The following is a 288,358-nucleotide window of genomic DNA, read 5'->3' as shown; positions in this document are numbered from 1 at the left end:
GCTGTAGGTGGAGTTCACTGCACCATGCAAGAGAGCTCCAGCCTTTAGTTATGAGCTGCAGAACAGTGCCAGGCTCTGAGAAAGGGGGCGGGAAAGCAAAGTTCTTGTTGGAGCTTGGTTTCAAACAGGGGACAGCCCAGATAGAGCAGAACAAAGATCCCTTTTTGTTGTCTTCAACTGAACAAACACAGCCAGATTCCTCCTATTAACACAAGCGATTTTGCACACTCAGGTAGAAAGAATCACACACCCTGTGCTGTTTTCAGACTAGTAGTCTTCTCCTTAGGCAATACAGATAAGTTTGGGGTTAAATTTTATTATTCTGAGCTAGTGGTTTTGTTAAAATCAGCTTATTAATACATATTGCCTCTTTGTTAGGATGATGAATTTGTACAAGCTTTATTGAAGTTATTCTTCTTTTGTATGGGTGTAATTGATGGGAGAACTGGCTGAGTGTCTTGGAAAGAGGGAACGTGAAAAAATAAAATGAAGAAGCATGTACTCTGTCAGCAGTGTTCCTCATATGAATAAGTTTATGCTAATTTTATGTTTCATCATTTATCATAATGCCAGGATGAATCCTTTCATGCCTACATAGGATTAAAAAAAAAAAATTAGTAAGAACTTCTGCTTGACTTTTGCAGTAGCACTGAAGGGAAGAGGTCAACATAACGTGCATAACTATTTTCCTGGTTTTGTAGTGACAGACTTAGTTGTTGGTCTTTCATTTACATTTGCCACATTATTCTCTTCCCTAATATTTTCCTGTGCCATTCTCCTGGTGTTGACTCTTAGACAAATCTGCATCCTCAGGTGAGTGACAGCTGTTTTGAGCAGTGCAGCTGGGATACTGCAGAGGACAAGCAGGGGCATCTCCTGGTGTCCAGGCAGGGTGGGCTGTGTCAGCTGCAGTTCCCTTGTCCAGGCAGCCACTCGAGACACAGGTAGTGTGCCTGTTTGCTCTGTGTATGATGAAAGCAGATTCTGATAAAAATGTAGGTGTTTCAAGATGCATTCTGCATGCACACACTGATGAATGAGGAAGATGGAAGAGAAGAAAAGCACCTCGAGGAGGAAAAGCCAAGTCTGGGTGGAATAAAGTGATGTTTTATACTGCTATACCTCTTAACAAGTCTTGCTAGGCTTTCAGATCCAGCTCAATCTCGTCCTTATTTAGAGAAACTCTTTGGGGGATAGCAGGAGAATTCCCAGCACTTTTGAAAATCAGGAACATCAATAAAATTTTGTCTAACTTAGAGTAGCCAGCTCTGAACAATGAAACAATCTGTAGTGTCATAGTATTCTGAAGCATTTGTCCTCAGCGCTTCTGTCTCTCTGTTGGAGGGACATGGATCTGATGGATGGACTGTGTGGGGATGAGGGATTGACTCCATCCAGAGGGAGATGGCTGACAAGAAGTGTCCCCCAGGGGTCTGTGTTTGGTATCTCCACCAAGGACACAGCCAGTGGGAGCCAGGGCAGGTCAGGAGGCCTGGGACACCTCAGAGCGAGCAGAGTGGGGCAGCTGGAACACCTGAGGGACAGGATGGTCCCTCCACAGGGACCTGGACAAGCTCCTCACCATGGGACAGACGTGGAGCTGCTGGAGCAGGTCCAGAGGAGGGCCACAAAAATGATCAGAGGCTGGAGCACCTCTTCTGTGAGGAAAGGCTGGGAGGGCTGGGGTTGCTCAGCCTGGAGAGGAGAAGGCTCTCGGGAGGCCTCATTGCACCTTTCAGTGCTTACAGAGGGCTTGTAAGCACAATGGGGACAGACTTGTAATGAGGGTCTGTAGGGACAGGACCTGGGAAATTTTGCACAAGGAGGGTAGTGAAACACTGGCATGGGTGGCACAGAGAGGTGGGGGATGTCCCATCCCTAGAAACAGTCAAGGCCAGCTTGGAAGGGGCTCTGAGCAGCCTGAGCTGAAGGAAGATGTCCCTGCTCATTGCAGAGGCGTAGGCTAGATGAGCTCTAAAGGTCCCTTCTAACACAAAGTATTCTGTGATTCAATGGTTATGGATTCTGAATGTGGCTCATTTCACCACATCAAAATGCATCTTTAGAGAGAGTTGTTTTTAAACCCTCTTCTGTTCTGCCTCTTCACTCAGCTGCTCTGTCTGTCCTAAGCTGACTCTCTGTACACTGTGGAGGGAATTATATAATTGTTCCTTTTCATTGAATATCAAACATAAGAAGCCCTATTCTACTATATTGTAAAAATCTGCCAGGTTCTCATGTGCCTGTGCAACCACATCACCACTGAAACTGTCAAAAGACCATGGTGTGTGAAGAGCTGCATCTTTTGCCATCTACTCTACTATGGAAACAAAATCTTTTACTTTCTTAGCATTACTGGAGATACCATTTGCACAGGTGAGAACTTAACACTGTCCAATCACAAGACCTCAATTTATATATTATTTGCTCTCATTAAATATTTAGGCCCACCTCTTTGTCATAATTTCTCTGGACTGAAAGAATTTAGCCTTGACAACTTCACGTCTGTTGCTTTCTTCGCGCTGGCCTCAGCTTATGCGCTGTATGTACTGTGCAGATTAAAAACAATTTGAAAAATCAGTTTATATATTTGGATGTTTGATTGGCTTGAGCTCACCTCCCAGCCGTGGGAATACTGGAGACTACACAGAGAAGGTGATGGGACTGAGGCAAAGGGCGAGTGGTGGGGTCTTACTGCTGGAAATTGTGTCACTGTGGATAAAAAATTATAGTGCTTGGCTGGGCAAAGAAAGATGTTGGGAAGACATATGTGAAAAAGCCCAGGGCAGTGAATATCAGTGGTTCTTAATGCTACTAACAGTTTCAGGGCAGACAGCATGCACACCATGCTTGGATTTTGAGGGATATGCAAGAGATCTAAATCTGGGTAGATTGACTTGATTTTGAGAGACTGAGAGTTGCTTATTGAGGATAAAATGGATATTGCAGAATGACTGAAAACTGCACTGAACCCTTCAGCTCATTAAAGTCTAAGACATTAATTTCATTCTTTGAATCAATATGTGCACATCCGAGGAAATCCTCCCTTTCTGATGTATGGGTGTGATGCTAAAGTCAGGCCTACTGTGTGCAGGCCATACAGAACTGAGAAATGGCAGCCTCACCAAGCTCCTGTTCCATTACATGTGTGGTGCTGGAAGGGAAGGGGCTCAGGCTATGACTGGTTTGATGTTCTGGGTCAGTAAGTGCTTCCCTGCTGCACAACCAGCCCTTCCAAACTGAGCCCTGTTCCTGTGCTCCAGCTTTGACCCTGCTCAGCACTGCTGGCAGTCCCCAGCCTGGAAAAGGCCATTTTCAGAGACATTGTCCCACTGCAGCTCACACATGAATCAAAGCACCCCTAATCCCTTAAACCCCTGAGGTACCTCTGTGTAAAACTTTTTGGAAGTATCCTGGGCCCATGAATGCAAACTGTGGCATTAAGACAGAGGCTTGCTTTCAGAGTTATAAATATCTTAGTTCTTATTGTTGTCATGGAATCTGTGGCATAATCCTGTGAGGAGTAATGTGCTTGTCACACCAGGCAGTGCAATCAATGTTTTGTTTACCCTTTCCCCATTCTGATTCTCAGTTTATAGCACTGCCAGCTGCAGGTGTGATGGAGGCTTTATGACATTTCTCTGACATGAAGCTGAGACCATTAACTCTGACCCCTCTTTCAGAACACCTTCTGCAGCTCTGCTTTACTTGTTTCCATTGATTGTATCTGGCTGCTATGGAAATCCTTTTTATATTGCAGCACACACTCAAAACCACGAATGGTACAGATGTGGATCATGAATTTATTCATTGCTAGTGTTCATCCAGCCCATGGCAGTTGCCATGTGACTGAGCAGCTCTGGGAAGTGCCTGCACATTTCAGAATGCTCCACTTTCGGTTCAATAGGTGATTTTTGCCAGATACCTTTCACATAAATATGCCACTGTACATGGTTTGTGAACAACTCCACAGAACAAAGTGAAGGGAGGCAAAATGACTCACCTGTTCTACCCATAGGAGGGCTCATTCTTTCAAGAGGTGCAGATACAGGATTTTTGTTTTAAAGTCAAATTGCTGTTGACTACATGCCATTACTGTTTGTGGCCTGGCTTTGTATAGATGCTTTACCTTACCAGGCTTCCCCATGCTCAGCGTGCCCCTGAGTTCAGAATTCAGGGTCCAAATGAGAACGGGCATGTTAACAGCAGCTTAAAATGTATCTGCTCTGCTTTTTGCAGGCCATTTTTGGGATAGGATGCTCTTCTTTTTCTTCCACTTCAGGCCATTTCTTCGGGTCCTGTCGCTGGTGAAGAGATCAGTGCCTGCCACTCTTCCCCTCGTGAGGGTGTTGAGGAGCACCATGAGGTCTCCCCTCAGTCTTCTCCAGGCTGTGTGGGGGTTCCATTTGTGGGTTTCTCTGGGTCTGCATTGAAGGCACTTGAGGCAGTAATTCATGTTCACACTCAGGTGTTTATTATTTCTTATCAGTGAAACAGCCTCACTGCTGTGAGTTCAGCAGCTTTTCATTAGAAGGCACAAAATGGCCAACAATCTCTTGGTACAAGGGCTTTTAAAGCTAAACTATCCAATTAAGAACTGACACCTGGATTATTTTCCCTTTGAACCCAATAACTGATCCCAGAGAGCTGCAATGGGGACTTTTCTGCCCCATTACAAAATGCCACCCAAACCCATGGAGGAGGAGGAAGAAGCATGAAGAAGAAACCCAGGATAGCACCCTGTGCCCTCCATCTTGCTGCCATCCACAACACACTAAAAATCCCAAAACCTCAATTTCTCACCCAGTGATGCACCCACACTGCTCTCTATAATCTATTGCACACTTTGTGGATTCCAGTCTGTCTTGGAGTCTGGGAAACTTTCTCCATGGATGAGGGTCAGAGTCAGTGCTGCCCTGGGGGTCAGGGCACCCCAGAGCAGACAGGGAAATATTCCCTGGGGTGCCCTGGGCTTGCACAAGGCTGAACAAGCCCAGAGACCTCAGATTTCCTCACAAGGCTTCTCCTCCAGACCCTTCTCCATCCTCGGGGCCTCCTTTGGGCATTCTCTAATACATTCATGTCTTTTCTATACTGTGGCACCCCAAAACTGCCCCCAAGGAGTCAAGGTGAGGCCACCCCAGTGCAGAGCAGAGCAGAGCAGAGCAGAGCAGAGCTGGCCTCCCCCCTGTACACACATGCTGAGCTGTGTTTGGCACCCTGCAGGGTGAAGCTGAAGTGCCAGGGAATGTTGGGTTTTGCCTGGTATTTATCTGAACTTTGCAAACAGGCACTGCTGGTTTAACACCCTATTATTCACCAGCTTCTGGATGCTGCCCCATATCCTTTTCTCCCTCTCTGAATCATTATCTGTAACAGCTTGGCATGAATGAGGCTTCATGAAACACAGTACAATCCCTTTTCCCTATTGGAATTTCTCCTGGGCTCAATGGAAATAAACAAATAGGACTGCATGGGAGAAGCTTGCACTACAGTGTTGGTGCTGTTATTGTCTGGATAAATAGAATACTTGAGCTGCCTGCTAATAATCTAGCAGCTGCCTGTTAATAACCTTTCATAAAATAAAAACACTTTAGAAATTCTGTGCTCTGCTAGCAGTCTAATCTGTAATAGAAGGGGGAGTTCTTAAGAAGATGATGATCAGTTGATGTTCATGAACAGAAAATAACATAATATTCAGTTAGAAATTATTTCGTTTAGATACTGGCATAAGAGATTTATATACATTAAAAAATGGGAATATTTCAGAAGAGGGAGAATGGGAAGGAAGGGTCGAAACCGTGGCTAGGGAAGAGCCAGGCTGATGACCCTGAAAACATAAAAAACTGCTGTGAAGTGTGAGGAAGCTGACAGATGCAGAGGACCACAGTTGCCAGAGGGCTGTGATCCCCAAAATGCCCCTGGATAATGTTGAGTGCACATCTAAAAAGATGCAAAGCAAGTACCACAAGTGCAGTGAGTAGGGAGGGTAAATCAGCGCCCAGTGCAGGGGCAAGAGACCAAGGGCAGACCTGGGCAGTGCTGGAAGCATGGAAAGGGAAATGGGAGAACCAGGGTGCTTCATGTGATGGGAGAGGCATCTCAGAGACCTTGCAGAGAGAGGAATCAGTGGATGTGATGTTCCCAAGCTATCAGCTGTATCCAAATTGACAGAACAGGATGTGCATGCAAAGGGCTGGCAGTGGTTTTGGAGTCTAAAATACAGTGTAACCAAATGAAATTATTGTTGTTGGGAAACAAACAAACAAACAACCCCCCAAAAACAAATAAAGAACCTACACACAAACAAACAAACAAACAAACAAACAAACAAAAACCCAAAAATCCAACCAACCAACCAAAAAACCCCAAACAAAACACAAAAACCCAAAAGCAGCCTGAAATCCCTCTGTTTGGAAGTATCCCACTGAAATAATAAAAAATGTAGTGGTTGTTTAATTACCCCCACTCTCAGTCAGAATACAGATAGAGGATAGAGTTTAGAGCAGCTACAAAGTCAGAGCAGTTATGGGGATGTATCAGCTACCAGCAGAATGAATGCCTCATCACCTATGACAAGACATACAAATACAATTTTTGGAGCTGCTCTCCTGAACAACTGGTCTGCAATCCCAGAGAATCCCTGACTTTGGTGCTGAGAGCTGCAGAGGACCATCTTGAGAAGCACGTGGGAGAGCTGATCTAACAGCAGCTGCAGGATGATCGGGCTTAACCCTGCAGCAGGAGAGACTAAACAAACAAATCCAGAACACAAGTGTTCAATCTAAAGACAGGGAACTGCATACTAATATGGCCAGTGGTTGAAAGGAAGAAAAAAGGATTAAGGAGGGAGCAGGCTAAAGAGCAAGGTAGCCAAGACACTTCTAGAAATCCTGTGTTAGCATTCAAGACAAACGGTGCTGATTTTTGAAAAGAAATCAGACTGGTCCAGCAAAAGCCCTACAGGACTAAATAGAAAATTAGGGTGATTTTCACGTAGGAAGGACTGGCATTTGTAATGGGAATTTTGTCCTTCAGAATAGAGCAGGAAACTCCATGTGGCAGATCAAATGTAACCAGGACATTAGGAGGGTTAAGAGAGAGTTTGAGGAGCACCTTGCACAGGATAGGGAAGAAAAATAATTTTAAAAAGTCAAAATGATTTCAGTAGGAGAAAAGCAGGAATATTGCAGAAGTCTGTCCTGTGCACAGAAATGGCTCTAGGAAGGATGCTGGAAATTGATGGACATGAGTCTGAGTGCCATCCTTCACGAGATGATAATCCTGGCAGTCAAGATTAAGATCACTGAACATGTAGATAAAGTGTTGGAGGAAAAGGTCTCCATCAGACCTGGAGAAACATGGGAAATCAGAGAAATCTGAGTTTTCCAGCCAGTCTTTTGGTTACCTGAATTGGCCTGAGGTGCCTGTGACTGCCACACCACAGCTGTGGAGAGAAAGGGCTGGGTGGCCACAGACAGACAGCAAAAGGAATGACAGACAGACAGTGAATGTCCCCTGCACAGGAGGTGGCAGTGCAGCTGGGGGGTGGCTGGGACAGACCCGGGGCTCTATGAAGTGCATGGGGCATGTGCAGGAACAGGGAGTGTGTGTAACACAGGGAGGAGATTCCTCTGTGGGGCTGCCAGGACTGTCCTTCCTACACACAGCCCTCCACCCGACTTCCCGGGACATTAAAGTGCAGCCTGCTTCTCTCCCATCCAACTCCAAACATTTGTCACTGCACACATACAGGAAGCACAGAGGATGGGCAAAAGGGGGAAATATAGTAGAGGAAATGTATGGTACTTGAATATCTGTGTAGAGGCTTTGCCCCAGAGGTCCTGGTTGTCCTTAACTGGGCTGCAGCTGTGACCAATGGAGATAACTGGGATAAAAGGGGGTGGGTTGGCCAGTGAGGGAGAGCCTTGAAGAGAGAGAACAGCATGCAGAAGAAGGAGTCTGTGCTGTGAAGATCTGCAGCCATGAGAATGCACCAAAGAGGTATGGACTTTAGAAGTGTGATAATATCATTATGGGACTCCAGAGAAATAATAGAACAACAACAGGGTGGGAGCATGAAGCAGAGACTGAACGTGCCTTCATGTGTATAGACAATAAGAGCTCTGTGTTCTTGGATCTTGGGTATTTCCTGCTTTGGACTTAAGAATAATGCTTCCCAAAACTGAGAAAGAAGCTCTTCAAGAGAACATTTTTACTTTTGTAACTGTAGAGGCTGCTGTAGTAACTAAATATACAATGAGGTCATAAGGTCTAAACAGAGCTCAGAATCTCAGTAAAAATGATAAATTTAAAGGCTGCATAATTGTGCAGTGTTTGAACAAACAACCCAAATCTTACACTGCAGTTATCAGGGTATCATCAAAGCTAGCATCTCTGGCATTCCCAAATGTGCTCCTCCAACAGCAGTTATTCCTCAGCAGGGCTGAACAGGGAATTCATTTGTGACTGTGACCACAAGCCTTCCCGGAAGCCTGGGTGTTTTTCAATTGTCTGCATTATTATTCTTATCTAAACGGATCCATTGATCATTAATGATCTAGAAATGCTTAAGGTGTGACAGGTGACTGAGGAAAATCCAATAAGCTCTCCACCCCTGCAGAATACCAAGAAGTGAGAGTACTCCTGTTGTGTCCTTCTGGCTCACTGTGAAACACTCCATGAATTAGTAAACAGGATTGTCTGGGTGCTCCAGGCTGACCCTCAGTTCTGAGTGTACACAGAGATCTACAGAGCACAGCCTTTTGTGCAAACAGAACCCGCTTCCAAACAGTATCTTATAAATTAAAAATGGATTTTTGAAGACAATGGAGTGTCCAGCATCTACAAACATGCTGATTGTTACATAGGGCCTTATGAATATATTTATAACATGGACACAACACATGTGTTGTGTCCATGACATTCTTATTTATTATTATTATTACCCAACTCAAGCATTTTTAACAAATGGGTATGTACAATTTTGTAAAATAAAAACATTGCCAATAAAGGCAGAGCTGGATGTCAGAGTTATTTTCCATGTCTTACTGAGGTAAAAATCCTGGGGAGTGACCCCTACTATGTGAGAAAGATGAGAAAAACCTGATTTGATTTTTTCATCACATGTCACCAAAGATGGTCATTTTCTATTGACTTTCAGATATTTAAGCATGTTTGTTTATTTAGAAATAAGAAGTTCCTGGCTTAAGAATGTGAATGAGTGAAAGCACAAATAAAAGGATCTCTTAGATTTCTTAGTAAAAGCCTGGTATTATACCATACTTGTAACATCAAAGGGAATTGCTGGTCAAGGGTATCTGGTGCCAGTCACTCAAGGCTTAATTCAGACAAAGAGCCTTAGCTACTGTCTAGTGTCTATCCAGTAATTTTTCATGTGGTTTAGAGCAATAAACAGTCTGGTTCTAGAGCTCCTCTGGAAAGTATTGCCTCTGTGGCATCACTTCCACCAGAAATGTTTGTGCACTAAGCTGTCTCAATTGAAGCACAGTAATGTTGATATCTTCCTTAAATAACACTCTTTTTTTCTGTAAGATTCCTCTCCGTAGGTATCCCCAGTATCAGCTCAGTCACAGAGTTTTAGGGGAAAGCTGTTCTGTGGATTTCATACTCCTTATCATAGGCAGAGCTGAGGCCAAGCCCATCAGCTGTGCCCGTGTCAGTGCAGCCCTGCGGGCACCTCAGCCTCTCTGGCACTGCAGGCAGCACAGCTGCCAGCCCTGATCAGCTTTCCTGGGAGCCAGGGGCTCAGCACATGGGGCACGGTGCTCATCTAACCTGCTCTTGTTACCCTCTGCAGCCTCCTCTGCTGCAGGCAGCAGCACCTGTGTTTGCCAGGGGCACTGAGCAGCCACGCTGACCCTTCCCACTGCCCAGCACAGACTCTGCTGTGAGACCCGCTTCATGTGGGAGGACAGGGAGCAAGATTCACACCCGCTGAAGGCCAACACTGCTCCTCCAAAGCAGTAATGGAACACTGTGTGCTGAGTGCAGGGCTGGCTTTTGCCCAGTGAACGAGTGAGGACAAAATCAAATAGTGGAGAGCAGGTCAATAAGAGAGCAATCTGAATAAAGCAATCAGTAAATCACTTTGCATGCAGTAAAGTTGTAGATCATGATGAATTTGTGCAGTTTTAATCCTGGAATCTTCTAATTCATTAATTCTTGGCTGTACTTTTCATACCCTAGTAAATTGCTCTTACAAGTAAATATATTAAGAAATTTTGAAGAAATTTCTTATGTTCATATTTAAGAATATGAATTTTCATATTTAAGAAATCTTAGCTTAATGGTATTGTATTCTTCATAATGTTTTAGCTTTTAAAAAATTTTTGAGTAGTAATTTGCATGGTTTTTCTTATCTTTCTCAGGTGCATATATGTTTATATAGTATATGAAATAACAGATCAAATAAAGCTTCCAATGTAACTTTGGCCTACAGCTGTGTTTGGCTTGGGTTACTTATTAATTTATCCAACATAAACAGTGCTTTTCAGGATTGCATGCCCCAAACAAACTTGCCAGATACCTTTTAGACATCAGGTTAGAAAGAAGACCAAATCCTGGGACTATGAGTTGATGGTATTTTATCAAGCTAACATAATTTAAAGTATAGTAGAGAATAAAGAAGTTAAAAAATCTGCCAGGAGTTTAAAAATGAAACAAAACGGAAAAAGGGAACTGGTCAGATGGCACAAGGAGCGAGAAATAAGGCTTGGTGCCAAGGTGGACGTGACAGAATTCTGGATGGACAGAGGAAACAGGTTGTGCCCTCTAAGGTGGGTGAGTGAACAGCGATGAGAGAGTGGAGGAGAACGGGAGGAAAGAAGATCCTGATCTAACAGCATCAGGAAGCAGCACAAGGGCTGAGGATCCCTGCCAGCTCCTGTAGCTGTTCAATTAGGTTGGTTCAATGAAGTGTATCCCATATGTCTGATAATTGTCACTCACTAAGTGTTCTGATGCCTGACTCATTCCAGGGGCTCCAGAGATTCACCCTGCCATGAGAACTCCTTTCCATGCTGCAAGATCCAGGTGGTGACTGGACCAAAAATGGTGCTTCCCTCCATTGGTGGTTCTGGCTGGTGAATACTCCTCTCTTCAGCTGGCCAGGTTGGTGGGTGGCTCTGCTAATTATCTGGCATGCCACACAAGTCTAAAGAGGCCTTTTGTTTTATTTTGGGCACTAATGAAACATTCCCTTTGATTAATGCATATTACGAGTTAATGAATGTTCATCCATTGTTGTATTTTAACAAAAGTGTGTGACACATCAAGATTTCTGCTTCTTGGGAAAAAAACAACCATTTCCTTTCTTGACTATTTCCTGATAAATTAATAATGAGCCTTTTGCTGCCTCTTTGATGTTGCTGGGATCACAGTGTGTGGCTTTTACTGGGACCACTATATTTCAGGTCGGTTCATATTGTTTTGTCTGATTCTGATAGAATACAAATGTTTTCCCTTCTAGTCCTCTCATAAGTTATTTTCCTAGGGCATCATCTTTTTCCTGCTTGCATTGGGATAGAAATGCTGCATTTTAAGAAATCCCTACCTTTCTGCAAGTGGCTCATTATAACATTACAATGCACTATTAATTCAGTGCTTAGCAGATTAAGATAAATCACACACTGGGCATTATGAGGAAGGATTGGAGGATGTGAGGTGAGGCTGGCACCTCCTTAGGAGCAGTTATGAGACTAGAGGGGGTTTGACTACTAGAGATCGTCAAGGAATCTGCCTGGGGCCAAACACATGAGGCTTTCATTTATGACCCTCTGAAATAATGAAGAGTTTGCTAATGAAACCCCCTGCTGGAATACAGCTGGGAAACATTGTCACTGTGCAAGAGAACTGCAGTGTGATAAAGAGGAGCTGAATAACCTTGAGGACAGCAAGAGATAAAATAGAAGAAATTCAGCAGCTGAGAGAGCAGGTTCATGCACTCAGAGGCTTTTCATGAGAGCTTTCTCCTGTGAGACTGTAGCTGCCAGTCCCAACCCAGTCCTGGTCAGGACCCACTGAAGCTTCAGCCATTGTTCATGTGAAAAACTGTTTAAACACCACGGCATTCCTACCAAGTCAAAGCTGATGCAAAGTGATATATTTTCCTGTCTTTCCCACAGGCACAGCCCTCCAGAAGCACCAGGGAGGTGGGCAGCACCAAGAGACACAGCCTTGTTTCACTCTCCATTCACTTGTCCATCCAGTTCAAGGCAGAACCCAAGTCTCCCAGGAGAGTGTTAGCAATTAGGATCAAGAATATTCAGTTTCAAGCTTTCTGCATTCTCCTGTTGAAATATTTACTATCCCACTCGTCTCCTGTAGGCTACTTCTGCCATTTACACTGCATTGTGGTGAAACTTGACCAAATAAAATGTCCCTGCCAGGTCAGTTGACAAATGTTGATATTAGAACCAGAGCAGGGGTGGCAATGTCCTGCAGGCAGAGTAGCACTGCCCTGTGGGCCAGCACTGGCCTCAAGGATGGGATGGAATCACCCCAAAGATCTCAGCTCATCATTAAAATGTTAAAAGTGCTGTGCTGTTCGTTTTCCTGTTGAATTTGGGCCACAGCCTTTGCACACCAACTTTAATCGAGAAGGAAATACTGATGAAAATGCCTTTGAGGTGTCCATGTAACAGCATCAGCAGTAACTCATAATCACTGCCAACAATAAATACTCTATTGATCCACAAGGATGGGACCCTGGGAACAAAACGCTTCCCGAAAGCTGAGCACTCACTTTTCTGATGCCCTCTTAAATGTCTTCCAGCAGTGGTCCTGCAGTGGCATCTCATTATTTGTCACAGTTGAAAGGCTGCTTCTGCTTCTCATTAAATGTTTTGTGCTGCACAACAGGTCTCAGGTTTACTGTTGCTTGGATTTTCCTCATGGATTTTTTTCCTTTTCAAACATTTTCAAAGTAGTCCTTCTTTACTGATCTTTTACAATCACTAGAACATTGGAAGAGCATCCACACTGTGACAGAAAACAATAAAGTTCAGGCAATTCCCAGCTGAGGGTGATATGGCACCATATATCCATCATATAGATTTAGGCATTAGAGAGGAAATTAAGCAGCTTGTTGAAGCTGTGGCACTGTGCCTGGGTGTTGGAAAGAAACACACCACTTCCCATCATTAAATGAGGATTTAATATTCAGGGTGCTCAAATGTTTCTCATTTTTTCTAAAGCAAACCCTCATTAGCATGTTTGTTTAAGCAGTACAAACTGTCCTGGCCTGGTGGCCACCAGGCTTTGGCTGCAGCTGCCAGTCCCTTCTACTGGGCACTTGGACATCATCTGCATGGGTCTGCTTTGTTTTGCACTGAGAAAATAGGAGCTTTAGAGGGTCAGATTGCTGACTGGTGAAAAGTGAAAACAGGTTCATAAAAATAGTGTTAGGAGGTGCAAAACTGTGTCACTGTTTTTGTTCTTTAATATTTTAATTCTAATTTTTTTTTTTCCACAGAGCTTTATTTCTGCTTGCAGGACATTTTTATGCAAGGGTAGTAAGATTCCAGAAATCAGTGTTTGTAATGTAAATTGTGACCTGACTTCAATGTTAGCCTTGATCAGTGTCAGCTGAAACAGCTGTGCCTTAAGAAATACTGACTATGATAAATACACCTCTACAGTGAAACACAAAAAAAATGAGAAAATACACATACAAATAATTATTTATAGAGTCTGGTATGGGGCTAGACCAGCAGGAAATTCAAGGAGGAAAACCTGAAAACTCTGCTGTGCCAGCTCCTGGAAGTCAGGAGCAGTGCTACCATGTTCCTGAGTCCATACAGACAGGCTCTGTGGTCTCTACAGGACCATTTGTGGGGTGCTCACAGCTCTGGCCTCAGCAGCTACCCATGAGAAAAAAATCCCCTTATTAAACAACTCGGTGTGTTTGCTTTGCCTGCCCTTGCAGCTCGTTAAGTGAAGCTGTGCCTGATTGGAGCCACCCTGCTGTGTGCCAGCACCTGTGTCAGGGAGCGCTGGCAGCTGGGCAAAGGGCTCAGCCCACCCGGCAGAACCTTCTGGAAGAAGGGCTGGGCTCAGCTGCTTCTCAGTTTTGCTCCAAAAGGAAGTGTGGCCTTGGGAAAGGTGGCTGGTGGAGGTGCTGCCTCGAGGGATGTTTTTGACCCAGGATGATGGAGCTACACAGATTTCCCAGGAGAGATGGCAGCTGCACCACGAGGGAAGTTGCTGGTAGGTGATGATGATGAAGATGAATTATGTGGGTGGTGAGATCAGTCCCTAAAGGGGAGTTGTTTTGCTTTCAGATTCTGGTCCTGGTTTGTTGGTAGCCAGGGTTTTTCTGTGTGTGGGGCAGTGGGATGAGGCTCTGTGCTCCCAGCAAACCCACCTGAGCTCCTGCCTCTGGCTCCTGCCTTCCATTCCCTGAGTTCTTCTTCCCCTGGAGGTGCAAGAAAGCTGCTTTGGGAGGGGTTGGTAACACAAGTGCTTCATTTCCTCTGAGCCACGAAGAGCCCTGGCTGGCAGCTTCAAAGCAAGGCTTTCCTGTGTGGTGTGTCCTTCCCCAAGGGCGTGGGAATAGCAGGGTGGCTTTTGGAGTATCCTGGATTTGTCTGGTGGTAGTATAGGGAGAAAAGCATTTCCTGGAGGACAAAAGAACATCTGTCCTGTTTGCTTTTAATTCTTGAACAGGCTTAGGAGAGAAGAAAGGTATGGAAGGGGAAGTTCTTCCCCTCACTCCCAAAACTGGTTTGTGTCTCCCAGGAAAGCAAAGAAACTGGGTGCACAGTGTGAATCAGGGGTTCAGCATAAGCAGGAAGCCTACAGGGAATTTGGCTTCATTCACTCTGCCAAGGACACTAAACCCAAGGATTTCAGTTCTTTTCCTTTTCATTAATGTAGCTCTGACCTAAAAGGGAAAATAATGCACCTTAGTCTCTGTGAGGGAATTTGCTCCCCAATGTAAGGACCCACAGCAGAGTGGCCACACGATTATGAAGGTACTGCATCTGAAATAGAGCCAGCTTCAGGGCTGAATGACAGGGCTGGGAAAGAGGCTGTGAGGAGTTCTTTCCAGCCTGGCAGGAGTAACTGGTCTGAACTGAGAATACCTTAAAAATAAAAGTTCCCAGTTATGACTGCCAGAGGAACACCTGGAACAGCCCTCTGATGTGAGGAGAATATAGAAAGCTGCAGCTGGCTAATAATGTCCAGTCAATTTTTGACAATAATCTAAGTTCCTGTGTCTGAACCAAGTTTCCTGGATCTCTAGAGAATCCTATTTCAACTCTAAAGCCTTATTTTAAGAATTAACATTTCAAAACAAGCTGTTGGAATTTCAGTGGTGCTGCAATTTGCCATCTGCTATTTTTCTAATTCTAGCTTATGCTCAGATAAATTTGGCTCATTTTCACAAAAGTATGTTCTAGCACTTGCATGTTCTGGCACTGCTTGATCCTCTTGGGTTTATTCATGGGTTGTGGGTTTGGGGATGGGGTCTTGCAACTGAAAAGGTTTCTGACGTCTGTTCTTAACCTTCCTTCCCTTTCTCAAATTTAAGAAATGGTTCTAAACAACACAGGTTTTATTATTCTGAAAGGGAAGTGAGAGGAGGATCAGTCATTGTAATCTCTGGTTGATTTGGGGTGGTTTTTGGTGATTTGGCTTCCAGAAAGAGTGCTCTGCTATCACTTACACTTATACTGCTCTAAATAAAAGATATGCTCAGGGTTTGCTTTCTCTCTCATTTTAGATGTTGTTGCTGTTATGAGAGGATGAACTCCATAACTGATGGGCAGATTTCCAAAATGTGTGAGGGCTTAGCAAGGTTAACATTCCAGAGGAGTAACAATATAGGGCATGTCCTGATTCTGCTTAACCTAGCAGTTGTCAAGGGCTGGGCCTTCTCTACGTTCCAGGCTACTGTAATAATTTCCTGTATTTCTGGGACATTTGCACATACCACCTTTTAAGTTTGTTTTCCAGTTACTGTATCCAATTATATACAGGCTTGCATTCTAGTAGTTTCACTGAAGTTTCACACAAAGAACAGGGAGATGTTTGGATCAGAATTCTTCCCTGGTGTGTTCTGTCCACTCCTTTGGCATCAAGTTCCAGGTGACTCCTGTCCCTCTCTTTTGGATCCTCTACTCTTAGTGCAACTTAATTCTATCATAGTGTCACCTGCACTTGGCCAGAGAGAGCTTCATGAAATGCTGCATGAAGGACATGCTTTTACTCATTTATGGGCAGAACACCTAATCCTGTTTTCAGTCACATAGCTAATGTACTTTGGGCTGCCTGGGATGTGAATCACAGCCATCAGAGAGCCAGGAAGGAGCTCTATTTCTGCTGCTGTGCTATTAAACACTAGGTGTTTAACACTATTATATGGGAGTGCTATTAATAGTTAAAAAGTGATTTAAGAGTAAACTTTGTTGTACAACAAAGCAAAGCAAACATATTTTCTTTCTCCCTCACAAAACCAAAGCTGGCTATCTGGAGACTTCTGAAATTGGATGGCATTAGCAAGTTTCTTAAGAAAAATTAAATGTGGGGTAACTAATGGAATTTGTTGAAACTTGGGAAATTATATTGCCTGTTTCCAGGCACACTAAGCTGTTATATTCCGTAAGAGAGCCCTAAAATCACTTGACTGTTACAGGCTTGTGTGACAGATGAACGTGACGAGTGCCCTTCTTGTCTTGCTGCAAAGCCATAGCTGACTCTGTACCTGCAAACCCAGACTTCTTCACATCCAAAAAGGTCAACCATTAGCTTTCTTTGTAAGGCAGCACCTGAGATCACCTGTGATTTGTACCCACCCACGGATGGGGTGAGCTCGTTTTCTTCATGATAGCACATGAGAAAGCATCCAGGTTACAGAGTAGTCCTGTATGCAGAGTTCCACAGAAGCTGAGCTTTTCACTGCTGTGACTTTTGTTGCTGCTCAGCACAACACAGTCTCACCCTCTCCTGTGCCTTGGCTCCCATGCATGGTCAACTCAGAGCTGAACTGTCTGCCAGGAGCCCTCCTGAGCTCCCTGCTTGTTGGGTTGGACAGGTGCTAGCTCTAGAAACAGAGCTGCATGCACAGCCTGAAGTAGGCAGCTCCTGCATTCAGCTACACGTGTCTGCCCTAGACCTTGTCCTCTCAACAAGGGTTAACCAGATAATCCATAATGGAAGTGAGGTGCCTGAGGTGGTCAGTCAGAGGTGTCCTCTGACTGTCCTTTAATAGAGCCAGAGGTATCAAAGGGTGGAAGGTTGGGAGAAAGAAACAGAACTAAAGAGGAAAAAACCACTCTGTGCATGTTCCTCAGCTGATTTGTCAAGGTTTGGGGCATGTCTACCTTCCAGGTTACTTTAACAATTCCCTGTATTTCTGGGAGACTCAGTCAGGGCTGTAGGACACAGGAGCACAGCCTTTGACGCAGGAATTCAGCTGATCCTAAATCTCTGTAGGCTGGAAGAATATTGTGGAGAAAGAAAACCTTTGGGGTGTGCTCCATACATGCTCTCAGTGGGTTATTTGCTGTTGGCTGCTGCAGAGGACAGGTATTAAGTTAAACAAAGACTTGTTCAGCCCCAGGGTGTTAAACACTTAGTGGGAGGACTCAGGGAAGGCGTCAGGCTCCCAGGAGCTCCACTGCCCTGCTCAGTCTCCTCAGCAGGCTGGCTGTGTGCAGGGCTGATGCCAGGGGCTCCTTTTGTACCCTGCTGCAGTCAACACCTGCTGGGCCTGAATCCTCTGAAGTGCTGAGTGTGCTTTATCCCGGGATAGGTAACCTCTGTACTTCAGGCATCCCAAATAAAGCAGGTGGCTGGAGGTGCCACAAAAGAAGCAAAGCTTGGCAACAAGAAGGAAATGGATTCAGTATGTGCCTTTCCCCCCCTGCAATACTACATTCCTCATTTTTTTAGGTTTGTATGTAACACAGTGCCTCTGCTTTATATATGGATGTGCATAGAGGCATGTATGTGACCTCTGTGGGGGAAAACATAATTTTGAAGTGCACATCTCAGTAATTCTCAGTACCCAGACAGAATGGTGCAAAACCTAAAAAATTAAGAGAGAAATGAGGCTAGAAGCCTGCCAAATGCTGCTCAATTGTGTTCTTTGTCAGGGTGATTTCTTTAGATGTTGACCTGTCAGCAGCTATTTTGAGAGAAACCAGGATTTGGTTAGCAAATGCAGGGAGACCTAATGATTGCAGTCAGCAGAAGGTTTTCAGGGTCAGTCTACTGAGGAGCAAAGATTTCAGTGCTATTTTTATTCTCTTTTAACTATGAATTTTCAAGTACTTTGCATCATTTAAGTCTGAATATTGACAGATGTTGAATGTTTTCAACTTGCAGTGAAGCCACAAGAATTTGAGGTCGAATCCCACATAATGAGCCAAGTTCATAAGGTCAGCCCTATCCCAATTATTTGTGGAAATTTTACTGAAACACAGTCGTGTTAGTTTAGTCCTCATCTTCTCCCATATTTATTAAAAATACTACTACCTAAGCAGAGAAAATCTCTACAGGTGTTAGGCAAGGGAGAATGATTCTAGTGGTTATTGCAGTGCTGTCTTGGACACCAGCATGGTCTGGATCAGCATAGTTGTGTTGTGATTAATGGCCTTATCAAAACTCAAACATTACAGAACTTACACAAAGGAATGCAATATCCGCTACCAGCACAGAACTTAATAACGAGGCAAAGCATGAAACCGTTTGATGTCATTAATAAAATCTATCATGGGATGCAGGAAAGTATTTGCAATTGCATCAGTCCTTGAGAAAAAGGCAGACAAGACAGCTGTGGTGATGGAAAAGATAATACATTAAAGAAAAATTAACATATCTTTGGGGATCTTTTTAGCAGGAGGTGAAGGGAAGCTTTTCTTCATTAAAGGAAATTGCAGTTGTCTGAAGCGTGGAGAACATAACGGATAGCAATCTTCACTTTTAGACCAAGCATTCTTAAAGTGGACCCCCTTACAGGTGCCTGGGTGTTTTATGTAACCAGTGCTGTCTCCTCAAGTGGAAGTTTCAGCTGCAATTGGGTTTTACCTTTGTGTCAGCTAATGAGTCCTTCTGGAGAATGCACCTGCTGTTTCTGTCATGTATTTCAGCTAATGATAGCAATGAAAATGCAGTGAGTGTTAAGGTTCTTAGCTTTAGCTAAAAGTCATACTGTAAAACTCCTTGAGTCTTCAGAACCTGGAGTTATTGTATTCTTCTCTTGCCCAAATTCTTCCCTGGCTATGCCCTTCCCTGAGCACTGAAATCTGCAAGCCTTGTGGCCTGTTCACTCCATGTTGGTTTCATCCCCTTAAAACATGGGGATGTTTTTATTGTTGTACACTCCTGTGAAATAGAACACAACAGGCTTCAGGCCACCAGATTAGGTATGAGGAACAAGATGCAAACACTGCACCTAGGAATCACCTAAGACTCCCTCTGTAAGGAGGCTCATTTTGTATCCCCCTCCTTTACAACTCAGACGAGCAGGTGAGGGAGCTGGGCTTGTTTAATCAGGAGAAAAAGAGGCCTGGGGAAGACCTTATCACCCTCTGCAGGACGATGGAGCCATGTGGGTTGGTTTTTTTCTCCCAGGTAACAAGTGATGGGATGAGAGGAAATGGCCTCAAATTGTGCCAGGGAAAGTTCAGGCTGGATATTAGGGAAAATGTCTTCAACAAAAGGGTTGTCAGGCATTGCAACTGGCTGCCCAGGGAAGTGGTAGAATCACCAGCCCTGGAAGTTCTCAAAAAACACATGGAGGGTGAACATGGCAGTGCTGGATTAGCAGTTGGACTTGATCATCTCTGAGGTCTTTTTCAACCTGAACTGTTCTATGATGCTACACAGTCACTTCCCAAATAAATTGTGCCCAGACTTGAGGAGAAGGAATCCTGTGTTGCCACTGGCATTTGGTCATTTGAAATCTGGCACAAAACAGAGAAGTGGGAAGGTCTGCAATATGCAAAATACCCCCAGATTTTTAACCACCCAACACTGGAACAAAATACCAAGCATGAACACAATTCCAGGATTCCCTGTGAGAGATTCCTGCTGTTGCCCAAGTTCTCAGTGAACTGCTCCCCATCTGTTAGTTCTGCTGACAGCAATGGTCACCAGGCATTGCAGGAAGTCCCAGTTTCATAGCTCTGGGTACTGATGAGATCATCCTGATTGTGCTCGAGGAGGAGAAAAGGCCAGATTCCAGGTTTTATTTCTGTCAGCAAACTGGAGATATTCTGTCCTTTGTTACACTCTAAACTGGCACTTAAACACCTAGTTCTTATTAATGAGGAGGTATTTTCATTGCTGTGGCTGAATGACTTAAAATAATTAAGAGCTCACTGGGCACATGGCCAAAGCTCTGAGCTAGAAAAATCAAATAATTTATGGATTTTTCTCCTTATTCAGCCTACTTGAACCAGCTACTGATGCAAGGCCTGGAGGTCACAGTTTGTCATAAAGCTTAAAGGGAGATTATTTTAAATGACTCTCATTGAATTGGCTTAGATTCATATAAGACTGAGGTATATTCATTTACCCCAGCTAAGCTCATCTTTTTACAGGGATTTCTCAGCTCACCTTTCTTTTTTCTGCTTTCAAGTTTTTGCCAGTCTGAACCATCCAGTTGCAGAGGATTTGCAAAAGGACCACTCAATGAGTTCTATTTTGAACAAGAAGCCTCCAAACTTGGTAGTGGTCAAGGATTCTCTCCCAAGGTGTTTGCTACACCTTGCCAACGCTTCTTGAAGCGTTTCTTCAGCTGCAACCTGCTCATTGCTTCCAAGATGCTTGCCAGAAAAAAACCTGACAGATGCTTCTAAAGATCCTGAAGAATGCACATGGACTGCTTGTGGCAGGATTCATTTCCCTGCATGCCTGAAGCAGGAACATCTGTCTGGTGGCACCTGTGCTCCCCCAGGCAGTGAAGTCTCGCACCTGCGCTGCTTTGGCTTCAGAGGATCTCTGCAGCCAGGAGCTGCTTCTAGCTGGGCTGGTGAGTGACACCAAGGGTGCTTCAACTCTTACCATTGGCACAAGGAGGAGCAGAGCAAGGGAGCTGTGTGCTGACCTGAAAAGGAAATGTGTGGATGTTCTCACTTGATTCACTTGCTCTGCCATAAGTGTGGGTTTAGTGCTTTTTTTAGCATGGCACTGTTCTTGGGTGCTGTTAAACACAGCACATATGCCTGTCAGCAGAATTCTAGTTTGTTCCCTTTCAATCTTCCTGATTATTTTTCAGGAGGTTATTTTAAAAATCTGAAAGGAAAACACACCTGCTAGGTGAAGACAGATTATTCAAGTGTCAGAAGAAAACCTCCTCCATATGCACTGTAATAAAAGCAAAGACTCTTAAAATAGACTTCCGTGGCTTGCATAATAATTGGAACACAATTTACTGAGGAGACAGCATCAGTGTAACTAAGGAAACTTTCCTGTCTGATGGTGGAGGATGAGGAAATGCTATATCAAAGTGCTTCAATCACTGCTTTGAAACTATAATCTATATCAGTCAGATTGAGAACACATTATGTGTTCTTTCACACCATCTGCCCAACAATCAGTTGAACTTAGTCTGAAAGTGATGGAAAAGCAGCCCTCAGTAACTTGAGAATATGACATTTATCACATTTAATACCTGCTGAAGAAAATGTCTGTTAATAAAAGGGTGGACTAAAATAATAATGGAGAATTTCTTTGAGTTTCTGTTTTCATTTTTGTATAAAAGTGGTGAGGCAATGCTACCAACTCGCTTGTCAGTGTGTAATTGTCTTTTAATGGTTGGCTGCTAAGTAGTAATTTTTTTCAATTTATTGGTTTCAAAGGCAAAATCTTCTGATAAGACTTTCCCAGCCTGGAGGAGGGGAAACTGTTTCACTGCCTTTAATTGCATATATCTCTTAGATACATCCTATGCTTAGGTAAAGCTCTCCTGTTCCATCACCTCCACCCTATCCTGTGAACAGGTGGCTTGTTTTTAAGTTCACCACAGTGGCCTTGTGTGTTGCCTGATGATGAGTGAAGGTGCATGCATAGCCCTCAGTCATTACCATATCACAATGCCAAAACCTGAATAATTCAGGGTGTGAGGGAAGGGTGAGGCAGCAGCCTGTGGTGATTTTGCATTTGTCAGCTGTGGCTGTCTGGCCAAGAGCTGAATTTGCCCGAAACCTTCCTTGTGAAGCAGTAGCACAATGCAGAGATGGTTCTTGTGGATGGAAGCCTTTGGGAAAGCAGGGGCAGGTCCTGTCTCTTGCCCTTCTAAAGACTGGTGTGGTGACATCCTCTTTATGACAAAAGGCAGATGTGTACGCTGCTCTGGACTCTGAATGTCAGTCCAGTCAGGAATTAAGAAAGGCATTGACATTGAATATGTGTTGATGCCATCCTGTGCTTTACTGAGTGACTGAGTGGTTGGTTGGTAGGTTTTTTAGTTTGTGGGGTTTTTTTTCCATTTTATTTCAAATATTTTCTGTAATCTAGGTTTTCTTTGGCAGGTTCAGAGATGAAACTGAATCTTGATGGCTAGTATCAGATCCCCTTAGATACATAAACACAAAATTACATTCTAGAGGGCAGGGAAGTTGGGATGTTTTATCCCATTATTGTCTGCAAGGAAGACGTCTCAAAGACGTTGTCATCAGTGCATTTATAAATCACTCACCAAAGCTAGCAGAGTGTAAGTCACAGAATCCTGTACTTGAGTGCACTAATGTTGACTGGAGCCACTGAAGTTTCCCGCTGCACAATGCAAATTTTCTCTCAGAGAAAAGTTCCCTTTGCAATTTTGCTTGTGTTACAGGTCATCTCTGTATCACAGTGACTTCACAATACTGAAAAAACGACAGTATTTTTTTTTCTTGTCCTGTGAATCTGACACCCTTAACTGTCTTTTTTTTTTTTTTTTTTTTTTGCCTGTCATGCCTGTCAGAAATAAACTGTAAAGGGAAGGAGTGGGGGGGAGTCTTAAATACTGAGAAATCTAACATGAGCAAACTCTTATCTGAGTGACATGTTGTCTTGGTTTACAAGACAGGTGTCTGCTAGGGAAGGCAGAAAGCCTCCCTTGGAATGGAGAATGTAAAGCCCCTCTGTTGTCATTTTATTGCAAAAGTTCCATATCTTCTTGGTGGTTTCTCATGGGCATCTCCTCACAGCACTGACTCCTTCTTCTTCACAGCACAGCCAACAAACTCCATCTCCTTTCTCAATCAGCTAACCCACTCTTTCATAGCATTCATCCTCACCGGACACCGCTGTGCCTGTTAAGGGCAGGCCTGTTCCTAATCTCTGGTGGTTAGTACAGCTGCACCTCCTCAGGGGTGAGACTACCTTCTGCACTATCTTTATTTTCTTACATTCTATCCCCCCCACACCCCTACCTCTGAATTATTAGAGTTTTGAAATCAAGGGGCTCTCAGGCAAAGATATGGGAATAGGAATAACAGTTCTTTACTGGTGTGTATAATTAACAAACAACAACAGCTCCGGCACTAACACCAAACAGAACCGGAGCCCAGTCCCAGAACCGGAGCCCAGGACCCGAGCCCAGTCCCAGGACCCGAGCCCGGTCCCAGCCTTTGTGCTGCGGCACTTTCCCCGGGTGCAGTTCCGGGCACGGCCAGCAGGGGCGCTGGTGGCTCCCGGCGGGCAGGGCAGGTGCAGTGATTCCCCGGGGCTGCAGGGGGCGCTGTGGGGCGGGCTGGGGGAGCACATGGCCATGGCGGCTGGGCCCTGTGGGATTGATGGAGGGATGGAGGAGAGGCTTCGTTCCACAAACCCCGTGGCAGCCGATCCCCTGCCCCAACAGGACTCTGAGGAGCAGCAGGCTGGAACGGCAGGGATGAGCAGAAATCCTGAGGTGGTGCATGAGATGTATCAAAACTCCACGGCAATAGTGGAGCATGCAGGTTGTCCTGGCAGGGGCGTGCGGAGCTCAGCAGCAGAAGAAAGGGTCCCCACTGGGTTATGGTGGTTGTGGAAATCCATAAAACCAGAGGGTTTTGGGAAAGCTGCAAAAGGCAGGCCTCAGAGAAAGCAGAACTGGGATTGGAGCTAAGCAGTAGCCATGAGATTGGTCAGCAGAAAAATTATGTAAGAAGTAGAAAAGTAAGAACAAATAGAACAATGTTCTGTGTATTAACGCTTGTCTAGAATAACTCCCTAAGCTACAGCAAAGTATATCTAGCCAGATGTTAGGAAGTTCTAAGCTTAATAATGGAGCTCTGTGCATTGTACCTTAAGGCTCACAAGCAGGTATTGTATTTGAAATCAGCAAGCATTGTTTTAACCAAAGGTACCTGTGCTTATAGTGGTTGGATGGAACTACTGTCAATGTGCTTTTGCTGTGTGTGATTGGTCAAAAAGCTTATAAAGTGAGTTGTAACATTGAGTTCTTGGTCTGCTGCCTGGGATGTGAGCTGAGGGCATCTTCACATTGTCATAACCATGGAATGAGAGTGATGCTGGAAAATAAAGCAGCTCCAGGCATGTTCCCAGCAGTCCTGTCCTGTTGGTGATTTGTACACAGCCCCAGGCAGCGACAGTGGTGGCAGCGAGCTCCCTTCCCCAAGCCACAGGTCTGACCAGCCTCCTGCAAAGCCCAGCAGCACGAGAGGGCTGCCCCCAACCCTGTCTCTTTTTACCTTCCCTCACTCTCATGGTATCTCTGCCCCACCCAGAGAAACTCCCAAAAAAACAGAGTTCCCCCTCCCAGCCTGTCTCAAGCACCCAGGCAGCAGTCCTTCTTAGGAACTCAGTGGGAAGAAATTCCACAGGTAATAAGGGAAGAACAGAAAAAACTCCAACCCCCAACATATGTTCATCTTTCTATTTCTTTTACATAAGGAGGGAAAAGTTGTTCTTTTGCAAGTTCTCTTGCAAGTGAAGAAAACTGAGTTAAGCTATACTGGTTTATCAGCCAGGGTCAGTCCTTCAGTCCTTACTGTGTATCTGAAACTGGTTCAAGGAATGTAAAGCTGGATATTCTGGATCCTTTGGCCCTGTTCTGCAGCGTGGGTGCTCAAAGCACAAGTCTTCTCTGGGGCAGACAAAAGTAAAAATTACTGCATTGTGGCCTGAATGCGTAGAATACTAAATGCAATAAAAGATAGGAGAAGCTGCTTTTCATTTTGTGACTTAAATGTTAAACTTCTAAAGTTCTGTAAGTTCTTATTTTTGTACTTGAGGGGGAGTAATAGCTGTGGAAGGTGTACATTCATGTCACAAAAGAAAGATGGAAATTGTGACTCTTACCTTTTTATGTACTATCTATGACGTGAAAGGCTTGCTATGAGAGGGCATTTCACTGAAATAGGTTCCTGGTGTTTCTGAGCAACCTCAGGTTTAACAATATTGCAGTTCTCTAACTATCTGACAATCGTGTTAGTCTGCAATAAGAAAACTTTCCAGTTCCAGCTGTAACTAGGAGAGAGAAGTAGCAGTGTTTCCAGCCAGTGCTCATGGATTTCCTGTTTACACAGGGTTAGTGGAAACTGCCCTTTGGGAAGGATAAGTCTTCACCTTTTTGCACTATCTCATAACCACTGGAGGACAAACATGTCCTGAATAGAAATTTTCCAGCTAAGTGATTGCAGAACTCACTTCTTCATACTTGATCTGTCAGCTAACTATGTCTGAATTTTCTTTTTCTTTAACTGATATAATAAAATTTACTGTCCATTAAGTTTCTTTATGAATGAGCTCTGCTTCCCTCAAAGAAAAATGTGTAAATGTGCACCCCCTAATTTACAGTTTTGCCAAATATTTCATGTTCCAAACTGTCGGGTCCGGCTGTCTGTCTCTGCCCCGACAGGGGTAGAGTGGTTCTTTGGTGGGCGCGATGCAAAGGACGAGTCTGGACTCTTCAGCTTTCGGTCTTCAGGTTGTTTATTATTTCTTATCTACAAAATTTTTCTGTCTGCCCAACAGAGGTCTGATCTGCAAGCAGTCACAGGCACTCTCTGACCACCCACGGGGCGGTCATGTCTTTTTATACTAAAACCTACGTATACAATATTTACCTTTATTTCCCAATGCTTTTCGCCCATGTTAGCAAGTGCACCTTCACCATAAACCAATCTCTAAGTGCCAACATCATCACAGGAGATGGAGGACAAGAAGAAGAAAGAAGAAGGACAAGACACGCCCCGATCCCTCCATCTTGTCTCCATAACCCCCCTGTACCAAAAACCTTAAAGTCTATATCTCACCCTCTAAATGTGTCTCTTTTACACCTTGTACTCTAAAGTGATTCTCTTGTCCTCAGACTCTTGTTACTTCTGTGGATGGATCAAAATCAAGCCACCAAACACTCTTGGCAACATTCCAGGATTTTCAAGACCCCCAAGGGTTCTCCTGGCATCTCTGGACATCGGGAACGATGTGCTGAGATCCCACACCAAACCAGCCAGCTTTGACCAGTTAATGAAACTGTTGGTCTCTGATGCAGATTCATTCAAAGAAAGCAGGCTAGTGAGATGCAAAGCCCAGCAGCATGATGCATGAATTAGTAGTGTTAAGCCTCCTTTACCCTCCATCTGTGTTCTCTTTCAACTCTGCCAGATATTTATTTAGTAAGAAGGAAGAAAAATCAGCTTTTGGTGATGGCATCTAGCAAGACTTCAGTCAGGGTTCTAGATTTCTCCTGCCAGTGATAGAGGTTAGGATGTGACATTTGTGGTAAACTCAGTGGTTCTCCCACCCTATGAATTAAAATAGAGAGGTAATTGTAGTTGCAGAGTTTGAGAGGTTTTCCTTGGCTTTATTATTTGTCTTCACTTGGTGTAGTATTTTATTACAGTTAGGTTCAATCTGATTTAGATGCCTAATGGACTCGTTAAAAGTTGTAAAACATTGCAGGAATTCTTAATGGTGATGGTGGGGAAAATGGACAATGGAAATGAGAGAGAGGAGGACTTTGAGGGGAAATCCTCCTCTTCTTGAAGGACAACTAAAAACACAATCGCTAAGCACAATTTTTCTTTTCTTTTGCCAACTCTAAATCTTTGGATTTTTGGTGTCAGAACTCTTTTCTATAAAAAATTTCCTAACATTTAATAATACTACTGTAGCATATATTAATCTGGGGTATCTTTCCCATAGTAAGTGGAATACAGCCAAAGATTTATTTATATAGGAAATAGTCAAATTCATGCTCTCTTATGTGCATGATGCTATAAAGCCTTCTATGGCAGGTGATAGAAACCTTCACTGTTAACATTAGAAGTAAAGAAAGTATAAAATAAATTGTGGCACCAGCTCCCCCTCCCCTCCCCAAAGATGAGCCCCTTTTGGTAAGCCAGGGTCTCTCTCTGTGCAGGTGGTGGCTGAGGCTGGCCCATGGGCAGGGCACTCAGCCCTGTTCTTTGGGAGTGCTCTCAGACTGTGTCAGAATGCTTGGTGGTGCAGTTGCTCCTTGTGATCTCGGCAATCTGAGATGCTTCAGCTGCTGCTGTAGCCAGCCCTCCATGAAAGCTTACAGAGTGTCAGAGCCCAGGACATTGCTCTGGCTGCCCTGGAGGACTGGAGACCCTGGCAGGGGGCTTAGAGACCTTGGCATGGAGTCACAGACACCAGTGCCTTTGATTTTAGCCCATGGAAACAATTACCAACTTTGTGTGAGGAGTTACAAGCCACAGGGGTTTGAATAGAATGATAGTGAATTTACCACAGGGTGGAAAAGTAGAATTTTGGGGTTTTTAGAACAGGGGTTCAAGAGGCAAGATGGAGGAATCTGGGCATGTCCTGTCTTTCTTCTCCTTCTTCTTGTCCTCCATCTTCTGCTGTGATGGTGGGATTTTGGATTGGTTTAGGGTAGAGACAGACTGTCTAACATAGGTGATGGGTATTGGAAAATTATTGTAAATAAAGTACACGTAGTTTGAAGTATAAAAAACTAACACCGCCTCAGGGGCGTGCAGTGTGCCACAGCCCAACCTGCCAGACAGACCTCAGCAGGTCAGAGAAAGAATGTTATAGATAACAGAAAATAAACAACCTTGAGAACCACAGCCAAAGAATCCTGACTTCTTCTTTGATTGTGGAGCTGGGAAAAAGAGACTTCCTAACACCTCAGGGTCATCTCGACCACAGAGACCCTGAGAGCAGACGGGAAGGAATCCTGAAGTCCATGCAGGTTAACAGCTGTGTCAGCCTCACAAACTGTTCAGTCTTACCCTCTCTGCCTGGGCTTCCACATTTTTTTGAAAACTATGTGCCAAAGTGGCAGTGATGGATTTTGTGTATTTTCCCACTGCACTATCAAGCTTCAGTGTTTCCTAAATTCTGGTCTAAAACCTGGGGAAGCTTTGCCCTTTTGTTTTTTTCAATTTCTTCTTACCTTATGGAGGAACACCTGCTCTCTTAGGTGACCCCATGTGTGGATTGGAGTAGTTGTATTGCTATAAAGGAATCCATAATTCAGCTTCTTATCCAAGAAACAAAGCAAGGAAATACAAGATGTGTTCAATTTGGTAACGTTCTCTAATAGGGCAAGAACTCTTTATCTGATCTATATGAAAGACTCTCTCACTTTAGTTCATGAAGATGGATTTGAATTATGTGATGTCTTACGTCTTGACTTATGGTATTTATTAAATCTGGCTTAAAGGTTGAAAGTAAATGTTTCAGTTCTTTTCTAAAAGCTTCGGCTTTGAGCTACAGGAAAGTGTGGGAGTTTTTCCCCTTTCTGACCGTGTTGCTTAGTTTTGGTTTTAAAACCATGACAGATTTACTGCAGTTTCAAAAAGCCTTGTTAATATCCTACAGGGTTGTGAACAGACTCTTGGATTATTTTTTCTAAATTAGTCCACAGATTCTTTTTACTGGAAGTGTGTATGTTTTTTGACTGATTTCTTTGTATTTCACTCTAAGAATGTCAAGAATTTAGAAGTAACACAGCATTAGAAGTACCACATAATTAGAATGAACTCTGAGTTGCAACTGTAATCAAATAATATAGTGATTTTTTTTTTCTTTAAATAAAAGCTGTCTGTGCAGCAGCTTGGAGGGAAGGGGAAACATATTTAGTTTTTAGGCAAAGGCTTTAAAGTCAGATTAGAGACTAATGCTTTTCATCTATGTTGAAAGGAAACTAATATTTCTCAATAAGTTATTAATTCTATTTGTCCTGATGTTGCCCAAAGGTAATATTTTTTAAGGAAATAATGTGATTATTTTAGTCATATTTGTATCTCTACATTTTTCTAAAAAACATGATTTGTATAAATTGGTATCTTCTTTATGGTAGACATGAATTAGTTTGAAATATTTTCTGCTCCCTATTGTACAAATATTCTCTACCCTTTGACCAACAATTGGTGTTTCGTCTCTCTGTGACAGTGATGGAGATAAAATTTGAATCTGTGAACTAATGGAAGCTATTTGCTGCACCTACCCTCACTGCAGCAAAGAAAGAACCTTTTCTTGCTGCTGAAATGGAGTGTGTTGCCTCATTTGAACAACACAAAATAATGCAGCATTGCTGGATTGTACAGATATTTCTGGGCTCTTTTACCAGACACGGTGAAGTGGAAAACACACTTTAATGAAGGAAGCTGGTGGTGCTTTACTTTTAGTCCTCCTTTTGTGTTTGTCACAGCCATTAAGTGAGTTTGCTTTAAGAAAATAACAAAAACAACAAACACCTCCCCTCTCAAATCAAGGGAAGTTATTTTCTACAACTCTTAATAACAAAGAAAGAAAAAAATAAGTCCAGGAGGACTGGCTCACTTTTTAAAACAATTTTCTTAGGGGCTTGGCATTTATTTTGGCCTTGAAGGTTAGGGACATTGAACTTTTCTGTTCAGGCCTTGTAAAAAGGACCTTGAAATGGAACTTTCATGATGGTACATGATATCAGTTTGACTTTTCTGAAAAATAGAAGAAATCTAAGTTGCTAGGACAGTTAAGAGAATCATTGCCTATTTCACGACTTCTTCTCTTTGCCACAAACTGGCCATAAAATGTGTTCCTAAACAGATGTCCTACTTCAAAACACCAAGATCACCTTATTGCTGTATGCAGAGTGTTTCCAATGCCATTTGATTATCAGAATGTGTCAAAGTGCACTTACAAGCATGAAAACTTCTACTGATAGAAATGGTAAATGATGAGCTTGTTCTGAGTTTGCACAGCAAACAGAAGGTCCTGTTTAATGAAAATCCCAATGGAAATAACTCCCAAATTATGCCTACCCATTTTTCCTACAATCAAAAATTGCAACTGGAATTAGTACTGCTCTTAACAGCTAGCAGTGTGTTCTGCAGCCTGGCATCACTGAGTTCTGCAGATATTTCACAGAAATATCATTTGACTGATGAGTCATCCTCAGAACACAGCATTGTAATGAAATGATGCTTGGCATATGATAGATAAATCTAAGTTAAAACCGGTGGAAATTGCTTGAGCTGCAGGAAGAATTACATTGAAACATGTTTGGGGTTTTTTTCCCCCAAGTCTTTTACAGCAAGAAGCAAAATAAATTAATATCACCAGGAAATAAACATTAGATTAGATGCTTCTCTTTAGTCCACCTGTGGTCCTTCCCTCCCTTTAGAGCAAAAACCAAAGCATAGCGTTGTATCTTGTGCCACAGGTGAACACTTTGTACTAAATGTATCATTTTTATTGTACCTTGTTTTTCCCCTTTGCTTACAGGTTGTTTTTCCTATCTTTTCCCAAAAACCTCCACCTTCAGTCTACCCTTTCCTCTTTCAATTTCACTGCAAAAGGTTACAATGCTGTTTTTATGGGTTGCTTACCATACAAATCACTATGTGAATCCTGGTTCTGCAGCATTTTTTCCTGAGAGACTTGAGCTGAGAAGTCCAAATGCAGGAGGAGGACCTGCCAAAAACTGACATCAATTCTGAGTTAAAAACTTTGTTTCTGAACCATTTGCAGCAGAACCTTCTAACGCCCTGGCGAAAGACACAGAAGCTTGTTGAGGCAGGCCCTGCAGGGGAAAGCGTGAAGTTGCTGTAAATAACATGAGCCTTGGGCAGAATTTCTGATGCTAAAATAACTGTATTATTTACAATCTACAGAGAAACAGTGTCTGCTGTGATTTCCACACTTTACAGTCTATATTGCACATTTTTATCAACAGCTAGGTAGAAACACCATCCAAGCAATGTTTAGTGAAATTTGTGTTTAGCACAGTGCTGTTCATAGATGTCAGACTGCAGTTGCCTGAAGATGTATGTCAGCTACACTGTTCTGTGGATGGCTGAAGATTTCATCTCTTCTAGTCCCTTTTGGCAAGAGGCCAGTGGAATGTAATCCAATGGAGGAAATTACCCAACAAAACCAAGGCCATAAAACTGGGTAGGTGACAATGAGCAGCTGAGATGTTCTGAGGAAGAGGCATGGTACAATTTAAATAGATTGCACATTACTCTTAAGCTCATGTGGTCTGGTAATTTTTCTGAACTGTGTAGCTTCAATGGGATAAACTAGGGTTTCTGAATATCTTTTATTCATGAAATTTCCATAGTAAAGCCACCCTGCAGTTGACTTTATCATTTAAACATTTGGTGTTTAGTATTTCAATAACAGCAAGGATTCCAAAAGTTTTCTTGAGCTCACACATTCTGTTCTAGACTCCAAGACCCAGTCATGTTTTTAAGGAAGTTTTCTGTGGGGCAGAAGAGACTGTTCCAGCAATTATAAAGCAAATAGCATGAAGAACAGGAAGGTAAACTGGAATATCTACATGAGGCAATTCAGCTGATTTTTTTTTAGATGCTGTTGAAGTTTTGCTGCCTAGTGGTTATTATTCTGTGAGTGAATATGCTGTGTGCTGAACTTAGAGAGGCAAATGTAAATTCATACCCTTTCCTGTCTTGAACTGTATAAAAATAGGTGATTCTATATATATTTTTTTAAAAAGTTATTTTTCTTAGTGTGCTACTTAAGACCAAAAAAGGAATAAACAATTTGATACTTTTCTGGCATCCGGTATTGAAATTGGCAATGAACAAACGGATAGCAGTAATGACCATGTGAGTCCTGTTTATTCTTGACTAGAAAAGACAATACAAGGAAGGGTAAAATCAGTTCAGCACATTAAAAAAAAATTTCTCACTTGGAGTCCTCCTGTCAAAAAAAGCCTTAGCATTTTTATAATCTTCTTGTGTGATCATTAGAGTGAAAGCTGTGGCTTAGTGAACTGCTGGGTGCCTGTTAAAAATGCATTTTGTAGCTTTTCTTTGGCCTAAAGAAGCTGTGGATTGTGTGTGTGTGTGTATTGTGATGATAAAAATTCAAGCTGTAAATTAAGCTGTAAATAATGTTGCAGCTGGAGCCTAGACCTGGCTGTGTGTGAAGCCAGTTCCTAGACTGGAAATATTCCAAATTATGTAACAGCATCTTGTTTCTAAATCCTTAGTGCTAGATTAGTTTTGCTGAATACCAAAAAGCAAGAGCAAACCACAGAAAAAAAATTGAAGGGCAATGGGAGTTGCACAGCAGAAGAGTATGTGCATTTGACTACCATGTACACCACAAGGAATGTTATTCTTTAGTAAGGAAAAGAGTCAGGTTGGGATTTCTTGGAAGATATGAAAGTAAAATGTTTTTAACTTTTTTTCTTTTCCAAACAAGAATTTATATGGAAATAAATTTAATAAGTTGCTTGAAGCTTATGCTTTGAAATATTCTCCTTGGCACTTCTAAAACCTGGAGTTCTACCTGACTTAAGACATATCTACAAAATTATAAATTCCGAATGGGGTGATATCCACTTGCTGGTACCATTCTGGTTTCCAAAAAAACGCTTGGCTCTCATTCAAGGCTTCCTCTGAGGCCTTTCTTTTCTATTCCTGTAATGACTTCTAGAAGCACATCTCCTTATTTGTAAACGAAAGGAAGCTCTTTTGGAAGGAGCACTATGTTGGTGCATGAGGGCTGCTGTGGAGCTCCCGTGCAAACCCATTTTTCGCTGCATACCATGTGATGTGAAACACCAAAAAACCACAGCAGTTTATGGAAAACCTGAGATTTATTCAACTTTAGGACTCTTAAAAGCTACAACTAATGGAGGGAAAAACTACTAGCACCCTAACTACACCTAACTATTAGGACCTAAAACGTCTAACTACTGCAGCCTAACTACACCTAACTACTAGGCAACATTGCCTAAAAAACATCAACTATCCTAAACTAGACAACCTATAACTTTGAAGGAAAAACTTTCCTAAGAACTACAACTAAAATTGAGGGGCTTTAGCACAGTTATGGTCGGGAACATCCCAGTGCCTGGCGTGAGCACTGGTGATGCATTCCCTCCCATGTGCCGCTAGCCCAGAGCGGGGCTGGAGCCTGAGAGGTGAGGTCGAGGGCAGAAGTGGACTCTCCTCCTCTTCCAAATGGCCCATCTCCTCTGGCTCCTCTCTCTGGGCGGTGCCTTGTGTGCAGGGCGGTGCTGCAGGCAGAGCTCCATCAGGGCACGGTTGGCCCTGAGCAGCCGCAGCAGCGGCTGGCAGCAGCAGCGGCCCCGGCAGCAGCTCCCTGCAGAGGCTGAGGCTCTGTGGCGCTTCTCCTGCGAGACAGAGCACAAGGAGGGCAGGGGATGAGCCCCGAGGCTTTGGCTGCGGCCTCTGCAGGAGAGACGCACGCCGGGCCGGGCCGGGCCAGGCAGAGGCCGCAGGAACAAGAGGGGTGCCCGGGGCTCCCTGGGGCTCGGCCTGGGCCCTGTGGCTGCGCAGGGGCCGAGCCCCTGTGCTGCGGGGCCTTGGCCACAGGGCTGGGCAGGAGGCCCCGGAGCCCCAGGGCCTGCCCGGCTTTGCTGCCCCGTACCCGCTCTCAGGCCTGGCCCCACACCACCTTGGCCTGAGGCACAGAGGGCTCCTGGCCCCAACTGCCCCAGCCCATCCCTCACCTGTGCCCAGCCTCTCCTGCGCCCCATGCCAAGGCACCGTGCCAGGAACACGGCACTGAGCAGCACGTTCAGGGCTGAGCAGATCCAGTGGAGCAGCTGCAGCGCATCCCAGGCGCTGGGCTCTGGGCCCATGAGCTGCTGCTCCAGCTCCTCGGGAAGGACAGCCTTCCCCTCGAGACGGCTGGAAGGGTCGAGCCTTCCAGTCAGGAGCAGGAGCACGCAGAGCTGCAGGAGCACGGAGAAGCCTTGGCCGGCCATGCTGCTGCTGTGGGACCAGCTGCCGCCTCTGCACACGCTGGGCACGTCGCTGCCACACCAGTTCAGCCCGCGCTCTGGCCTCGGCCACGGGCCCGGGCACAGTTGCCAGCCACCGGGCTGGCCCCAAGGGCTGTGATGTCAAAAAAGCTCCCCATCCATGGGCTTGCAAGAGCCTGCTGAGGTCACAGAGTCCAGCCTGGGGCCCACGCCCAGCCTGGCGCCTGGAGCAGAGCACACAGTGCCATGCCCAGGCTTTCCTTGAACGCCTCCCCTTGACATGGAAACCTGTTCAAAACCTGATCACCATTTCTTCTCATGAGGAAGAACGTCTTCCTCATGTCCAACTAAACCATCCCCTGACACACCTTCAAACCCCTTTCCTTTGCCTCTACTCTCCCTTGTCCTTGCCCACCTGGCAGAACGCCCAGGCTTTCCTTGAAGGCCTCCCCTTGACATGGGGAACCTAATCCTAAACCTGATCACCATTTCTTCTCATGAGGAAGAACGTCTTCCTCATGTCCAACTAAACCATCCCCTGACACACCTTCAAACCCCTTTCCTTTGCCTCTGCTCTCCCTTGTCCTTGCCCACCTGGCAGAACGCCCAGGCTTTCCTTGAAGGCCTCCCCTTGACATGGGGAACCTAATCCTAAACCTGATCACCATTTCTTCTCATGAGGAAGAACGTCTTCCTCATGTCCAACTAAACCATCCCCTGACACACCTTCAAACCCCTTTCCTTTGCCTCTGCTCTCCATTGTCCTTGCCCACCTGGCAGAAGTCTGGCACTGACGTGCGGGCAGCAGAGCAGGCTGTTCCAATGAGGGCTGCTCAACCCTAAAGACATTCAGAGGGGCTCCTCTCCTGATTCTTTCTATCTGTCCATTAAAGAAGAAAGCAGCAGCTCAGGAAAGGCCTGCTGATTCATGACACAAAGGAGGAAAGGTCAAGAAATAGAGTGGGAAAAAGACTGAGGCTAGAAAGTAGTGGATGATTTCTTCTGGGAGAGCTTTTCAGGAAGCACAACCTGCCCTTTGAAGGTGCACTCGGAGCAGCACACGCATTGCACTTCTAGGCCAGGGCTGCTGTGGCAGCAGGACAATCTGCAGGCCCCCTCCAGTCCCAGAGCCCTCAAAGCAGAGGAGAATGGCACTGAAACCAGACAGAACTTGTCTCTGAAAGTTACCAAAAAGAGGGGACTGCATAGAAATGGAACTCCATCGCTGCTGCTCTCTTAGGCAACCTTTTCACACCTTTGAGCAGCTCTGTGATGGAAGAGGTACATGTGGATGCAGGGATAATTTCCTCAGGACTTTTTGTGGCTAAGGTAGTGAGAAGCTCAGAGAACAAGAGAAAATAATTCTTATCTCTACTTGCTGGTCCTGTTGTTTGGCATACGTGGAATATGTTAGGGAGATTGTTTACCAAAGGTGATGGTTGTTTAGATTGATTGGCCAATTATGTCAGAACTGTGTCGTCGCTAACTCCAAACAGTCAGGGCTTTTGCTTTAGTATCTCTCTTTAGTATCTCTTTAATATAGTATAGCATCTCTTTATTACAATATAGCATTAATGTAATATAGCCTAGCTTAATAAAGCAATTGTTCAGCCTCCTAAATCATGGAGTCCGAGCACATTATTCCCTAGCTAATGGTGCCTTACATCGAGAGGTGTGCATGGTTTATTCTGCTGAAGAGCACAGCCCATGAGTATCCCAGGGAAGAACTTGCAAGGAGTGTGAGAGTTGCAGAGCAGAAGAGTACGTGCCTGTTACTGCCATGTACACCACAGGGCATACTATTCTTTAGTAAGGAAAGAATCTGCTTGTAACTGCATGGGAGATTTTAGAAAACTTCAAATTTTTTTTTTTATTATTTGTTGAGTACATGGCTCTATTTGAAAATGGACTCAATAATTGTTTTTTGAGGCTTATGTCGTGAAATATTTCCCTCACCAGTTCTAAAAGCTGGAGTTCTACCTGATTCAAGACATTTCCAGAAATGGATGGATTCAGAATGGGGCGATCTCCACTTCCTGGTACCACACAGATTTTTGAAGCAATTTTTTGGCTCTCATCCCAGGCTTCCTCTGAGGCCTTTCATTTCTATTCCTGTAATGACTTCTAGAAGCATCATTCTTTATTTTTTAAACCAAAGGAAGCTCTTTTGGAAGGAGCACTATGTTGGTGCATGAGGGCTGCTGTGGAGCTCCCGTGCAAACCCATTTTTCGCTGCATACCATGTGATGTGAAACACCAAAAAACCACAGCAGTTTATGGAAAACCTGAGATTTATTCAACTTTAGGACTCTTAAAAGCTACAACTAATGGAGGGAAAAACTACTAGCACCCTGACTACACCTAACTATTAGGACCTAAAACGTCTAACTACTGGGGCCTAACTACACCTAACTACTAGGCAACATTGCCTAAAAAACATCAACTATCCTAAACTAGACAACCTACAACTCTGAAGTAAAAACATTCCTAAAAACTACAACTAAAATTGAGGGGCTGTAGCACGGTTATGGTCGGGAACATCCCAGTGCCTGGCGTGAGCACTGGTGATGCATTCCCTCCCATGTGCCGCTAGCCCAGAGCGGGGCTGGAGCCTGAGAGGCGAGGTCGAGGGCAGAAGTGGACTCTCCTCCTCTTCCAAATGGCCCATCTCCTCTGGCTCCTCTCTCTGGGCGGTGCCTTGTGTGCAGGGCGGTGCTGCAGGCAGAGCTCCATCAGGGCACGGTTGGCCCTGAGCAGCCGCAGCAGCGGCTGGCAGCAGCAGCGGCCCCGGCAGCAGCTCCCTGCAGAGGCTGAGGCTCTGCGGCGCTTCTCCTGCGAGACAGAGCACAAGGAGGGCAGGGGATGAGCCCCGAGGCTTTGGCTGCGGCCTCTGCAGGAGAGACGTACGCCGGGCCGGGCCGGGCCAGGCAGAGGCCGCAGGAACAAGAGGGGTGCCCGGGGCTCCCTGGGGCTCGGCCTGGGCCCTGTGGCTGCGCAGGGGCCGAGCCCCTGTGCTGCGGGGCCTTGGCCACAGGGCTGGGCAGGAGGCCCCGGAGCCCCGGGGCCTGCCCGGCTTTGCTGCCCCGTGCCCACTCTCAGGCCTGGCCCCACACCACCATGGCCCGAGGCACAGCGGGCTCCTGGCCCCAACTGCCCCAGCCCATCCCTCACCTGTGCCCAGCCTCTCCCGCGCCCCATGCCAAGGCAGCGTGCCAGGAACACGGCACTGAGCAGCACGTTCAGGGCTGAGCAGATCCAGGGGAGCAGCTGCAGCGCATCCCAGGCGCTGGGCTCTGGGCCCATGAGCTGCTGCTCCAGCTCCTCGGGAAGGACAGCCTTCCCCTCGAGACGGCTGGAAGGGTCGAGCCTTCCAGCCAGGAGCAGGAGCACGCAGAGCTGCAGGAGCACGGAGAAGCCTTGGCCGGCCATGCTGCTGCTGTGGGACCAGCTGCCACCTCTGCACACGCTGGGCACGTCGCTGCCACACCAGTTCAGCCCGCGCTCTGGCCTCGGCCACGGGCCCAGGCACAGTTGCCAGCCACCGGGCTGGCCCCAAGGGCTGTGATGTCAAAAAAGCTCCCCATCCATGGGCTTGCAAGAGCCTGCTGAGGTCACAGAGTCCAGCCTGGGGCCCACGCCCAGCCTGGCGCCTGGAGCAGAGCACACAGTGCCATGCCCAGGCTTTCCTTGAACGCCTCCCCTTGACATGGAAACCTGTTCAAAACCTGAGCACCATTTCTTCTCATGAGGAAGAACGTCTTCCTCATGTCCAACTAAACCATCCCCTGACACACCTTCAAACCCCTTTCCTTTGCCTCTGCTCTCCCTTGCCCACCTGCCAGAACTCTGGCACTGACGTGCCAGCAGCAGAGCAGGCTGTTCCAATGAGGGCTGCTGAACCCTTAGGACATTCAGAGGGGCTCCTCTCCTGATTCTTTCTATCTGTCCATTAAAGAAGAAAGCAGCAGCTCAGGAAAGGCCTGCTGGTTCATGACACAGACAGTTGGTACAAGAGGAAAGATCAAGAAATAGAGTGGGAAAAAGACTGAGGCTGGAAAGTAGCAGATGATTTCTTCTGGGAGAGCTTTTCAGGAAGCACAGCCTGCCCTTTGAAGATGCACTTGGAGCAGCACACGCATTGCACTTCTAGGCCAGGGCTGCTGTGGCAGCAGGACAATCTGCAGGCCCCCTCCAGTCCCAGAGCCCTCAAAGCAGAGGAGAATGGCACTGAAACCAGACAGAACTTGTCTCTGAAAGTTACCAAAAAGAGGGGACTGCATAGAAATGGAACTCCATCACTGCTCCTCTCTAAGTCAACACTTGCACACCTTTGAGCAGCTCTGTGATGGAAGAGGTGCATGTGCATGCAGCTCTCTTTGCAGAGAGCAGCAGGCACAAATTTCCCCAGGACTTTTTGTGGCTAAGGTAGTGAGAAGCTCAGAGAACAAGAGAAAACAATTCTTATCTCTACTTGTGGTCCTGTTGTTTGGCACACGTGGAATATGTTAGGGAGATTGTTTACCAAAGGTGATGGTGTTTGGTTTGATTGGCCAATTATGTCAGGACTGTGTCGTCGCTAACTCCAAACAGTCAGGGCTTTTGCTTTAGTATCTCTCTTTAGTGTAGTATCTCTTTAGTATAGTATAGTATCTCTTTATTATAATATTATATTATTGTAATATAGCCTAGCTTAATAAAGCAATTGTTCAGCCTCCTAAATCATGGAGTCCGAGCACATTATTCCCTAGCTAATGGTGCCTTACATCGAGAGGTGTGCATGGTTTATTCTGCTGAAGAGCACAGCCCATGAGTATCCCAGGGAAGAACTTGCAAGGAGTATGAGAGTTGCAGAGCCAAAGAGTACGTGCATGTTACTGCCATGTACACCACAGGGCATACATGTTCTTTAGTAAGGAAAGAATCTGCTTGTAACTGCATGGAAGATTTTAGAAAACTTCAATCTTTTTTTTTTTTTATTTGTTGAGTACAAGGCTCTCTTTGAAAATGGACTCAATAGGTTTTTTGAGACTTATGTCGTGAAATATTTCCCTCACCAGTTCTAAAAGCTGGAGTTCTACCTGATTCAAGACATTTCCAGAAATGGATGGATTCAGAATGGGGCGATCTCCACTTCCTGGTACCATACTGATTTTTGAAGCAATTTTTGGCTCTCATCCCAGGCTTCCTCTGAGGCCTTTCTTTTCTATTCCTGTAATGACTTCTAGAAGCACCTCTCCTTATTTGTAAACGAACGGAAGCTCTTTTGGAAGGAGCACTATGTTGGTGCATGAGGGCTGCTGTGGAGCTCCCGTGCAAACCCATCAATTGCTGCATCCCGTCTCATGTGGAACACTGAAAGACCACAGCAATGTATGGAAAACTTGAGCTTTATTCAACTTTAAGACTCTTAAAAGCTACAACTAACGGAGGGAAAAACTACTAGCACACTAACTACACCTAACTACTAGGACCTACTACATCTAACTACTGGGTCCTAACTACACCTAACTACTAGGCAACATTGCCTAAAAAACATCAACTATCCTAAACTAGACAACTTACAACTTTGAAGTAAAAACTTCCCTAAGAACTACAACTAAAATTGAGGGGCTTTAGCACAGTTATGGTCGGGAACATCCCAGTGCCTGGCGTGAGCACTGGTGATGCATTCCCTCCCATGTGCCGCTAGCCCAGAGCGGGGCTGGAGCCTGAGAGGCGAGGTCGAGGGCAGAAGTGGACTCTCCTCCTCTTCCAAATGGCCCATCTCCTCTGGCTCCTCTCTCTGGGCAGTGCCTTGTGTGCAGGGCGGTGCTGCAGGCAGAGCTCCATCAGGGCACGGTTGGCCCTGAGCAGCCGCAGCAGCGGCTGGCAGCAGCAGCGGCCCCGGCAGCAGCTCCCTGCAGAGGCTGAGGCTCTGTGGCGCTTCTCCTGCGAGACAGAGCACAAGGAGGGCAGGGGATGAGCCCCGAGGCTTTGGCTGCGGCCTCTGCAGGAGAGATGCACGCCGGGCCGGGCCGGGCCGGGCAGAGGCCGCAGGAACAAGAGGGGTGCCCGGGGCTCCCTGGGGCTCGGCCTGGGCCCTGTGGCTGCGCAGGGGCCGAGCCCCTGTGCTGCGGGGCCTTGGCCACAGGGCTGGGCAGGAGGCCCCGGAGCCCCGGGGCCTGCCCGGCTTTGCTGCCCCGTGCCCGCTCTCAGGCCTGGCCCCACACCACCTTGGCCTGAGGCACAGTGGGCTCCTGGCCCCAACTGCCCCAGCCCATCCCTCACCTGTGCCCAGCCTCTCCCGCGCCCCATGCCAAGGCAGCGTGCCAGGAACACGGCACTGAGCAGCACGTTCAGGGCTGAGCAGATCCAGGGGAGCAGCTGCAGCGCATCCCAGGCGCTGGGCTCTGGGCCCATGAGCTGCTGCTCCAGCTCCTCGGGAAGGACAGCCTTCCCCTCGAGACGGCTGGAAGGGTCGAGCCTTCCAGCCATGAGCAGGAGCACGCAGAGCTGCAGGAGCATGGAGAAGCCTCGGCCGGCCATGCTGCTGCTGTGGGACCAGCTGCCGCCTCTGCACACGCTGGGCACGTCGCTGCCACACCAGTTCAGCCCGCGCTCTGGCCTCGGCCACGGGCCCGGGCACAGTTGCCAGCCACCGGGCTGGCCCCAAGGGCTGTGATGTCACAAAAGCTCCCCATCCATGGGCTTGCAAGAGCCTGCTGAGGTCACAGAGTCCAGCCTGGGGCCCACGCCCAGCCTGGCACCTGGAGCAGAGCGCACAGTGCCACGCCCAGGCTTTCCTTGAACGCCTCCCCTCGACATGGGGAGCCTAATCCTAAACCTGATCACCATTTCTTCTCATGAGGAAGAACGTCTTCCTCATGTCCAACTAAACCATCCCGTGACACACCTTAAAACCCCTTTCCTTTGCCTCTGCTCTCCCTTGTCCTTGCCTACCTGGCAGAACTCTGGCACTGACATGCCGGCAGCAGAGCAGGCTGTTCCAAGGAGGGCTGCTCAACCCTTAGGACATTCAGAGGGGCTCCTCTCCTGATTCTTTCTATCTGTCCATTAAAGAAGAAAGCAGCAGCTCAGGATTCATGACACAAAGAGTTGGTACAAGAGGAAAGATCAAGAAATAGAGTGGGAAAAAGAATGAGGCTAGAAAGTAGCAGATGATTTCTTCTGGGAGAGCTTTTCAGGAAGCACAGCCTGCCCTTTGAAGGTGCACTCGGAGCAGCACACGCATTGCACTTCTAGGCCAGGGCTGCTGTGGCAGCAGGACAATCTGCAGGCCACCTCAAGCCCGTCATAGGAGAATGGCACTGAAACCAGACAGAACTTGTCTCTGAATGTTACCAAAAAGAGGGCACTGCATAGTAATGGAACTCTATTAAAAGTCAACACTTGCACACTTTTGAGCAGCTCTGTGATGGAAGTCGTGCATTTGATTTAGTCTGCTGAAGAGCAGAGAGCATGGGTCTCCCAAGGAAGAACTTGCAAGGAGTGTGAGAGTTGCAGAGCAGAAGTTTACGTGTGGCCACAGCTCTCTTCACCCAGTGGCGCTGGCACAACCTTCCCAGGATTTCTCCTGGGAAAGGCTGTGAGAAAGCCCCAAGAAAGAAGAGAGAACAATTCTTATCTATATTCGCTTCTCCTGTTTCTTGGCACTTGAGGAATGTGTTTTGTAGATAGTTTAGCAACTTACGGATTTCTTAATTGCCGTCTGGTCATGACTGGTTTTGACTGATTTGACCACTTAGGTCAAAGCTGTGTCATGACTGTCTGGAAAGGGTCACGGCGGGTTTTTCTTGAATACAGAGTTTAGGATCGAGTATAGCATAGTATTATAGATAGGATTGCTTAATAAAGCAATTGTTCAGCCTTCTGAATCATTGGAGTCATTGCACGTTATTCCCTTGCTGGGGATTGTGCTGCATCGATAAGTATGTGCATGTTACTCCCATGTACACCACATGGCATATTGTCCTTTAGTAAGGAAAGAGTCTAAGAGTCTGCTTGTAACTGCATGGAAGATTTAAACAAATTTATTCTTTTTTTTTTTTTTTTTTTTTTTGGTGAGTTCCAGATATTATTTAAAAAATAACTCAGTAAATTGTTTGAAGCTCATGCTTTAAAAAATTCTCCTCTTCATCTCTAAAATCTGGAGTTCTACCTGACTTGAGATATATCTAGAAATCTGTGAATTCCAAAAAGGGTGACCTCCACTTGCTGGTACCATACTGGTTTTTGAAGAAACTATTGGCTCTCATCAGAGGCTTGCTCTGAGGGCTTTCCTGTCTAGTCCTGTGATAATTTTGATGTCCATCTCTCCTTATTTTGTAAATCAAAGAAAGTCTTTTGGAAGGAGCACTATGTTGGTGCATGAGGGCTGCTGTGGAGCTCCCATGCAAACCCATCAATATCTGCATAGCATGTGATGTGAAACACCAAAAAACCACAGCAGTTTATGGAAAACCTGAGATTTATTCAACTTTAAGGCTCTAAAAAGCTACAACTAATGGAGGGAAAAACTACTAGCACACTAACTACACCTAACTACGAGGGTCTAACTACACCTAACTACTGGGGCCTAACTACACCTAACTACTAGGCCCCCATTGCCTAAAAAACATCAACTATCTTAAACTAGACAACCTAGAACTTTGAAATAAAAACTTTGCTAAGAACTACAACTAAAATTGAGGGGCTTTAGCACAGTTATGGTCGGGAACATCCCAGTGCCTGGCGTGAGCACTGGTGATGCATTCCCTCCCATGTGCCGCTAGCCCAGAGCGGGGCTGGAGCCTGAGAGGCGAGGTCGAGGGCAGAAGTGGACTCTCCTCCTCTTCCAAATGGCCCATCTCCTCTGGCTCCTCTCTCTGGGCAGTGCCTTGTGTGCAGGGCGGTGCTGCAGGCAGAGCTCCATCAGGGCACGGTTGGCCCTGAGCAGCCGCAGCAGCGGCTGGCAGCAGCAGCGGCCCCGGCAGCAGCTCCCTGCAGAGGCTGAGGCTCTGCGGCGCTTCTCCTGCGAGACAGAGCACAAGGAGGGCAGGGGATGAGCCCCGAGGCTTTGGCTGCGGCCTCTGCGGGAGAGACCCGGGCCGGGCCGGGCAGGAGGGCAGGAGGGCAGGAGGGCAGGAGGCCCCGGAGCCCCAGGGCCTGCCCGGCTTTGCTGCCCCGTACCCGCTCTCAGGCCTGGCCCCACACCACCTTGGCCCGAGGCACAGTGGGCTCCTGGCCCCAGCTGCCCCAGCCCATCCCTCACCTGTGCCCAGCCTCTCCCGCGCCCCATGCCAAGGCACCGTGCCAGGAACAGGGCACTGAGCAGCACGTTCAGGGCTGAGAAGATCCAGGGGAGCAGCTGCAGCGCATCCCAGGCGCTGGGCTCTGGGCCCATGAGCTGCTGCTCCAGCTCCTCGGGAAGGACAGCCTTCCCCTCGAGACGGCTGGAAGGGTCGAGCCTCCCAGCCAGGAGCAGGAGCACGCAGAGCTGCAGGAGCATGGAGAAGCCTTGGCCGGCCATGCTGCTGCTGTGGGACCAGCTGCCGCCTCTGCACACGCTGGGCACGTCGCTGCCACACCAGTTCAGCCCGCGCTCTGGCCTCGGCCACGGGCCCGGGCACAGTTGCCAGCCACCGGGCTGGCCCCAAGGGCTGTGATGTCACAAAAGCTCCCCATCCATGGGCTTGCAAGAGCCTGCTGAGGTCACAGAGTCCAGCCTGGGGCCCACGCCCAGCCTGGCACCTGGAGCAGAGCGCACAGTGCCACGCCCAGGCTTTCCTTGAACGCCTCCCCTTGACATGGGGAGCCTAATCCTAAACCTGATCACCATTTCTTCTCATGAGGAAGAACGTCTTCCTCATGTCCAACTAAACCATCCCTTGACACACCTTCAAACCCCTTTCCTTTGCCTCTGCTCTCCCTTGTCCTTGCCCACCTGGCAGAAGTCTGGCACTGACATGCCGGCAGCAGAGCAGGCTGTTCCAAGGAGGGCTGCTCAACCCTTAGGACATTCAGAGGGGCTCCTCTCCTGATTCTTTCTATCTGTCCATTAAAGAAGAAAGCAGCAGCTCAGGAAAGGCCTGCTGATTCATGACACAAAGAGTTGGTACAAGAGGAAAGATCAAGAAATAGAGTGGGAAAAAGACTGAGGCTAGAAAGTAGCAGATGATTTCTTCTGGGAGAGCTTTTCAGGAAGCACAGCCTGCCCTTTGAAGGTGCACTCGGAGCAGCACACGCATTGCACTTCTAGGCCAGGGCTGCTGTGGCAGCAGGACAATCTGCAGGCCACCTCAAGCCCGTCATAGGAGAATGGCACTGAAACCAGACAGAACTTGTCTCTGAATGTTACCAAAAAGAGGGCACTGCATAGTAATGGAACTCTATTAAAAGTCAACACTTGCACACTTTTGAGCAGCTCTGTGATGGAAGTCGTGCATTTGATTTAGTCTGCTGAAGAGCAGAGAGCATGGGTCTCCCAAGGAAGAACTTGCAAGGAGTGTGAGAGTTGCAGAGCAGAAGTTTACGTGTGGCCACAGCTCTCTTCACCCAGTGGCGCTGGCACAACCTTCCCAGGATTTCTCCTGGGAAAGGCTGTGAGAAAGCCCCAAGAAAGAAGAGAGAACAATTCTTATCTATATTCGCTTCTCCTGTTTCTTGGCACTTGAGGAATGTGTTTTGTAGATAGTTTAGCAACTTACGGATTTCTTAATTGCCGTCTGGTCATAACTGGTTTTGACTGATTTGACCACTTAGGTCAAAGCTGTGTCATGACTGTCTGGAAAGGGTCACGGCGGGTTTTTCTTGAATACAGAGTTTAGGATCGAGTATAGCATAGTATTATAGATAGGATTGCTTAATAAAGCAATTGTTCAGCCTTCTGAATCATTGGAGTCATTGCACGTTATTCCCTTGCTGGGGATTGTGCTGCATCGATAAGTATGTGCATGTTACTCCCATGTACACCACATGGCATATTGTCCTTTAGTAAGGAAAGAGTCTAAGAGTCTGCTTGTAACTGCATGGAAGATTTAAACAAATTTATTCTTTTTTTTTTTTTTTTTTTTTTTTTTTTGGTGAGTTCCAGATATTATTTAAAAAATAACTCAGTAAATTGTTTGAAGCTCATGCTTTAAAAAATTCTCCTCTTCATCTCTAAAATCTGGAGTTCTACCTGACTTGAGATATATCTAGAAATCTGTGAATTCCAAAAAGGGTGACCTCCACTTGCTGGTACCATACTGGTTTTTGAAGAAACTATTGGCTCTCATCAGAGGCTTGCTCTGAGGGCTTTCCTGTCTAGTCCTGTGATAATTTTGATGTCCATCTCTCCTTATTTTGTAAATCAAAGAAAGTCTTTTGGAAGGAGCACTATGTTGGTGCATGAGGGCTGCTGTGGAGCTCCCATGCAAACCCATCAATATCTGCATAGCATGTGATGTGAAACACCAAAAAACCACAGCAGTTTATGGAAAACCTGAGATTTATTCAACTTTAAGGCTCTAAAAAGCTACAACTAATGGAGGGAAAAACTACTAGCACACTAACTACACCTAACTACGAGGGTCTAACTACACCTAACTACTGGGGCCTAACTACACCTAACTACTAGGCCCCCATTGCCTAAAAAACATCAACTATCTTAAACTAGACAACCTAGAACTTTGAAATAAAAACTTTGCTAAGAACTACAACTAAAATTGAGGGGCTTTAGCACAGTTATGGTCGGGAACATCCCAGTGCCTGGCGTGAGCACTGGTGATGCATTCCCTCCCATGTGCCGCTAGCCCAGAGCGGGGCTGGAGCCTGAGAGGCGAGGTCGAGGGCAGAAGTGGACTCTCCTCCTCTTCCAAATGGCCCATCTCCTCTGGCTCCTCTCTCTGGGCAGTGCCTTGTGTGCAGGGCGGTGCTGCAGGCAGAGCTCCATCAGGGCACGGTTGGCCCTGAGCAGCCGCAGCAGCGGCTGGCAGCAGCAGCGGCCCCGGCAGCAGCTCCCTGCAGAGGCTGAGGCTCTGCGGCGCTTCTCCTGCGAGACAGAGCACAAGGAGGGCAGGGGATGAGCCCCGAGGCTTTGGCTGCGGCCTCTGCGGGAGAGACCCGGGCCGGGCCGGGCAGGAGGGCAGGAGGGCAGGAGGGCAGGAGGCCCCGGAGCCCCAGGGCCTGCCCGGCTTTGCTGCCCCGTACCCGCTCTCAGGCCTGGCCCCACACCACCTTGGCCCGAGGCACAGTGGGCTCCTGGCCCCAGCTGCCCCAGCCCATCCCTCACCTGTGCCCAGCCTCTCCCGCGCCCCATGCCAAGGCACCGTGCCAGGAACAGGGCACTGAGCAGCACGTTCAGGGCTGAGAAGATCCAGGGGAGCAGCTGCAGCGCATCCCAGGCGCTGGGCTCTGGGCCCATGAGCTGCTGCTCCAGCTCCTCGGGAAGGACAGCCTTCCCCTCGAGACGGCTGGAAGGGTCGAGCCTCCCAGCCAGGAGCAGGAGCACGCAGAGCTGCAGGAGCATGGAGAAGCCTTGGCCGGCCATGCTGCTGCTGTGGGACCAGCTGCCGCCTCTGCACACGCTGGGCACGTCGCTGCCACACCAGTTCAGCCCGCGCTCTGGCCTCGGCCACGGGCCCGGGCACAGTTGCCAGCCACCGGGCTGGCCCCAAGGGCTGTGATGTCACAAAAGCTCCCCATCCATGGGCTTGCAAGAGCCTGCTGAGGTCACAGAGTCCAGCCTGGGGCCCACGCCCAGCCTGGCACCTGGAGCAGAGCGCACAGTGCCACGCCCAGGCTTTCCTTGAACGCCTCCCCTTGACATGGGGAGCCTAATCCTAAACCTGATCACCATTTCTTCTCATGAGGAAGAACGTCTTCCTCATGTCCAACTAAACCATCCCTTGACACACCTTAAAACCCCTTTCCTTTGCCTCTGCTCTCCCTTGTCCTTGCCCACCTGCCAGAACTCTGGCACTGACGTGCCAGCAGCAGAGCAGGCTGTTCCAATGAGGGCTGCTCAACCCTTAGGACATTCAGAGGGGCTCCTCTCCTGATTCTTTCTATCTATGCATTAAAGAAGAAAGCAGCAGCTCAGGAAAGGCCTGCTGGTTCATGACACAGACAGTTGGTACAAGAGGAAAGATCAAGAAATAGAGTGGGAAAAAGACTGAGGCTGGAAAGTAGTGGATGATTTCTTCTGGGAGAGCTTTTCAGGAAGCACAGCCTGCCCTTTGAAGATGCACTTGGAGCAGCACACGCATTGCACTTCTAGGCCAGGGCTGCTGTGGCAGCAGGACAATCTGCAGGCCCCCTCCAGTCCTAGAGCCCTCAAAGCAGAGGAGAATGGCACTGAAACCAGACAGAACTTGTCTCTGAAAGTTACCAAAAAGAGGGGACTGCATAGAAATGGAACTCCGTCGCTGCTGCTCTTTAAGTCAACACTTGCACACCTTTGAGCAGCTCTGTGATGGAAGAGGTACATGTGGATGCAGGCACAAATTTCCCCAGGACTTTTTGTGGCTAAGGTAGTGAGAAGCTCAGAGAAGAAGAGAAAATAATTCTTATCTCTACTTGCGGTCCTGTTGTTTGGCACACGTGGAATATGTTAGGGAGATTGTTTACCAAAGGTGATGGTTGTTTAGATTGATTGGCCAATTATGTCAGAACTGTGTCGTCGCTAACTCCAAACAGTCAGGGCTTTTTCTTTAGTATCTCTCTTTAGTGTAGTATCTCTTTAGTATAGTATAGTATCTCTTTATTATAATATTGTATTATTGTAATATAGCCTAGCTTAATAAAGCAATTGTTCAGCCTCCTAACTCATGGAGTCCGAGCACATTATTCCCTAGCTAATGGTGCCTTACATCGAGAGGTGTGCATGCTTTATTCTGCTGAAGAGCACAGCCCATGAGTATGCCAGGGAAGAACTTGCAAGGAGTGTGAGAGTTGCAGAGCAGAAGAGTACGTGCATGTTACTGCCATGTACACCACAGGGCATACTGTTCTTTAGTAAGGAAAGAATCTGCTTGTAACTGCATGGAAGATTTTAGAAAACTTCAAACTTTTTTTTTTTTATTTGTTGAGTACAAGGCTTTATATGAAAATGAACTTCATAATTTTTTTTTGAGGCTTATGTCGTGAAATATTTCCCTCACCAGTTCTAAAAGCTGGAGTTCTACCTGATTCAAGACATTTCCAGAAATGGATGGATTCAGAATGGGGCGATCTCCACTTCCTGGTACCATACTGATTTTTGAAGCAATTTTTGGCTCTCATCCCAGGCTTCCTCTGAGGCCTTTCTTTTCTATTCCTGTAATGACTTCTAGAAGCACCTCTCCTTATTTGTAAACGAACGGAAGCTCTTTTGGAAGGAGCACTATGTTGGTGCATGAGGGCTGCTGTGGAGCTCCCGTGCAAACCCATCAATTGCTGCATCCCGTCTCATGTGGAACACTGAAAGACCACAGCAATGTATGGAAAACTTGAGCTTTATTCAACTTTAAGACTCTTAAAAGCTACAACTAATGGAGGGAAAAACTACTAGCACCCTAACTACACCTAACTACTAGGGTCTAACTACACCTAACTACTGGGGCCTAACTACACCTAACTACTAGGCAACATTGCCTAAAAAACATCAACTATCCTAAACTAGACAACCTATAACTTTGAAGGAAAAACTTTCCTAAGAACTACAACTAAAATTGAGGGGCTTTAGCACAGTTATGGTCGGGAACATCCCAGTGCCTGGCGTGAGCACTGGTGATGCATTCCCTCCCATGTGCTGCTAGCCCAGAGCGGGGCTGGAGCCTGAGAGGCGAGGTCGAGGGCAGAAGTGGACTCTCCTCCTCTTCCAAATGGCCCATCTCCTCTGGCTCCTCTCTCTGGGCAGTGCCTTGTGTGCAGGGCGGTGCTGCAGGCAGAGCTCCATCAGGGCACGGTTGGCCCTGAGCAGCCGCAGCAGCGGCTGGCAGCAGCAGCGGCCCCGGCAGCAGCTCCCTGCAGAGGCTGAGGCTCTGCGGCGCTTCTCCTGCGAGACAGAGCACAAGGAGGGCAGGGGATGAGCCCCGAGGCTTTGGCTGCGGCCTCTGCAGGAGAGACGCACGCCGGGCCGGGCCGGGCCGGGCAGAGGCCGCAGGAACAAGAGGGGTGCCCGGGGCTCCCTGGGGCTCAGCGTGGGCCCCGTGGCTGCGCAGGGGCTGAGCCCCTGTGCTGCGGGGCCTTGGCCACAGGGCTGGGCAGGAGGCCCCAGAGCCGCGGGGCCTGCCCGGCTTTGCTGCCCCGTACCCGCTCTCAGGCCTGGCCCCACACCACCTTGGCCTGAGGCACAGTGGGCTCCTGGCCCCAGCTGCCCCAGCCCGTCCCTCACCTGTGCCCAGCCTCTCCCGTGCCCCATGCCAAGGCAGCGTGCCAGGAACAGGGCACTGAGCAGCACGTTCAGGGCTGAGCAGATCCAGGGGAGCAGCTGCAGCGCATCCCAGGCGCTGGGCTCTGGGCCCATGAGCTGCTGCTCCAGCTCCTCGGGAAGGACAGCCTTCCCCTCGAGACGGCTGGAAGGGTCGAGCCTTCCAGCCAGGAGCAGGAGCACGCAGAGCTGCAGGAGCATGGAGAAGCCTCGGCCGGCCATGCTGCTGCTGTGGGACCAGCTGCCGCCTCTGCACACGCTGGGCACGTCGCTGCCACACCAGTTCAGCCCACGCTCTGGCCTCGGCCACGGGCCCGGGCACAGTTGCCAGCCACCGGGCTGGCCCCAAGGGCTGTGATGTCACAAAAGCTCCCCATCCATGGGCTTGCAAGAGCCTGCTGAGGTCACAGAGTCCAGCCTGGGGCCCACGCCCAGCCTGGCACCTGGAGCGGAGCACACAGTGCCACTCCCAGGCTTTCCTTGAAGGCCTCCCCTTGACATGGCGAGCCTAATCCAAAACCTGATCACCATTTCTTCTCATGAGGAAGAACGTCTTCCTCATGTCCAACTAAACCATCCCCTGACACACCTTAAAACCCCTTTCCTTTGCCTCTGCTCTCCCTTGTCCTTGCCTACCTGGCAGAACTCTGGCACTGACATGCCGGCAGCAGAGCAGGCTGTTCCAATGAGGGCTGCTCAACCCTTAGGACATTCAGAGGGGCTCCTCTCCTGATTCTTTCTATCTGTCCATTAAAGAAGAAAGCAGCAGCTCAGGAAAGGCCTGCTGGTTCATGACACAGACAGTTGGTACAAGAGGAAAGATCAAGAAATAGAGTGGGAAAAAGACTGAGGCTGGAAAGTAGCAGATGATTTCTTCTGGGAGAGCTTTTCAGGAAGCACAGCCTGCCCTTTGAAGGTGCACTTGGAGCAGCACACGCATTGCACTTCTAGGCCAGGGCTGCTGTGGCAGCAGGACAATCTGCAGGCCACCTCCAGTCCCAGAGCCATCAAAACAGGGCTTTGAGGAGGAGAATGTACTCCGAAATAACATCCGCTGTGTGTGCTCTCTAGATTGTGATACATGTGTAGAGAATAATTGCAGTGAGAGAATGAGCCCGCATAGTTAGCTCAGACACTTTTTAAGAAATTTTTGAAGCATGGAACACACACTTAGATATGGCTCCACACACTCTCTCTCTTCCTGATATAAATCATTTACACAGGTGTGCAACAAACAGGAGTATAACAGATCCCAGTGATCGTAGTATCTGGAGTTGGGATTTGGATTGCAGTTATTTTGCACCAAGATCTAGGAATTGCACTCAGTGAAGTGTGGCCCTGCCTGAGGCTGCCCAGCAATGGCAGTCATATGCCCAGTACTTGTGCAGCAACTATTGGAGCAAGTGTTGCTGGCACAGGAGGAACCTTGAGCTGGACACAGAGCCCATTGGGAAGGACAGAGCTGCCCATGGCTGGGGCTGTATGGAGGACATCTGTATTTGAGGCACTGAGCCAGGAGCAGAGCAGGCTGTGGAGCTCTGGGAGACTATATGAAGAGTGGCTGAGGGCACTTGGTCTGTTCAGCCAGAGGAGAGGAGACTTGTTGCAGCTCCTTTTGGGGGGTCCCTGGAGAGTCTCCGGGGCCCCCTAAGCTGTGTGTTCACTGCTAGGCAGGCAAGGAGACTCCACGTGGCTTCTGAGGGTGCTCATTAGATGAGGGTTTATTGGGGGTCCCACCCCTGGGAGCAGATGGCTTCTGAGGGAGAACGGGGAAGGGGGAGGGAGGGGGAGAGAGGGAGAGCCAAGGCCAAGAGAGCCAAGGGCCAAGAGAGAATCTCGTCTCCCCTGCACAGCTTAACAGGGAGATTCAAAGTGGGCATGGAATCAGACTTGGGCCAATGGGATGACAGATCCATGATACTGCAGGGGACGATCGCAGGCTTGGAATAAACCCTACATTTTTGAGGGGTGAAACAGAGCAAACCATTTAACTAAAATGTAATACCACAGAGACTCAGGGGAGACCTCATTGTATGTTTACATTTTTCTTAAAATCTGTGGCAATGTAAGGGCAAACTAATCCACAAAACCATGAGGTGAAGGGGTGTAGTCGCTTGACCTTGGCTGGGTGCCAGGTACCCACTAAGTTTATCACTCCCAATAGGACAGGGGAGAGAGTAAGATGAAGGACAACCAGCAGCGTCAGATAAGGCAGTTTTATTAGAGAAAGAAAGCAATTAGCAAGAATCTGTGTGTGCATGAATTAAAGAAAAAAAGGTCAACTCCTACTTCCCATTGGCAGCGATGTTTGGACCCTTCCCTGCAAAGCAGGGCCCCAGCATGCATAATGGTTTCTCTGGGAGGCAAAGCTTGAGGAATCAGAATTTCCCCTCTTCCTCCTCTCCCATAGCTTATATATCTGAGCTGAAGTCATATGGTATGGAATATCCCTTTGGCTAATTTGGGTCAGTGCTGTTTGGAAGTAGGCAAAACACTGGTCTGTTATTAACACCTGTGCAGCTGCTAATGCAAAGCACAGCACTGAGAGGGCTGTGGCCTTTACCTCAGTCAGACCCAGTACAAGGGGTTATATAAACCTGAACTGTCAGCATTACATGACCATTCCCTCTGCAGTTCATCAGAGCAACTCTGCAGCATGGCACAGGTGTTTTGTTAGACACTCTTGGAGCAGTGTGATATATTCCAGGCCAAACCAAATAAAACCTTCAATCTCCTCTCATACTGTGAGAGCTGTTAAAATACCAAACTGGACTGGAAGTTTTCTTGCTGTGGAGTCAGTTTTGTTTAAAAATGGCACAAGGGCTTTCTTTTGTGTTTCCGGGTGGTGCTGGTGGTTGTGGTTTTTATGCAGCAAAGGGATCAGAGAAAAGATAACTTCTGGATGTCACCAAATCCTTTAAAAACTAACCAAACAAAAACACATCCAAAGCCTTTTCATCTACCTAAGGAAAAGAGTTAATTACTAACATACTCTTGGTATTTTAAGGTGAATTGTTTGTTTGCTTAAGCTGTGGCTGCAGTATCTGATGAAAAGTGTCATACAGAAAATCATTCCAGCAGTCTCAAATTGTAGAAACTCGTGTTTCAGCTAAATTACATATTTGGATATAAATTTGGCAGAAGAGCATTAATAGAGGCTATAGTAAAGGAAATGTATTGTACTTGAATATCTGTATAGAGGCTTTGCCCCAGAGGTCCCGGTTGTCCTTGATGGGCTGCAGCTGCCATGTCCTTAATTGGGCTGCAGCTGTGACCAATGAAGATAACTGGGATAAAAGGGGGTGGGTTGGCCAGTGAGGGACAGCCTTGGAGGAGCCCTGAACTGTGTGAGAGCAACAAGCAGCAAAAGGAGTCTGTGCTGTGAAGATCTGCAGCCCTGAGAACACACCAAGGAGGTATGGACTTTAGAAATCTGATAACAACAGTGTGGGACTCCAGAAATAGAACAACAACAATTGGTGGCCCTGACGTGATAGTTGGTAGAAGATGAGACAGCCAAGAGCTGTGGCAGCCAAGAGCTGTGGGGATATTTGGTAGAAGATGTGGCAGCCAAGAGCTGTGAGAGAACATAGCCTTTGGGTCAAGGAGCTGTGAAAGAGTATGGCCGTTGAGCAAGGAGCTATGTGTGTTGTATATGGCCTTTGAGTCATGGGGGAATATGTGTGTTGTACTTGAAGTATTGTATGTAAAACCTGGTTCTGTAAGTAAAAGAAAAGGGGGAAATATAGTAGAGGAAATGTATTGTATTTGAATATCTGTATGGAGGCTTTGCCCTGGGAGGTCCTGATTGTCCTTGATGGGCTGCAGCTGCCATGTCCTTAATTGGGCTGCAGCTGTGACCAATGAAGATAACTGGGATAAAAGGGGGTGGGTTGGTCAGTCAGGGAAAGCCTTGGAGGAGTCCTTAGCTGAGAGAGAACAGCATGCAGCAGAAGGAGTCAGTGAAGATCTGCAGCCATGAGAATACCCCAAGGAGGTATGGACTTTAGAAATCTGATAACAACAGTATGGGACTCCAGAAATAGAACAACAACAAAAGGCTTTTGTGCATTTACTCTAACCACTGGCTGAAGGACAGCTGGCCAAATCTCATTTTTAAAATGATTTGGATAATGTTGATTGGGAAATGGGAGAGTTAAACCAATTGATTTCAACCAGCACTGTCCTTCAGTGGTGTCTGTCCTACATTACATTAAACCAGTAAAGCAGAATCATACAATTTTTTATAATTTCTAGTTGAACAACAAACTTAACCTACAGAAGTATTTAATTCTTTCTAACTATCAATTTGAATTAAAAAGGACAATTACTTTTATGCTCCATTTTCTCTGATCTCTGTTTTGAATTTGCAGTCACTGCTGAGGTTCTACCTTTCTAATCCTCAGTAGTGGTTTCATTAACTCTCTTTACTCTGGCATAATGCTTTTGAATGCTTCAGTGTCAATTCCTCTGAAATAGTATGAAGACCCAAACCTTCAGAAAAGAAAGAATTTGGAAGAAATAATCACCCCCTGTTTTGCAGGAATGGGAGGAAAAGGGGTATTGAAGATTCTTAGGCTTCTTTTAAGGAATTTCTGTCCAGAAAATTAATTACCTAATGAGTAATTGAAGGAAGTCACTTTCCACCTATTTATGGATTTTTCTTTTTTTCCTGAGACCTCAGAGAATATGGATAACGATGACAGTTGATGCTGGATTTAATTGGGACTTGGGCTGCAAAGCCTTCCTAGGAGTTTGTTCTCCACTATGCTTAAGGATAAGCTCTATTCATGCATTAAAAACTGATTAAGACAGAAAGGACAAAGAATAGGAAGAAGTCATCAGTTTCCAAAGAGAAGACAGTCATGGGCAGGGGAGGTTGGGATCTGCTTTGTTCAGCATACGTAGATGTGATCAGACAAGCGTGTAAATAGTGAGGACACCATAGCCTTAATAACTTCTAAAGCCAGATGCAAAAGGTGGGAGAAACCATGACCCTGAATGACAAGCTGATGAAACAGCAAAATTACAGAAATTAATTAAGTATGGAGTTCCTGTCATGTGAGAAGGGGCTGCATATATGAGACTCACATTGGCCAAGAGCCATCTAAGAAGGGGGTCTGTGATAGGCCTGCACAATATGTTCATGTGTATTTGGAATATGAGAAAGTACTGGTTCAGAACTTTGTGAATTTGTCATTGCTTGCACAGCTAGTGTAACCAATCACTTGCAACCACTGACACAGACAGCCTTTAAGCCATTAAATTTGTTGAAGCTTTTCCAGGCAAAGCCTGGCAAGAGGGCTATTCTTACTGTTCTTGTCCCTCAATATTCAGAGCCTGACAGTATTTAGAAATAGGATATTTGGCTGCCTCAGCTCTTGTTTGACTTTGTATTACTATAGTTAAAGATATAAATAAAACAGCATTGAGGAATTGTTTGAGAAAGCCAAGATTTCTAGATGTCAAAAATTATTCTGCATTTACTACTTTTTTTTTTTTCCCTTAATCTGAATATAGAACGATTCAGAAATTGAGTGGGCTGCAATGTCTGGAAATCTGTTTCAATTGTTTCCAAAGTTTAACACTCCAAAATGAAGAGACTTAAAGTTGCTTGGGGACAAGGTTGCCATTGGAGGGGTAGGGTGTAGACATATGACAGCTTTGAGGGGAACGGAACATAATGCTTCTCTGAGAAACTGTAGACATGCCACTCACAAAGGACCATATGTTGCATCTTTTACTCCTGCTGGTGAATTGCTGGTCACACATGAGTCACTTGAGATGGATTAACTGATAGTTTTGAGGCAAAAAATGGTACAGTGTAATGCTGCCAGAAAAAACAAAATCACGCCAGCACATAAAAGTAGCTAATACTGCCGCATAGCAGAGATCAATTACAGTATGAAGTGATTTTTGATGGTTTTGATAGAAAAACATTTTGGAAAGACAAATGGACAAGACAAGCTTGGCAAACACTGAGAATGGAAAATGGCATCTGAAAACAGAAAATACAGACATAAATTTTTTAGCAGCTCTATCAGGGAGATGGAAAATGCCTTCTAAGCCATGAATCTGGTGATGGAGAAGACAACACTCACCCATGTGCTCCTAGCTCTTGGAGGTTGCTTTTTAGTCTAATCATCCTGTAGATGTTTCAATGTTCTTTCTGGCTCCATTCTGTTCCTTTGCATGAGGTGTTTTCTCGTTGCTTAATGTGCAGTGAGAGCTCAGTCCAGAAGACAAGATGCAGTTCAGTTGCCCCCTCAAAACACTGTCAGCACTCTCTTGTTTCTGTATTTTCTGTTATGTTAGGTTTCTTCCTTTCAGTGCTCAGTGGATGGTTTGAAATGATGGAGCCCATGGCTTGGACAGGTGCACTCTTGGCTAGGTTAAGAACTGTCTGGACAACCAGGTCCAGAGAGTGCCAGTGTGTGGTGCCACATCCAGCTGGGGACAATCACCAGTGGGGTTCCCCAAGGCTCAGTGTTGGGGTTAGTCCTGTTTAATATCTTTATTGATGATCCAGTCATGAGCATTGAAGGCTCCCTCAGTAAATTTGTGGATGACACTAAGTTGGGTGGAAGTTTTGATCTGCTGGATGGAGGAAGGCCCTGCAGAGGGACCTGGACAGGCTGGAGGGGTGGACTGAGGCCAGTGGTGTGAGATTCACCAAGTCCAAGCACCAGGTCCTGTCCTTAGGTCACAACAACCCCATGCACTGCTACAGGCTGAGGAGGAGGGCTGAGAAGGGCCCAATGGAAAGGGACCTGGGGGTGCTGGTCAAGAGCTGCTGAAAATGGCCCAGGATTTGGCCAGGTGGGCAGTGCCACCCTGGCCTGTATCAGCAATGGTGTCCCCAGCAGGATAGGGCAGTGGCTGTCCCCCTGTGCTGGGCACTGCTGAGGCCACACCTCGAGCGCTGTGTCCAGGCCTGGCCCCTCAGCTCTGGAAGGACACTGAGGGGCTGGAGTGGATCCAGAGAAGGGCAGTGGAGCTGGGAGGGCCTGGAGGGTAAAAGCCCTGTGAGAAGCAGTTGAGGGAGCTGGGGGTGCTCAGCTTGGAGCAAAGGAGGCTCAGGGGTGCCTTTATCACTCTCTAGAGCTGCCTGACAGGAGGGTGCAGCCAGGTGGGGATCGGCCTCTCCTCACAGGCAGCCGTGACAGGATGAGAGGACATGGCCTCCAGCTGCATCAGGGGAGGTTCAGGTGGGACATCAGCAGGAATTGCTGCACAGAAAGGATGATTAGACTGTGGAAGAGGCTGCCCAGGGAGGGGATGCAATCCCTTTGCCTGCAGGTGTTCAAGAAAGAGCTGGACATGGCACTTGGTGCTATGGCCAAGTTGACATGGTGCTGTTCAAAGGCTGGAATGGATGATCTCAGACGTCTTTTCCAACCTCAGTGCTTCTGTGACTTGTGGATGGTAGTGATGTGAATGCCTTTGGATGTCTCTGCTCAGCACAAATTCACTCTCCTCCTCAGGAGGCTGCAGTGGCCATGTGGAGCTGAGTTTTGCTGTAGTTGGTCTTTGCTGAGCAGTCTTTGCAAAGCAGTGAAAAATGAGGAGTCCTATGGGACCTAAATGAACTGGTGATTGCTAAAGATGTTACCCAGGGCAATGTGTAAAAAAACTAGTGTAAACTTAAATGTGGTGATTTTTAAATGAGGAATGGAAAAGATGACAGGGAATAATGGTAAAAGGACAGAGCAGATATGACCCAAAGAAGGCAAGAGAGAGACAAAGAAAAAATGCCAGAGGATAAGGATCATGAGAATATGTCCCAGCATAACAAGGAAAAGTAGTTTTTGTTTTTCTCTTGTCTTCCTCCATCCTACTTTTCATTCATTCAGTTTTTTTCCAAATTTTCTTCTTTTTGTTTTGCATTCAGTTCCTATTCATTATCTGACAACATCCACTTACCAAATCCCTTCCTCCAAAACCCAGCTCCAGAAAATGCAAAGGCATCTTTGCATTTCCTGCATATGTCTTTTTATGGTATAATAGAAGTTTCAGATCAGTTTAAAATCAGTGTTAGTGATGACTAGGGACAATAGATTCCAAAGATCATCAGATCACTTCCCTGGGGACTGAACAGCTGACCTTTATCTTCAAAACAGAGAAAGTTGCCTCTTCTGAGGAGCTGAAACCCCAGTTTTATATTTTGAATTGTTGGGAAGATCTCATCTGCAGAAGGGGTAATCTCTGCTTGAGATATACAGGTCTTGATTTGTGTGTGCAGGCTCAGACATCAGAGCTTCCAAAAAATTACCTTCTCAGAGTAATTCAGACTTTCCTAAATTTATTTAGTCATCTCTCTCCACAATATAAAATGCTGTGTTGCTTAGTGAGTGTCTTTGGAATTTTTTATCACCTTTCCAAACAAAAGATGTGATAATCATAGGTGAGAGGGAAGAAATAGAAGAAAATCTCCTCAGACTAGATAATAATGAAGATTATATCTCCACAAACTAATAGGATTTCAGCTAAGAATCTGAATAGAATGTGATAAAAATAAAGTTTAAAAGTTAAGCTTTTCCACTGATTTCTAATGAGGTGTAAGAAACTCGTTCTTATAAAATTGAGTAAGTATTTTTGGTTCTGATGTTTCAAGCACCAACTTAGACATAAAAATGTTTTAACCTGCATCAAAATGCTGCAATAAAAATGCAGTTCTTAAACATTTCACTTCCATGAATTGTAATGATAAGTAAGAAATACTAACTGAATTACTTATAGGTCACTTTACATCTGCCACTTATCTTGCATTATTTACTAGATTGTGAGGTTAATATTTCCTCAGCACTGTTTGAAATGGTGCCCTATTACAGCAGTGTAGTTGGGGGAAATCTGCATTAAAGCTTGTAATACATACCTGTTTTAAGAAATGTGAAATAATTATGTTGAGATTAAAAAATATAATATAGTATAGTATAATATAATATTTTGCATAGCACAACAGTATCAGGACAGGGATAAAATCAGGACACATATTTTAATAACCTGCACAGTAGATTGTACTGCCTCAAGCTTAAATACCTGAAGCAGAAAACACCACTTTCATTTAAGCAAAAATATTTCATAGACCTTGTGTTCCCCTATAATTTAAATGTTCAAAAAAGAAACATTTCAGGGTTTTACCACCTAATTTTCTCCCTGACTATAATGTGAGGCTGGCAGCATTTCTATTCTCCTATTGTTCCTTTTCCTGTTTTTGTTCCCATTAAATTATTGAAGTGGACTGCTTATGTATTTATGTAATATGTCACACAAAGGGGTCTCATCTGGACTGTAATACTAAACAATAAATCAAAATTACAAAACCAACCAATTTCTAAATGGCATACACTTAGATACCTCCAACTTCATATAAACCAATAAAGGAAGACTTTTAGAGACCTGTTTAGAATATTATTACCAGAGGCATGAAAGCAAGAAATTTTTTTTGGTGTGTATCAAAGCATCTGGAGGTTTTGCTTTGAAGTCAGTATTAAGAGTAGCTTCTGTAAAATCTAGGCTCAAGTTAGGAGACAGGAGTGCAGTTTTGGCAGTAGGAGAATGTGGTTATAAATGAAAATATGTTTTAAACATTATCAGAGAGCTGATGGGAACAAAAGGCTAAAGAGCTATGAATAGTTACTGTAGGTTAATCAATTATCTACTGTTATAAGCAACCTGTTAAGGCTGTGAGACACATTATCCACCGTTTTCCAAATGGTTGTATCACTTACGGATGTGCTTACAGTCATTAGTAACGAGTACTGTTCTTATTTGTTTAAAAAGCAGTTAGTGCTTAGTTTTTTATACATTTCCATGGCAATTATGACTTATTAATGCTTGTTACTCATCCCTTACCTGGTCTGATTTCAGATAAGTTGTGCTTTAAATTGAGAAGTCCCAGGCTAAGTCCTGGACTCTGCCTAAATTGCTGAAGAATTTGTAGTTTGTGACTGCAGGCAGGGTTTACAAAGATTAAAGAAAGTCTAGGTAACACTATTATTAAAGGCTTCAGCCATAGCACTCAGTTGCTACCAGAAGCAAAGCTGTAACACTGAAGTATTACACAAAGACAGGGAATAGGAAAATAAATGATGGTGTAGACAAACATTTATTGCAGACCAAGTGGATTAACTGACTTAGAGGGTGGAACTGTTCTAATGTATTCTGACAGTGTTTTGTCTTTTACAAAGCTTCAACTTGTTCATTGGCTGATTTGTCCGGCAAACTTCCCTGTATTATTGAAAATATTTTTCCTTAAAATGTAAATATTGTTTTCTAATTCAAATACCTTGTGTAATGTATTCTAATTTACAAGGGAGTTATCTTGGGCTCATCTCTTCTAGTGTTACTTTTAAACTGGCCAAAATTTCAGTTAGTTTTCAGAGAGGCTCAGAAGGCTGAGAGGGCAGTTTGTTTTTTCAGCTTTGTTGGCAGAGCTGACTGCAGCCTCTGTTGGTGGTGCTGGTTTGTATGTGTCTGAGTACTCGTCATTTTTACTGTTTCTATGGAGTACCAACTGATGGAAAGGAAGAAGTCATTCTGCCTTTTGGCAGGACAGTTGTCTGCCTTCTCTCTTGAATACTGGGTCTTGCTTGAAATTTATTTAAAAATAACAACCAAAGACCTAAGACAAATCATCTGCTTTTACTTCTCTAAGGAAGTTGCAGTGTACATTGGAGCTGTTGAAGGGATTGAACACTCCCATGTTTATGCTTCAGAGCAGTACGTCCTAGCACCTTGCTGGGCTTTCTGCACACTGGCAAACCCTGGTGGCATGATCGGTTCTGGAGCGTGACTACAGAGCGCAGTCAATCCACAACATTTTATATTCTTGCTTTCATTGGATAAGTATTTAAAATAATTTTAGAATGCTAATTAACACGTGCTTCATTGTTTCTAATACTGGATGTGCTGGTTATATTTCTGTCTTGAAACTATCAAAAGAAAATGATCTCATATAGAACAAAAGTCCCTATTTAATAGGAATGGAAAAGATTAATCATGTGCCTTCTCTCAAATCCGTGAGATTTCATATTGAGAGGAATTTGCCTTTACAGTGTGTTTTCAAAAATAATGTAAAATATGAGGAGAAAAGAGGAAAGCAGCAGGGTCTGCTGAACTAAATTGTGAGTTACTGATCCTGCCCCTGATACTGAAGCTAATTCTGGATGTTCTCGGATAGAGCGTGTCCCTACGGAGGTGGGGGAGGCGATGAACGGACGGATACGGGGCTCGCCGGTGCGGATGCGAGCATTCGGCAACCATTCGGCATTCCCAGCCCAACCTGGGCGGGGAGCGGGCACGCCGAGAGGCTCAAAGCCAAACACATGGCGGTGCTTGGGGGGTCGCTGGGAGCCGAGCCCAAGGCACGGCTCCGGTGTCACCCGTCAGCCAAATGGACGCCTCTGGGTGCGAGCGGCGGCACCGCTGCTCTCGCAGCGAACGGCACCGGCGGCTGCCGCCTCTGCTGCTCCAGGCCGGGGATCCTCCGCAGCCAGCCCCGGGCACGGCAGGGAGGGAGGCAGGCAAGCAGGCAAGGCAGGAGGGAGGCGGCGGGCCGGCCCCGGCGCCGCTCGGTGCGGAGCGAGGAGCAGGTGGGGCCCGCCGCATCCCCGCCCCGCGGCCCCGCGCAGCGCCGCTGCCATTGGAGCCGGGCGCTGTCAGTCCCGGGCCGGCCCCGCTCCCCGGCAGGCTCTCCCGGCGCCGGGGCTCCGCCGCGGCCGGTGGCGATGGGAAGCGGCGGCGCTGGGAGCAAAGTTTGCCAGGCTCGGGCGCTGGGCTGGCCGCGTCCGTGATGCCCGGGGCCGGGGGCGGTGCCTGAGGGCAGCGGGCAGCCGGGCGGCGGGCACGCCTCGCTGTCTGCTCTCGGCACTGCCATCGCAAACTTTCCGCGATTTTCATGTGCTCAAAGCCGGGATTCTAATTCTCAGCCCTCCCCGCCCCCACCGCTCCTTCTAGGTAGGCGACAAGTATTTTTTATTCCGTGGATCAGAGAACTTTTTGCATGGAAATTTACTGACTTCGGAGTGGTCTCCGTTTCGGGGAAAGGGGGAGAAGGGTTTATATTCATCGCAGCTTATTTTTGTTTTCTGGATCACAGGATTTCTGGAGCTATATGGAGGGATCTCAGGATGGTGTGCACCAGGAAAACCAAAACTTTAGTGTCCACTTGCGTGATTTTGAGTGGAATGACTAACATCGTCTGCCTGCTGTACGTGGGCTGGGTCACCAACTACATTGCCAGTGTTTATGTGAAAGTGCAGGAGCCGATCTCAGAAAAAAAGTTAGAGGAAGACAAAGGGGACACTTTAAGGATTATTGAAAGGCTGGACCATTTGGAGAATGTCATCAAGCAGCACATCCAAGGTACCACCTCACCCCCGCCTGTTCGCCCTCCTCTCCCCTCTCCGCCCGCCGTGTGCAGCTCCATCCCCTCCCGCTGTGTCTGTCGTGTCTGTCGCGATCGGCGGGGCCATGGCCAGCCCGGAGCGTGCGGGGTGGCCGGGGGAGCCCTCCCGGAGCCCGGCGGGCAGCGGCAGAGCCGGGGGGCCCTGCGGGAGCCGCCCCCGCCCGCGGGGCTCGGCCTTGGGCTGGAGCCACCCTCAGCTCCTGCCTTGCCTTCCCCGAGCAGGGCTCCGCCGGGGGCCTCGGAGCCAGGACCCGCTTCTCATCTTGCTGTTTATTTGTTTTTATTTATTTTTAATTTCCATTTGCTATTTTTCAAAATGGTTTGCAGCTAGTGGAATTGTTGTTCTCCTCCCCCTTTAAGCCCGACTCTGCTAATCCGTGCTGAGTCTCTGTGTTCCTTGGGATGATGAAGGTTTTCCCTCAGTGCCGCTGTAGTGCCGGGAGCCCCTTGGGATTGTAACTGGGGCGATCTCTCTTTATGTAATGCCTTTTAATTTGATCGCCTTTTAATAGTTGCCCTGGGAGAAAGGTTGATGTGGGGAGGCACTGGGAGAGAATATGATTATTTCCCGTGAGTTTGGGATTTTACATGACTTATGCTTTACTGAGGGATCTTTAGTGTCTTCCTTTATACTTTCATCATCTGCATGGCATCACACCGTCACTCTCTCAGCCTGCCAAGTGAATTGGTTGGTGATGAGGCTTGGGGGTAGGTGAGAACCTGTACAAAATCTAGAGGAACCATCTTCCTCCACTTCTGCATAACCTCCACCAAATACCCAAACTCCAGTACTAGTCTCTCCTAAACCTGAAGAAGAGTAGACCATGCCATGAAGGATACCTATCAGCAGTGCAAAAAAACCTCGCTCACTGCCAAGCAGCTTTGACTAGCTGGTGTTTGGGAATATGAAGCAAATGGAGCGAGCAGGGTGGGTAGCCCCATGTGTGCTGGGCTTTGCTGCTTGTCAATACACGTGACTTTGTAGTGCTGTTAAAGCCCAGCTACTTGGCTTTGACTCGTGTTAATATCATTCTAAATATGGCATATCATCATTCATTTTGTATATGCACTCATATCTCAGTCTTGTCATCTTGCTCAAAGTAAATGCTGCTTTTATAATTTTTCCCCTTTCTTCTCTGGAGAATGGGTTATAGCAGTTCTTCAAGTTTTAAGTTCTATCATACAGTCCTTAAGTTTGTCTTGATTCCTGAAATGGATTTTTAAAAGCAAATGTATTCTTGTCTGTGTGCCAGTGGAGTGCACTGTGGAAGCACATACGAAGGCAGGGATTTTCCAAAAGGCTCTGGCTAAGAGCGAGGTACACAAAGTTAATTGACTTCCCTTATGGGGCTGGAGCATAACTGCTTCAGGTTTGTTGGTGTGAAACTCAAATAGCCTTGTTTATTTTCAATGAAACTAACTGTTTTTAAAGAAATTAACCATATTGGTGCCTTTGGTCACCACTTCTTAGAGTAGTAGAGAAAATGTTCACTTAAATCAGGGGAGAGTATAGCATGGATTAGAGCATAAGCTTTTTCTTTTTTGGTGACTATCCATAAGCCAAACCAGATGGTTTTTTTTCCTCAAATAATGCTTCTTTTAAAGTTGAAGAGGGTCTTTCAAAATTAACTAAGTGAACAGTTTGGTGATAAGTACTAAAATATAAGGGTATTAAAATAAAAGCTTTACAAGCTTCTCATGCCTTATTGAAACTACTTAGTCTTTAAGATAAATAAATGAATAAAATAAAAATCACAGATCCTTAGCTCAGAGTGGGTTTTCTGTACTTCTATTTGCCAAATAATTATAACTGGGGTTCTCACAGGAATTCCTGTGGTAGATACTGCAGAATAGGGTCTTACTTTAATCAGATTTTGTTTAGAACTGTGAGACACTGTGAATTCTGGGTCATGGTGCAAAACTCACTCAAGTTATTGAAAGAAATTTCCCAAGCTTGACTGGGTTTGATTTGAACTTGAAAGCCAGCTTTAAGAAATTACATGTTTGAGAGTTGTTGGCAGAAATTGAGTAAAACCAGCTGCTGTAATGGTTCTAGACATGGTTATAAGGGTTATCTGTAGTTTGCTATTAAACTTTTCCTTGGACCACTTCTTTTTTTGTGTCAGGCAGAGGTCTCAATAGCTCAGATGTTCTGCAGTGCTGAACAGGCATGAAATTAGCACAGGTAATAGAATTACATTCCATAGGATATCCTGCAATATGCCAGAGAGCTTTAGCTGCTGCATTTTACACATGGGGTTACACTTATATTTCATTTTAATTTGCTTTCTGATTGTATGATTAGATGCCATCTGGGAATTCCTTTAGCATATAAATCACAGTCTTGTAATATTTTATCAAGTGTCCTGGAAATGAGAAGAAATAGGATATGCCTTCATTGAAAAACCCTTTTTAAAGTATGTATTTTAAAAATACATTTTCATGGCAAGAAAAGTCTCAGACTGAAAAGAGATTTCCAGATAAGAGAGGTTCAGAGGGAATCAAAGCTGGTTTGCCTGGTGTTTGGAAAGAAGGGTATGGACAGGGAAATCCCAGGGCACAGAAAGAAGCTTGTGGAGCTAAAGCTGGATGCTGAAACTTGAGCTGCCCAAACCCTGGGAATCCTGAGTTCCTGGCTTGTGGCCAGACTCAGCTCACAAGATGGTTTTGGCCAAGTGGCTTTACCTTTTTGCAGTGTTGGCGACCTGCAGGATTTTCTGTGGCAGTGTGCTGTGGGATTGTGGGGTCTGAATTCTCCACAGCCAGTCCCAAGGAGATTCTCTTCCCCCCAGCCCAGCTCTTCAGTGGGAGGCATATGCTCCATGCTAGCAGGAGCCCACTGAGAGAAACTTCTAGTTCCCACCTCCTTTGGAGGTTGCAGACAGGATGGTGTCTTTGTTGAGGTTACTTGTGAGTGTGTGTTTATGTGTATGAAAGAAACTGAGTAAAGGACCAGATGGGTACTTGATGAAATGCAGCCCTTTTCATGCCTGACAGAGGTTGGTGGCACATGGACTGTGTAGTAGCACTGAGCTCTGTTCCCAGAAACTGTACCTTAGAGGGCTGAGGTTAACAAGTGTTAAATGGGGTAGAAAAACCGTGTTCTGTTGAGTTCACAAACACCAAAGTGGCTCAAGAAACCCCAGACACTCTCAGGTTATTAAAATCAATATGAGAGTGCTTCAGACAGATCACAACATATCCTTCATCTCAATAATGCATCATGCATTGGCTCTGACACCAAAAACTCGCCCTAAATCATATGTGCAGTTGGAAGATCAGGGGAGTGGGCAGGCTGCTCTTAATCTGATACTTAGTTTGTATCAGTGACAATGAAAAACACCAGCCAGAAGGGAGAAATGTTTTGTTTTCTGCAGCCTTGCTTTAGGCCATCACAGTTCATAGTTTAATTTTCCTTGAAAAACTAAGCTATGATTAAACCCATATCACTCAAAACACCACTGCACATCATCCTGTCTTATTACTCAATGTAATTTTCGTACTTTTCAGCCCTCCTAGTTTTAATCAGATGATGTTTTTGTTGTGGAATTATCTTAAAAGATTATAGACTGTGAAGTCTATGACATGAACTTCCTTCCTTGCCCTCACCCATTCTTCCTCCCAAGCCCTTGGCCTAAGCAGATTTACTAAACAGTTAAGACAGAGGCTAGGTCTAAATTGAAGCTGTAACACACAGTTCATTTCTGGACTAGCTGAATTTTTAAGTTTGATGGATGGCTACTAAGATGTCTGTGTCCTAGTAGGACTTTGGTCCTCCATCCTTGCAAGCTGCTGCGTCTGTTCTTATCAGTGGAATATCAGGCACTGTGTGGGCTTGGGAAAATCTGTGAGAGAAGAGCTGTTTACATTGTCTTTCATTCTGCTGCTTAGAATGATGTGCTGTGTGAATTTACTTGAGCTAATATTAGCTATCCCACAGTTGGATATCTGATCACTGTCTGTGGTCAGCTGGGCGAGGGAGAGGTCTCTCTGGGATTCATTCTGTCCCCGTGTCAGGGATTAGGGTGAAACAATTTGCTCTCAGAAACTGCATATTTTGAGCTTGGGGACTAGGTCAATCCACATTCTTAATTTTAGCCTGGGAAAATTTGAGTAAGTAAATGTCATATTTGTTATCTACCCTTTATTTCTTGATCTCAGACACAAAGTAGGATGTCTTGTGTCTTTTGCAGCCTGGATAACTAACTCTAGCTGGGTTCCATAAAGCCAGCTCACCAGGATTCAAATGGCCACTCCACCATGTCTCTTACTTCTGAGGTACTTCCCTTTGGGGAATAATTAATGGCTAAATCCCCTCAGCTTATTTCCCTCAAGCTCAAAAGCAATTAGGCATGTTTATCACTTGTTGCAGCGTATTTATTCTTCTGAGAAACAAATGAGCAGCAAGCAGGAGCCCTGGGAGCACTCAGCCCTTGCTCCACTGCAAAGGGCTCTGTATTCCCTGTCTCTGAGCAAGCACAGAGATCTGCTGTCCCAGTACAGTTAATTGCAATGGAAGCAACTGCTTGCATATGTAAGAGAGACAGGATTAATCCCATTATTTTTCCTCTTTAGACTGTGACTTCTCAAGTCATTCTGGATGGCTGCATGTCAGTGCAGATTAATTGGGATTTAACTTTCATGTTCTTCCATGCTTAGGGATGAGCACACTAAAGAAACCTTAATATAGTTATTTCAGTTGGAAGACTTAATTTGCCGTGAATTTTCAAGGAAACTGGAGGTGTAGGTATTTCAAGGGCAATCTACTGAAGACTTAATATTGATTCTGTTGATGACACCTTGATTGTATGTTATTACTATTATTAAAATTAACTTTTTTGAGCTTTGAATATCTTCAGCTCCCTTCTAATTGTATTCTTGCCAGTGCTTCCACTGAGGATTTATGTCACTGGGGTTAGGATGCAGTGGGCAAAACTGAGGAGTGCTAGTTTGGCCTTATTAAGGTAACTGGATTTAATTGGTGGATATTGAATTACTCTGTTTTCTTCAGAATGAGGTTTCTTTTTTCAAATTTATTTTCCATTTTTCTGATTGTCATCTAGGTTGCCCTGTTTCTTGAGGTTTATACAATGGGAATGGCGTGGCAGATTTGAGATTGTTTCTTTTGACAGAAGTAAGGAAAGTTTTATTTGGCCACGGGGTAAGAGTGAATGATAGCTTTGTAGTTGGGAAGGGAATTGATCTGGATTCCTTTTCCTTCAATCCTGACAATTTCTGTAGTTCACATGAAAGAAGTCTTCAACAGAAGGTTAAAAAAATTAGTCAAGAGCAGAGCTGTGACTTCTATGCCCTCCACAAATTCCCTCATTGCTAAGCTAGAAAAGTTTGCATTTTTCTCTGAAAAATACCGTTTTTGTTGACATTTGTTATCTCTGCGTAACGGCCCAGCCTTTGTGGAAGGAGGGGGGTTTTCAGTGCAGTGTTTGAGCAGAGGATGGATGGGCTGAGCAGGGGTGGAGGGAGCTGTTCTGCTCCAGGTTCTGCACCCAGTGCTTCATTTGTGCTGCTCTGGTGTCACTTTGGGCTGTTGCTCAGGTTGGCACAAGCAGCCTGCAGCTCTGCAGGGTTCCAGCTGAGGGTTTTCCTGCCAGCTTCTTGTGCCCAATTCAGTACTAATGAGTGATTTTTATCTGTAGGACCAGAATAGAGGTAAACACATCTGAAAAGAAACATAAAGCAAGACCTACACACAGCTGCTGGGAATTGTGTGTAATGTGAGATCAGCTTGGTGCTGGACTCTCACTCTCTCTGGCATCACATAAGGCAATTTTTGCTAGTCTCCACCCAACACTGCTCCATTGCCTGTGACAAGACACAGAAGCAGTTTAATTCTGCCTTCAACAGACAGGTCTTGTCATCAATGTTACACTGTGAACGTGTGCATAGTGTGGGGAGTGGTGGGGTAAGCTATGTTATCTATTTGACTGTTAGAGACATGATGTATAAGGAAAATCTATGGTGATTTAAAAGAGCAAATATTGGGCTCAAATCTTGAGACAGCGGTGGCAGTTTGAAGATGGTTTAGCTGCCATCCTCCTGAGGGTGATGGAGGATCCTTGTTTGTCGTTGGAACAGCCCAGGACCTTGATTCTCAGCTATTAATACATTATGGAATGTGGAAAGGGACACAATGGGACATGAGTCCTCTGTAGCTGGTTAATGGCTGTTCTCATTGCATGCAGCCATAAGATTATGTTGTCAGCCACAACTGGCCTGGAGGTTGGAGACTGGGCTCTGTGGTGTCTTGGGATTGTCCCTGAGTCCCGAGCAGTGAGGGGATTTACTGGTCCACAATTAACAAAATTAATGAAGTTTAATTTCTGACTAGTGCAAAAGTGACAACTAACTCCATTCCTCTGAGGCAAATCCCTTTTTATTGATCTGCTGTATTATTTTCCATTTAACTATCTCCAGAGGTAGTTTCCTGTGCTGCCCATGGCCTTGCAGTGCTAGCTATAGCCTCTTTAGAAACTTCTGGGCTCTTTCCTTTTAGGAACATGATAAAACAGCTCACTAACAAACTGCTGGATTAGTGTGGACAGATGCTCTGCATAGACACTGAAATTCTCAGGTACAGGAATCTTAATACTTTGACTTCCTGGTGCTGTTATATATGCCTAAATCTATTCTGTGGTTGTGCAGTGCAGATGTATTCTTGGTGAAACAACATTTTGTTTCTGTTTTCTACACAGTTTTTCTCTGCTCAACTGCTGTTTTGTACTTAAGGTTCTGTTTTCAACATGATACCCTCAGTTTTCTGAGGGAAAGGCAGAGATGTTTAGGAGCTGCAAACCTGATGGTTGTTACTACAGTTCTCCAGTGCTTTGAAAATGAACAAATGAGAATATTCTGATTTCTGTTTTAGAATATGAAGGTGGAAGGTCCAAGCTGCTACCTTGAAGTGCTCGGTCTTTAAAATGCCAATGTGTCTTCTCAAGTCTGTGAGGGATTCTTGCTATATTCGCTACTTCAGTTGTGTTTTAAAGACATGAGATTTTAAAAATATATTATTTCTATGACAACAGCGCTGTGGCAGCTGGCAGGAATCCCAGCTGTCCTGTGATCAGTGCCATGTGAATGTGTAGTGGAAGCCCTGACTTGGAGCCTTCATCCCTATGGATAGGGCCTGCAGGAGCAGGGCAGAGGAGGGGGATAGAGAGAGAACTGCTGTGGCCCCACTTGTACAGACTGCTGGTGGCAGATTTGACTGCTGGAGCTGCTCAGAAGAATCAGACACAAGGTCCCTTCTTCCCCCCAGAAGATGCTGAGGTGTGCTGCAGTAGCCACATCTGCCAGAGACACAAATTTGAGGCTGACATGAACCCTGAAGTGTGAGCTTAGATAGCTCTCCCAACATGGAGGTTTTAATTAGCCCACCTTAAATACCACACAACTGCCTAAATCTCTGCTTTTATGCTAAAAATTCAGGAGCTCAGTGACCTGGTGTTAGTAATGTCAGTAGGGGTGTGGAAATCTTGTTGCAGTTTTGGTTTTGGCATTTCCCGTCTCCTAAATCAAGCCCCATATTTTAAATGTGAGTGTTTGAATTTTCCTTTTATTAGAGCTGTCACAGGTGATCTCTGAGAAAATAGGATTTCTATAAGCAGCTTTCTGAAGAGTATAAGAAAAAGATAGTATTTCTGTGGGTTTTTTCCTTCATAGATAAATGATCATTCTAGCCTTCATTTTAGGGAGATAATAAAGATTTTTAGACTGTGTTACTTGCTCATATGTAATCTGAATCTAGCTAAAGATCTCTTCCATGAATCATCCAACTAATGCAGAGAATTACCTGTCCCTGCTTTCACAGTGGATTCAAATTGCTTTGAAGCTTTTCTTTTTGCATCAAGTCATGACTTGCCAGAGGCTTTGCAAGAAGATTTGGGAAGCTGGAGGTAAAAGCAAAACTTGTCAGTTAAACTTTTCAAGCGCTGCAGACTCAGTGAGTCTGTACTCATCCATTACAGGATTATCATTGCATTGAAATTAAGGTTGGAGAAAACATCTTCTGGGATTTCTTTGTGCACAGAATAAAAAGGGCTTACAGAACTGAGCACAGAACCATTTTAAAAATAACTTTTTTTCTGTGTATTTGTCTTTCTCTGAGGTATTTGTAATTTTACCAGCAGTATATGGAATGATCACGTTATGCCAGCCTTTCCCTCTTCTACTTGTGCTAACAGGAATATTTTAAGTTGTTCAAGTGAAGGGTGTGGGAGTAGTATGCTGTAATTTCTGTGGAATTTCTGATTAGATGTGTTCACATTTAACAGTTTGAAGGACAAGGAGAGTGAAGGGGCAGAAAAGTACAGCAAAAGCTACAGGCTGTAAAGAATACCTGAAGGTTTTATCCTTTCTTAGTTGATATGAAATTGCAGTTATTGAGCAGGAGCTCTGGATTCTGCACTGGTTTTATTGAAACTGGTGAAACTAGTGTTGGTGAGTTTCCATGGAGTGGAAAGAAGTGATGCAACATTTTTGATTCTCTTCTGAAAGCCTTTTGCTTTCCTGCCACTCTCAAAACCAATTTCACATCTAGTAGATTGCTAAAAATATTTTCTTGTTAATTAACCCCAAATCTTCGAAAATTGAAGACTTAAATCTATTTGCTTTTGATTATATGGATCTTATAAAACATGTGTAGCACCTTTAATGAAGTAAGAATTTTTTTTTGCGTGCAGCCAGACTAACATAAGCAAAATACTGGGCCTGGAACCAAACTTGTGATGCTATTGGTCTTAAATATTATAATTGTGCATTGTTGTTTTGATCCTGCTTTTTCAGAGTTAGAACTCTGACTTTACAACATGATGTCAGCCATAAAGGATTATGACATCATTAAACTTGGATGTAACAGAATGAGGTATTTCAGCTCATGTTTTCACGTGGCTGTAAAGCTGTACAAGTTCAAAATGAATGCAAAACTGTTAGACATAAAGCAAACAAATCAGCAATAGAAAAACCCAAACCCAAGTTCCAAAGGGATAGTAAACTTGTACACAATGCCAAGATCACTGGTGAATTTAGGCACTGAAAACAGCAGCACTGGAAAAAGCTGTAACAAGATGACAACACAAAACTTATATTTGGATACATATCATTCCCACTTGCTCCCATTGTAACAGGAATGCTTTTGGTATAGAAATATTTAAATCTCGTTGGTTCATTGTTACAATTCCTATAAGCGCAATTCTATCAACACACGAGTTTTCAGCACAGCTTATGTCTTTCTTACATAAAAAGACATAAAATTTGTTTAAAGCACCTTCACAGTGCTCATTCTGTTACTCTCATTTAAATACTGAGACAAAATTTTGCATGTACATTAATATGGAAATGTTAAATACCTAAAATATTTTCTATAGCATATCTCTCTCTGAAAATATGCTTGAGCTAAGGATCCATATGTCTTGTCTGGAAGGTAGGAAGGGGCTCCACTATTGCCTGACAGGCTTACATGAAAGAATTTGTGAATGGTAATGCAAGCACCAAAGTGTGCAAAACACCAATCACTTGTTTTTAAAATTTTAAATGTCTAATAGTAATAAAATGGTCATAAAAATACCAATATAGAGTAATAATAATTTTGGACAATAAGGATTAGGACAATATAAGACAATAGAAACAAAGAGTTATGGACAGTCCAGATACCTTTTCTGGGCAAAATAAGCCCAAAAAAGGCCCCACATTAACAGAGGATTAACCCTTAAAAACAACAGCCTGTTGTATATCCATACACCTCATCCATGATGCATAAATTCCATTCAAACACAGGATTCTGTCTGGGCAGTGTCAACTTCTTTCTCATAATCCTGACGGCATCATCATGGCTGAGTGGGGCAGGAAGAAGTTCATTTCTCCTGATAATGGGGCAATAAATTCTCTTTTCCCTGAAAGATTCAGGTGCCCTGTGGCTGCTACCTCACTGTGAGTCCTTTCTGTAAAAAAAGTATCTTACATAGATTCTATTTTAACATTGTGTTATAACCTAAACCTATATTTACGACACTACTTAAGAGAATTAATACAGCATCACTTTCTAACATAACACATATAATACTCATTTTAATATTTGCCAAAAGCCAATCATAAAATAGGCATTTTTCACAAAAGCAAGAGCTTGGTTAGAGCGCATGGGAGTGTGTTTGCAAAATCCCTCAGTGTGGCAGGAGCAGGCAGTGCAGCCTGGCAGTGCAGAGGGTGGAAGTGTTGCCTGAAGAGTATTGGAATATCAGGTTTGCAGACAGCTCTCAGTGCTCTCTGAGTGATAGCTGGTGGCTAGGCTGATTCCTGCCTGTTCTGCCTCTTTTCCTGGCTGACTGCAGGTGCAATACTGGGCCCCAGAGAAATGGGGAACCACACCACTGATTTCTTGTTCAAAGTAGTAAGCGGAGGTAAAGCTTTGTATGAGGGCACTGCCAGCTCTTGAGGGTAGGTTTTTAGTTGCTCAGCCCTGGATCCATTTTTTCTTAATTAAGCTGCTCTTGGAGAATTTCTAAATTTATGACAGGGTAAAATACCTTGCTAGGAGGAAACCTGGAGATTGGAAAACTTGTAAAAGGAAATTCAGTGTTGTAATGTGGGAAGCATTCCTCAGCTCCTTGCAGTAACAACTTGTCAATATATTTTTGTCTGCTTGACAATATGTAGGAAATGCCTTTGATTTTGTAAAATTGCTTGTAATTTCTCAACATTTCTTTTGATTCTATTGATTAAAGCTTTTCTGCCTGCCTAGAGACATTAAATAGCAAACCATCTGCTAAAAGTGAATTGGCAACATTCCTGAAAATTTAACATTTAAAAAAAACTTTAGTCTAAATATACTTCAAAGACTGTTTCTATTTGTGTTCTGAGATGAAGAGGAAAACAAAGGCAGGCAAAAGGTTGCAATACCTGGTGAAATGCCAGTATTGTCCTCACGCTATGGGGAGAGAGAGAGATGTTGTCTGGCAAAAAAGCAGAGAGGTACGAGGAGATGTGGTGCAGAAGTGTAATCACAAACCCTGTCCCACGGGGCTGTGTGTTCACCACCTTTGTGTGTATCCCTTTTCCAGGGACTGATGGGTAAGCAGCCACTCAGCCCACAGCACCCTGTGTGTGCCTGTCAGCAGGGAAATAAATACCTGCAGTCATTAACTCCAGGGTTAATTACAGAGTAATCCCCATACCCCAAGGGTTGCTAAAATACTGAGGTGGTAAATACCAAACTGGGGTGGTCATGGAGAGTGATTTTTTTTTTTTTTTTTTTTTTGGATTATGCTGAGTTCTACTCATCAGTGATTTTCTGATTGCCGTATTTTCCAAAGGTCCTTGTGTGAGCAGCTGTTGGGCTGTGAGTGGCTGCCCTGAAGTTCAGAACAGGATGCTTACAGGAGCAAGGACTCTCAGCGTGCTTGAAGTGTTGGGTCAGCCACAGGGAATGTTTCTTGGCAGGTTAAGGCAAAACCCTTGTGCATTTAACCTGGCTTTTGCCAGGTAAGAATGCCATGTAACTCCCTTAAAAATTTTGTTTATCTGTTTAGGGAAAGAAGGAACAGAGAGAAGAAATTATTCAGTGTGCTCTTTGTGCTGGCACAGATGCAGTGGAAGATAATTCTGGGTATTTTTTTCTCCAGCAACTGGATTATCATTTCTAACTGTCCAGTTAAGACCAATTTTAAGGAGTAAAGTCATCTCTGAGGGCACTGTGCATTTGCACCCTTTCTGTTACTAAAAGAAAGATATAAGGTTTTTATTTGAAAGTGAGAACAAGGAAGTCCTGGGTATGACTGTTCTGTCATAAGATTTTTTCCTTACCTTAAAACCTTAAGATATTGATAGATATTAAATTATTTTTTAGCCTGCATTCTTCCCATGGAAAGAATGTAACAGAGAGCCCCTGGATTGAGTTCTCAGACAGTGTGATTGCACTCAAATTTGTCACATTCACATTTTCTGAAAAATCCCTTTGCCCAGGATTCTTCTCCTGGGAAGCTGAGAAGCCTCAGAGAAAAAGGAAAACAGTTTTTATCTCATTTGCTTCTCCTGTGTTGTGCTCCCATCTGGAATGTGTTTGGAGATTGTTTACCCACAGGTGATTGTTCCATGGGATTCTGCTGGGAGTTGTTTTCACTCTTTGGCCAATCAGGGCCAAGCTGTGTCGGGGCTCTGGAGAGAGTCAGGAGTTTTCATTATTATCTTTTTAGCCTTCTGTAAGTATCCTTTCTGTATTCTTTAGAACAGTTTAGTGTAGTGTTCTTTAATATAATATAGTATCATAAAATAATAAATTAGCATTCTGAGAACATGGAGTCAGGTTCATTCCTCCCTTCATTGGGGCTCCCTGCAAGTACAATACAAAGTCCTTGCCCTAAAATCTTATCTCTGTTGGACTCCCATCAATTGCTGTCATGGCCATGCTGCAGCAGCTCACAGATCTGAGGCTCTGTGGGGCTGGGGAAGGAGCAGAAGGCTCAGTCAGAGCAGTATGAAAAGCAGGGACTCACTCTCTCTGTCCCCTCTGCTGCCCCAGAATCGTGCCCTGCATTGCCCACAGGCCACACTGGGCTCATGCAGGGAGGCTCTTCCTCACCTCACATCTGTGGAGTTGCTCTTTTCCTTATCACCTGTAAGCCCTGGGTCTGAAGCATGGGCAAGGGAAAGAAGAATCAAAGTATTCACTAGCATAAAAGCTAATGTAATTATTATAGGAATGGCATAAATACTGTGTCAAATGCCAGGCAGTGGCAAACATGAACCAATGTGTTCCCTACTGCCTGTCTGTTCTTCTGGCTTGTGCTGAGCTGGCAGCTCAGTGGCATTTCTGTATTCCTAAAAACTCAACAGTAACTGTTCCAGCCATGATTTTCAAAAATTGGTCAAGGAACAGGCTACAGATTGGTCTGGAAAAACAAGAGGGTCAGGGTGGAATTAATTTCTCTCAAAATGCATAGTGAAGCAGATTATCCCAGTGTCACTCATGCTGACTGTGGATTTACAGAGCAAGCCAGTAGGATTGCAGGAGTCATGAGGATTAAAGAAAAGAGAAAAGTACTATGCAATTCAGAAAATATAATATTTTTTTCTGGAAAACTTTCAGCTCCAAAACAAGGAAAAAAATTAAGTAACTTTTAGAAGGCAACTGGGACATTAATCTAAGGCAGCACATATTCTCAAGATCAGAAAAATCAAACACGCAAATCTTAAATGCTTCTATTCTAAAGAGGCATTGTGGGAAAATCTATGTGTGCAAGAGGAAATGGATGTACAAAATGTGCATTCCCATTAATTAGACTCCTGTCTCAGTAAAGCCTCTTTATTAAAATTGCTGGCTCCTTGTGGGAGCCATTAACATAATCAGAAATTCCAAATGGCATTGCCCAAAGAGAATTTTGCAGCCATGTCTGCCACAGAGACCAGTCCCACTGACTGTGGAGGATTCCCCAGGTGGGACACAGAGGTTTTCCTGCCAGGATCAGTTTTCAGGAACACTTGTGACCAAAAAGCTTCATGGTAGATGACTCTGAGGCCCATAGTACTCAGCACAGTTTTTCCTAGCGAGTGAAGACTCCTTCTCAAGAGAGTCCCATTAAAAAGAAAATCTTTGTCCCAAACTGATGACTTTGTCCACAGAAATCAGACTTTTAATAACAAAAAAAAAAAGTTTTTATGGCAAGAGGTTTCTGGTTCACAGCTCAGGCCACTCAAATGGTAGAGGAAAAGGGCTTCTCCAAAATCCCATCTTTACATTCAATGTTTATGAGAGAAAACACAACTGTGGTTACTGAGGAAAGGGAATTTCATGACAAACCCCAGAACTATTAATGCTGTCTTGAAAAAGACAGCACCTAAAACTCAGTGAAACTTAGGGCTAGGCAACTTGCCTTGGAACCCTTTTTCTGACCTGTACAGAAGCACTTCTGAAATAAACCTGGAGCACAAAGAGCTGGCCCTGACTTGGATTGTACCTTAAGGTATGCAATGAAGGCCGCCCAAGAATCAATAGCTCAGAATATTCCATTAGAAGGAGAGTGTTCATAGCACTGAGGCCATTTGCACATCAATGAAATTAAGATATTAACAGAGTAAATGGCAACTCAGCTCTTCCATAGGTTGCACTGCAGCTCTGAGTAAACAGCAGCTCAGGCAAAGGCACAAGGGCCAGGGCTTCAGGGCTTTCAGAGGCAGGGGAGGAAGGGAACAGGTTTTGCTTCTAAACACACACAAGAAACTGGAGATTCCTGGAGAGAAATGTATTAATAATTAAACAGAGCTTCTGGGTTGAAAAACCAATCAATAACATACATTAAGATCAGATATTCCTTAAAAAATGGCAAATGTGGGGTTTCAGAGGTTTTATATTCACACACAAGAATTTCTATTTCTATCACTCATATCTGTCATTACTCTATCAAATTAATGCTATACTCATGAATTTCTAAACTGTAGTTTCTTACGGTGTTGTGTTTAAAGCTTGTAATAATTCACAAAATATTCCTAGTTACCTACCAGAATTTTCTTTATTGCTCTTCTACAGAAAGATTTAAGTGATTACATTGGTTTGAGGGTTGTGGTTTGGTTTTGTTGTTTGAGGTTTTTTTGTAATCCATGTGTAAAGAATTTCATGAAAGTGAAATTTTAAAAGAAAAACAATTGGCTTCTGTCAATAAGCTGCTAAGGCATGAATTAAAACATGTTTTACTATGAAAGTATCAGCTCAGCATAATGGACAGGAATTCTTGTTCTTGTATAGTACTACTACAGCTCTTAATGACTTTGTTGCCTCTACAGTAAATTTTCATACTTCATGTGGGGAAGTTCTTCTAACAAGGAATAAAACGTTTGTTACAGCACTAAATTACATTACAGAAAAGCACAGAAAATACATGCTTTACAAAGCAACCATGCTGTAGTCATCAAATAAGATTTTTTTACAAGTTTCAGTTATTGTCAGGGCAGTCCATAACTCTACAAAAGCCTGCTAGCTGAAATTTTGCCAAGGTAATATAAGGTACAGAGCTGACAGCACCAACTGATGGACTGTCAGAATTTCCCTTGCTAGGTCAAACTGCACAATTGTTTTTTTTCTTCCTGAACTCAGCATGGTAAACCTGCAGATGTGCCTGCTCTGCCACCTTGAAATAGCACACAGTTTCAAAAAGGGGGGTTGAAACTACATGTGCACCATAAAAATCTGTTCCCAGAAGGAAACACAGTGCTTCCCTTGCACATCTTTATTTCTTCTTCACAAATGTAGAAGTATAAGGCAGCATTCCCTGGGCAGTGCAAAGCCAGAAGAGGAATTGCATCCAAACTAGTGACAGAAACAAACACCACAAGGGCCCCAGTCCCAATGTGTACAAAATTGTCACAAGGTCAGCTGGCATTTTACCAAAGCAGTTAGCATATAGATTGAGCCTCAACAAGAGGAGCTAAATATGCCCTCTGACAAAGAAGATTCCCAGCAAAAACAGCAAAAGAATTTTCATTATGGAAGAAAAAACCCACACTTATTAAAAATGTAACAACATTTATCTTCCTGCTGCAAACATTGCTTTAGCCTCTCTGTTTATTGCAAAGGCTCCCAAACAGTGTTAAATTTCTGTGCTTTGTCTCAGAAAAATATTAATACACAGGCTGATTATGATATATCCCAAAAATAATTTGCCATGTAAATATAATGACTGATTGAATTTGACAAGCCTCCTTCTAGAACAGTAAACACTGAAGCTTTTGTTTAGGGATATTAATCAGCTCAAGTTCAATGTGTCACCTGTGCCAGAATGGAAGAAAAAATCATCCCCACCAGTAATATCCAAAGGAGGCAGGGCCATTCACTGCAAGAATGACTCTGGTTCCACCAGCCACCTTTTCTGTAACTGATCATCCCAGGAGCAATAATGATCTTATGTCTTGGAAATCTGCCTTTAGTGTAAGAATAATTAGAAAACACAGATGTCAGGGAATAGTTCACCAAAATTCTTAACTGGAGCTTGGCCATCAGCAGTTCTCACTGACATTCTTACCTCCTGCTGCTCAGTAGCAAAGAGCTTTACTGACTATTTGTTTTCAAGCACAGGCTCCTCCAGAAGGGCAAATGATTATGTAAAACTCAACTGGCTATCTGAAGTGGTGCAGTCAGTGCTCTGAAGGATGCAAAACCACCACCCTCTGCTGTAAAATGCTCATTTCTTATAGGAGGATACCACACATGCTGAGCAAACAGGAAAAATCTTCAGATAGTGACAGAAATTACCCGCCTCAAACATTGCGAACTTTATCTATCCCGCTAGGATAGTGTATGTTTTGACATTGCCAAGCTTGTAGTAAAAAAGTCCAAAACGTGTCAAAAGCTCAGCCCTTGCCACTGACTGAGGCTCCCAAGCTCTGCTAGTGTGCCCATGCAACCTGGCAATTTTCCCTCTAGTTCTCACTTATTTTTACATTCTCTGATCCTTGCAAAGGGGACAGCTGGCTCCCAGAATGAAGACTGGAGTGGTGAAGACCCATCTCCATGTTTGGCTGTCCCATTCCCAGAGATGCTGAATTCCAGCAGCTGCTCTGTTTCCTGCTCCCAGCCTCTGAAAGCACATGTGATCCCACCAAGCTGAGCAAATGGATCTCCTGTACAGTGTCTGGAAATAGCAGAGTACACTTTCTGTCTCGTTCACTAATACTGCTGCTAATTTTGCTGTGCCCCAGTTCCTCATCCATCTGCAATCAGGATTCAGTTTAAATGATGGAAAATGAAACACAGCACAGACCAGGACCTGGCAGTCATCTTAGTAGAACTAACAGTCCCATTTCTGCTCAGAAATTCTTCCCAAAGGCTTAGGAAGGACCTGGGATGTGATTAAATAAATCAGATCACTGAGAACAAGAGCAGATAATGCCAGTTTTCCTTTGGACTTAGTTCTGGGGTTAATGCAAGTACTTTTGAAAATTTTGCAATGTTCAGGAAGTTACTGGGAACAGGTGAGTGTTCTTTCCCATGCACATTGTGTGACAGTGAATATTAAAAAATGCAGCTTTCAACTGGCACAAGAGAGTACCTACAGTGTCTCCCTCTATTAGCTGGAGGAGGCTGATCTGGATATAGTTATTTCCAAGATTTTTAACCTCTGCTTATTTGCTGCTAGGTTCCAAAGCTACTAGAAAGGAAGACAGGTTGCTTTCTTAGTAATTCAGATTCAGAAATAAAAGCCAGAAAGCTTATGAGATAACCCAGCAGGTATCTGATTCCTCCTTTTGGCGCCAACATTACTGGTAATAATTTTAAGCAATTACATAATAACTAAAATGTATTGGGTGAATTCCTCAGAATTTCTATTAGCTGGCATTTTACCTCCAGTTCCCTGTGGGAAAATTCTGAGGGATGCCTCAAGCAATTTATTTTTTTTTCTTGGACAGGTAATACATGCTAAAGGAGATTAAGCACTGGAGGCTTCAAAGTAACTTACAGGAAAAAAAAATCAAAACCTATCTAAGAGACCTATAGAAATGGGATTTACAAGTTTTTTAAAAACATTTTACTGAAATTCTGCTCCTCTGACAGCTGTGTCTTTTGTCATCATTTCTAATTTTAAGGTTTTTACTCACACTAATGATTTGACTGCACTTTTTGTGTCAGGTAAGAGCAGTGCCTAAACCATGTCACAGCAATCAAGAGCAAATTTAAAATGTATATATCAACAAACAAAGTAATTCAAGAAGTTGCCCGCACTGAACAGCTGGAAATAACTTGCATTCAGACCCTGGAGCCCTTCTTACAATTCTATATGGGGATCCCAGGCTGAGGCAGTCAAAGAATGGCATTCTTGAGAAAGTAGAAAGGAAGCACGTTGGCCAACTGGCTGCTTCCACATTTCTGGAAAACAAGTTACAACAAGAACAGAAAGAGACTAACCTTCCCTTCTGTGGTTTTTTAGTAAAGTGGATCAAGTTGCTGGAGAAAAATGAATTTTCATTCCCCCTTAAGGTATTTTGCACTGTAAGTACTCACTGAAATTTGGCTGCTTACAGCGTTTAGCAAAGACCTTTTCAGCAGTCACTCAGTTTTCAAAAATCTCTTTCAAAGAGATAGGCAGCATGGGAGCCCCTGCACATTTGTAACACACATCCCATGGCCAAACTTATCTTTTCCTGACTACTTTTATCTGCAAGTTCCCAAAGTCCACCAACTGAAAACTCCTAAATTATTAGAACACAGGTGCACAAGTTTTAAATAAGCAAGGTAATAATGAGGGGCAGGAAACAACTCCTAGAAAACACAAGATATTAATTAAGTTAACTAACTGGGGGAAAAAAAAGGAAAGGGGAAGATGTCATCATGCTCTGCACTGGGCCTCAGGCACATTCTGCCACATGGCATTGCTGCAGTGTATTACAGTATTTAAATTTTCAACCAAATTCTTATTGCTTGACTGCAACCTCCTTCCTATCTCTAGTCAATCCATTTTAGTTCACATTTTGGGTTTAGAGCTGCAAAGGCAAGCTAAAACAAAAACACTGCTGGACATGAGATGGCTTGAAAACACATCCTGCTCAGTGTGGCTAAAACACCATGCTCAGGTCTCAAGTATCAATAACAATAGTTACCTGTAGGGAAATTATGTTTGTGCAAGTGGGGGTGCAAGACTTCCCTTTAAAAAACTGAAAGATGGGAAATGTAAATGTGGAAATTGCTTCAGGATGGGCTTTCTACTCCCAGTGTTATCCCTGCTGTCTTAGGTGACTTCATAATACTGCTTTTTTATTTTTTGAATCTAAAAGACAGAGCCAGCCATTCCAATGAATGCAATAAACAGGATTTCTTGAATTTATTTTAATAGCAGTGAAAAGGGTATCTTATTTTGAATTGGCCCTCCTAGGTAAATTGCTTGAATAAATCCTTCTTGTTGGATGATAATTAAATGAGCATGGGGAATTTTGACAGTTACAGGTGTCAAGAAGTTGGGAGAAAATAACATCTGTTCTCATCAAATAGCAGAAGAGGAAATTCAAAGTCACTCTTAATAAATGTGTAGCATAAACCTGAACAGAGAACAAAACAGATACATTAAAATATTTTTTAAAGTAAAATTATGCTTTTTCCTTAGTTGAATGTTGCAAAGCTAAACTGCTACATCCTACTCTGTTGTTTTATCATTTTTCTCCTGTCATCCCTCACTGTCACAAGTTGTCATTGTGGCTACACCCCTCCCATTCTGTGCACCACGTTCACAGTAGAAACAGCCAGACAGTGCCATGGCACTGCATGTATATTCCAGACTGTTATGAATGTGTAGTATTTTCTCCTTACAAGTTTTTTGTTTGTGGGTGTTTTTCCCCTCAACTATATAAAAGTAAGAAAATGTGTGTTCAGAACATTTAAATTTATTATGGCAGTCAAATTGATGAGTTCAGCTTATCCCTGTGTGCCAGTTAAGATGGAGAGGGCAAATGTTAATTATTCACCTTGGGAAAAATGCATTTATTCCCTTGCAAAAAAAAGTCCAAGGTAAACTTTGAAAAACATTTTTACAGAATAACCATCTTGAGTGAGAATTTCAGTGCAGATTTTCTATATATTTATTTCCTTGAGCAGCTGAGAGGAAGAAGGAGGAAACAAATCCCCCACACAAAGGTATTTTTACAACAAAACAGAGAAAAACATATACTAGAAGCTTGCTTTCTTCCTAGTACATTTACTGATTCGGTAGTTTTATTGTGATAACCTCTAGAATTTTGCCTGAGGTTTTTCCGTTGATCACAACTTGAGGGAAAAATTAAACCCACACCAAATGCACAAACTTGGCCTAGAGTCTGCTCCCTTGGACTTGTCGAGGGGCAGGATTTATTTTAAAAGGCATGCTTGGTCTGGAGTTGACTCTAAATTGAACTTTTTCCTCAAATGCATGGGGCAGGGTCACTGTCTGTAGCTGGGAGCAGTGCACAGAGCAGCTCTGGACATTTCACATTTCCCCCTTTGTTACTTGTGCATGAGGATTTGCTGTTGTGGGCAAATGTTGAATTGAGATCATCAGCAATTAAACTGAGTAGTTATCTCAATTTCTACATCTTATGGTGTGTCCAGAAAGAGGGAGGACAAGGAAGTCTCAGTATTTCTCCTGCTCCTCTGCAGTCTCTTACATTTCTTCCTGAAGTCTCTGTGAGACTGAAACCTGTCTTAGAGCCAAGTTTTGTAATAATACTCCAGTGACAATTAAATGTACTTGGGTCTCTTGCTAATTCCTTGTGCTAATCTTCTGAATGCTGTCCTAAATGGTTTGCTTTTGCATGAAAGTATAGAAAATGAGGAAAAGTCATAGAAATGATAAAAAAATCATTTATTGTTTTCAAAGAAAAAAGAAAAAACAAGAACTTAATTTTTACAGGAAGTGTATTTTTAAATGTAACTGTTTCAAATTAATTCTGATATAATTTTGATTGGCAGTTTGGGTGACTTTGTGCCTCACTAACATTTGACTGTTTTGCTTCACTTGGGTAGCTATCTTGCATGATAATTTTAAATTGCTTATTTTAAATCAGTGCTTTACAGGAACTCTTCTTGAAACAGCAACAGTCTTTCTTCTGCAGAATGACAGAGCAGGAGCATGCACAAAGTGCACGCTTTCAATAAAGATATTCATAGGTCTAGTGTGAGCTCTGCTTCTCTTTCTTCCTGCTCAGAGATGCCTTTGTTCATAATGAAAAAGGACTCTGCACTTTATTTAATTGTTTTGCCTTAAATCTTGAGCAACACTCTGGTTTTCACTTCCTTTCCCTTTTGTGACCATTATAGAGAGTGGGAGAGGGGTTTAGCTGATGGAAAGTTTGTGTCAAGACTCCCTGTAAAGGCTCTACTCAGCCCAGTCTAGAACATTCCATTTCTCCATGGAAGCACCTGCTTCTCTCCACAAACAGTAGAGGTGTCACCGTGATATATGTTCTGAAAATCCCTTTGCCAGGGCTTTTCTCCTGAGAAGCTGAGAAGCCTCAGAAAAGAAACGTATACACTAATTACCTGATTGCTTGGAGTGGGGTCTGGAGGTTGCTCACCAACAGGTGCATCTTTGATAGGTTCCATGTGAATTGTTTTTAATGAATGGCCAATCCCAGTCCAGCTCTGTTGGACTCTCTGGTCAGTCACGGGTTTTTATTATTCATTCTTGTCTAGCCTCCTGATGTATCTTTTCTCTATTCTTTTTAGTATATACTTTCTTTTAATGTAATATCATATCATATCATAATATAATAAATCAGCCTTCTGAGAACTTGGAGTTAAATTCTCATCTCTCACCTTGTCACGGGGACCCTCACAACACCACAACATAGAGGGACTGGAGGTTAATAACCCACATGCAGGTCCCTGCTGCAAAAGGAGCTTAAGCTGACTCACCCACGTGCAGATATCCACCCTGTAAGTATTTACAGTCAGATGAGATCAGCCCCACTTTCGTGGTTTGTCAGTCTGAATCTCTTGAAATCAATAGAGTTGATTATGTGAATGAGGTTGGCCGGTTTTAAGCCATGTCTTTTAGCAAGCAAAAAATCCTGTTTTTTCTTCTCTGCTAAACCAGTATTTTGTTGTGTGTCATCTTAGACATTAGCTCTTCTTATGAGGTGCTGTGGCCCTTTTAGGTTGGCTGTGTCAGACATATATGAGGTTAAAATACACTGTTAAAATAAATGCAGTCCCAAGATGTTTATCTCAGTATTTTAGCACGAATAGCATTGTCTGTTGTATTTGTGAATATATACATAAATACATTGACATGCTGGCTCTTTGTTCTGGTTGCATCTGTAATAATCCCCTATTTCACTGGTAGTTAAATCTTCATTGTATTGAGCCTTTTACTTGGGCTGCTCAGGCTCATTTAAATAAAACAGTAGACTTAGGATGTATTGTGCACAGTTGTAGCAATGCAGAAACTAATAGATAAGGCAGGAGGCTAGTAAGCAAACAAGGTATTTCTGTGCAGACTAAAGATATTAATTTATATATACAAATTCAGGAAATTATTTCTGCTCCCATTTGGGAATTTTGAATGACAAGCCATTATGAATACTAAAAACCAATTTATAGCAGTGCTTCAGTTCTAGCTTTTCCTTTAGGCTGTTGCTTCCACTGGGGACTGGGAATATGAGATCGGGTTCTTTTGTTTTATGCAGATTTCAGTGCAGCATCACAGAGATAACACATCATGGGTAAGGCTCAAGTTCTGACTTTTTTCTGTTTTCCTCTTGATCCTGAAGTATTACAGTAGTGCCTGGGTCACCTCAGCATAGCCTGTTACAAGCTTGCACTTGGGTTACAGCTTATCTTAAAAAAATCCTAGCGTTATAAAGAAGCAGTCACGGACAGGAAGGGTTTGTTGTGTTTTGTTCTTTCTTGTGGAAGTTACAAGAACAGGAAGGGTTTTGCCTGTGGTGCAGCAGGACCTGCTGCACTTTGTGGCTTGGAGCTGAAGGGCATTTCCCAAACCAAGGGAATATTTTCTCCTGGTCAGGAAATTACCTACTCTGATAGTGTTGGAAAAGTGAAAATGGAAAGCACAAGGGATGGAGACCCTTGGCTTCAGTGGGAAGTGGCTGTTGGCTTTTAGGGTACCCTCAGTGCAGCTTGGGTGGTTGCCAGCCTCTCTGTTTATCTAATGGGAAAAGGAAGCCACACACTCTGAAAACAATTTAATTAGGCTTGGTTCTCTGGGGCTACTCATCTGATGGCTTTCACAAACACTAAAGGGTTTCTTCATTTCATTAAAAAGTGAAGGCAGGGAAATAATAAAAATGGGAGCGAAAGGAATACTTTCAAATGCTGCCAGTTTGGTGGCACACCTACCCCTTCCCCTGCCCCCAAGCTTACAAGGACACTGAGACCATGTGGTCGGGATTCTGTTGGAGCTGTTACAAGATTCAGAGATCTGTGACCATGGAATAAACTCTGGATTAACCCTCCAGCAGAATCCGTCTCCTTTTCCTCTTCACCTCGCCTAAAGCCTTTCCATTAGAGGTAAACCTGAGTTCCTGCTTGCCTGGACTTGTTCCAAGTGCCAGCTGCAGCATCCAGCCAGCCAAAGGTGTCTCTGAGGTGAAACACCACAGCTGCCACCTCTGGCCAAGCAGCAAGGGCCAGAAGAGCCCAGGCACGTTCCATCTGGTAATATTGGGATCATATTCCAATACCAGTTAGAAGGAATTTGTCATGTAGAGATTGTGGAATGTTTTGATTTTTAAAGACTTTATCTTAAGTCCAAGATTTGAAAAAAAAAAAAAATGTTGAAGTATGAACTGTTTCACAGGTAACCTGAACCTCTTTTAAGGTCATTTTAATATTTTGTGTGTCATCCCTTACCCACTGGAGATGCAAAAGGGCATCTGTTCTTAAAGCCTGTGCCATATGCCAGTATTTGAATGTGCATATTGGTTTTTAGGGAGGATAAGCCCCCACAAAACAAAGATGAGCTAGAAGCAGCTGTGATAGCATAGTTTAAAATTCTTTAAATAGTCTCCAGCTCTCTTGAGATCAAGGAGGAATGAATCTGAGTCTCCTCCACAGCTGAGGGCACGCTGTGCTCGGTGCGTTCGGTGCCAGGGGCTGGGCTGTGCTCCCTGTGCCTGCCCTGACCAGAGCCACCCTGGCCAGGCTGCCAGGGCCATCCCTGCCCCTGCTCCTCCAGCCTTGCCCTGAGCTGGACCAGCCCTTCACAGCCAGCCCGGGCTTCTCCCTGCTGGCTTTAAATCCTCATCAAATCAGCACAGTCCAGGAAGGGTGGTTCTGGTAGTTACACTGCTAGGCTGCCACTAGGAAGCCTGGGTTTAATGCAAGCCCTGGGTATCTGTGTGTTCTTCATCTGCAGAAAAAACAGCCTAATGAGCTGGACTGGGTAATGACAAGATGAATATAAATAACCCTGTGCTTTAGAATAGCATAATGTTATGCATAGTTGCCAGCAGGTTGTCACAACTTGTTACCTGTCTTGGCCATGTCACATTACAGGTTTTGATGTGTTCCTGACAGGAGAGAGTCTGAAGGTCATGCAGGTCTCCCCTTAGTGCTTTTTTTATTAAAGATTTACCTTTCGTATTTTTCTTCTTATTTCTCTGAGGATACCTTTTAAAGTTTTTTTCCTGTGTCAAATTAATTTTATTCAGTATATTTATTTACTTCTAGAATGGCATGGCATAAAAAGGGAAGATTCAAGGCAAAGCAAAAAAAGGCAAACAAGCAGAAGACTTGTGCACATGGTGCATCTTGAAGTTAAATGGATGCATAATTTGAGGCATCAGGCAAATTAAAGCTGGTTGGTTCTGTCCACTTAACCATGGTTGTATACAAAGACTAAATCAGTTGCTGCTCATTATATGTAAGATATTAATTAGGGTGCTTAAACTGTGTGTGAAACAGCATATGGTATGTTATCTCATAAAGGAGGTTTTTCCTGGTTATAGGATTCATTCATTATCTGATAAGAATATTTAAATTATGGACATCAGAAAATGATTTAATTCAAATTAAGTTTTAGACTCTTCTATGAGCTTTTTATATGTGGCTGCAGGGCAGGTGATTGTTCAGTGATTGCCATCAAAAGTCCAGTCTAAAACTTCTGCGAGTTTGCAGCCTTTGACATTTTTTTTCTCTTCAGTACAGAATTAGTTCAGTTCATGGTGTTCCAAACTCTTAATACCATTAGATCAGTCATGATGGTTAGGAGTGAACTATATTGTTTAAATTGAATTTTTTGGTTTGGTGGCGCTGGAGCAGCACAGGCTCTTCCTGAGCTCTGGGTGGAAGAAAGTGGTAGTAAAAGGTTTTTGTCCAGAAATATATTATGCCCTTTGCCTATGGAATTAAGGACTCTTCACCTATGTGGCCATACACGACAGAATAAAATTGTCCCAAAATGTGACAGGGACTCCTGAGAGTATTGTGATACAAGTAAACAGCTTGTGTTAAAAAGTTAATCTGCACAGTTGGGGCTTTTCTAGGAAAATCCTGTTGAATTGCCAAATTTTGGTAGACATTTCAAGGCAACAGCTGTTTCTGGGGGTTTTTTTTGAGGCTGGCAACTGCAGTTGTCTGGGACATTCCAAGAGCTGCTTATCACAAAGTGTTTTACCTTCTGCCAGCCATAAAAGTTGTTATTGAAATGAAAGATGTTACCAAGACTCATCAGGAGATTTGCAGGGCTCTGACTTTATTGAATTTCTCACCTCAGGCAGACAGTGACCGATGTACTGACCTTGTCTCCTGGGATTTTCTCTAGATTAATGTCTTCTGCTCTTTCCCTCCTGCTTTTGTTCTTCACCCTTCCAGCAAGTCCTGCTGGCTCACTGTCAGTGCCTGCAGGTATTCATGGATGATAAGCCCTTGAAATTTTTATCCCAGCAACACCTGCAAACAAGTACAAATTCTGAGTTTCCAGCTGATGTTCAAATCTAATGAATGCCCCTGTGGACAAAGTAAAAGCAGTTCTAGCTTGCAACCCGTGCCCTTTCCAGACCCCTCAATTAAACAAGCAAGGCATGAGCTGAGAAAATCAGCTTTATTTAAATACCACAGTTTTGGCAAACTGTAAAATCAAATCCTTCCCATCTGCAGAATGGGCTTGGGAAGGGTGTGGCTTCTCTAAGGAAATAATTCAAAGCTTGAGAGGTGTGACTATTTTTATGGTATTGATTATTAATGAAGCCAAGGGGAAGAAAGGTATGACTACATATATTTTTTTAAAGGAAATTGGATTGCAAAATGTCACCACTATTCTTACTAACTGAATTGGCACTTTTCTTCTGGCAGCTAAGATTGCACAAAAATAAAACCTGGGTCCTAATCGTGCTTGTAATAAAATAAATGTCCCCAGTTAGTGTCTGCCACAATTTGGTATTGCTGGAGTGCAAATCAGTTAAATCTCTACATACTGCAATATACAGATTATATCCAAGGCTCCAGGCTCTTACTTTAGTAACAGCCAGGACTTAGCAATGACAGTTTTATTTAAACACTGCATTTTCCTGTCTTTGTGCATGGTCTTCTTGGGGTCTGGCCTTGCAAGTCTTTCAATTAAAGTATCCCTGTCATCCCCAAAGAATGATCTTTTAATTTGTAGTTTTAAAGCAGTCTCTTTTCATGAAGTGATAGGAAGTTGCATATAAATATGAGTACCTGTTTGTATAACTGGGACATTGTACAGCACTAAACCTAACAAATGCTTCCCTTTGTACAGACTACATGAATATTTTATTTATGAACGTTCAAAACAGAATGATCTTGATTTATTAAGCAGTGAACAATTAAAGGAAATAGTTGCAGATTAAATGTAGGTTAAGTGATTTGAATTGTAAAGTAGAAGAAAGAAATTCAAGGCAGTATAAAGTTTGAGTTGAGGATCCCTTCCTGTCCTATGCACACATTGAATTTAGGAGAATGAGTTCATGTTAAGTCACATGTAAATTAAGGCTGACATTATATTATCCTGTCTGGCATCTCTGAATAATTAACAGGGAAAAAAAAAAGAATTGTACAGTAGATCTTTGGTTTAGAATTCCCTACATTTAAATATGTACTTCTGGATGTATCACTCAACATTCCACTTCCTCTCAGTCTCCTTACAAATCCTCTTACATCTGGTCACCACCAGATAAAATTGGTATTTTCACATAACCTTACTCTACAAGCAGCAGAGTGAAACTCCCTTAAATTTAAATGCTTAGCAAATAATTTTGTTTCAGCTGGGAACCACAGAGTAAATTGCAGGGCAAAATTTAAAAATTAAGTTGTCCATATTGTATAAGATTAGTCCATGGAATCATTCTAAATTTTACTGTGAGTGCTGAAACTTGTTATTCAAAGTATGTTAATGTATAGGTGTACAGATGTCTTTTCCATTGTGATGGCATCAGGTGGGACCTTTCTGGAAGCAGCCCAGCCTGGTGGGGAATGTATCTGGGCTGTGAGAGTGTCCCTGATGCAGCTCTGGGGCAGAGGGAAGGCTCCTCTTCCTGCTTTGGAAGTCATGGCTCAAAGCTCCAGGACTAATCCACCTCTCAGTGGGAGATCTTTCCCCGCTGCAGTGCAGCTTCAAATCTTACTGTAGTGAAAGTAAACTCTGAATCTCAGCAAAAGAGGCTGGAAAGTGGAGCATCCTTCTGATCTCAGGGGACAGATCTGCACTGGAAACCTGCAAAAAAGCTACAGTCAACAGAAGCACAGCACATCCCTCTTACTGCATCTGCTCTCCAGAATTTTTGTATGAAACATTATTTTGTTTTAAAATGTCCCTTAACTTGGCCAGAATAATCTCTTTAAAATAAGGAGAGTTAAAGAATTAGGACTAGACAAACTTTTGTTCTGCAGTGCCAGTAGCTGCTGACTGCTGTAGTGTCAAACATTTTAGTCATTCTTCATTTGAATTTATTAGAATTTTTTATTCAGTGAAAAATACTATTTCAGCCTAACAGTCAGTCTGGGGTGAAAACAAATTATATTTGTGAGTATAAACCATGTTTACAGAATAAACAATTACTCTATGAACCATGTTTAGTTATTAGTACCAACCCCATTATATGAAAGGTAGAGAGAGACAGCTGAGATGAAAAAGCAGCTCAGTATCTGAAAGAAATTTAACTTGAAAGACTCTTAGTTTTGGGATTTGGTTTCTTTTTGTCGATCATAAAAAACTTGCAGGTTTTATGACAAAAATCTTTTGTAGGAATTAGCACCAAGGCCTTGAAGAAAATTTTAAAGCAGTGATGTCTTCAATTACAAGAGATCCCTTTGCCTGGTCTTGGTTTGCTACAGGAGAGCATGCATTGGATTTTGCCAGTGCTAGGAGGAGGTATTTAGTTTGTATTCAACCAGCAATCAATTTCAGGATACATATGGCTAAAGGACATGCTAATATGGTGTTATTTGTCAAAAATGTGTACTGTACCATTTTTTCAGGCCTGTCTTTGGATTTACTGGGTTATTAGATCTTGAGGGAAAATGACAAAGTTGAGAAGACCTAGTGGTTCATTTCATGTAATTGGAATCTATTTAAGGCTCTTCATTTTTTCAGCCAGCTCTGGTAGAGATGTACCTTCTTTGGAGTGCAAAATGCCTGTTAAATCACCAAGACTTCTGCTCCTTACAAATTAATACATTGGAGCTTTAAAAAGTGAACTACTCTTTGAAAATGCTGCACAGTCTCATGCATGGGTTTTTCTGCTGCATGATCTCTGTACTCTTTTTACTAAATTACCTTTTAAAAGTTTCTAACTTACATTGATTTTCAGTCATCAAGAATTTTTATTCAAGAATGAAAAGAATTCTTCTGTGTAGTTCAACAACTGCTGGAACAGATCTTGGACATGCCAGTTCTGACACTGACTTTTGAGTTTGCTACTTAATAGCAAGAAAAGCTTTTAAGTACCTTGTAGGAAAGTGTAATTAGGGAAAAAAAAAGGTGTGGAACAATATAGTAGAGGAAATGTATTGTACTTGAATATCTGTATAGAGGCTTTGCCCCAGAGGTCCCGTTGTCCTTGATGGGCTGCAGCTGCCATGTCCTTAATTGGGCTGCAGCTGTGACCAATGGAGATAACTGGGATAAAAGGGGGTGGGTTGGCCAGTGAGGGACAGCCTTGGAGGAGCCCTGAACTGGGAGAGGACAACATGCAGCAGAAGGAATCTGTGCTGTGAAGATCTGCAGCCATAAGAACACACTGAGGAGGTATGGATGTTAGAAATCTGATAACAGTATGGGACTCCAGAAATAGAACAACAACAGAACAATACAGTTTATAAATCAGACCCGTAACACCTTTTGCAGTTGTTCCTGTGGTGAAGCAGATGTTTCAGGTGGTTGTGGTTTAGTTGTGAAGTACTTTGAGGCAAGTTGAGTCTTGAGTTCTGCCTTTTGGGGATGTTTGATTGCAGCAGTGACATTTATACTGATGGACAGCTCCTCTGATAGTCACATTCCAACTTGTGCAAGCACTGGCCTGAAGTGAAAGCTCAGAGGAGGGCAGGAGCTGGGGCAGAGCAGTCCCAGGGCTTCCAAAGAGCAGCACTGCCTGATCTCCCTTCTGCCCTCCTGCACCTATTTGCATTTTCATTTGCCAAAGTCCTTTGTTTTCCAGGATCGCTGGGGTGACAGCTCTGTGTAATTAGGACATCACATACATATTTTTCCAGTGTTTTGATTTGAAATCTGCTAGCTGTTAAGGAATCATTAATATATTGCCTCTGATATGTCTTCACATGCAAATTTAAATCTTGCACATGTTTGCAGTAATTTGAAAAAGAAAAGGCAGTACTTGACTTTTCCAAAAGCATGACCTCCTTTTCCTAATCTGTTTTGGAATTTGATGCAGTTGTTCTCTTAGTGCAGGTTTTCTGCTTCTAGTAAGAAAAGGCAGGTGAAAAAGGTGTTTAATATAGTAGGCTTCATAGTAGCTATATCATCAGATATCTTTGAGTGGCTTTGAAAAAAAATGTCCATACGTTCCATAAGTATATGAGTAGGGTGTTTTTTGTTTCCCATTGAAATCTTGGTATTTTTCCATTGTATTTGTTCCATTGTTCCACAACACCAGTGAAGCGTGGGAAGGAGTCATCAAAAGAAAATATCTTTCGTTAGTAGATAAGACAGTGTCACTGTCATATTTTCTGAAAAATCCCTTTGCCAGGATTTTTACTCCTGGGAAGCTGAGGAGCCTCAGAGAGAAATGAAAACAATAATTATCTGATTTGCTTCTCCTGTGTTTTGCTGATTTGGAATGTGGTTGGAGCTTGTTTACCAGCAGGTGGTTGTTTGATTGGTTTCATGGGAATTGTTTTGACTTAATAAGCAGTCACAATCCAGCTGTGTTGAGACTGGAGAGTCACGAGTTTTTAATTTGTATCTTTCTAAGCCTTCTGTCTGTATCCTTTCTCTATTCTTTAATATAGCATTCTTTAATATAATATAAGTACATAAAATAATAAATTAGCCTTCTAAGGACATGGAGTCAGATCCATCATTTATTTCCTGCCATGGGAGACTCCGAAAATACCACAGACAGGACCCTTGAAAAGGATTTTGACCTTGTTCCTGTTGGGTAACTCCTAAAAAGCCTTTAACAGGTATTAAAGACACACTCCCATAGGCTTGCAGACTGACTGAAGGGAGAATGCAGGAAGATTTGTGTCACTTCTGGGTGACAAGCATTCCTGGCATCTGTCAGCAGCAAGTGCAGCTGTGCTTGCTCTACCATGTTCAGGTTAGCTGAAAGGAGTCAGGGCTGTTTTCTGGAAGGGCAGATTTGGAGGCGGTAGCTGAAGCAGTAATGGTCCCTGAGTGCTGTGGATGTCACTCTGCTTTCAGCAGGGATGGGGGAGGCAGAGGATGTCTCTAGCACTGAGGAACCTGGGCTCTGTGGGGTAGCAAGTGCTGGCAGAGGAGCATGGCCAACAGCTGGTTCTCTCAGAGTACATGGCTGTGAGGTGGTCTCCTGGGTTGACTTTATGATGCTTTTATCCCAAATCATCTTGTTCTGTTTATGCTGAATAATAAGTGTTGCACCTTTAAGCCTTGTTGCAGAGAGTGAAGGGGGCACAGAAGCAGCAGCAGTTTGTTTTCAGACCGTGCACTCACTCCTCCACATTCCTGCTCCTGGACTGTGCTGTCTGCGGATGGACAGACAGCAGGACAGAGCTCTCCTTTGCTTTAGTTAGTTTAGCTAGCCAAGGCAAAGAAGTTCCCTGGACTGTGGGGGTTTTTTTCCCTTTTCTTTGGCCCTGTTTAACCTGCTCTGGCCTGAACACCCAGGGGAGCACCAGCAGCTCCACCTGTGGCCCACCGGGCCAGGCCTGGCCTGCGACATTTCCAGCACTGAGGGACTGAGCAGAGCCTGAGTGAGCTGAGCTGCAACCCGGGGAGGGACTTTCTCAGTTTGTCATCTCTTTGGGAGCAGCAAGGGGTTCTATTGTTTAATATTGTTTAGGGTTTATTGTTTAATAAACAGGGTTTTTTCCACTTTTCTCCAAGGAGGTATTTTCTCCCAGACCGGTTGGGCGAGGGGCCAAATGAATCTGCTTTGCTAGAGGAGCCCCTCTGGGGGTTCTCCCCCAAACTTGCCCTGAACCAGAACAGGTGGTTACATTCCCCTGCAGTGGGACTGCCCAGAGTAATTCAGGAGATGCTGGAAACTTGGACAGTGTGGAATTGGGCCCTGTTTTTCAAGGCACGGTGTTGCTCAGCTGTTAGGGGTGTAGGAAGGAGAGGAGCTGTGTGTGCACAGCACTGACTCCTCTGCCAGCCTGGGAATGTGTTTGCTCCCACTGCTGTGATTCTGGATGCCTCACATTTGCAGTGTGTTTGTGTTTATCCTCACAGCCCTGCCCTGGAATGGGAAGGTGCTGTTTTCTTTGTGTGAAATACAAAGCTCTGTTTGGTGTCAGGTACATGCAGGCAATGTGTGTATTTGTGACTGTGATATGTGTGGAAACAGACCATGGGACAGTTATAAAGATGAATTCTAATAATAACAGAGAAAGTAAAGCATGGAAGAAGGCCTTTGAACCTATCCTTTGTTCGCAATTAACCTTAGTTGATTTAGGAGCATTTGAATTAAAGCATTAAGGATGTTGCTCTTTGCTTGTAGTTAAAGAGTTCTGCAAGAATAACCTTTTGAAGTATAATTTTAGAATATTGCTGGTATCCTTGAAACTATAGCTTTGGAATATATATAAAGGAAGCATGCTTATCTCAGGCCTTAACAAAACAGAGAAAAGCAGCTTGACAAAGGAAGATGAACATCACCTCAAGGATTTATGGTTTTGACCAAGGGAAGCTGGACATCACTGTTATGAGATCTATAGTCCTTGCAATTAAAAGGTGGATCCACATCTGGGGAGCTGGATTCCACCAGATGGGATTTGTCTTTCTTCTTTCAGAAACCAGACCATCACCATCTGGGATACTCCTTTTGGGATACATCCTGAGAAAAACTAAATCACAATAGTGTTTAGAATTGTGATGTAAAAATTGGGAATAGAAACTGCTGACAAAGCTGATGAGTACCCCTATAAATACCTGTAAGCCTCAACTATGGGTGTGCAGTTGGAGGGAAAACTTCCCCTGCTGTACCCAGCGCTGTAGTGCTCATACTTGACCATATTAAATAATAAATTGATTGCTGCTGGAATATTGGCCTAGTCAAGCTTTTCATTTATAACAACTGCCCACTGCTGTGATGTCTGGGTGCCTCTCATGTTTGCAGTGTTTATCCTCACAGCCCTGCCCTGGAATGGGAAGGTGCTGTTCATTGCACTTTTTCTGATGGGGGCAGATGTGTGCCTGAGGGTGTCTGTGAAAATGCTGCAAATTGAATCTGAGTCTCTGCACTCTGGGCTTGGTACATTTAATTGCTCTCACATCCCTCCACCTTTGAGCTATCCTGTGTTGTGAAACCATAATTGTACTGAAGTGGGCTTGCTTTGTTACTGCTTTCTAAATCTTCTGCATGTATCTGAGCATTGTTGAAGTACTCTCAGTCAAAGAAATGATTCCTGCCAAGGTGAGTTATCTGATTTTTCCATTTATTTTTTTTGAGAAGCTAACCTTGAAATGCACAATTTGCACTGAGCTGAGAAATTTTTTATTGTGAACTTCACAGATTCCTACCAAACTGCAGAACTTCTGACTGATGAAATTCCATTTTATTCCTGGGATGTAACTTATGTCTTCAGCTGCTTTATTTTCCCAGTTGTCAATTTAGACTTGTATTTATATCAACTTATAAGAGATTTTCTGGGGATTTTTTTAAAATTAGGGTTTTAGCCTATTACCATTCTGTAAATGAAGGAAGCTTCTCAAAGTAATGTCTGAGCAACCAATCTTCTGCTTGAGTGTGTGAAGCTGCTTCCATATTAAAAAAGAAAAAAATATTTCCATAGCAACCTATTAGAAGCACAGGATGTTTTTGCTGTGTAGGGTTTTTGCAGTTGATGATCCTTACAGTGGATATTTTTGACTGCTGTAACCAAGCCATAAGAAAGTAGCCACTAATAGAACAGCAACATTTGTTTTTCTATTTAGGATTTTGTTCTGCATATATACTCTTATAAATAAATGTAAGCTGTTATTAATGAAATTATCTCAGGTTTCTAAAACAGCTGCATATTTTGCCCATGTTATCCAGCATTTCTTTTGACTCCTGATATACCAGAATCAACAAACCTGCAGAGCAGGAGATGAGAAAGCAAAAGGAAGTTAACCCTCACGTACCATAGGTGTATTTAAAAAGCTGGATAAGCTGTTTTCTATTTCCCCAAAGAAGAGCCATGCTTTGGCATTTATTTTCATTAAGGGGTGGATGTGTGCCTCACTGTACCTGTGCTAGAGTACCTCAGGACAATGGAGTGAGCCTAAATATTCAGCTTCTCTTTGGTTACATAAGGAAGTTGCACTCCCTGCCAGGGCAGCCCTGTTTAGTCCTTTTTGGGTGGTGTTCCAGGTCATTTCCTGTCATTTTGGGTGGGCAGGAATAACAGTGAAGGCTCCGGACTTTTCCAGTCATTGCTTTTTCATGTTGCCAGATTAAATAAAGTCAGCAACAATATTGCACTTTGCTTCATAAGCAGAGTGACAAAACACTGCTGTCCCTTGTTTCATGTCCATGTTGGTTAGGATCCCTGATGCATGATGAGGAATTGCTTTTGCCAACTGGTGGGCTGAAGGCTAGGAAGGAGGGAGGGTTTCAGGTGGCTCACTCTTTCTTTTTGATTATTATTTATTATTATCATTATTATTATGACCAACAACAACAACAATAATAATATCTGCATTTAAATGTCTCTGTCATAGAGGAACCCAAGAAAAATGTTTTGGGCGTTTTAAGCATATTTCCTGAGAAATTCCATATCTGCTTTGCATTGTCTCTTGCTTGTTCCCATATTAGAAATCCTTTGTTTCCTGTCTTGCACCTCTTTACAGCGTCCCAGGTCCAGTATCATTGCACTGACTGGATTTACATCTCTTTGCATCCATAGAAACACGGTTTAGTTGTGGACTTGGCAGTGTTAGGTTGAACTCAATCTAATGGTTTTTACAATCTAAATGATATGAGGGAATAATAAAGAAACAGAAGAGGTAGTATGTGATTTAGAAGTTTGATTTGTTTCAAAAGATAGACAAAATGGCATTTATTTGGCTTAAAAACATTATTTCTTTTTACATTCATCTTACTTTGATAGTCATTTCTGGAATACTTGACTTTTGCCCCTGGACCTTGCAGCTGACCTCTAACCCTTTTACTTTTGTAAAACTTGATAGCTTGGACTAAATATTTAAGTAGATAGTGAATGGTGTCTCAGAAATGAGTTGATTGAAGAAGTGGGGCCTCATTTTACCTGTGGTGAAGGAAGTGATTAACAAAGAGGATTAGAGGGCAGGGACTGCTGTCCTAATCCTGTCACTTCTATGTTATGATTTTATACAAGACTTGCTCATTTAGTTCAAACTGCTTTTTTTTTCTTTCTTTAAAATTTGATGTCACTATTTATTTAGCTAAAAAGGCTAAGGGGAAGTTCAGAACAGTTGGATTAGCTGCATGGAAATGTGACTTTTTTGCACCAATTTCCTTAGTACTGTCACCATTGTATTTTATGAAAAATCCCTTCACCAGGATTTTTCTCCTGAGAAGCCGAGAAGCCTCACAAGAGAAATGTAAACAATAATTATCTGATTGCTTGGAATGTGGTCTGGAGGTTGCTCACCCACAGGTGCATCTTTGATAGGTTCCATGTGAATTGTTTTTAATTAATGACCAATCCCAGTCCAGCTGTGTCGGACTCTCTGGTCAGTCACGGGTTATTATTCATTCTTGTCCAGCCTTCTGATGTCTCCTTTCTCTTTGTTTAGTGTAGTTTTAGTATATAATTTCTTGTAGTATAATATCATAATATAGTAACTCAGCCTTCTGAGAACTTGGAGTCAAATTCTCATCTCTCACTTCATCCTGGGGACGCCAACAACACTGCACCACGGTGCCACTGAAAGGTTATGAATTTGGGCTGTGCACTTCTCGGTGGATTCACAGGCTGGTGCATTTTGAGACTGATACAGGAAATCCATACCTGTCACTGCTTAGCTTGGCAGTCACACCACTGGGATCAACCAAGTGACACCACTTCCCATTTGTGTCTCTGTTTGCTGAGGGAAGCCATGGTGGCTGTGGAGGCTGTTGGTGTAGCAATAACATTGTGGTGCCTGAGTCCTGACTGCAGTTTGCATACTGGCCAAGCTGACAAGATGCCTGCACTGATTCTATTTAGAATGTAATTCAGAGATTCTTACTGAGTTTATGTGAAAAATTACTTGCAAACTGCAGGGATTTGGTAGTATATAATTTTAATTATATTATATATTGTATTACATATAATATTGTATTGCATTATATATAATGTAATATAATAATCATATTATAGATCATATATATCAAATTACATATTATATTAAATCAAAGTATTATAATGATATATAATTGTATAATATATAATAATAATATAATAATATAATTTGCTTTCCTGAACCTTGTGGACAGCAAGCCTTCAGGCTGAGAGAGGTAGCTCTTCGCTTGGTCAATTTGTGAACCTCCAGCTTAACTTAGCTGCTGTTGGCTCTTGTGGGATTGGTGTCCAGAGGCCTCTGGGAAGAGCTGTCAGGTGTTTATTCTGCACTGGTGTTATCTCTGGGCACTGCAGATCCCTGTTTCAAAATAGCTGTGACACCAGTAAGCACTGAGGCTAACACTTCTGAGAGTAAATTCAAACAGCTTGATCCTAAAGGCTGCACTACTTGAAGGGAAAGCCTGACTTCTGGTAGCTTAATGAATGGCTGCCATGCCCCAGAACTCCATCATCCACAGTTCAGTGATCTTCTCCCATTTATTTGTAAGGCTTTTTCTGCCAAAAATCCTGGTATCCTAAAACTTCCATCAACATTGTGGCATTCTGAGAAACATATTTTCTTATTTCTGAAAGAAGAGTTTTACTTTCTCGACTCTTTAATCTGAAGATTTGTGGTTTTTTTCTTACCAACACTTCTCTCATGGTTACTTACTGCTAACAGATTTATTATGTTTTTTAGCACTGGAGTAGTTTGCTACTTATAAGCTGCATCTTATAGCTGGAATATGTCCATGTGCCTGAAACCATGGGTCATAGAGGAATATTAAAATTAAAATGCAGTCAAAGCTTTGTTCCTCTCTGAAGATATTTTACTCATGTTTTGAACACATTAGTTTTTTCAGGATGTTACTTTCCTTTTGTGCTACCTTTCAAGGTAGTGAAAATGTGTTAAAATTGAGTAGACAATGTACAGATATAATTTCAAAAAATGCCATTGCTTTGTATATTAAGCACCTGAACTTCATCCCATGGTGAAACGCACATTTAGTGTGATTTGATGTGAACAGAAACCAATTTCATGGCTTTGCAGTTCAGTTAGTGTAGCATTTCATTGCAGTGACTGGGAGCCCTCTCCCTTCTTTCCTGACTTAAATCCAGACTCTTCTAAGGCTCAAAGTAATGTGTACGTTTTCTTGTTTTATCTTTATTCTCAGGACTTGCTAATACTCCCACAGCTGCCTTACATGTCATTCTGTTTTTCTCAGAGGTATCCAGGGAATTCCCATTTTCTTCCCCCTTCCTTCTGAAGAATTTCAAAGACCCAAAAACAGAACCCCAAAGATTGGTTCAGGAGATGGCAGAAAGACTGTGTTTGGGTCTGCATGTGTGTTCTGCTACAAACTCACAAAGTCCTGGATCCCTATGCCTGAACTCCCCACCTGTGCAGCTTTGGCTTGTTTCATGAGAGAACGCTAAATTCTTATGTGATAGCCTGAAGGGACTCACTGGTGTGCCACTGCTTTGGGTAGCTGCTGCCTCTTCTCTCAGTTCTGTGTTTCCACACTGCCACTCAGACCCTTCGAGTCTTCTGGCTGCTCAGAAGTCTGGTAAATCTGGTTTTGGTTGGAAAAGAGCAGGAAAGATCGTCACTGTCACATTTTCTGAAAAATGCCTTTCCAGGATTTCTTCTCCTGGAAAGCTGAGAAACCTCAGAGAAAAATGAAAACAATAATTATCTGGTTCACTTCTCCTGTGTTTGCTGCTTTGGAATGTGGTTTGGACATTGTTTATCCAACAGGTTTGATAGGTTTGATGTGAATTGTTTTTCCTTAACAACCAATCACTGTCCAGCTGTGTCAAGGCTCTGGAGAGTCACGAGTTTTTCAGTGGTATCTTGCTAAGCCTTCTGTCTGTATCCTTTCTCTATTCTTTAGTACAGTTTTAGTATAGCATTCTTTAATATAATATAGATAATAAAATAATAAATTAGCCTTCTAAGAACATGGAGTCAGATCCATCATTTCCTTCCTGCCACAAGGGAACCCAGAAAATACCCCAAAAGATATAACGACTAAACAGGATTTTGCTGCATGCTACAGGCAAATCTCTTTGTGGTTATCAGGAGCTGTGTTATGACCAGTACAAGAGAGTGAGAGACTTTATTTGTAATTATACAGTCTACTATGTGAATACTGATTCACCTACATTTTTTTAAAAAAGTGTCTTTTACATTTTGAGGAAGAATCCCCAAGAGCCCTGTTGTGAATGTGTTGATGCATTTTGTAAGAGTCAGTGTGTTCCTGCAGCATATCCCACCCCAAATGAGAGACATGCCAGGTTCTTTTTCATGCCTGTCAGTTATGGGAATATAACAGATGGGAAACTTGAAGGGAAACTGCTGTGAGCAGCTCCTGTCCTACCCAGCACTCTGTGTTAGTTAATGATTCCTGTGTCTTCCACAGGTGTGTGAAAATGTGTAGAACACCAGCAGCACTTAGAAGTATCTAGAAATAGCAATGCTGTGTGTTTCAGATGTGCCAAAGGTTGGAGGTATTTGAATCCTGATTCAGCCCCTATAGTTTGAATGGATATAAATGATATTTTCAGGTATATATTTTTTTTAACTTTTAACAGAACGTACTTAACAAAATTCTGCTCCAGATGTCTCTTCCATCAGGCAAACCCTGTGACTATGAGTCAATTGTACATTTCCATAAAACAGTACTTCTCTCCTAGTCCAAACAGCTTTTAAACAACCTATGTCAGACAGAACAGAATTATGGGTTTGAGTATTTATATCTATTGAGTATCAAAGTTATTTGGCTCGACACCTTATCTCAACTAATTCTGGAAGGTTTATCCAAAACTCTTGTCTGTGTAACTCGGGACAGGCAGAATCCAGCTGCTGGAATAAACAGGATCTTGAACAAGTGAGAGGTGGAGAACTTGAGATGCTGAGTTTTGTCATACAAAGTCCAGTTACACATGCTAAAGTTGAGATTGATCCTTCTTCCACACCATTCCAGTGGTGATGAGACAGCTTCTCTGTGGGCTAGTAGGCATGTCAATGTTGTTGAAAAATGCCAATCTCTTGTTTTTAACGTTTTAAAAGTTTAATAGTAATAAAATGGTCATAAAAATAGCAATATAATTAGAGTAATAATAATTTGGACAGTTTGGATTAGGACAATATGAGACAAAAAGGACAAAGAGTTACAGACAATCCAGGTACCTTTTTCTGGGCAAAATAAGCCCAAAAATGGACCCACATTAACAGAGGATTAACCCTTAAAAGCAACAGCCTATTGTATATCCATACACCTCATCCATGATGCATAAATTCCATTCAAACACAGGATTCTGTCTGGGCAGTGTCAGCTTCTTCCTCTCAATCCTGATGGCATCATCATGGCTGAGCAAGGCAGGAAGAAGTTTGTTTCTCCTGATAATGGAGCAATAAATTCTCTTTTGAGAATTTAGGTGATTCAGGTGTCCTGTGGCTGCTATCTCAGTGCCAGTCCTCTCTTTAAAACAAGTATCTTACATAGCATAGTTTCTATTTTAACAATATGTTATAACCTAAAACTATATTTAGCACACTACTTAAGAGAATTAATACAGCATCACTTTCTAATATAACACATATAATATTCATTTTAATATTTGCAAAAAGCCAATCATAAAACAGGCATTTTTCACAATGTTAAAGAAGGTGGGCAGCCGATCATTATGTCAGAGTCCAGAGCTTTTACTCAGATGCTGTATGTGTAGCTGCATGCTCCTAAAACATGCAAGCCAATGCAGGCTGAGGATATCATAGGGGTTCTTTGTTCTTCATGCTTTTTAATTGCTTCTGTGGTTTAAGGTGATTGGCCAGTTATTGCAGAATTTTATAGCAGCTTTAACTAAAAACTTTACAAAGTTATGCAGCATAACCCCTTCATTTCAGTCAACAGAGCAATTGCTGACATCTCTTGGGGAAGCAGCATGTGTTTTTCCTTTTCCCCACTGTGAGTTTGGGAGGGTTCACTCCCCCACCATCCGTGGTGTGTCAGCAGGAGCCCAGACTCCTCCCCACTGCTCATCTCCTTTGGAAGCTTTTGCCTGCACCGTGGGCATCGTTTGTCTCTGTCCTAATTCCCGTCCGGCTGTAAACAAAGCAGGAACATTTGCAAAGAGTAAATCTTTGCAGTGTATTGACAAAGCTGCTTCTGTAATTGTGTTAGCTGGAGCAGACAATGAGCTGAAATCCTTTCTGAATTAGGGTTTATGTAACTCCAGCCCAATTCCTGGCCAAGCTCTGCAGCTCGATCCACAACAGTGAGCACTGACAGCTCCTGGGTTTTGCTGCAGTCTGAAATGTGTGCCTGACACGCTAAGGCTGGGCTTGTTCAGTCTGCTTTTTCAGACAGCTTGGCTCTGCCCTGCTTTGCTGTCACTTCCCTGTGGCAGTGCCACCTGGAAAAGAAGGAGAAAAGGCTCAGTTGTAGCCAGGGGTGTAGTCATTTCCAAGCAGAGCAGGTTGGGATGCGGGGTGGAAGCCAAAGGAACCAAAGGAACGTGGTTGATGTTGGAGCCCCTTGGTTGTTGCTGTTTGCAGAAGCTCCACGTGGACAGGGCCAGGCTGGCCTGGAAAGGCACAGCCCACCCCAGTGTGCCTTTGTCTGAAAGCAATTCCTGTGAGCACAGGCTGGCTGCCAGGAGGGATGGAGGGATCTCACCCACCACAGGTCTCTTACAGACTTGGGAGTGAGGGAGGGCCTCCCATCCCTGGCTCTCTTTAGCTCCCCACTGCTGCATTCTTTCACCATTGTGTTGTTTGGAGAACGGTGAAAAGCAATAGAGTGGTGGCACAGGTAAGGAAGGAGCTGGAAATTCTATAGCTATTTAAGGTGTATTATGGAGTGAAGGCACAACCAAGTTCATTGGGAGCCGTAATTACAACGTGTTTCAAACCAAAACTGTGATCAAAATGAGTCCTCCCAGACCTGCACTGGATATTAGAAAAGAGGAATTGGTTGATGACACCAAAATCTCAACAGGAGTGAAAACCAGTAGCACATATTTGACAAATTATTTTGAGTTTTGTGCTAGATAAAGATATTTAATAAGAGGCAAAAAAAAAAAAAATTTTACAAAGACAATCCTGACAATCTGTGTTCTTTTGCATTTTATAGACTTTGACATGTGTAATTTTTTTAAAAAATTATTTTAAATAATCAGACCATTTTTTAGTGTTCAACATCTGTAAAGGAGTAGTAGTTAGGATGTTGGATTCTTCTTACTGTATTTATTTGGAAATATTAGATGGTGGACTTTGAAGTTAGAGCAAAAAAGGAACTTCCTGCAAAACAGGTGATGTTTTCTTGCCAGACATCACTATTTAACTTTTTTCACTTCTGGATCATGAAAATTTCAGTACAAAGCAAAAAAACCCCCAACTATTCAACCTCTATAAAAATTTTAGCGCACATCCAGTGGCATTAGGTTTTGGACAAAATTTCTGGTAAGTAATTAGTAAGATGAAAATCAGCTTATTTTTTCACTCAAATAATATTTGGCTCTCAACTAAGGATTAGAGAGCTCCCAAAGGCTCCCACAGTCTGCTTTTGAAGACTAGTAGTAAACTCCCTATTGGATTATGGATGTGGTTTTTCTGCTTCTGAGGAAAGAGAGGATTAATTGAAAACGTCAAGTTGGGTTTGTGGGATTTTTGAGGGGGCAGTGGGAAGGGTGGCAGGGTCTTTTAATTTCCCTCCACAGCTCCAGAGATGAGAGTCTTCCCAGATATGATGAGTGTAAATTTGGAGTGGTGTTCAAATTGATCCTTGAGATTTACACGCATAAAAGATTTTCTCAGAAGTCTTTGGAGTTGCATGAGATTCTAACAGGAATTAAACTGGCCATGCTAGGCAGCACCTACTGTCAAGATGCTGCTCAGGGAGAAAATGGAATGGAAAACTCCATCTGGACTCCTGAACTGTTTTATCATGTGGTGACTGAATCTGTACTTTGAGGTGGAGGCTGATGATGTCTTGTGATAAGTATTAGGGAAAACATTTATAAATTCACATTGGAGGCTTAAAGAAGGGATGTGTAGTTTATTTTTTTTTAAATCTTTTTTATTTATTAGATATTCTGATGAATTACACTGTGCTCTTTTTGACTGGCTGAAAAGCTGACTCTCAGACTTTGGGTTGCAAAAAGAGGTGCTGTAAGCATGTTTCCCAAGGGTTTACAGTGGGATTAGGTAAAATAGAGCCAGTCTTTGACAGGGCTGAGGAAGACAAGTCAATCCTTGTTTTCAGTGTCACTGGACACTGACAGCAGAATGTCTGAGTTAATACAAGGAGCTGCAGCTCTACTCCATAAGCCTGACAGTCTGTCCTTATTGTTTTGACAAAAAATATTGATTTCCATATTCAACCTTTTCTCTATTTGCAGTTTTTCACGCTGCTAATCTAATGGGAGGGTGTGAAAAAATGTACTGGTTCTTTTTTTAAGGCTTCTTGGGGCTTGGTGCCTTTTACCTGCTAGGCTTCTGCCTAGAAAACAACTGTTTGTAGCACTGCAATTTCACATCATTTGTCATCATGTTAACCACAGATTTTATTTATATTTCATATATAATGCACCTACATATGGTGCATCTCTAAATATTTACATATAATTTTAATACATATATTGCATGATTGTACTATACAGATAGTAGATTATGTCTGTATAAACATATAATGTTTTTTCCCATAATAGGCACATTTTTTCATGTATTTCCTTGCATTTCTTTTCATCTGTGGAGATGTATACATAATTTCTATGAATAATGACAACTTTTATGCATCTCTATCCTTGAGTTGTTCTGTAGAGAGTATCCAGAAAAATTACCATCTATATGGAGTGTTTCCCAATAGTAATTTACTCTGTAGTGTGTAGCCTGCTGGGACTTATTATGCAAATGCTATATTTGTTGGCTTAACCCCATATTTTTCTGAAAGAATGTTTGTTTCATTGCTTTGGTGGGGGGGAAAAAAAGAAATTTTGACATCACGTCTTTCCTCACCTGTTATCCCTGTCCTTCCCTTTCAAAAAGTTAAAGCAGATTGCCTCCTGTTGGTTGTATAAATATGTCCTAATTGCTCCATGTCAGTAAAAGCAGTGAATGCCCACATGCAGACAGAGTAAGACACTTGCTGTGGGGGTGGAAAAAAACCCCTGCAGAGGTAGCCCTGAGTTTGAAAACAACTTTGGAGTTCTCATTACAAGGTCTGGTGTTTCATTCCTTAGCAGCAGCCAGCTGGAGACAGAAACATGGGAAGCTGAGGCGTGGTTAGATCCACGTCCTTTGGTCATGTGCATTGTTTTGCTTTGGAGGAACTGCAGCACAAATACCTGAAATACACGAGGAGATGCTGCTGATGAAATAGGAGGCTGAGGAAAGTTGCTATCTTCCAATATTTTCAAATTACAAAATATGTGGAATAATACTGCTCATGATTATATTGTAGGCAACAAATGAGTCTTAAAATTACCCTAAACCATGAGGATTTTCCCTTCGAAGTTTCATAATAAGTTCTTATTATCACTTTTTAATTTCAAGCTGGGGAGCCTGACAGCAGCTGCTTCAAGTAAATGCAGTTACTGTGATCTTGGAATTTTTTTGTGGCTTCATTATGCTCTGAATTCATTCTTGACTTCTGTATTGTCATAAGGATTTTGCAGAACTCACTCTTTTCCCAGTATATCCACACAGAGGGCTAATAGATCCTGTTTGTAAATTCACAACTCTGCAGCAGGGGCACAATTGCTGTTTGTAAAAGTGATTTGTGCTGCTGAAGTGATGTGTGAATGCCCATTATCTCTCTGTGTATATTTGAGTGGGAGCAGCCACAGGGACTGGTGTTTGGGGTATTGTATTTGCAGGGAGGGATGATGGATCTGACTCCATGTTCTCAGAAGGTTGATTTATTATTTTATGATACTATATTAAAGAATGCTTTACTAAACTATACTAAAGACTAGAGAAAGGATACTTGCAGAAGGCTAAAAAGATAATAATGCAAACTCCCGACTCTCTCCAGAGCCCTGACACAGCTTGGCCCTGATTGGCCAAAGAGTGAAAACAACTCCCAGCAGAATGCAATGAAACAATCACCTGTGGGTAAACAATCTCCAACCACATTCCAGATGGGAGCACAACACAGGAGAAGCAAATGAGATAAAAATTGTTTCCCTTTTCTCTGAGGCTTCTCAGCTTCCCAGGAGAAGAAAGGGATTTTTCAGGGAATGTGAATGGCACATCAGGGCAGCCGTGGGGTTGGACATGCAGGTGTGAGCTCTGTCATCGTGCCTCAGCTGTGCCAAGCCCCTGCCCGGTGGGGAGAGCAGGAGCAGGGCTGGCGCAGAGACCAGGCCGTGGCTGGGGCCCAAGGAGGTGAGTCCTGCTGGGCTCAGGGCTCAGCTGTGGCTGCTCCTGCAGTGCCACCGTGGCACACGTGGCTCCTGTGGCTCCCAGCCCGGCTGCAGGGGCACAGCCAGAGGTGCCAGCTCCAGGGCTGGCACTCTGCTCCCCCGGGGCATCCTTCCCAAGGAACAATTCCCTGCCTCTGGCCCAGGAGCCGGCTTTGGCTCCCCTGAGCTCTGCCTTTGTGAAAAGGCAAGTGTAGGAATGTGCCTCCTGTTGACAGAGTGACAGAACTAGCCTTTGTCTCCTTAAAAAGGAAAAAAGCCCAGAAGTTTCTCTCCTCAATTAGGTAAAAAGACATCTCATAGAACCTGGGAGACTTCACCTCAAACTTAAGGATAGCTAAGTGGACATGAGCCAAAAAGTCCCTCCTGAGCAATTTACCAGAAAAAGAACAGAACAAAGAAATTAATGGGTTCTGTGAGGTGTTTTACCAGGAGCAAGAACCTCTTGCCCCTGGCTCAGTTTTTCTCTGTTAAGAGTTTTGTTATTTTGCCTTTTAATAAAACTTTCCTGTTTCCAACACTACCACAGGAGCCATCCAGCTGATTTTATGCCACCTGGGGTAGCTGAGTTATCTTGGGTGTGATATAGGTCTCCAAGAGCTGATGAGACCTGGCTCGAGGAGACCCCTGTATCAGGGAAGGGGAGGGAGGCAAGATGAAAGATCAGTGCAAAGTTTGGTTTGTTTCTCACTGCATTTGGTCATGGGTGGCACTAAGTGAAGTGAGATGGGGAATTTTCTTTTGGAAATGCTGATAACCTTCAAGCTGTCAGTGTTTATCTAGAATCCACACACCTTTTTCTGGTTTTAAGCCTCTTGCAGTCCTTTTCCCTCTGATTGTATGAGGCATTCTGGTGCTTTAATAAGACTGCTTTCAAAGCTTTGTGCCTGTCATTTTCTTCCATGTGGCAAACAACTCTTCTCATTGTATTAGCCAGCTTTTCAGAAACAAATACTGCTTAGTTTGACCACATGGGTGCTTCTTGCTTTCCAACAGCAAGACAAGCTGACATCTCCTTTTAAAGTACTTTTAATTTTTTTTAAGTGTTAAAAAAATGACAGTATAGCAGAGGATAGACTTGAGATCTGAAAAGGAACCAATTTTTTCCTTCTGTGGTTTCTTGCACTTACTTTAGGCAGGTGTATGGAGGATATTCAGGAAAGGGAGAGCAAGTTAAAAACTGGCAATAAATGAACAAGCCATGTAATATTCCCCTTTCTGCTCACTTAATTATTTAAAAGTATGCTAAAAATTCCATGTATGACAGAAAAGATGTACTCACTTTTATGCTGCTGGAAGGAAAAAGTTTTGTGTGGAACTGGAGTGGGAGTGAAGAAAAACAAGAGCACTTTGTGTCTGGGAGGCAAATCAGACAAGTTCTCTTTAGCCATGTTGTTTTTCAGACCTCGTGTGCTGGAGGACTGGAGAATGGTTTTCTGGGGGATCTGCTCCAAAGGATTACATGTACTCGCATCTCAGAGTTAGAAAGACAAAGGGAATATGAATTTTTGTTGTTGCTGCACTGAGATTGTGAGCCTAATTCCCCTCTGCTATGCAACTCTCATTTGATTTTACCTGGAGAATAGGGTCAGTAACACCAGGTCTGGGAACATTTTGTGATGGTACGTTAATGTCAAGCTGTTGGAATCTAATTCTGCTTGGTAATATCCTAGTGATACAGCACAGATGAGATGTGAAGAATAATAAGGACCAGAAACTTAATGAAATTTTGAAAATATTCATAAGAAAATCTGTTCAGAAATCTGAGAGCTATATGAGAGAGCAATACTGAGTTGTAAGTCAAATTTAGTCAGTGTGAATTGATGTAGTTTTGCAAAGACAGATGAGGTTAAAAGAGTCCTTAATTTTTGCCCTGGTATATAAGAAATTAGGCAAATTGGCAACATCTCTAACTTTCTAAGATTATCACCAAAGCAAGAAGAGATGTGGCATCAACAGTGTTGTCAAACCAGCTAAATTTTGAATGGTGTTACTTTGAATTTTTGGTTTATTATGCAGAAAACTAAGACATGTAGCAGGACAATTTTCTTTTTCCTTAGCCCCTGAAAACACAGCTTTGCTGTGATGTGCTTTAAGGGATACCACCATAGTGTTTCTACTGTAAATTGTCTTTTAACATTCTGATCACAGACAAAACAATGTTGTTCCCTGGCTAATATTTGTACCTATTTCTCAGGATATAAAAATGCCAAACCAGAGTGAGATCTGAGGGAATGTGAACCTGGACTTTTCTGTGAGCAGTGAAGCAAACTGTAGAACACTGCAGTTAGAAGTGCTGTGACACAAGGCTCCCAAAAGGAAAAGAATCCTCATTTGAAGCCAGTGGCAGCAAAGCTGCCCATGTGTTAGTGATGCCCTGTTCCTGTGCCAGTTTCATTGCCTTCTGTACACTAACCAGAATTAAAATGAATTAACACTGCCTCAGGTCTTCAGTTTCCTGTACAGATGGAAATAGGAGAGCCCTTTTGATGGATCTACTGTCTTGAGTTTGGCTGAAGCCAAAGTGGATCAACAGGAGACATGGGAGAGAGAAGCAAACAGGAGGAAAATGGGGATGTTCCTAGACATGATGAGCATTCAGTTTAAAATAAAAGCCAAACTTGGACTTTATTATGCAGCTGATATTTGTTAATACAGAATAAGTGAAGCTGTAGAGCATGAACAAATTGTCTTTAGGAGAAAGTGAATTTTAAGAAGGGACTAAAACATGACTCATGTAGCCATGTGTGAGAGGTAAAATGCCTCCTGCATTGCTGGTCCTTCTGCTGCTCACTGTGGGTCTAGTGCTGCTCTCAGAGAGTTAGCATTGCTAACATGCCATCACCTCAGCTGCTCTTCTGTCTAACTTCCCACCATCTCTGTTTTGGCAGAGGCCAGGGGCTTGCAGGGAATGCTTCCTGCTGGGTGGGGCCCTGTGCAAAGTCAGTCAGGGTTCCCATTCTGAACGATCTGCACTGCAACAAACAATCCTGGTATCAAATGAAATAAGCATGTGGATGGGCAGGAGGACACAAAAAAATGTAGACAAAATTAGAGACTGCTTTATTATTGGTCTGACTATGTGCACAATTCCTTTCAGTAATCCCTTTAGCCCACAGAGTGCTGTCTTATCTGTCACTTCAGATGGTGGCAGACTGAGGCCAGTTCAGGTTTGTCACATTGCCACCAAGTTTCATTAGATGTGGAAGTGAATTTTAATCAAATGTTGTTTTCCACGTGGATTGTACTTTTAGTAGGCAGTGGTATGGTGGTCTTTGTAGCATCTCTCCAGTCTGTTTTCCTGTTACACCACTTTTTAGTACCTAACACTACTGGATCAAATAAAAGATGTCCTGTCTTGAGCAGCAGCCATGAACAAGAGCAGGGCAAGGATGCATGATGATGTTTTCCATTCCCTTCTGAAACTTCAGGCATTTTCACCCCATGGATTTACTGGGACAGGTGAGGTCTCATTACCTGTAGTTTTCCATGCCCATCCCCTGCATTTCCCCTTCCATCAGTATGTTCTCCTGCTCCTTACCATGCTGGACAAACACTTCCAAAGCTAAGCATTCCTTCTGCCAGGTCTTGTATTGTACAGATTTGATATATTGTACAGATTTGATGGCCTGGCTGGCAGACAGTAAAAATGCACATCACTGATCTAGTTCACATTAACTTGTGAGAATAACTAAGGTAGAAACAATTTTATCTGGGCTTTTCTGGTCACTCTTCCATCCCTGTGACACGTGCATCTGACCTGTACCTATCCCCATTTTGCTCAGAGACACTAATTTAAATGAATTCCTTGACATTACATCTTTACTGATATAGTGAATGGTAGCATTGATAGCTAAAGATGGCATGCAGAACAGGGTGACTCACTCGTCAGTGTGACTTCTTTGATGATGCTTTATTTTACATAAAAATCATATTCTTGTTTCAGTGGCTCTTGAATACACACTAGGTACTCTGACTTCCTCTGTCAGAATTGTGTGTCTCAAATATCTTTAAAGCTTAGGAGTGAAGAGTAAATGAAGTTAAGATGCAGACTCTCCTAGGTGTTGTTAGACTGTTATTTAAAATGACTTTTTTATGGCTTTGGCTTTTAGGATTCTTTGTTTCTCAAAATTGCATTTCTTCACATACTGTTTTCATATAACCTGCACCCTGACACAAAGGTTGAAAATATATTTGCAAAAAGATCAGCCAGAAAACTAATAAAACTGTTGGGGTTTTTTTGTTTGGTGTGGGGTTTTTTTTGGTGTAGTTTTTAGTTTTTTTGTTTGGTTGGTTTTTTGTTGTTGCTGTCTTTTTTGTTGGGTTTTTTTTTTTTTGTTCCTAACATCTCTGTAGTGAGATTTCACCACAGAGAGGAAGATAAAGCTCCATGCACCTGAAAGTTTTCCTGGAGGGAAGATGAATGCCTGTGCAGGAGGCACAGCCTGCTCGAGATTGTGATTTTGCAGTGTGATGCCCTCATACATATTTCATCTAAATGTACATTAAATTTTACAAATAACAGCAAACCGAGTAACAAGCAGGGTGATGGAGAAGTCAGGCAGGTCTGCAGGAAGATGCTGGTGATGTCATTCCATTTGCCTTAGGCTGGTGTTAGCAATGTGCTGCTCCTCATGCAGGGAGCCTGGAAGCAGGGAATGTGTGATTCTGGGGGTCCCAGGTGCAGTGCAGGATTTGCATTCAGAGATGTTTCTCGTGCTCCTGTTGCAATGCCAGCCTTGCTCTCCTCCTGCACACTGGGGATCTGCTCTAAGTAAGAATGGGGTCCTGTGAAGAAGACACTTCTGGCTCTTGGCCTGTAGATTTGTTAGCCTGAGAGGAAAGGATGTCACAGTTCTTTGAAAAACCCCCAAACAGTATTGTGGCTGTCATCTGATATCCCAGGTGAGATGTTGGAAAGCATTACAAAACCTTCAAACCCATATCCTGGAGCACCTTCAGACAAACCTTCCAACAGAACCTATGGCTCTTCTCCCAGAATGGTCTGGGCACCCTCTGGGAGCAGCACTGCAGAAAGTAACTTGTTATAGAAGGTTGAAATAAAGGTGTTTGAATAATTAGGTTTGATCTAGGCCTGCCTTGATCTAGTACAATATTTAATGATTTTCATTCTGAGATAGAGCTGAGTGTATTTGGACTTCAACTGTGTGAGTAGCTTATGAGATGAGGCTGCTATTGAAGAGCTCTTTGGACAGGCCTAGACAGCAGTGAATAAATAGCATTTATTAATTTAGTGTGTAACTGCTCCTCTCTGCTCCCTTATGCTGCACGTGGTTTGCTGTGTGGCTTTCCCCCATGATAATGAGGTTAAGGACAAGTTTTCTGAACTATTCTAATTGCAGTGACGTGCACAATGCTCATCCATGGCTGTCAGTGTCTGCAGGGAGGTGCCAGAGCATGGCCCAGGCTCTGTTTGGTGGTGCTGAGCCACAGCACAAGAGGCAAGGGCACAAAGCGATGCCCAGGAAGTTCCCCCTGACCATGAGCAAGAACTGCTGCTGTGCATTGACCATGCACTGGAACAGCTGCCCAGAGAGGGGGGGAGGTTCCCTCACTGCAGGTGCTCCAGAGCCTTCTGTTCACTGGCCTGGCTCCTGGGATGGCCCTGCTTGAGCAGGGAGGTTGGAGCAGATGATGCTGCCCTGTGGTCCCTTCTAGCCTGCCCCGTTCTAGGATACTGTGCATACTGTGTGTTACTTAAAAACTGGCTTCTTTTAATAACATAGAACAATTGCTAGAGCAATTATGTGTTACTGAAATCTTTCCTCAGTCTAGGAAGTCACAAGAAATGACATAAGATCTGGTATAACCTCAGCATATGCCTTGCTTTTTCTCTCTCTGTTTCGTCATTCTTTCCTGCAAGTGCTCGTCAGTGATTCGGCAGCAATGTTAGAAGTGGAAAAATCAGCTAAGAGTAACTGTCACTAAGCAAAAGCAGCTTGTAACATGAAGTGCCTACACAAAATACCTATTTTTATTACTTTTTTAAATGCATGCCACATTTTTGTTGCTTTTCTGGATGAACATGTTGCATGGAATGCAGACATGAGAAGCCATGTGGGCAGATCCCTAGCAAGGGATGTGAGCTGGGTGAGAAGGACACCCTGGGGACAGTGACTCTGTGAAGTGCAGAGGATGAAGTACTCAAGTGTTGTTATTCACAGCACAGGCTGACAAACCAGATTGTTTCTGTATCGTGCCCTTACTCAGCTCCTACAAAATGTACTTGAATGGGGGCTTATAGCAGAGGTGGCCTTTGAGTCATGGAAAAATGCATGTATTGTACTTGAATATCTGTGTAGAGGCTTTGCCCCAGAGGTCCCGGTTTTCCTTGATGGGCTGCAGCTGCCATGTCCTTAATTGGGCTGCAGCTGTGACCAATGAAGATAACTGGGATAAAAGGGGGTGGGTTGGCCAGTCAGGGAGAGCCTTGGAGGAGCCCTGAACTGAGAGAGAACAGCATGCAGCAGAAGGAGTCAGTGAAGATCTGCAGCCATGAGAACACACCAAGGAGGTATGGACTTTAGAAACCTGATAACAACAGTGTGGGCCTCCAGAAATAGAACAACAACAGGGGCTTAAGAGAGGGTCTTTGGATTTATTTATGGAGCCTCTCACAGTAAAACTTATCTTCAGCTTACAAAAGAGCAGTGCATTTTTCAACAATATAATTTCTCTGTTGTTGTTAACTCTTTCTAACCAGATCTAGATTAAAATAAGGATTACACAAACTCAAGGACCAAGAAAAATTTAGCCAAAGAGTTGTGAGGAAGAGTGAACTTCTTGTATCTTGAATATACCCTTTTTCTGCTTGTTCTTCTGAAACTCCTACACTTTCAGCATAAATATAGAAAGTGCATTGGTTACTAAGGATGGAACTCAAGTAAGCTCAGGTGCTCAATTAGTGGTAATTGAAATGCTCGGAGCAGATTGCAGCCACCTGTGTCCAAGTCAGCATCACTGACTGCAGGGGGTGGCTCCAGCAAACTGAGGGGCATGGGGAGCAGTGCAGGACCTGTTCTTCACTGTGTGCTCTCAGGCAGGAGAACTTCCAATGGTAAGTGCCCCCTAATCTTCCTGGTCAGAGTTCCCTTGCAGTTCTCTGGATATAGTGCAGCTTGGGGGTCCTTTGCTGTGCTTGCCAGGATGTACCCCTGCATACCTTTCATAGCAAAACTGGTTAGACCTAAAACACTGTCATGATATTTCATGATGGGCTGTGGTAAATAGTTCAAATTCAGAGTCAAATGATGATCTAGCAGTGGCATGGCAAGTCAGAATACTTTTGATTTATTCTCTTTTCTAATAAAATATGAACAGTGTTGGATTTAGGTTGGGCTGAGTAGGTACAGGAGTTACCACTGTACAAGCAGGGCTATCAAATTTGGATATGTAGACTTACTCATTTAATATGGAATCCTCAATTGCCCTTCTGTAAATGCTCTTAAAAATAGACAGTGATCACATCTCACAGGTCAAGCTATCTGCATTTATTCCCCTATTTCACTCAGTCTCACACAAATGCACATCCACTCTTTTATTTTCTGTGTATTACAGAATTAATTCATACAGGGGCTGCAGTGGAAGCTTTGCATTTAAGCTATTGCCAAATGGCCTTTTTAAATTGATAGGGATTCCTGTCACCGGTGGCTGTGCAACTCTCCTGATTCCCTTCTCCATTTGCCCTTCAGCAAATCTATTTGCTTCCTTGTATACTTTGTGGAGGGGAAGAAACTGACTTTCTGATTCTATTGCTTTGTTCTGTGTTCTCAGCAGAAGGCTGTAGTCAGCTCAGAGGCTGGGCTGTGCACTTTGGCAGGTGGGGACACAGGTGTGGCACCCCCAGTGCTGCAGGAGTGAGGGCTGCAGCAGAAACACCTCTTTGTTAGAGGCAGCTGGGAGTGTGTGCATGACAGGATCACAGAATAATGAGGTTGGGAGAGACCCCTAAGATCATCGAGTCCAACCTGTGCCCTAACACCTCAACCAGACTGTAGCACCAAGTGCTATGTTCAGTCTTTTTTTAAACACACCCAGAGATGGTGATTCTACCACCTCCCTGGGAAGAGCTTTATTACTTTATTCCAGTGCTTTATTATTCGTTTGGTGAAAGATTTCTTCCTAATAACCAACCTATACCTCCCCTGACATAGCTTGAGACTGTGTCCTCTAACCACTGTAAGCACTGGTTTTGTGCTATGCAGCCTAACAGGTGCAGTGACCCTTGCAGTTATGCTTGTGTTTATGTCAGAAGTTATGTCAAAATGTCTGAGCTTTTCTCCAACTTTTGTCTCTCTTTTCCTCTTGCTTTCCAAAAGGAGTGTTGCTAATGAGTGCTCCTTTCAGCAGCTTAGCTCTGTGCTTGTCTTGGAGGTGTCTGATGCTGGGAGGTTGCTCACCCCTGATGAGTGCTATGTCCATATTGTCAAGCAGCCTACAGGAAAGAGATCTGGCAAAGCTGGAATGAAAAATACAATAACAAAGTCTAAACTTGTAATCATTATTCCCATTAAATCATGTTACCAAAACAGTTCTTTATAATTAGCTTCCCTTGATGGCTCTTCACAGGAAAAAACCAAAACCCTCAAGATTCCTATCCACTGAACCAAATCCCAGCGTAATTATTCCCATGTGATAGTAGTGAAAGGAATATGACTGCAGAGATAAAACCTAAAAGCAAAATCTGTCTCGGTGGTTTTGTTCCAGAAGTGAGGAAAGTGAGGGTAATTAGTTGACCCAGGGAGGGTTTACACACAGTCCTAATCTGGTTTTTGGTGTCTGCTGCAAAGCAGTCCTGAAGCCTGATTCATTTACAAGCACAGGCGATGAACAGGCTGGAATTCCACAGGTGTGCTTGTGAGAGCTCCCTGTACCAGCCTGGGCTCCTGCCCACAGGCAGATGGTCTGGAATTAAAGTGCCCTTCTCCTTTCTTATTATTGTTTGTATTGTGAACACGGGAGAGTGTCACTATAGACACAAAATAACATGATGCAGGCATGCTGCTCTTCTCAAGGTAAAAGAGAGACTTTTTAATTTCTGACTCCAACATTTATAGATTTCCAAAAGTGACAGTGGATTGGAGGGTGACAGTGCCACCTCTCCAATGACACTGGACACACCAACAGTCCATCAAATTTCTCCTCCTAGATAAAAGAATGCAAAACAATGAGTTATTAATAAAAAGTGTGTGAGAAAGTTCATTACAAGAATGTAAACATCAGAAGGCTTAGAAAACCTTAAAAAATCAGGGTGACAGGAGAGAAATGCCACTTCTCTCTTAATCTGTGTGCTAGCTCCCCTTGTTTTCAGCTGCTGCAAAGACTCTCACTCTGTTTTTAAGATGCACAAATTGGCAAAAGGCTGTGGCCCTTACCACATCTGATGGATCTTTATAGAGGCCCCCCAGACACTGCCTATAGAAAAGAAATGCTGCAGAGAGGGAGATATTTATGATGCAGTTTCAGGAGGCTCATTAACTTCCACAACATGGATGAACTTCAGGTAAAATAAACATTTAAAGGGCAGCCTAACATTTTCAGGGACAGGTGGCAAGAATAATTTGTATCTGTGGTAATATTTATAAACATGGCATTTAAGAAACCTCCGATGCTGTACAAAAGGTTGTCACTATTTGGTTGCTTACTAAACAGGAGGAAAAATAGTTGGTAATGAAACCATGTGAAAATAAGAGATATCTAATGTCCTACCTAGGAGCAGAAATGGACTGCTTATTTCCCAGGTCAGGGTAAAACCAACAATAACAGCAAATGGACATTGTTTTACTCTCCTTCCTTAGGTTTTGATTTTAATTTTCTCACACTTAGAATGAGAAATGCTACAAGCAAAGTGGGATATTTTTGAATTGCTAGGAAGAGATTTTGGTGGGTTTCATTGCCAGTGCTAACTGTGCAGGGGGAATATCCACATTCCTCTACACTGAAGATGACAGTGATACTAGGTTACTTTTTAGTTTAATTTTTGCTCAAGCTAGTTCTGCATCATTACATCTGTTACTTTAAAAGAGGTGCTGGGTTAACACTTTTGCAGGTGCTGCCAGTTGTTCCTTTTAGGAAGAGAAATCATCAGCTGTTCACCCTGATGTCCTTGATTAAAATTAACAGGTGGCTGTTGACAAAGGCCAGCAGTCTGGTTTGTTTAGGTGAGGTGATTCTTTGTTTCTGGCTCATGTGTCCCCCCCAATGTAAATGCTCAGTGATAAAAATCTAGTTATCAGTTTTACTGAAGAAATATTGGTCAGCAGAGAATTCAGTTTGTTTTTTCTTTCCAGCACTGGCATTGGCTTTGGAATCCTAGCAGGGAAAAATAAATCCAAGTGAGGCTTTTCATTTAATCTTGTTTTCTCCTAATCCGTGCTGTCAGGCCAGTGGCACATGAACAGCCATGTGCTTCCTATGCAAGGTATTCTTTGTGAAGCTTTTTTCTGCAGGGTGAGCCTGTGAGATCAAGGTTGATTTTTGTCAAATGTTTTTGTTTGCTGTGTTGATGTTCCAGGTTACCAAGGGGTTAGACACCGTGACTAGAAATGTCTCCTCAAGTCAGAAACTTCAAGTCTATTGTTTAATTTAAAAAAACAAACAAAACCAACCAGATTAAAAGCTGGTTTTACTGTCCTTTGCCTGTGTTTAATGAGTGAGGAGTAATTGTATGTTCATTAGATAGAAACATAGCAAGATGCAAAGGTTTTAACCTTAGAGTAAGTAAATTCAGATTGAAGACTAATTTTTAATGATCAAAGTAAATGACAAAAGTGGGTTTTTTACAATTCAAATTTAGTCCTTAATGCTCTCTGTTCCAAAGCAGAGCCTGACATAGTTGAGTCATTGAGTTTGATGCAGAATTTACAAACCTAATCTGGATTAAATTTTGGAAAGACCTGTGCAAAGTGTGAGTTACTGGTATAAAACTGGACTGAAGTTAGAGAGCTCCTGTGTGGGAGGTGCAATGTCAGGAGCAGTGGGGCTTTCTGCCCTTAGCCTGCAGTCACAAAGAGCTCCTTAAAAATTCCTTTGGGCGTGAAATTGAAGTGTAATGTATTGCAGGTATAGGGGGGTTTGGGTCAATGTAAGGTCATCAGTTATATTGTACCAATGAGTTAAATTTTGGAGTAATATCATAAATTAAAGTTATTGCTTTGTTGTCCTTCCATGAGGAAGTTGAATGAGTAAATTCATTTGTGGTGAATTTAATGTCTGGCCAGCCATTAGAATGGCTCCAGTGCAATTACTTTCCTACATCATATAGTCTTGAAAAGTAAATAGTTTAAAAAAGCAAAAACCTTGAAGGAAATTACAGAAGGCATAATGGCTTTTTGAGAGGCATGCCTTTGCATCCATATATGCTTTTTTTTTTAATCCAACGGAATTAAATTGGGCTGTTAGTTATTTCTGCAATATCTTTTTGTCTCCTGCAACCCAGAAAATCATTAATGAGTGTTTTTCCAGTCAGAGCAGTGGGTGTCTTGATTGTCAGAATGTTTGTTGGAGGGGAGGAGGGTGTCCTCAAAGACTTTTTTATTTTCCTCTTCTTTTAACATAGTAAGAATTTAAAAAAGGAAAGGAAAAAAAAAAGAAGGTTAAACAGAAGTCATTCTCTGCTTGCAGTTGCTATGGCTGAAGGGCCCCACTTTTGTCATTTCTGGAGGCATCAGAATTGTTGCTGGCTTTGTCCCCACTGCAGGCAGTGACAAGGGGTAAAAAGGTTTCACATCCTGTTTCATAGAATTGGGTGCAGTGAGCTGTAGCTGCAAAAGATGCACCTCAGGTCAGTGCCTGAGATCTCCACAAGCTTTTTTTTTTCCTGTGTGCCCTCCCTTTTCCTTTTTGCAGTGTGATTTATGTCTCATTCTCTTAACCACCTTGTGTTTTCCCTTTGCTCTTTTGCTCTTCCCTTGTTCTCTGCTCTCCCTGGGCTTTTCTGGCACACTGCTGAGGTGTGTGAGTCTCCTCATGAGTTTCCTCTCTCCTTGGGAGAAGATTATCCAGACAACTGACATGGGAAGTGTGGAAAACGCCAATCACTTGTTTTTAGAATGTTAAAAGTTTAATAGTAATAAAATGGTTATAAAAATAGCAATATAATTAGAGTAATAATAATTTGGACAATTTGGATTAGGACAATATGAGACAATAGAGACAAAGTTATGGACAGTCCAGGTACCTTTTTCTGGGCAAAATAAGCCCAAAAATGGACCCACGTCAACAGAGGATTAACCCTTAAAAGCAATAACCTGTTGTATATCCATACACCTCATCCATGATGCATAAATTCCATTCAAACACAGGATTCTGTCTGGGCAGTGTCAGCTTCTTCCTCTCAATCTTCAGGGCTGAGTGAGGTGGGAAGCCTTTGATAAAAAGAGCAATAAATTCTCTTTCTCTGAAAGATTCAGGTGTCCTGTGGCTGCTACCTCACTGCCAGTCCTTTCTTTAAAAAAAAGTACCTTACATAGCATAGTTTCTATTTTAGCATTTTTTAATAGCCTAAAACTATATTTAGCACACTACTTAAGAAAATTAATACAGCATAACTTTCTAACATAACACATAATATTCATTTTAATATTTGCAAATTTTTGGTTTTGTATGTATGTAAATCCACAGTTAAAATAATGTGCCTTGTGAGACACCAGCTTCCTGTGAGAGGCGCAGGGACACTCAGATGCTCGCCCAGCAGCAAAATGCAATCATGAAATAGACATTTTTCACATGCAGTGTCTCTGGAAGGTGGGGTGCCCAGAGCATTCCCCAGCTATGGTACTCAGAAGTTAGCCTGTCCCCACCTCAGCTGGCCCTGGAAACCTCGTTTGACCCTGGATCCCAGCTCCTCTGCGCCAGGTGTGTCTGGATGCTGCTTCTGCACTTACCTCAAACAGCCCCTGATGCCCAGGGTCACAGCTGCCCTTGCATTTCCACACAGTTGCTGTTTAATCCACCAAGCTGAGAGGGGCAATGGGGGAAGGAAAATCAGCTAGAGGTGCTTCAGTGTCTCTTAGAAAACAGACATGTTGCTCTTACAGGACTTTAGGGTTACAGTTTGTAGGGTTTGACTATTCCCAGCTGTGATATGAGGCGCTTCAGGGGGGTTGGATGATGTGGATACCAACATATCACACATACACTGTGCTCTCAAAATGGCTGATGATGGAGCATGAGGCCAAAAAGAGCTTGTACTTTCTGATCTTTTCCCCAGGCTTTACTTTCTTTTGACCTTCTCATGACCCGCATCTTACCTTGCTCTGTGTGCCATTAGCACTTGCTTTATATTCCTTGTAACAGCAAATTCAGCTTGCTGTGGGGAGCCTTGGATATTGTAATAACAAACAGGAGTGGGTAATGGGCTGCAGAAATTAGTGTAGAGAATTGGCCTCACTCCACAAATCACCCACCCATTTACGTGCTGGCTGTTGTAATATTTATGTGAAGGTGCCATATGAATGTATTTGAGCCTTTTTGTGTCTGTGCATCTCCCCATAATCCATTCTTCAGTTCACATGGGAAAGAAGTCTTCAAACTAGGAGGTGAAATCCAAGGATAGAGTCAGTGTATTAATTAGTCTGTTGGCGTATAAGGATTGTTAAAAACCTATCTGATTATTTTAAACTTGTAATTTGAGGACATTTCCACTCTCTGTAAAGCTGGAGAACTGAACGTGGGAAGGTGTGTGTAAATCCACAGTTGGAATTACGTGCCTTGTGAGACACCAGCTTCCTGTAAGAGGCACAGGGACACTCAAATGCTCACCCAGCAGCAATGTGTGTGCTAAAGCTCTTCAGCAAAACCTGAATTTCTAGACCTGTTCTGTTTTCCAGAACAGTAACTGGCTTTCATGGGGCTTCTTGCTTGGGCCACTGGTATTGGGAAACAAAATGAGAGCAATTTTCTTTAGCTCCTTGATGTAGTTGTTTTGGTTCATGGTTGTGTTTTTTAGATTACATCATGATTCCTCTAAGCTGTGACCTCCACCAGACCTGTTAATGTCTGGAAAAGGCTGCTGGAAAGTATTCAGCATTTCACCTCTGTGAGGCACATAATATCACACTTAGGAAGAATATGCACTAGAGTTTAACTCTGGACAAAGTGTGTTATTGACAGAATTGAGAGGGTAATTAATCCTTGAACGAGTCAATTTATCGAGTCCAAATCTTTGTAAGTTCATAATGGAGATGTTTTAGCATCCAGTATCCCCGAGGCATGCCAACAAGAATGCCTTTTCAAGATTTTGGCCAAGTAAATATTTAAAGTTATTGTGACTTTGGTGAAATTGTATTTTTTTTCTTGCCTCTGCCAATACAAAAGATGGAACAATTCTATTTTCTTAGATGCACACAAGTTATATTTCTATCATGTTTTTCATACTGAACAAACTGACAGTATTTCCTTGAATAACTGGAGTATTTCCATGTAATGAGTTGGATGAATGAAAAGATGAAAAAAAAAATCATAAAATGGGCAGTCTGTTTTTCATCACTTTGGTAGGTCACAATATTATAAAAGGTCATTAACTCTCACTGCAGCCAGTTTTCAGATGGCAGAGTTGTGTGCAGACATGAAATTTGAAGTTCTAGTTACTCTTACAGAGGACAACTTCTGTTTTTTTCCATGCAAGAAATAGGTTTTATTTAAACAAATAAAAATCCATATTCATAAAGCCTGTGAACCTCTTAATGTGGTGTTTGCTGTCCAGTCAGGAGTCACGTTTAAAACCACACCACTTAAAAAGTTAGGACAGTCCTTTTTCCTGATAAACAAAGCAAATGCTTATTTATTTGGTGTGCTGATAATACAGAGATGTGGTGCAGTTTTTGGAAGAGAAGATGTGCTTCTTGAGTGTTTTTAACTCCATCAAAATAGTGGACTAATTGATTTGTGCTGCAGATAGAGACTTCTGTGACCTGTTTGTAAATTTGAAAGTAATAAGGTGTTTTGAGGTTGAAAACCCACAGTAAGACAAGTTTAGGCAGTAGAAGTAAAGAGGAGAGATGCAGGACTGCCTCCATTGCAATACATGGAATCTTTCTGTAGCTTTTTTTTTTTTAATAGTAGAAGGTGTGTGGTGTTTGTGAGGGCTCCCAGGACGGGATGAGAGATGAGAATTTGACTTTGTTTTCAGAAGGCTGATTTATTATTTTATGATATTATATTATATTAAAAGAATGCTATACTAAACTATACTAAAGAAAGAGAAGGGATACATTTGAAAGCTAAACAAGAGTGAAATAATAAAAACTCATGACTCACTCAGAGAGCCTGACACAGCTGGCTGTGATTGGTCATTAATTAAAACCAATTCACATGGAACCAATCAAACATTCACCTGTTGGTAAACAATGCCCAAGCCACATTCCAAAGCAGCAAACACAGGAGCAGCCATCAGATAATTATTGTTTCCATTTTTCTCTAAAGCTTCTTAGGAAAAAATCCTGGGCGAAGAAAATTTTTCAGAAAATATCATAGTAACAAAGGTGCAGCAAACAAACTCTGGACAGCTCTTGCTCTCTTGCTTTTTCCTCTTGTGCTTTGCTGGTCTGAGTTTTGGTTGGCTTAATGCATGTGCTGAGGATGTGTGGCTGGACTTGCCTGTGTACCTGTCCCTGGCCTCTCACAATGACTGAGTTCCTTTGAAAAACAGTGTAAGTCAATCAGAACCCTCTGGAAAAGGTGATTATACCCCCAATTATCATTAATGCTTCAGCAGCTCTGTTCTTCCCCCCTCTAAACTCTTGTGTGCGCAGGCTTCTCCAGCTGAGCACAAACCTGGAGTTCAGTGGTCCTGTGTGTTCCACAGCCCAGCCCTCCTCTCGGTGGACAGAATCACATTTCCTACTGGCTTCAAGGCTGATAATTCCTTGGAAATAATGCACTGTGTTCAGCCTTGATCTAGGACTAGATGTCCCTTAAGCAAGGTTGGGTTTTTCTTTCTTTCGTTCCTTGTGTTTTGCTTATTTTCCTTTTGAAATGGTGATATTTGCGTTGTAGTTTAACCATTATTAAATAATACTTAATTACCATGAAAAGAGCAGACCTAACAATTTCTGAAAGTGTACTGATACAGCACATATATTTTGTGGTGTGAAGTAAAAGCTTGCATTACTTTCTGTTATACTGGCAAATTGCTTTTAGCCTGTTCATTTGTACCTGTATTTTAATGGTTTTATCCAGGTGTATCCCAAACGCCTGACAACATCATTGCTGTTTTACAGGCTAAAGTATGTGGAAATTCCCCATGTGTCACTGGGGGAGTCTTCTCTGTGCACATGGGCTGCCTGGATTCCTACAAGATGGGTAGGGTGGCATTGCAGATGCACCAGCTGAGTGCACAGGCTGGATTTGGGGCTGCTGTGCAGGAGGTGGTGCTCTGTGAGGTGCTGGAAGGATCAAGGACAGGTTGTGCAAGTCCTCTCAGCCCAGGGCCAGCCACCACTTGGTGGATTCAGCAGGAATGTGTGAATTCAGAGGGGATCAGGCCGTGCAGTCCCACCACTGCTGCCTTTCTATGGCCTCTGTCATTTTCATTGCTGAGGCAGTGGCTCCCAATAATTCCCTGAGTGCAGGAATTACTTACAGTACAGCTGTGCTGCTCTGATGGTACCATCTGCCATCCATGGGTGGGAGCCAGCTTCCTGCAGGCTGCACATCCCAAGAGAAACTTTCCTTAGGACACCCGTGCATGGAGCCTGCATGCCCCAAAAATGTGGGAGTTCCCCCAAGGGAACCCAGGGAGCTTAGCTGAGATCTGCATCTTCACACTGTGGTGCTAGGATCTGAAATAATTCTGTCTAATTGAGGTGGAATCATCAGAAGCAACCCTGCTGGCCAATTTCAATTTTCTCTCCTTTTAGATGAACTGCCTAATTCAGCTTTGGAAGGTGCAGCGAGCCATGTCTGTCAGGGCACAGCTAGGAGAGTGAAATTACAAATTGCCATCTAAAGAGATCACCCTCTTAATTGGAGGAGGCCTTAATTCACATTCCATGGGTGTATTTTTGCATTATTGCTTAATTGTTTGTATTGTGAACATGGGAGAGTGTTACTATAGGACACAAAATAACACGACGCAGGCATGCTGCTCTTTTCAAGGTAAAAGAGAGACTTTTTAATTTCTGACTTCAACATTTATAGATTTCCAAAAGTGACAGTGGATTGGAGGGTGACAGTGCCACCTCTCCAGTGACACTGGACAAAACCAACAGTCCATCAAATTTCTCCTCTTCTATAAAATAATGCAAAACAATGAGTTATTTAAATAAAGTGTGTGAGAAAGTTCATTACAAGAATGAAAAATGAACAGGAGCCAAATATTTTGGTGGCTGTACCCGTGTCCTAGATCTGTGCTGGTGTTTGCTGTGTTGCCTGTGAGCCTTTCCAGCTCTGTTAAAGGAGGCACTGCCAGGGCCCTGTGTCCCAGGAGCTCAGGAGTGTGGGAATCCATAAAACCAGAGGGTTTTGGGAAAGCTGCAAAAGGCAGGCCTCAGAGACAGCAGAACTGGGATGGGAGCTAAGCAGTAGCCATGAGATTGGTCAGCAGAAAAATTGTGTAAGAAGTAGAAAAGTAAGAACAAATAGAACAATGGTCTGTGTATTAATGCTTGTCTAGAATAACTCCCTAAGCTACAGCAAAGAATATCTGGTGAGATATTGGGAAGTTCTAGGCTTAATAATGGAGCTCTGTGCATTGTGCTTTAAGGCTTACAAGCAGGTATTGTATTCAAAATAGGCAAGCATTGTTTAACCAAAGGTACCTGTGCTTATAGTGGTTGGATAGAACTACTGTCAATGTGCTTTTGCTGTGTGTGATTGGTCAAAAAGCTTATAAAGTGAGTTGTAACACTGAGTTCTTGGTCTGCTGCCTGGGATGTGAGCTGAGGGCATCTTCACATTGTCATAGCCATGGAATGAGAGTGATGCTGGAAAATCAAACAGCTCAGGGCACATTCCCAGCAGTCCTGTCCTGTTGGGGATCTGTACCCAGCCCCAGGCAGGGATAAGGAGCTCACTGTGTGCAGGGCAGGCAGAGCTGCAGAGGAGTTTGCCTTTTGCTGGGCCCCTGGAAGCTGATGAAGTGAAAGCACCTGCTTGGTTCAGCCACTTGATTTATGCTGCCCTGTGCACTGGGGAGTGAAAATCTTACTAGAACCAGAGGGCAATGCTGATCAGACTCACACATCACAGCAGCACAGCGGGAAGCTGGGGGTTACATGCTTATTTTGCAGCAGAATAGGGGATTGTGTCCCAGAGGGCAGATCTCAGAGACATCTTGGGCAATACAAACTAAGGAAGATGTTTAGACATAATCTAAACAAGTGAAAACTTGGGTGGTCAAATAAATGGTAAAATAGTGGGAAAATAAGTTTTGCCCAAGTCTGTGTTTCAGAGAAAGCTAATGAATGCTTTTAATAAAACTGAGCCAAGTATTACTTTAATTTATTCCTTATTCTAAAAGAAAATAGATTATTTTAAGAAAGTTATATCTCCTTTTCCACAATTAGGGTACTGAGAGTTTTCCTCATAATTTAGCAATGCTTTCCTGGCTTTTTTTGTCAGCCAGTATTTGCTGAGCAGGATTGAACTAGATATGAAAGTTTTCTCTGAAAAGAGCTGTTTGAGTTTTGCTCTAGGTACAGTTTACTTTTTTTTTCTTTTTTTTCTTTTTTTTTTTCTTTTTTTTCTTTTTTTTTCTTTTTTTCTTTTTTTTTTCTTTTTTTTTCTTTTTTTTTTCTTTTTTTTCTTTTTTTTTTCTTTTTTTCTTTTTTTTTTCTTTTTTTTTCTTTTTTTTCTTTTTTTTTCTTTTTTTTTCTTTTTTTTTCTTTTTTTTTCTTTTTTTTTCTTTTTTTTTTTCTTTTTTTTTTCTTTTTCTTTTTTTTTTTTCTTTTTTTTTTTTCTTTAATGCATTTTAGCCTCTTAGCAATAACATTGCCCACTTTGCTCTAATTTTGGACATAGTGTGCAGAGTTTTCCCAGTGGAATGAGAGTCTGTCTGTGGAGGGAAATCAGCACGGAGTAGCAACAGTTTAACTGGAGGCCAGTCAGGTGCATTTCAGATGAGCACTGGTTTTCTTCCTAAGAGTGGCTTTGGCTGGAGCTGTTTTGAGCATGGAAACTCCTTCAGACTTTTTTTTGTAATATTGAATAATAATCTTGACACTTGTGTGAGAGCCATGTCAGTTTATAGTTGCAATTTAAGTCATTAACAAATGGCAGCTATTTTCCATCTGTCCCTTATATCAGAATCCACATGCAACTTAGTGTTGGTTGAGTGGATTAACTTTCTCTTAATATTTTTGCAATAGCAAGCAACTCTCCAGTTTAGTTTCATGATTCTTTTTTCTCCAGATGTGGTTCTTTTATGAGAAAAAAAGAAAGGAAAAAAAAAAAAAGCCCTACAAAAAAGGTAGACCCTGAGCATGTGAGCTGTGTTGATGACTTCTGTGGAACTGTTCATTTTCCAAAGCAAAGGGCTGTGGTTGTCCAAGAGGGTGAGGAGGGGGACAAATGAGACTCCTGTTGGACAGTAAGACACAAATTCCCACAAAATTTGTGTGGGATGGAGGCTACTGAGGTTGCTTGCCACTGAGTAATTCCAGAATGGCAATTCAGCTGTTGGGAATCTGGAAACAGCTCAGAGGTGTCAGAACTCTGATTTCCATAGAAAGTTTTGATCCCCTTAGTTCAGTGAGCTGTAAACCTATTTTGGATGGCCTCTGTCTCGAGTGTCACCTGCCAGGCTGCTCTGCCTGGAGCTCTGAGCCCCTTGCAGGGGTGATCAGCACTGCCACCTCAGCAGGGTGATGACAGTGGCTCGGGGTAGGACAGTCAGGACAGACGGACACCAGAGATCTCTGCAGCCAGGTCAGGAACTTGGGGTTTATTGCAAAGGGCCCGGGTGCAGGGGCCTTTTGGAATTTGGGGTTTATTGCGCAGGGCCTGGGTGCAGGGGCCTTTTGGAATTTGGGGTTTATTGCGCAGGGCCTGGGTGCAGGGGCCTTTTGGAATTTGGGGTTTATTGCACAGGGCCTGGGTGCAGGGCCCTGCTGGAGCTGCCAGGCACAGCTCGGAGCAGGCCTGAGAGAGAGAGTGGTAAAGAAGATGAAAGGGTAAGAGAGTGAGGATCCCATTACAATACAATAAATCTTCTTCTGTGCTGAATATTCTAATTCTCACTAACCAATCTAGTTCAGTATACAAATCCTATAGCATTTACATACAGCCTATAAGAATCATTACATTACCATACTGTGTTACATTTGAAACCCTAAAAACTCCTCTTTGGGCCCTTCTGCCCAGCCAGTGGGGTCTGCTCTGAGCCTTGGGCCTGTCTGCAAGCAGAGGGAATTGTTCCATCAAAAGGGGATCACCTTCAGCCGGCCACACCATTGTTTTCCAGTTGTTCAGTAACTGAAGGATCTCAAAGTTTGCTTTCATTTCAATCTCACTTATAGTTTCCATATTGTCAAACTCTTTTGCCAGACAATCATATCTACAAGGCTTTCCTGTCTCATCTTCCCCAGCAGCTCGGGGTTAAGGACAGAAGTGCAGCTGAATCCCTCCCAGAAAGCCTGGCACACAGCACCACACCCTGGGGTATCTGGGAGGTGGGCACAGCTGGCTCTGCAGGTGTGGCTGATGGGAGGGACAAGCTTTATTTGGGTTAGGGACCACCCCAGTGATCTTTCCAAAAGGAGCCCAGTCCCACACAGCCACCCAGGAACCTTCTTCAAACATGAGCAGCAGCCCACTCAGTGTCACTCAGTGTCACTGTGGGGATTTCAGCTAGCAGAAATAGATATAAGAAGCAGTTATGATAATAGATGGAGCTCTGTTTAAACAGAGTGAAGGTAATTAAGGTGTGGCTGTATTTTTGCACATAGGGATATTAGAAAGCAATGTTTTATTGAGTCTTCAAGAGCTCCAGCCTGCACTGCTGCTGTGAGCTGTTCTTCACTTGCCCAAAGCTTGGCATTGCTTAGCCTGGTGGTCTCTGAGTAGCATCAACTAAAATAGAATTGCTGTGCTGGGTAAGTTTTAGAATAGATTTCTGTGAGAAATAGGAAGGAGCAAAAATTCTGCTTTAAAAAAAAACCCTAAACTTGCTTAGTTGCATAAATGCAAGGGACAAAGTAGTGTTTTTCATGCAAAAAAATATTGTGGTGTGTCAGCATGTTGGCACTGATGGTGAATAAGCTGTTTTAAATATACATCCCAGAAATAGGAAATATGGTGTGATATGTTAGTCTGGGAAGCTATCTTAAATGGAGGGAAAAGGACACAAAATTATACCATGTAGTTGGAATTCTGGACTTCATTGAGAAGTAAATAAAAAGTGATCATGAACTCTCTCTGTCGGCAGCTCTTAAGCAAGTAAGTTTTTAAATATTTCTAAAAAGTTTCTGACTAGAAAAGCAGCACACTGTGGTAATAAGAGTTTCAATGTTAACCTTTATGCATGAATAAATGTATAGATATATTTTAATGGCATTTCTGGGGTTGATGCTGTAATAGCTGCCTTCATTAATGATCTTTCAAAGCTGAGTGAAGGCATTGTTACAGAGATGAAATCGGTCTCTGAGAGCACAAAGGTAACACATTGATGGTTGATTTGGAAGGCTGTTTGGGAGAGAGAGCACCAAACAGAGCAAGTTCTTGGAGATGGTTGTAGAAATTTTGTAGACTTAGAAGATGATTTCCACTGCATCTGTCTGCTTTCCAAGCAAGCACCAGTGTCCTGTCAGAATCAACCTTGCTGGAAGTTAGGGGAGGAATTAATTCTGTAATATTTGTTCCTGAGAATGAAAATGGAAGCAGAGAAAGTGGCCCTGTCTCCTGTGAAAACTTTGTGCTGTCCAAAGTGAAAGCTGTGAACATTTTAAAGTGTTTTCCTCCTTTTTTTTGTTTTTTGTTCCTGGTGCCATTCTCTCCTTTCCCAGAAGCACTCAGGGCCTCTGAAATATGAATCATGCTATTTGTCCATAATAGCTGTGATGGCACTAACAGCATCAAGCTGTTAAACAGGGAGAGAGAGGCCCTTTTCTCCTTGGCTTTAGCTTGTGTTTAATTCTGATTAAGAGCACAGACCAGAGGAGTGTCCAACACAACATAAATGCATGCACATTAATTTAGTCAGGGAACAGGCTTCTTGGGAAATTAAATTAATTGCCCACTAGATATTAACATCTATGATTTTGCAAAGTAATTTAGCACTTCTCTATGACTGAGATTTCTCAATGGGAAAAGGCACATTCCTGCCCTTTTCAACAAGCACATTCTCCAGGATGTGTTTGAGAAATAATAAAAGGAGTTAAATAATAAAAGGAGAAATAGTAAAAGGAGTTAAATTAAAAAGTATGATAACACAGGTCACTATTTAAACTGTTTTAAAGGTTTTCTTGTAATGAATAAAAGCAAAGTCATTGTTTTTAAAGCATATTTCATTTTTGTGAGAAGAGGTACTCCATTACTCTTGTTTTAGATGGTGTAGAAATGTATTGCTGTTTAATAAGAAGTGCAAAACTGTTGGAATATTTATGTTATGACTCAAATCTCCTGTCTTACGAGGAAGTGGAACCTGGGTAAATTTCCTGAGCAAGTTCAAGAGGAACATTGAGCTTTATTGAAAGAAATAGTGTTTGTAAACACTGAAATAGTGAACCACTCCTTAGGAGTGGTTGTCTGCAAGTTGTGTTGTTTTCTTTCGTGTAAAATCTGCCCTTGAAATACAATAATTGCACATTTTGAAAAAAAGAGCTTTTCCCAGTGTTCTGGCTGATACTGTCAATACTGGTGGGCTCCAAGGCAAGGAAATGCAGCGTGAGATGCTGCAGTATGAACTGGATTGTCAGCCCTGCTGTGTGTAGCACGTTTGGGATAGATTTGTTTTTCTTTTCTGAAGCAAAGTTATTTCAAGCTCTGTAATTTGTGCTGATTTTCATTCCTGGTGGCTCTCATCAAACCAGTCTTTGATTGGGAAAGGATTCTACCTGGCTGATGCATCCAAGAATATATAAAAATAAAAATGTGTTTTACCTTCCCACTCCCCCCAGCAGCTTCCAGTGGGAAGGTAATTGATAAATTCAAGAGCAGCAGGAATGAAAGTTATTTTGCAAGGAAAGACAGAAGTTTTCACAGTGGCACGTTCAGAGATGCAGTGGTTTTACAAGCAGGGCTGTAAAATGAGTATGAACAAATATGCTGATGTTTTTCCTCTATCATAGCAACACACATTCTCAGTAAATTCCAGGAAGGAGAGCATTACCACACAAAACTGCCATGCTGGAGTTCACCCTAGGGATTTACTTATGTTGTGCTTTAATTAGGGAGAGATTTTCAGTTCTCACTAGATGCATTTCTATGGACGGAATAATCCTTCCTTCATGAAATAGAATTATTTAAAAATATGTTAATAATGCAAATTTAAGAATCTTGACATGCAAATGTTCCTAATAAAAAGAACTCTGTGCAGAGTTTAGTTTGCAAAGGATTTGGCATCAGAGTTTAGTAATGCTCTGGAGTGCAGTTATCTGAAAGTAAAATGTATGAAAACAATCAAATACAAATGTGGTGTTTTAGGCTTTTGGGGGAGTTTTTGTGAAGTCAGGCAACTTAAGTGGAAATATTTTAATTAATTTTTTGCAAAACTACTCATTAAAACTTCTAAGTGCTTAACCAAACAAAGCCTTAATTGAAAGTGTCAGAAGTGATCTATGGCTGCATTACAATTTTCTTCTTTATGCATCATTTCCTTTGCCATTTACTTGGATACCAACCACTACTCTGACCTGTCAGTTCAGACACAAAATGTTCACCCCAGTTTCTCTGTAAAAAGAGTTAAAATAGGCTTAGATTGCAAAAGATAGGGAATTTATTGGTTGGGTTTTTTTCTAGAGCAGCATCAGTGTTCTGAACAAGTGGCCACAGGACAGTTCCATGGATGCAAAAGGCTATATTTCATGTGTACTCTTTGTATCCTTGAGTCTGATTTATTACTAAAACATCTCTTCATGAAAGGTGAAAAGTATTTTAGTGCCTCTGACAACAGCTTTGTTAAATCCAGATGTCTGTAATAAAATGGATGATACAAAATCCTTAACTGGCTTAGATTAAGATAGTAATCAACTGGTATTGGTTTTAATTCATTTCAACCAGTATATCTTAACTACTATAATATAGATTTTTGTGTATAGGATAAATATTCATCAAAATAAATTAATAACATATTTTTGATGAATTTTTGAAGTGTTACTCACTTTGTGAATTTATGTGGCAAGCATCAGTTATAACCTCACTTTGAGCGAATACATTTAAAACCTTTCACTCCACAGTTATTTGCTACTCACTTAGAATGGGCTCTCACCATGCTCTGTGTAGTTTTCCAGAATTAGGTTCTGCTCTGTGCCAGGTAAGGCTCTGCACTCACAGCAGTGGAGCAGCCACCCAGGCTTTTCCTGTGTCTTGCCCCAGAAATCCAGGCCTCTGAGAACACTGATGGAAGCTGCCCTTCTCTCCATTATGCCTGTGGAGAGATGGTACATAGGAATGTAAGAAGCTGTTGAGCAATCCAGGTTATTGAATACATTCTTGGGGCTTTCCAGGCCTTGGTGCCTTCCCCTGAATCATGGGTGTATCTCATAATTGTCTTGCAGCCCCCATGGCAACACCAGGGCAAAGCTGATTTTAGCAGTTCCAAAGGAATACAAGCTCTTGTGTGACTTAGAGGCAGTCAGGCAAGCTTGCCCCGTGTTCACCTCAGCTACTTTGCTCTGTAATGGTTAAAATTGGGCCTGAAAAGTTTCTTTCTTTGAGATACCAGCAGGCAAGACCAGTCCTCATAACTCAGGAGAGGAAAGTTATCTGTTGTATCCTCACCCTGCTCTGCTTATCAAAACATTTTCAAAGACACATTCAGATATAAGGATATTTTAAAGGGAATTCACCTGAGGTAGTCTTTCTTGGGGCAATATAGGATTCATCTGTCCTTTGAAGTTGACAGTTCTATCAGTTTACATGTTCTGTTTTAAAGTCCCTCTATGTTTTGAAGAGAAAAATTCATGATCATCTTTCACAGAAAAAAACCCCAAACTTTTCTGGTTGTCTCTGCAGTGAGAGGTAAAGAATAAGTTTTGAAAAAAAATATAATAATGAGAACCTAGGCTAGCAGGGAAGATTCCATTATGATATTTTGCTGGGAAGTGTGGCAATGAAAGGTTTGAACCTGAACAGAATGTGAATGAATTTCAGCCCTTTTAACCCCAGTGGTTCATCAGGTGTCTGTTCTCATCAATTAATGCAATCCTCCACTGTCCTCAGAAATGGTCCTGTGCCACACAAAATTCTGGACTGTCAGCTGCACTGAGAAATTAATGCCAACCACAGTAAACACTAGATCCAGCTCTCTTGCAAATTGTGACTCTCAATACAAATGTCATCTGGACTAAAACTAAACCCCAGCTGGAATATGGGATCCAAGGAACTTGGATCCTAGAGAAAACTGAATATAGAAAAGCACTGTCAAGTTGGATTTCTTTCAGATGGAGGTTGGTGAGTGCAGAAAAAATAAAAGAAAGCTTGGATCAGTAATTTCACATTCTGGCAGGAAGATGTGTGTAATAAAGTCCCTGGGCTATAAAGTGTTTGGCATGTGGAGTCCCATGAAAAAACTGATAGTCATCTCTGTTTGCCTGAGAGAAAACAACCTTTAATGTATAAACCAAGCCCAAACTGGGAAATGAAGCATATTGCAGAAATATAAAAACTGAGGTTTATGACTGTTTTTAATGGCACTGGATGGAAAGCTATTTATCCAACTCAAGCTGCACATTTGTGTGTGTGACTGCCCTTCCTGGGGGTGTTTGGCTCTGTGCATTTCTTAGCTCATGGAGGCAGGGAAGGTTCACTGGCACACCAGCTCTGAAGGGCGCTGCTGTTGGTTCAGCAACAGCAGCCTTGGGATTTCCACAAGGATGTTTATTCAGGAGAGGGCTCCTCTTCAAGTAGGAGGTGTTTTCCCTTGAAAAACAAGAGGTATCTCACATTTGCATCCTTAAGAGGTTGTTACTAAGCTTCTCTTTGGAGCCAGGGAGCGTTGTGTGCAGCAAGGCACAAAAGCGAGTCGCTGAACGCTAGCATGCCAGAGTGACACAGAAATTCAGTAAGATGTACCTGGCTTGGGAATCTATCTTATTTATGCTGCCAGTGGCACTCCTTGTGAGGTGATGAGCTGTGCTGAGTGCCTCTCCCTGCTCCTGTGGGAGCATTAATCTGCAGGAGCCCCTCGATGGCTGTTCTGGCAGCTGCAGGCACTGCAGGCAGCTCACTCAGATTAATGTAGTAATCTCTGTCATCTCAAACACCACAGCTCATGCTGCAGATCAGTTCCTCCCTCCCAGATTACAGCTGACCTCTTTTTCTGACATGCCCTTACATTTTACCTTCCAAACAATGTAAGGCACAAACGAGTGTTGTATTAATTACCCTCTTTAATACCTGTCATACTCTCACCTTTTGGCAAAGGGTGAAAGAAAGACTTTCTTCTTCACCAAGACAGACATCCAAAAGGATATCTTGTGTAAAACTGGAAAGAGATCTGTTTGTTTTGCTTCGTTACTAAGGCTCCCATCAATAAATATCTCACTGTTATGAACAGTTAATCCTTTCCCTCTCACTAAAATTCAGAGTAACAGAGATACGACTACATTTAATTCAATGTAGTAACTCATTTCTTCAACGTTTCACAGGTCTCCCATTTCAGATAAAGTGATGAAAGCATGTGCATTTTTATTTAGCCTCTTTCAGGCCATTGCACAAAACTACAAGGTTACTATTCTGAATTAAGTCCTGCAAATACCTACAAGTGATGTTTCATTTCTGCATGACCAGCATTACATGAGAAACAAAGGGGCTTGTGTTTCTCTGGCCAGACTTCTCTTGATGAAAATATCTGGGACTTCAGCTACAGATTTTGCATATCTGACCCCTGGAGTCAAAAAATGTGTTGATTACCAAGCAGAAGCAGATCAAGATTCTCTTCCCAAGTTTCTTTTTACTCTCTTACTTTATTAAAATGCCTAACCACACATATCTCATAGGATCAGTTTGCTGCACAGATTTTGGTTAATAAGTCACATTGCATAATTACCTGCTTCAGGAGTTGCCACTGTGTTATGTAAGACATGTGTTGTGTAATGAGCACTGCACTGTACAGTGCATAAATCATGGTATAACGTATGTATTATATAATGAATATGGAGCTACTCATAGGAATGGTTTTTCTGCTGGGTTGTCCTGTCTCTGGCAGCAGCCTGTATATGGAGGAAAGAAAAGAAAAAAGAGGTGTTGAACATCAGCTTCCCTGAAATATTCTCCTGGCATTCAGCAATTAGTACTTCAGGGAGTTGCAGAGGTGGTTGCCACTCCAGAGTGAAAGCAAACCCTCAGTGAACCTGGGAGTATCTTCTGTGGTGAATCCATGTCTAGTGTGTGTCTAAAGCAGCCAAGGAAATGAGCTGTAGGACACAGGTTACACTGCCCTGGCACTGATGCAGTTCGCTGGGCAGGAAAACAGCAATAAATGGGTAAATTAGGGGCACCTGTTCCTTTCCTGAATGGTCCCACAGGGCTGTGTTACCATGGCACACTTTCACCATGTGCTTTACATCCCATGGAGTAATTTGGCCAGCATCATCAAAACCTTAAAACTCATGCAAATTAATTTCTTCAAAATTGCAGAGGAAGAAGGAAAGTAAGTTTGGGAGTTTTCTCATCAAGTTTTGAGTTGCAGGTTTGAAATCAAAATAAATAAGCTTTCCAGTAGACTGGTCATAGTGCACCAAGTGCTGGTAAGTGTATTTCATGTGGCAGGTATGCTATTCCTTACTAGAGTCCCTTAGGATCTTCCTCACATGGATTTAGAGGTTGGGCAGAAATATAGCTGTATGAAAGTTTTGGAGTCCTCAGGCTACTGGAATAGATATCCCCAGTTCCTTGCAGAAAAAAAAAGCCCAAGGCAAGACTTTGTATGTTTTATTTAAAATTAGGCAGACTCCTTCAAATGGATTACTGCAGTAATAAACAGAGGAAAATGTAAAATTTTTTAAGCTTTTAAATTGGCAATATCAATTATCTGCTGAGGTTATGGGAAAAGAAAATGAAGTAATTGTGTTTTAACTTCATTTTAGTTCTAGTGTTTTCCCTTCCTTTTCAGATCACTGATACTTTTCTTATGCTTTTAATATTTTGCCTAGAAATATGTCAAAGAAAACCTATGAGTTTAATTCATGTTGTCAGCAGTTTATTCCAGTATTGTCTCTTTCTCAAGTGGTAGAGAAATCTCCCTTCTTGTTTAGACATTGGGGAAAGAGGAGGAAGGCAGAAAAAAAGATTTAAAATGGGAAAAGGATAAACCCTAATGAAAGAAATATGTGATTATGCAGAGAAACAAAAGCTATGGAAAATAAATTAATTTGTGAAAGTACCTGTCTCTCCAGGTATAAATTTATCAATATCTACTTTATCACAGAAGCAGTGTTTTGAAAATCTGTTCTCTTTTCTTGTTTTGTTGATACTTTAAGGTTAATCCATACTAATGTATCTGTAGTGTTCATGCTGACTGAAAATGAGATATTTTTTGTCTGAAAGGTTTTGAGAACACCTTATATTCTGATTTTGTGGGATTACAGATTCCTTTGAGGCAAAACAGTTCAATTTTAGAAGAACTGAATGCAGACATTTGATTCATTTGAGTGTTCACTGTATCCTCCTTTCTCCCATCTTTCCAGCTGGGATTTAAGGTGCAGCTGGTTCCTGTGGTGTGGCAGAGTCTGTGTGAGTTTCTGCAATGACAGTGAAGTTCCCTTAGTTCCCTCCCAGTTGCTGTTCCCTGAAGTTTAATTTTGGCTCTGTGAGGAGATGTTGTCTCAGGCTGCAGGCAATGCTTTGGTGTCTAACCCAGTGCAGTGGGGATTTGGTTTGGCAGACCAGCTGAGAGGGGCTGACTGGTGATCACGGTCAGAGCTGTGAGACTGAGATTCTGCCCTGCTGGTAAAAAGGCTGAGCTGTGGCTCTGAATAATGGCACTGTGATCTGGATTAATTTATTTGATCATGAAGTTGTGAAGCTGCTGGCAGAACAAGACTCTGTGTATTCAGACAGTGCAAGAGCTGTTGTTGTAATAAGTTGCAAAGGCAGCAGCCAGGCTGCCTGAATAGAAATTCATTTTTCAAATGGAAGCAAAGCCTACATGGAACGGAATATTAAGTTCAGGGTGCTGGTTCCCAGCTGAGCTGAAGGTGTAACTCAGAATTTGTCAGAGGAGCTTTGTGGGGCGTAACTGTGGTGACAGATCCTGCCTTGCAGTGTCAGCAGGGTGTCAGCTGCTGATTCAGAGCCCAATTCAGAGCATCCAGAGGTGGCACCTGCTGGGTTTTTACCTGAGGAGAGCTCATGCATTCACACCTTGCATTGCTCTCAGGACTCAACACCTCCTAAGTATCAGTTTCCTGATACTTTCAGTGGGGTTTGGATCCAGTCATCCTCTATGATTCAACACTATGATGTTCAGAACAGGGACTTTTTAACTTCTACGAATTCTTAGTGTGAAAAACGCCAATCACTTGTTTTTAACATTTAAAAAAGTTTAATAGTAATAAAATGGTTATAAAAATAGCAATATAATTAGAGTAATAATAATTTGGACAGTTTGGATTAGGACAATATGAGACAATAAAAACCAAGAGTTACAGACAGTCTGGGTACCTCTTTCTGGGCAAAATAAGCCCAAAAAAGGCCCCACGTTAACAGAGGATTAGCCCTTAAAAGCAACAGCCTGTTGTATATCCATACACCTCATTCATGATGCATAAATTCCATTCAAACACAGGATTCTGTCTGGGCAGTGTCAGCTTCTTCCTCTCAATCCTGACAGCTCTTCAGGGCTGAGCAGGTGGGAAGAATTTCGTTTCTCCTGATAATGGAGCAATAAATTCCCTTTCTCTGAAAGATTCAGGTGTCCTGTGGCTGCTATCTCACTGCCAGTCCTCTCTTTCCAAAAAAAGTATCTTACATAGCCTAGATTCTATTTTAACAATATGTTATAACCTAAAACTATATTTAGCACACTACTTAAGAGAATTAATACAGCATCACTTTCTAACATAACCCATATAATATTCATTTTAATATTTGCAAAAAGCCAATAACAAAATACACATTTTTCACACTTAGTAAGACAAAGGTCTAAGGCAGTACATATCCAATATAAATTGTAAACAGTCATCCATAGATATACATTAGAGCTTTATTACAAACAAAGAATTAGCCTGTCATGGTGTGCTTAGAGGAACATTTGTGTACCTTTCAAGGAGAGCCTTGCTGCTTCTAGTGGGTAATTGGAAAGGTGCTGGTGTTTAACAGACTTCCTAAATTGATTTATGCTACTTGTGAGCACCCTGTAGCAGCATTTTCAATGCTTGGGAAAGTAGATAATAATTGCTAAATTAAATAATTCTGTCAAATCTGACCTGGAGGGATCAGGTTTTATGTGTTGCCTGAAAATTTAGAGAAATTCTGCTTTGGGTCCTCAGAAAATTTGAGATTAGAAGAAAAGCAGGTTCTGAGAAAGAGTTCTGTGCAACTACTGTAATTTGCCTTTTGTAACTATCTCATAAAGTTAGATAGTTCCCTCTCCTCAAGCAATTAAACTTAATTTCTTTGTATTAATTTTGATTCTTATTCAGAGAGTTTTATCTCTTCATTACATACTCTGGCTCTAATTTAGCTTTTAAAACATTGCTGATTAAAAATAGATTTATTTCACTGAGCTAAACATTATTTTAAAATGGATATAGAGATATCTGTGAAGACACCTCCCTCTGAATATAGTTAATTATATGAGCAAAGCTATCTAGAAGTCAATTTTGTCATTATCAGACACTTTCAGGGATTGTAAAGTTTTTCATTTAATGACTTCCAAAGAGTTTCTGCTAGTCATCCTTAAAAAGGGACTTGGGAATAGGTTGATTCTTCCAGTGGTAACCAATCGGTAGTCAAAGTGCTCATGTGAGATGAGACTTTAAATCTCTGATCTTTCTTTTTCAATTCTTCCAGTTGAAGGCTTAAATATCTTTTTGGCACTGTGGAAAATTTAACTTCTAGAGCTCAGGGTTCACCCTTGAAAGAGTGACATGACTGAATGTATTTCAGCAAAAGATTTAGTTCTTTCTGGTGACTCATGGTTGTATTACAGTAATTTAAAATTTTCTGATAGGCCAGAGTTACAGGTAGAATAGCAGCTTATTTATTTGCTAGACTGCTTTATATTTTGCATTAAAAAAGAAACTCCAAGATGTGCCTTTCATTTCAGGAGTATTCATGGCTTACATTTATTTTTTTTTTAAACTTTTTTTGTGTGTGTGGTGGATTAAACGGTCTTTGTGTTTCATGTTCACATTTTGCATAAAATGAAATTAATCAGAGACTTGGCATTTAGAAAAGGAAAACGGATGCAACATAAATGTAGCCTGAAGGTTTGTTTCATTTATGTAGTCCTTGGGGAGGGGAGTCAAATCAGGAAAACCAATCCAAGCTGCATAGTCCGTAACCATTTATAAAATTAAAGAATTGACAATGCTGGATTTCCTCATGATGACTGCCTCAAAAAACTTGGTGTGCAATATGAAATTTAGCACTTGGCTATGATCCTGTGGAGAGCATCAAAACTGAGTTAAAATGAAATCCGAACTGCCAAGTATGTAGTTGAAATTCTAGATTTTTATAGGAAAACATTTTGGCTACTTGACTATACCCAGTATCTTACTCTTTTGATAAAATGTTGATTTTTAGCATTGAAAAAATCCCCTTGCATGATAGCAAGATGAATCAGTAAAATAAGTAAAGTTACTATCTAGGAGGAGTGTCTATAAATACCTACTTGTACTCTTCATCTCTATGATTACCAACTCTACCACTCTATGCCTTGTTAGATATGCTGGAAACTATCCATGGAAGATTTTTTAATGAAGAATTATTTTGTTTTGTTGAAAGATATATCTGCTGATCTTTTCTTTTAGAACGGAAAATGAAAAAAAATTAAAATGAACACTTTATTAACAACAGTATGTCATCACAGTGGCTTGGTATCTTCTCTTGTGTTTTAAGGCCAGTTCTGTCTCTGAAAATGAACAAAGTAAAGCATTTTATCATATCTTGAGCTAAGGTGTGTGATGGCACGTGATTCTGCATTAATTATGCAATGGCCACCTTTTTTTCCCAGTTTATCTAGCCCAGAAAGCAAAAAAAAAGGCCTATTGTGTAGAACCCCAGGGAAAAACCATAAGCTGTTGAGCAAGCTCATGGATATGAGTCAGAAGAAGTGCAAGGTGAAATACTGCCTTGTTCCCAGACTCGGTGTCTCTGGTGGGAGCTTGTGTGACTGTTATCAAAGAGACATCACTGAAGGCTTGGGCAGCCTTTAGTGCTGCTCTCTCCATCCATCTCAGCCAGGTGTTAGCTGCTCCCATTGCTGGGACTGGAATGCTGAGAAACATCCTGTTCTGCTGGTGTCCCGGCTTGAGAGGAAGTGAGTTCTTTGGGATGCTGTGGTCAAACCAGTAGGTGCTCAGATTTGAATATTGGCACCTGGTGTGCCCACTGGGGACGTGGATACCTCTGAGAACACGGGGGGTTAAAAGCAGAGAACTCCCAGGGGAATTCTCTCATGGGTTCCAGCAGGGAAACCGGTCAGAGCTGCCCTGCCTGGCGGCTGTGGGCTGGGCGGGGAAGCCATGAGGCCCGGTGAGGTAGGCCTGGGCCTGAGGATGGAAGGGTGGAGGAGCACCGAGAGGCATCGGGCAGCCATCCCCAGAGAGAGACAGAGAGGGAGAGAGCCTGTGCCCGTGTCTGTAGAGCCTGTGCCCGTGCCACCTTGAAATTGGATAGCAGCTGGCTGAGAAGGGGCAGGTGCGGTTAGAAGGTGCCCGGCAGGGCAGTGTGGGAGCCTGAGATTTTTAACCCTTTTCTTGGATGATGGAAACCTTACAAATGCTGATCCTCCTGGAGCTGAATGAGAAGAGAGATAGAGATAAGAGGAAATGGGCCACAAGAGAAGTGGAAAAGAATCTTGGGTGTGAGGAGGTGATGGAGTGGCCTTTGGCTGGACTTTTCTTGTATAGCCATGGACAGAACCATTTTTCCTGTGACACAGAGACTGCATTTAGGGGGAGGCAATGGCTTGGAGCCAAGAGAGTGCAGTGATGTTATGTGAAGGAATGCGTGAACAGAGACAACGGGTGAGGAGGGTGGTGGTGCCCTCGATCTTCAGTGGAGGAGGAGATCTCTGTTCTTGAGACACCTCGGCCCCAGGGGGTGAATTTGGGGGGGACAGGTGTCCCAAAAGTGAGAGACTGTGCTTTTTTGGGAACTGGGCAAAGCATCCTTAAAAGGGGAACCCTAGAAGCAGCTCTGGTCCATGTGCAGTGGTGAGAGCACTGGGCATGGAAGGAAGATGTCAGGATGGCAAATGATCTCCAGCCAGTGCCATGTGTGACAGGAAACACACGAGGGCTCAACTGTGTTTCCAGGGGAAGCCTATGGTACAAGAGGGACTCCTCTCTCCTTGATGAGCTGAGAATTGATTGTCTAAAGGGTGGTGATGGACTGAGAGCTGGTGATCTGAGGCATGGATGTGTTGGAAATTTGGTGGGGGGGAGAGGAAATGTGTTTGGAAGGTTTTCATTCTTTCTGTGTGTTTCTTTTTACATATAGTTGTAGGTTAATAACGTTTTCTCTTCTTTATTTCTAAGTGGGAGCCTGCTTTGCTCTATTCCTGGTCCCATCTCACAGCAGACACCAGGGAGAATGTATTTTCATGGGGGCACTGGCATTGCACCAGTGTCAAACCATGACAGTTGGAATGTTTGAGTTTGGGAATCACAGGATCATTAAGGCTGGAAAAGAGCACTGGGTCCAGCCTTTGACAGAGTAGCAGCGTGCCTGCTCAGCCACATTGTGAAGGGCCATGTCCACTGATTTTTTAAATGCTTCCAGGGATGGTGACTCCCCCACTTCCCTGGGGAGCTTGGTCCAATGCTCAGCCACTCTTTTAGTGAAGTGCTTTGTCCTGATACTCAGCCTGAATCTCCTGTGGCCCAACTTGAGACCATTTCTTCTTGTCAGTCCTGGCCACTGGTGACTCTGTCTCACACCACATTACACAAGTGCCAGGGCCTCTTTAAACCAGAAAGCTGTGGAGCTTTTAGCTGTGGTACAAAGCTAAAATCCAGTGGGACACCTTTGGTTTACTTGCCAAGATGGTGTATGAGTCACTAGCAGAATGTTACCTCCTCAAAGACAGTCTGTCCTGTCTGTCTGGAACTGTTTGTCCTACTGCGCCGCCAGTGACAAAGAACCAGGTGCAAAATGGTTGTGTTCTTGTCAAATGTTTTGTGAGCACTCAGGTATTGACTAAAATGAAATGGGGACTGGCAGAGAGAAGGAAAAGATCATTGCAGTCTTGATCTTGCCACAAGATGCCCTCTGTGCTTATCCTGAGGTAGGAGATACGGCTCAAGAGAGGGCTGGCACTGCTGGGGAGGAGCAGGGGAGAATGAGGCAATTATGGAGACATACTGAAGTTTGGGAACATTTCTTTGAAGCAAACCTGTCATGGACAAACGAGTAAATAGTCAAAATGACAACATTTAGTGGTTGCAGTATGCAGAAATTGTTTGTTACATTCATGCTCTTATTTAAAAAAATGAATTACAGTCTCTCAAAGGAAGAAAGGGACTGCTTCACATCCCAGTAATGGCACATTAATGCTGAGTACTGTGCTAAAAGCTAAAAGTGGCTTCTGGAAGGAGTAGAGTTAAATTTTATTTCTTTACACCCTATAATAAAATTTGATATTAAAGTGTAAGCATGTTGTATGCCAAAATGAAATACTGTAATTAAGAAATACAGCATTATCAAGTCTAAGCATTTTAACTCAAATATCTGAATCACAAAATCGGCCAAGAAAGGTATAATTTAAAAATACTGAGTTTCCATGATGCATTTCAATACTTTTACTCTCATTTTAGGACTTGCAGATTTGTTCTGCAGTCAGAGTGGTCGAAATTTTATTTTCTTAAGGAAAGCTGGAGTTGTCAATTTAAGTGTTTGTGGTTAAAAGAAACATTGGTAAGAAATAGAAAGCTAAAGCCAACAAGAATGTGTTTTGCCATGTATCATACACTGCATGCATGTGCTCCATTTCCAGGTTGGAGTGGAAGCTAACCCCAAGGAATATACTGGCTGTCACATTTCACTCTTCCTTCACTGTTATCTGTAGAATTACTGGGAATTAGGCTGTTTCTGGTGCTGGAGAAATGGCAGTTTCCAGCAGATGAGAACCACAAGTGTGGCTTTCCAGTTAGTAACTTCTGTATGACTGTGTTAACCAAGGATTACCTGTAGAGATGGGGTGGTTTGACAGCCCTCTGAAGGGGTCAGATCCTTGTTTCAGGCATCTGTGCTCTTTGGCTTCTCTGGAAATCTGCTGCAGATCAAATGACTTGGTTTTAATTAATTTTTGACACTTAGAAAATAAAAACAGTTGAAGGGAATTGCTTCTGGGACATAATTCTGTCAGCTGTTACCAGTAACATAGATAAAAAAGTTTTCTGGAATGAGCTGTGTGCTCCCAGTTCAGGTGAGTCAACCAAATTCTCTTTTTTGTCATAGCTCAGTGAATTCAAAGTGCTTTGCACTTGAGCCCTGCTGCAAACCCCTGTGAAGTCCTCTACTTGAGGGAGTTCTGCTGCCAGTTGAAAAACATCTGATCAGCTCCCCTGGGGTAGAAGGTTTCTGAGCTGGAGGGTAGCAGTCCTTTCTTTCTTTCTTTCTTTCAGACCCCTCCTAGCCATTATGCACTGGCGCTTTGCCTCTCCTACCTCGCTGGGTTGCTTCTGTGCAGGAATTTTTAACTGAGGAGCTCTCACATCACCCCATTTTCAGAGAGGCACTGCCCATCAGCAGCATCCTCTGACCCTTTCCCATCGAGTCCCATGATGAGCTTGTGCCAGAAGGTTTAGCTGGGAGAGCTGTCACTACTCACTCACTTTGCAGTGATTGTTCTTGGGGAAGTTACAGACTGCAGCTCAGTGGAATGCCACAGTTTGATTTTCGTGTGCTGGGAGAAAAACAGCTATGAAATTTTGTGAAAGACCCTTAGGAATTTGTTTCCCCTGCCCTTTCTTCTGGCTTCATCTTGCCAGTGGGAAGGAGTATAAGCAAGTGGCTTGCATGATAATTAAGTGCCATATCTGGAACTAACTCCTTGTCCCTGGAAAACCTCAAGTATGAAAGGAAAAGAAGAAGTCTGAGTTTAACTGTCAGGCAGAGCTCCACTGAAGGGCTGCAGATTTATTGAGTGTTAAATGTCAGTACCAATGTAATAAAGATGGTACACAGTTGGTGATGAGAACTTTTATGAAGAAAAATCCTTTTCAATAAGTTGTCAACATGTCTGGAGTTGTGAATGGTTATTAAAAACCAAAAAGACAGGTAGGGAGACAATGGAAGCACCTTCTGAGCTGCTCAGATTTCAGAGGCATTTCTGCAAGCTTAGTCCTACATTTGTTATTTTAGAATGTTGGTCTGTTTTGATAATTAACTGCTTTGGGAAGGGGCATATCTTAAATCTGTCATGCATGAACAGAAACATTCACAGATGTTTCTCTTCTTGACCCCAGAGGCCTGGGTGAGGCACAGCTGGAGCAGAATGCAAAGCTGTGTATAATGTGGTCCTTATTAAGCAAAAATATCTTATTAGAAGAGTGCTCGAAGCACCATTTCTATGGTATGGTCTGAAAAAATCACAGCAGGAAATTCTGCGTGTTCTCCTGGGGATGGAAAGTTATTTAAATGTTATGCTTTGGATACTGAGAGGTTTAAAAAGATGTGAATGTCATAGCTGGGAAGGTATTTTGAGAAGTGAGGGTGGGGAGTGCACAGCTCTGGCATGAGTGGGACTGGAGTCCCAGTTCAATGTAACAAGGAGCACACTGTGCCATCTCTGGGGCTGGCTGAGTAGGGATTTCCAGGGGTGCAGGAGCAAGCTCAGCGTTTGCTGGCCGAGGCCAGGGCATCTGGGAGAGGCTGCAGATCATGGATGCAGTGGCTGGGTCAATATTGCAGGAATCCATTTGCAGGAAGGCTTGCTGAGCTCAGGCTGCCCGGTACCATCTGTGGCTGCTGTCAAGAAGCAGAGCCAGAGTTTCTGTTCCTTGCAGGCAAGGAATCTGATTGAGGTTATTCTTCAGTGTGTAAAATCAAAAAACATTGTAAAATTTATAACCTCCTCTACTCACAGCCCGCTTTCCATTTTGTAAACTCTCTGTGATGATGGTAATCTTGCTTGAGGGTTTATTTTATGATTATTCCATCTGATCTTCTGAAAACTACAGCTGACAACGTTCAAACAAATCCAGCATTTACAAAAAATGTATAAATACACTTTGTATCAACTAAAAAAACTGATTATCAAGCATGGTGGGTGCTCCTGGATTTTTCTTAAAGGTGTTAAATTTTGCTTTGACAGCCTTGCAGAGTGCAGCAGGTTGAGAAGAGAGCTTTTGGCTAGGTACTGCTGCATTATGCTTGAGGCTCTTTCATTCCAGTTGCTGTATCTCATTTACTCTTTCAGCATTTTTTCTCTATTTCTGGTCTCAGGCTAGTGTTTCATCATAAATTATAGGAGCAAGAAAAAAATTTATTCAAAAAATCCCTCTTCTGGACCATATTAAAGGCATTATTTATTTAAAGGATTTAAATGTATTGCCTTAATGCCAATGCCACGTGCTAATTATGAGCTAGTTCAGCAGCAGCTGCAGACTTAATTTTTTGGAAGACTTTTTCTACTCCTTGAGGCTAATGACATTTCTGTGTTTTGATCACTTAGAGTTGGACTCACATGCCAAACATACCTGTAGTTTTAAACAATAAATCTTGAAAAGAATAAAGAGCTCTTTTTCTTTATCTGAGCACCTGACCGATGATGCTTTAACCACTAAAGAACCATAAGCAAAATGTTAGAGACATAGAGAGCTTTCTGTTACAGGTGAAAAATAAAGTGGTATTTTAAACCATGGAGTGATGAGGTTAATAGCTGTAAAGATGCAAATGCCTTGCTGGAGATGAAACTGGGCAAGAAGCTGAGGCAACCTGCTGCTGTTGCCCGGACTGGAGAATCAATGTCTTTGTTTTGCAGTAGGGAATACTGGCTGAGGCTGTGCATTCCCAGCTCCCAGTGGGTGTCATTAGGAGCACGAGTACAGCTCAGCTGTACAGAGGTAGCAGGTGTGTACATCTGATGAAGAGAAACTAAGAACATCTGTCCTGATGCTTGAGACTGTAAGAGAACAGTGGAATCTGTTGCTCCTTAGAGCACTTGCCAGAATGCATTGCTGACAAGTCGCTGAACAGTGAGGATTTAATAATTATCTACAGCTAAGGAGTGATTTCAGCTTTGTGTGTGAAAGGGGAAACGTTCTGGTAAAGCACTAAACTTGTGTTGTTATTATGGATGGATTATGGTTGAAAGGATTACAAACTGAATGCAGCCCAGCCAATCTGACCTACACAGGTTGCACTCATGTCAATTAGTGATCTGCCCTGAAAACAAGGCTGCTTGTTAAAGGCTTCTGCCACCAGCTCCTGCTGCTGTGCTCGCTGCTGGTGCTCCCTGTAGGAGGATTACCCAGCTATCAGAACACCTCAAAATCACTCTGGGTATTTGGTTGACCTTCAAGATTCTTTGGAAGAGGTAATAGGTTATCTGTCTGCATTGGCTGCTTCTTCCACCCACCTGCCAAATTGATGTGGTCAGCTTCATGAGCCAGGTGTGTCTCGTGGAAAATAACTTCATCCTGCTGTCACTTTTTCTCAGCTTGTCAGTCTTTTTTTGGTTGGATAGTACCTTCTTGAAAGCTTTTGTTTGCTATCCAGAGTGATGGCTATGCAAAAATATAAGCAGATAATAAAATATGGATCATTGCCCATCTTCTGAATCAGTAAAAGTAGTACATTTTAAAACTTTTTGCAAGTAAGCACAATTGATAGCTGGTCTCATAAAATGCAACCAAGTGCTCTTAACACCGCATTTTATTCAATACTGGCTCTTGTTTGGCATGTCATGCAGGACTTGGCAGAGAATTTTAACAAGCTGCACTGTTTTCAGAATGGTACCCTGAAATCTCTGTCCACGTGTGAAAACAAAATGTTCCAGTAAGCTGGGCAGAGCTGGGACCCTGGCATCACATTGGCCCTCCTGTCCTTGTCCTCATGCTACAGTGGGAGCTAAGGCACCCCTGTTCCTGGAAGGAGGAGCTGCAGATGGCAGGAATCTGCCAAAGAACTGCGCTCCCCCAGCCCCCAGCAGGGCTGTTCGCTCTGGTGGTTCCTTTGGGGGACGCAGCGCTTGCAGGAGACAGAGCCTGAAGGGAAAGAGAAGCCAGTGCGTCTCTCTGCCTTCATTTGCACACTGAGGCTTGGATTCTCTTTGACCTGAAATGATCTCTAAGCTGGATTAGTCTGAGAGTCCTGGGAATAAAGGATTTATCATCTTCCTGTATTGTTTTTGTGAAATCTCCCCTGGCTCTTTCCAATAAATTACATCCGCTATGTTTTTGAGTGAGTACAAAGCAGGCATAGGTACCAAAATGAGATCCTGATTTCCTCAGGGGAGAACAGGCATCATTCCAAAGGAGACTGGAAACCTGACAGGAGAATCGAGGAAAAGAACCATGAGAAAGCCAGTCTAAACAGTGATACGTGCCCCAGAGAGGACAGCTGGCAGAGCAGTGTTTGTAAAGAGGTGAGCTTCAGGTGGAGGACAGAAGTTCAGATGGGAGGAGAAGGAAGTTTAAAACCAAATATTGTGACTGTAAAGCATATCTGCAAACTGAAGAGTAGCTGGGGGATCAGTGGGATGAGGTTTCCGTAGCACATGTGGGAGTAGAGGCTTCTTACTAACCTATTCAGAGCTGGGGAGAAAATGGGGGAACTTTTCACTGAAATGTCAGGACAACAAAAGCAGCTTTTCTGCTTTTGGAAAGGAAACATATTTGTTTGAAACTACAGGAAAGTGACAACATACCTTGTGTAGTGGAGCTTTGCTTACTAATTACCATGTCAAAGCTTTAAAACAGTATGAAACTTTTTTTTCATGTCCATCAAGTAAAATTTTCTAATCAGAGTTAGGGCTTGAGCAATATCAATTAACATTAATATTCCTTAGAAAGCTTGTTGTCATGAATTGCCTTCAGGATAGGTAATAAATATGGTAAAGGTTTTAACTGTGCATCAGGAACATCACAGAGCTATAGAAAGATTTCTACTGGCAAAGACTTCTAAAAAGAAGCAAAGCATAGCTGCAGTTGGAGAGTATGTGCTAATTAGTAAGCTGATGTGTCAGCACCATCACCAAGTTGCTCAGCATGGGGGACCACAGTTTCACAAGCTGCTTTATGGGCTCTTAAAAAGAAGCCTAAGTAGAGTAGTCAAACCCATGGAAAATGCTTTTAATACTTTTTTTCTATAGATCACTTTAATTTTTGTAAGGTAGAGGATAGATGATGGCACTCAGTGACTACTAAAATAAAGGAATGTTTCCCTCTGTATTCTGGGGAGTGCCGTGCACATCTGATAGTCCAGCCTTGCAGATAAAATCTCTGGCTTTTGCGTGTTCTGCATCTCTCCTAGCCCTTGACATAAAACCCATTATCAGTAGTGTGTCACCAGAGAGCATTCCTGACTTAAAAGCTGCTGCTTCTGAGTTACCAGTTGGTTTTCCAGGCTGGATTGCCCTCATTAAGAACTGAGCTTGATGGTGCTGGTGGCCATTAGGAATGCAAACGGCTTCCCTAACTTGGAGACAGAATTCTCAAAGCTAATCTAAATTCTCATTCAATAGTTTCTCATTGGCTTTTCCTGAAGACTTCCATTTATTAAGAGAACAGTTTGGTATTTAATTTCACAGAAAGAGTAATGATCTTTCCAGAAGTTTTTGAATTTTCATCCAAGTAATTAATCTCATCTGCGCGTAAGCTAAAAGCTTGCATGAATATATTTGCTTCAATGAATTTTAACTGATTAGAAAAATGTTTTCATTGTAGAAATTGTGGGAATGCTCTGCTGAATCTACCCTTTACTATTCCAAATAACATTTTTTAAATGTAGCTAGCAAAATCTTCTGAAGTACTAGAATACCATGATAGATTCTGATATACCTAATCAGTAAGGCATAAATTCATATGTGTTTAAATTGGTATATAATAGATCTCCAATACATGTACCCTTAAAAATGCTATTTTTTTTCTTCTGTAATAAGGCCCAGTATTTCTTGTGGCTCTCATCCCTATCTTTTTTCTTCAGTCTCTTGGTTGCAATAGTTTCTTTGCTCAGAACGAGCTCCCTGATCCCCTCCTACTGGACATTCCTTTATTTTACACATCCAGAACTATCTGACGTTCAGTGTTGGTGTAAAAATGAGTGGCCCAGAAGCTGACGTTGAGTAGGCCACGGCAGCCTGTAGGGCGAGGAAAGGCAGCCCAGTAGCCGCGTTTCTCTGCGTATCACAGACTCGCGCGCGGGTGGAGTTGCGAGGCGCGCGCGTTTGCGGCGTCGCTCTCTGGCAGCTCGGCACTGGTGTGCCTGGGCACCGGGACAGACCTCCCGGGGAAGAGCTCACGGCACCGGGCCTGCAGCTCAGGGAGCACCTGGACAAGGCTCTCAGCCAGCTTTAGTTTTAATAGTCCTGCCACGAGCAGGGAGGTGCGCTTGGTGATCCTTGTGGGTCGCTTCCCATGGGAGATGAAACGTTCTATGACCCTGAGAAACAGTTTTTAGCCAAAAAACTCCAATGTTCTATGACTGCTATGGGAAAATGTATCAGAGTCAATTTTTCATGAAGCACTGAACGCAAAATAAGCTGTGAAAATTGTAAGTTTGCATATCAAAGGCTGTTTAAATTGAAACTGGAGATTCACGTGGCCCTCGTGATATTGGTTTTGTTGCTAAGATGAAGACTAAGGGTCAGGTTCTTCTACGTGAAAACAGAGAAATTGCAAATATTTTAGGGAGTTTTTATCATCTACAGAGTAATTTGCTTTCTTGATCTGTGGGAATAAATTATCAGATATGACTTTGTGTAAATAGGCATTAATCTTAATAATAATGTACAGTGGCCTCCCTGACCTTGGAAAGAATCCTGACTTTCCTGGATTTATCATGGAGAATCAACAGCAATTACAAGGAAATTGCAAATGTCCTTGTGGGCTCTTCAGTCCTCCAAAGCTAGTTTTTCACAGTCTCTAGGATAAACATTTCAGCTTCTAACACTGACTTGTTTGGAAGCTACTCTGAGGAAGAAGAGAGGGAAAATGAGATGGGGGAGAGGCAGAAAATGAAGCTTGATTTCCTGGCTGAGGGATCCATATGTTTTTTCATGCTCAGTTAACTGTGCTTATACTCTTGGCTCCAATGTAAATACAGTTTTTATTTAATACTTAGAGTATGACCTGGGCAGCATCTGAGATAAAAGAAATACTAATGATTTTAGATGCACAGAGCTATTTCCCTTACAGGAGAAGATACCCTTTTAATATTTGAAAACATGAGAAGAAAAAAGCCTCAAGAATTTAACCTGTATGGTTGTTTTTAAATAATGCATATAGAAAGTATTACTAAAAGCTGCACAGAAACCTGTTTATGTTGGTTGGGAACATCCCCCTGAAAATTTGGGGTGTTGCTTTTTGTGCAAGAGTGCAAGTTTTCTGCCTTGCTGTTTTAATTTTAATAACACTTTCTCCCCCATCTGCTGGAGGTGGTTCAGATGGAAGATGGGAAGAATAAGGTCTTAGCAAGTGGGTGCTAACAGATGCTGAAATATGATCATTACCAGCTGTTTGAGATTCAGTGGCTGTAATATGTTAATGAACTATTAAATTATGCAGATAGTAATCACTGCAAGAGGAATGACATCAAATGGAATTATGTGACAAATATGACAAAATCTCATTCCTCACTCTCCTTTTCTAATGGAAAATATTAAATTTAAAAATAGAATTCTGTGTTTATACATTGAAATTCTGTGAAGAAGCTTGCATAAATCCAAATGAATTAATTTTCTTTGTCAAGTATGGCTAAAAGACAGATGATGATGTTAAAAGTTAGACCTTAGAAATCCAGTTAAGCATTGGCAAGACACAGTCATCCATCAGCCAGTCACAAGTGAAACAAAGCTTTGGGTTATCCCTCCCTAGTTTGCAGTGCTCTTTTCTTCTGTCAGTATGTCTTGTTACCTCTTGAAGAGATATATTATAATTTTGTAAGTTCTGTAGTTTGAATATATTTTATATAAAGCTGTTCATGTAACTGATACTTGTGAAAGAATAACTCAGTTTCCTTGAATGTTAAAACAACGTTGGAATTACTGTTTCAATGTTCTTTTATGTTTTATCTTCTCCATTAATGAATGTTTGTTTCAAAAGTGTGGTTTAGCAATCAGTATTTAAATTAAACACTAGCAAGGGCTGAGTTGGTCCCTAGTAGAAGATCTTAGTAGTCACTGCAGAAAACACAAGAAGGAGCAAAACAGTGGTATGTTAAGTGTCCTTTTACTCCAAGAGAAAAGATATTTACATTGACTTTTTCCCCCCCTGCATAATTACTGCTTTCTGCACTGTAACTCTTCATTGCTGGTTGGATGGAATATAATGAAAGTGTTCCTTGTCACAGTCACATTTTCTGAAAAATCCCTTTGCCCAGGATTCTTCTCCTGGGAAGCTGAGAAGCCTCAGAGAAAAAGGAAAACAATTTTTATCCCATTTGCTTCTCCTGTGTTGTGCTCCCATCTGGAATGTGTTTGGAGATTGTTTACCCACAGGTGATTGTTCCATTGGATTCTGCTGGGAGTTGTTTTCACTCTTTGGCCAATCAGGGCCAAGCTGTGTCGGGGCTCTGGAGAGAGTCAGGAGTTTTCATTATTATCTTTTTAGCCTTCTGTAAGTATCCTTTCTGTATTCTTTAGTATAGTTTAGTGTAGCATTCTTTAATATAATACAGTATCATAAAATAATAAATCAGCCTTCGAGAACATGGAGTCAGATCCATCATTCCTCCCTGCCACAGGGCACCTCATAAACATGACACTTCCTCTTCTTGCTCTTACCTGTCCTCTGCTTCTACTCTTCTCTACAATGGCAAAAATATATTGTAAGAAATATATTAAGAGATATCCTCATACTCAGGGTTATGCTGAGATTATTGTTAATAATTGGAAATAGAAGTGTATTTAAATTAGGGTTTTTTCCCCCCCAAAACGTGGAAAAGGGGTCTCTTCTTATGGGACAGGTTTTGGCTTTGGTAAGAAGTTTGTCTTTGCTCCAGTTGCAGCACTTGTTTGTGCTTGAAAAGCTGCACTTGTTCTTTACATCAGTAGTATTCCAAGGCAGATTATGTCAGTGTTTCTCCTGTAGTATAATTAGTGCTGTTTACTTAAGTTCTGCCTGGTGGTATGACTTCATAAGTAACATCTCACTTAGGTATATATACCCTTGTACATTTACTATTTTAATTTTAAAAAATAACAAGAAGAATTTAATGTAAATCTCTAAACCAGATTCCCAAAATACAACCTAAGAGAAAACAGTGTGAAAATTTGAAGACAGACATTTTCAGAGACTCTGTAAACATGCTTTGGTGTTTTGTGGGCCAAGGATGTATCTTTTGACTCTGGAATGTTCCTCTGCATGTAAATCGAGCATATAAATTCCCTGGAGTTTCTTTCATTATCCCAAACAGTTAAATTTTACCCAAAAAACAAGTGATAAAATAAGTCTATGTTTCTACACTGCGCTAGTGTTATGAAAATAAAATGTACGTATCTTTTCAGGAACACTTCAGAGAAGTTTTGAATGTTCTAGCATCATGAGAATAAATCATAACACTTAGTAGCTGCTACTATTTGCTGTTTGGTCTCCCAGCTTTGTAGCATCACTTTCAGGGAACAGATTTACAGATTTGCAGATAGTCATTAGGCCATGTTAAGTGCACAGATGGTTTGCATACCTCTGAGCAAGAAAAAACAAAAATGGGAATGGGAAAAGAGAGGGGTAAAGCAAGCTGTGTAATTAAGCAAAGAAGTGCACGTGTTGTTAGGGCTAAAAGATGCAGTTTAAAGGAGGAATTTTGCCTGAACAAAATTATTTGCCTGCAGTATATTCTAACCTGCTGTATGATTCTGTCAGCTGGGAATGGAAATCCTCTTGGTAACAATTGTTGTTCACAGAAGCAAATTTTTACCAGGCTGTAAGACAACGAATATCTGAGTCCACAAGACTCTTTGCAGGGAAAATGGTGCTACTGAAATATCTAATATTCCTCACAAGCCACACTCTAAAGAGGCTGGAAAAATCTAGTAAATCTCCTTACACAGGAAACCAATCCTCTGATACTAGTTAAGGAAATGGAATTGTAACATAAACATCTGCTCCTTGTAATGCAGGGAGTGTTGGAGCCTGGTGGCTTGGAAAGAGCAGAAACAGCATTGTCAGGATTAACTTGCTGTGGGACAGCAAGCAATTGAACACTGGGGCTGATGCAGCCTGTCTGCTGATGCAGAGGAATTTGTGAAAAGTGGCTGATCTTTAATGTCTTTGCTGATGAGAAGAAAGATGATTTTTATTGGGTTTGTAAGCATTTCAGTGATGGCTGGTACTGAGCAGCTCTGAAGTGTAGCTTTGTTTTAATACTTCTGCAAGGTAGGTGAAGTGTTGCTATTCCTGTTTTACAATGGCAAAATGAGATCCATGGGGGAAACGTTCTGGCTTTTCTGTGAGAGCTCAGCTGTGCAGAGATAATCAAGGAATTATTTTAGGAGGAAAACGAAATCCTCTTTTTTCCTTTACCCCTGTGGAAGGGTACTATGAGCAGCAAGAGGAGAAAAGTAGCTGAAGTCTTAGTCTAAGTTCCCAATTCAACCATCATCCTCCATGGGAGGCCAGAGGATAGTGCTGCTGGCTGTGGACAGTTTGGTTTATGAAGATTGTGTAAAATTAGACCAGAGAGTATACAGGAGAGTACCAATGACAAATCTTCCACTGACTCCAGGTGACGCTGAGGACCTAAATGAGTGGAAATCTGGTGTCTGTGCTTCCACTTCTTGGAGTATTGGAGAACTGGAGAGCCAGGTGGTAAATGAAGCCAAAAAAGTGGTGGTGGAAAAACAGACACCCCTTCCTTCCCAGCTTGCTAGGTCTTTGGCAGGAAAGTGCATTAACAAAGAGGCGTTATCACTGCAAATGTCTGAAGGGACAGAACCTTCTGTACCAGCATTTATTGGTGAAGAAACCATAGAAGATTTTGCTCAATTCTCTGATTCTGAGCAGCCTACTCTCATGTAAATCATAATGGGTGAGTGAGATCTCATCAGTGTTTCCCTTGCATGTGTTCTTTAGACTCCTGCATTGGCAGAGATGCAGCTGCAGAGAGATGCTGATAACAGTCAGAAACACTGCTCCACTGAACCTTTTAGCAGGCTGCTCTTCCAAAACTAGGATGGAGCCAAACCAGTGTAGGAGTTCCCTTGGTGCCAGTGTCTCTTCCTTTCAGGAGGGTTTCAATAAGCATTGGCAAGTTTTTTGGCTCTTGGTAACCCAGCCAAAACTTGCTGGGAGCATTAAGCTCTTAATAATGCAAATTACAGATTTTTGTGGGAAGCGAACTTAACATGCAAAAGCAACTTGGGAGCAAAATCCCCAATTCTTGTGCACCTGCTGACCTCTTTCACACAATAACCATTGGCTAAACAGGGAAAGAGATTGCATAGGTGCATTTTAGTCAGGTGGACAGGGAAGTAGAGGCATTACAAAATTCCAGCCAAAAAGTGGCTCTGCCCATGGAAGCAGCTGTGCCTCCTCAGCAGGCTTACCAATTCCCCTTCCCCAGGGACACGAAGTAGCACTGTGGGGGGGTGGGAAATTTCTTGTGGCTAAGGTTTGGAGTTGGTTGTTAGACAGAGAAATCCCCTCCTGCTTTCTAATTTGCTTAAATTAATCTCATAATTATTTCTTTTTATTGGATGAAAATATTCCATACTCCATTTTCCAGGTAAAACATTTAATTCTCTGACATTGCCTCAAGCTAGGATTTGTTTACAAAATTTCTGGAGCTTTTACTGCTGTTACCTTTACTTGACTGCCAACTGTGTTTAAGTGTCAAAGTATTAAAGGGCCGCTTTTCTCCAGGAGCAAAGATTAATTGGAAACAAACTCTTAAGAAACTTCATTTGCTGTTAGAGAAAATTACTTGCACTTTGAATATAGAAAATCACTGGTTTTATTGATGAACAGTTGTTTCAAAGGGACATCAGCTTCTCCCTAGTCTTCTGTTCAGAGCTGGCTGCTTCTAGAACTTCTCCCTTCACTGTGCAGTTAATATCATGACTGTTATGGTAAAATGAATTTTTCATTCTTTGATTTTTCAAATAGAGTTTGATTAGCCCATCCCACCCCAGTGACTGATCAGTAATTAATCTGCAAGCCCTGTGAATTTCAAACACCTGCAGGGCAGGTGGAGAAATGAAAAACCCACTGCTCATTTTGGACATGACCTCAGGATTAATGAAATCTGGTATCATGCTTAACAATTCCTAAAAGCACTGTATAAATTCAAAATTGAATATCTCACAATTCTCAGCTGTTTTGTCAGAATATATTCTTCTGGTATCTATCCTAAATAGTCTCTACTACAAGTAATGATGATAAATAATAAAGTCCCTGGTTGTCTAGTACTAAAGATATTCTACAAAACTGGTGAAAGTCTGTTTTAATTATCCCATTTTTAGGTTGATGTTTTGCTGATGTTTGCTAACACTCCTAGATAATTCTGTTTCAGTTTAGAGCAGCTAGGATTAGTAAGCACCTCTCTGGGATTATGTGTGTATGAGCTATCTCCTAAGTGCTCTCCTCTATTTAATGCACATGAGATGTAACTGTGCTATGCTTCTGCAGCTTTTAAAAATAAAGCAACCTCTGCTCCTGTCCATTTTCATATGGCTTATATGAGAATTTTACCTCTAGTAGAATATTTTAAATGCTCTCCTAAATCTTTACCTGGCAGAAATCAGTGGGAGCTCCTTTGTTCCCACTCACTTGAGCAGCTTTGCCGTGGATGCCACGGCAGCTGTGCCTCTTAGCAGTGCTCACAGTGACTCAGTGACATGTGGATGTTTCTGTGGGTGCAGGGCGGGAGGCAGAGTGCTCCTTTGGCCTGCATTCCATTGGGATGCTGTGCTGCTGAGGGCTGGAACCATTCTTAACAAGGACTCTTGATTTTTATCTTAGACAAAATGGCCAAGTTGATTTTCTCTTCAGGATGCGTGATACACAGGGTTATTTAAAAATACAAGAAAATTCTTGCACAACTCCAAAACATGTGCCAGTAAGGGATGGAGCTTTTCTTCCTCCCATCCTTTTTGCTTTGTGGGTTTACCAGAAGCTCATCATCAGGTGTGGGGTGAGGACAGGAAGAAGAAAGATGTGTCTGAATTTTACCCAAGTATAACTTTGGTTTATGTTGCAGGAGAGGTAATAAATATTAAACCTTAGAAGATGTTTCTACTTCTCTTCTTCTGTGTTGATTTAGCACATTTGCAAGAGGTTGATTTGTGAATCTCTGACCCTTTCAATAATGCTTCTCACACTAAAGTCACGGAGATCTGCAGGGAAATCTGTAGTCTTTTGATGAGAAATTACTAACTAAGTTGCCTATTTTATTTTGCATAATAAATTAAATTTTCCATTATTTTAATTTACTTTCCTATTTTGGCAGTAAGTCCAGGTTTTCTTGGCTTCCTTTTTTTCCCTCTTGCTTCTGATTTCTGTTTAAAACTGTATTTTCAGCTTTAAGTTTCTTTCATTCTCTAATCTAACTGTATTTTGGGTTTGAGCTATTTTTAGTCTTGTTTTATTGGGGTTTTCTTGTTTCTTTTTAATTAAAATTCTGACTGGACTGTGATGACTTAAAAAAAAAAATCAGAGAAGAAAAGCCAAAAAAACAAACCAGAAATAAGCAGCCAGCCAGATGTTCCCATTCTTCACATAAGTGAAGCAGAGGAACAGTCTACCTAATGCAATTTCAAAAAGATTTTTTGAAGCTATTCTGCTTTTTAAATTTGCAGAGGAAATGCAGAATGCTCTAAGTTTGAAGCCATTTTTTGCCGTTCTTAAATTAAGACAATAGAGGGAAATTCTCAGGTAATAGATGCCTCTCCAAGTTCTTCATTGTAGGGTAGTGAGCTGAGAATAACAGCAAACCAAAGAATTTGCTGGGTGCCATCTAGAAGTTCCTCTTTGCCTTCTGTTGATGCAGAGTGCTGCTTACATGAATTGTTGGCTCCTTTCAGCATGTTTTTGACTCGCTGGCCTAGTTCCAAAATTAAGATCAAGTATCACCTCACATCATTTACCCAAATACCTGTGAAACCAGGGAACTTAATTTGATTGCATTTTTTTAAATTTTTCCTACTATGCCAAGGAGAATTCTTGACATCTTGATAGGCTCAGTGTATTATTGATGTTAACATTAGCACAAATCATCTGCTTGGTATCAAAGATGGGAGAAAGCTTTTCCTCTTGGCAGAAAAACATGAATGACAAATGAAAAGCAATGTTATGCTTAGTTGACTTTTTTTAAATTTTTAATTGAAGTGTAGTTTACAAGCCTTTAAAATACACCTGCTCCCTGCTGCTGCATTTGCCTACACCCAGTGCTTTAAGCATGGCAAGGGCAGTGGCGCCTGAGAATGGAAGATGCTTTTATAGAAGAGCATGCTGGCTCTTCAAAGCAGCCCTGTTCTTCACAATTCTTCGTGTTCCTTTCAAAGCTGAAACTCACCTCTGTCTCTTGGGCTAGCTTAGGAAAATTCCTGGCAGTGGGAAGTAGCTCCACAGTGCAATAATGCTAGCAAGTGTTTGAGGAGAACTTTTTAAGTGGGAGCCCTGTCAAGCAGAGGCCCACGTAGCTGAGTGTGTGTATAATGAGCTGCTAGGTGGTGGAAGGGGTGGAGCAGCTTACAACGTCTGATGTTGGGAGCACTTGGGAAAAAAGGAAAGGATGCCTTGAGTGAGGGAGCTGTTGCTCTCTAAAACTTCTGTGTTTGTGAAGAAGTGGCCAAACAAAATTCCTCAGAGGACTGAAAGAACTGAATGGAAGTTTTTGAAGTAGAACTAATCTGAGGGAGCTCAGTATAGCCTGGCAAGCAGAGAAAAATACCAGTTTGTGTGATTACTGAAAGAGGAAGCCTATTTTCAGTGCTTTGAGTTGGGTGACTGTAGAAGAGAGTTAGTTCTGTTTCCTTGTGTGAACTTTACTTTTGGTGTGATTACTCAGCTCTGTATAAAAAGAAAAGCTGTATGTATATGACTAATTAGCTGTGTCACAGCCTGACAGCTCCTGGCAAAATGGTTCTCAAAATAGGTAAATGCCTTTCATGTTTACTCCAGGTGACACAGACTGGGGTTTATGATATACAACACACGGAGCTTTTAAAGCCTCTCAGCTGCACTGATGCAAACACCACTAATCCCCAAGAAAAATGTGGGCTGCTACTCATTAAATGCAGATGAGTTTACTTTCCTAGTGAGCCCAGTAGCAGATGCCTAAATTTAGGAACACGTGCAGTTACAATCAATGGGATATTGTGAACCTTCTTATCTTCTGTCTTGCAGAGGACTCCCTGTGCTTTGTCTTTGGGAGGTCTGAGACCCCAAGCCCTAATGAGGAGCCTTTGCAAAATGCACTTCACATGTAGATCTCCCCTGTTTCCACTTTCTTTCACAGTGATAAGGAAGTGAGGAAAGTTGTCATTAGAAATTCAGTTTTGTGCCTCAGCATCAAGTAGAAGCAATCTCAATTTTTGGCACAGCTCTGTTTCCAGCATGCAAACTGGTCTCTCATCTGTGAAATTCTGTTGTCTTCCAATCTTATGTGAAAAGAATACTCAGTGTAATCAGTGAACCTATTGAAAAACTGTTGGTTTTGCAAAATTGGGGTTTGTGTCTTCTTTTCATTTGTATAGGGTTCACCATAATAAAATTTCCTGGGCATTTTGAAAATATTATCACAATTAATTAAAAGAATGGCGGTTATGTGTGATGATAACATGTCTTTTTTATCCAAGACAGGAAACATTTTAGGCCAGTGCAGTAATTCTTACAAAATTGCACAGATCAGAGATTATTGGCTTAAATTGGTTTAGCATCTTCCTTGACAATTTGATTTAATCAGCATTGCAGGGGGGTTTATTCCTCCTAACTAGAACCATGACCTGAAACAAGGCTGTCATCTCTGCTTGTCTGAAAAATTAGGGAGGTAATTGTGCCCATCTCGTTCTTCTCTTTCCTTTATGGGTACCACTGCTGGTTCAGGGCACTTACACTTCAGTTTGTGATACTGAGATTTGTGTATCACAACTGAATAAATTCACCAAATCCATTTTCAGGCAGTTTTTGGCAGATTATCATTGTATTTTTAGACTGTTATTCCAAAAATTGTGGTGTGTTTGCCTACAGATTAAAGTTAATGCCTTAAGTACAGAATTATTTGAAATGAGAAAAATAACTTTACCATTAAATACCTACTTCTTTTAATGAAACTTTAAGTTATAGTCAATAAAGGTGATCCTTTAAATTATAGTTAATAAATAATTATTCTGACCACTCTTTTTCTTGGAGGTCTGTAGTTAAGAAATTATATGTTGCTTTAAATGAGTTGATACTGTCTTAAAATCTGGTTTCCAAGCAGAAGGCATGCAGAGAGGTATTGCTTAGGACAAGCTGAAAGGTGCCTTTTAGAAAGTCAAAGACTTGGAACTTGGTACTCCTTCGTTTTTAATATCCTCATAGTGTGTTTTTTGAAAATCTGCCTTTTACACATTGGAGAAAACAAAATTGGTCCCTGACAAAAGATTGATGTCAATGGACACAGAAAACCTTAAAAGTGCAGTATTGGTACCTGTCAGAGAGTTCTATGTCTTCATCTGAGGGGAAATGGGTTGTTCTTGCAAATTTGCATTTCTTTAGATAATCCCATTCCAGTAAATTAGAAGCCTTTACTCTGTTTTCAAGTTGTCCAGGCTTGTAGTAACTTTATGTTAACTTTGCCAGAACGATGCATGGACTTGTCTGGCCTGATTCATATCCATGGCACAGTTATGGCTAAAGGGGAATTTAATAGGCTGTAGTGAGAACATATCTAGTAGGAACAAGAGTGCCCAGGATTTATAGTGTTTTCAGATCAGAATAGCCAGATGGAGTGCATACAGAAGAAATATAGAGCCCTTATAAAGGCCTCACTCCTATAAAGTGTTGTTTGTGTGCGCCCACATCAAATAGTTTAGCATTGACTCAATAGCATAATAAAAATTTCATTTTTCTTACCTATAGGAAATAACCACTATAATGGAATTTTGCTGCTTAATTAGTAGTTTATTGGTTTGTAGTTCTGAGGGCTCTTTAACAAGCTCTTGAGAACTCTTAAAACCCTCAGATTTCTCTTAGGACCCAAATGTTGCTGTTTCTTACACTGCCCTCTAGCGCTGAGCACGTTTTGAGAGTCATCTCCAGACATCTTCGGTGTTAAGTAACTTCTGTGAGGTGACTTTTTAGGAGCTGTTGGGTTGTGAAAGTCTGCCAGGGCAGGAGGCATCCCCATCCCCTACATGGAGGCCTGTCCTTGCTGGGTGCCAAGTGCTGCAGCAAACCCCCTCTCGTTAGGGGTAGAAATGAGCCCAGACACAGACACTTAACAACGTGGAGAGGGGCCTGGTTTATTCATCTTTACAGCTCAGCCATCCTGACTGCAGCAAGCTCCTGCTGTGGGTGTCTCTGACAGACTCTGACTGCTGCCTGTTCCTGCTGGAACGTGACTGCAAGGATTTCCTCGCTGCCTCTGAGCACAGGCTTTACCTAGATCGACTGTGACTGCAGGCTCTAACTCCATCAGACCAGCTTGATCTCACAGCAGAGCTTCTGAAGCAGCAGCAGCAGCAGCTCTCTTCTGTGTTCTGTTTCTCTGGATCATTCCTTCTTCCTCTAGGTCCTGTTCCTCCAGGCTCTCCCTGACCAGCCAACCCACCCCTTTTATCACACTTCTCTTTATTAGTCATAGCTGTGACCCATTAAGGCCAAGGCTGTTCTTTGGTAATTAGTACAACTGTGATTTACCAATGTGAGGCCATTTGTAATCCCTTCTTCTACACCTACACTAAGCAGCAGAACTGGACTGAATTTCCACCCTAATATGCACAACAAGCATGGGATTATTTATCAGAAAAGACTCCTAACAGTAACAAATGAAAATATATATTAGTAGCATGCTAACAGCTTATAGTATTGTGTGTGTGTATTGGCTGCTTGAAACGCAGTAAAGGTAGCATATAAATTAATAACATATAAATTGTGTTTCAAGTTCTAAAAATTTTTTAAATTGAGAGAGTTTTAGCATTTCCTTCTATATGTGCTGTCATACACAGTTTAATCCTTAAAGTTTTGTCTTATTGTATACTATTCATAGTGTTATCGTGATTTCTTGACAGCTGTTGAGGAGAGGATCACCTTTCTTTTGTTGGGGTTTTTTCCCATTCCCTGTCTGCCTACAGTGTTTACACTGACTACAGAGTGTGCTGGGGTATGCAAAGACTGGATATGGACTGCATCCTCTCAGGATGGTTGTGTGTTTTGTATGGAGTCCACATCAGGTTTCTTTTTTCTTAAGATTAGGGCTCTGCTGCTCTGTCATCTGTGCAGACAGAGTCTGACAGGCTCTGTCAGTCTCTCTGAGGAGCCCAGGCAACTTCAGTATGATTTACTAAGCTGTAAGTTAGCAGCAGTAGCAGGATTTAACCCACTTAGATACTGCATTTTTTCTTAGGAGCACTTCTGCTGAAGTCATTTCTTTGGGAACAGGACTAGAATGCCAAGAGGAATTAACTTGAGTATTCAAAACAGTGAAGTTCACTTTTTAGCACAAAGCCGTATTGATGTTGACACCTTGCCAGCAGTATTGTGCTTTTTTTGGGAGGTGAGAGAATAAGTAAAATAACTTCTTTGAGGGAAGATCTGTTACTGTAACTTTCAATTTTTGTCTTCTGAGTGTACTTTTCTCCATGGCTGATGCAGTGGTGCATCTTGGTGAGCTGCTTCTACTGTTGCTTGTCAGTGTTTCACCACACCGTGCAAACAAGGATGTTTTCATTTGGAGGTTCACTCATCTGATACAGGATTTATAGCAGGGTCCTGCTTGGGAGCAGCCTTGCAAGACAGGAATTGTCAAACTGCAGTTTTTGAGAATGCTGATAGTGTTTTCATGAATTACAATAGATTTTAAAAGTGTGATTTTCCTCTGTGTATCTTGCTTTGTGACAAAGTTTCGGTGAAGTTTTTCCACTTCTGAACACTGTATCACGGCTCTGTGATCCAATGCCAGTCTGGGATTTTTACCTGTCACACCGAATGGCCTCTGGCAAGAGGGTATGGATTGCTGAACAGATGAAGGGCACCTGCAGAGGAAAAGGATGAAAAGATCCTTCCTTCCACAGAAAGCTGAAAGGCTACTGCCTGCAGGAAATAGGATATAGATCTTTTGAGTGCTGGGAGCCAGAGCCAGAGTTTGAGGCCGTTAGGCCCCATCAGAGAGCTGAGCTTTGTTTTCCCTTTAATGATGGTCTGCTCAGATGTACATCATGAGTCCACCCTGCACAGTGAGGCAAGGCACAGCTGTGGCATCACCTCTGTAATCATGGCCTGTTCCTTCCTCTCTGGGCTGGGAAATCAGAGGGTCAGGCACTGGGGAACATGATCAAAGCCTTTCCTCCTCCTCTCTGGCATCATTTCCAGCTCATTCTTCTTTTTGTGGGCAGCCTGTTCCGCCTGAGCATGTATCATTTAGTGCAGGTATTGATGTCTTCAGCTGACATAGGGGTATTTTCTCAGACAGGGTGGTTGTGCTGACTTACTCTACCTACCTTCTTGTTACTGCCACTTAATGAAATCAGCAGATACGGCTACACTGCAGGCTTTGTGAAGCAGTTTTGTTTCCTAGGAAGGCGTTTTCACAATGGCAAAGCTTTGATGTGAAACACTGCTGCTTTTGTGAATCGACCTGCAGTCAAATAAGGGATAGAACCAAAATGAAACTGAGGTACCTGTGAAAACAAACAGCATGTCTGAACCTGTCTCTGCAACTATTTTTGCAACCCTTTCTGACTTGATCCTTTCTCTTAATTGTAAACCTGCTCATGGTAACTTTTCTTAGGAAGACATGTTGAAATCTGAATGGAGCTGAAAAATGGGTCTCTCTCAATGAGTTTCAAAGGCTTTCACGGAGATTAAATCAAAGTTATTAATTGATTGTGTTAATTGGTAATAAATGAAAGATTTGCTTTCTTCAGAGGTCATAGAACAAAGCAGCAATCAGACAACAAAATGTCTATCCCTTATTATCTCAGTGGTATCTTTTGATTTGGTGTCTCTGACTTATTTTATAGAATGAGCAATAGGAAGAGGAGAGTGAATTTCTGTCTTGGCAGCTGGTCATAAAGATCAAATGAAGCAATGGATTTATATAAACATTAATTGCTTAACTAGGAAATGTATGAGCTGAAGAGACACAGATGATTTTGGAAAAAACCTGTGGGGTTTTTGGCTCAGGTAAGCAGTGTGTGATCAACTCCAGGCTGATGCCATGACCAGCCAGTCTTCTGGAAGGAGAGTTCTTGGCCCAGGTGTGCAGCCAGCTGAGAGTCAGTCAGCCAGGAGTTAGTATCAGGCTCGTGTCTGGATACAGTTTTGCATGGTATGTAAAGTTAATATAGGGAGGACCTCCAGATAACGTTTGCAGTGATGTGCTGCAGGTCGCAGGCTTTCTTCCCACAGGAGAAATGGAACTGATCTTTGGTTTTTGGTACTAAGTGGGCAGATGAATGTGCCTACCTAGTGTTGCTTCAGGCAGTACTGCTCATGGGTCACCTTTGGGCCTTTGTTCCCTGCCATCATTCTGTACCTGCAGGATCAGGTGGGAAGGAGGCCTGCCCTCAGGCCATGACCTGTTTACTGAGGACAAGGCATCAAATGCACTTGTTGACCAGTCAAAAGGCAGCTGATGGTCTGTAATCATTATTTTTATTTCTTGTGAGAGACTGGCTGAAGAAAGTTGCTTCCCCCAAGAGTTTTCAGCCAAATAAAGGAAAGAAAGGCTTTGTCATCAGAGATGCCTGCTTAATTCCATTGATTGGAATTGTAATTGGAAGTTCCTGCTAATGTTTTTTTTTTTCCTGTAGAGCAATGTATTGAAATAACATGTTTGCTTAGCATACAAAAAAATTACTGCATTTGGTAAGTGGTTTAGTAGAGCTTGGAAACTAAATTCACAGATATCCATTACTGGAAAATCTTAACTGAGATACAGCCTCGATTACTGAGCACTTTTTCAATCAGAAAACAGCAAGAGATTCACAAAATCATTAGATAAAATTCAATATATTCAATATATGTGTGACTCTGTGAAGGTAGTTGTTTCTGGGATGGCTCTTCATGCATGAAAAGACAGAAACATCTGCGACCTCCCATGCTGCTGTGCTTTTTAAAGTGGTATTCAAATGCTGGCCTGCCTTTTTCAAGTTAGGACCCTCTGAAATGATCTGAGTTTATCCAACTTGTGTACTTGCCAAGCTCGTCTCTCAGACATTTATCTGGTGGTAGCAGGGCCTATCAGAGTAGTTTCCTCCTTTGACTGAGGGTTTAGTTTGTCTTTCATCTTTGAAGAGTTGGAGCTGATTCCCGAATTCAGGCTCGGAGACAGTACTTTGACAAGGAAAGAAACATTTCATGTTTACAGAGGTTGGAACATGGTGTAGGAAGTGAGTGCCATTAGTTTCCTGTCAGTGTTGTCAGACAGAAAAAGGAGAACATCTCGAACAAATCAAATAACCTGGTCTTCTCAATTTATGTTTTTGCATTTTGGGTTCTTTCTAGTAGGAGATCAAAGGATGCTTCCTTGCATTCTTTGGGAGTCAGGATTCTGATGGCATATTGTGCTAGTTCATAAACTGTTGTCTTTAGGTGTGTCCATGAAGTTTAAGTCGGCTCTCAGGCCTTGAGGTGGCTCTGGGTGCTGAGGAGGACTTTGGGGACAATTGACAGATTTTCAGAAGATTCACTTTAATTTTCGTAAATCTCTGTGTGTGTAAGTACAGCCCTTTGGAAAGGAGAGTTCTTCATTTGGTTGGGTCACTGTTAAAGATTTTTTTGTCTGTGTGTTTGGCTCTAGTTGAAAAATCTGAGTCAGTTAAGGCCTTTGATCTTGCCTGACTGGTGTGCTGTGGATTGTAAAGTGTTTACAGAAACAAGGGCCTCTCTTGGTTAGATTATGTGGTCAGCTGTGATGTGTCTGTCACAGAGAGCTCACAAGACATCTTGAACAGACTTTCTGTGCAACTAAACATTGAGAATGAATGCTGTGATTTCATTGTACTGGAGCTCTTCTTAAATTGAGTTCTAGGTATAACTTTCCCTCTCCTCTCTGTTTTGGCACAACAGCCAGAGATGTGGCCTTGTGAAATGAAAACCTTTTCTAATCAAGCAAATACTACAAAGTGATGAGCAGTAGCATCATCGCATGCACCTAAATATGGACTGAAAACTCAAATAGGCTGGATTGGTAAACTGGAGCACAGAGTTATTGCATGACTGAAATTAGTTTGCTATTTAAACATGGATGCCTAGTACAGTGAATTTTCTGTGTTGAATATGTAGTTTTAAAGAACTTCATTTGCACAGAAACTTTGGCAGCTATTTTGTGCACTCTGTACAGATTCTTTTTTTCCTCTTCAAAACTTCAGTTTTTTCCTAGCAAGATAATCCAGGCTGAAATTAAGTATTTCATCTTAGTATATAAAAGCAAAATAGCATTCTTTTCTGATAAAGCTCCTTCTGAAATTTAATTCATTTAATGATTTATCAGTCCTGGCCTTTAGTCAGATTGTGATAAAAAAGAATTGTTTCTACCTAACTTTATTTGACTATTAAATTTTGAGCCTTAGGTGCTAATAGTTATACTGACACAAGAGTATGTGAGGGCATGTCATGGGAAGACTTACAGGCAGCAAGTGGAGCTGAAGTTACACTTTTTAAAATAGCAGATCCTTACTGTTTCCTTTTGTCTTTGTCTCTCGTAGAAGCTCCACCAAAGTTGGAAGACAACCCTGCAGAAGCGTTCACGGACTCGTCTCTCTTTGCTCACTGGGGGCAGGAGCTGAGCCCTGAGAACAGGCGGCTGGCCCTGAAGCAGTTCCAGTACTATGGCTACAACGCCTACCTGAGCGACCGCCTTCCACTGGACAGGGCCCTGCCAGACCTGCGGCCCAGCGCGTGAGTCCTGGGGTGCCCTCCCTGCAGGCCCGCACTGCGGCCTTCCAGCTCTTCTCCCCCTGCGGGCTCCACTGTGTCCTTCCAGCTCTTCTCCCCCTGCGGGCTCCACTGTGTCCTTCCAGCTCTTCTCCACCTGTGGGACACATTGTGTCCTTCCAGCTCTTCTCCACCTGTGCGCCCCACTGTGGCCTTCCAGCCCTTCTCCACCTGTGGCCACACTGTGTCCTTCCAGCTCTTCTCCACCTGTGGGCCCCACTGTGGCCTTCCAGCTCTTTTCCCCCTGCAGGCCCCACTGTGTCCTTCCAGCTCTTCTCCACCTGTGGGACACATTGTGTCCTTCCAGCTCTTCTCCACCTGTGCGCCCCACTGTGGCCTTCCAGCTCTTCTCCACCTGTGGGACACATTGTGTCCTTCCAGCTCTTCTCCACCTGTGCGCCCCACTGTGGCCTTCCAGCTCTTTTCCCCCTGCAGGCCCCACTGTGTCCTTCCAGCTCTTCTCCACCTGTGGCCCCACTGTGGCCTTGCAGCTCTTTTCCACCTACAGGGCCACACTGTGGCCTTCCAGCTCTGGCCTTCCAGCTCTTCTTCCTCTGCAGGCCCACACTGTGGCCTTCCAGCTCTTTTCCACCTGTGGGCCCACACTGCGGCCTTCCAGCTTTGGCCTTCCAGCTCTTCTCCACATGTGGGCCACACTGTGGCCTTCCAGCTCTTCTCCACCTGCAAGGCTTACCTCCTAGGTCTGGGTACAGGTAACAGCTAGAACGAGTAATTCCTATCAAATAGATGAAGCTGTACATTTCAATTGTCATCTGAAGCACTGCTGAGCCCAAAGTCAGTTCTGTTAAAGTCCCACTAAGTATTCATGAACATTTCTTCAGCATCTGTTGGAAGCTTCATCTCACCTACAATTTACATTAGATAGCAGGTGTATTTTTTCTGCTAAAAGAAGAACCTTTTCGTGCCAGTTTTCAGTTTTATCAGATAATTGGCTAAATAAGAGCTGCTCTCTTTGAAAGCACAGAACTGCCTGATTAAGGTCAGTTGGCAGGTGAAGCTGGTGAGTTTCAGTGGTGAAATACACCTTTGAGCCAAGCACTGAAAGCCCTGGGATCCTCCTTCCCTGGGCAGGTCTCTGCTGGCAATCGTGCCTGCCAGGCAGGGTGAACACAGCCAGGGTTATTCCACAATGGCTTGGGGAGTTGGATGGGAGCAGGGGAGGGAACAGCCTTCCCTTCAGTGCATCTGGGGCCTGTTTGGGCAGCACTATTCACAGAGACTGTTAGTGCTCAAACTTTTTGAAGTGTTGGTGATATATCTGATGCTTTGAACAAACAGCAGCTCTGGAGATGGAGAAGCAGGTGGAGGGAAAACTGCTTTTTTGCAGCTCATTAAAAAAAGAAATCATTAAAATAAATGTGCTGGGTACTTGGTGAATCAAACACGATTGTATGCACTTATTCTAACCAAATATTTTAATAACTAAAGCAGTAGTGCATTTTGCTGCACATTAAGTTGATGGTAGCAAAAATATATGAACACCATTCCAGGCAGCACTTTAGCAGTATCTATGCTATATTTCATTATATATTGCATTGTAGAAATATTTTTGTTGCAGATTTGCTGTAATACTGACTTTGAAGAAATCAAAGTCCATGCAATTGTATTTGTGTTCTGGTTGAATCAGTTTAGCAATGCCTGTAGGGACAGTCTCTTTTTTGTTTTTTAATTGTAGACTGATCTGAAGGAAAAAGAAATCTTTTTAACTAGACATCAGTGATAGAAATGTTTCTGTTCTTATAGCTCTTTTGAAATTACTCTTCTGAATGATTTAAATATCAATTTTTTATAATGCTGTGTTTTAGAAATTTAAAATATAAGAAAATGAATGTTACTGTAGCTGAAAATAAATTAAGGTCAGGATTTTAAAAGAAACTCTAGTTAGAAATGAATCATGATCCTAATTCCTGTGCAAGTTTTGATCATTTGCTGACTGTCTGCCAGAAACATGACAGACATCACAGTATGTTTAGGGACACATACATACAAAATAATGGCTTAGTAATGGTAAGGTTCCCTGCACCCTTTAGGCTGGGGAGCAGGCAGAGACTCAGACACTGGGATGTAGTAAGTTCTGACCCTGAGGAAAATGAACTCTGTTGTCAGGCAGTGTGCAAACTGTTTGCTGTAGCTACAGCACCCCGTGGAGTGCAGAGCTACAGGTGTTCTCTGAGTCCTGTTGTTGAAAAAAGAATTCCTGCTCCTAACAAGCAAATTCTCATTTGTGTGAGAGCACATGCATGAATGTTGTGAGGGAAAAAAGTCTACCCTGTGAAAGTATGTGTAATAATCAATTTTCGGGATTTCTAGCACCTGGTTTTTAAGCCAAGTGCAGAAGTCACTTCCCACGTCTGTATAAGTGTATTAAATTATCCTTGGGCAGGTACTGGGCTCAAGCAGCACAGCCTAAAAGCCAAGGACAGTGTGGTGTGAAGAGAGCCTGCAGCAAGTGACATGGAGCCCAAGTTAGTCACCTTTGCTGGAACTCAGTCAGTTGTGGTATTTCTGTTCTGACTAGAAATGCATGAGAGCACAGATACAACCACAGTACTGGGCACAGTTAGCCAAGGGCTGACCAAGCTCATTAGCCTGGATTGAGCAGGGATTCTGCAAGAGTCAGCATGGCAGTGGTATCCCAGCAAAGGCTTGTGACAGGTAGATAAAGGAGCAGAACTCACATAGTTCTGTCTGGGCTCAATGGCGGTCTCTCATCTGTATTCAGAATCTATCGTATGGAGTACAGGAATTTGGGAGGACAACAATATTTGGAACTGAAACCTAAGGAAATTCACACATTGTTAGCCCCAGATGAGAGCAGGAGAATTAAGTGATCTGCCAAAATTGTGATATTACTCCTTTATATCATACTGGTATGACTCAGCTTTGACCTTTCTGCCTACAGTGCTCTGAGAATTCACATCTACATATCTTAGCAGGGGAGCTCAGCATGTCTTTACAAGGTTCTGCAGAGAGAAAGGCCATTCCACGTGTGTAATAACACCAAATTATAACATGCAGCATTTTCTAGGGTGCAGATTGTCAGCATTAAATGCCATGACAAAAGAAGAGGACAATTAGAGATTGTGGAGCTGCAACACAGAGGGAAGAGAGGGCAAAAATCCAGCCTTGTCCAGTCCTTCAGCGTGGGTGGCATGAAGAGGCAGTAGAACACATTTAGCAGTTAGGGCAGTGCACTCTGCCCAAGCCTCTGAACTCTGGCCTCTCTAGAAAAAGATTATCACATTGGTTGGACACATCCAGCAGAGCACAGCTGGGTCCAGCTCTGGCAGTTGTCACACCTTTCAGAAGGACCTTCTCATGCTTTAGGTTCTGCAGAGTGGTTTCTGACCCTCTGTACAGCCATGAGCCTCCTGTCCCATTCTGAATTTGGTTCCTTTTCACAATGAGTATTTGTGCTAGCACAGGTGTCCCCAGCACAGTCCAAAATAATCTCTTTGAAGCAAATAAGAGATGCCCTGGATACTTTAGCCTCCTGAAGTGATCACTGCACTGTGAAGTGGGCTGTTTTTGCAATACTCAGTAGACAGTGCAGGGTTTATTGTGGAGTACTGTCTCTGCCAGGACTAATTTTGTGCTGCTGAAGCTGGGTGCTGTGCTGTTCCCCACATTCTGTGCATCTGTGGGCCTTATGTACATCACAGACTGACAGCTCTAATGAGCTTGGAAGCCCTTAGGAAGGTAGTGTTGCCCTTGCTGCATGCAGGAGCAGAGGATAATAGTTCTGTGTTAGTTATAATTCTGTTGTGCTCATTACTTTTAGTAGGGCAGCCAGCACCCACAAAGCTTGTTTTGAGTGAAATGTGAATGAAACAAGCTCGTGCACAAACTCATCGTAACAATTTTGGTTATTTAGGGGTCCTGAAACTGTCTCCCAAGCTCCTTTCCAGTGGATGCACTTAAGATTCTACTTTGTTGGCTTGTAAATTTTTGTTGCCTGATCCATTGTGCTGAAGCACACATGGGAGAGGGAGGTAATATTCTTCTTTGGTTATGTGATGAGCGAGGGAGGCAGAGCAGGAAGGAAGGTTTGCAGCAGGATCCCAGCAGAGGAGCTGTTTCCAAGGGTCTGGCTCCTGCATGGACTGTCTGATACAGAGAAACCTGGCCAGTAAATGCAAAGCAACCTTTTCAGTCAGTGTAACTGACTGGAAGAAAGCAAAGGCAGGAAGGGTGGAAGGCAAAAGAAGCATTTATAAAGCTCAGATGTTTGAATTCTTTAGAGATTGTCAAATAGCATGGTACAGCATGTGGCTTGCAGCAGGTTTGCCCTTTTCCTGGCTGAAAGTTTGTCATCTGGAAAAGTGCAGAGGAGAGGTCCTGTTTCCTGTGCAGAGAAGGGCTTTGGCTATTTTGTAAGCACTTCTTTCAAACAATTCACTGCTCCTAAGCTGATTATTTAGAGGCTCAGTTTGGCAAGGGACAGTGGTAGAAGCCTTGAAGACAGCAAAATTAGGTTTGTGATAAAGTGGGCACAAACAGAGCAGGCAAGAGATCCCCTGAATGCAGATAGGACTACAAGGAAGAAAAATCAAGCATTGGCTAGTTGAGGACAGTGATGTGGTTTGGGAAAAAAGTTTTTTATGTATGTTCACTTGTCCAAAATGTCCATCAGTCTTATGGTGGCAAACACAATCCTGGATGTAGCATGCATCAGACTTCTGTATATATATTTTTTCCTTTATTAAAATTGATATAAGAAAAATCAGTAATTTCAAATAGTGAGGTTCAGGCTGGGCATTTGTATGTAATCTCTATTTCTCCCCAAAAGCCAGCTTCTCCAGACTTGCATTCCATAAACCTTTGCCCCCACACGTCCCTGTGAAACAGTTCTGCTCTGCTGGGTTTATGTTAGTGATGGATATGGCTCCTTGTTAATTTCTGACCAAGTTCTTTTGTTGCTAGTGGTAAAAGAGAACATTAATATTGCTTGTTAGTTTTGATGTTTTGAGGGAGCCATTTAAAAAAAGCACAAAGTATATACAATACATATAATATATTGTTTTGGACAGAAGTTCCAAAATTTCCAAAGTATTCAGCATTCTTGTTAAATACCTAATCTTTCATGCTGTCCTGTTTCGTGCTCTCTTTTACTTATCTCTCTGCCTCTGATTCTTCTTTTTCTTATCTCACCTTTGCCATGAGATTTGTTCCCAGCAGCAATGTGTACTGCCTGAGCAGCCACCCTCTGGGATTCTGAGCTCAGCTTTGGTTTTCCTGTTGAGATGTACCTCAGATGGCTGCTCTACAAGTGTTTAATATCACTGGCAGTGATACCAAATCTGCTGCTGTCTTCAGGCTGCTCTAATAGCCAAAGTTAATGATGATGTACCCTTGTACAGGAAAAAAAGACCTTCTTATATGCTGTTCAATGCCAACCTGGTTAGCATAGCTCAGTTAGCACCTAAAATACTGATCATAGCAAAAGGAAAAATGAAGTCTGATCACACAATGAAATTATACACATAAATACAAAGATAGTTGTGCAGGAGTTCTTACAGTGTTGTGGTGTTGGGGAAAACAAGACAGATGATGGACTTAGGATGTAGTTAACAGAAGAGATTTGATAACAGGATGCCTTGGCAATACAAACAGAGCTTTGAGGATTGCAAGAAGATTAAATCAGACAGGTTTACTGGAAAAAGGAAATTACATCAGAATTCTGCAAGCAAGAGATGTTTAAAATGTATAAGTTTGTTTATGTAATTATTAACCCAGTCATTGTAGTAAAACACTACCAGCCCCCCTAAAATAGTATATAAATGTTTCAATCCCACAATAAATCAGATTCTGATCACCAAAGTCTTCCATCTCTCTTCATTGCTGGCATACAATACTCAGTTCTTTTGCCAAAGTTTTGCTGCTACTTATTTCATTTACGCCAGAATGTTTTGTTTTGTTTTACTCCCATGTATTTTGAACTTCTGTTGGCCATTTTGGCTGTGGACAAAATGTTACTAGTGCTTGAAGAAGGTACAATTGTGTTTCTGCTTGCGCTTCTGAGAAATTCTTACCTTGTTGGAACTAAAACTTGCTCCCATATACTTGTTCCTTTAAGTGTTGTTCCTAAAACAACACTTCAACCCCAAACATTTTTAGTAACATCTTGATTGCATCTTGTATTAAACAAAAAACAACCAAAATGAACCCCCCCCCCAAAAAACCCCAAAACCATCAAAACCAAAAAAAGTGGAATATATGCTACAATTTTTTTTCTAAACAAAAACATGGGGTTTTACTATTGTTTGATCTGATACTCTTGGTTAAAGTTTTTCAAAGCTTGCAGAAAATAATTTGAGTTCATAATTATGTACATATTTGTAGACAGTCTCAGAGATAAGTTATTAATACAGAAAATAAATTTTGGTTTGATGCTTTAAAGCATAGTTATGCTAAACTAATTTTAATGGCTAATGACTGGCTAAATTGAATTATCACAATGCATAGAGGAATAAGAGTTGTCTTGTGGACAAATATTTGAAAGACGCTTCATAATATATGCTGCTCTGCATTTACCAGAGCTGTGCTTGAAATAGAACACCAGGAATTTCTCTAAATCCCTGGTAACCATGGCAACTGCTGCTTTAGCGCCATTAGCCCAGTGTAACTGAGCGGAGTGGGTTGCTGGCGATAATTTTTAGCTTTGTTGAAGCGATACTCACTCTTGCAGCTGTAAGTGCCCTTTGGAATCTGCATTTGCAATTCACTGGGACACGCTGGGTGCCTCGTGGGTTGGGAGTTCGGGAGGAGCCTCCCCGTGTGAGGGGCAGGGCAGGGCCGGGCCGGGCCAGGCCGCACCTTGGGGTTGCCGCGCAACCGCGCCCTTCTCTGAGCTCTGTGGAGCGAGGATTGGCATCCATAGACTTCCCTCTCCTCTAAACCCCTTCCGGCATATTTTATACACACCTCCTCTCTCTCCCTCTCTCTCTCTGTAGGTTTGGGTTTTTTTAATTCTTTGCTATCACTGTGGAATTTTATTCCTAATGGAACTTGGCATACTTGTGAAAATGCACAAGTGCTTTACATTCTGGGCGGCATCTGGGGCTGAGTTAATTCTGATTTGTTTAAATGAAAAGAAAAAAAAAAAGTAGGTCATTTTTAGCATCATCAGCTGATATGAAAAATTATGTAGAGAGGAAAAGGTGGTTTTTTTAAAAAGTACAGACACACTGAAACAAAAAGTGAGTTTGAGCTGGAAGTAAAGATAATAAATGAATCTGAATGGAAAAAAAAAAAAAGAAAACATGAACTCAGTTCAGGGATCTACCCTCCTTGAAAATTAGTCTTCTTGAAAAGACTAAAAGAAATTAGATAAAACAGGAGTCTAATTCTATTCTGTCAAGTCATCTGTAGTTATCTTTTAAGACATGGTGGTACAAAAAGGGAGGTCAAATTGCATCCATAGGATTGAAAGCATTACTCTTGTCTGTACAAGTTGCCAGCAATTGGAAATTTTGTCCAGAGTGATAAAAAATTGCAAATATGTAAGATGTAAATGAATGCAGGTGGGAAAAATCAATACAAATAGATTCTTTTAAATGGACGACTGCCAAAAATTTCCAAATATTTTCTTTCCTTCAACCTTTCCCTGTAGGTGCAGGAACCTGACGTTTCCTGAGAGTCTTCCTGAGGTCAGCATTGTGTTCATTTTCGTGAACGAGGCACTCTCGGTGATCCTGCGCTCCATCCACTCAGCCATCGACCGCACTCCTGCTCACCTGCTCAAGGAGATCATCCTCGTGGATGATAACAGCAACAATGGTAAGAGCTTTCCTGCTTCCCCCTCCCTGCCCTGAGGCTGCATCGTTCCAGAGAAACCTTGAGTTCTGGCTCTTGCTCATCTTTCTGGCCTTTCAGATCTTATGGGTGGGTTTTCTCCCTTCTTCATCCCCTACTCTTGCTGGGCTGTTTTGAACTCTGCACAAGTGGGGTGTGTTTAAAAGTGTGTACAAAAGAAGGAATGTTGGAGGTGTCTGGTCTGGGGACTGCTGCTGGTCACAGTGACGCCAAGATGGGTTAGAGACTCTCTTTTTCCAGCCCGGTGGTCAAAGAAGGAGTCAGAGCTCTTCAGTTCTCGGTCTCAAGGTTGTTTATTGTTTCTTATCTATAAAATTCTTTCTCTGGCCTGCCAAGGTCCGTTCAGCAGGTCAGACAGAGGCACACTGACTGCTCTCAGGGCGGTGTTATCTTTTTATACTAAGAACTACATATGCAATGTTTACAGTTGCTTCCCAATACCTATCACCCATGTTAGACACTGAGCTTCTACTGTAAACCAATCTAAAAGTGCCAACATCACAGCAGAAGATGGAGGCCAAGAAGAAGGAGAAAGGCTGGACATGCCCAGATTCCTCCATCTTGCCCCCTGAACCCCCATTCTAAAAACCCCAAAAATCTATTTTTCACCCTGTGACAAACTGATTATTACTCTACTTAGACTTTTGTGGCTTGCAGATCCTCATATAAGGTTGGTAATTTTTTCCATGGGTCATAATCAAAGTCACAGGTGTCTTGGGCTCTGTGCCAGGGTCTCTGAGCCCCCTGGCAGGGGTTCTGGCAATCCAGGACAGCCAGAGGGATGTCCTGAATTCTGACAGTCTGGTAGGGAGAGTTTTGAATGTAGCAATAGATCAGACCTAGCAGGTTTTACTCTTAGTGCTTCAGAGTGTTTTTCAAGCTCATATGGTTTCTGCACTTCTGCTTCCACTGTATGATTCCACATGTGTACCCTCTGTCGTGCATAAAATGCCTTTCTGTGTTTCTTGGACTTCTCCTTCAGATTTCCAGTTCTCCTCTCCTCACTGGCAGCACTCACCTTGCTGCTTCTCTGCTGCCTGTACTCAGATGTTGCTCTCCATGGTGTGAAGGATTGCACTGCCCATCTCTGATGGTTCAGTGCTTGCCAGGGTATTTGTCAGTGAGGCCATGCTGGGCACTATTTGCAAGTCTTATTTTCTAGGAACTTTAGTGATGAAATTTTAATAAGCAGAGAATGCTGAACTTAAAGAAAAATTCTGCTGTGCTGGGGGGGTTAATTCTGAACTGCTAAAATACAAGGAGAATCTGAACTTATCTTGTTGAAGGAAAAAGCTGAACAAAGGGCTTCTCTTATCCTTGCCATCACAACTGCTGTTATCTGGCTATATCCCTGTAGCTTAATCCTGTGACTTGCTGCTGATCACAAATGTGTCTCAGATTTGTACAGAGAAGAAACTTACTGGGAAGCAAGTAAGTTCCCCACCACAGGCTATGCACATCATCATATCCTCTTCTGCTGACTATGAATGAAACAAAAACTGCAATCCTGACTATTCAAAGTACACACAAAACACAGCAACTTGGGTTTTGTCTTTTCCCTCATGCAACACCCAGCAATTTGATAGAAAGAACACAGCATTGAAACACAGCTTTGACTGGTGGACTTGGCTGTGATTGTGTGAATCCACTCCTGCCCCTTTCAAATGGCAACTCAAAGAATGTGAGGAGCTGCTCGTGCTGCAGGGCCTGAGGTCTCTGGACATTGATAAACTGGCCACAAAGCAGACATAAAAGGAGAGAAACAGTCTGGTGGAGAAAAGGTGGCTTCTAGAGTTTGAGTCTGATGTTGTATGGTTTACTGGCAGTTCTTGCAGTGCTCAGATTGCAGAGCAATGTCAGGAGTAAGTACCAGTGTTTCTGAGAGCCTGGCCTCACTGTGATGAGCTCACTAACAAACTCTCTCTGCACTGTGCTCTACAGACTTGTCCAAATTATTATTTTTCATTATTTCATACCTGAAATACAACAGAAATCACAGGAACTACTTTATCTTTCAGGAAAACCTGTCCAGTCGCATTTTTTTGTTATTACTGTACTGGATAATATTTTTATGATTTGCTGTGCCTTTTATTTAGGCTTGCCTTTCTTACACTCCAGTGCCTTAAATCCTTGGGTTCCTGGCCCCAAGCAGGGAGACAGAAATTGAGAGGAAGGTAACCTTTGGTTTGGCTGCCTTGGCTTGGTGTTACATGTCATTTTATACAAAATCATACTGTGCAGAGCTATAGTTGGTCTCACAGAAAATTTCAGTTCTCTACAGGATTTTATGCTACTCCTCTAACCCTTTCTCTGGCATCTCTTCCCTGCAGTATTAAATTAGATTTCTACAGTCCTCTTTATCCCATAATGTATGCTGAAGACCTGGTTATAATAGGCATATATTTGGAGCTGATGGATGTTTGGAATGGGAGAGATTGTAAAGATGATTTATGGGCTTTCCTACTATTAGTTTAAATCTTGAAATATTTATTTTAAAACTTACTTTTCCTTTTACAATATTCTGTTTTCCATTTTTTCCTCCCTTCTAGCATTGCTGAGATGAATCCTTTATATTTAGTGTCATTCTGTGTTTTTGTTAGTAGCTCTTTAGCTTGCAAGTGCTGCTGCTTGTAAGATAAGTGGGTTACTCTGGGTTTCCCTGTAATGTTACCTGAGGGGGCAAACACTTGGTCTGTGCTTGCAGTGGGCTCCAGCTCTGCTTCTCACAGGGATCTGTCAGAATCCTAATTCTAAGTGGTATTTTTACTCTGCAGCATTCGCCAGGGATGGCAGCTTCTCTTAACTTGATGCAGGATTTCTTTTTGTGGTGCCACAGCCATGGGCTTCACAGGCAGGAAATATCACACTGTGGGAAGTGAATAGAAAGAAAAAGTGAGACCAGAGTCCAAATGGGCATGTTTTAATGAATCCCAAATTTCTGTAGACCTGTATTTTGGAAAAGAGCAGTGCAAGAACTAGATGGGTTTTTTAAAAATTCCAGAAGGCTGATTTCAGAAACCATTAATTCAAGTACAGGACCAAAGTCTGTGCATTTGTCTTGAACAATATGTGCTGTAGCATTTTATTTCATGTACTTCAAGGGATGTCAAGCAAATTATCTATGGCTTTCCCTAAAGTTTTTCAAGTTCCCAATTATGCTTCAGGAGACCTCAATTAATCTCTCTGTGAAGTTTCTCTTTTTTAAAATAAGTGTTTGGAGTTAGAAAACTGTGAAAAGGCCAATGTGTGCCATTTTAAAGTAGAAAATAGATTTTGTAGGTCCTAAAATTTTGATTCTTTATTTAATAAAGCTGTTTGCATGGCTTAATGTGTGTATTTCACCATACCCTGTTTTCTGGTGGAGATTGCTCTGTGTTGTTTCAGATATGCTGATAGGTACATTAGTAGTAGAATTTAATTTAAGTGAAGGATAGAAAAGGCACATTTCAGTGGCTACATGTGTCTTGTATAATGAGAACAGAAGTTTCATTAAAACAAGTAAAGTATCAGTGTTGTTTATTTGTGTCTCATTTGGGTCTTAGTCATGTTGGTGACTAAGGAACTGCACAGATTTCAGGTGTTTTACTGTATTTTAGGTGTTAGATCAAAATATATCTCATTCTCCTCAGTAGTGCTGTTTGCTTTGCAGAGATAAGGTACCTATGAGTTTACAATTTGGCAATATATAATTTTTTTTTTTTTACTTCAAAAGCAGCAGAATTTTATTTTTATATTCAGAGAAGAGGCTTAAAAAAATTGACCACACTATGACTGCTGGTGGTTAATTAGAGCTCAGAAACATATTTAGAATCGTTGCCTGAGCTGTAAACTACTGGCATTTGTGCTTTATTTCCCCTGGTTTGTGGCATCCTGCCCTCTGGGGACAGGGTGGTGACCTTCTGTGCCACTGGAGCCCTGGTTTGGGCTTTGAGTACCACTGCATTACAAAGTACCTCTTGAAGGTACTTTCAGATGATTTGAAATCTCTCTAAAAAGAGGTGGTTGTTAGCCATGATGAGTTCAGCCTCGTGGGGAGGCAGTGGGCATTAGTGTGTCCAGAGCATGCCTTGCAAAATTTCATACTATGGCAGTAATTATCATGCTCTAGGACATTTTTATTTCACATTACAGTTAATAATATTGCACTAGAGGCTCAGATTTTGCAAGGTTCCTTCCTTTTCCTTGAAGCATTACTTATGAATTAAATATTCCTACATGTTCAGTGTAATAATTCTCATTTTGTCCTGAGATTTCCATGAATACAGCTATTGAACTGCTGTAATAATGTATGTAATGTAATAATAATAATATCCAGTAATAATGCTGGATATCAAAGGATGTGAATTTTATGTCTTGCAGTGTTGAGAATTAGCACAGACTGGTAAAAAGTGGGTCAGGTGCAGCCATATCACCTGTGAGAGGCTGTCCTCAAAACACTGACTGAAGAGAAACTTTTCAGAAAGCATCCAGAGCTTTTCATTAAAAAGTTATATTTCTGTGGTAATTCCTTAGAGATATTTGGCAGTAGAAGATTGTCTGATTTTTTTTTTTCCTTTACACAATCAGTGATGAACTCAAGACTGCAGTTGAGATGCATGCTTGATTTGATAGCACAGCCTAGTTTGAAGGTGGCTCACTTGGAGATCATACAGCTGTGAAAAACCTGTTGGTGGCAATCTCCTGGGGAAAACCTCTGGTCTTGCTTTCTCTCTGTTTGGATTCTTGTTCTTCCCTTACCTGAATGTTGGGAAAGTGCCAAGACAAACAGAAACATCTGAAACCAAGGAAACAGGCCAGGTTTATCCAAACCTGCATTCAGAATTGGGCTGTGGTTTATGCATGGGGAAGGCTTTACTTTATCTGCCTGGATTGATTCTCTGCATTAGTTAGTGACCTTGTTGCTGAAATCATTATTGCACATCTTTACAGAAGCAAGCTCTCAGAAGGGTTGACAAGGGATTGACATGAAAAGAGGGCTGTGCAGTGCTGGTTAGGAATCAAATGCTAAAAAGCATATATTTATGTATGGAGCAGGAAATCTCTTCCTGATGTGGATTTGAGAAAAAAGTTGGCTGTTGTTACAAACTGTGCATTTTACTCTAGTAACGTTTAGGGCTGCAACTTGAATTAATGAAGGCAATTCTTTGAGCATATGTGTGCTGCTACATGGTGTGTGCTGCTGCTGGGACTGCAGTGAGGTGTGCCAGCTTCTGTGGATGCATCTGGAAAGACAGAAGAAGGAAATAGCCCGAGGCAAACCCTTGTCCTCTGGCCATCTGTTCCAGTTGCCACCAGAAGTTAGAGCATCATGTTCTTCTTATCCATGTCCTGGCCATGCAGCTCAGAATTCTGATGGGAAAAAATAGCAACTGCTAATGTAAATAGACTGTGAGACTTTTGTGAGGACGCTGGGTGCTGAAGATGATGTCCTGGACTGGCTCTGGACTGTTGTCTCCTCTCCCTTGTCAGTCCTTGTGACAATGAATTTGATTCCTGTATTAAAGGGGAGAGGCTGTGGAGTAGGATATCAAAATGAAGTGTGACACAGAGCAGAGAAGAGAAGCACACTGCTGATGAATAAGGCCATTTGTCCCAATTATTCTGCCCTCTTTGAGGGTTTTTTTTTTTGGTTTTTTTGTGTATTGGTTGGTTGGTTTAGGGTGGTTTTGGTTTAGTTTTGTTTTAAATTTTATTTGTGTTTTTGTTTGGTTTTGGGGTTTTTTTTTAAATTTTTTGTGACTCTTCACACCTTTTTCTCCTCCTGTGTTAATTCATTCTTCTATTCATCCAGGGTGGTCTTGTTCCTTGGTCTTTATTGTCTCAGCCACTTTGCTTGGACTCCTTCTACCCTGGCAGTCTGCTCTTTTTGAACGCTTACTTCCTCACCCCCAATCCCTACCATGCATCCTTCTTTGTGAGCTTGTGTCCTTCAGGTGGGGGTCTCCATTTTACATGTTCTCAAATTCCAGGGTACCTGTGCCTCTTACAGTTTCCTCCATCCCAGTATTTACTGCAGTTTCTCACAAACTCATTCCTCCTTCTCCCCCATCTCACCATTCAGCTTTCCCTTGCTTTTAGCTGCAGTAATTAAACTCCTGCCTGAATCATCCCTCCCTGCTTTCCTCCACCCCCAGTAACAGTCTGTTCCTTCCTTTTTGGGACATATTTTTATCATTTCCTGCTTTCTTCCTTTCTCTGTCCATTGCCTCCTTTTCATACATGTTTTTCCATTTTCTTTTGCTTTCATTTAAGAACAATTATGAAGTATACTTTTCGTGCAGCTTTCCTAACTCCCCCATGCCTGAACTTCATAGTCCATCAGATTCCAGGACTGACATTCCATCCCATGAGGGACCAGGGACAGCATCCCTTTCTGGAGGCAAGGCTCTGGGTTTGTGTCCTTGTCATTATAGCTGTGTGAGAGCTGTCTGATAACCAGCATGGAGTTTTATGTTGGGAACCATCGGAGTCTCCTTCCTTTATAACTCCAGTGGAAGGTCCTTAGCCTTCCTTTTCTGGGCATTTAGGAGAATGTGAGACCATTTGCCTCTGTGGAAGCTCCGTGTGCTCCAAAGGTGGCAGTAACAAGGTGGCCTTTCAGCAGAACAGTTATTTTAATCATCACAGCTCAGCCTGTTGGTATGGCTGGACAGGCAACATTTCAGTGCGTATGCCAGCTGATAGCAGAACCACTGTCCACGTCAGGGGGCAGCTGTGCAGGGCAGAGCTTTTATTGCAGGCTCCTGACATCAGGCTTTATGACTCAAGATAATGCTAGGAATTGAATCTTCCCTAGCCAACAGGGGCCAAAGTTAATGTATGGTCATCTTATCTTTTATTCCATCTGTGAGGTAATTTAGCCTGCTCAGTCCTGATCCACTTGCAGTGTAGCAGTCTGATGAATACCTTTTCCTGTGCAGATCCAGCACACAAAGTCTAAGAGGACTGGCCTTGTTTTCTGGTGGCTCTGTTTGAGTCCCAGTGTGCCAGTCCATGCTGCACTTCTCTCCCCATCTTCTGTGTCCCTTGAATGACAAGTGCTGCAGTGCACTGTCAGGGTGTTCCTACCCTTCATCCCCACGCCTGTCCTGCCACCCTCTCGTGACACAGCCCTTAGTGTGGGCCTACTCACGTGTGCCCTCATGTTCCTGCTCGTAGCAAAGCCTCAGACAGATGAGTAAGTTCCAGTTTCTAGGGGATGATAAATAGCTGCACGCTGGCCCTTTGGGGTATTCTGGAAGAATTATTTGGGTCAGCTAACAGAAAATAGCATCACCTGTGTCATGTGTGGTTCAGAAGCCTGATGTGACCACACTTAAAGGCTGCAGTCACATTCACTGAGAACAGGCTTGCTTCAAGCTCTGCTGGTGGTGATGAGGAATTCACCCTGGGTGCCTTGGAGGTGCTCTGGGCTGCTGGCATCCTGACTCTGAGGATGCCAGCACATGAATACTGCCTTGGTGCACTTCTCAGTACCATCACTGTGATTTTAGCCTCAAAATTAATCTCTAGAGAGCTCTGAGAAATTGCTTGGTTGAAAATCCTTTTTCTTTCCCCATTTTTTCCCTCTCACATTTGTCAGATTATTTTGCCTTCAAAAATGCTTGAATGGTCTCTGTTGACAATGTTCTCAAGCACATGTCACTAAATTGAAGTAGCAGGCACAGGTATAGATTTGGTGCAGTGGAAAACACTCGTGAGAGAAGTGTCAATATCTGTTGATGTCAGTAAGATACTGTGCTTTGATCAGATTATTTCCTTTTGACGTCTTTGCCCATGGAGTCTTCAACAGAAATTGTGTTTGAGATATTCTAGTAATGTAAGCTCTTATGAGCCTGAATGACTTCTTAAAGGATTTCTTTCTCTTTCGTTATCAAAAGAATGGCACTTATAATTGAAAGAGTTTGACAGGGTGTGGGGAAAATACTCTGTAATGTCAGACAAAGGAGTTAAAGGATTTTGTCCTACAGAAAGTTAAGAAATGAAAATTGCCTTTTAAATGAACTTCATTAAGATTTACCTTTTCTTCTCAACCCAAGCATACTTTTCTTAAAAAGAAAAATGAATAAAAAGATAACTTTCACAGAATCAATGCTGAATTCTTAACTTTAAGTAGTGGTAACACTTCCTTCCAGAGCTGATAATTTCAAACCCTTCAATTTCTTTGTGATAGAACCCCAAAATTCTTGACGTGCTGAAGGATCCAAGACATGATAAGAGATTTGCCTGAAGAAGTATTTAAGAGTGTTCAAGCATATCACTAAATGATAAAAATCAGTTAGCAAAATATATTAATAAATTAGAGATTAATCTTTGGTCACCACACAAAGGCATATTTATAGGCATTGCTAGGTACTTTAAAGGCATTGTGGAACCTACTCTTAAGTCTAAAGTTCAAGTACAGAACATTTTAACAAAGGATATGTGAATTCTAAAAGAACTAAAACAATTCATGTTGGCTTTTCTTTTGGCCTGTTTTTCTGTAGATATGTTTGGCATTGAGTTTTTTAAAAGTGTTCCCAAAGTACATTCAGTGGCCAAATTTTAAATGTCTTGACTCCACTTGCTCACTGCTAGTGATTTCTGGGGATGTTACTGAAATGGTGTTCCTTCCTTTCACCCTGGAAAAGCAACCTATTGAAAGGAGTGTGCTTCAACTAGCAGCCTGGGAAAACTTTGGGGAAGCTCAGTTTAAAGCTTTATGGAAAATGTGATGAATGTGAAAAAAAGCTAAAACTTTCATTTTTGATGATGGAGTAACAGGGGAAAAATGAGGACTTAGGGGTTATACTCTGAGAGAGTGAGAATTCCCACTTGTTTTTCCTCACCTGGTTCATTTGGGAAAAAAGGTTTTGCTTTCATTGGGCCTCTGTGACCAGAGCTGTTGTCATCACCACTTAGTGGAACTCTGTTGTGAGAGTCTGGGAGTGCATGAGTTGGTATGGATGGAGATACAGGTTATGTGCTGAAAATATAAATACCCTTCATGTTCTTTTTGATTTTCACAAGTGTCTAGAGTCTGTTAGATTTTGGGTAAGTTCTGCAGCCAATTTCCTCCACAGCTGGGCAAATCTTGCTCTCCTGGCTGTCTGACTGGGGACCTGTGTGGAGCTGAATTCTTCTGCCACATCCCTATGGCATTTTGCAGTGGAGTTTGTGAATAAAATGATGGTTTTATTTTTATTTTCTTCTTATTAGTTTCCTTTCAAATGTAATCTGAGAGCAATGGTAGATGCTTTTTGGTACCAAATCAAAGGACAAATTGTCTTTCATTAAATGTAAAGGGGTTTGTCTGCACTGCAGTGTGAACTTTCAACTGAGTAATTCAGAATCATGATGAATGCTAAATAACATGGCAGCATGAATCATTGTTGTTTTTGTTTGGCAGCAGGGAAAACCTTGATGGAATTGCTAAGTGCTTTCAGTTTTCTCCAGATAGCTCAGTGTTGGCTGTTGCATTGTTCCTTTGCTCCTCACTGACACATTCCTTTGGCCCAGTGCCTGTCTAATCATTGTTTAATGTTTCAAAAGCTGCCACCTTCTATTTGAAGCAATCTTTTCAAGCAGTACAAATACCAGCAGATTTGCATACAGTAGAAACAGAAATAATTGGAAAAATAAAGTAAAAAAAAAAAAAAGAAATGAGATGTTAAGAGCATTAATGTTTTATGAAGGTGGAAAAAAAATCTGCATAGCTATTCAAATTATGGTGAAATTTAAGGAAGCCTATAGATATTTTTGTGGCTAAATAGATGATCTGTCAGTCTCACAGGCTATGAAATAATTATTCCTCCCAACCTATTGCTCCTAATCTCAAGTTTTGCTCATGTACATGAAGTGGAAGGAGACCAACAAGGTCTTCTAAAATGAGAAACAAGTTGCAACTCATTTGCCAGCGAATAAACAAGTTGACAACTTGTCTGCCAGCCAATAAACAATGATTTCTGTCTTTTATTACCATGAAAGACTGCAGTGTCAGTACTTGAAAAATATATTCACATTCCCAAGTCAAATAAGTGACTGTGATTCCCTGCCTTCCAGTGGTATTATTACTGTACAGGCAGCAAGTTTGAAACATCTCCCCGCGGTCTGCTTCTATATGAAATGTCTAGGATTACATTTCAGTGATATTTGTGCACTTGAAACTTCTTTGGTGGTAGTTTATAGGCTTTGACAACCAGTTTGGAACATGCAAGTGAAACTGAGTAGCACTGGGTCTGGTTTTCTCTCATCGGGTATCTCTGTTTCCAAAGAAATGGGTTTTTTTCTCTTTACCAATTTCCCCCCCACACAAATTGATAAAATGCAGGGAATATTGAGGCAAAAGTTGTGTGACTGTGTGTATGGTTAATATCTCACAAAGATATTAACCATCCAAAGACAAAATGTATTCCACAATTAGCTTTAATTTTTATAATGCTATTTGTGTTGTACAGTGCTCTGTAAAAGGGCAGGAACTGAATGAAGCTGTGCCATGACAACCTCTGGAATGCCTTGTGTCCAAGAGGGAGACCTGCTAGACTCTGAAGGTTCCTGTTCTTCTAGGAATAAATCTTATGGCATCCGAGCTTAGAGCATTAACCCAGTGTGTGAAAATAGACTTTAGGAAATTTTAGGAAAGCTTTTCACCAGAAAAATTCAGCTATAGCATAGCCAAGGAAAAAAAAAAAAGGTAGGTTGGTTAAAAGAAAGGGAGACTTTTTTTTGACTGAGAAGCAAAGACTTTGTGCAGAATTCCCTTCTCCTGGGGAGCCCAAAGACTGACTAAGAGCAACAGAAATAGTCAAGGTTATTTTGCCTCTTTTTTTTTAATTTTTTTTAATTGTCTAGATCTGCACACTGCTAGAGCTATCTGAAGTAAGCAGCATCTAACATCTGACTTTGGAAATTTTCATTTAGTGTGTCTCCATGCTTCAGCAATTACATCTCCCAGAGGAGAACATCACAAAATAATGAAGTTAGAGGAAACCTCAATGGCTTGTTAAAAGGAGCATCATCCCATGTGGGCACAGAATGATCATATAGATCATAGGAAGAGAATTTCAGATTAAATAAGAGAATTTGTACTTTAGTTTTACCTTACAAGCCTGAGAAGATCAGTTGTACACAGTGATACAGAAGTACTTTACAGGTTGCCTGATACTCAGTTGACCCTGAGCAGTATTTTATGTAACTCCAACTAAACCTTCACTGATCTACTCTTCTGAAATCTGAGTAAATGCCTCTATAACTGCATGCCCCAGTAGGAGCTCTGGGAAGAGTTTGGTAGCAGGGAATGTTGGTAGTTCATATCCCTGAAAACACACTGAGCATGGGAACTGCTGGGTGTTTCTGTCTCAGATGGAAACAGAGCAGCCTGGAGCACTCTGCAAAGCTGCAGACGTCATGTGGGCAGGAGCACTTGTGCATCAGCCAGATCAGTAAATCCAGTGCTAAGCAGTCAAAATTACTGCTTTACTGCATGCTGGAGAATGGGATCCTTGGTTGGTTTTGCAGATGTGTGCAGTGATAGTCCCTGAGGTGAGCAAGGAGCAATAATTTTAGTGTTCAAGCTTCCATCACAGACAGCTCTTGGTGCTGGTGTGCTGCCTTTCTCAAATGATGCTGAGATTAAACTAAGCATGATACTAAATCTAAAGAAGATTAGATACACAAAAGCTTTCAGTTGAAAATTGTTTTTGAAAACAAAAGGGGAAAAAAGGGGGCTTTTCAACTAAAAAGTTTTAGGGTTTTTTTTAGTTTTATTTTTTCTATAACTTTTGTTATCCTTATGTCAGTACTCCATCCTTACCAAATGTCTAAAGCTTTTAAGTTTTATTTCTAATTTGTGGACCGATCTTGAAAGGTGCTGACTCCTAGGACTTAATTTTTCATTAATAGGCTCTTTTTTGTGACATGTGAAAATATTATCCATAAAGTTGTATGATTAGTCCGGAGAGGGTTAGCACCAAATGAAGGAAATCCAGTCCTTCAGTGGTGTTAGGTCAGCTCACATAGCCCATCTCCTCAAATCAGAAGTGTTCATCACTGAAAGAGAGGGTTGTCTTCCCAAATGGAGGTAACTGGAACCTCTGGGATCCTGTCAGCTCTCACCAGAAGGTTCAGCTCCTTGGAGCACCCATCTGAGAGCCAACGGAGCCTGCCCGGAAGAGGATGGCAAAACTGAGCCTGAGTCACTCCCAGAGCTCTGGAGTTCATACTGCAAGCTCTGCACAGGTTAGACATGGCCAATATTTGTTCTTTTTACCACTCTCTCAATAACACACAAAAATTAGGAAGTCAGGGGTCTTTTAAAATATCTAAAATGAAAAACCTTAGAGAAGGTGAATTAATATAATGGTCTGTTAAACTAACCATCATTTTATGGCCCTGAACTTGAAACACTGAGAGAAATTACTTAGGTGCAGTAAAATGGAAAAAAAAAAGGGGGGTCTAATCAGCTTTCCTTATAATGGAAGTACCCTAGAAAAATATGCCTGTTGCTTCAGAGTGTATCAAACTGAGTTTAATCAGCTGTGCATTACTGCATAATAGCTCAATCAGCTTCAGGTCAGCAAGAAAGAAAGTAGAGGAATTTTTTTGTAGAATTATAAAAGAAGATGCATGTTCAATAGTTTGCTTGACTTCCTAGGTTTGGATTATCAAAGTTATCAAAGTAACATGAAAAACAGCAGTGGATGATTTATCTAGCTCAGGATCTTATGCATCAAGACTTGGCTCTGATAAAAGCATATTTCAAAAAGTGCATGAATTTTTATGGTGTTGCACAGTGTTGTGTGCACCCTGTGGCTTAGGGTTCATATAGAATATTTTCTAGAAAATTCCGAACTCTCTGGATGGACTCTGCTCCACTGCTATTCTGGCTGTCTTTCCCCATCCTAATAGAGCAGTAGTGGGGTGATTCATTCAGTGTAGAACAGTGATCGCTTAGCTTATGCCAGATACAACCTGAGTTAGCAAATCTGTTAGATCTCTTAACTGAAATAAAATCCACCTCTCTGCTGGAGGTGGATTTTATTTCAATTAAGTTTCCACACTCAGAAACTTTTAATCACAGCAGGTTTGTCTGGTTATCAGATCCAGGCTTTCTGCAGGTTTAACTTCCCCTACCTGCCCATCTCCAGTTGAATTAAGTGGATTTCAGATTCTGGTCATTTTTAAAGGTTTATATCAGTGTGAAACTGCATTTCTGTCTGTGCACTACATACCCATTCCAGAAGGAATTCCTGTGATTTATATAAATAGCTGTGGCAGGGTAAATGTGTTTCCTCTGCCTTTGTACTATATTTTTAAAACGTGATGCCATGTGCGGTTACCTTTGTAATCAGTTACTTGTTCAGTGGTTTCTTGTCTGATAAAGACCTATAAAACTACCAGTAAATATAAAATAAATATGTTTCTATTTTTTAATGGGTCCTTTTAGAAATGGAAGGTCATTCTCTGTGAGTTTTGCATAATTTGATTCAAGATGCTGTTGGAATTGAGGAGCAAACTGCATCATCCTATTACCAGCAGAACCAGTGTTGACTAAGCTTCAGCCCAGAAACTCAGCAGCATCCCTAAAGGGGATTAACTAGTGACATGAATGATAGAGAATAAATAGCCACTTTTGAAGGGAGTGGTGAGCAGATCTTTGGCCTGTCACTGTAGGGACTGTACAGTAATCCTGAGAGTACCTGCAGAGGTGCCTGACAGTTCCACATCTCTTTGGTAGGATGAAGCACCACCAGTGCCTTGTCTGGCATTTTTCTGGAAAAAAAATTAGTCAGATTTCTCTGTAAACGTTCTGCAAGACATACTTGAACACAATGCTGATTCCAGCTGTTTCATCTCCCCCAGGAGACAAAACTTTGTGTGTGTGAGTGAAGCGCACAGAAGTGCCTGCTGAAGAGGACCAGGAGTGCTAGGGCTGGACCTGCTTGCAATGGGTGAGCCTTCCCAGCACAGGCAGGGGTGACAGCAGGCTGGTGAGGGGGCCATGCAGGATGATTCTGCCTGTCTCTGTAGGAAATAAATGCCTCTGCAATCTATGCCAAGTCACAGCTCCACTGGGCAAGGCTTGAGGAATTATTCTGCTTGCTCAGGTCTGTCCCTGGCATCTGATTCCAGGTTCCTCAATGTGTTTACTTGGCATTTCTTTCAGTAGGCTTTTTGCTAATGTGCTGTTACTGGCACAGATGCTAAAATAGAAACAAGTCTGGTCAAGAAAATCTCACTTAAAATTTAGCCCCCTTTTTAAAAGTATCTAACCCTCGGAACTGTTCTGCTTCGTGCATTATGGACTGAACGCCTAATCATGAAGCCAGTTGTGTATTTTTTAAGCCTGATTACTAGTGTGATTTGTGTTATTTTGTAAGCTCCCACATGGAAACAGGGAAGTATTCCTTGATTTAGGTGCTATTCAGCAATTAGATGCACAATGGATCACATCCTCCTTGATGCCATTACATTCAGTGAAATTATTTGTATCATATGGTACCAGAATTCATGAACAATGACTTCAATCTCTTGTCTTCCATAAAGAGAGTAATAATTCATCTCAGATTGGATATACACATGAAAAAAAAGTTTAAAATCCAGGGAACTGTATGTACTGTGACAGCTGTCTGGAATATTTATTAGGCAAGTTACAAATTGCTGTCATCTTATTATTCCTTTTTACATCGAGAATACATTAAAAAACGAAATTAATTTCTTTCTGAAGGGAGTTCAGTGCAAATCACAAGACAATTGTAGACTTTTTGTCTTAGATGGTAGATGAGTTTCATTCTTAATCAGCTGACTTCAGTAAATTTTTATTTTATTTTTTTAAGTGCTGTAAAATACTTTTCCTTGAATCAGTTGTGTCCTTGGTGGGATTTGATATATTTGATGTTTTTCTAGTTTGGCTTTTAAGACTTAAATTACTTATTTTTCCTTCTATTATGGAAATCGATAGCTTTATATTCTAACACCTTCCCTGTATTCCTCCTGCAAATTTGTATTTGAAGTGTTTTTTTCTCAAACTAGTTCCCTGCTCTTTTTTTGAATGTCTTCAAGTGATTTGGCAGTGAGCAAATTTGGATGGCTTTTCCGTGTTCTGTATGAAAGCTAGTTTTTAAATGTTACTGATGACTGTGTAGGGTTTAGAGCCAGCTCTGAGTCTTGCCAAATCCTCGAAGCTATCATCCCCTCCAGGCTGCTGCTGGACTATCCAGCATTGCTCCTGGGAGGATTCTCTTGCAGCTTGGTGATGGGAGATAGTGTTATCTGTCATTCCATTTCCCCTGTCCCAGGGGCATCCGCAAATACCAGCTTGAAAAGCAAAGTTGCTACAATGAATTTGCCATCAGAAATATGTTAATATGTATGAATGTTCAAAGAGGCTTGTTACTCAAGAGTAGCTCTTGGTCTTCAGATTTATGAGGAGAAGGTATTCTTGTCAGTGGAGAGTTGCAGAAAGAGTTTTAGGTCTTTTATGCCAGGTTTATGGTTTTATGGCTTATGGCTCTTGTAAGTGGTTAACCTGAAGAAAGTTATTTTTATGGTTTCAAATGCAAACTTAATCACTGTAGGTTTGGGGTTTGTGCTTTTTAACTGTGTCAGACAACAGACTTAGGTATACTGTTAATATATTTGTCTTTATAGGGTGCTTCATTTGATCCATCTATAAAGGAGCATGGGACAATATTTGCTGAGTAAAATTAAAAGGAGATGAGACAAACTTCTGTCAGGATTAATTGTAACAAATTTCTCTTTGTGTTGGGGCAAGAAGAAAGACCAGATGATCTCTCAAAATCCATTTAGTGCTGCAGTCTGATGGTATAGTTGTCAAACAATTTTTGGTCTTTCTTAACAGAAGAGCACTAAGGTGAAGTTCATAAACATTCATTGCTTAGTTGTCATGTGGATTTTCAGGCAGGGATTTCATATTCAAAGAAACCTCTTATAGTTTCTGACCTGCCTTAAAAACATTTCAGAAGCTGTTGTTCCTGTTACAGGGAAGGTGGCAGAGTTGCAACCAGCAGTCGAAACTTCTCTCTGTATTTCGTAGGTTTATTTTCATTTTACTGTAAATAATTTCTGACCTCAACATTTTGTGAGGCCTGGACAAATATGAAAAAATTCTCTGAAAGCCCTTAACAGTCCTGTGAATGTTCTTCTGCCAATAGGCAGAGCTGGAGATACCTTTGGTATCTCTCATGTTGTAATATTCAAAGTATTTGGTCACCATTGACTGTGTCCATGTGAAAAAATGTTTTTGAGATGTACTTTTAAACAGAGATCCCTATTTATGAAAGAAAAGCCATCAGGCTCTGCAATCTGTTTGAATTATGTATGGAGAATTCACATAAAAAGGCTCACAGCTTGTTCTTTGCATAACAGCCTGTGGTGCGTAGGATCACCAGATTCCTTCACATTAATGCTTCCTCATTTCCATCTGCAAACAAGTAATTGCAAAGCTCCATTTCTTTATCAAACCGTTTCTGTTGGAAGACTTGTGACACAGAACAGCTTCAGCTTGATTGGTATTTATTAACTGTTGTTCCATAGATTTAAAGTGGAAGTGTTTTATAACTTTATTTAGTCACTGGTGGGCAGAGTTCCATAAACAATGAAACAGACTCTGTCCCATTATTCCACAACTGGTGAGCCCGTTTGTTCACCTGGATGATGTAGTGTTTAGTCCCTGTAGCTCTGTGAAAATCAGGAAATTTCTACTCAATGACCTAAGCAAGGGCTATGAAGTGAAGCTTCAGACATCTGTTTCAAAAACCTTGACCTTGCAGTGTCAGAAAAATGTGCTTATTTTCTTGGCAGGGTTTCATTTTACCTAGGAAATTGAAAAAATATTGTTATCAAAATCAGATTCTGTAGAATTATGACTGAATGTTGCAAGCTCACAGAAGGGCCAAATCAGTCACATCCCAGTTCCTGTATTGCTCTCAAACCATTTACTCAGTGCTGTGATTTCTGTTCTGTGTCTGCCTGTTTATTTTATCAGAAGATAGGTGTACATCACAAGAAATGAACGTGTCCTTCCCAAGGCAGATGTGAACTCTGTCACAGTCACAGCGTGTCTGAGGTGAGAAGTGACCCCTGGAGACCTTCTGGTCCCATCCACCTATTCAAAGCTGGGTCACCTAGAACAGGTCACCCAAGACCACATCCAGTTGGCTTTCAAAATCTCCAACCTTAGTAATATCTTTCTTACACTAGTTAAAAAGATTTGGGGTGACTGAAAATTTAAGCTAGAAATACAAGTTTAAAACTTTAAAAAGTGTTGACTGCGTTTTGGCACGTAAACATAATCACTTTTGATTTATGAGCCCAGCTGAGCCTCACTGACTGTATTTATTTAATTCAGATGCTGAATAGCTCTCACCAAAGCTGCTCTTGTCATCTTAATTCATAGAATTATTTCTGATGGCCAGATGCTAAGGAGTTGTAAAAGTGCCTTCTCTTCAACAGTTAAAAGGATTGAGCTCCAGAGCAACCTCTCATACAACTAAAAGACTGTGGTTATTAAAATGCAGATTCAAAGAGAATAGATAGTAGAACTTTAAGAATGCCATATTGGCATTGAACTGCAGTTGCAGAACAGCAGACCTGAGGTAACTGTGCATGAACTGGCCCAGGGGGTTTGGTACCATGGCCCAGTGAGCTCAGCCAAGCTGCTCCTGATCCCATGGCCCAGTGAGCTCAGCCAAGCTGCTCCTGATCCATGGCTCAAGGAGCTCAGCCAAGCAGCTCCTGATCCCATGGCCCAGTGAGCTCAGCCAAGCTGCTCCTGATCCCATGGCCCAGTGAGCTCAGCCAAGCTGCTCCTGATCCATGGCTCAAGGAGCTCAGCCAAGCAGCTCCTGATCCCATGGCCCAGTGAGCTCAGCCAGGCTGCTCCTGATCCATGCCCCAAGGAGCTCAGCCAAGCTGCTCCTGATCCCATGGCCCAGTGAGCTCAGCCAGGCTGCTCCTGATCCCATGGTCCAGTGAGCTCAGCCAGGCTGCTCCTGATCCCATGGTCCAGTGAGCTCAGCCAAGCTGCTCCTGATCCCATGGCCCAGTGAGCTCAGCCAGGCTGCTCCTGATCCCATGGTCCAGTGAGCTCAGCCAGGCTGCTCCTGATCCATGCCCCAAGGAGCTCAGCCAAGCTGCTCCTGATCCCATGGCCCAGTGAGCTCAGCCAGGCTGCTCCTGATCCCATGGTCCAGTGAGCTCAGCCAGGCTGCTCCTGATCCATGCCCCAAGGAGCTCAGCCAAGCTGCTCCTGATCCCATGGCCCAGTGAGCTCAGCCAGGCTGCTCCTGATCCCATGGTCCAGTGAGCTCAGCCAGGCTGCTCCTGATCCATGCCCCAAGGAGCTCAGCCAGGCTGCTCCTGATCCATGCCCCAAGGAGCTCAGCCAAGCTGCTCCTGATCCCATGGCCCGGTGAGCTCAGCCAGGCTGCTCCTGATCCCATGGCCCAGTGAGCTCAGCCAGGCTGCTCCTGATCCCATGGCCCAGTGAGCTCAGCCAGGCTGCTCCTGATCCCATGGGCCAAGGAGCTCAGCCAAGCTGCTCCCAGAGCTGGAAGTGACACATCTGCACAGTGCTACACGTGCTGGGAGCTGCCGTGGCTCTGTCCTCACAGGATGTCTTCACTTGCTGAGTGGCAAATCCCGGTCATGTATGCCTGATAACACTGAGATCATGGATATATTATAGGCTTTCAGAGAGAGGGTTTTAATGGTGGTGGGTCATGCAGTAGTGAAACACAAAGTGTTCATGAAGAGGATCAAATGACTGGATTTTACTGAGAAGAATGACAGGATTTCAGTGAAAAACCTTCAAGAGGTGTTCCCTGCTTCTCCTGCTGGTTTTGTGTGGTGGTGTTTGAGGGTCCCCAGGATGAGGGAAGAGAATCTTGACTCCATGTTTCAGAAGGCTGATTTATTATTTTATTATATATATTATATTAAAAGAAAATTATATACTAAAACTACACTAAAGGAAGAGAAAGGAGACATCAGAAGGTTAAAAAGGAATGAATAATAGAATCTTGTGACTGACCAGGGAGTCTGACACAGCTGGCTGTGATTGGTCATCAAGTAAAAATAATTCACATGAGACCAATCAAAGATGCACCTGTTGGTAAGCAACCTTCAAACCACATTCCAAACAATCAGATAATCATTGTTTACATTTTGTTTCTGAGGCCTCTCAGCTTCTCAGGAGAAAAATCCTAGCGAAAGGATTTTCATAAAATATGTCAGTGACAGTTTTGTTCATTACAGTGCAAGTCAAACCCATGGGATCAATGGGTTCCAAAACCAAAGCAGCAGATGGGTGGAGAAAAATAAGGCATTGTTTCATAAGGACAGGTGTTATGTGTGGACACAGCCAAGAGGAAATGGAGATAGACTCATCCAACTACTCATGAGTTTTACATACGTTTGATCCCAGCTGGTTCTGGAGGGATTTGTGAGCGCTAGTGCATATCAAATATCAGGTCCATTTCACATCATTAGGGAAGGATAGTCTTGATGAGAGCAAAAGAACGGGGGAGATGAATTCATTAGGGAATGGTCACATGAAAACAGTGGTGGTGTGGTTTAGTATTGAAGGGACATGCATGCTTTTGAGTTTTATCCAGGGATAACTAGTACCATGCTCCCTAAGTAATGTCTTTAGATTGACTCCCTCTCTGCTAAGATATGACTGATATCTTCTTTGTTTATCCACCTGAAGGGATTAAATAAGGCATGTACAAGATGAAAAAATCTTTATTAGGATTTGATACAAAAAACCTTTTCTGAAGCATGATTGCAGCACAACAATTTTAATTAGTTTTCACAAATGCTTCCAATTAACACATACCATGTTAGCTTTTCAGCTACCAAGAAGATTCACTCACACAGCAAATAAAAAAAGCTTTTTTATAAGCTTTCATGTGCAGCTTAGCAAAAAGACTGAAAATAATGTCTTGTTAGAAGCTGGTAGTCTTTTTGCTTTTCAGAAAGTTATTTGCTTTTGCTGTAGGTTTGAGCTTTTTGTTCTTCTGGATGGTAATAAAAAAAACAGAAAAAAGAAAAAAACCTTACCTGCCACGTTTTTCAAAGAGATGTTAGGAAACCAACTGCTTCTCCTGATTTGTCTGTGTGAAAGACAGGAACATTGACTCGTCTCCAATTTGTAGTATTTGAACTGTGACCACTTTTTGTTTGCCTCTTCAGGCATTTTGTCATACGCTTATGGCATTTACTGGAGTTACTTATTTTCCTGATTTGAGTTCCCTAATTGGAATTGTGGCATATGGTTCAGTTCTTCACATTATCTGCTATTGTAGCTCGGGTAGCAAACCATGCCAGTTCCTTTGACAACAGCTTTACAAGCAGCTCTTCTGAGGAATCTTTAAACCTCTCAGGTAGAAATACTGTGCAGAATGCAAGTGGCTGCATTGGATTTTTTGTTTATGTCAAGCTCCCCTGTGGAAAATGCTGGATTATCTATGTGGTACTGCTATGAAACCAAAAAGTTAGTGCTTAACGTGATTTATTCAAATAATGTTAATTAGTCTTGTTTCCATGAGCAGAACCTTGCTTTAAGCAAACTGGATCATATATACAGAAGATATAAGGAAGAAATTAATTGTCTGTAGGATTGCTGTGTTTGCTGTGTAGGGTACAATTTACACATTTTTAACTTTACCTGGAGCAGGTTCAGAAAGCGAGGGTGATGTGAGAGCCTTGGAGTTGGTAGAGCCACGTGCCTCAAGAGGCTTCTTGCTATTGCTGTGTACAGGAATAAATGCTGCTCAGGATTTTTAAGGTTTGGATATTAATTATAACTCTGAGTTTAGTACCCATGGAAGCCACCTCCTCCTGTGACATAAGAATAGAGCTGTATAAACCCTCTGAGGTTAACTGAGATGAATGCTATGTAGGAAAATGAGATCATTACCCAGTCCAAAGTTGTTTTCAATGTAACATATTGCAGTATGCAGACGAGGCAGAGATTTAATGCTCATAGATGGAGGCAATTGAATTGTGGAATTCCATTACAAATTTAGCTGTTCAGGGAGCATTCTTTTGAGGATGCTAAAGGGTTTAAATCTGAGAAGTCAGGCATTAACTATTCTGAAAAATGTGGATATACTGCAAATCAAACTGCAAATCATTGCAAATAAAATCCAGTGCAAGGAAATTAGCCATTATCTGTGCAAAATCATTATTCACAGTGAAAGGTCAAACAGGATACTGGAAGAATTGAATAGGAGGCAGTTTCAGGCCTTTGGATATCTATAATAAATGGAGTCTGGTAGGTTTTCTGCAAAGATACAGACTGCATCACAGCTGGCTGAATGAGATACAGGTAGTACTTAATGCTAACAGTCCTTCATAGAAAGATGTCCTGGAAATGTGTTTCTCCCTGGTGGATTGGGTGCTGTATTGCTGTTGCTGTGTGGATTGTGTTATTCTGCAAGCAGCCATGGAAAGGAGAAGATAATAGCAGGTCACACACAACATGATCACTGGTAGCCAAGAAATCAATCTTTCTGGCTTGGAATATGGACAGAACAGTTTGCATCTGATGTCTAGGAATTGTCTGATACAGTAAGAGCCATTCAGTCAAAATAAAAAACTACCAAACGTAACTCTACATTTGGGCAAGGTTAAAAAAAAGAAAAAGGCACTGTGAAATAGTGTTATTGCTGTCCTGACCCTTGAGAATACTTTCATAGTGTAATCAGGTTTTGTGCATGTTGGTTTGCTCCCAGGGAAGGGATTGTATGCAGCACATTTAAGTTAGATTATAATTTCTGATATCAAGTAAGATTTTAATAAAAATCAACATGGTATGCAAGGCTAAGTCCTATTTATTCAAATCAAAGCCTTTTAGTGCTCTGTGTCATTCTTTTAAGTAACTATTTAACAGTGCATATTACTTGGTATTGTTTACTTGGACAATACTTTACTTGTTTTGAGTAAAGAATTGGATTGCACAGGTCTCCTTCCAGCAAGTATTTGGTGATTGCTTTGTTTCCTCTTCCTTTTGCAGTCCTGTTCTCAGAGAGAGGCTTGATCCAGAGAGGAATATTAGCAGCTCTGTTTCATCCAGTTCTAACTGAGTATTTGCATATTCCATTTCTAATGCAACTTTTGTGACTAATTTCCTCAGAATACGCTCCTGAAATAAAGTAGTTGCACTTGGACTAGTGGGTTTTAATTGGCAGGGTTTTTTTCCCTTGTGAATCTATTATCACAACATGAAGTGCCATGCTGTTTCTTGGAATCAGGATTATTTATCAGGATTATTTTATTATTATTATTTTCAGGATTATTTATCAAGTTTACAGTGGAGTGAGCAGCATGCTGCATTTTATAGTTATGAAAGTACAGAGGTTTCTAATGTGCTCTTTAGATTGTTTTTTTCTTGATTTATACAATCTGATCTGGCTCTTTTCAGGCATTTAGTTTCTTTTCTGAATAGTGATTTTCCACACACATCCAAGAAATAGTTTAGAATTAAATGCTGTATATTAAAAAAAAAAAAGAAAAAGTGCCATCTGGATTACTGGAGACAGCTGGGACTAGAATGCATTTCTCAAGCACTTCTTTTAACATTTAAAGGTCATTTTACAGATGAATCCAGGAGCACTAAGGAATGAAATGATGAACTCAGAATTTTGGCTGATGCTATTCCAGCAGTGTGTTATATCAATGTGTCAGCTCTAATGCATGGTCTTGGTACTTGTTATGCCTCTCACTCTACAGCCCCTTTCTAAAACTATTGTATCCAAATACACTTCAGAAGTGATCCTTGCATCAGATGTGATACAAGTTTCTGACTTCAGCAGTAGTGCCTATTCCTGCCCTCATTATTGTGGCCATGATCCATGCAGCCCCTAAACAGGAAGCAGTCATGCTTGGGAAGCTGGAGTGGGACAGTGTTCCTGCTGAGATTAATTCAAGCATCCAGCAATCTGTACATCGAGTGGAGCCAGTAAGCTTATATAATTAGCTCTGTATTTAAAGATCCTTTGAAATTGAAGCACCTTTCTAGGATTCTAGGAATGGCTCTGAAGGGGTAGATGGCAGCCTCTGTCTGTCTGGTGTCTGTGTGGCTGGTGGCAGCTCCTGACACCTCCCTGTTCTGTGTTCAGCTGTGTTGGCATGTTCCACACGTGTGCACCTGACTGGCAATCTAAGAAAGGACATTTTGTGCCTTTTTGTTAGTCCTGCCTTGCCTCTTCAAGAGCTGGAATGTTCACCTGAGAGGACATGTGTTTTCTTTTCCTCTCTAAATGCTAACACTTTCCTTCAGTAAGCCCTGCTCTGTACTCAGAGGTAAGCATGTGAGTCTCCCATTGTTGGTGGGATGGAAGGGCAGCGTTCAGTTCCCTTGGTGCAGTGCATTTCTGTTGACATTAGCAAGATCCCAGATATCAGCTGCCTCTCAATTCTGGCACAGGGATGTGGAAGAGCCCTTGATTGTGCTCTGAATCAGAGTTCTCAGGGCTCCATATGGGCCACAGCTCAAAATGCAGAATTACAGCCATAGGGAAGTTGTGTCGTGATTATGCGCAGCCCTGGGATTTAGGAGATCCAGGTTCTGTTCCTCCCCTTCTCCAACTTCTGCTGTCATCTTGGAGATTCATCTGGATCTCAGTTTATGTCTCTATCTTGCAAAGTGTTGGGAGACTGCTGCTATAATGTGGGCATGGTGATCCCTAAGGTGGGATGCACCTTACATGAATCAAGTACGGTGAAGACGGATATATACTCAAACAATACTCAATAAATAACAGAAGGGAAATAAAAGGGACTTACAACCCTTGTAATAAAGACAGAAGATTAGTAGTAACAAAAAATAACAGCTGTAATATTTATTTCTTCTGTATCCCCCTCCTCCATAACAGTGTTGATCTATCAGAGTTTCAAAAAGATAATTTTCATAGTTCTTTCCATACTTTTTTGGGATTTATTAAGACACAGCAATATTTCTATGCAGGACTTAATGATCTGAAGTGTGGCATCCCATTTTCATGGCTGGGATTGGAAATACATGTTCTTTAGAAAAAAACCAAAACGAACCTAAGTAGTGAACATGTCTGCTAGATGGCTCAAGGAAGAGTTGCTGGCACAGTTTTCTTCTGCAAAGCTGTTTTTTTGTTGGAAGCTGTTTAATTGCTGTTTTGAGGTGGATTTATTTGCTATGTGTTGTCCTTGTGCTATAGGATACCTAGGACCTTACACAAGGATTCAGTGAAATGCAGAGGGATTGTTTGTGAAGGAGCTGAGAATGGATCAAAGCAGCCCCTATTAAGCCCCTTGAAAACTTCCCATTCCTCTGTATAGATTCTCCTGGGCAATTCAAAGGATATGTGTGTATAGGGGTAAGAGGGGAAATGCATTTCTTTTCCTGCCTTTACTGTGGGAGAAGGGTGCTGTTCATGTGCTAAAGAAACCCTTGGCTTGTAATCCAAGATGTAAGCTGTAATAGGTTGTTGTAGGCAATTTATCTTAGTAGACCTGAGGAGGTCTGACAGCAGCTGGGATTTGGGCTTGCTGAATGCAGAGGTTGTGACTGTAAAAGTTCATTACACTCTCACTCTCTGTCTTTACATGTGGATAGCCTAACTTCTGAGATTAGACAATGCATCTCTGTCAACAGTGCAAGTAGTTAGGTATGGGAGTGGAGGAGAAGGATTCCACTGCTTTTTTGTTTCTGATGTCTGTCCAGATCAGTTCCTTGCATCATGTTGGTAATTTCCCCTGGGTGGTTTATCTATTGCCAGATAACACAGGGCTATTAAATACATGTGCACAGCAGGCCCTCCTTATCTGCTTGAGCCTTGTTACACCCTCTGCTGCAGACATTCTCTGTACACATGTGCATTACAAATGACATGCCTCTGTCTGGTTATAAATATTTTCCATTTGGAATTATCTGCTTCTGCTACAGAGATGAGAGGTGATCACTTAAGCATGACAGATAAGGGACCAGAGGTAAGAAAAATAAAAATGATGAAGCACTGAGCTGCATACGAAATAAGTGATGTAATCCACGTATCCTGGTAGATAAAGTGCAACAAAACAGGTTCTCTTATATGCCTAGCTGCTGCCATGATTTCAAGTTATTACACAAATTCAGGCTGGTTGCCTACAGAGGGACTTGGGGGGAAGAGAGAGGAGGGGTTTTGCAGCAAACCTGTTGCAACAGGATTTCTTTATTTGCCAGAAAGTAAGTTAGCTGTGTTAATGCATGTTAAGATTGGAAAAGCAGCTCTTCCTGTTCCTAAGACTTAGAGCCAAAAATAATTGGGTAAAGAAGATAGAAAAATCTTGGTTTATAATTAATTGGCTTGTGTGAATTCTGTCTTTTTTCCAATTTACTGGTCTTTCATGCAGAAGTAAGATGTACCTGATGAGACAGAGGTTTCCAGGGTGGCAGCAGCCCCTGTGGTGAAGCAGCTTCTTGAGCTGTGCCAGGTGGCTGTTTTGCCTTCCTGCAGGGCAGTGGATCCCGTTCTGACCTGCTGCACAGGGATCCCTGCCAGAAGCAAGCTGACCAGTGGTCTCTTGGCTCCAAATGCAAGCATAAACTCCTCCTGTATTCTTGCAGGTGCTGTAATGATCTGCTTTAAAAAGTGTCCTTTATGATCCAAGGAAATGTCCAACACTTTCCTTTACCTGGGGACCAGAGTGTGCCTAGGCAGCTCAGTGAACACACAGAGATTAAAACACGAATTGGCAGGATTTTACCCCTTTCATATAATGTCAGTCCACTGGTTTTGGCACAATTGTTAATTCAAACCTAGTTCTGTATTGAAAAGAACTGTAATAGTTCTGTAATTCTTTCCCTTACAGTAAAAGAAGCCGTGTTTGTGCCAAGGGCCAAGGTGGAGAGGGACATGGTAATTCCCAGGCCTTTGATATGAAAGTAAATATTTCTCTAAAGGAAGAGCACAAGGTTTGCAGAGATGGCAGTAGCAATGCATGCTGCATCGCTGGGCCAGAGTCAGCAGGGACTCTTAGGCTTCAGAAAATGCAGTATGTTACGAGTGTTGTTTTATTTATGTATTTGTTATTTTAGCTCTTTTGGCAAAGCTACAGCTGAGAAAAAGGTCAGTAAAATGCATGTCTCAGCCAAACATAGTGGGGCTTCATAGACGTGGTTGTTCTGAGAGATGCAGGCTCATTCAAGCGCTTGGAGTGGGAGTATGGCAAAGTATGGAAGTTCCTGAAAGTTAGCCCTTATTAGCTGTTCTTTAAGCTCCTTCTCCATGACTGTGAGGCAGTAATTTGTTATTTATGGCAGGGCTGTCTGTATTAATTACTCTGAAATTTGAAGTCTGGGGCCAGACCCACAGCTGCTGCGGGACACTAAGGGGCTGAGGCACCTGACAGCACTGAGCATTGAGCCTGCTCACTTCTCAGCTTAGTGGGGACAGAGGCTTACAAAAGGTAGCCCACTTCATGCAGCTGGATGAAAAGCATGATCTGTAGATGGTTTTCCATTCTAGAAAATGGGGTGGCTGATGCCTCTGACTCCTCATGCTCCTTTCTCCATCCTGTCCAGTTTCTTCCGATTCCTAAGAAGGCAAAATTGTGTGAATCCTTTAGCACCGCTTTGTCATACTGAGTAGGAGAACTTGACAAACAAAATCTTTGTCAATTTGTTAAAAATAAACAAACAACCTCTTAGAAGAGTTTGAATTTAATTATGTTAATATTAAACATAATTATGGCACACTAATTATGTTTTCTACATTTGTAGAATGTGAGGAGAGTTGTGCTGTGCTTTCCAGACATCTGTACCATATAGAGACAGGTGGTAGAGTGCAACATTTCCAAGTGCCATTTTCCCATTCCATATATGGCTGCTCTTTCATTCCAATTGCAGAGCCTCATTCAGCTTAGTCAAATTGAGTCCTTATTTGAGAGATTCTGCACTGAAAGGCTAATGTATCTATCTTTATAAGCCTGTTTGTTTCCATAATTAGACACTGAATCAACAGTGTATTGAAGATGACACATTTGCCTATTCCCTGTCTTCTCTCTATGGTGACATAAAGCTGTGAAGCACAATAATTAATGAAGGAGCCTGTTTATTATTCAGGCAACATATCTTGAAGTGGAAAAAAAAAAAGAACTTGGGTTGAAATTATATTGCTGAAGACCATCAGAGCCATAGCAAAGTGTATGTATAGTTCTGGGGGGAGAGTCCCATCATTCAGGCCAGTTGGACTGGGTGCTCTAAAACTGTCAAATACAATTTAACTTTAACTCAGATTTCTCATGTAAAACTCAGGAAAACATGGAATGCATAGGGGAAAAAACTGTCTCAGCTCTTTTGCTATGTCATCTTTAAGTGTTTTCCAAAATTGTGACTTTCTGAACTTCATTAGCATGTCATCTCTGTCCTGTGGCTGAGTGAAAATAATCCATTTTTCCCACAGCTTTATCTTTTCTTCTGGGAGAATCTGCCCAATAGGTCTTGTAAGACAAAGGGAGCACATAATGCTCTGCTCAGCACTCTGCCTTTGCAGAGCAAAGCTGATCTGTTTTAAATAACAAAGGCCAGGAAGCGCCTGACTGCAAACGACTGCTCTGTCTCCTGTGGTGATCGTGAAGCCCAGGGAATGGTTCCTCCATGCTGACTGACCACGGGTAAGCCTCCAACGTCCCCCTGAGATGCTCTCAGGCCATCCACTTGATCTGCAAAGAGCTGCAGTGTAACCAGAAAATCAGACGCGTGCACTGCCTAGGGAGTGTCACAGCTCTGATGTGCAGCTGAAGTCACGCTGGTGGCAAGCCAAGGTTTGGGTTCTGTTCCATTTCCATCTCTTTCCATTCTACACCTAGCTATGAAATAGATTTTGTGTTTACTCAAGCTTCTAAAGTCAGTCCACGTTAGGAAATGCGTAAGGCAGGAGTAAGAGTAGCCCACTTACTGAAATGCAGTGACTGAGAGAGCAATGACTCTGTCCAGGCTCCTGATTTCCGAGTCCTCCATTAGAGCCTGCTTTCCTTTCACAGTTCTGTCCTCCGTGGTGATGCTGCATTGTTGTGGCAAATAAAGCCTCTGGTATTGCAGAGCTGTGAGCAGCCACTTAGACCAAGAACAAAGCTTTAATCTTCACGTTTTGATAGTCATCCTCTGCAGTGCTGCATTTTGGGAATAGAGAACGGGTTTGTGCTATTTTTAGGTGCATGGAATTACAGTAACATAAATGTCTTCTTTTCAATTTAATGTGCTGTTAGCTAGTGGTTGGTTTGATAGTTCTGTGCTTGCTACAAATCTCTGTGTGTTCGGGGGTGAGCAGTAAGAACATGGAGTTTGGCACAAGCGTGAAGGAAATTAATGTGGGTTTTTTTACTTGATAAAGGAGAAAAAGTGTATTGATCAATAAGCAGCAAGTCAAATCCAAAACAGAAGAGTGCTCTATGCTATGTAAGTGGCTCAAATTGTTTATTCCAGGTGATGCAGTTGCAGACAAACAAATTGAATAGATATTGGCAATGTAATGTTGAAAATTTTAGGAATATATCCAGTCAATTCCTAAAATATTGCTGCAGTTTAAATGTTGTGAGGGACATGATCAGCAGACTGTTTCTTTTTAATTCTTGTTTGTCTGAAAACCTGTAAGAATCAGGATTTTTCTGTGATATTCTCGGCTCATGCAGAGTTCATTGATTCAAAGGTACATGGCATGCAGAGTCCTGCAAGGCCTGAGAAACAGCTGCATCACACCTGGTGGATGTCCAAGAGTCTGCACAAACAGGGATGAACTTTAGGATGAACTTGTAATTGATGAGCTCTGTTGTTCTGTCAGCTCAAGAGAGCACACACCCCCCTCCTTTCCAAGGATGAACATTTAATATGGCTCACAAAGTGTGCTTGCTTTTAATTTTCTGTGCCATTACCCATTCCAGCATGCTGCTTGTCCAGATCTGTTGGAGGTGAGCAGCTCCCAGAGTGAAAGGCTGATTTCTCAGATTCTCAAACTGCCTGGGGCTCAATGGCAGGACACCCCAAATTCACTTGAGAATGTATCTGAGGTTGTCCAAATGCTTCCTGCACTCGGGCAGGTTTGGTGCTGTGACTGCTTCCCTGGGGAACCCGTTCCTCAGGAGAAGTTAAATGGCTTGCTAGGGTTTTCACAGTCAGCATTGAGCTTTAATGCAGGTTTGATAATGCCCAGTACAGCATAATAGCCACAGGAGCATTATTCTGCATCAGAGCAAAGACATTCCTGGATTTGTGGAGAGATCCAGAATAAAGGGACTTTATTGTCCCAAAGGGAATTCTGAGCGATACCATAATGTAAATAGAACATAGGAATGCTAATAAAGAATGAAGTGAACATTGCTTTCAGTTAATAATAATTGTGAACACAATATTTATACTCCACACATTGTATTTTCTCATGCAGTGGTCTTTAAACCAGAGAGATAATAGCTGTTGATCTAAGAGTTATTATACTTTAATTAGGAATGATTCTTCTCTAGAGCTTTTACTGGTCTTTGTTCTAAGAGCGAAAGTTGTTGAACTTTTTAGTCAAGACAGAAGCCAGTTGTCAAAGTTTAGAAAGAAAAATGGAAAGAGAAAAATAATGCCTTTTACTCTTAGTTCTCTTTTTTTCTTGCAATATTGGTAGAGAATATTCATGGAAAATACTTAGGCATTTTATTTATTTTCCTGGAAATATAAGACAGGTGCTTGTTTTTTGTTACAGTAAAATAATATACTCTTATGTAGCTATGACACTTCATTTTGTGGCTTGTTACTCTTAAACAGTGCCAGGATTCTGATGGCAGTCATGTAGGCTAAATAGTTATATCTGAAATTTTTTTATTGCTAAATAATTCATGGTCCTTCTCCTTTTTGTTTGCCTCCTTTTAGACTGACTATTTGAGAGTTCTGAGCAGCCGTGTGAAGGCTGCTCCTGTTTTACTGAAAGTGTGGTATTCGCATTCTCTGAACAAAGAGAGATTTAATTCTCTCTCCCAGGACTTTTCCTGGGGAAGGCAGTGAGAAACCTCAGAGAAGAAGAGAAAACAATTCTTATCTCTACTTGCTGCTCCTGTTTGGAACATGTGGAATGTGTCATGGAGATGGTTTGCCAGAAGTGGTTTGTGAGCTGGACACCAGTGAGGGTTGTTTGGACTGATTGGCCAATTGGGTCAAAGCTGTGTTGTGACTGTCTGCAGAGAGTCATGTGTTTTTCTTTAGTGGTATTTGGTATCTCTTTAGTGTAGTTTTAATATGGTATTAGTGTAATATAGTACAGCTTAATAAAGCTTAATAAAGGATTTGTTCAGCCTTCTGGAATCATGGAGTCAGAGCACATCATTCCCCGGATGGGGATCGCTCATCTACGACACAAAGCGCGGATTTTTACACCTTGTCGAGCTGGCATCTCTTGCTGACGCCCAATTCTTGCCCTCCTACAGAGGAGCTCAAGGAGAAGCTGCAGCAGTATGTTGATGAGGTGAATGCCCACAAGCCAGGTTTCATCAAGGTTGTCCGGCACAGCAGGCAGGAGGGGCTGATCCGCTCCCGAGTCAGCGGCTGGAGAGCAGCCACAGCGCCGGTCGTCGCTCTCTTCGATGCCCACGTGGAATTCAACGTGGGTTGGTATGTGCCCCTTCCATTCTCTCACCCAGGGACCTTTTCCAGGCACTGGTGGTAAATTACTGACTGGCATTTAGAGGGTGAGTTAGAATTTTGAGCTTTTTAATGAAAATTCAGACATAATCATGGACACAAGCAGGAAAAATGTGTTTGTGCTGTGTAATATGATCTAGATACATTTTCATGGTTTGAGTAATCTGCTGGTCTAATTACAAGGTAGTTAAATCATATTAGAAAACTGCACATTAAAAATCTCCTCCAGTAATGTAGCCCTTTGCCCATGAGGGTGAATGTATCTTCTTTTCATTAAAAAATATTATGTTTCTTTTACATTCTGCAGTGTAAACAAAGAAGCGTTATTTTGGCCAATCTGCAAAAGTAAACATAACTAAAATAATGTATTTTAACGTGTTCAGTCTGGATTTAATATCTCCCTTGCTCCTTAAGTAAAAGTGAGGTAAAAAGGCAAGAGCTTCTGTCTCTAGGATAGATCTATTATTAACTCTGCTCCTGATGTCCTTGGTAGTGTTGCGAGCCTGAAGTTATCATTACTGGGTAGCAAGGGTATAAATGCTCTATGATATGCAGATACTCATTTCTTCCATCCACCAGCTCAAATCAAGGTTAACAACAGAGCCTCCTAGAGAATATGTTGCAGTGTATTATTTTGGGGCAGAAAGGGCTCTGAATGGATAACAGCTCTAGACTTTGCTCCTTCTGAAAAATACAGCATTAGCTGCTATATTGTTTATTTGGTGGTGGACTAAATAATCTTTAAGGGCTCCTTCCAAACCAAACTACTCCATGATTTCCATCAGTGCTATGCTTGCATTGGTATAATCTTAACAGTGTATTTCTTTTTTTTTAGGGCTGAACCAGTGCTCACCAGGATAAAAGAAAACAGAAAAAGAGTAATTTCTCCATCATTCGATAACATTAAGTATGATAATTTTGAAATAGAGGAGTATCCCCTCTCAGCACAAGGCTTTGACTGGGAGCTGTGGTGCAGGTATCTGAACCCTCCTAAGTCCTGGTGGAAACTGGAGAACACAACTGCTCCAATAAGGTAATAAATAACTAAATTACAGTGTCTAAAAGCTCTCCTGGGTGTGACAGGGGGCAAGTGGGCTCAGCTGTGTGATAGGTTTTACTGACTGTAAACTTCAAATACTTAAATGTCCTTGATGTCTACACAGTCATCAAGAAAACTCCTGTTTTCAGTAGATGTTTTTAAAGGAAACTTTTGTTTTCAGTAGATCTTTTTAAACAGGTTTCCTGCCCAAGTGGAATGGTAGGCAGGGCTGCTCTGCAGCACTCTGTTCTCCAAATGTCTTGCCTGCTGATTTAGTGCTTACGGGCCAGAAATGGAATTTTCTTTGCAGTTACATTGCATAAGCAGAGCTGACCTGACAGCTGTGTTCTTTATAGTGTTGTCACATAGGTGCACAGCTGTGCTGTGTCCCAGGAGTTAATGTCTGGTCAGTGACACTGTGAGCAAAGGCTGCATTGGGTCCTTGCTTTGGGACAGTCTGGGTCTGCACTTTGTTCCCATGTCCAGAGTGTTGTCAGACTGGTACAGAACAATCCCTTTGTCTCAGGGAGGGGAGTAGTACCCTCTGAACCCACTGAGCAGCTCTGCTGAGAGTACAGGCCTTGCTTGTAGACACACATTCATTCCAAGGAGGGCGCTGGTACCTGTGCTCCAGCTCCCTGCAGAAAGGAAGTGTGAATGCTGTTCTTACCTCCTGAAAGCAGAACCTCAAACAGCACTGGCAGCTGTTTTTCATCCAGCAGCTATCTTGGCAGGCAGGCACTTTTCTCAGGTTCTGTCAGTTTAACACCCTCTGAACTGCACTGACCTATGAACAGAACCTAGAATTGGAAAGCAGGAGATAAAAATTAACAGGTTTGCCAAAGACAAACGTAAAAAGGGGTTAATTTCCACAGCGTTAGAAATAGTTATTGCTGTTAATGAACTCTGTTGACACTATAAAAATGTTCCTGTGAAGACAGGTTGAGAGAGTTTGGGTTGTCCAGCCTGGAGAAGAAAAGGCTCCAGGGAGGTTTACAGCACCTTCCAGTACCTAAATGGTGATTCCAAGAAAACTGGTAAGGGACAGAAGTAGGTAGTGATAGGGCAAGAGGGAACAGCTCTAAACTGACAGAAGGCAGGGTTATGTTAGATATTGAGATGAAATTCTCTGTGTGAGTGTGGTGAGGCACTGGAACAGGTTGCCAGGGAGGTTATGGATGTCCATTCATGGAGGCGTTCAAAGCCAGGCTGAATGGGGCTCTGAGCAACCTCATCTGTTTGAAGATGTACCTGCTCATGGCTGGGGTTTGGAATGAGATGATCTTTCAAGTCCTTTCCAGCCCAAGCCATTCTATGATCCTGTGATTAATTATAGGGAGTAACCATTATGATTTTTAAAATTAAAAGTAGTGAAACACAAAGTAATGACTTTTCCATCTTACCCCTAAACTCTGTTCCACATGAGGACTGGGCAGTGCATGTACTTTATGAATTTCAGGTTTGTCCCCTAGCTCTTTCCCTGGCACATTTTTTAATTCAGTGCAATATGCTGCATGTGTGTGTTGGACAATTAAAACAAACACACCAACAAACAAAGCCATGTGTATTGATGGATGGTTTCTATCTGCCTCCATTATTCTTTTAGAATTATAGCAAAGGGAAGCAGGTGCACTGAGAAACACTTAAAAAAAACAACAAAGGCAAAAGGACCTTATCATTAAAGAAGCATAAGTTTTGTATTGATGTTAACTGCTATTTTCTTCATTAATAAATACATCAAAGATGGTCTTTCATTGTTATAAAACGGGTACTATAGCACTTGGAGGCATTAATATATAGATTTCTGTAGAACTGTACAATTTGTGATTAAGACAGCCTATGATCTGTTTGAAAGCAGATGTGTCCACTAGCTGTAGCTTGAGTGTTCTCCATAAAAGCAGGGTGATTTCTCCTGTACTGCTAATTAATATCTTGTCATTACCAGAGTGCCAGCATAATAATCTGAAAACACATATTTATTTCTTGTAATTGTGGATTATAAGGTAGGAGAAAAATGAAAAGGCTAAATGACTCTGTATCCTTCTCTACTCATAAGGTGAAATTGTACCCTCTGTGGCTGAACTCTTACCTGACTAAAATTGGCTCTGTGTAGTAAAAATTGGTTGGTTCCTGTGGGATCTCAGCACATCGTTCCTGATGTCCAGAGATGCCAGGAGAACCCTTGGGGGTCTCGAAAATCCTGGAATGTTGCCAAGAGTGTTTGGTGGCTTGATTTTGATCCATCCACAGAAGTAACAAGAGTTTGAGGACAAGAGAATCACTTCAGCGTAAAAGGTGTAAAAGAGACACATTTAGAGGGTGAGATATAGACTTTAAGGTTTTTGGTACAGGGGGGTTATGGAGACAAGATGGAGGGATCAGGGCGTGTCTTGTCCTTCTTCTTTCTTCTTCTTGTCCTCCATCTCCTGTGGTGATGTTGGCACTTGGGGATTGGTTTATGGTGAAGGTGCACTTGCTAACATGGGTGAAGAGCATTGGGAAATAAAGGTAAATATTGTGTACGTAGATTTTAGTATAAAAAGACATGACCGCCCCGTGGGTGGTCAGAGAGTGCCTGTGACTGCTTGCAGATCAGACCTCTGTTGGGCAGACAGAAAATTTTGTAGATAAGAAATAATAAACAACCTGAAGACCGAAAGCTGAAGAGTCCAGACTCGTCCTTTGCATCGCGTGCCACCCAAGAACCACTCTACCCGTGTCGGGGCAGAGACAGACAGCCGGACCCGACAGGTTCCCACCATGACATAGGTAGAGTTTACTGATCCAGTAAAGCTATGTGATTTGTTTAGGTTTGGCTCAGGATAATGGACTAATGTTACACTGGTAAAGGCAGGCTTTGCTTGATTCTGTATTAAAAAAATGTATCTGGATGGTCCTATTCAAGAAATAATCTCTTTCTTTAGGTAAGCTTACAGACACAAGTTTTTAGCTCTAGCTGAACCTGGCTTCTGGCTAAACACACAGAACTGCACATCATTTGCAATTGTCACAGGCAAGAGCCTTGAGGACTTAGCAAGGACAGAGGCTACACTGGCTGGTGCCCCAGAAACAAAACTGGGGCACCTGGATCTCACACTACTAGCACTGAAATCCTTACTGCTCTGGTGAATATTTATGTCCAATAATTTGACTCTAATTTCCTTCAATGGTGCTCATTTCACTTTAGAATTAGGAATGTCAGAAGGCAAGGCTCAATAAAGCTCTTTGAGAAATACTTTCTTAAGAATCTGTTTTGCTGCATCATTTTACCTAGCAATGATAAATACAGTCTGTGCCTGAAAAATAAAATTCTTCATAATTTATCTGCTAATTTTGGTTGCTGATGATTTATTCTTCCAGAAGTCCTGCACTGATTGGATGCTTCATAGTAGACAGAGAATACTTCCAAGAGATTGGATTGCTGGATGAAGGCATGGAAGTATATGGAGGAGAGAATGTGGAGCTTGGAATCAGGGTAAGGAAAACAATTAGCCCATACTGGTGGCTTACATTTAAAATATAGCTTACTTCTTATTGCAGAGGGGGAAAGCAGTCCAAACCATGGATGATGGCATGGAAAGGAGATCCACAGCTCTGCAGACATGTACATTTATTTGAGGAGAGAGGAGGGAAAAAAGAGCAATAGCTCTCTTTACAGAGCTTAATCTGGGACAAGGGTAGATGTGTAGAATTTAGGATTGCTCTTTCAACAGAGTTTTGCAGAGTTGATAGCTAAATTTCCCTGCTTACCTGTGGTCCCAGACTCAGTAAGAACAGTTTCTCACAGGTGTGATGAGAAAAACCTTTCTAGATTACTTGGTTTATTTAAATTAGGAAAATCACTGTGGAGCAAAGTAGAATATAGGGGCATTTATGCTGCCTTCCAGACAGAAGGGAATTAAGGTATTCATAATGTGAATATATTGTGAGTGCATATATTTTCTTTTTCCATTGTACACTCTTCACCTGTTTACTATAATGCAGTATTGTGTGTGATTTGTGTACTTCTTTCTGTATCTCTTCACAGTTAAACACCTTTCTGTTCTCTTTGAGAATCTCTCAGGTTTTTGATAAGGGTGGAATTCCTAGGTAGATAATGGTAGTGAAAAATGGGGTGGTGTGTTATAAAAATAAATTCTGAGCCCTGCTAGGAAAGGTAAGGGAGAGGTAACATTGTGTTTTGAGACTTTTAGCTGCCAGAATATAAGCATACCGTTGTACAATAGCAAAAAAAGGGGAACTTACTGTAAGAATAGATAATTATCTCCTGAGACAGCAAGATATAACAAAAAATACTCATTTTTATTTCTGGCTTCTTGAAATTCTTTTTCTTCCGCCTGTTAGAGATAAAGAGGTTTTTCAGCCAGAGTGAAGCACAGACCCTCTTTCAGCTTTCTCTCTCCCTCTTTCACTTTTTTAAGGAAAGGGAGAGAGAAATGCAAGACTGCTTCTTTTAATAACATTGTTCTTCTCACTGTAAGGGCCAGAGAGCTGCCTTCTGCTCCCAAAAACTTTTTTTGCAACTCAGTGTTGCAATGAGTTGAAAATTACCATCACTTTGATTTTTCTGTTCTTTTTCCAACTGACAAAACATTATCGTTTCCTCATGAGTGCAAGGAGTTGTCTCTGGGTTTGCATCATGAGATGTCTCCTGTCTGGGCTGCAGCACTTAGCCTTGGAGGAGTTGATGTTGGTATGTTGGTAGACAAGGCCAGAGAGACACAATCTCTGCATAATTGAAATTTTGGAGTATGCTGGATCACTGAAATAAGGCCTGACACTGCTCTGATTTCCTTATGGCTTTTTCTCTGTCTCCAGGGAAGCAGTGCCTGACCTACATAAAATACTCTCATCTGTAACAGAGTGTAGTGTGCAAGGTAACATAATACATGCTTCCTTATCTGAATTTATGCTGGCTTGGATCTGCCTGTATGAAAACAAATTCCAGAGCTGTAATAAATTACAGATTGTTTAACAGTTTATTAATGCTCTTCTGACAATCCTCAGTGTGTCTGAGATCATCCAAGGGTGAGACTCAGTGAGGGGAGACCTCAGTGTGGTCTTCAATATCCTCACCAGGGGAGGTGGAGGTGCAGGCACTGATCTCTTCACTCGCGTGGCCAGGGGCAGGACCCAAGGGAATGGCCTCCAGCTGTGTCACAGAAGGTTTAGGTTGGATATCAGGAAAAGGTTTTTCACTCACAGGGGTGGTTGGGCACTGGAACATCTCTACATTACTTGTGGTGCTTTCAGCTGTGGGGCTGCTGATGAATGCCTTAATCAAAATAGTCATTGTTCTACAAAAACGACATTGTAATTACAGTATTAGTGCAATAAATAATGTTTCCCTTTTAAAATGCTGCTCTCCAATCTGTGACTATGTAGGCTCACTGCACCTCCTCTTTCATTGTCGTTTTCCTTTTTTTAAAGAAGTGTCTAGATTTTTTTAGTATTCTGCTGTGTGAAAAGCATTCTCATTCAGGATAATGGACAAGCAGACACTGTCTGTCCAAAATGGCCTGCTAGGGAAATTTTATGCAAAAGCTTGTAAGAGCAAACATCTAGAGGAACTGGAGAGTTTATTTTTGACTGCAGAAATAGCACATGTTAGAATCATTTGAGCTACCTGTTTATCTTAAACACAGTGGGTAGAACATGGTCCCATGTCCATCTATCACTGATTTTGTTCCAGAGGATGTAAAACTTCTGTGAGGAATTAGACCCTGACAAATGGAGACTTTTCCCACTATCCTCACCCAGGAGTTATGTTTGTCACCTCATCATCTGCACAAATATCTAGTTATTTATGTTATAGGAGTGCAAGAAAATCACCAACTATTGGAAACTGTATTTGAAGGATCCATTGCTGGCAAACCATTACAAGCCACAGAGAGCAGGACTTTGGAGGATTGTTCTCTTGATTCTGAATTTGCTTCAGAGCTGCTACTCAGCTCTGTTGGTCTCTGATTTGGAATACTGTTTTAACTACTAAGATTTTCACCCTTGTCTGTGGATTTGCAACAGCATTTGTAAAATACTAAACATATATTATTAAATAAATATTAATAGAAATCTTTTGCCTTGAGCTAGAAGCTGGCAGATGAGTTCAAAACATGAATGGATTTGATTCTTAGAAGAAACTCTTTACTCTTCAACCAAATGTTTTCTTGTAAATCTGTTTATTTGCCTCAAAAGACAAAAAAAGGCAGGCTGGTTGATGCAAGACTTAATAGAATCCTCTTTGAGCAGTTCAATCACTTTAACTGGGGTTTAGAAAGATTCATTTACTGTGAAGAAGCATCATATTTATAATTAAGTTAGAATGAGTGGTGCTTCTTTTTTGTTCAATCATTCCCAATTGAATGGACTTCAGTGTGCTTTTAAATTACCAGGTTGCATTTGGAGGGCAGATTGGAATCACATTTTCATCCATGTGACCAAGCAGGAACTGTGTTGGTAACTGCCTTAAAAGAATGTGAGTGTAAGGCTGGTGTTTCTCAGTGTCATTTGGGCTCAGCTTCTGGCTTGGGCCTGCACAAGCAGTTCTTGTGGCCGTGGAAGACCCTACAAATCCTCTGCCATCAGTTGCATTCATTCAGCCAGATTCTGCTTTGCATGGTTCATGTCTGGTTTGCAGTAGGCTTCTTAAAGGCCTCTTCCAATTCCTACTGAAGTCAGAAGAAGATTTTCTATCAAAAGCAACCCTGTAGCAATTCTTTTGTCTTTTAAAGCAGCCTACATACTTGATAAAGCTCTGGAATATCTGTTACAAGAAGTTATTTGTGCCACTTTTAGGGATGCCCTAACAAATACTCCGTGATTTGCCTCAGGTCCCAGACTAAGTCATCATCAGAGTCATGGGAATGCAAGCCCAGGCTTTGACTTAGAGTAATTCTGTGTGTCACAAAGACTTTGTGCTTGCAGATGAATTTGTGTTCACTAGGATATAATGGCCCTCTTAAGTGGGTAAGAGGAAAATTTATTAGAAGCTAAAAGCTCTTTAAGGGATTGGGTCTTGTTCCAACTAAATGCTATATCAGGACTTTACATCAGGTGACCCAGGAGGAAAATTGCATTTATAGTTAGACTGAGTGTGGCACACTACTTTTGTGTAGTATATTTCTGTAGTGAAATTAATTGCTTCATTTCTTGCTAGTCGGGTGGTTTGTCTGCAGACCTTTTGTGAATCTCGTGCTGTTTCTGATGGTGGAGAACTGGAGGAATGCAGTTAATGAATAGAGATGGAGAAATTAGTTACTTGAGCAAAAAATAGTCCCAGGGTTCTTTGGGGTATTTTCCATACATGAGGGTCCCTCTGTGGCAAAGCAAGCAGATGTGAAGTCTGTCATGGCTCTCTCTGATCTATTGTTTTTGAATTCCAGAAGTTAATATTTGTTTGTTAGTTTTGGGCTGGGTCTTTGGGTCTTACCTATCTTGTCTTTTCTTTAACCTCCTCCCCACAACATGCTTCTGGGATCGTGATTTTTCATTGCTTTTTTCATTGCTTCTTAGTTAAGTGAGTCTCTCCCATTTGGTGCCTAGAAACTGATGGCTGCTTACATGTTCCAGCCATTTCCAGTCCACAGTGTGTGTGTATCCTGATTGTTTCTCACCTGAGATCTTTCTTACAATATTGCCCTTGGGATAGTGTTCTTTTTGTTAATCACAGGCAAGTGAAGGTACTTACACTTGGCCCCAAATCTCCATATTTATGGGGAAACATTTCACCCTTTTTCCTCTTTACCTGGAAGTTTCCAGCAATTTTACCTGTCGGTGTTCCTAACACAGGCCATAAATGACACGAAACTGTGACTATATTGCATGTAAATAGATGTCTGACTTTATTAAGGAAAGCCTTTGCACAGCTGTCCTGGCCATGGCTGGGGTGGAGATAATTTTGTTCCTAGAAGCTGGTACAGTGCTGTGTTTTGGGTTTAGGATGAGGATAATGTTAAACTGCACCAACAGTGTTCAAGCTCAAGTGAAGTTTCACAGCACATAGGCTACACTGGGTTACATTTTCTCCTTCTCCTTGCCATGCTCTTGTTCTAGCTCCTGCAGCAGCTCACCAGTGCTTTGGGCCTGCCAGCACAGTGGTCTGCCCCACACTGCTGCCTCTGAACACCTCTGCTTCAGTAAACTTTTATTTTCTTTCAGATACAGGGTTAATTGTAATGCTAATCCGTTCGTGATTTGCCCTGCTGCCTCACAAACTGTTTTGTTAGGCAGATTGACGGGCTGGCGTGCCAGTGTGATAAATATGGCCAGGAGACTCCTTTAAAAAGGCCTTTATTACCCGAGGGGTTGCGCACAGCGCCGCTGCTCCCACAGCACGGTGCTGAGGAGGAGGAGGAGGAGGAGTGCAGCAGGAGGGTGCGTGCAGCTTTGTCTCTCGGCAGAGCTGGGGCTTCCACCCTCAAGAGAATCCTTAGGAAGATGATGTTGGCTTGTAGTCCAGGGGTATCACCCAAGCTGAGCACTATTAAAGTTATGGTGGCAGGACGGAATCCGGCTCTGGTCAAGGGTGGGTGATTTAGTGTGGTTCTGGGGGGTTAAAGTCAGAGTTCATGTGCTGGTTTGTTGTTTTGAGAGGGTTCATATAGTTCCCACAGCCTCTCATTTGAATTCAGTCCGGGTGCAAGGCCGGGGAGCAGGGGAGCAGGGGAGCAGGGGAAGTGGTTCCTGACAGGAATGGATACAAATCTAAGGTGAGATGGAAAGGGGCACAAATGCAGAGTATGACTGAGAGAGGTACAAATACAGGGTAAAATGGTAACATAGAACAACAGCAACTCAAGGCAAGTCCTAGAACTCTGACATTCAATGTTTAACAACAGACCAACACTTCAAATTAAGACCCTATCCACTTCATTAACATCAACTAGCAATTACTTCTCTAAAAAAGAGCTCTCATCTCCAGGGTTTCATTTCTCACACCAAGAGGTAGAAATGTCAGGAAAGGAACCAAGAAGATTGAAGGGATTTTTCACCCAACTGCTGTGTTGTGGGACTGTTTGCATGGAGAGGGAGTAGTGGGCTGTGCCATGTGTGCCTGGTGTCCCTTTCTGTCCTTGCTGCTGGGCCTACCTCCGTTGCACTCCACTGAGCAATGGAGATCTTCCCCAAATATGCCTCAGGAAAATTAATCAAGATGTTCCCCATTTTTGCACTTGCAGCTATCATCACTTCTTGTAGTCTTAAAGCCATGTTTTTAGCTTGTTTTCAGTAAGAAGGCCAATATCCTTTGCCACTAGGGAATGATTTGCTCTACAGAAAACATCCTCAGTACGTGATCACAAGTGCTGCTCAACAGTACAAGGTTGGTGATGTGTAAAGGCAAAGGGCTGAGAAGTCCAAAAATAGAAATATCCTTAGTTGTTACTCTGAGATAACTTTTAAATACTGCTTTTTCATATAATGATTCTCTTTAAATTTTCATTAAAGCTTTAAATAGAGAGAAGTTTATTTTGCTTTTATCCATTTTGTGAAATTAAGAGGAGACAATTTCTAGATTGAAGCCTGAAAGAAAAAGATGGTAAAGATTGACCAAATGTTGCTTCTTACAAGATGTAGCCAATGCTTTTCATAGGTCACACTTTCACCAAGACAAAAAGAATTCCTTAGCAGTGCAAGTGTGGCATAAGCACTTGCCTAGCACCCTGTGTAACCAGCAGTGGCTTATCTGTGTGCACAGGATTATTCCTGAAGTTAATTTTGTTTTGCAAAGTACCTCACTGTGTCAACAATTTGAATCCCAAGATGACACAGGCTAAAATTCTCTCTTTACAGGATTGTAATTCCAACAGGTTAAAAAAAGAAAGGCTCTATTGAGAAGAAAACAAGTAATTGCCATGCCTCCAAATTCTGCCAGTCATGACACTACTGAGTTTTTTGGCTTGCTCTGGTTTCAGTCACTCCTACATTGGAATAATTGTTTTTCCCTCTGTTCTTATGAATGCCTCAGCAGGTAATCTGCAGCTACAGCATGTGTAATTATACATTACCAGTGAATCAGTTTTGTGGTTTTGCTATTTCTGGGGAGAGAACATGTTATTAGCTGCTCCCACAGGAAAGAAAAGTATTACAGCAGCAGCTAACATGGGACATCACTATACCCTACAAGGAAGGATGAGGAGGCACTTGGAGATTTCTCACAAGTGTTTTTTCACCAACTGTGCATGTGTAGTTGCACATTACCAACTGGGAAGTAATACAGATATATTTATGTTTTATGAGAGGAAAGTGTTATTTATAGTGGTATGGGAAATAGTAAAACAGTTTAACTCAATATACACTTACACATCAATGGACTCAGGTGAGATGCAAGTTAATTAGTGCATTATTAGCCTCATGTTTAATGCTCTCCTGCACTTTCAAGTCATAGTGTAATTGCCATTGTACCTTCTTATATTCCAAGTCTTCATGGCCTAAGCTGGGAAGATTCCATATTTGTGGCTTTCCTCTAGAATTTAATTTCCTTGAGATATTTTAATATTGCAAGACTGATTTAGTAATCTAACAAAGATTAGAGGAAGACCAGTGAGGGAGAGCAAGGGGTTGTTGTGGTAGTACAGAAGTGAGTAGATGACTGAGATGGGTTCACCAGGATGGATGCAGCATGTTCAGGTCACAGGTGTGAAGGCCAGACACCTTTATGTGTGTGACAGCACCTTATATTGTAAGGCAAGGCAGTGAGGCAAAAGACCAGCCTGGCTGAACAGGGAATTCTTCAAGAGCTCTTGCCTCAGTCTTTAATAGTACTGATAGAATTTGGGCTACTGTGCTGTGGAAAGGGACCTGGGGCTCCTGCCAATGGCAAACTGAATGTGGGTCAGCAGTGCCCTGCAGCCAGGAGGGCCAGGCCTGTCCTGAGGCCCAGCCAGGAGGGCCAGGCCTGTCCTGAGGCACAGCCAGGAGGGCCAGGCCTGTCCTGAGGGCATCGGGCACAGCCAGGAGGGCCAGGCCTGTCCTGAGGGCATCAGGCACAGCCAGGAGGGCCAGGCCTGTCCTGAGGGCATCGGGCACAGCCAGGAGGGCCAGGCCTGTCCTGAGGCACAGCCAGGAGAGCCAGGCCTGTCCTGAGGGCATCAGGCACAGCCAGGAGGGCCAGGCCTGTCCTGAGGCACAGCCAGGAGGGCCAGCCCTGTCCTGGGGACATCAGGCACAGCCAGGAGGGCCAGCCCTGTCCTGGGGGCACAGCCAGGTGTGAGGGTTTCCAGGATGAGGTGAGACATTAATCTGACTCTATATATTTTAGAAGGTTGATTTATTATATTATGATGTTATGTTATATGATATGAAAATGATATATTAAAACTATACTAAAGAAAGAGAAAGACATCAGAAGGCTAGCAAAGAATGAATAATAAAAACCCATGACTGACTAGAGTCTTGACACAGCTGACTGTGATTGGTCATTAATTAAAAACAATTCACATGGCACCAATCAAAGATGCACTTGTTGGTAAGCAACCTCCAGACCCCATTCCAAGCAATCAGATAATTATTGTTTGCATTTCTTTTCTGAGGCTTCTCAGCTCCTCAGGAGAAAATCCTGGTGAAGGGATTTTTCATAAAATATAACCGTGACAACAGAGGTGGCTGGCACTGGAACAGGCTCCCCAGGGAAGTGGCCACCACAGCGAGTCTGACAGAGTTGAGGAAGTGTTTGGGCCATGCTCTCAGACACGTGGTGTGACTCTTGTGGTGTCCTGTGCAGGGCCAGTGATTGAACTTTGATGATCCTTGTGGGTCCCTCCCACCCCAGCATGTTGTATTCTATGATCAGGCTTTAGGCACAGTGCAAGATGAACAAGACTGATCAGGCTAAGTGTAGCTGTGGTAAGGAGAGAAAGGTAAAGCCATAAAAGATGGCCAGCACAGTACATTGCTCCATGAATACTAAACCAGTGGCAATCCTGTTTTTCAGTCTCCTTTTGTGCTTTTTAAGACAAAAAGTGATTTCTTTTACTTCCTGTTGATAACATCAACTTGGCAACGCAGTGATTGATGTGTGGGTTCTTGACTGTGCCTGGCAATGAGATGGACACACTTGGCAGAGAACTGGATGGGGCCCTAAGTGACCCTTGCCATGTGTTACCTCCAAGTAACACAGGTGGAGAGTGGTTCCTGCAGTTCCAAGGAGCAGCACACCATGCATAGTTTAACAGTACACTCTAACAGTTTCACAGCTCATGAAGATACATGCAAAATTAATCCCTGCAGAACAAAACAATTGAAAAAGTACATAATGAAGCAATTAGCTAAAAGAGGAAGACAAGTAATGACCATTTAATTTGTGAAGAATCTTTACATGTATTAGGTTTTCAATAAGAGTGTTTTATGAAGGCACAATTAATGTAAAATGAGGCCTGTGAGGCAATTAATGATGACTTCAAAAGTTAGATTTAAGGGATAATTTACATATTAAAACTGAAGAGCAGCTCTAGTTATGTTAAAGTCTTTTATTTTTCTTTTAAAAAGCCTTTTAGATTGTGAGGGGGTGTTTTTGTAGGTTACTTAGAGTTTCACATTAATCTGTCAGCTTGGTTATGAAAAAAGGCTGTTCTTCCATACAAATAAATAAGTTTACCTGAAAGTAAGTATGACAGGATTGTGTGATGATCAGACATATTTAGTAAAGGTTAACTGAATTCAGCAGAGATATTACCTAAATAAATATTAACATATTCCATCCAGTGGGTACAGTTTCTAGCTCTGCAGAGGCAGATACCCAGTAACAAATGTGCACGACAATCCAAAAACTTCCAGGGTGTGATGGAAAAGCCACTGATAGCAACTAGAAATATGAGCCTTGATTTCAGTGATCTTTGTGTCTGACACTCTCTCTGTCCTTTCTGCAGTCACCTGTCCAGATACCAAAATAAAAATGCAGATTCAAAATGATTATGGTATGAAATGCACATAGCTTATTCCTACTTGTCTGTAGAACATCAGGCTCATTACTTTTATCAGTAAACAATTAATGGTAATGACAAAGGATGACAAGATTTGCAAGTAGTTTTTACAATAAATTGTTCCCAAAAATATATTTCAAAGATACTGGTAACTAATTAGTTTGTATCCACAGTAGTAATTAATTTACACTGACTGTTTTTTTAACTTTGGGGCATCTTTAATGAGTACTTCTAATTTTGTAATTTGCAACCTTCACAGAAGCTAGAAATTACTTCAGCTTTTTGAGAAATCACTTAATTATGAAGAGGTTTTTGTTTGCAGTCCAAATGAGGTGATGGTATCAAACAAGGTCACACCAGCTCTTGGAGGAACTGCACGCTCTGTGTAAATTTAATGAATGCAGTGCATGCTAATCAACTGCTCCATGACTTGTAGGTTTTTGGTTTTGTTATTAGATTAAGGTTCTAGAACATAAAGAGAACACTCAGTGATTAAAGAGATAAAAAGAAACTTCTAATGAAGAAGTGTTATATCATTTTATAATGAAGTATATATTAAATATTTGAGAAAGGGATCAACTTCAGAGTTGCAATTGTTTGGATAAATACGCAAATTCAAATACATTTAAATGAAATTGGAGAGGATTTACTAAATAATGTAGTGAAAGATGTTTTCCAGATGTGAATGGAGTTTGCTTAAAACACCTTGTTAGCAGATTGATGTGGGTATTTGTAAGGAAGTGTGAGTGACACATGGCTCTGCAGTGCTGTGGGATGCCTGGTGGGAGCGAGTGAGGGCTGACAGGGGTTTCAGGACTTGACGAGTTGCTCTGAGCAGCCACTCGGTGTGCTCCTGCCCCTGTGGCTGCCTCCCCTGTGCCATCCATCCCCCTGCACTGCCCCATGCTCAGCTCCTGTCCCCCTCCAGCACAGCTGTGCCACCACCTGTGTCCTCTCCATGGTTTTAAGTCCTCTCCTGACTCTCCCAGTGTGGAGCCCCTGTTTTCTGTTGCTCTGAGGTGCTGCCCGAACCTTGGTAAACAGAAATACTCCCAGATTTAGGGCCACAGCTATAACGATGTGCCAATAAACATTCAGTAAATTACCAGCGTGAAGTGCTCAGAGTGCACAGATTGTCCACAAGCCACAACACCTGAAGATGCAAAAGAGAGTTTTCCCCTCCTTCCCCCCTCCCCTCCCCTCCAATAGGGTCTCTGTACTCATTTCATGTCCCTGTCATCTCTCCTTTGATTGCTTAGTTTAGATCATGGGCCATGCTGATTTTAGTCTTTCAGCTCTGTAAGTGTTCACCTTGGCACTGCTACTGTCCCTTTGGACCTAGAATTTTTTTATGCGATTTTGCTACCTAGCAATGAAGAAACAAGGAAAGTTTTCAAGAAGAGAAATCTCTCTAAGCCCTTCTTGGGGCTATACCAAATATATGAACCTCCTCAGGAAATTCAAGAATAAAGAGCCCTTTCTCAGGCTGCCTTGGAAGGGAACATTGAAAGTGCACTGAAGTGGGCTCAGAGCTCTTTGGAAGGGAAACTCCAGTTGCTGTGTTCTTTTCCTGAAAGACTGTTTTTGCAATGTAAGCCAGCAGGACCAGAACCTCAGGAAGTTCCTCCAGAGTAAAGCAAATGTTTTGCCTGTCTGAGACTCCAGCAATCATGGAAAGTACTCCCAAAGATACATTGGCCACATTGATCACATTTCAAAACTTTCTAAGGCAAAGTCTGAGGCCTGCTGGTACAGTTTTGCAATTGATGCCTTTACAGCATGGCATGTGAATTGCTATTTATTGTGTCACAGTGATGAAAGCATATGTTATTTTTTACAACTGCATATGTATATTTCAGGATTTGGCAGGAAACTGAGATTTTTGCTGGTAATTTCCACTGCTTGCCTATCATAGGTAAATTGTCTTCGTGGGCAATAGGTAAAGTTGCTGAATTTCCTTTTAACCATGGTTTAGGAAATTAATCAAGTGTTTTCCTTGCAATTTGTACAAGTAGGTTAGTCATTAAGCATTACTGATTGCAGCCACAGTATGCTCAGAAATAGAAAAACCATTCCACGTGGTTTGAAAAAGGTTTTGAAGCCCTTCAAAACATGGTTTTCTTATCTTTAGACTTCTTGCTAAAGCCATGGGTGATAATTTGAAGAAGCTCTACTGATTTTTAACTTTTGCATGTGTTTATAGCCATCAAATAAAATAGCAGTACAGGAAAACTAGTACGGTGCTATTCAGTGTGGATAAAGCCTGAATAAAGATTGCTAATGACAGCAAAAACCAGCTGCAAAATCCACAGGGGAAGTGTGTGAAGCTGTGAGGAACTAACCCCTCAGTTGCTATTTCTTCTTGTCTACAGGAATTTTACTGGATGAAGACAGGCCACTCCAAAAGGCTTCTCAGCTTCCCTCTGAGTAGAGTGTTTGAGAAAATGTATTTCTTAGTATTAAAATATTAATTTTTAAAAAACCATAAACATTGTATCTGACTGAAAGGTATTTGGTTAGAGTAATTAATTAGTCTTTTCTGTGCACTTGTGATGTGAGGTTTATGCCACCTCAAGGTTTTCTCTTGAAAAACCATCCAGCTATCCACAATAGCTCCAAGACAATGGTTAGAGCACCAGGGATTAATGTAAATGAGTGAAAGAGATGGGGGGAGGTAGGAGTGGTCAGATTCAAGTGGACATTGGGGCTAGAAGGGAAAGAAACTGCAAGAAATTCCATTGTTTAAAATATAATCAGGGAAGAATTTAAAAGAAAACCTGATGGTTTTATGTTTATTGTTTAGTATTCATACATGCAGTTCAGTTTAGTGTATGAATAGCAAAGCCCTTCATTCCTTGGCTGGAGATTTTACATATTTTAGGCAGCTGGGGATCCTCACTTCCATGAGATTCCACGAGAGCATAATTTCATTTGAAAATCCTGCTTTAATGCCTGCTACCTGCATTTCTATTGTGGTTTTTTAACAACTCACCGCTCCCTAAATACAATGGAACATTTGGATAAAAAAGAGATTTCTTGCTGGACTGTAATCCCACTGGCAAAGAACAGTGGGAGGGAGAAAGGACATTGCCTTGTCCCAGATGTGACCAGCTGAGCATGTCAGGATTGTACCTTCTGCCTTTTTAAAGCATTGCCTCTGCTTCCACTCAGCAAGGTTTCATGGCCTGTAACTAAGGTCATGCTCCTTGTTGAGTGCTCTAGCTAATTTTTGTGCATTTTAGGAAATTTTTGTCTGGAAATAATATGATTTTGAAATTGTTCAATGAAACTTAGCAGTTCTGTTTTGATAGCTAATTAATTGATTGAAATTAATTACTCTTTGAAAATAGAACAAAGACTGACAGTGTCTGGGAGAAAGGAGTGGCCACTGGAATTGATTAGTTGGTGTTTATTCAGGTGGTGGGTAATTTTTATTTGCAAACTCTGTTAAGGACTTGATCGTCTCAGGTTGTTTTGTGAAAACATCTCACTTCATTATTAAGTCAAATCATAGTTTCCTGATAACTGAATCAATGCTGAAATTATACATGACACTGCTCTTCCAAATTTCAGTTCCTAGAAATATGCTTGGAAATTCAGCTTAGTGCAGACTGTGAACTTTTTGGCTCAAATTGTTGTCAAGACAGCATTGTGACCTAGCTCTGACAATCCCACAAAAGATTTGGTGTTCCCTTGCTGGCCTTGGCTCAAGGCCATCACTGCTTGGAATGAGCAGAGGCAGGACAGGGTCCATAGTGCATGTGGATTGTGAATTGCCCTGTCCTGGGCTAAGTTATGACCGTCTCTACATCTTCCTTGTCTTTTATGATACTAATTTAGGCAGTGTACAGTGAGTAACTCTGAAACAATTTATAGCTGGATGTCCATGCTGTACTGAGAAATTACTTGGATTGAAAGCAGGCGTTGTGTGAGCACAGCCTGGTGGTACTTCACATTTAATCTCTATTAGGAGGTGTAGCTGGACCACTTATAATTAAATGTTTTCAAACTATTATTTTTGTTAGATTGGTAAACTGGATTGCCCACTTAATATGATATTTAGAAAGACAGGACACCAATTTTGTTTCCAGATTATTTATTTTTGTGCCAGATCAGTTGCATATTTATTTTTAAATATTTCTGATCATCTCAGTTTTGCCCTGATTTTGATAATGGTTATGTATATTTACTCTAATGGTCTTCCAGGTTGGTGACACAGAGATGTGCTGAAGTCTTTTCATCTCCCCTTTTGACTGTACAGCAGGTTCATGGGTTAGCTCCCTTTCCACAGAGCTCTGAAAACCTGGGCTCTCTCTCTTCTCCCAGCATATGCTGAATGCAATTAGGCACCAGTTCAGAAAGAAGCTTTGTAAACATTCTGAATTCATGCCACATTTTCTGGTCTCAGGAGCTGCCAAATGCCTAAATGCTGTATTCAAGCCAGATGTCTAAATATATAAAATGAATGACTGAACAAAGTGCCTCCTTAGCAGAGCATGTGCCTGTAGGGTGGACAGATCTGAGGGGCCTGAGATCAGCTCCAGAACAGAATGTTTTTCCAGCCCACATCCCTGGCCACCAGGAGGGAGACCAGAATATGACCCCCTGGATGAGGTACAAGAAAGAAGCACCCTTGCTCCTCTCATGTTTTGCTCTCTCAGTGTATGAGGTACCAAGCCTCAGGAGTTTCTGCTGGCAGTTACCATAAGGCAAACTCTGTCACTTCTCAGTGAGTACACCTGCCTCTGGGACACCCAGGTACTTGTTCAGCAGAATCAAACAGTTTGGGTACATCTGGTCTTTCACCTGAGCAGCATCCACTCAACCATGATGAATGGGCTGCCTTGATCTTGTTAGGAAGCTTACATGATACAAGATAGACAGAAAAAGGGCTGCTATGTAAAATAACTCATGTATTTCACTGATTCTTAAGTTTGCCAAACTGGTTTTCTCTTTTGTTGAAAGCAGAAAGAGTAAATCAGAAATGAAAGCAGTAATTATGATTAATATTGTGTACTTTAGCTCAGTTGTGGGAGTGGGTAAAATTGAAATCTAATTGAGCAGGTAGAGTAACCTACATAAAGAAGCTATAATAAGAGTAGTTTCTAATCCAATTGTTCACACAGCATTTTCATTAGGCACTCTCAGTCTTTATCTCTCCTCAAAAGGAACAGATCTGGTCCTTTCTCAACCATGGTTAAAGTAAAGCATAAAGTGCATTTATATTCCTCATCTTCATGGGACTTGAAACTTCAGTGGCCTTAAAAAGCTGGTTGGCTTAGTTTCCCTACAATAACAACCTGCCTGGTTTATGATTCTGAGTAGTGCATGTATGGTCTGGTATGGACTGTGCAGAACCTCAGAGAAAAGTCTTGCAAGACTTAAAACTTGAACCAGGTGTTGTTATTATTTTGAATTCCCTATAAATAATTTTATTAATAATCCTGAAAACAACCGAATGGATGCAGGCAGAGTGTGATGAGAGGCGACTGATACTCTAGAAACTCTGTAGTAGGGTGAAGTAGCAATAATAATTTATGATATGGCAAAGTAATAACCCTCCCCTCACAACCCCTTTGTAGTCCAAGAAGTCTTGAGTGGTTGTTCTCCTGACTAACAATGAAGTAAAAAAATTGCAGCGTGTTTGCTGGAGGGCAGCAGCGCTGCAGGGAGCTGCCACTAGCAGGATGTCCTTTGCTTTCTCCCTGATAGGTGTGGCAGTGTGGAGGAAGCGTTGAGGTTCTGCCTTGCTCCAGGATTGCCCACATCGAGCGAGCGCACAAACCGTACACGGAGGATCTGACTGCTCACGTCCGCAGGAACGCGCTCAGGGTGGCTGAGGTCTGGATGGATGAGTTTAAGAGCCATGTCTATATGGCCTGGAACATACCCCAGGAGGTGAGTCATAAAGATCTGAGCTTTAGCTTTAGATCCTTTTCCTTTTGGTTACTTGGCACAGTCATATTTTCTGGAAAAATCCCCTTGCCCAGGATTCTTCTCCTGGGAAGCTTGGAGAAAAAGGAAAACAATAATGATCTCATTTGCTTCTCCTGTGTTTTGCTCCTTTGGAATGTGTTTGGAGATTCTTTATCCAACTGGTGATTGTTTCATTGGTTTCATGTGAATTATTTTGACTTATTGGCCAATCAGGGCCAAGCTGTGTTGAGGCTCTGGAGGGAGTCAGGAGTTTTCATTATTACCTTTTTAGCCTTCTGTAAGTGTCCTTTCTGTATTCTTTAGTTTTGTGTAGCATTCTTTAATATAATATAGTATCATAAAATAATAAATTAGCCTTCTGAGAACATGGAGTCAGATTCATCATTCCTTCCTTCCTCTGGGCACCCCACAAATACAGTAGTTACTACCCTGAATTTTGATTTTTTTCTGGTATGTATTTATGTCTCACATACAGGCATAAGGTATATGCTCATATATACACAATTGCATATAAACATGTATATGTAGTCGTGTCTTATTCTAGAATATTTTTTTGTCTTTAGGTCCCTTAAAAATTAATTTCTTGTTGAGTTTATTCACTGATGACTCTTCATGGATATTTTAAACTAATAGCTGCAGAAATACAGGGGGGAAAAAAACATCAAATCATTTCACATCTTAATTTGAATTTTAGTCTCCTATTTACCATCACAGAGAGCTGTAATTCCATCAGATTTGTGAGGAGAGATCTGCCAGGGGGTGTTGACATCTATTGATGCAAGCGTGGGGTGTCTGATAAGTACTGCACATCAGAGTGAGGGTGGCTTGGTGGGTGTCATGACATGTTGCAGATTCTTGCAGCAACTCCCCACTGGACTGTCCTGATTTCTTTTCCATGGATGAGTACTGCTTGGTCCATTGTATTGAAGAGATGCTATCAGATGGCCAGCATCAGAGTTCAGTTTGATTTTAGCTGTTCCTCATTTCTGTAGTCAGTGGTGTTTAATCTGTGAGCAGCTATGAGCTGAAGGGCTCGGAGCTAGGGGACTGCACTTACTCAGAATCTGGGTGATTGTTTCCACCTAGAGGCTGGGAAGCACGGTTCTGTTGAATTTGGAGTTTAACTTAGTACAGCTCTCATCATTATAGCAAAAGCAAAGTCTGGACTTAAATTAAAGGGCAGATTAGTTTCTCTTTAGTAAAATATCTCTAATTTGACAACAGTTCCGAGAAACTGGTTTTGCTGCAATTTCTGTGTCAATAAATAAAATGCAGTACTTCTCCTTTAGTTTAATTAGAAGAAAATGTTAGAAACAAAAAATCAGCTAAATACATGAAAACTGATGTTGGTTCAGCTGCTCTCAGTAGCTTCTTGCATCTCCCGTGATTAAAACTAGATAATTTTGGCAAAGTGGGGAAGTCGTTGTCCTATTTTAGGTTGCAGCATTAGCCACATGATTTGCTATGACCATGAAAAAAAACCTCTATAACCTGATATAGGAAAGGACTTTTCTGAAAGTTCCATGTTCATGGAATCCAAACTGTCCTCTACATGTCCCTGTTTTAAATAGTTGCACAGAAGTCCATACAGGAATAAAGACATTTCTGCACAGGATAGGGTTACTTATTTTAGGTCAAAGCAATCCCAAATGAATTTTATTTGTGAATAGCCTGGTAGATTTACATTTCAGTTTCTATTTCATATTGTTAATTATTTTCTTGAAGACTGGTTCATCTTCATTGATTAATCCAAGTTTTAGTTTTTTGACTTGCAAACAGAACATTAACGCAAAACTTAGAAATTCCTTTTGCTAACAAGGATGTACAGCACTATACACTGATTTGCATCATATTCATCCAGAGGTGATGGTGCTGTTGCTTAATCTTGTGCAGATTTGAGATCTGAATGCAATTAGAGATCAAATTCATAAAGGATGCAAAGGTAAGTTGCAGCTGGGCAATTACAGGAGCAATTCTCTGTCTAGAAGCCAATGAATACTGGTAATGGACTGTGTAGGTAATAGAAATGTATTTAGTTCCAATAGTCAGGACTTTCCATGAAATATGTTATTCCAAAGTGTTAAACACGGGACCTGATTTTCTCCATGGAAGAATTCCTACATCTCTGAGAAGTCAGATGTTTCCAAAGGTTTTAGTCTTTGGGCACTAATAATAATAATAATAATAATAATAATAATAATAATAATAATAATAATAATAATAATAATAATAATCCAGAGGAGTGAGGTGCATGCTGCAGTGTGCTGTGGATCTCTGTGGGCTTCTCTCTGAAGTACTGAGGGCTTCAATAGAGACCTCCACTGCCATGGTGACTTCTGCATCACTGACACTTGGATAAATAGATTCAGAAAAGCCCTTGAAACCCAGAGGAAAGATTCTTCAAGTCCCAGAATCAGGAACTGTGCTTTGCATGTGTTCTGCCTCTGCTTCTGGTTTTGTTTGCTGGGTTTTTTTCCCCATCATATTCTCAGCTTTGGGGAACGCACTCTCTTATTGGTGGTGATAAAGCCAGTGTGCTACGTGTGAGCTATTTTTCTTCTCCAGCAGCATGAAAGGATGTGATTACTGAGGCCCTTAATGCTCTTTCTTATACTGTGAGCTGTGAGGGAGCAGGCACTGGTGCCTTCAGGGTTGCATGAGAAAGGATTTGAGAGGCAGTGGACCAATTTAGCACTTGATCCCAGGAAGCCTGGTTAATGCTTGAAGAGGAATGCTTGTGTGCTGGCACCCTCCTTTTCCTTCACACAAGTGTCAGACACACTGGCAAGTGCAGCCACAGTGGTGCATGAGTGGGATTTGTTCACAACATCCATTGATTGTCTTTCAGCACACTACTGCCTCTTTACTTAGTCATTTGCTGCAAAATTCAGAAAAAAATTGCCACTTTAGGAGTGGTTCCATATAAAGTTTGACAGATTATATAGGGCTTGAGAAAGGGAATCACCATTTTTAAAATTGTTATGTCTAATTTGTGAATGCCAGATCACTGTTTCCTACTTTTCAGCATTCTTTGCCAATGTAGAAGTCAATTTTACTTTAGTTAGAAAATGCCTCCATAACAAAATATACTTGTTCCATATTAGCATTAATTCAGTGCTTTGGGATGCAGTGGTTGTTTCAGCAGCTCAGAAATATAGATACTTACACAGATTCCTTTTTTCTTGTGTAACTAAGAAAATTCAGTGCTTTCAGTGTTTTTTTAAATCTTGTCAAAATCTTTGGGGTTTTCATGGCCCAGTAAAGGCTGTTGTTTAAAGAGATAGATTATAAGATTTCCCTATGAAAATGTATTTATCCTGTGTTTTGCTCTGAGGCAGAATTCATTGAGCACAGCAAAATGTCTCATTTTACTTCCTGTCAAGAGCAGCCACAGATTTGCACTTAGATCCATCTCTAAAAATTTCTGCTGTGTGATTTTGATGTGATAAATTACTGATTTTTATATACAGGGCCTTTATGAAAGTCATGCTTTGTGATCTGCTCTTATGAAAAGTAGAAACTAGGTTAGCCAGAAATGTAAAAGAGAATAAAAATTATGGGAGAGAATATTCAGCAATTGCTTTTAACAAAAATAACAACTTCTCTTTTTACATTACAAAAGAACTTTAATAAGTGCTATTTCAGAGAGGTGAGCAGAGCTCCCATCTTGCAGTCAAGCAGTAATCCAGACTTCAGAAATGGCCAGAAAGTGTCATACACTATTGATTAGGCCACAGTGGGACACCAGCAATGCCCATGTTTCTAGGGCAACTTGCTACTTCTTGCTAATTCCTTTTGGATTTGGAAAGTGCCAGGAAATTAGAGAACATCAGTTATATTCATTGGAGACTGGATCTAAACCCCAGTGGAGTCAACAGGAGTAGTGCCATTCACCAGAGCACACTGTGGGAGAGACCCTGCCATGGTGAACTGTATCATATTTAACTGGGGCACTTCTGGGCTATGTGTGGGTAACAGACTCACTCCACAGCAAAAATGTGTTTATTGTCATAGTCAAAATGGTGTTTGGCTCTTGGAGATGGTGCTCTGCAGGGCCAGGGGCTGGGCTTGATGATCCTGATGGGTCCCTGCCAGCTCAGTTTGTTCTGTGATTCTGCAGTGAGGGAGGTTCTGGGTGTGCAGTTTACACAGAAGTGTATCACTGATGTCTCTCTGGCTTTTTCTGCCCTTTGTTTCCTCTGCAGGACTCTGGAATTGATATTGGTGATATTTCAGAGAGGAAGGCCCTAAGGAAGAAGCTCCAGTGCAAGACCTTTAGGTGGTATCTTGTCAGCGTGTATCCAGAAATGAGAATGTACTCAGATACCATCGCCTATGGGGTGGTAAGGATCCTGTTTACATTTCCCATTGTACAAACATGGGGGAAAAAGGTGTAATAGTGGAAGTAATGAATGAAGACAATGCCTGACTCAAGTAAAAGAATCAGCTCAATTTAGAATCATTAGTTAAATAATATGGTTAGTTGACAGAGACAGCTGCTCTGCTGTCATTTGTGCTGAGATGTCCTGAACATTACCTTCCTCCCTGGTTGTTTGTTGTTTGTTTGTTTGCTTCGTGGCTTGCCTTCCACACAGAAATACTCAAGGTGTGATTTTGCAGACACATTGGAGCTGGCAGGTTTGTGGCAGCAGGGGAATTCATAAAATAGACTCAGTATTTCAACTGCAACCTTGTTAAGATTGTAGCCAGATCTTAATTTAGAATCATGGAGTCATTTAGGATGGAAAGACCTTTAATATCATCAAATCCAACTGTTAAGGGCTGATGCTTTCTCTTATTAGACTTAGCCATTTAAGGGAGATGCTGATCCACCCCAGAACAGGTATCACAATCAAAGACTAACATTCCAAGTTAACCAAATCTCACATACCTAACCCATGTAGAAAGCACCACTAGAGAGGTTCCAGAATCACGTTGCATCCAACAGAAAGGGCAGCTAAATCCATGCATTGTGGGCTCATCATTCCTTGTGGGACAGTAGTGCTCTTGTCTGTGTTGCAATCAAGCTTGAGTTGCATGGTGCTAATTAGGGCAGAAGCAATTCTTGCCCCTCAGACACTGACAGGGCCCCAAACAGAGAGAGCAGGTGTGCATGGCATGGAAGATGAGCAGAGTAAATTAAAACAGGCCCATAATAAGGGAGTAGACCAAGAATGTAGGTCTACTATGTGAAAATGACCTTTTCACATTCTCTTCCACTGTCATTTTCACAAAAATTGATTCCTTTGAATTAGTTTTTTTCTTTTTGTAAGACAATCCTAATTAGAAAATGTGAGAGCAGATCATGCAAGTGAAAGGTTTGTCTTCAGAAAACTGAGCTGTGCAGTGGGCCAGTCTGGCTCTGGAAGAGCCCCGAGGGTGCCGCAGAGCAGCTGCCGTGTTTCGGCAAATGAAGGGATGCTACATCTTGTGAAGTTCCATGGCCCCTGTGATAATAGCTTAAAATAACCATGCTGGCTTTTCATACAGGCACACAAGAAAAGCACTTCCAGCAAAGGTTTAGGTCATTGCTAAATGCATGACTTAATGGTTACCTCCCAAATTAGTTCAGAACAATGCCAAAATCAGGCTTGTGTGCAAGGAGCCTCTGCCACATGCCATGGAATTGCCCTCAGTGATGCTGTGATCCAATAAAGTGGGGAATATCCTGAGGAGAAGGAGGCATAGCAGCTAAGTAGTGCATGGTTCTGCTTGTAGGTGGCTCTGGACAAAAAATCTTTTCAGGTGGAAGTGATACAATATAAATAAAGGATGGGTTGTGGACGAGCTAAAGTACTCATCTTAGGATCATCTGCACATTGTGCAAGTCAAAAGGAAAATCATTAACAGTGGTTTTATACTCTGCTGAGAGATTTTCATCAACCAGAAAGAGTAAGAAGAGTTTTTTACAGAAATACTGAGCACAGTGGTCAGCCTGGAGAACAGAAGGCTTCAGGGAGACCTTAGAGCAACCTTCCAGTCCCTAAAGAGGGCTAAAGGGAGCTGGAGAGGGACTTTTCACAAGGATGTATAGTGATAGGACAAGAGGGAATGGCATTAAACTGAACAAAGGCAGGATTAAATTAGATATTTGAAAGAAATCCTTTAAGGGTGGTGAGGCACTGGAAGAGGTTGCCCAGGAGATCATGAACTCTTTGTCCCTGGAGATGTTTGAGAGCAGGGTGGATGGGTCTTTGAGTAACCTGGTCTAGTGGAAGGGGGTTGGAATGAGGTAATCTTTAATGTGTCTTCTGACCTGTCTTGGTTTACAAGACAGGTGTCTGCTAGGGAAGGCAGAAAGCCTCCCTTGGAATGGAGAATGCAAACCCCCTCCCTCCGAATTACTATAATTTTGAAATTAAAGGGGCACTCAGGCAAAGATATGGGAATAGGAATAACAGTTCTTTACTATTATCTATATCAAGGCAAAACAAAACAATAACTGTGGCCTTAACAACAAACAGAACCAGGGAGCCAGTACCAGTCTCCTTGACTGCAGGCACTCTCCCCTTTGTTGTTCACAGCCAGCAGGAATGTGAGAAAAAGCTACTCACTTTTCATAGTTTAGGAAGGCTTATTAAACCTTATCAAAAGTACCACAGAAGACTGAGTAAAGAAAAAAGGTTACGGTGCTGGGAGCAAAAGATTTTTCCCCACCATGTGCTCAGCCCCCTCACAATGGAGGTTTTCCCTTTTTAACCCTTTAACCCCTCCCAAAGTTCTGTCCATTAACCCCTTCTTTGCTGTCCAGTGGTGGAGATCTCTTCCTCAAATCCTGATTGGAGATCAGGTGTCCCATAGTGATGACAAGCCAGCCCTCCCAGATGTCCCAACTCCAGCTGCCCCCTGATAACGGGGTACAGCATAACTATAAATCTATCAAACTTTTCTTAGCCTATGTACATGCTATTTGTCCATTAATTGTGAGAGCCAATCATCGCATTACTCATCTATCACAGGAATGAGCAGAAATCTTGGGCTGCTGGGTGAGGAGGATCAGCAGTTTGGCAGAAGGTGGAACTGCAGGGACATGTGGGCCAGGCTCAGGGTGTGGCTGTGGCGTGCAGAAATCCACAGCAGTGCCCAACAAACAGCGGGCAGCCCTGGTTTAGGGCAAATCTGGGAGAAAACCTCCAGAAGGGGCCCCTCCAGAAAGCAAACCCACATGTGCCCTCCCCCCAGCCAGGTCAGGAAGGATTCCTCAGAGAGAAGTGGAAAGAACCTGTTTATTTAACAGGCACAGCACCCCCAGCACACAAAAGGAACAATACCAGGTGACACCACTCTGTCACCGCTCTGACAAAGATGACAACTTCAGAAAATCTCTCCTGGGGGTGGTTGCTCTGTTCTCAGTCCCTCCTGTGCTGGGGCAGCTGCTGCAGCCACAAGGTGCAAACTCTCGGTGTTTCCCAGGTCCCAGTCTGGAGCAGGTTCAAGTAGGCCCAAAAAAGGGAAAGGAGAAACAGTCCAGGGAAAAATTCGGATGGCTTAGCTAAGCTAACTGAGCAGAAGCAAAAAGCAAGAGCTAAGCAGAAGTAAGAGCAAGAGCAAAGTGAAAAGCCAAGCAAAAAGCAAAAGCAGCACCATGCACTGCCCTGTCTGTGTGTCTCACCAGCCATAGGGGAGTGGCTGATAGCAAAACCAAAACAAAACATTCGCTCTTCAGAGCCAGCCTTGAAGGCACAGAACATGATATCCAGCATGAACAGAACACAGGAATGGGGATACAGCATCACAACATCACCCTAGGACAAGGGACAGTGGGACAGCAGTGGCCCAGCTCCGAGCAGGGCGGGGAGAGGTGCGGTTCGGCATTCCTGGGGCACGCGAGGTTCGGCATTCCCGGGGCACGCGAGGTTCGGCATTCCCGGGGCACGCGAGGTTCGGCATTCCTGGGGCACGCGAGGTTCGGCATTCCTGGGGCACGCGAGGTTCGGCATTCCTGGGGCACGCGAGGTTCGGCATTCCTGGGGCACGCGAGGTTCAGCATTCCTGGGGCACACCAGCAGATGGTGATCGGTCCCTCAGAGCTGAGCTCAGCAGTGCTGGTGAGTTCTCCTCGCAGTTAGCAATAGCCTGGCCATCCTCTCCTGATGCCAAAGAGCAAGACAACAGCTGCCCCCAAGCCTGTCTCTTTTCACCTGCCCCCGTTCTCGTGTGTGAAAAATGCCAATCACTTGTTTTTAAAATTTTAAAAGTTTAATAGTAATAAAATGGTTATAAAAATAGCAATATAATTAGAGTAATAATAATTTGGACAATTTGAATTAGGACAATAAGAGACAGAAAGGACAAAGAGTTCGGACAGTCCAGGTACCTTTTCTAGGCAAAATAAGCTCAAAAATGGGCCCATGTCAACAGAGGATTAACCCTTAAAAGCAACAGCCTGTTGTATATTCATACACCTCATCCATGATGCATAAATTCCATTCAAACACAGGATTCTGTCTGGGCAGTGTCAGCTTCTTCCTCTGAATCCTGACAGTGTCATCCTGCCCGAGTGAGGCAGGAAGTTTGTTTCTCCTGATAATGGAGCAATAAATTCTCTTTCTCTGAAAGATTCAGGTGTCCTGTGGCTGCTATCTCACTGCCAGTCCTCTGTTTAAAAAAAGTATCTTACATAGCATAGATTCTATTTTAACAATATATTATAACCTAAAACTATATTTAACACGGTACTTAAGAGAATTAATACAGCATCACTTTCTAACATAACGCATATAATATTCATTTTAATATTTGCGAAAAGCCAATCATGAAATAGGCATTTTTCACATCGTGGTATCTCTGCCTGCCCCCCAGAGAAACTCCCCAAAACCAAAGGAGTTCCTCTCCAGCACCCAGCCATCAGTGCTTCTTGGGGAAGCTTGGCTTCAGCAACTCAGTGGGAAGAAATTCCACAAGTAACAAGGAAAGAACAGAAGAAACCCAACCCCCAGCACAACCCAAGCCATTCTATGATCCTGTGATTTAGATACTGCCCAATAATGCACATCATCATCATCAGCTGAGAGAGATGGGAAGAGCAGGTCCTGTTTGTACCATCACAAAGGAAGTAGTGAACAACTATGACAACAGATAAAGAAGGCACATATTGTGAAATACACAGCTTACTGTTGTATGAAATACTGTTGTATGACACAAGATTAGGTGCCCCTATCCTTCTAGTAAAAGAATCACTTGGATGTCTGATCTTTTCTGTCTGCTTTGCTGTTTGCTTGCACATGTTACAGCAGAGAAAGGTGTGATATTTCAAGGCAAGTGAGCTGCTTTCTGATTCTCTAAATGCTTCCATTCATCAACTGGCTTCATTTTTTTTTTTTTTTTTAGAAAATAGAGATACTGCTACTATAGCATTATCATCAATTTTAAAAAATCCTGAGTAATTGAAAAAGTTGTCAGAATGGGAGTAAAGGCTAGGATATAGGCACCTACAGAGACACCCCACATATTTATTTCCTAAATCCTACATGTCCTCGTGTTCTGTGAGAGTTAGGAAAATGGGTGCAGCATTCAGGTCTAGCTTATGCTGTGGAATATAGCTAGGGTTGGGATTGGTGGCAGAGTAAATATTTGGGAAGCAAACTTCTTTCTAAATTGTGCAGTACCCTCCTTTTTAGAGGAAAGCAATGTCACTGGGCCAAAAGCTGTTGTATTCAGTGTAACAATCATTATTTGTGGGTTTCAGCACAGGGATTGTCTGTTATATTTTGTATTGTTTTTAAAATTAAGTCTTGGTAGGCCAAAATTGCATTACTCAGGTTAATTGTTGGTTGCCACAAAGTCACTAGATTTTATGAAGTGATTGTTCTGAGAATCTGGGCCTCAGATTTTGAAACAGCATTATTAGTTAACAGCTCAGTGGCTGTTTTGTTTCTGGTTTTTTGCTTCCTTTATTATGGGGATTGTTGTGGAAAAGTTTATAACATTCACACCAGGACAAGCATTAGGATTGGAGTTGATGGAAGAAGTTTTGAAAACACAGAGGTAGTGTTATAGATGGGTAATGCGATGACTGGCTCTCCCAACTAAGGGATTAATACTGTGTGCATGTTAAGAGAAGTTTTAGTGGTGTAGAGTTATGTTATTGTGGTATGTTCTCCCCATATGCTCTTTCCCCTCCTCCTTGTATTGCTGTCACTGGATGGCCTGGGTAGCCAGCATTTGGAGGGGAGGGCAGGCTAGGTACTGGGAGGCACAGCATGGCAACACCTGACCTCCTGTCAAATGGCAGGTGTTGGGAAAATTAATCCACAAACACCAGAGGTTTATGTCCAAAAAGGAGACAGAGTCCTTTTACTTTATTTGAACAAAGGGAGAGGCCACAGGGCATTCCCCTGGGATCTTTCAAATTTTTGGAGGATGCAGCCTCCCTTTTTATCCCAATTTCCTGGCTGCATTTCCCTTTGTTATAAATGATCAAATTGGGAGCCAAATGTATAAGAAAATTTAGCAAGGATTTATTAGATTGTCAGCAAAACAGAATTTCAATCAGAAAAAAAACCACCACAGCCAAGGGCAGCGTCAGCCCCGGGACTGGCGCTGGGTGAACCTGGATCCGACCACCAAAATGTCAGTCTGCCCTTTGGTTCACACCGGCTGCTTCATGCATTAAGCTTTTATGCAGTTTATTCTGCCTGAGGCAGAAGTGACCCAATGTTCCTTTGTGTCCCTTCACATGCAGAACTGGGGCCAGACGTGCAGGGGTAGACAAAGTCCAGTTCCAGGTGTCTGGATGTTGTCAGAGCACTCCGGAGAAGTCGGCACCGGTGCTCAGTGCAGTGGATGCAATCTTGGAGGTGCAGATCTCTCTTGCATTCCAGGGAAGTGGTGCTCAGTGCAGTAGATGCAATCTTGGAGGTGCAGATCCCTCTTGCATTCCAGGGAAGTTGGTGATCACTGCTCAGGAAGGTTCCATTCTTACATTAACAGACTTGATATTATCTTAACAGTTGTCCAGAACTAACTGATTAAAAATAAGACTCTGCTCCCGGCTGGGGTGGTCAAAAGACATAGCTTGGATTTTACAATATTTTATACATTAATAGCATGAATTATCTCTACTATATACAACCCTTCTCCTATTCCCCATTGGCTGAGGTACTTGAGAGGTTCAGACTTCCTGACATGCCTAAAACTGAAGATTTCCCTCTAATGTACAACCCTGCCTTTTAATTTTTAATTCCTATGGAATTTAGGGGGGTTTCTACCCCATTGTTTCTTTCATCTTTCAATGTCTAATTTCATTTCTCAGCAAACCTAAAGTTAATTTGTAAAAGCAAGTATCTTTTTCCATTCATCAATCAGTGGAATCCTTCCCATTGTTTCTTTTATCTCCCAGTGCTAGTTTTACCTACCAGCAGCCCCACAGCTTGTTTGGAAAGACAAATCTGCTATTCCTCTCACAGAGAAGCAGTCTCCACCTATAGACAGTGAGGAATTGACTGACAGACTTTGGGAGGGCCAGGGTTACCTGATGGAACACCAGTTGCATAAAGGTGGAACCAGCCACTTCGTGGGGGAGCACGTGGTGGTTTAGTTCCACACTCCCAGTGCTGTGCTTTCTCATTACTCAGTTATTTGTTGTATTTGTTAAGGTTTAATAAACCTTTGAAATTTTCAAGTGTGAGGTCATTTCTCACAGGTCATGATAGACCCAGGCATGAATTAATAAGGCTGATACTTATCACTGGTTTGGATAGAGGGGGTGCTTAGACATCTGTTTGTGATTAGAGTCATGGCTATGCTGACATGATGAATAAGAAATAGAAAGCTTTGAGAGAGAAGATTCTATGTAATGCTCAAGGCTTTAATTTTTGAGAGTAATGCTAGAATTTATACCTAACGCATATTTTCCCTCTAGTGTTGAGATGCATCCTGTCCGTTACTGGATTTAGAGTTAGGTTTAGAGATGGAAGTCTTGTAGAGATGAGTTGATGGTTTTGATTTTATTCACTGCCTGGCTTCAGCCTCTGGTTTGCCCACTCTTCTTACATGTATCTCTAGGCTTTCTTTCTAAAGATATTATTTTGGTTTCCTCAAAAGAGGCCCCTGTGCACAGCTGACAGAGCTGCCCAGCTAATTACAGGTGGCTGCAAACCACATCTCCCTTCCATCAGGCAGTTGTGTCCTGTTCTCTGAGCCACCTAACACCACTGAACACCTTTATGCACATCCATGGGTATGCAGTGCACATCTTTGTCCTCACACCCTGAACAGACCTCCCAGCTATCTGTGCTCATGAATTTAGCACTTCACTCTTAGGAAACTCTGTCTTAGCATAGCCTAGGTTTCTCTCAGGGCTGACCAGGGCCAAGTACTTTGCAGTCTGCTCAGTGCTGTGCGTGGGTTAGCCCAGAATAATCAGGGGAGCTGGTGCATAACAATTGCCCTGAAGTCTCCAGATGTCAGCTGAAAAAAGCAGTTTTTAGAATAACTTCGAGAAATCAGAAGATTCTCATAGAGATTCTTACAAGCTATTTAATACCTCATCTATCTTGCTCAGCAGGATATATTCAGGTTCTCTCTATAGTGTGTACCAGAGACTAAATATTTTTAAAACATTTATCAAAAAATTACTGCTATCTCTGAAGGCTTTTTGAAATATACCCTGCCTGAAACTTTGTGTAACATTATTGAAATCAGTGGTGCTAGATTATCTGCAAGGAAGAATTTAGTCCAGATGCTTTCTCTTCAAGATCTTCACTGTAACATATTTTAATTTTGCATATTTCCTTCCTCAACTACATACAATTTATATTCTCAAAGAAAATAAAGTAATCACACCATCTTTTTCTCATATAAAACGTGCTTGATTTCTTTTTCTTTCTGTTCGTTTTAGCTGCAGAATTCCCTGAAAAGTGATTTGTGCCTTGATCAAGGGCCAGACACAGAGAATATCCCCATCATGTATATCTGCCACGGAATGACACCACAGGTAAGTTTGTCTAATGATCTCTGATTTTGCTGCTGCTGTTAGCAGATTGTGTGGGAGGAACCACCTTGTACCTGTCACTGTTTTCCTGCAACAAACCCTTGGTAAGATGTTTAGTAGCTCTTTTAAATAGAGGCAGCATTATTCCTGCTGTAGATTGAGAAGCAGTGGTATAATAATGCTTTGACAAGGAAGTGGATTTATTAATTTTGAAAGAATTTAAGGAATATGAGAGTCAGCACTGACCCAGATTTGCTGATAAAAGCTTTCATTTCTGATCCTTAACTGTGCATATGTCATATGAATGAAGCAATGCATTTTAAAACATTTTGCATACATGCATAGGTATACTCAGAGTTTATTTAGGGATTCTCTGAAGATGCCTGCTTTTTTACTTCATTTACTGTGTCATTTCCATAAATGTGAAATGCAGAGCCACCTTCTTCACACCATGCAGCTGTGTCAAATTCCAAACCCTGCTCTTGTGAAAACCCCTCCTATAAATCTCCTTTTTTTCTTTCTCTGCTCTTGTCCTGCTACTGTAATATGTGCCAAAGACTCAAATTACCAAAACCTTTCCATTTTCCTACATAACAGCTGGATTTATTGCCTTGGCAGACAAGAGGGTTAAGACCTGTGTCTCCCCAGCTAAACACATGGGCTTAAGTGAAAGGGTTTCAAGGCAAATCTTGACAGGAAAAATAATGTTGCATGGCCTCAAACATGGTTTTCAAAGACAGATGAGCAGATCACTTAAGCTTAAAAGTAATACATGCAAAAATGGTGTAAAGGAAATGTGGGAGTGACCAGAGAAACTGAAAAATCCCTCCAGTTTGAATGATTTTTCTACATGACTATGTTTTATATTTGCTTTCTTGAGAGGATCCCATAACACTCCACCCTGTGGAGTAATGGAATGGAGTTGTACCCAGGAGTTGTCAGTTACCTGATCTGACTATGCAGCAGACGAATCCTCACAGTATCTCAGAAATAAACAGAGAGCAGCAGGGTGGCCTTGTCCCCTGTGCCTCGCAGTGAACTGGGAGCATGAGCTGGGTGAGCTGCAGATTGATTCTCTCCTGCCCTGCCCAGCTGCACATGCTGCAGCTCTCTTCTGCACTGGCTTCCTTCACCAAGAGCCTTTCAGATTGATCACTAGTGGCATTGTGCTGCAGTAGATTATGGATGATGAAGCCAGAAATATGTGAAAATCCCATCCGTCAGCCTCACTCACTGCATGGGCTGTGCCTTATTTGTCACATAATGATGTGGAAGCCACTGTTTGCCTGCAGGAGCTGTGCAAGAGTCCTCAGTGTTTGCAGAGGAGCTGTGCAATCCACCCCTGGGCCAGAGCCTTTATTCCTCATCTCCTGGCAGGGCACCCTAACTCTTGTGGCGCCTCATCTGTGAGAACACACTGCAGGCATGCCTGTAAATTCCAGTTAGAAACTTTAATTATAGTTGAGAGACAAAGAACAAAAGCAAAAGTCACTTCAATTAGCACAGTTCAGTATTCACCAGATAAAGAACTACCTTTGAATGTCAGCTCAAGTTCTGTACAAATGAGATAGCAGCACACAAATGACCGAGGAGAAAGAGACAAGGGGAACTTTTCTAGACCACACTCTGCTCCTTCATAATTAAAATGCCGTGTCTCCTCCCCATTACTACGTATTTCATTTTGTAACTAATGTTAACAACAACATCCAGAAGAGCCCATACTTGAGTAAGATCCCAGTAATGACTGAGAACTTCTTCAAAAGAGAATTAGACTTTTTCTGTGTTAGGGATTATGGTATTAAGAGGGAAAGAGCTAACATCACTCAGCATACTCCTATGAGATTTCCACTGCAATGTTGCATCTCTTGCTTAAGCTGAGCTGCAGCCCAGCCATACTTTTTCTATTATATGTTGGAAATATTTGTATACATATTCCTTTTAATCTTAGTGATCTTGCCAATAGCACAAAAGATACTGGTAAGATGTTCATTTTATGCTAGTAGTGGGGAAATGCTGTTATTTTTCCTACCTGGCAGTCCTTACAAAAACAGATTAGTGCCCTGATTCAGGACTGGCTGTTTGGGTGATGCTGTTCTTAGCTCAGATGCAAAGTTTTTCTGTTGTAGCTATTCCATTTACAGTTTTATTGCTGCCACCACTTGGCACACTTGCATCTAGATGTGCAAGAATATATCTGACTGCCAGGAACCACGCCCTCATATGCATGAAAGTTGCTATTATTGGTTACTACTACAGCCTCTCTTCTAACTTGGATAACTTCTTTTTTTTCCTCCACTAACTGCTTTCAGATGTTTTTGAATTCTCATCTTTTTGCATGAGAAGTGGCTTAGATAAGGTGTTTGACATGAAGGAATTGTTTTACAATCATAGGTACAGCTACTGTTTCCTTTTAATATGCTTTATATAGGAAAGAAATCATCAAAGTCAGTAAAAAGGGAACTGCATACCTGATATTAAAATTCCATGCTTGTTTTTTTTTTCTAGACAGTATCAAAATATCACGTATAGCTTCATAATTAAAAGCAGTAGAAAATATCCTAAAATATTGCAATTAAATGATCAGCAGTGTATTTTCCCGTGGTGTTTCTGTTTTGTTTTAAATAGAATCAGGATTAGTGATGCTAAGACTTCTGTGATTCAGATTTCCAAACCTTTCCACAGTCCACTCTGTGTCTACTGTCAGTAGCATTGGCATATTCACAGTTCATTCCTGCAAGTATCTTGGAATGCTTTATAACTGTGTTTACTTCATACTTCTATTCTACAGATAAACTGATGCAAATCTTATGTGTGCTTAAGTACTAAGATGGAATAGAAAATCAAAATATAATCTGTCCATTTCTGTAGTCCTCTGATACTACTAATGTGAAAGAATTCCTCACAGCAGGGTGTTTGGCTTGGCCTGAAAAGACAGAAGGTATTTGAAACACTACAGTCTGTGCTTAGGTGTGTTTCCTACCCTCCCTTCATGTTCAGAGGTCCCCAGGAGCCTGGACACTTCAGGAGTTACGGTACCATTCACTGAGGGGAGCACCTTGAATGCTTGACTGGTGGAAAAAACAAAAAGGGTCATGATCCTGCAATGCACTCACGTGAATTTAAGGGAAGAATTGCTATTCCTTTACCTTTGGTAAGAATGAATTCATTACAAAATGCTGCCCAGATAATTAGTTTCTGTTGAGAGGATCCTTGTCCAAGTGGTGCCATCTGAACATGGCTAAGTAGCTCATCCTCCCAGTTCTTTTGCTGAAGAATATTTCTCCCTAAGCATCACATCTTTCCATTCCTGCCTTTGGACAGTCTCTGCCCAAACCAGCACTGTAATTTCTGCTCCATCTGCACGGCTGCACAGAGTGTTGGCATAACTCCCCAACTCATCTGCAGGAGCATCACCATCACACCTCCAGCCACCACAGTGCCAGGAGGCAGCTGTTAGATGTGCACAGACAAAGGTCATCAGGTGGTTTAGGTACCTCTGATGTGCTGCTGGCCACTGTAAGGTACAGTAGAGGAAATGTACTTGAATATCTGTACATAGGCTTTGCCCCAGAGGTCCCTGTTGTCCTTGATGGGCTGCAGCTGTGACCAATGAAGATAACTGGGATAAAAGGGGGTGGGTTGGCCAGTCAGGGAGAGCCTTGGAGGAGCCCTGAACTGGGAGAGAACAACAGGCAGCAGAAGGAGTCAGTGAAGATCTGCAGCCATGAGAATACCCCAAGGAGGTATGGACTTTAGAAGTCTGATGATATCATTGTGGGACTCTAGAGAAATAATAGAACAACAACAGTAAGGGGCTTCCAGTGGCTGTGTCAGCCTGCCACATCAAGCCTCTCCTGTAGTGCAGCTGCTTGGCACAGCTGGACACAACCTGGCTTCTGCAACTGTTGAAACATCCAAAAAAGTAAATGCAACGTGGTAAAGTATCTAACTACAGGAGTTAAACCAGGCTCCTAATACACTGTTTAGTGATGGTAGAAATCATGTTGCTTTAATCACATAAGATCAGCTCAGAGGGAAAACACAGCAGCTTCCCATCAGAGTGATGATTGAGGGAATCAGGAAAACTGGGAGATGGGGTGGCACTGAGAGGACATAAATGTGAAGGCAGAAGAACAGTTTGGGCAAAACAGCAACTAAAACAAAGTTCTGTGAGGCTCTGGGGGTTTTGCTGAGGTTTGTTTTTTTTTAATGTGGTTCATATAGAAGAGGATAAAGGTAGTGGTTTAATTCCTGAACTTGTTAAAGTAAAGCAACAATTCAGTCCTACCTTTAGCTCTTAGAAGATCGATTTCCTGCTGTGCCCCGTTCTGCATGGAAAAGATGGTTGTTGTAGTTGCAGTAAGTACATGCCCCAGGCCTGACTGCATTCCTTTCCTGGTTCTGGGATCTGCCTGAGCCTGGTTGGTTGTTGCTGTTGAAGACTGCTGTTTAACCAGGTTTGTAATCTTGAAGGCAGGCTGATGACAACATGTCACTTGCATTAAAACTGCTCCTAAGTGGTAGTTTAAAAGATTCTTTTATGAGAGTGAAATACCACATTATTAGAGACTTTATTATATAATAAATAAGTAGCATCAATCAATGAAGTGGTATTTTAAGTAGAGATTTACTTTGAAAATTGCTTATGACTGATGGGATAATGGGCAGTCCTTTTCCCTTGTTCAATAGCTTCTGGCTCATATAATTCTCAATTTATACACAGTTAAACCCCAAAGCTCATGCAGCAATGTGAAAGTCAATAGAAACCAGATAGGTTTTGAAGAATTCAGGTTGAGGACCAGGGTCAGAAGACTAAATGGGGAGTATCACTAGAAAAGAAATGCAGGTGAGAAGGGACACCTGTTTATATAATTTCATATTCCTGCAAGAGATTGGGGAACTGACACCAGTGACTGCAGCTCTGCCTGGTATGAATTATTGCATCTCCACTCAAGGCAGGGGAAGAGAGTGCTGCCAACACATAAAGCTGTGCCAGTTCACACTGTACAGGACTCGGACCCCAAAGCATAATGTATTCTAAGCACAGTGTCTGAACTACTGGGAGTAGTTGCAAAAAACCTCTTCATGTATGGTTCATGAATGCTTCTTTTAAAGTGTTTATAATATATATTTTTATAAAAGCTATGTTTTCTTCTATCAAATCTCTTAGCATGGTGATTGTTCATACACAGATATTTTTTGTACATTTCAGAAAATATCTTCTGTTATTTAGAAGTTTGTTAAGTGTGTGTGTAAAACACATAATCATTGCAAACTGAGACTCAGTGCAAGAAAATAGTTTACTAGAAGGCCTGACATGCAACAGATGCAGACTGTCAGGGAATAAGGGAGAAAACAACAAAACCTGCAGAGGGATCAGTGACTGGCCCTTCAGAGTTGAAAAATCACTGCCTTGAAGATGAAGTGTCTACAATAATAACATTTCAGGCAGCCTTTTATAGGCAGTAAAAGGGAGCACAGCAGCTGTTTAACAGCTCTCAGTTACATGCAAACTCAGGGTTGCTGTTCACGTTTGTCTGGAGGCAAATGTTGGACGCGTTCAGCAGCTGTGTACAGGGCAGCCTGACCTGACAGCACCACTTCTTTCTAACATGTTAGGCTGAGCTGGGCCATAATTTCCTTGAGGATGATCCTTCCATGTGTGCAGACCCGCAGAGGGCTGTTGTATTGCACTAAATAATTATTTAGTTGTTTGCACTGGGTGTTTGGTAATTTGCACTGTTCACGTGATTTGTATGCTATCACCACATGGTGTTCCCCTTCCCCCCACCCCAAGTGTTAGTGTTGGTGGTCCCTCCCTGGTTTAGCCCTTCCCTCGCCCCTCCTCACTTGTATCCCATTGGCTGTTGCCCCCTTCCTCTGCCCCCCTTCCCTTCTGCTCCAAACCCCCCGCGGGAAGGGGACGCTCTCTTTTCTGTCTGGGAGGTTGCCTGATCTGGTGTCTCCTATCAAGTCAATAAACTGAGGACATTTGTCCCTACATGGAGAGGAGCAATTCTCATCTTTTGCCTTTTGTCCATCGTGTGGGCTGGGCTCCCTAGCTAGCTGGAGTGGGCCTGAACAGCCCCACCAGGCACGACAGTCTTGCAGCTGGCGCCCACCATGGGGCTCAGAGCCACAGCCCTGAGACTGAGAGTCTCATGCTCTGTACCCGCTGAGCTGTACAGACCTGAGCTCTACAAACCATCCACTTCTATCCTGGGCCAGGGACTTTTTCAGTGAGCAGTCAGACCATGAACAGAGCAAGTCCTTGCTGTGGCAGTGCTGGGTTTGCAGTTGGACTGGATGATCTGAATCTTCTTTTCCAGACTTAATTAGAGAGTTTTTCATTGCAGGTGAAGATCAATGGTGTTGAATTTTTAGCTTCTGAGTGTGGATCTGAGGGATTTGCACACACTGCTCTCTTTGTCCAGCCAAAGTGAGTCTGTCATTATTCCCACAGCATGGGGAATAGCCTGGCTGGGCAGTCTGACTCCCAGGGTATGTGCTCCTCTTCTTCCAGGGGCAGCATCTGACAGCACTGCCACCTCATGTTGTCCTACAGGTTGTCCTTTGCCTTTTTTATGAACTCTTGTGGAATGATCTAAGCATTGGGCCTAACTCAAACTTTTATGTACATGCTTGGTTTCTGGGAACAAGGATGCTTTTCCACAATAAATAGCCTCCCCCCCCCGCCAAATCTAGGTTGCTTGGTTTGGTAGATGCCCAGGTAATAGAAGATAATGTAGAGAGTCAGTGAAACTGCCTGGCAAGCATGGTTATCAGCATTATTAGATTATATTTTTTATTTTAAACATATTCTGTAAATTGTTGTAGCAATTAATGTCTTATGTAAGACATTCCTGCTGAGTAGTTTATTTAGTCTGTTTGTATTTCTGCTGATTTCTTTTACTGCATAAATCCTGGTTTTGATCATAGTAAAGTTAATAGGAATTGGGACCTTGTTTGCAAGGGAAGCAAAATCTCACGTTAGTTTTTTGCAATCCTTTTCAAAGTTGAGTTTTCCTATGTATACCTGAGAAGATGAATTGAAAGCTGCAGCCTCTTTAGAATATATGACATCAGGTACATCAGGGAGCTACAGAGGAGTTTCAAAGGCTTCCAAAACCAGCCAGTCCTTACTGGCCTAGCATAGGCAGTGCAACGCTTTCTTCCTGGGGATGTGTTATGGATGAAGATATTTCACATTATATAATACTTTCTTTTTTTAGTATTTTTTCCTTAAGTTTGATTCTGGCCAAATTCTCATTATTTTCTTCAGTGCAAAGTTTCAGAGGGAAAATCTGTTAATCTGATTCCTGGGTTTGGAGCAGTTTTATACTGAGCCTTTTGCCATGAGTGATTTTTTTCCGTCCTTGCTGTGGTAGCATTAATTTTGCAGTTGGACTCAATCTTAAAAGTCTTTTCCAGCCTTAAAAAGAGAGTTTTTCATTGCAGGTAAAGATCAGTGGTGTTGAATTTGTAGCTTTTGAATGTGGATCTGATGGGTCGGAGGGATTTGCACACTCTTATTTTGCAACTGAATAAGAGTCTTTATACTAATTTGACAGAGGCCAACTTACCTTTTCATTTTATGAAAGTATCAGACATAATGAATGTCATTCTCTGTTCAGAGGGTAAAAGACACTGAATTCAAAAGAATCAGCACAAGAGGTCCTTCTTCAGGTTTACAGACCTGGGATAGGTCTTTTGTATGTTACACTTCAATGGTTGAAGACAAAAGCAGAGGGAAAAAGCTGTAGAACTGCATTATTCTGTATCAGAGGTAATATTTTTTACATCCCTCAATTTGAAAATAATGGAATGGATATTTCTGCTTATTTATTTTTGTGTTCAAAACCATAGTGTGAAAACATTGCGTGTACCTGTGAGAATTGAGAGAACTGATCACTTGGAATTGAAACTCCAACCATGGCGAAATGAAAGAGTTGAAAAATAATCTTTTTTTTCCTAAGAGTAACATTGATTTTCTCATTTGGAAGCATATAGAATTTTTGTAGCCTTGGAGAAATGGTTTTGTTTTGAAGAAATTTTATCTTTGTTTCAATAGAATGGTCTAGAATGAAAAAGAACTTTAAAATGTCTTATATGCCTCTGAAATCTGTATCCTTCCCTAGTGTATAGGCTTACTGCTGAAGGTGAGCATGAATAATGAAAAAGGAAAATAACCACTGTAAGGTGAAATTAGTGATCTGGCTAAAGCACTAATCTTGATGTTGAGGTTTCAGGACCTGACCTGAAGTGAAAAAACAAGAATTCAAAAAGTAGTTCAATTCTTTTAAGTGCTGTGAGGAAGAGTATTAAGAACTTGAATTACTTCAGAACTTAGAGCCAAGAAGGCTCTAAGAAAAAAAAAAAAGGCCAAGTATTTTCCTGATTAAGAAATGACTGCTCCTTTAAGCAGATAGATGCAGCAGGAGAGTCAAAGATAGCTTGGCCAGTGCCACAGAAGACATGTGTTTGAAAAAGCAAATAAAACCCCAACCACAAAATGTAACAGGAATAAGAGCAGTTGTCTGTGATATGCTGTATCTGTTCACTCATCCATTCTTCTAAGTAAGAGGGAAATGCTCATCTTAGAGAATGGATAAGAGCTCTTTTATGATAGCAGATCTATTTAATATTTTACAGTAGAGGTACTGGTGCAATTTTCCATATATTAGAAGATGTGCTGAAAAGATAGAGAGGCATAAGTTAACCTTTAATGGGAGGAAAAATTTCAAATGCTGATCAGAAGCAATGTCAGAAGGGTACTCAGAAAATGCTATCAAAGACATTCAGTTCCTCAGCTTTTGCCGAGTAAAGCAGGATTTCCATAGAGATAATAGAAACTTCAACTGGCAAAAAAATCTGATGGAATTTACCTGGACTTGATAAACTCAGCTTTCATCACATTACTGCAGAAAAGAATAATGCATTGTGTCAGCAAAAAAATAGTAGTGAGGGAGCTTGTGGAGTGCTCAGAGCACCACCCTGGGACAACAGGGGATGCTCCTGTGGAGAGACAGTGGGATTATTCAATTAATCAATTAACAGATCTGTTCCCTTCTGTTGGACCACATGGCTTACACTGGGGACTTTCGCACTGCATGATGTCTTTGGGAGGATTTTTATTTATTGCTTTTAAGAAAAACTGGTTAGTTGATGATGGTGTAGTGTCATGAGCCACTGGCCCATTGGCGGCCGAGCGAGAGGCAGCGGTGCCACGACCTTCCAGGACAATCCAGCAATGGAGCCGCTCGCTCGGGGGCACAGGAACACACACACACCAGCACTGGCACACCATCACTTACACACCATCACAGGCACACACCAGCACTGCGGCACACACACCATCACTTACACACCATCACAGGCACACACCAGCACTGCGGCACACACACACCATCACAGGCACAGGCACACACCATCACTGCAGTACACACACCATCACTCACACCATCACAGGCACACACCAGCACTCACACACCATCACTCTCACACACACCATCACTCACACTCACACACACCATCACTCACACACCCCCACTCCAGCACATGCTTCCAGCAGCTCTTGTAGGATCACTAATGACAAAGAAGTGGGAAGGGTCTTTGTTTGGAGTTCTGAGGAGCTTTACTCCAGCCTCGCACGGAGGGGGCCCGGCACAAAAACAAAACGACAATCTGGGGTCCAGGGTTACATATGGGGCCCGGGGCGGAGCACAGCATCAGGGCCAATGGGCTGAGGGCTCAGGGCACTACAGGGGCGGGACAAGGGGTGGCAGCCAATAGGGTAAAGGGGCGGGACACTGCAGCAGAAGGGGCCAATGGGTAAGCAGGGACGGCAGAACATTCTAGGGCACATGCATATAAGGAAAAAGGGGCGGAGAGGCCAACGGGCCAACCAGGGAGGCAGAACTGGGGTACATTTGCATACACAGCAAAGCATCCTGGGAGAGGCTCTGCTCAGTTGCCTTGAACAGGGGAGATTTTTCCAATTTGGGGTCTGTCCCTCCAAGGAACCGTCATGGACCCTTTGTGTGTAGGGCCACCAGCCTTCACAACGTACGTAACAGAAGGTTCCTCACAGATTTTATTTTAATAATTTATAAAGTATTTTCACTTCGTGTTTTGTGTGTCATGCTATCATTACCTTGCCTGTTTTCTGTATTGCTTAGGTGTTGCATTTGCCTTTCGGCCTTTGGGTTATTCTCTTCATCTTGAATTCCGTTGCCTTTCTGTATGACTAAATCCATCTTTATCATCTTTCTTGGATATCTTGTCCACAGTTGCTATGTCTGTTATTGGTATGGAAGGAGAGGAGCATATATCTGCTGTCTTTATAGTGTGACGAGAAACATTTTATTCAGCATTTTGTTAAATAGGTGAGGCTGGTGCAGGAAGAAGGCAAATAGAATATAAAACTAATTGACTTCCAGGCTATGTAATGCCCTCTTTTGATAGGTTTTTTGAATTTTATATTATTCAAATAATTATTATTGAGCTTCTCATGGTCACTGTAAGAGCTTTCTTCCCTGGTTTGCATTTTAAGGCAATTTGCCCAGAATATCTGTAATAAAAAAACTCCTGCATTGAAAATGTAATTGAAACAAACTGTTGAGAGCAACTGCAGTGCCTAAGAATTTAAAATTATCAGAGCATTTCAAGCTCTCTTGTACTTTTTTAATTTAGAAGAGATTAGAGTTGTTGCCCTGAATATTATACAGCAGTTTAGAACTGTTCTCATCTAGGAAATAAAAATGCACGTACATTTCCAGGCCTTTTCTTTTTTTTCTTATGCTATGCTATAACAAGTGATTTTTTTTGTAAGGCTAGTTTTGGTCAAATTGATCTCAACAGGTTAAAATATCATAAAATGTGGAGGTGAAATATTGATGGGCTGCTAGATGGGAAGACTGATGCTAGATTTTGGATTTGGATTGAGAGCTGTGGGCTGGTGCTGAAGGGCTTTGAAGCCCACATCCCCCAAATACTCAAGGTGTCGTGGTTTTGGGGCTGCTGCCACTTTGTGCAGTGCTTGGTTGCTGCCCTGATCTTGGGGCCCAGAGCTGCTCCCTCCGAGCTCTCCCTCAGCCTCTTTGCAAATGAGCACTACTTGTATGAGATGATGTAATACAACCATAAAGGAAGGGAAGGGCTTTCCTTTGCTAATTTGGAAATGGTTTTATTTCACACTCTTGGAGAAACAGAGCAGCTGTTTTGGGTACCTGCAGTCTAGTCTCATCATCTAATACTGTGGGAGTATTTCACATTTTGTGAGTGCATTAATTTGAAATAGATCAGAGTTAGATATTATGTAGTTATTACTAGAGTTATCCATATTTTAAAGATGTCTCTTCTCATTGCAAATTGGCACTTCAATCAGGAGTTTTTAAAACCAATTGTCGCTTGCGGTCCAAATTCAGCATAAAACTAACAGTTATTGGAGTGCGTGTAGAGCACTTGGAGGTGGATGATGTAGTAATTGTGGGATGGCTGTCAATTTAAACATGCTCTTGATTAATATTGCACTGTCTCCTGTCACTTCATCAGACAGAAATTCTGAAGGTCAGATTTTTGTTTCTCAAATTCTTAACACTATGTTATTAACTATTAGAGAAGGTAGTTAATACAATAGATGGAAAATTCACTTTATAGTTATTTTAGTTTTATTGATAACTTTATTATGTCAGTCCATTAATTGAAGTCATCCACTGGCTCATTTAAAATTCATGGCCCAAATTCAGTTCCCATGAAAGCACATTTAACTCCCTCTGTAATTACATGAGCCATATTACTTCCATAGCCTTCATTCAGATTCTGATCAGCAATTCAGCTTCAGCTTGGGTTCTCCCTGATATTGTTCTGCACTTACAGAGTGTGGTTATTTGCAGAAATTTTATGGAATGATTGTATCCACAGTGTGTTTCTGTGAATAGGGGATTTTTTTTTGTCCTGCTGATTAACCAGCATTTGTCCAATTGGGAAGCACAGAGAATGTCAGAAATTATTTGTTCACATAAAATGTTGATTGAATATTTATGAGTAACTCTGAAAAAAGAAATCTTGCATTGATTTGGAAGCCAAGGAAGGAGCTGTGTTTGTCAGATAATTTATTTGAAATCAGCAATCAAACTAGCTCGTAGCAAGATTTGAGTTCAGTCTAAATGTGAATACATTTACAGAGTGGATGTATTTTTCCCAAAGAAAATATGGGATAGTAGAGATTTTAATCTAGGGCGGTTTCAAGGGCCAATGGCTAGAAATTAAAGCCAGTTGGATGCCCATTAGGAATGTGGTGCATGTTCTGTCAGAGCAGGTCAGTGGCCATCACAGGAAGTAATTGTTGGCATCATCAAAGCTGACACAACTCTGTAAACTGTAATTTAATACAAAACAAATCATTGCACTTAGAGGTAAGCACATGGAAATATGGAGGTTGTGGCATATGGGGGGGCAGAGTGAAAAACTGATTATTCTTTTTGGCTCGTGAATGCGCTGACATGTAGGATGTAGCCTGTCACCTCAGCTTCCCCAGTGGCAATTGCAGCTCGGGCTTCTTGGCATTCCAGTTCAGTTGAGAGGGTTCAGAAATAACACTTGCTCGTTACAGTGGATGAATCATGGTGTGCCTTTAAAGAATTTGGGGGGTAGGGGTTTAATGTGTTTTTCTGTATAGCTTTAAAAATAGTTGTTGAATTTCTTGAATTAATTTTCCTTTTCTTTTTTTGTTTTATTTCTCCTAAAATGTGATTGCACAAATTATACAGCAATAGCTGTGTTATGCCAGGCCTGTCTGCTCAGCTGGCTGTCCACAAAGGCTCAAAGCAATCAAGTGGAAAAGCTGAGAAAAGCATTTAAGTAATTCTGATGTTACTACAGAATTAACTTTGGGGGGTTTGGCTGGGAACTGCACTGATTGTGGATGTTGGAGCTTTGTTGCTCTTGCTGTGCTAAGGATGTAGTGATTTGTTCAGCATGCATATTCCATTTCAGCAGTTATTTTTGGTGTTTTCAAGCTCTCAAATTAGCCTTAAAACTGCGAAGTCTGCATTGACTGACTCACAAATGGCAGTTTGGGAAATTAAAAATGCAACACAGCTCATGAACTCACTAGTTTTGGTAAAAATAACATGAGGTTTAAATAAATATTTTAAAAAGATAAAACTGAGGTTACTGCATTAAACTTGGAATTTTTTAGATAGTGCTGCTTTGCCTTTGGGATGGAGGTCTGTGACCAGAAGGGCAGGGACAGAACTCAGTATGGAAGAATTAGATCATGGTAAATCAGAGCTGTAAATTTCATGTTGGTTTGGGGGTTTAATTTGATCTTCTCTTTTATATTAACACAGAACCAAATCCTTAAAATTTTTACTTGTCCTTAAATGGGTTTATGCAAGGAAATATTCAACTGTCCAAATAGAAATTATCAAATACCATTGCATTAGAGGGATACAGTGTGCTACAAAGGTTTCCTTTGTTAAATTGTGCCTGTGCATGTTTTCTTTATATGGGACATGTTTTGGGTACCAGCTGATCTCAGGGTTGTGTGCTGTCTGCACTGCTGGATCAAATTATCAAATTATTATCAATCTTAATTTAATTTATTTGTGTCCAGTGCAGTCACAACACTTAGTCCTTTCACCTACTGCATTGAATTAAACATCTCATCAAGTTTAACTTCATTCTTGTTAGCAATTATGAATTTGGGGGTGGGGGTGTTAAGCATTTTTGGAGCATGTTGTTTTTTTCCCCAGCTGGCATTTTGAAATTCAGTATCATAGTAATGAGAGTCACTGTGAGTGTGTGTGTAAAGAGAGACTGAGACCCTTGGGACCTTCTGGAGCACTCAAGGCACATTTAACCCTCAGCTGTCAAGTGAGCTGCATGTCATTCTGCCAGATGTGTGACATAGTGGTTAGCCCTCTGAGGGACCGAATTCCCCACTTTGAGCACACCTAATGATTATGGAGCAACTGTATCCTGCAGGGCGCCCATTTCTGGCTTCCAAATATCTTCTAATACCCTATGTCACGTGTTCTCAAGCAAGTTCAATCTGCCCTTGCAGACTCAGCTTGCTGCACATAAATTTGAAGGAATTCTGTAATTTGATCAATATTCCCTGAGATAACGCTGTAGTTAAGGTCACTAAGAAGAAACAACACCACCTACAGATACTGTGTCAGGTTAGATGTTTACTTCAGCTTCTTTGGCACTGTTTAGACTTCTAAACATCAATACTGATTAGCTTTTTTTTGTTAATTAAATATTTACCTCTTAGGATTCTTCCTGTCCCTCCAACTTTGTTGCTCTTCAGCAGTTTTCAGCCTTGTTCTTATGGGAAACTATTTCCCCCAGTCACAGAATGTTTGAGGTGGGAAGGGACCTCTGGAGTCCATCTGGTCCAACTCCTCTGCTTAAGGAAAATATCTCATGATACTTTATTTTCCTATTCTATCCACAAATGCAGATGAAACCCAGTTCATCTTGGGCAAGAGGAGTCCCCTGTGTGGGAAAATAATTCAACCTCTTCCCAAATTTGCCAACTCCAAGACAAATATGTTGTCTGGACAGGGGTGAAAAAAGCTTCCACGATCTCAGGTCCATCACTTCCCCAAAAGGCTAAAAGCTCTCCAAGACTTGAGGGAGATATAAAAGAAACTCTGGTATTTCTGACACCTCTTCTTTAAAGGAGCAAACCAAGCATTAAAAAGATAAGGTAACTATAACCAAATAGAGTGACCCAATGAAATGGTTCATCTTCAGTACCAAACAGTGGCAGCAGTGAGTCAACAGTGAAAACAGCAGTGGGGATGGAGCCCCCCAGCTGATCATGAAGCATAACAGGACAGGACAATGACTAGAGCTCTAATTTCAGCAAGCCTGGCCCAATGATTTCAGTCAGTGCCTAATGAAATGCTTCTGGGGTAACAGCTATGAAACGAGTCTAATTAAATAATAGTTAAATCAGGCTTTAAGTGTAAAGCAGCTGCAGAAAAGTCTGAGATACTTTGTGCAACAGGAGTGTAAAGCTGGTGCCCCATGTGCCATAGAGAATGTGAAGTTAGTTTTATTTAGAGAGTGCTCAGCACTGTACCAGGATCAGGTGCATCAGTGTTATTCAGCATCTCAGATGAGGATATCACCTGTCACCTCAGCTTCCCATTCATCTCCCAGATTGTTCTATGACTGTTGAAGAAACAGAATTTTCTGGTATCTTTTTTAGGGCTGATGCAATCTAGTTCATGAGGAAAGGGCTCTGTTGGCTTGAAGCATGCAAAGAGATTTCATATTGAATCATCAAGAGTGTGGGTGGTGTGATTTTACCTCTTCCACTGTCTTCCTGCAGTGAATCTGACAGGTGCAAGTCACAGGCTGAGTTGTACTGGAGACTGACACATTTCTGCCCTGAGATTCTGCTTAGGAGGCTGCCAGCAGTGGGCTGGGAAAGGAGCACGCTGAAGGAATAACTTGCAGCTGACTGTAGCTGAGTCCTCCAGGTGTGTAGCTAGGGGAGATCTGCACCAACAGTTTGGTGGCTAAAATCTGGTGCTTTAGCTCAGTCTGGTTGGGTCTGGGGGAAAAGCTAGATACAGTTAGTGTGGTTTTGGGTCAAACCTAACTCTGCTCTTCTGGGGTTTTGCCACACTCATTTCCTATCCCAGGTCCTAGCAGCCCAGCTGGGACAAGGACAGGGTGTGAGCTGCCTCTTTGCTGAGCTCCTGCCCAGGCTGCCTGGGCCTTGGAGCTGTCTCTAGGAGCTGAGAGGGTCACTGTCCTCTCTCTGTACAGTTTGGGCTGCACACATGGGGCAGGACTGCACTGGTGGTGTCCCCCAAGGCAGTGTCCTAGCACAGCATTGCTGAGGGCATGGTCCAGTGTCCCCTGGGAAGGAGGGCACAATTCCATTCCACTAATTATTAATGAATTCCCAAACCAATATTTCTCCAGAGCATGCCCCTGCCCTGTGAGGGAACATCTAGCCCTGGAGGGCCTGTATAGGGCCATAGATTTGTGCTTTAGGGACAACCTGCACAAAATAATACAAATCACTAAATAGTTTATTGTACACTAGACAATTGTAATAATCCTTACTAGTGTTTCGATTCATATGCAAATTCAGAAGCTAACAGTAGGCATTGTTGTTGGTTTGGAACAATCAAAAGCATATTGTAAAATTAATTTACTTAAAAGAGTCTTGAAAGAACTATTATTTATATTGTGAATACTCAGTGACTTTTAATTATGAGTGACTGATGTGCCTTGTTTTTGTATTAATTCTAAACAGCAAGACAGCAGGCTTTTTCTTTTCTTTAAGTCTGTGTCCTGTTGATACTGTTATGGGATAATCTACTTCAGATATTAAAATAAAACCTCCAAAGGCATGCAGAAAATGCAGGGAAAAACCTGACATAATCTGTCTTTGGTGCTGAAGGCAGCTCAGTGTCACAGCCCAGTGGTATCTCGGGGCCTGGAGCTTAGCAGAGCTATTTTAGCTATTCAGTGTTGTACTTGAAGGTCATTTAAACATCCTGGCTTTAGAGCTGTTGGTTTTATTTTGCTGCCTCATCCATCTGATAAGCTGCTAGTCAGAAATCTGAGCCTCTTCTGCTTAGCCTGTGAAGGCCTGAGTTTATATCTAGCCTTCACTGCATGACTGAGTGGCCTAGAAATGAAATTAAATGAAATGAATGAAAATGGGGGGATATATCTTACCATTTGCATGATTAAGCAACATGCCTTTGCATATCACAGCATTTGCAGTTTCATTTCTTGCCAAGGTTTACAGCCTGATTTGTGCAAAGGGCACAACACGGAGTTGGGAACGTTTGCAGGTGTAAGAGAAGTGGAGCTCGCTCAGCCAAGCACAGTAAGGATTCCCTCACAGCTCAGGCAGTTGAATTCATGTCCTCCTTGACATCAAAGCACTTTCCTGCTTTTTGAACTGCTTTGTTTATTTGTTCCTAGTTCAGAAAATCTTTTAAGACTTAAATACTCATGGTAAGAAATCTTGGTGTATAGTTGCTTCTAGGGGCATTCTTCTTTTCCATCTTTCCATTAAAAATGCCATTAGCACAAAAAGTACATTTAGTGATAGAAATGTGTTAGGTGATGCTTTTCTTTGCCCTTCTTTTGGGTGCCCGAAGAGCAGAATAAAAGAGGAATCTCTGGGATGTGAGCACACTATTCCAGCCCGAGACACATCTCAATCTGACTTGCAGAGCCTTGTGAACTTGGCAATTTATTCATGAGCACAGGCAGGATTGAAGCTCCAGCTTCTGCATGAGGTCATAGTGTGCAGGATCCTCATTTAAATGTTAGCTGTGACTTCTTTCTCTGAGTGTCATTTGCTGTCACCCTGAAAGCTGTGGAGCCACTCCTTCAAGGCATTTGGCAGCAGGGAAAGTGCCTATTCTAGTAAGGCACATATATTTTTCCACTTGCCTTGGAAAGCTTAAAAGTATTTCAGGGAAGAAATTTTCTTTGAGGATACAGTTGGGATGGATAAAACTTCATGAGCTCCTGTCAGTCTATGGAGAGAGAGCAACAGTAAAGAGTGAAACAAATCAGTTGAAGTGATAGGCTTTATTACTTGAAATACATTATCTACAGCTAAGGCATAATATTTTTACTTTTTGTAGGCTACTGTGATTAAGGATTTGCTTGGATTTCGATGCTGTCCATTTAAAATAGGAGAAATTATTTTTTTCAGCTTAATGGACTTTTAACGTGGTTTAAGAGGAAAAATACTCCTGAGTGCACCCAGATGGGAACAGAGTAACTTTGCTTTGTTCTCCATGAAAGGGAAACTGCACCAAGCCGCACCTCTCACCCCTGCCTGATGAACAGGACACCACAGGCCCCCTTCAGCACAAGCCCAAAGGGAAAGAAAGCCTTTGTTCTTTTATAAAAAGAGAAAAACTCATCTGTTGATGACAGAGATAATCAACAAAAAATGGTAAATGTGCTCTTTGCTTTGGTGGTTATCAGTCGTGCCTGCGACATCAGAATTCAAGCTCTCATCCATACTCTGTTGTAAAGTTGGCTGCTAAGTCATGTAAGTCATTTAAAGAAAAGTACAGCACAGCACAGACATCAGATGTCTGAAATTTTATTCATATTATGACAAAGCATGCAGCTAAACCTGACAGAGATCTCATTTATTATAGTTGATTAAAAATAATGTTACTGAGTGTGAAACTAGGCTACATATAGTATTTGTCTTTTCTGTCAGTGTAGGCATGTATGACATGATAACCTGAGGCAAATAGTGCCAGGTTGAACTCTGAAAAGTGACTAATTCTAACCTGGGAGAGGACCACAGAAGTACCCACTGAGCAGCTCAAGTGGTGGAGCTTGACACAAAACCAGCTGTTTGTCACTGAAAGGGCAGCACTGAATGTCCTGTACATGGAAATGCACAATGTACCTGCAAGTAATGAGCCTTTAGGATGTGGTTCCCCAATGGCAGTATCTCAGCTGTAAGACAATTCCTGAAACCAGGTGAGAGACAAATCACTGAACAAGATTGTCTGTGTGACTGCTGTGCATCTGTGCTGAGTTTCTCTCACATTCCTGTGCTTGAACAAAGTGAAATTCTTTTTCATTCTTTTAGTTTTGGTGTTTGAGGCCCTCTGCTGCACTGCAGAGGTTTTTGTCCCTCCTCACTGTGTTGGAGCCCTGGTAGTGCTCCAGACCATTGGTGCTTCTCATCCTGTGGGTCTCCAGAAGGGTCGTGTTCCAACTTTTATAATATCCACAATTACACTTTCAGAGTAGAATTATTTCAGAGAGGTTAGGAGGTCGAGTGGGAGGTTAAAACTGCTGCTGAAGGAAGCACTGCTAATGGGACCAGGTGAGAACATCTGAGCTTCACTTTTGTCAAAGTGCTCTGACACACTGGGATGTTCTAAGCTATTATTTTAGTTTTAATTTGCATAAGAATTTTGGCATTGCCATTGTAACTGAAGTCTCTAAGCAGATTCTTTGGTTGCAGGTGGTTTGACATTTCAATTTGGCTTCTTAAAGGTGCTTGCATGAGGGTCACTTTATAAACAACTCTGGCTGATGAACTCTTGTGGTTGTATTGTTCTTTGAGGTGTCTCTGTGGGGGAAGAATATGTCCTTGCTAGTAGTTAAAAAAAAAACAACAAAAGAGAGATTGTCACTAAACAACTTAGGTTAAAATGAGTTCACTTCCATACAGAAGTTTTAATGTCTTTTGTCTTTAGCACAAAAAGTAACTACATTTTAGATAATTTTTTTTCCTGAATTTGCATGTGTTGCTGCCAGTGTAGTACCTCTGGAAAACTGACATGAAATGCAGGCATGATTCTAAGAATGGGTGAGACTGGCTTATCTGATCTTAGAAACAGATTTGTGATTCCTTTAAGTGAAGCCAGGAGAAAGAATAGGCTTATGTGTAAAGCCATAGCTGTAGGGAGCTGGGGATTCTTCCAGAGTTGTACAGTAACTACCTTCCTTTGTTCCTGTCACAAAATGATGAAAAATTACAGCACTGGTGGAACACAAGAGGAATTAAAGGAGCTCTGTATCCACAGCCATTGCTCACTGCCACACAAAATTAAACATGACAGGGCTGGATTACAAAGCAAAACTAAATGAATCTACAAACTGAAAACCTCAAACAAACAAGCAGGAACTTCAAAACCCTTGAGATCAAGGTGTTTACTGTGGAGCATCTTAAGAGGGTGTGGCATTCGGCTGTAATTTGCCTTAACTTATCCCTTGTAGACAAAAAAATTAATCAAATTTAGTTTAGAAAACATAATACTGGTAGAAATAACAAGTTTTTTTTAGAAAACTCTCAGGTTATACCACTAGAAGAACCACTTTCTGAAGAGTGGTAAGCTGCATGATACATCCCTGGCACTGCATCTCTTTTATTGTTATGCTTATTATTGCAGTTCTAAGCACTCCAATAATTACCCAGATGTCTTCTATATCAAGTGCTCTACAACCTCAGAATAAAACCTTGACTTGATGCACTCAGTACACCCTTGACTTGAAGAGCTAAAGCCTACAGAGTATTAGAAACAGGAGATTCTGAGAGAGAGGAGAAGGGAATGCTAGGAGGTACTGACAGAGCATTCTTGGATTAATCAGAAAAATTCAAATTACTGGTTTATTTTTTTCATTTTGAACATTTGGGAAGTTCTGTGGAATGGGCAGAGAACAGTGAAGGCTGGCAATTAGGAGCTGGATCATAAGCTGGTAATACTTGCTTGGCTGATCAGTAACATGAGAAGGGTTCAGAAGGGCTTTGAGAATGAAGACAAGCGAGTTTCAGCAGTGTGGAAAACAGAACAAGAGCAAAGATACTGCCTTTCAGAAAGGCAGCCTGGAAACCGAAATTAAGAAGCATTCAGGGATTTGAAGTGGGCGTGAATCTTGACATGAGCGAGGAAACCAGCAAGGGTCAACTTGAAGTGGAAAAGTTGTATTTTAGTGCAGGAAAAATAGGCTGCATGGCAAGACTTGATGATTGGGAAGAGGTTCAAGGTGAAGATGTGCATTATATAAACACACAATTATCTGAACATGACTGTGCCCATTCTAATCTGGAGGTCTAGCTGTGAAGAGGTAAAAAACCCTGCTTTTAGAGTTATTGATGCTGAGTTACCAAGTGCTTATCCACAGATGGCAGTGAACTAGCTCAGACTTTAATTTGCCTTCAAGTCAGCTCTGCTTTAAAGGATGGACCAGTCCATCAGCGAATGGAAACAAAAGCTGTTTGTTCCCTGGTGAGTCTGTGTGGAAGGAAAAGAAAACAGGGTAAGAAAGACATGGGATTCTTTAGGAATCCACAAAGAAAACTGTGAAGGTTAAAGAGAGGTTAGTGGGAAAGGGTGAAGGAAACTGCAGATAGGTCCAAGTCACAGGAGCCATAAGACAACATGTTTTTAAAAAAGCAGGACACAGGTGCCAGAATGGTTTTGGATTTTTTTGCTGCCCTGGTTTTTTGGTTGGTTTGTTTTGGTTTTTTTTTGTCTTGTGGAAGAGATGTAGAGATCTTGTGCAGAGAAAAGAGCAAAACCCAGAGAAACATTAGGAACCAAATCAAGTAAATTTTAATTTATCCAGTTCCTGTTAATTCTGTACTTACCAGAATTAGGAGAACTATGGCAGTAAATACTGAGAGCATATATAAAACCCATGATTGACAGCTTTATTCAATTTAAAAAGTGGAGCTTAAGTTAATAGGATTTTTGTCTGCTTGTTTAAAACAAAACCAATGCAGAATACCAAAGTAGGCAAAACTGGAATTAAGTATTCCACTGCAATATGAGTTCATGAATTTAAATTCAAAAGAAAAGATCTGGCATTTAGTACCTGTCTATTTTCTATCAAAATGTTAACATATTTGTGATTTTAAGCATGTATTTCTAGCACCACAGTGTATTATTGAAGGTTTCTGAGCACCTTGGTTTTACTACTATCAAATATTGTTGCTTGGAGTTCAGGTCCTAATTAGTGCATGGACACGAAGAAGAGCAAGTAGGTCAAATAATCAGTATGCTGTGCCTTAATTCAGTAGATACAAATCTAAACACTGAAGTGAAATAGTGAATCTCACTTTAATACCATTAAAATCTAAGTTAAGGTGTGGCTACACTTGGTGTACCAGAGCTGTCTGTCAGCTCTTCACTAAGGCAAGATTCCAAGTTAATTGATCCTCAGCATGGGTACAGTATCATCATAATGGTTCTCAAGTTGAACCATCAGGCTGAAAACCTGCCTCCAAAACCAGCATGAATCTTCTGAGGGTTGACCTGTGGCTTGGGAGTAACTTTCTGTAATTCTCAGCCCATGTTCTCATGTATTTCCTTCCTCAACAGTGTTTTAGGGCAGCACAGGACACAGAGATGCTGTTGCTACAGGACATCACAGCCTCTCTCCTCTGCCACTTCCTACATGAATAATAAATGGGTAAACACTTGATTTTTATCTTAGTGATGTATATGTTTGTGTTGTTCAGAATGAACTTGGATTCTGTTGGGCATTTTCTAATCAGGGTTGGAAAGCTCTTTCTTTCTGATGTATTTATGGAGCAAGAAATGCCAGAATAGGAATCAGGAACAATACAAACAGCCAAATAAAGGCAATGGGAGCTAAGTGTGGATTTACTGGAATCCATCAGACTGCTCCTTGGCTGGAGTTACAGTCAAGTATGAATCTGCTTTGAGACTTTGGACCTAGTATGTTAATATATTAATCCTGACAATAAATGACTTCATGGATTCATTTGGAAAAAAATATGGTTCAAAGATGGAATAAAGCACTGGTGAATCAGGCTTCTTATCCCTCAGTTATTATGCCAAAGGCAAAGTAGCAAATAAATACTGCTGGTGGTGAGCATTGAGTTTGCTCATTATAAATGCAGAGACATGTCCCAGTCTCCAGCGTGATTTCATCTGGGAATGTTGCCACAAGGATTACAAATGGCTTTCAGCCTGAAAATTGGTATGTATTGCTCTAAACTTACAGTGGGGAGTTGGCAATTTATCCTTCAGATAATCATCTTGTGTTAAGTTGAACATCTAAGTGTAATTTTTTGCAACATGATAAACCAGCTCCCATGAATAATTTACTGCAACTGGCAACCCACTTCAGCTCTGAAGTCTTTATGAAGTCTGGTGGCTTTTCAAAGTTTAATTACAAACTTGGATCCAAGACTCCCATCACACTCAAAGTCAGTGGAATTTCAGTGTTAATTGCAATGGGAATCACAATTTGACCTTTCAGGGCAAACTTCTCAAGGACAGAAGTTCTGCATGACATCATTGAAAAGGCCAAAGCTGTGCATTTGTGTCCAAGTAAGCAGAGCTCATTTACCCTTCCCTGTACTCTACAGCATCATGGGGGGTTGTGCAGATTTTATCTTGGGTAAGTGTTTGAAATATTTTCACTGGGCAAAAAAATGTTGGCTGGATTACCTTGGGTGTAATTTCTCCCATGGCAGGCTTAGGTGTGTTCTGCACTGCGCCACTGCAACGCAGCTACACGAAATGTGAGTGTTGCACCAAGATTATCCTTCCAGCCCTGTAGGAAACCTGCCAAGGTGATGGAGTTGGTGATTTTCAGAAAGAGCAGCAGCACCTTTCACTTTGGCAGGCCCTGACTGAGTGGCTGATCTGTACAGTGAGGTCTGGCCCAGCCTTTTGGTCTGGCTCTGTCTGACCAGGCTGGGCCAGAGCTGAAGTACAGGAGGACATTCTGTGGATTGTGCTTAGCATCATCCCCCTGTGTAAAACAGAGGCAACCAAACCTTGTCACAGATCTTTAATATCAGCAAGGAAGTACTCTACATGCACGTGTAGTTCCATTTACATTGTCTCAGCTCTAAACCTTTCTACATCCCTAACTGTTATTTGCTGATTTTGGGCCTCCTTGCTCAGCTCTGCTCTGTGCTGTGCTCCTTCCCTGCCCCCTGGCACCTGTGGGTGCACTCTGCAGGGCTTTTCAGGGAGCAGCAGCTGAGCAGAGGATGAGCTCTTTGGCAGGGAGAGGGCTGTGCAAGTGATATTTCAAGATTACAGCTGAAAGCAGAATTTGTCTCGGAGGAGATGGGTGGGAAAGAAGGACCAAAAGACCCTTTGTTCTGAATTTAACAACTGAGATTTAGAGGAGACTGTGACTCCAAGCATGAACTCTCAATTTTCCCTCTTCCCTGCTGATTTGCTGCGTGAGATTGCATCAGGAGAGAGGGGAGTCCTGGCATTCCCCAAAAATGAGCAAGGGTGTGGCTTGGTGCAATGACAAATAAAGGGTGAAGCTGCTTCTCCTTACTTCTGGAGTTGGTCTGAGTAGCAGTACTGAATACAGCTCTTGGCAATATTGTAAGCTTTCTTGATAGTGCAGCAAACTCTTAGAAAATGTTAAGCTTAGAATATTAAATAGAAAAAAATAACATTGAGCAAAAGTTCATCTGAAATGCATGTCTGAAGAACATTTAAAACACCCAATTTTCTCCAGTAGTTCCTAGTCATTATGATGATTTCCTGAGAATCCTGTGCAGTTCTCAACTACCACTCATTCATGTTCTCATGAATCCTTTCAATATCCTTTAGATATCTTTTTTCAGGACAAATAAATGTTTTTCTTAAGAAAAAAAGATAAGTTGTTTAACAAAAACAAGTATGCCTTGACTAAACCACACATTGTCACCTCATATGAGGATTTGGGGAACCATTTAATTAGTTTTAATTATGTGATACCAATCTCAGTTTGCTTGTCCTAATGTGAATAGACAGATTATTGGGTAGAGCAAACGGAAATTAAGTGATGGCTTTGGATAGGACACTTCTAGTAAAATAAATTCAAGAAAGCTACAGACTGATTGTTCCTTCAGTTGGATAAAAGGGTATTTGCAAGCCAAGTTTCTCAGCAGATATTAAAAATACTGGAAACAGTTTACAAGAAACCCCCACGTTTTACAGTCTGGGGGAAGATTATCTATGAAGAGTTTAGTTATGAGGCTGGTCTTTGAGAACACAAGAGAGACTGGAGCAGAAGCCTTGTGGCAGACACCTCTGTCCTGCTTTGAAGGCAGCCAGTGTGCTTCTCTTCACACCCAGGGAGGAAACCTCTGTTATTTATTCGTTTGCGTGCTGCAAACCTTTAGGTTGATAACCCAGGGTTTTGTTTTGAAGAATTCCTTTCCCATCCCTTCAGCCTGCTGTGAGCCCCAGGCCTGCAGGGAGCATTTCCTGAGGTCCCTGAATGCAGCTGGACCTGCAGGGAAGGGAGGCAGCCTCCAGTCATCCTGTCCCTGTGTGCATGGCACTCACCCACCTGCTGGGACAGTGCTGGGAGGAGAGGGGCAGTGCCAAAGGCTCAGGGCACACATTGACACTTGGTGGGTCACGAATCCTACCCAAGGTTTCACAGAGTTTCTCACTGACAGCAATGCTGAGTCCTTGCAGCTTCACTTGTTGAGAAGGTGAGTGCCTTTTGTCAAACCTAAGTGATTTCCTGAACAGAAGTGCTCCCTGCAGGTGCCCAGGAGACACAGTTGTACATCAGTGCTGCTGTAGTGAAAAAACAAGATGGTAAAATGCTGTGGGCTAGAACAGACTAATGAAATGTAAGGAGGCTTATTTTGTTACAGACAAAGAGAGTTGTTACCTGGTGCTTTGGTACCAATATTCAAGCAGGATTCTTCCTGTGGAAATTCAGTAGCTCCTCCGGGAGTATGTGTTTGATGGTGATGTGAAAATCTGTGCTTGTTTTGCTAAGGAACTTGGAATGAATGCTGTAAATCAGCATACAGCAAGTGTCTTGACTGCAGTGGATCAGAATAAATTTTTGTCTAAGGCTTAGTCCCTTGAACAAACACTGCTGTGACATTTGCTGTTGTAGCTCAAATGAAAAGTCCAAGTTCTAAGTAAAACTTTCACAGTTAACACAACAATTCAGAAGTTCATATTTAGTGTTCAGTCATTTGGACTTCTAGGGCAGTACTGGAGTGGTTGTTCAACAAATCACTGCCCTGAATTACTGCAGAATTTCTGTCCTGTTGTGTTGGTTGATGGCGATGTTTGCAGTATTGTAGAACAAATGTGCCAGTGAAATGCATTTCACCTGTATCTTTTCAAGTGTTTTAAACAAGAGTGCCTCAATTGTCCATTTTGTGCTGAAGTGCACTGCAAAACAGCTTGTGTGCTTGCTGATGCTTCTTAAAAGCATCCTCCTAAGGAAGGAGGATGTATTTAACAGCTTGTTTAAATGACAAGTGCAAGCTGTGTGTTTATACAGCTGCAGGATCTTAAAGCATGAGCATGGTTTTAATCTGTAAGGCCAAACTTTACCTGAAGGTCAAGTTAAAATATGTTCAAAAAAAGGCAGAGTGTGCATGGCTAACATGTACATTTAGAGAGGGTAATTCAGTTCATGTAACTCAGGTAATCTCCTATGGCCTGCTCCAGACAACTAATTTGTGTACCATCCTTAAACAAAAAAACCTCAAACAAAACAAAACAAACCCCAAAAAACCAAACAAAACCCCAAAACAAAACAAGCCTTCAAAAAGTATTTTGGAAAATGCAAATAAGCAAATAGAAACAGGAAGGTCTTCTATGAAAGCAATTAAAGTATTTTGAATATATGAAACTGTTTAAAGGGATGCTTTACCATGGTTTCATGTTTAGTAGCTTTAGGTTTCAGACTAGAACAGTAATCAGTGATAGTGAACTCGCTTTTACCAAATGGATCTCCTCCCTTCATCCCAACAGAGTTATTACTGTGTTCTCTCTGTGCAGGCACTGTTCAAGTCTCAGAGTGGGGACAGGAACCAGGGGCTGTTGGTAGGTTTTAAGAAAAGTTTTCTGGCTAAGTGCAACATAAACCAGTGCCTTCCTGCTGGCTAACATGCTGCTCAAATTGAATTTTAAAAGTTGTGTGGTTTTAATTTGATTCCTCCAGTAGAAAAAGACAGCAGTCAAGCTGCAAGGTTGTGCAACGTGTTAAATTCTGAAGTGAAATAAGAAATGAATTTATTGTAAAAGAGACTAAAATGTTTGTAATGATACATAGAACAGTTAAATATTGTCCACATTACTGGATAAGCAAAGCAACATCTTGGAAGAGCCTTGCTGGACAGGCTGCCCCCCTCCCACGTTCTGTTTTAGTTTGAGCTTGTGCCGCTTACCAAGCTGAAAGGTGCCTTTCCAACCCTGGGTGAGAATTCAGGATTTCTCACCTCTGTTTCCACCTCGCCCACAATGAAAAACGCAGTTATATTAGCAGGTAGGCTCTCTCAATTAGCAGCCTGCTAATTAACTCTGTGTTTGATTGTTCTGCTTCTGTACAGTGTTGCCAACAAGCAATTGAGTAGTTCCTCCAGCCAGAGCCATGGTTCTGCTCCTGCCCAGAAGGAGGCTCGGGCTGAGCCATGGCTGCATTGACTCCAGAAGCAGCTGGCAGAGCTGTAGTGTGAACTGGGTTGGTTCTGTCCCTCCAGAGGGTGAAATTATTTCCTGCAGCCTTTGCTGCCAAAGGCTGAGGTGTGTGAGCTGATAAAAGCAGCTCAGCCACGAGGGTTTGCAGGCACACTGCCTTCTCTGTGCAGACCTCAGGCCACAGAATGCACTTCTCAGAGTTACAGCCAAGCCTGCTCATCTGTTTCCAGCGACTGATACGTGTAATTAAGAAAACAATGCAACCCCCCTTTATGTTCTTACATCATGTTTTCTGTAGTGACAACATGCTGAAATGGAATATCCCTTCCTGTTAGTTAAAAATTTAAATAACCAACAATTTCCCTTTATGTTTTCTAGTCGTAATTTCAGGTAAGAGGTAAACGAGCTGCAAGAAAAGGTTCATCTGTAGGGTGTCCTAACAATCCCTTTGTAAGATCATCTTGATCTTTTAGCCTTGCTCGGTCACTACCTCAGTTTCTCCAAAAAACGATGTCTAAATAGATCATATACATGTCTAAAATAGTTGCTCTGGGCCTGTCTAGAAAGTGCATTCTTCATGTTTAACAGTTTTCTAAGGCATCAGTTTTGTTTGCAGGAATGTTAATAACCTGAGTTGTGGATGCAGAGTGATCTTGTTATAGTTCTTAGAGTTTACTTCAGTCATAACCATCCATTCTGGAAATGTGCTCTGCCAGTTCCTTTATTACCCTGCTCTCCTCCTGTGGGGCATGACTAAAACTATTGAGCTTTTCTCTGTTCAACCTCTTAAAACTTCCACTCACCTCACTTCAGCCAGCTCAAGCTTGTTACTGTTTCTGTGGGGTGAAAACAATGAAACTTCATTAAGGGGGCAAAACCTGGGCTTAGTCTAAACCATTAATGGTAACGTAATTAACTTTAGTGCAGCTCTGGCAGGTTACATCTGCCCTGGCAGTGCTACAGGAGGGTAAACTGGGCACACAGTCTTGCCCAGAACACCACCACCATTTGTTGTGGTTGTATTCAATCCGTGAATTGACTACTTACAGCATTCCATTATTATTTTATTTTATTTATTACATGAAGCTCCGAAATCTTTCATCAGACCTGGCTTGTTCTGCTTTTCTGCTTTCTCTCTTATTTTACCAGAGTGTTCACAAAGGAGAACACTCACACAGAAAACAGTTCACAACACCAACAATGAACAAATACCAGGAAAATCTGGGCACCAAAAAGATTCCCAAATACACCCAGCAGAATTTCCAGTTTCCCTTTTGTTACAGACAAATAGAATAGTTACAGTAAATGGCAGGGGCATTAATTTGGTGCTTCTGTCCACTCTTGTCTGTTGTGACTCTGCCACCACTGAGTTACCACAGACTTAAAACCTGGAGCACGATGTTTCCCTTTAATCTTTCTCATGGTCCTTCCAAGAAAAAGGTCTGATTGTAGCAAAATAAATTCTATTTGTGATTAGCAATCAGGCAGTCCTGGTATAATCCTGTGTTACCTTCCTGGGCTTACACGTAACCTGCCAATCTGAAAGGGGACATATCCCCTCCATCCTTCCCCTTCTTTCCTTTCTTCCAGAGAAACCTTCCACATATCTTTGTAGTCAAACAGAGTAGAAAGAATTTGTATAACATAATGAACTCATGTCTTTGGTCCCAGGTGTAATCCCCGAGGCCTTTGAGGGCCCTTCTTTGCTAGAAATACAGAGCAGCCAGTGTCTGTCCCTTTTCCTTGTCTCTTGTATCTGTGTGTATGGACTTAGAAAATGTAAAATGAGAACAAATGCCTTGAAATGTGGCCATTCTGTTCTCTCTCATGCCTGTATCTGTCACCAGTTGCTAACAACTTTTTCTTTCTATATAGTATCTGCTTCAAGTGTGGATTTTAGCATTTGTTTGCAGAAAACCTTAATGTATCTTTGTATCTGTCCTATAAAAGACGGAGATGCTCTGAACTCCTGTGCTGCTGTTCTCTTTTATTCCCTCTCCAGTGAGGTGTTATCCTCAGATGAAACAGTCTAATCAGAGCTGATGGCCATATTCAAGCCAGTCCCAGGGGGTCTATCTTCCTCTTTGAAGACCCTCAGAAACAGAAGGAAAAACAGAAGGAAAAAGTCCCATGATGAGACAATAATCAGTTGTATTTGCATATTTCCTCTTAAATACTTAACGAATATTTAAGCAGTTAATTGTTAATTTAGACCAACTTTTAAAATGTTGTGTTGCTTCCTGCATGAAAGGAGATCCTTTCAAAGCCACCATGGGGTCAGCCTATTCAGCATATTTATCTTTGCCATTAGCTTTTGGGTGAAAGTGCTGCTTCTGTGTAGAGGCCACAAATCCTGTTTGTGCTTCCTGTTGCAGAATGTTTATTACACGAGCAGTCAGCAGCTCCACGTGGGTGTTCTGAGCCCCACCATCGACGACGATGACAACAGATGCCTGGTGGATGTCAACAGCAGGCCCAGGCTCATTGAATGCAATTATGCCAAAGCCAAGAGAATGAAGCTTTACTGGCAATTTACTCAGGTAATTTTTGCCCAGCAGCCATTTCAGAAAGTTTTAAAGCTCTGTTTCTGTGTTGAAGTGTGAGTAATCTGTTTATTAGCAGAACAGAACCAGATTTATCCTCGCTTGCTTTGCACAGAGCCAGGAAGCTCTGTGCAGGTTTAGTTTTGATCCCAATGTCAGCTACCTCAGTAGGGTACAAAACTTGTATTATATTTTCTGAGTTCACCATTAATAACTCCTAAGGCACAGCACTGTTATGGGGAGTGGGAAAAAAAGGTTATTTCAGTGGAGTCAAATGCAAAGTAACCTATTTAGGAAAGAGGAACAGAAATCTGTTTGGTTTTCTTTTAGAAGTAGCTGTCACAAATGGTGGTAGTGGCTCATTGGTGCTAACAGCCTCATAATGAGCTAGTTCTGCAGTTTCTTTTGTAAAAAGGCTCAGGCTTTTACACATGAGTGTGAGAGAGGCAGAAAGAGGCTCGAGGAAAGGCTGGGAGGTGCTTTCACAGGGATGAGAATGCTGATAGGACACTAAGGCCAGGCCTGGTGTCTGCATTCCTAACTGATTTAGAAACATGAGGGAGAGTAAAGAATCCACACAAGTTCTGGGGCTGGAAAAGGTGCTCCAACACTTAGGGAGATCACTCTGGTTTAGCTAAGAGGAAACAGCAGGGTGACTCAAGGCATCTCAGTGCTTCCACAGTGGAACACTTCCAACCACTGGAACCTGTTTTGGCTTCAGGCTAACCTATACCCTGAGGACAAAACAGGTTCCAATGGTTGGAAGCCAAAGACAGTCAAATTCTGTTTTTCAAAGAAAGATGAGTTTTTCCTAAGGTAAGTTTAACACAGTGGAACTTTGCCATGTCAGGTGCTGGCACGCTGGTGACTCAATGAAATGAAATGACATTACTAAGTCATTACATGTCTAGTGTGAGTTTGCTGCTATCATAGTTGCTCCTCTGCAGTTTTGAGGCAACAAATCTAGTTGGGTACTCCAGCCCACAGGCTGAGGCTCACCATTAAAAGCAATTTTTTCTTCCTACATTTAATTTTTCTGTAACATCCATGTGGATTTGCAAATATCTTTTCTGTCAACTCAATAATTTCTTTAATAGCCATTATCCATATCCTTTAGGACATTTGTAATACAGTTAGTATCAGTCTTGGTGCAGAAAGCATCTGGACATTAATCATTAAAGCATAGTATTAGCTTATTTTGTATTTCTACTTGAAAGTTGTCTAGGTCTTTAGGAGGTAACTCTCAAGCAATAGATCTTAAATCCCTAAGTTGGTCACTCAAGGGCAAAGTTTCAATTATATTTTGTCACAAATTTTAACACCAGTCTTTTCATGAGGGGAGCCTCACTGTATCCATCTCTGCACTTGATTTTTTTATACCATTTCTAAAAAGTATAATTAAAATTGAAGAGTATTTCAGTAACATTTTAGCATGGTTCACCTCTCCAGTGATTGCACTGTATACCCCAAGGTTTTGGTGACAATTAATGGTTTCTACTCCAGGATACTACTGCTATTTCATAATACTGATTATGTTAGATCTTACTGTGGGGGCAGGGGACAGCAGGAGAAGGCCTTGATAATTTAGCTGTTAAAATCTTTAAAAATGGGATTTAGCAGTATCAGGATTGTTGCAATTCCCTGTTCCAGCTACAATCTCTCAAGGAAGGTGCAGCACTGGTAAACTCAACTCTATGGCCTCCCTCTTCCTTCTGCAAAGGAACATCTCCCTGAGAGAAGTGAAAGCTAGTTAGTTGTTTCTTCAGGATAAATTAAGAGACAAATTAAAGAATTAAAAGTTTTCTGTTCAGAAAGGATTTTGCTAAGCCCAATACAATTAAAATGTCATTATTGCTCAATGGGGTACCTTCTGTAAGTTAGAAGAAAGTTAATGAATGTAATCAGGGCTTGCCAAGATCAGTGATGAGCTCCATTTGCAGTGCACCCATTCAGCCTGGTGAACAGATGTATTTGTGTGGCCATCTTGGAAGTTCTCTCTAAAAAGACTCTTTCCATTACATCTTGAAAGCTCTGGTTTTTCTTTTCCATATGTGCAGTGAGCAGGACTACTGTGAGTGTTACCCTGATGCTTATATTGCCTTGAAATTTGTGAACCATTAATTACAATGTAGATGCTGGTTGTAGCCTTTTGTAGCACTTTCTTTTAGCTGGAGCTGTGCTTTGACTTCTCTGGGCTCTTGGGCCATTCCATGGGAATGTCTGATGGTGTAGGTGAGTAAAAATACAGCAGGGCAAGTGGGGAATTGTGTGAGAAGGGGAGCAGGAAACAGACTGAGCACCCAAAGTAGGATAAACCAGCTGAACTGGATTTCCCTGACCAGCACAAAAACCTGCATTTTTCCTGACAGACATTTATGGTAAATTAGTTTGAATGAGGAAGCACTACAGTCTGAGAGGCCCCACAGCAATCTGTGATGGGACAGCAGTCTGGTTGATAGAAAACTGTATAGCTTTTAAAAAAAAAATATCCTTCAGGTAACATTTTGATCCTCCTTTGTACTATGTTATGATGAGTGAATTCCATATGGCAAAAGTAGAAGATGGGTTACCCTCAGTTAGGGGACTCCCTGCTTCTGTAGATCTATTAAAGAACTATTTAATTAATTATTAAGTCACATCTTTTAGATCAGAAGTATGTGTATACACACCTACATATATATATGTTGTGCATATATATCAAACTTTATTTCTTTTTTTTTTATTTTATCTTTTACTTTGGTTTTAAAATTTTAAATTCCCTGGCTATCTTCAGTTGCAGGCAGTTGGAGTCAGGCAGCCAGGTGTCCACTGCTACTTTGTGGCCAAAACTGTGGTTTGATGGGCAGGCACTTGGAGGGAATCACTGCCTCTGGTGTCTTTGTCCTGTGCAGAAACTTGCATTGAGCATTCAAAGCTTGTGGTGTGTGTTTGTATAATCAGGATCTCTCTGAGCACATTTCCATGCTCCACAGTTTTGTACAGCTGCCAAATGCAATGAGACCCAATAAAATGTAGGCTTTGGTGGCATTCTTGCTTGCAAAGCATCTTCAAGTGTTTACAACAGTAATTATGTCAAATTATGTAAATTAGCCCAGAAAAGAGTCCCATCAACTGGGTGGTGTTCAAGAATTTTATTGTTCAGGCTGTTTGTCAAGTCTTCTCTTAGAGAAATGTTTGTTTTGGAAATACTTTTATGCTGGAATGTTTTCTAGGTGTTTGATAGCTCACCTAGTTCAGTCTGTCTCATCACTTTTTCATTCAATCAGAACCAAGCCAGAGCTTCCAGCAAAAAGTGATCAGAAATTAGATAAGGCAGAGGAGATAGAGGCAAGAATTATTTGGTAGAAAAAGGTCAGAATTTTAGTAAAATATGATTTGAAACATGGTCTCAAGGAAGCTGCTTTGGCATCATGAAGCATGAGGAAAGCAAAACCTCAGGCTGTGAGCTGGTTTTGGCCAGGAGCAGGTGCAGCCACTGCTGGCAGCAGCAGCAGCTCCCATGGAACCAAGGGCTGGGACAAAGCACCAGCTCAGCAGCATTTCTCACTGTCCCCAGTGCCCAGAGCTCAGTGTCACTGTCCCCAGTGCTCAGTGTCTCTGTCCCGAGAGCTCAGTGTCTCTGTCCCCAGAGCTCAGTGTCACTGTCCCCAGTCCCCAGAGCTCAGTGAAGCTGCTGGGACTGCTGCAGTGATGGTGCTACAGGGTCTGGTCGGTGGCAGAGAAGGGGCTGTGGGAAATGAAGGCCAGAGCACCTGGGCAGGTGAGGCCTCAGGACATGTGTTGGTACAAACTGCTTGTGGCCATCACATCAGTCCTCTGATAGGATTAGGTTTGTTGATGTTCTGGAGAAGCAGTACATTCTCAGTGCTGCAGCCAGGTTTTTCAGAGAACAAATCCCAAATTTGCAGGATTTTAAGAAGTCTCTCAGTCTCCAATCTGATTTTCCAGCTTTGTTGCTGATGCAGAGTCAGTTGCCTGCCCTACAAGTGAACTTTGTCTCTATGTACCTCACCTGGGTGGCAGTAGATTAGTTGGAAAGTTCATTTACCTCGTTAGGGCTCCTCCAGAGGCATAGCAAAGGCAAAAGGGGAAGTTTTTCTTTAATTACTCTTTATCATGAGCTGTCCTGTTTCTGTTCAGTTGGACAGGGATGTGACCATTCCATTCTAACCAGACAAGCCACGCTCTCACTTTCTGCTGTTGTGAGAAATGCCACAGGGGAGAGCTCTGTGTAAAAAGAGGCAAAAGAAAGGACACCAGGCTGAGCTACAAACTTGGGATCAGTCATTTACAGCTGTTTCATACTTAGTTAATTTCAGTAATTCCACTTCCAGTGTGGTTGCCATAGAAAGGTAGGAAGAATCTGCATCTCTAGGGATGGGCACTCACCACATCCTTCCTGGGAGGGAGAAGATGTGCAGGGCCTGCTCTCAGCACCCTCCTGTTCCCATATCTTCTGATAACATTGCTTGTGCATGGTGTGGAGGACTGTGATTCTAGTCACTGCTGAAGGTTCCCACAGGATGTCTTCCCATTCATAAATGCCTGGAGGGAGTGGTTTATGCTATGGCCAGAAATTGTAAATGAAATTTGTTGCTGATGGCTGTAGTTACAAAATGTATTTCTTAAATGTCATAGTAGGAATTGCTTGGGAAGGAAAAGGGAAGACAGACCAGCATATTAATTACTGAGTTGTTACAGGTATTCCTCAGATAAATATGATGATTTAGATCTTATTTAAATAGGTGTTAGATAAGGAGGTCTGTTTAGCTGTATAAAGAAACAATAGACCTTAAAATTACTGAAATTACATCTCGTTCCTCCTAAAGGCTTTTGCCTTTAAATTTCTCTTACCCACCTTTATCTAATGAAAATAAAGGGAGTGCAGTGCTAGGTTACCCAGTGTCACAGCCCAGAGAAGCAAAGGAATGCAGCTGCACAGCCAGATCAATCTGGTGGGCTGGGGAGCAAGCAGAGGATCTCTGTACCAATTTCAGATGCCCCCTTGCTGAGCACACAGCATGCAGAAGCAGAGCCCAGCACCATTACAGAGCAGCCAAATTGTGATGTCCACTCCTGTTTGCATCCCATCCATTAGCCAAGGACACCAGCATACAAGAGGGATTCAGCTCAGCAGAGCTCTGTGTGTCTAAGGGAACAGTGGCCCCCATCCCCTTCATCAGATTCTTCCACTGTGAGAGCCACAGGCTGGCAAAGCAGCATCATTGATTTACAAGGAATTTGTATTAATGTGGTATTTCTAATACTCTCAGCATGTCTCTGTAGCTTAAGCCATGCTGTACTGCTACAGAGCTGTGTGATTAGGCAGTGCTGTTTGCCTGGCAGCTCAGAACAGAAAGGGATGGTGATCCTGTTAAAAGAAATTCAGACTTGGATCCTGCAGGAGAAATATAAAGAAAAACAGAACCTAATTATTCCATTCAATGAGCCAACAGACCAGGTTAAGCCCTGCCTTTTAGTGAGGCAATCTGATTTTTAAGTAACCAGTGTTGCCAAGTGTGGAGTTGTGAACCTCAGACATAAAAGAGCACTTCCACAAACCCCATGGCTCAGTGTTGGTGTAGAGGCCCAGTGCATCAGCAGCATTTCTAAATTTAGGTCTTCTTTGCTGATTTTTTTTCTCAAATACTACCCCAGCTTGCCTGTACTTCATATTTGAACTAACTGGATAACAGCAGAAGGTGTGAGAGCTGGAGGATGAGGCAGCTGAACCATTGTTCTGCTTAGACATGACAAAACTGTAGTTCATATTTCAATTTGCATTTTTCTCTCATAAATTGGTCCCTAAATGTGTAACTTAATATTCTTGTCATATTTCAATATGACAATATGAATTTTAAAAGAGGTGCATTAAAATATTTCTTTTTTATTCATCATGGACTATGTCTTACTAAAAACCTATAAACATTTTTAGTACCATTTCTGCAGAATGGAATGGAGAAGTACAAAAATTTAAATGCATACAGGCTTTCTCCATTTTGACTGCAACTTGACCAATACTTGACTGCAAATGTAAATGCTAAAAACATGCAAAAAATATGGAATAGAAATATTACTATACAATATTGTGTTTTAAAAACTGAGGTTAGATTTGCTTGGCAGTTATTGCCAACTGATGCTAAATTTCCTTGTTAATTATTGCCATAGCTAGTGGTAACCAAAATTTCATTGTATCAGTTCAGTTTTCTATTTGGAGTAATTTTCTAGCAGAAAGTTTGAATCTTTGCAAATTGATGTAGAACTTGCCAGCTAGAAAGTTGGTGTGGAATACAGCACTAAAACGAGCTTTTAGTGGGTGCATTTCAGATCTTTTCTAGCATATCACATTATGCAGTATTTACTCTCCTGAGAACCACATTTAAGCTCCAAAGACACTTGTGCTGAATTAATTTAGAAGAAAGTTAGCACATACCCATGTTTTTCGTTCAAAACAGATACCCTATTTGCATATTTTAGCATCTAATTTTAAATACCACATTTATTTACAAAGGAATTATTTGTTCGAGTTGCACACGATTCTTCCTCGTTTCAGCTGTCCAGATAGGTTGCATCCAGCAATTGCAGATGACAGGTGCTGCCAGGCTCTGCAGGGCATTGTCCTGTCAGGCATGCAAAACCATGGCCAAATCCAGAATGGCTCCTGCAACCTGAGTGAGAGCAAGCGAGTGAAGGGCCTGAGTGTCAGGAGATCTGAACTCTGCTTTTGGTTCCTCCTTGGCATCACCACTCTCTGCTTGGCCTCTGCATTCCCAGCTGTGGGAGGGATGGAGGGAGTTTTGCTGTAATTATTTCTAAATTCCCAGCTGAAAACAAAAGTCTGATATTGGAACCCAGGAAATTCCTCTGGCTGCCCTGGATGGCTCGAGCCCCTGCCCAGGGGGCTCAGAGACCCTGGCACAGAGTCTCAGACCCCTGTGCCTTGGGTCTGACCCATAGAAAAACAATTACCAACCTTTATATGAAGAATTAAAAGTCAAGAAAGTTAAAGTAGAATGACAGTGAGTTTATCAGGGTGAAAAATAGATTTTTGTGGTTTTTAGAATGGGGATTCAGAGTCCCAAGATGGATGGATGAATTTGGGCGTGCCTTGTCCTTTCTCCTCCTTCTTCTTGGCCTTCATCTTCTGCTGTGATGCTGGCACTTTTGGATTGGTTTAGAGTAGAAGCTCAGTGTCTAACACAGGTGATAGGTATTGGGAAGTTATTGTAAATAATGTACATGTAGTTTTTAGTATAAAAAGATAACACAGCCCCAGGGGCAGTCAGTGTGCCTCTGTCTGTCCTGCTGAACAGACCTCGGCAGGCCAGAGAAAGAATTTTATAGATAAGAAACCATAAACAACCTTGAGAATGAGAACTGAAGAGCTCGGACTCCTTCGACAGCCGGGCTGGGAAAAGAGACTTTTTAACCCATCTCGGGGTCACTGTGAGCAGCTCAAGCCCCAAGACTCTGTCCCTATCAAGTCAGTAAAAGTTGCATCTTTACTCCCAATGGAGACACAAGCAGGATGTATGTAAGCAAGATCTGGCCACCAATAATCGTCCACAGTCTGAGTTAAGAAGATGAGAAAAATGTTCCTTTGGAAATCAGCTAAATCAGGATGAAAAAATTGACAAGAAAAGACTGTTTGTTATTCAGTGAGATGATCAGGCATCAAGCCTGGTGTCCTGAAACCAAGAGTGGTGACACTCAGTATATCAGACAAAAAAAATAGCTTCTTTTATTACTGTCTGAGCAAACTGCACAAGGTTTGTGCTGCAGCAGCAAGGACATTACTGTCCCAATATCAGCTATAATCAGATTTGTGGTGGTTAGTGGTGAAAAAGCCATTTTCAATAACTAGACACTATGATCAGAGTCCCAAGGAGCTCAGCCTAAATTCCATGTTAGAATATGCAGATCAATTGAAATACTGGTGCAAATTCATTTCCTAATTTTCTTCACTTTGCACTCAATTTATTTCTTAGGCCCTAGAGACTGGTGTAATCATAAGCATATAATGATAATGCAAGTAGTTCAGTTTCTGGGTTAAAATGCATTAAGCCTCCTTCTTATGAAGCATTCAGATTAGAGAACTTAGATTAATTAAATACAACACCCACACAAACGAAATAAAATCATCATTCAGTATTTTGTTTTCCAAGGGAGTTATTTCTCACAAATAATCTCATCTAAACCCCATAAACCTTTGGAAGTCTGTTAACATGTCTGGGAAAAATATAAAAATCTTGGGTTTCCTAGTTGTGCTGAAAGGAGTTTCTCATTTATCTGGCTGAAGAAGAGTACCTAGGTATAACCTATGCTAAGGCTGGTAAATAGCAATGTGAAGTTGTGTTCCTCACATCACTTGTGCTATATTAGGACAATATTTTCATCCTTGGAGAGAAAAAGAGAAAGAACAAGGCAGTGAGGTGCTCCTAGGCATGAGCTGCAGCTGCAGGATGTGAATGTGTATAGGTTTGGACCCCTCACTGTCAGCAGGACATGGAGATGCTGGGAGGTGCCCAGAGCAGGGCAGCAGAGCTGGTGACAGGTCTGGAGCACGAGGCTGAGGGAGATGGGGATGTGGTGTTTGTGAGGGTCCCCAGGACGAGGTGAGAGATGAAAATCTGACTCCATGTTCCCAGAGGGCTGATTTATTATGATAGGCTATGCTGTTATTCTATTCTATTCTATTCTAGAATGCTATACTAAAACTATACTAAAGAAAGAGAAAGGATCCATCAGAAGGCTTAACAAGAATGAATAATAATAAAAACTTGAGACTCCTCAGAGCCTCAACACAGCTGGACCATGATTGGCCATTAAATTAAAACAATTCACATGGAACCAATCAAACATTCACCTGTTGGTAAACAATGCCCAAGCCACATTCCAAAGCAGCAAACACAGAAGCAGCCATCAGATAATTATTGTTTTCCTTCCTCCCTGAGGCTTCTCAGCTTCCCAGGAGAAAATCCTGGGCAAAGAGGATTTTTCAAAAAATGCCATGGTGGCATGGGGGTGTATAGTCAGAAGAAAAGGAGGCTCCTGGGGCCCTCATTGCTCTTTGTGAGGGGAGGCTGTAGCCAGGTGGGTGTTGGTATCTTTTCTCAGAGCTAGGAGGAGAGGAAATGGCCTCGAGCTGTGCCAGAGGAGGTTTAGATTGGATATCAGGGAAGGGTTGTCAGGCAGGGGAATAGGCTGCCCAGGGAAGTGGTGCAGTCCCCATTCCTGGATATTGAAAAGACACCTAAAAGTGGCACTTAGGGACATGGTTTGGTTTGGTTATGAAATTGATAGTGTTGAATTAATAGTTGAACTCAATGATCTAAAAGGACACTTCTGTAATTCTATGTACCACAGTGATACTACTTTTATTAAAACCAAATAGGAAGGCAAAACCTAGGAATATACAATTTGCTGCATCACAGATCACAAAATTAATGAAGTGGATTATTTACCTATTCCAGAAGACTGTCCCAGGCAATGGGCAGTGCTTGCAGTTTCACAGAAATGAGCTGTTGTGAGCCAGCAATTCACTGTAAGTCCAAGAGGAGGATTTCCTTCTTGACCCCTGATTTGCTCTCTTGGAGAAGATTGAGGCTTGATTTGTCTGAATGATCATCTCAGCATGCCTAAAAAGAGCTATCAGCACTCTTAAAATTAACTCAGCCATCAGAAACATCTAGTCAGTCACTGAACACTGATGTCTGAGACAGGGAATTCAACAGGTTTCCTGTACTCTGATAAATCACCAATAGCTGTAGCAAATTTTTAACCTAACACTTATTTTTTCCTTAGAAGCTTTGTTCACCAGTTCCTCACTGCTATTCACAGGTATGCATCCTTTGGAATGCTAAAGGCAGGTCCCACTGATGTCCATTCCCCTACTAAGCAAAGTCCTGGTTTTATTTCATATTACTGTATTTTGTAATTCCCCACCATCTGAACAGTCCATCGCACTTCAAAACAGCTTTGTTGCCTTCCTCTGTCTTACACTTTGAACATCTTGAAGCAGGCCTAGATCACAGCAGATAAATCAAGCCTGAGTTGTTTGCAGAAATAATTTATGTAATCTCAGAATGAAAAAGGTAACTTTTCTGAGAGTTTCACAAAATGCAGTACTAAAACAAATAAAGCAAATGTCTCCAGCACTCCTGGTTTTTTCTTGGTTGTATCAAGGTATTGTTTCACTACAAAAGCAGCTGTTGCATGGCACAATAAATGAAAAGATAGGAAAGAATTCTGGATTTAGTTAGAGAAGAGTTACCCTGCAGAAAACATTGGGCAAAGCATTAACTTGGGATATTTTCCATAGGTTAAGTCTCACATATGACTCCAGAAGTGTTTAAAATGCAGGATTTGCCTATATCCAACTCTTCTACTAGAGGGAGTATAAAATGTAGCAGTTGTTGCTGTGAACTGACATAGTTTAGAAACACATCTTAAGTTCTAATTTAGTGCTTGAGTATCAGAGCTGGAGCACAGAGTAGCCAGTGAGCCCTGAATGTGGTGGGTTCTGCATATGGAGGTTTCTGAGTGCTGCCCAGTAGCATAAGCAGGCAGATTAGGGCAAGGGAGGACACAAAAGACAAGTGTGAACATCATCCCCTTTAGTGATGAGGAAAATAAAATCAGAAATACCCATCTGTGAATCATCCCCCATCAGCATGCATCTCTGCAGCTTACTCCTTCAAGTTCCCAAACAGGCAGTTCTTGCTGAGTGCTGGTAGGGGTTGCTCAGGACAGCTGTGGTCAGAAAAGCCCAGCACAGCATCCTCAGCTGCAGGGCATGGAGCCAGTCCTTCCTTTTCACAAACGGCTTGCTAGGCAACCCTGGCTCTCAGAGCATCAACACAACCCAGCATCATCTGGGTTTGCTGCCCCATAAAAACCAACAATGCATGCAGCTCTAAGTTCTGCATTTCCCATCATTATCAGGGCCATGTAGGGATAAAGGATTCCCTTTTTAATCTGCTTTCCACTCTGCCACAGCCACCCCCCAGCCCTGAGACAGTGTTCAGTAATTAATTACAAAAATCTCATCATACACCTAGAATAGCTGTTTCTGCGTGTTTTTCTAGCATGTCAGGAAGATTTCCTGGCCCCTGCTGATTGAGTAATAATTCATGTTTACTTTCTGTAAAATATCTTAGTCTGGCTAATGTATTCTTCTCCAAAACTTCTGGTTTTGTAGTCTTATCCCAATTTTCTGTAGTGAAACACATTTCCAGCTGTGATATCCTGAAGAGCTTCTTGGTATTTCAGTAAAGGCTTGAATTTAATTATTTTCAAGTTATTATTTTTCTTAATCTTGCTATTACCAGGACTGCAACCTGTTATAAATCTGTGATAATTTTTTTTATATGTGGAGAAATGTTAGTGATAGGTATAGATCCACGTGTTCCATTTCTGATTTTTATGCTGCATCTCTCTAATTTCTTTTCTATTCTAATTACATTCTCTGAATGAAGCTGCATTTCCTTGTGCCAGGTTTAATTGCTTTTATTTTAAAACCTTAATTAACAGTATAGTGTATTTCTACATCCTGGAGAGAGTAAGCAAATCAGACCATCCAGTCTAGAGTAAAGAAAACAGAAAATGATTGCACAGATGTCTAGTTATTAAATCCTGCTCTGGACATGCAGATGAGGCTGCTTCATTTGATTTGTCACAGCTGCAGTATTAAAAATTTAGTGCAGCATTAGGAAAATGTAGCATTTATGATCATGTAAAACCTGAACACTCAGATGTCTTGGGAAAGGAATGAGACAAAATTGTGATGCAGACATTGAAGCTGTGTAACTGTTGAATGGTGTGCCTAATCCCTCTGTCAGAGGATGTTTCACAGTGTTTACACACTGAGTACCAGCAAGTGGATGTCAGTGCTTGGGTGGCTACCTGACAACAGAACTGGAGTGCAGGAGGAGGGAAAGAGTTTACATTTCCCTTAAGAAATGGTTTGGCTGATCCCTACTATAGCACTACTTAAGTTTACATTGTACATCATAATTAGTTTTGTTTAGTACTGGAAAAATGAATTCAGATTTTAAGTGAGTCTTGTAAAAATTCTCATGTGCTTAGCTACCCTTTAAACAAAGATCCAAATAGCTGAACAGATAACAATATATTTTTAATATATAAACCTGCTGTATATGATACTTCATATACATAAAAGCAGTTAAATGCGCCTCATTTTCACAGTACTCATCTAAAATATATTAGGAAGCATGTGTTTGAGTAAGGGCAGCTGTCAGTATACTTGAGTGAGAAATATTTGAATTAAAATAGTTCAAGTTAATTGATGAAACATTTGAACAGGAAAGGATATGTTAAAGAGCCTGCTTTACTTCCAGCACACCTGTTAGACAGAGAGTTGGAAAATTTGTCATACTTCTTTGCATTCAAGAAGAGGTTAATTCATTTCCTCTATGTTATATATATCTGTGTCCTTTATACAGCTAAAAAGCAGAAAATTTAAACTGAATAATATCATCCAGTATTTCTAAGAAATGGGCAATACTGAAAATGCATAAATTACTGGATGGGATAAATTATTCCCTTCTTCCTGTGAACATTTTCTTATTGCTTCCACATCCATACAGAGGTGAATCACACGGAGGAAAAAAATATATATATTTTTTGTATAATTTGAGTAGTTTTCTTTAGGTTTAAATTTGGTGTACTAAGAGTCACTGAAAATGTAGCCCAGTATTCCTGGGAAATGCACAAGGAGATCAAGTGTTCTGTTTGAAGTGGAGATTGTCTCATACACCTCACCATAATTCTTTGATTCAAATGTATCAAAGCAACAGCAAAGATTAGAGTTTCTGCCTCAAAGGCAGAGTGAACATGTAAATATTTGAGGTCACTGGTTGAGGTCCACATAGAAAATTAATAGACTGGAGAATGCAGTGATCTATACAGTGTATGTGATAGGAGGCTGGATATACTTATTAACCTTTAAGGACCTTTTTCTGAAAAATCCAGGTTTAGGCAAGCATGTTTTTTCTCTTTCAGGCAGAATAACAGGAGCTTTAATATGATGAGCAAAAAGCAGGTGTAAACTCTGAAAGGAAAAGTGTTCCCTTTAAAGTAAGTCCTTAAAAACAGCCATCAGTCTGATTTGCAGTAATGCTGACAACCTCCAGCCCTCATCCTTCTTCTCTGCAAGTGACCGGGCCTTACAGAGTGATCAGGTTTGGTACCTGTGCATCTGCCACCCCCAGTAAACCAAAACAGATCCCATAGAACAGTTCAGCAAAAACTAGCCTGTCTAAACTGTCTGATTGCTTTGCACAACTTTGTACTGCAAGGGGTTGCAGGCACAGCAGATGGTGTCCTTAAATGCCTGGCACTGGATAAATTCTGCTTTAGTGAAGGACTGGGAAGGAACCCCCTTCCATCCAGTAGAAATGCAGAAAGTGCAGTAACTCTGAAGGAAGCCAGAAGCGTTGCTTTCCACTCTGTGTACAGGATGTTGACTTGGGACAGTGTTAGCATTAGCAGTACACTTACAAATCACCCAGTCAGCCTTCTGTGTGTCTGGGTACCAGCAGGAGCTGAGAACATTTGTGTTTCTCACAGGAATTGCTTCAATTTGCTTTGCAAAAACCATGCAGTTCCCAGTCAAACCTGTTAGTGCTGACACGTTCAGTCCATTTTTTACAGAAGAGTTGACCTGGATGCTTATTTATCCTCTTGAGACTCCTTCTGCCATTGAGCTGTCTCTCATCATCAGTGCTCTTAATCCTAATTCTGTTCAATTGCCCACAATGCCTCTTGAAACTTCTTTCAGTCTACAGAATTATGTTTAATGTTTCATGCTTAAAGACATTACTCTAGGCTATCAAGTTTTGCCTTTAAATTGGAAAGTAGAGATCTTGCCTAGAATGGGGGAAGGAACCCAGATGGGCATCTCTCCTTTCAGTGAGCATGAAGTGTAGTAACACAATAAACCCTTTTGCCAAGCATGCAGTAAATCCAATTATGAGAGTTTTATACAAGTCTGGATAACTGCTTACTATAAAAAAGGCAAAAAATAATTCACTTAAAGGGCACCTTTGCTTGCATTTGGCTTTAGGGTTCCAAATGCTAATGATGGCAACAGACTGCAGAAACCATTCAGGAATGCTGGAATTTGGAGGCCAGGCCAGTTAGAGGAGCACAAGACAGTGTTAGCTTTTGATGCCTCAGTCCTGCCTGCTCATTTTTTTCCTGGAGTTACTCAGTTTGTGTGCTTTAATCCTTACACAGCTCACTAGTTCAGGCTTTGCAGCCTGTATTAGGTGCACTGTCAGCAGTCCAGAGCTGACAGGACAGTACCACTGTCCCAGGCTTGGATTGGGCATATGAAGGGGTGAAGACAAACACAGTAAGTAGAAAAATAACAGGAAATTTTAAGTAATGTGTGTGAATTGAGTATAGAAACCTTCCTCCCTGTACTTCAGAGCAGTTCTAAAGCCAAAGCAGAGGCAGAGCTGAACCAGGCACTGCTCTTGTTCCTCCCTGTCTGTGTGGATCTGAGAGCCAGCCGTGCTCATCCTGCCTTTCTTCCTTGCTGCACCCCAGGCCATTGCTGTAGGACACATTCAAGGCCCTGTGCAGAGGAGAACAAGTGGCTCCGTGGGGGTTTAAATGATCTGCCCAGTGCCCTGAAGAGCTGCTGTGCAGGTGAGCTGGGAGTGCTCATCCAGCTGTGCTGCAGCCCCGTCCTCACACGTTCACCACAGCTGGATTTCACCAGAGCCCCCGGGGCAGAGTGCAGCCACTGGCTTTCAAAACACTTGCAGAATGTTTGGGCCTAACTCTTTGGGGAGGATTTAATTTTCTTAATGACTCTGAGTAAAGTGTGCACTGCACCCACTCTGAAGGCTGAAGCAGTGGCTCTGCACAGGCCTCTCATCTCTTGGAAACAGAACAGCTTAGCTCCTCACAGGGCTTGAGCCTTCACATTTCCCTTTTGTGGTTAAAAAAAGCACATCTTGCTAGAAGCATCTGTGCTCCCTGCAATACTCAATTCACACACATGAACCACTACTTAATTTTGGTGTCTCTTTGTATTCCATACAGCAGCTCCAATGTACTCAGCTGGCTGGTTTTCAGTAGCCAATGCAGAGCACTTTCCCCACATCAAAAAGAGCTTCCTTGGCTTTAATCTCCCAACTCCCTTGTTTCTGTTAAATAAAAGCCAGATTTTACATGAGGGCACTTCAGAGAGAGTGAAGGAGTGTGAGGGGGCTTTTAATATGGTTTTTTGGTTGCTTGTTTGTTTTGTTTTTCCTTAGGAATGGTTTACACTTAGTTTGTGTAGCTGCCTGTATTAGTGTTTCTCATGAACACATTTACTATAACACCTAGGTCTGCTCTACAAAATTTAGAAAAAAGGAAAAAACGTTGTCTCCACAGTGAACATCCTCCTTCCTCCACCCCCAAATCCACGTGGCATTTCAGCCCATTCAAGTGAAAGAAACCCTTAACCACTGACACAAATGGGAATTAAGCAGAAAAATTCCAACTCCTCATGGCAGTCTTTAAGTTTTAACCCTGTGCCTTCCTCTACCTAACAGAGCTCCAAGTGCTGTACTTCACAAAAAAATGGAGAGAGGGAATTCTGTTCCTATTCCTATGCCAGTAAATTAGAAATGACAGGAGAAGCCTAAGAGTGCCATGCACAGAGTCATATCCCAAGTCCAGAAATCAGGCAAATAATGGACCCCAACTAAGGTAGTTTTCTAACAAGACAAAGTGGGACAACTTTCCTCAGCTTCAGTGCAGGTTCCGAGCTGAGAATGTCTCAAGCACCAGAAGTCGGATGAGAGACAACCAATAAATGGAAGATGCAAAACTGCTTTACATAGCTAACAGCGACACGAGCACCTCCAGCATCAGCTGAGAACACAGGGAAGTTCATCTTGATTTTGGCTTTAGGCAGAAACACTTGTAAGGTGTAATTCCCAATTGCCAGTTTAAGCCAAGAGAGCTGAGCCTGGGTGCCATGCAACCCTGAGTCTCCCCAGTGGAAAACCACACTCTACAGCTTTCATCAAGGATAGAAATGTTATTCTGGAAGAAAACAGGATAACTGTTCCTTTCACAATGATAAAATATCCATTACCTCAGAGTTTCACATGTGAAAAATCTGGTTCAGAGCTCATTAAATTAACTTGGAGAAAAAAAAATCAACCTCACTACAGTGATCTCTAGAAGGCCAAAGTAACAAAGGGAATGGGGGAATGAGATTAGTGGAGGGGATAAAGTGTGAGTGTCTAGGATAAGACAAGAAATGGCATATAATACAGAACTGAAAAAATTTTCATCTTCGTTTCTTCAAATTTCTTGTATGTCATGCAGTGTTATTACTTTTGGATAGTTTGGAGTTTATTTTCCCACCAGGCAGCCAAATGTAACTACTGTTATTAATACAAATGTCAATAACAGTTACACAGCAGTGGGAAAATACAGTTCATTCAGCATTTCATTATGGAGGTGTATTAAATGCCTCTGCAAGCCTGTCTGTCTGGTAAAGTAATCAGTGGGAGTTTTATCAAGGCTGCACATAGGCCTACCAGGAGGATTTATGGGAGCCACACGTTTCAAATTTTTGTGGATTATTCTAGAAATGTCCCTCTTGTCCAAAGCTATATTTAAAATGTGGAGCTTTCAAACCTAATTCTGTATTTCATTAACCAGGCCCAAAATGGTATTTTAGAAGTCCCATCTCAGAGAAAGTTCTCGCTAAGCATTACTGGTGGGATAGGAGGGGACCCTGAGCCACCTGTGTGCATGAAGCAGAACCTGCCCTGAGTGGCACAAGCTGCCCCTGGCTGGGGAACAGCACACAGCCTTTCTGTGGGGTTTGTGCCAATGTCCTTCCACTTTGTAATGACTTTATAATACAAGGGACAACACAGACTTGAACAGAGCTATGAGGTGGTGGGCTTTTGCATGGAATTGGGTATTCAGTTTGGGTTTTTTACAGAAACTCTTTTTTCCCATCGTACCTATAAGCGATTTGAATGCTTCTGCTTCTTCCATGCTTCAGGTGTACTAATCTGCACCAAATCCTTTCTTTGATTTACAGATTCAGCCAGTGATTCTCTACACAAGCCCAAGGTCCTTTTTAGAGAAAGCCACTTTCAGACCTGTGTGCAATTTACTCTACTCTATCTCCATGTATCTTGGGAGAAACCTCCCAGACACTGATGTGTACACGTTATCTGTTGCCTTCCTTAGACAGGAGAGAGGAGGAGAGAACCAACTGAAAATAGATTTCAAGAGGGGGAAATGTAATTTATGTCACCTGCATGACAATTTAATTGTAATTGAGGTCTATAGGTTTTTGTGTGATAGCAGAGATTTAAAGCTTGATGCAACTCAACAATGAAGGCAAGGCTTTAATAAGGCAGCATTAAGCTGGGCATTGAACAGAATCAATACTGAGAATTAGCAAGAAAAGATTATAAAAGACATTTCAGTATTCAAGGAAAAAACAGTTTTTGCATTTGATCATTTATGCAGCATACCATGGCTGTGTTTTGCCTTATTTTGGTGTTCAGAAGTGCAGCAGAACCACAAAATCAGGGAACTCAAGCAAACAGGAAAGCTTTTGGCTTTTTTATGGTTAAAATGCATGGGTAGAAACACAGCTCCATTCCAGAAATCCCATTTGCTGAAATGGAAACCAGGCAATTGAGACTATTGCAAACTGCATCAGAGATTAAACCAGCCTGCAACAAAGGAACCTTCATTCCAAATCCAGCAAATCCTCACCTTGTCTCTAACTGTAAAGGTTTTCACAGTAGATGGACACTGGAATGTTCTATAACTTCTGTTACCCCGCAGGAGCAATGCAACAAGGTCAGTGTTTAACACAAACCCCTCTTTTTCTTTTTCTTCTTCTTTTTGCCCCAATCTCTACAGGGAGGTCCTATCCAGAACCGAAAATCCAAGCGCTGCCTGGAATTGCAGGAGAACAATGAAAATGAATTTGGATTTCAAGTGGTCCTTCAGAAGTGCACTGGACAACGCTGGTCCATAACAAATGTCCTGAGAAGCTTGTCATTATAGCAGACTAAGTTTTGTACCCATTTCTTTTGCTACTGTGTAGCAAGTACTGCATTGTCGCCTGCTGTACTGTATCCCTCCCGCTCCCTGTCCCCCCAGCTCCTTCTCTCCCCTTTTTGTCTCTGATTTGATTTTGTGAGTGTGTGGAAATAGGGTTTGTGGGCTGGAAATAAGAAGTTTTTATTTCACCATGATGTTTTCACGACATTTATAGAGATGCTGAATGACAGGTGACGGGTAGGCTATCCTGAAATATTTTACAACTGTAAATATTAAGCAAATGGAGAATATTTATATCTCAAACTTTTATTGAATAAAAAAGCCCAAACACTATTACTGGGTAGGTGTCTCCATGGAAATCAATTTGGAAGCTAAGTGCTGGTTTCATTGCTTCATTAACCCAAGCCTGATCCTGGCATGTTGCTGCAGAGCATCAGAATTCTGCAGACTTTGGATAAAGAGTTCTACCTGCACACCAGCAGCTACAGCAAGGGAGGATTTTCTCCATTCTCCCTCCAGAGCTCTGTCTAGGCCACGGTAGGTACCGGTGTGCAAATACAGGGGAAAGGTCTGGGGTGTGGAGGTGTTATGTCCCCAAGTATTTTTCCTCTCCAGTACCACTTAATAAAACCCCAGAGAAAGCTCCAGGGCTCAAGTGAGGCAGGGAAGAGAATTTATTAAAAAGAAGGGAAAAAATATCCCAAGAGAAAAGCAGCAGCTACTGGAAGAAAAGTAAAATATAAACCCTGACATTTCACAGTGGGCTGGCCTCCATTTCAGTGGCTGAACCTTCCTTCCAATTCTTCATTGTTCTTACAAGTCTTTTTTTTTTTAATGCAGTTGTTCCCTGGGTGCTGCAGACTTGGGTAAAAGTGGCTCCATCCAAGAGAAAAAGGGATGAATTCACTCTGCTTTTCTTCCTGCCTTGAAGGAGGTGTGAATGCAATTCCACATCTCTTCATCTCTGCTCAGACTGGCGAGGAGAGGAAACTTGATGAGGTAAACCAGAGCACTGGGATTACTAGAGTTCATTTCCAGCAGCTTTTATTTGTATGTAAATTCCCCCATATTTTGATCAGTTTTTCTTGACAATAACAGTACACCTACCACATCTACCAGCTGATAAGGAGATACTGACAATTAAAGGAAATAGAACATTGCAAGAAACCCCAAGCCGCCTTCCTACAGTACTTGCTTAAATATTTATGGACGGCAAATATCTTGTCAGGTATCATCCCTTGTGCCAGGATATCACCTAGGGTGCTTTCCCAAGGTCTCCCACTGTGTGTTCTCTCACCACATTTGCACCTGGGGCAAGCCACCAGCACCAAGGAGGAAAAAGTTGTGCTGGTGATGTGAGGAGAGCCTGCAGAGCATCTCCACATCCTCGGGGAAAAGCTGTTAGGGCTTGGTTGCTATCAGAGACCCTGGGTAATACTTTTGAAGATGGGCTGTTCAGAAGGGATCCAGCTTCCAGGAATTTATTCATTGATATGTTTATATACTTATTTTTACAAAGCTACAGGTTTCAGGAGCACAGATGACTGACACCATACCCAGTCATTCCCAGCTGGAACTCTGACAGGAGAATTCCTGATTATCCTTGCCTGCCTGATCTTTCCAGGCTGGCCAACATCTGCTGGGAGTGACTGTGCAGGGCATGGTTTAGGATTGTCCTCTTTTGCTGGGGAAGGTTCTTTGGCTTCATCTTTCTGAAGGACCAGAATTTCATCCTCCAACACCATGTGTCTTTTTCTCTGTCTTTTATAAACAGAAGTTAATCAGTCAAAACTAATCACTGAGCCTTTTTGTGTATGGTAATCAAGAGGTAGTTGCAAAAATTATAATTAAGCAAGTAGCTGTCATATGTCATTTTATACTGGGTAGCACTGAATACTTATTTAGCTGGAGATATAAAGGGAAACAGATTTTAGAAGGTCATACTTACATTTTACAATCAATGTAAAAATGTGTCTGTAAGCATCATTTTGCTTGCACAATTTTGCTTGCAGACCTAAATTATGTGTATTTGTGTGTGTATATCTCTACATCATCAAATACATGTAAATTTATATTTAAAACATCAGCATGCATGTACACAGACAGCTCACTGGCCAACCACAACAGAAGCAAAATTACATTAAAGTGCACTTTCTCCAACTAGAGCCTTTTGAGACGTGCAGATAAGACACCAAAATGTCAGCTTTGGTTCACAATTACATCACTGCTACACAGATCACCTTCAGCACTGCAGCTATTTTTAATGCTGACAAAAAACACAGAACACATGATCCTTTTTCAACATTTTTTCAAGTGCATGTTGGAAGTTTTCCACAATAACTTCTCCAACCAGAATACAAAATAGCTGTGTTCACGCAGAGGCTCTGGAGGCAATTAGCAAGGCTTTTATCTAACAGTGCATTTTCTACTGATTTTCTAAACTTTCCCCCTGCTGCACACCTTGCTTTAAAAATACTTAAAAGTGCAAAAGTTGAGTCTCAGGTCTGTCCTTCATGGCTACATTTTGACAGCAAAGCAGTGTATTGTTGTTTACTGGCTAAGATGAGCTTTGCATTGTCACATGAAATGACAGTTTTACCTGAATTCAGTCTTGTTCTGAACAGTCTGAGGGGATTTTTGTGATAAACCAGCTGAAAACTGTTTAGCACTATAAAAACATACTTTTCATGATAATATATTGTTTCCAGTGAAGTCGTCTCATTTGAGGTGCATATATGATAGGATAGTTTTTCAATTGAAGAATATAATCTTAGGATATGAAAACAACAAATATATATTAGTTCAAAAGGCCAAAGGTGCATGAAATTTTAATTCCAATTTTAAAAGGAAAGAAACTGAGTAGTCTAAATAAACTAGACCACAGTTTAGAAGGTGGTGACTGCCCAGGCCTAAAAGTATGAAGAGTTCAGCCTTTAAACTCTGCTGACATTCTTGATCAGAAGTCTGTGTGGGTGGCAGTTTTGGGGTTTCTTTAATCAACAATAGCAGGCAAACATTTTAACATAGAGACTCTTTCTTACTCCTAGAGAACCAAAGCTCCTGTAAGCACACACAAAGAATGGTGTGAGCCCCAGCTTGTCATTGGACTGATAGTCCCTTACCTTCTCTCATTGCTAAAATCACTTGATTTCAGTGTTTTATTTCCCCATCTGCTCTAGAAGTGGCATACCAACAGCTAACCTCAGGAAGATCTGCCCATTTTCTGCAAACACAGATAGTAAAGAACCATATTTAAGTGCCCATAAATGCCAGTTATTCTCATAGCAGTTAGGAATATTTTGCTGCAGATGACAAGAGCACTCATTCAAATTCAAAACAAGCCACCAAAGGTTACATTCTTATTTTCAGCATCTGTTAATAAGGGTTTTCTGTGCATCATATTTTTGTGATTTACCATTATTTTATAGTTTTCTGTATTCTCCTAGACATTGTTCAGCTGTTAACACAAGAAGTATCACTTGAGTTAAATGCTCTGGAAATGCTCACAATTAAAGAGGAGATTCTAAAAATATGTCCCAAACTTGTGGACAGATCACCTTGAATAAGCACTGACAACCACAAAAAGCATCCTGTTGCACAAAAAGGACCTTGCCACCAATATTGGATGCCGAGACCTTTCTAAACAGTAGAAAAAGTACAACACAAGCAGTGCAAAGACAAGAATCAAAAGCTGTGCATGGGCAGCACTTTCCAGAACAGGTCTCGTGCTTTAGGCATTTTTGCTGACCATATCTCATCAGATCTGGCAGCCATTCAGAGAGAGCTTCTTTTACTAAGAGATGAAGAAAGATCATCACACTAAAGAAGTGAATTGCCTTGACTTTTAGTGTGCCTCACATGCTTTGCTATTGAACACCTTTTACCTGGGCATGCATTGCAGGAGGGAAAAAAATACCACAAAACCACCAAACCTGTATCAAAGCTAGCTTTACATTTCTGGCAGGCATCACTTTCCTAATCTGCCTCACTTTCCTGTTCTTAGAAATCAGAGTCCAAAGTTCAATTGAATATCTTGGAAGGCACATTGGGTATGTGTGAGATAGCTAATCCTTCTGCCTGCAGCTGAATGCAATGTGTACCACCTCCATTTTTCTAACCTGTGTGTATTGTGCCTAGGCACTTCAATGTTAGATTTCTGTGTATTTAGCAATGAACAAAGTTAAACCCCTCTCTTACACCCAATTTTTTTAGCAGAGAGACAGAAACATTCAAAGTGTCAGTTCAGGCTTGAACCAGTTCATATTTAAATCATTTTATTGTTCCGTAGCATGACTTCCTCTACTTGGTCTCACAATCACAACTCCTGTCAAGGATGGCAAATTTAAATAATTCTTCTTGAGAGTAAAGCTTTCAGATATTACACCCTTGACTGAATTTTCCTAGGAGAGATTGAATCACATGGAGATTTCATCATCTGGGGAAGGGCTTGGGGGAAGCGCTGCGCTGCTGTCCGGGGCAGTCGGATTCGTTCTGAGCCTTCTTTGGGGGTCAGGGAAAGGCGGGGTGAAGGCTCGGGGCTCTGATGCCATTGGGGGCAGCCCAAGGTGCCCGGGAGAGGGAGCCCCACGGCGGTGCAGGAGCAGGTGGGGGGCGGGCGAGGGGCGGGGGTCACGCTGGGTGCCGTCCCCCAGAGGGACCCAAAGCTGCCACCAAATGCACAGGGAAATTGCATTCCAATGTCTTGGAACAGAGGCTCATCGGGAGTTTTCTCAGCTATCCAAGGCACGGAGCCCTGGAGCCAAGGCAGCCTGAGCTGCTGCGTGCTTGCTGTGAGCCTTGAGGTGAGCGCGCATCATTGCGGGCTCGGGATCGATTGAAATGCGCTAAGGAAACCAGCTCTGGGGAGGGAGGGAGGGAGGGAGGCAGGGAGGGAAATGCCCTCTTAACATGTGCCAATGCTTCTGTCAAACTCATCAGGGCAGGACAGCGTTCAGACTGAAAGTGTAAGAAGATGTGGAGTGAGACAGAGAACCTGACAGGAGCACCGGACTCACAAGTGCACGAATTTTGCTTTTGGCTTGGATTGAAACTCAGAAGTTGTAAGGAATTTGGGAAGGAGAAGGGACATTTCAGAAGGAGAAGAAGAAAAAGAAGTTGTTGTTTTTTTTTACAGCCCTGGCAAAATCTTTGGTTCTAGCTAATAAAGGAAGTTAGTTGAAATAAAAAAAAGAAAAAAACACGGGTTTTTTTCCTTCACTGTTGTATTCGTTGGTGGTAGATGGTGTGTTGTTTTATTTCT

At 42.3% G+C, this 288,358-nt stretch overlaps 1 protein-coding gene across 2 annotated transcripts; it reads left to right on the top strand.

The window, feature by feature from the left end:
- Positions 1 to 61,167: 61,167 nt before the first annotated feature.
- GALNT18 (polypeptide N-acetylgalactosaminyltransferase 18) lies at positions 61,168 to 283,212 on the top strand. 2 transcript variants are annotated; one of them, XM_054634743.2, is made up of 12 exons: positions 61,168 to 61,472; positions 61,615 to 61,880; positions 164,040 to 164,232; positions 171,902 to 172,068; positions 202,525 to 202,708; positions 203,574 to 203,771; positions 207,138 to 207,252; positions 222,407 to 222,592; positions 226,837 to 226,974; positions 235,473 to 235,568; positions 264,862 to 265,026; positions 282,955 to 283,212. In XM_054634743.2, the coding sequence occupies exons 2-12, from the start codon at positions 61,646 to 61,648 to the stop codon at positions 283,099 to 283,101; spliced, it is 1,824 nt and encodes a 607-aa protein (XP_054490718.1). In that variant the 5' UTR covers positions 61,168 to 61,472; positions 61,615 to 61,645; the 3' UTR covers positions 283,102 to 283,212. The 2 variants fall into 2 exon arrangements, with proteins under 2 accessions (XP_054490718.1, XP_054490719.1); XM_054634744.2 differs by lacking the exon at positions 264,862 to 265,026.
- The last annotated feature ends 5,146 nt before the right edge of the window (positions 283,213 to 288,358 follow it).

Source organism: Agelaius phoeniceus, chromosome 6, assembly GCF_051311805.1.
Source record: "Agelaius phoeniceus isolate bAgePho1 chromosome 6, bAgePho1.hap1, whole genome shotgun sequence".
Classification (NCBI taxonomy): Eukaryota; Metazoa; Chordata; class Aves; order Passeriformes; family Icteridae; genus Agelaius; species Agelaius phoeniceus.
Note: the sequence above shows the minus strand (reverse complement) of the source record. Positions and strands in the feature narration are given on the sequence as shown.

Bases quoted from the DNA above. Each gene is read 5' to 3' on its own strand.
- GALNT18 (XM_054634743.2), top strand. From the start codon at position 61,646: ATGGTGTGCACCAGGAAAACCAAAACTTTAGTGTCCACTTGCGTGATT. The intron at 172,069-202,524 runs GTAAGAGCTTTC...GCCCTCCTACAG, and splicing joins GGATGATAACAGCAACAATG to AGGAGCTCAAGGAGAAGCTG. The intron at 202,709-203,573 runs GTATGTGCCCCT...CTTTTTTTTTAG, and splicing joins GTGGAATTCAACGTGGGTTG to GGCTGAACCAGTGCTCACCA.